The 247,861-nt window shown below is 51.0% G+C and overlaps 11 protein-coding genes and 1 non-coding gene across 24 annotated transcripts; 6 read left to right on the forward strand and 6 right to left on the reverse strand.

Annotated features, from left to right (window-relative positions):
* Positions 1-623: 623 nt before the first annotated feature.
* Positions 624-94,487, reverse strand: Nfix (nuclear factor I X). 10 transcript variants are annotated; one of them, XM_051169218.1, is made up of 10 exons: positions 72,421-72,501; positions 64,858-65,389; positions 21,101-21,163; positions 20,800-20,874; positions 20,320-20,440; positions 18,539-18,675; positions 15,852-15,974; positions 13,291-13,466; positions 5,801-5,892; positions 624-822 (listed from the first exon to the last, which is right to left on the reverse strand). In XM_051169218.1, exons 2-9 carry the CDS (start codon positions 65,273-65,275, stop codon positions 5,821-5,823), a joined length of 1,185 nt encoding a protein of 394 aa, XP_051025175.1. In that variant the 5' UTR covers positions 65,276-65,389; positions 72,421-72,501; the 3' UTR covers positions 624-822; positions 5,801-5,820. The 10 variants fall into 10 exon arrangements, with proteins under 10 accessions (XP_051025175.1, XP_051025170.1, XP_051025172.1 ...); XM_051169213.1 differs by lacking the exon at positions 72,421-72,501 and adding an exon at positions 65,814-65,843 and having other exon boundaries at positions 625-822; XM_051169215.1 differs by lacking the exons at positions 15,852-15,974; positions 72,421-72,501 and adding an exon at positions 65,814-65,843 and having other exon boundaries at positions 626-822.
* Positions 94,488-111,485: 16,998 nt separating this feature from the next.
* Dand5 (DAN domain BMP antagonist family member 5) lies at positions 111,486-117,327 on the reverse strand. Its single transcript, XM_051168713.1, has 2 exons — positions 117,019-117,327; positions 111,486-111,731 (listed from the first exon to the last, which is right to left on the reverse strand). Exons 1-2 carry the CDS (start codon positions 117,325-117,327, stop codon positions 111,486-111,488), a joined length of 555 nt encoding a protein of 184 aa, XP_051024670.1.
* LOC127209698 (U6 spliceosomal RNA) lies at positions 113,175-113,281 on the forward strand. The gene has a single exon (XR_007833210.1). It is a non-coding gene; the product is annotated as a U6 spliceosomal RNA (small nuclear RNA).
* Positions 117,328-126,146: 8,819 nt separating the features above from the next.
* Gadd45gip1 (GADD45G interacting protein 1) lies at positions 126,147-129,227 on the forward strand. The gene is made up of 2 exons (XM_051168591.1): positions 126,147-126,525; positions 128,288-129,227. The coding sequence occupies exons 1-2, from the start codon at positions 126,176-126,178 to the stop codon at positions 128,604-128,606; spliced, it is 669 nt and encodes a 222-aa protein (XP_051024548.1). The 5' UTR covers positions 126,147-126,175; the 3' UTR covers positions 128,607-129,227.
* Positions 129,223-135,442, reverse strand: Rad23a (RAD23 homolog A, nucleotide excision repair protein). Of its 4 annotated transcripts, none has more exons than XM_051168590.1 (9): positions 135,168-135,442; positions 133,326-133,487; positions 133,001-133,182; positions 132,807-132,862; positions 132,540-132,667; positions 132,214-132,300; positions 131,997-132,122; positions 129,999-130,098; positions 129,223-129,854 (listed from the first exon to the last, which is right to left on the reverse strand). In XM_051168590.1, the coding sequence occupies exons 1-9, from the start codon at positions 135,237-135,239 to the stop codon at positions 129,799-129,801; spliced, it is 969 nt and encodes a 322-aa protein (XP_051024547.1). In that variant the 5' UTR covers positions 135,240-135,442; the 3' UTR covers positions 129,223-129,798. The 4 variants fall into 4 exon arrangements, with proteins under 4 accessions (XP_051024547.1, XP_051024545.1, XP_051024544.1 ...); XM_051168588.1 differs by having other exon boundaries at positions 129,934-130,098; positions 131,997-132,130; positions 132,222-132,300; positions 135,168-135,425; XM_051168587.1 differs by having other exon boundaries at positions 129,934-130,098; positions 135,168-135,424.
* Positions 135,443-136,845: 1,403 nt separating this feature from the next.
* Positions 136,846-142,626, reverse strand: Calr (calreticulin). Its single transcript, XM_051168624.1, has 9 exons — positions 142,460-142,626; positions 141,997-142,098; positions 141,595-141,798; positions 139,614-139,708; positions 139,314-139,523; positions 139,118-139,231; positions 138,809-138,952; positions 137,675-137,767; positions 136,846-137,578 (listed from the first exon to the last, which is right to left on the reverse strand). Exons 1-9 carry the CDS (start codon positions 142,548-142,550, stop codon positions 137,381-137,383), a joined length of 1,251 nt encoding a protein of 416 aa, XP_051024581.1. The 5' UTR covers positions 142,551-142,626; the 3' UTR covers positions 136,846-137,380.
* Positions 142,627-150,466: 7,840 nt separating this feature from the next.
* Farsa (phenylalanyl-tRNA synthetase subunit alpha) lies at positions 150,467-163,448 on the forward strand. The gene is made up of 13 exons (XM_051168892.1): positions 150,467-150,654; positions 154,670-154,807; positions 154,893-154,991; positions 155,086-155,204; positions 157,823-157,915; positions 157,996-158,124; positions 158,205-158,320; positions 161,790-161,874; positions 161,958-162,057; positions 162,160-162,328; positions 162,420-162,497; positions 162,649-162,763; positions 163,301-163,448. Exons 1-13 carry the CDS (start codon positions 150,508-150,510, stop codon positions 163,437-163,439), a joined length of 1,527 nt encoding a protein of 508 aa, XP_051024849.1. The 5' UTR covers positions 150,467-150,507; the 3' UTR covers positions 163,440-163,448.
* Positions 163,449-169,158: 5,710 nt separating this feature from the next.
* Syce2 (synaptonemal complex central element protein 2) lies at positions 169,159-186,920 on the forward strand. The gene is made up of 4 exons (XM_051169333.1): positions 169,159-169,173; positions 169,624-169,736; positions 183,793-183,946; positions 186,714-186,920. The coding sequence occupies exons 1-4, from the start codon at positions 169,159-169,161 to the stop codon at positions 186,918-186,920; spliced, it is 489 nt and encodes a 162-aa protein (XP_051025290.1).
* A 374-nt stretch (positions 186,921-187,294) lies between these two features.
* Positions 187,295-193,575, reverse strand: Gcdh (glutaryl-CoA dehydrogenase). Its single transcript, XM_051168584.1, has 11 exons — positions 193,371-193,575; positions 193,264-193,290; positions 192,834-192,977; positions 192,625-192,687; positions 192,238-192,408; positions 190,888-191,017; positions 190,589-190,805; positions 190,001-190,104; positions 189,696-189,821; positions 189,177-189,337; positions 187,295-187,793 (listed from the first exon to the last, which is right to left on the reverse strand). Exons 1-11 carry the CDS (start codon positions 193,459-193,461, stop codon positions 187,720-187,722), a joined length of 1,308 nt encoding a protein of 435 aa, XP_051024541.1. The 5' UTR covers positions 193,462-193,575; the 3' UTR covers positions 187,295-187,719.
* An 11,012-nt stretch (positions 193,576-204,587) lies between these two features.
* Positions 204,588-207,798, forward strand: Klf1 (KLF transcription factor 1). Its single transcript, XM_051169334.1, has 3 exons — positions 204,588-204,693; positions 205,399-206,262; positions 207,540-207,798. The coding sequence occupies exons 1-3, from the start codon at positions 204,588-204,590 to the stop codon at positions 207,713-207,715; spliced, it is 1,146 nt and encodes a 381-aa protein (XP_051025291.1). The 3' UTR covers positions 207,716-207,798.
* Positions 207,799-210,579: 2,781 nt separating this feature from the next.
* Dnase2 (deoxyribonuclease 2, lysosomal) lies at positions 210,580-213,711 on the forward strand. The gene is made up of 6 exons (XM_051169057.1): positions 210,580-210,815; positions 210,940-211,120; positions 211,215-211,293; positions 211,492-211,656; positions 211,741-211,938; positions 213,204-213,711. The coding sequence occupies exons 1-6, from the start codon at positions 210,688-210,690 to the stop codon at positions 213,548-213,550; spliced, it is 1,098 nt and encodes a 365-aa protein (XP_051025014.1). The 5' UTR covers positions 210,580-210,687; the 3' UTR covers positions 213,551-213,711.
* A 588-nt stretch (positions 213,712-214,299) lies between these two features.
* Positions 214,300-242,318, reverse strand: Mast1 (microtubule associated serine/threonine kinase 1). Its single transcript, XM_051168924.1, has 26 exons — positions 242,192-242,318; positions 240,700-240,788; positions 240,233-240,308; positions 236,105-236,183; positions 233,656-233,816; positions 233,405-233,480; positions 233,027-233,236; positions 230,553-230,654; positions 230,340-230,472; positions 230,206-230,273; positions 227,404-227,489; positions 227,103-227,311; positions 224,948-225,086; positions 224,722-224,854; positions 224,420-224,585; positions 224,214-224,315; positions 223,907-224,029; positions 221,456-221,565; positions 220,767-220,945; positions 220,442-220,689; positions 219,496-219,702; positions 219,068-219,297; positions 218,072-218,194; positions 217,847-217,983; positions 215,713-215,900; positions 214,300-215,633 (listed from the first exon to the last, which is right to left on the reverse strand). The coding sequence occupies exons 1-26, from the start codon at positions 242,272-242,274 to the stop codon at positions 214,378-214,380; spliced, it is 4,713 nt and encodes a 1,570-aa protein (XP_051024881.1). The 5' UTR covers positions 242,275-242,318; the 3' UTR covers positions 214,300-214,377.
* Between the last annotated feature and the right edge of the window lie 5,543 nt (positions 242,319-247,861).

Raw genomic sequence — 247,861 nt, forward strand, 5'->3', positions numbered from 1 at the left:
GATGGTAGAGGGTGCCTGTGCCGGGCTGAGCGTCCAGTCCAGAGCATTCTGACTTTTTCCTGTGTGCTGTACAGAGGGGTGGGGTCCAGCCCGAGAACTGCCCGTGCGGTCCAGAGTGGGGTGGCAGAACATCCTCCATTCTGGACTCACACTGACTTCAGCTAGCTCCTAGGAGCATCCATTCCCTGCCCACCCCGGGACTGCCCTCGCCTGGTCCAGAGCAGCTAGGGACAGAAGCCTGTGCAGAGGCTCCCAGGAAGGGCGAGAAGGAGAGGAGGGAGAGGCGAAGTCCGGAGGGGGGCTCGAACGTCTACTCCCATCTTGACGAGCTGTTCCTCTGGGCTCCTAGGGAAACTTAGGTCCAGTGGAGGGTGGGGTCCCCAGGAACCACAGGCAGGGGCGGCCGGCCAGCGAGCTGGCTGCTCCTTCCCGGGAAGGCCGGGCTGGGTAGGAGGAAGGCCATCTTCTATTTTGTTTCATCCTTTCTGTTTGTTTGTCCTCCGCTTAGCAGAGTCTGCTTAGCATGCTTCTTTCTGCTTGGCTGCTGGTGTACAGCTCCGCCGAGACCCCTTCATAGGGCTCCCAGAACTGGGCGGCTTTGGACCGCGGGGGGCGGGGGTTATCCGGGCTGGAGGAGGGAAGGGCTGAGTGGCTGACGACGTCTAAGTTTTGATTTTCGGTGGGTGGGGCTGGGCTGGGGGATATTTCCATATCTCAAAATTTCTTCTCCCCCCTTTTGAGGAACCTCTTTCTTTCTTTTTTTTTTTTTTTCTCCAATTTTGTTGTTGTTTCTTTTGTTGATCTTAATCAGAGGAACCAGGACTGAAACGGGACCAGGAAGAGGGGGGAAAAAAAGCGACAATGAGAACAGCTGGAGCAGGTCCCAATTCCCATCTCACTCCCACCTGGCCCTATGATCCCCAGCCTCTATAGTGAGTTCAGGAGGAGAGGCCAGGGCAGCCGACTCCAATCGAGGAAGCCAGCTCATTCTCCTCACCCTCCGAGGGAATCCCCCCCAGACCCCAGTGCAAGAGTCCAGCTGGTCTTCCCGTGGGCACTGTGCCCAGCGGGTGGGACACCCCCCCCCCCCATGGCTGGCACTGGCACAGACCTGGGATCTAGCCATGTTTGCAATTGTTTAGGTTTTTTGTGTGGGACCTGGAAGGTGGGGAGGATGCCAGGCTGGGGCTTTTGTACCCACAGGGGTTGGGGGAGCAGGGTGGGGGTGGCCCAGCTTGAGTTCTTGCTGAGTTTTCTTTCTGTCTCTTTGGATTAAAAGCAGAAATTCACGTCTGTACATCCCAGCCAACCTCCTGTCCCTCAGGCTGAAAGACTTGGGGGCAGGGAACCACAGGCCTTCAGTTCTTACCAGGGCCAGGCCCGAGGGAGGGGGCCAGAGCCCACCCACCCAGAACTGTCCTGGGCCTTCAGGGCACCAGACTGGGAAGGAGCGTAAAGCACCCTGTGGTGGGCGTCGCTTCCCTGGGAAGCCAGCAGGGGGCGCTGCCTTCCCGCGTATAGGACCCTGCTGGCAGTGAACACAGTATACACAGGGTGGACCCCTGGGGCTGGCTGCTTGGCAACACCCTCTATCAAAGGCTCGACTCTGGTTTCCTGCCCAAGAGGGAGTGGAGGACTCTTCTGCAGACCTCTCCGTTGCTTGGGCTATTACCTGACAGTACCTTTGCAACAAAATGAAGGGCCCTGATGCTGCAGCTGTGGGTATTGTAACTCTTGAATCACAGACTTGGGTCGACAGGACGGGGCAGAGCCAACTACACCCACACCCATGTGCGTGCACACACACACACACACACACACACACACACCAGGCATACTATATGCACACCGGATACTGCCTCGTTCTGTACTGTCGCAAGCCCACAGTGATGCCAGGTACACAGAATGGGTGATCTTGACCTGCTTATGGTCACAGCCCTAAGATGACAGAACTGGAACTCAAATACAGGGAGGAGGCAAGCACCTGTGAAGCAGCCATGACAAGGCTGGACATCAGTGCCTGGGCTCTGTCTAGGTGAGGTCCAGCCTGCTAAGTTAGGATGAAGGCACCAGGCAGCTGGAGTGGCCAGGCTGGCCTCGAACTCACAGAGATCCACTTGCTTAGTGTGTGCTACCACCGCCAGGCTCCAGGCAGAATTTCATGTGGAATTTCCCAATATTTAAAACACTACTGGAGCTAGGCATGGTAGTGCATGGCTTTAATCCCAGTCGGTAAATCTCTAGTTAGTTGGAGGCTAGCCTGGTCTACATAGTGAGTTCCAGAACAACCAGGTTTACACTGAGATATCCTGTCTCAAAAACAAACCAACACACTATTGGAAGCCAAAATTGGTGGCTTATGCTTGTAATCTCAGCACTTAGGAGACTGACGCAGGAGGATTGTTTGGAATTTGAGATCAACCAGGACCTCACAGTGAGTCCCAGGGCCAGCCTGGGCTACAGAGTCAGACCCTGTCTCAAAACTCAGACAAACAAAAAGTACCAGGGGATCCAGGTGTGATGAAACTCACTAGTAATCCCAACATCCAGGAGGCTGAACAAGGGGATCAAGTGTGAGGCCAACCTACATAGTGAGATCCTGGCTCAAAACAAAACAAAAATAGAGACCTCACCACTACCAGGCTAGGAGTGAGGCCCTGGGTTCCAACTCTAGTCAAAAAAAAAAAAAAAAAAAAAAAAAAAAAAAAAAAAAAAAAAAAGAAAAAGAAAAAGAAAGAAAGGAAGAAAGAAAGAAAGAAAGAAAAACCCCTAACGCTCCGGTACAGGACTGCAATAGGTGTCCTTGTGAAGTGGGGACACTAAATACACGAATTAGCAATGGATCCAGAGAAGTGCAGCCTCCTGCTCTTTTAGTCCCAGCATGCAAGGCATATGACCTAAATTCAATCCCTAAACCTAGAGGTGGCAAGAAAGAAGTGACTGGACAAAATCATCTTCTGGCCTCCACATGAACTTAGTGGTACGCACACGTGCCCATACGTGCACATTACACACACTCACGTGCACACGCGCATGCTCATAAACAAATAACAAAGCTTGATCTCTAGAATTTTCTGGGGCAATGGAATCCTAGGTGTGCTGTCCAACGCACTGATTGCATGGTTTTTGAGCATGAACACTTGAAATGTGGCTTGTGGAATAAGGAGACTGAGCCTGGTCCCTCCCTAGTGCTAGCTGAGCTCTTAATTGATCTCAGTGCACACCACTACATGTGGCCGTCAGACTGCCACAGTGAAGGGCGCTGCCGGGTGTCAGGCTGGTGGGGGGGGTGGATGGAGAGGAGGAGGCCTGCCTCCCTCTGTAGGGTCTCAAGCAGCTGCTCAAACCCCTACCAGCCCACTCGCTAAAAGCCAGGTAGGGCCCTGGGAAACTGAGGCGGAAAGCCAGGACCAAGCTTGGTCAACAGAGCTCTGGGCTTCCAGCTCTGGTGTTTTCTGGGGTCCAAGGGAGGGCTGGCGAACACAGGCTCTTACACCATGGCTACCCTGTGGCTATAGCCAGGCCATGGGAAAACCACCCGTTCCTCTGCTTCCCTAACAGACACAGGTGGGAGAAGACACCTGGGACCTGGCAGGGCCCACACCAAGGTTGGAGCTAGCCACCTTGAAGCATCATGTGCTACACAGCTTTATAATCTCTAGAGGGACGAAGACCCCACTTTAAGCTCTGGAATGGGGACTTAGTGGGGCCTCCACACAGGCCCTAGGGGCAGGGGTCTGCTGAGAAGGCGGCAAGACCGGGGGATTTTCTTTTCTTTTCTTTTCTTTCTTTCTTTTCTTTTTTTCTGCTTACCCCTTCCCTGCTTTCCAAGCCAGGCCCCAAATTGATTAAAACTAAGTAAAAAGCACTGTTTAGAGGATGATAAAATTGCTAAAATTTTCTTTTCTTCCCTCATTCTATTGTTCTGTCTCCATCTGGTGCTCCAAGGATCAGCTAAAGTCACTGGTTACTGTGGAAACCACTCCCGATTGTCCCCCCCCCCCCGCGCCCCCACACAGCCGCCTGCCTGCCCCCAGGCCCAAGGGCTCCTGCTCCAGGGGTGTCTAACTTCCATTTCCTCGTGATCCCCAGACACGCCTGCCTGGTCCAGAGCGCTGGATCAGGCTAGGATTCATTTCCCCACCTGCAACGTAAGGCAGTGAAGGGGAGAGAGAGAGAGAGAGAGAGAGAGAGAGAGAGAGAGAGAGAGAGAGAGAGAGAGAGAGAGAGGGAGGGAGGGAGAGAGAGAGAGAGAGAGAGAGAGAGAGAAATTGTTTCCCAAACTTGCCTAAAACTCTGACTTGGCCTCAAAACATCCAAGTAAAGCGAGCAGAGAACGCAGCGAGGGAGGCGAAAGCAAGGGAGAGGGGAGGGTTCTCACAGCAGTGGAGCAAGCGCACTGCACTGCAGAGCAGGAGTGGCTGCCTGCCGGGGGAGAGGCCGGCAGCTCCCGGTGCCAGCCCAGAGCTGGGAGGGGAGGCCCGCCTGCTGTCCTGTCCTCTGGCACCCCCTCCCACCTTCCGCCAGCAGGGCTTTCTCGGCCTCCCTGGCACAGAGCAGAGGGGCCGGCTCCAGACCCTGCTCAGAGCCATTGTTTTTTTTCTCAACAGCCCCAAGTTCAAGTTCATCTGGGTGTTACATCATGTCTGGTTGCTCCTGGAAACCAGACGGGTCAGACGTGACTCTGGGGAAAGGGGGCGGGAGGCTGGAGGGGGGTTGAGGTTCCCCTCTCCTTCCCTCCTCACCACTAGGGAGCTCTGAAGTTTGACTAAGTTGTGTGTGTATGTGTGTGTGTGTGTGTTAAAGGAAAAGAAAGAAAGAAAAAGAAAAGACCCTCAAACCACACACACAAAACTTCCATCCACCAACTTTCACTGGCCTGGGGCCTCAGCAGAGGCGGGGCAGGAGCCAGCAGAGGTGGCCCTGAGGCTCTTAGCAGGGGTGGATTTCCCAGGGCTGAGGAAGCAGGCAAGGAAGTGTTTTTATAAAATCTACAAAAAGAAGAATATTTGTGTGCTCTTTCTGAAAGCCCTGGCCCTCTAAAGCTGCCCCTGGCACTCAAGGGAACCCCTGAGGTGGGTCCCCCACTGTGTTCCAAGGGCCCTCCGTTCTGCCTGCTGTTCTCACCCTTTCCAGATATAGGCATACAAGAGACATCCATGTGTGCACATGTACACATGGGTTCTCAAGGCAGGCTGGGGAGGGAGGGCTCACGTTGGAGGGCACGTTTGGCTTGTCTCCTTTGGAGAGGTGGGGTGGTGTCAAGTAGGGCCTGGGGGCTCCAGCAGTCTGACTTTCCTCCTAATGAGACTTATGGGGACTTAGGGGAGAGACCTCCAGGACTGCAGCCAGCCCTGCCCTGCCCTGCCCTTGATGCCAGTCTCTGGGCATGGAGCCCACCAGACTTCTTTGTCCCTCCTGGACCTTTATCTAGCCCACCCAACGCCAGGGAAACAGGACGGCCAAGGCTTCCTTGTGGTGGCCAGCAGGTAGGCACGGCAGGAGGAGATCCAGGAGATAGGGCTGTCTCCCTAGTCAGTGCCTCAGACTTTTATCTTTGCTCTACCAGGATGGCCCAGAGGCCTCTAGCCTTGGGCTGCCTTTCCCAGGTCCAGGGTTGTTAGCGCTAATTATCCAATTACCTGATTAGCCAGGGAGCCTGAGGCTGCCTAGGGAGGCAGCTCAGCTGGGCAGACGCCTGGGCGTGCAACTCCCCAGGACCTTTCTTAAGATCTGTCCCCCTGTGCACCTCTGTAGGCACTGGTGGTGGTTGGGGGTGGAGGTGGGGGTTATCTCCTACCTGAGACTGCTGTGGGATGTTCAGAAAGTTGCCGTCCCGGGGTCCGATGCTGACAAACCGGTTGGCAGAGGAGGCGCCTGTCGTTGTGAATGCTGTGGAAGAGCAGGGGAATGAGGAGAGAGGGAGAGACCAGGTCAGCCTATGGGGCCCACCTGGGCACTGCCCCTCTGGGTGGCTTCGAGGAAAGGGAGAAACTAGGTTAGATGCGCTGCAGGATAGGCTGGCAGGAGGAAGCATGAGTGAGGGGGCTGCAGTTTGGGAGGCCAGGCTCCAAGCCCTCTCACTGGCCACAGGCAGACCATCCTGCTTCAGCCTGTTAAGCCCTTGGACCTAGTGCTGTCCCCTATTGGGACAATGGTTAGCACCAGGTTTACCAGTGGAGTCCCTGGCTTTTCTACTTGTAGAAGGGCGGAGCAAAGGTGGGAGCTGGGCAGCCTGGACCAGCCAGTCTGAGCATGGTCCTTCCATCCAGGCTGTCTCTCCAACCCCACAGCCTCACATGGGGGCTGGACCACTTACCACCTTGGGCAGTCCCACGGGTTGGCAAGTGGCTCAGGAACACACAGGGGTCCAGTGGAGGGCTGAGCCAGCAGGAGTGGTCACAAAAGAACCTATGGCCTGGCTGCCTGACTTGTGGTGTGGCAGAAAGGCTGAAGCCCATGCTACCCTCTTCCTGTCAGTGCACCAGGCCAGGTGACAGAGAAAGAGGCCACAGACAGAGCCCCAAGCTCAGCCACCTGGGGGGGGGGGCAGCTGTCCAGTGCCCCAGGGGACAAATGAACCCAACACCCCTGAGCTCTTCTGGCTGAACCTGACAGTTGGGAAGCAGTCCCCAGAGGAAAATGGAGTGTCATAGTTTGTCTGGGAAGCCCACCTCTGCTTATTACCAGACACATCCAGGACATGCTCACCAGTTTGTTCCCCTCACTCCAGAAGTGTGCTCCAGCCTGGCTCCCTCCCTCCCCCACTCTGCCCACCTCCAGGGACTGTGGTCATGTCTAATGGCATATGCAAATGAGAAAATGGCATGGACAGGGTGGGGAGGGGGAAAGAACTCAAACCACAGGAGAGAAGGAGAGACAGAGAGTGCAAACGGACAGGAGTGTTGACATGGACCCCCTCCCACGCACTGCTGCACAGCTCCAGCTCAGACCTCTGCCCACCCCTGTTCCAGCCCAAGACAGCGCGCCTGCCCTCCTTCCGCCTTTCCTGTCCTTCACGTCGGGTCTAGCTGGGACCTCTCCACTTAGATTTTTTTCTTTTCTTCCCTCTGGCAACATTTGTCATTTGGATTTAAAGGAAAGAAGAGAGGGAGGAAGGGAGGGAGGGAGGAAGAAAAAGATGAAGTAAGCTGGGACCCAGCACCCTCCCTTCTCCTTGGAACTTACAACCTGGGAAAGGAATTGAGGGGAGAGAAGGGAAGGGATGGGGGGGGGTATGAGAAGAGGAGAGAAAAAGGGGGGGGGAGAACAAGAAGAAGAAGAAACCAAATGGGAGACTGAGGGAAAGAAGGGGTTGGAGGCAGCCTCCTGCATCTTCAGAGACCCAAAGGGCCAGATGGAGGTGAGGGGCAGGGCAAAAAAGAGAATGATGGTGGTGGCATCACCTTGTGGTCACATTTAGTTTTTTTTTGGGGGGGGTGTGTATAAGGGAACAACAAAACAACAACAACAAAAAAATTGAAAAACAAAACCGAAAAATCAAAAAACAAAAACAAAAACAAAAACAAAAGCAGCAATCAGGCATGAAGATGGCATGGCTGTGCCTCCCGCCCCCCTACCCGCGCCGGCACCCCCGGCCCAGTGCCCCACTGCACTCTCCCTCCCGCCCCCCAGGGGGGCCTGGGCCAGGGCCTGGCTGGGAGCAGTGGGCGGGGCTCACGGGGTGCTGGCTGGTGTAACTGAGGCCCAGGAGGCCATGGCCAGGGCTCAACCCTGCTCATCCGGTGGGAGGCTCTGAGGCACTCTGAGGAGGGACTTTGTTGGGGGAGGGGGCGCTCCTCTTTTTGCAGTGGAGACTGTGTAGATGGGCCAGGGATGCTGGGCGCTGTGGTTTCGGTTTCATCGTCCACTTACAAGGTGATGGAGGAGTCAAGGCGGCGCCGTCTGGGGCCGTGCTGGTGGTTTTGGAATCAGGCATAGGAAGGGGCACAGGTCTGGCCACTGGAGGCGGCGGCGGTAGCAAAAATGACCCCGGGACTTTGCCCTGGCCGCTACCGTTGGGCTGCGGAACAACATAAATAGAGTGACGCATGAAGGCACAGCACACACAGACACGCGCTCCCCTGCGCGCCGGCCACCTGCTCCTGAGAGCGGCGCTCCCGACAGAAGATGCAGGAGTGAGAGGGAGGGTCCTTGCCTCTAGGCACGGGACGGAGGAGGGTGTGAGGCCTCTATTTGGTCTCTTGGCTGTTTCTCTCTTTCTTTCTTTTTCCTCTTACGTTGTCGTGGGAGGGAAGAAGGGGGATGTCCGACGGGCGGTTCCTCATTTCTTTCTTTCTTTTTGGTTTGTGGGGGGTGGGTGGGTGGGTGGGGGGTGGGATCTTACTGTGTAGCTCTGGCTGGCTTCAAACTCACCATGTAGACCAGGATGGCCTCAACATCACAGAGATCCACCTGCCTCCGCCTCCCAAGGGCCGGGTTCAGAGGCATGTGCCACCATACCCTGGCTGATTCGTCAATTTTTAAGCAAGATGCTCTTGGTACAGAAATGAGCCGCCTAGTAATACACACCACTGCACCTAGACCAGCCATCCTCACGGCAAGAAAAGCCAGCTCACCTCCAATGCCCCACAGGCACACTCTCTCCATGGGTCTAACTGGGGCTGGCTGGCTAGCCGAGACCCACAGGCCGGCCGAAATCCACCCCATCCACGGGCAGGGCAGCCTGGCTCAGGAGGCTGTCAGCACCGAAAGGCTCACCCTCCATTCTATTTCCAGCAGATCCTAGTCCCGGCCTGTGAAGAGTGGGTCACTGGGCTTTTCTATAAAGATCAGCCAGTGAGGAAAGTACGCCATTGGTGGCTCCAACTTCTGTGACGGTTCTCCAAGAGCAAGTCCCTGGATAATGCACGCCCTCGGGGAGCCAGGGACATTCTGCCACCAAGATCCAGTCCTCGTCCTTTGCGTCCTCTTTGGCCTCAGACTTGCGTTTCTCCTCCAGGCCTCATGCCTGACCGTGCCTGGGTCAGCTTCAAGGCTTCAGAGAAAGTACACACCACAGGCTCTCCCCAGCCACTGGCAGGCACGGTTTCCCTGGAGAGACCTGGAACATGTCCCCTGCAGCTTGGGACAGAGCCCTTAATGGCTGCTCAGGTACAGGAAGGCTGGGCCTCACCTCTTCTTTTCCTATGGAGCAAACTTCAGCCCTTCTGGCCACTTAGATACAAGCCTTAGAGAGGAAGGCCTTTCTCTCTCAGGCTGCCCTCAAACTGGCAATTCTCCTGCCTTGACATCCTGAGTGCTGGGGTTATAAGCAAGCGCCACTATACCTGGCCAGTGCCTCTCCTATGGGGAGGACAGACCCCAGGAAACTGCCCCCACCTGATGTCTCATCTCACTTGATGACAGTGAGATGGCGGGGTGAGGGGGTGGGGCCGCGTCTGCTCTGAGAGTGAGAGGCTCAGTTAGGTGCTCTGGGTGTCCAGCCATGGCCCAGGCATTGTACTCAAGCTGTGTCTGACCTTCTAATTACTCACAAGGGAACAGGGTCACTCTGTTCCCCATCCCTAGAAGACACTGGCAACATCTAGAGATGTGATTTTTGTTTTGTTTTGAGGCCTAGAAGATGCTATTGGCATCGAGTGGGTGGCTATAAAGCCATCTCCTATAGCTCATGAGATGGAGCTCATCCTCCGCTAGGAGCTAAAGGTACCATCTCTTGGAAACTCTGATGCAAAGGGAGCTTCATTCTACCCATTCTGCAGATGAATCCAGTGAGGTTCTGTTCAGAAAAGTGGTTCACCCAAAGTCACCTGCTACGCTGACTATGCTTGGAGACAGAGCCCTATCTGTCTGACTCAAGAGCCTTTTGCAGGCTCATGAGCCCTCTCCTCCAAGAGCAAGTGAGGTCAGCTCTCTCACAAACCTTTCCCTGTTTTAGAATTAAGACACACTCTCCCCAAGGGTCAGTCAAGGGTCGCATTCCCACACCCCGTCTCTTCTCCCAGGCATTCCCCATTCTATGCTTCCTGGACTGTCCAGGACACAAGCCGAGAGCAAGGTCACAGTGCAGATCTGTTCACAACAGAGTGCCCTGCCTGAAGCCCCTTCCTGTACCCCTCAAAGCCTGTTCTGGAAGCACTACACAGCCACACCGGAACCAGCCAGATTCTTTGAATCACACTGGTCTCTCATGGTCCCCAAGCTCCAGCATGCCTGCCTGCAGACTCATGTAGCACTCGGGTCCCCTTGCCTCATGTGGGATCAAACTTAGGCCATTAAACTTGCGTGGCAAGCACTTTACACCTGAGGATGACCAAACATCTGATCCTCCTGCCTCCACCTCCCAAGTGCTGGGATTACAGGCATGAGCTGCCATGACCAGTTCCTGCTCCACTTTAGTTACACTCTGACCCAGACCTCTGGGTCTTCTAGCTGCTATCCTTTATCCCTAATGACCTGCTAGATCTGACACACTATTCTTCTGTATGCTTCCGTCTGCCATTCCTGAGGATGACAGTTCAGAGCATCTAGCAAAACCAGTCAGTGGCTGCCCTGCATCCCTGTCTATGGCCTGGACTAGAGTCTTCCGTGCTAGATACCCTTTTAGAGAGTGACTCTTTGGTTCTGGGCAGCAGCATCAGGACCAAACGGCAGGCTTTCTAGCTCTACAGGGGTACCAGTGAGAGCCAAGCAGCAGCCTCTCTCCTCATGTCTATGTATGGCCTGTCTGGCTCCCATCCCATATTTCCCCCAGACAGGAAATGGAACAGTCCCACAGATCACAGCCTCATGGCTTCTCCGTTGGGCTCCAAGCATCTAGGACACAGCATGGAGGCGTCTGCCTCCTTCAAGAGTGCCTAAAAGGACATCCCCACCCAACGGGGCTGGTCACAATATTCACACATATTTCTAGAAGTAACTCTCATCAGACCTAGAGCATCTGAGTTCTGACTGGTATACAAGTCAAAGTTTTAAGATATCAAAGTCTTTGACTCTGTATCACCTTAGGAGCTGAGTTGGGGCTGAAAGGGGTCTACAAGCTAGCCCAGCACTTGCCTCTTACAGATAGTGGCACTCTTCCCTCCCTGCATCACTATCCCCCGTAACCCCCTCTGGGACCTCACCAACCCTGGAACCCTGCTAGCCAAGACCCTGCCTCCTGCCCTGAAGTGCTATCTCCATGTGGTTTTAAAAACAAGTGCCCTAGACTCGGGTGGAAGAATGAAATATTAGGGCACCTGGGAGCCCCTTTCTAATAGTCTATATTTTTCCCTCTTGGATATTTTCCTGAAAAACTGGTCTGTAACCTGGGGGTCTTTGAGGTGGTTAGGGAGCTGTTCCTGTAGGTTCTAGGTCAATGGTTCTTAAAGTGGGTGCTCTGGCTAGCAGTCCAGGAATGAGACCTTGGTAGACACTTGGGTTTCTAGGCTCCACCTTCGCTGAAACAAGCTGAGGCCTCTGGGTGACTCTTCACAAGTATTAAGTCCAAGGACTGGTGCTCTACTGTGGCCAGGGAGAGAGCAGTGTAGCCTCTGTTTTCTGATAAGCCAGCCTCTTCCCAAGCGTGGCTGCACTTCTGAGACTCCCCCTCAGAATCCCCCTCCCCCCCCCCATGCAGCAGGCTTTTCTCTCAGCCCCAGGTCACAGGGGAAACCTGAGAGGATTCCCCATTCCTCATTCTTAGTTACCCACCACAAGCTGTCTGCTCACATCTCTGTCTGCAGTCTCAGGGAATAAGGACCTGTCTTGAGAAAATAGCTCTAGGCAAAATTGAGTCTTCCATGTTTCACACACAGGGCCACAAGAGAGGCTCAGCACCCAGCCCTCCTCAGGAGGGAGGAGCCAAACTGATTCTTCCCTCAGGGTCCTGTGGTTAGAGATGGCTTTTGGCATTGACCTAAAACTCTAAAACCCTGCTCATCTGGACACCAAGCCTGGCTGCCTCTGCAGGTGAAAAGGGCAGGTGAGGCAGACATCCCTTTGGAGTCTGCTCTACCTCTGAAGTGGCAATCAGGGGTTAGTTCTACCCCTGCCCCAACCCCTCAAGATGGGCAATGTTTAAACCAGAGAGCCAGGAAGGCCACCCATGTGCTCAGCTTTAGAGTCAGCAAGAGGGCTTAAAGTAGGGAGGAAGATGAGGACAACAGAAGGATGGGGATTTGGGAAGCAAGCCAAAGGAAACAGGACCAGTCCCAGGATGGACAGAGAGCCAAGATGCAGACCCTAGCCCAACCCAGTCATGCTCCAGAACCAGAAAACACTTACTCCTCCCAGAGCACGGCAAGGCAGCCTGGCTGAACAACAGAGGCCCACTGCTGTTCCCCTGGGGACTGCCTCTGGTGAGGACTTCTAGAACACCTCCCCCAAGTTGCCTTCTGAGCCCCATGAACACCCTCCCTCCTACTGACATCTCACCGCCAGGCTGCCTGCACCAGCTGAGAGAGGAGCTGGAGAGTCTTCAAGCTGCTGAATTGCAGGACTCCCCAGAAGTCTGGACTACCATGTCCCATCTCAATGACCCCTAGCGACTGAGCATGTCCTGCCAGCGTCTCTGGCCCATGATCTTCCTGCATCGTTTCTTTGCTGAACACCTTGAGCTTGGACCAGGCCCTGGGGCTGGCTCCTGGAGAAGGAACCCACAGGGAGCCCCACTGTCCCACAGGGTTGTAGGTCAGAAGGGCTTTGCTCTAAAACCTTAACAATGTGGCAGGCCTTTGTTAAGAGTCCCGGCATAGGAATCTTCACACAGGCTTCTCACATGGGCACCATTGAAAAACGGAGACAGATTTGGCTGCCATAACCGAGGAGGAGGAGGAGGTACCCTCGGGATCTATGAGGTGGGGGCAGCGAGGCCTCCTGCAGAGTCTGGGGCAGCCTCACCCCATGGAGAATAAACAGTTCAAATGCCAACAGTGATGAGCCAGACGAATTTAGGTCCAGAATCTGTCAAATTCTTGACCCTCTAGATTTTAGGAGAGGTGGGGGGTGGGTGGTCCAAGGCCTAGACTGGACAAATTATAGGCTCACTCCTCCTGGGAACCAAGGGTTAACAGGAAGGGCAAGGAGCCCTTGTTGCCCCACCTCTCCAGACCCTAACAGACAGGCCCTAGCACAAGGCAAAGATGTTGGCCCCAAGTCCACTAAAAGTGACCGCAAGGTTGATTCTATGGGCTCTCTGCTGCTCCAACTCCATGTATACTCCTGATTCTTGGCCCTCACCTTGTGACTCCTTAGACAGATGGACGGACAGACAGACAGACAGACGGACAGACAGACAGACGGACAAATAGATGAGGCTAAGGGGCCTCCTGTGCCCTCTGGACTCACCTGTCCTGTGGCCTGACCCGAGCCGTCAGAGCACACAAACTGCACAAACTCCTTAAGCGAGTCCTGCCCATGGTGGTGGTGATAGCGGATGGTTGGGTGTGTAAAATATGGGCTCGACTGCTGGATGATGGACGTGGAAGGGAAGTGCAGTGCTGATGCTGTGGCCCGGGGGCTCCCTGTGTGCACATAGGCAGGGGGAGAAAAAAGGGTGTAAGAGTAGCCACATAGAAAAAAGACGTGGTAGAAGAGGTGGAATGGGGGCAGAAACACTGTGTCAGGTACAAAACCGCTCAGTCATCTTAAATAAAGGTGGCACACGCCTTTAATCCCAGCACTCGGGAAGCAGAGGCAGGTGGATCTCTGTGAGTTACAGGCCAGCCTGGTCTACAAAAGAATCCAGGACAGCCGAGGCTACAATTTCAATGAAATGAAAAATAAATAAAAAATAAATAAACTGGCAGGCTAGTACCTGAGGGCCAGCTGCTTGCTTCTATAAATAGTGTCTGACTGAGCGGGGGCTAGCCGAGGCAGGTGAATGGCAAGCTACAAGTGCAGGGCTGGGTGCTGTTTAAAATTGTTAGGAGGTTGCTTTTTCTTTCTTTTTTCAAGACAAGAGTTTCTCTGTGTAGCTTTGGCTGTCCTGGACTTGCTTTGTAGACCAGGCTGGCCTCAAACTCATGCGATCGGCCTGCCTCTGCCTCCCTGAGTGCTAGGATTACAGGTGTTGCTTTTCTTGTTTGTTTGTTTGTTTGTTTGTTGAGATGGGGTTTCTTGTAGCCCAGGCTGCACACTTGATGACCTTGAACTCCTGATCCTCTTGCGTCTATGTGTGGCTGGTGGCTTTTAGGTTGTTCCTGTTGGTTGGTTGACTTTTTTGTTTTTGTAGTACTGGGGATTGAACTTTGCTACACAGGAACTACAGCATGAGCAAACTGTTAACAATGCTATCTGCTTGCCATAAGTGTTTGCTCTCATTTGCTGTTTTGAGATAGAGTCACATAGCCTCAAATTCTTGATCCTCTGGCCTCAGCCTCCCATGTGCTGGGATTTCAGGTGTTGGCCTCATCCTATGCTTTGCAACTGTTTTTTATTATTTAGAAATCACATATTAAGCTGGGCGTGGTGGCACATGCCTTTAATCCCAGCACTCAGGAGGCAGAGCCAGGTGGATCGCTGTGAGTTCAAGGCCAGCCTGGTCTACCAAGTAAGTCTAGGATAGCCAAGGCTACACAAGAAACCCTGTCTCAAAAAACAAAACAGAAATAAAAGAAAAGCAATAACATGTTAATATATCACGTGAGTGGTTTTTTTTTTTTTTCATCCTTGACATTTTCCTTCTTGCATCCTTGGCAACTTTGCCCTGTCCTAGATGTAAGCACATCTGAAGGACAGACAACAGGAGTCTATGGCTCCAGGGACTCTGGACAGACAGGCCCTGCCTGCACAGGATGGCCACCTGCACACACACACACACACACACACACACACACACACACTCCAAATGTGTAAGTGGGATGCACAGGCCTCTTTCATGTGTTGGTCCGTGGCTGTGCAGTCACAGTTCCAACCCCTGTGCAGGCCTCATCTCTTCCCCAAGTTCTCCCTCTCCCCGTCTGTTTCCAATCAGCTCACTCTTGCTCTCAGTTTCATTAGAGGGCTGAGGAAACTTGGCTTCTCTCTGGAGTTCATAAAAACTGGAGTGCAGCAGAGGGAAGACTGCCTCCCTCCTGCTGCCTGCACAAGGCCTGGGCTCCCTGCCCCCACCTTGTGGCTACCACACCCTGCCCCAGTGCTGGCTGCCTCTGGGCTCTAAGCCAGGAGGCCCCAAGGAGGAAGCTGGGAGGTAAACCTCCTTGTTGTGTCCTACAGAAGAGAAGAGGGGCATGGCAGACACACGGCCATGTGCAAACAAAAGCCAGGCCTTTCTGGCAGATGGGTAGTGAGGGAGGGAAACAGCAAGTGAGGGGAGAGCCAGGTTCCCGTGTGTCCTGCCGGGCCCCACCCTCAGGAAGATTGATCCAGCCATCGTCTCAGGGCCTGAAAAGATGTGTACCTCAAAGTAAAGCAGAACAGCCCTTTCCAGGGTGAGCCACTAGTCATTCTGGTTCAGCCCTTCGCTTTTGGGAAAAGCAGGGAAGCCCCAGATTAGGTGACAGTTTGCCCCAGGACAGACACCAGGAACCTGGACTGCTGAGCAGTGCTCTTTCAAATCCACAGGAGAGAGCAACTTGGCTCAAACTACTTGCTGGTGGGGGAGGGGGAGGCTGCATGCAGCTCCTAGTGAGCGTGTGCAACACGTGCACCCAACACAGACTTACACAGCCAGAGTTAGCACGTGGGAGGGAATCTAGGAACGGAGTGGGGCAAGCCTGGTTCTCAGAGGTACGCTGGCCATCCCCTGCTGCCCCATTGCTGTGCCACGGACTCACTCCGGGAGCCCAAGTCTGTCACTCAAGAGTGAGCCCTCGATCCTTATTGTACCTGGCCAGCTGCCCCTTGCTGTGGCTGCCTCCCCCAGGCCGGGCCGCAGTGTCCCCTTAAGCCCCACCCCCATCTCTCACCTGGTCTGACTCCAGCAAGCACAGGCAGCGGGTGGTGGGTGAAAGCCATGCGTGGGGAACTGCCCTGAGAGGAGAGGGCGCTGCAGAAATCCAGTTTTCCTGACTTCTTTAGAGAAGCAGGGCCTGGGGGGAGGAAGCAGCGACACGCAGGTTTAGCTGGCTGGGGTGGGAAGCCAGCAAAGCAGCCCGCTCCTTCTGTCCTCAGCGCCCAGCAGCCCTTCCTCCACCTCGGGCCCTGCTCTGCTCCTCCTGTGGCCTGACCTCAGGGGTGCAATCTGGCTACGGTGGCTTCTACAAGGAGGAAAAAACGAGGCTCCTAGTAACACAGGGGAGAGTGTGCTGGGGAAGGGTGGCAAAGGGGTTGCAAGGGCTAGCATCTAGGGAGGGATGCATGAGGTGCCCACAGAGGCCAGGTGGAGAGCGAGGCATGGTGGGCAACGGAAGGGGGCCCGAGGGCCAGGTTGGGAGCTGCAACAAGGTGCCCTGAGCCCTGGGATACTCTGGTTTGAAAAAGTCAACGCTCCCTTTCTGGAGAAAAGGAAAAAGGGAAAGCATAGTTAGAGCCCCCCCCCCCCACCCAGAGGTGCGACAACAGAACAAAGGCAGGAGCCAGAGAGCTGGGAGGACCCTGGGGACAGAGCCAGAGGGCAAGGACTGCCCTGGCCACAGGGCTCTTCTCTGCCCTGGTGCCAAAGTCGAGGGTGGGTGGCATTCAGGCAGCCAGGGGCACAAAAAGACCCATGTTTGGGCTCTGCCTCTGAGAGTCAGAGACGGCAGACCAACATCATCCCTGTCCAGTATGCACAGCACCCAAGCTGCAGGCCGCCAGGCAGGGCTCCCGGGAGCACACTCTTTGGGTATCTCTTGTCCTGGGCTGAGCTTTGAGGCCATGCCCAGACTGACCAGTCTATATGGAGCTGAGGCAGACTGTGAGCTGCGGGCTTTGAGGACTAAGTCTAGTTGGTTTGGATGGGAAAGGGGAGCTGTAGAACAGAGACCCAGAGTTTCACCCGCAGAGAGAAGTGGGGGAGGGGCGGGAGGGGGGAGGGCGAGCTCTCAGCGACCAGCAGAGGTGTTATCTGGCGGCAGCTGTGTACCACCTGATAGCTGGCACGGTGAGGAGGGGGGGAGTGCCCCACCAGCTGTGCACAGCTGTCCCTGCTGCTGCACAGCGCCTACCCAGCTGTTCCCATCCTGCAGCTGGGCTGCTTAATTGGCGATTTGTCGCAGCCCAGGGAAACAACGACAAGTTGGGGGGTAAGGGATCCTGGGGGTGCAGTGCGTGGCAGGACTGCCAGAAGCAACAGAAATGGCAGGCAGTAGAGCAGACAGAGGGGGAAAGACAGCAGAAGCCCAGCGACGAGGCTCTTGGGGGACATGGAGAGTCACTGGCAGTTAGCACGTCCTCATGGTGGTACCCTAGCAGCCAGCAGTCCTTGTAGAGGATGTCACCTGGCCGAGGTGACCAAGGACCTGGGACATAGCAATCGTCAGACTTTCAACTCCATCTCTAAGGCCCAGGCCCTGTCTGCCACAGGGAGACCCTGAGAGGGACCTCCAGTCATGCTGGGCTGCCTTTCCACAGAGCACAGTCTCCATTGGTGCTCTTGAGGGTCCCGGTGCCATGTCTACTCCCTCAGCCCAAGACCAGGAGGTAAGTTTTTCTGTCTTTGCATGGGAACCAGAACCAAAGCTGGGGGCTGAACTGGCTCTCTCAGCACCATCGCTACAAGACAAGTTGCCATCAGACAAGACCCCAGCTCAGACAATGAAGCCCCAGCCCCATCCAGAGTGTCCCCCGCTCTATCTAGAGTGGGCAAGTTCTGTGTACACTGTACAACAGTGGGTCTGCACTTGCAGGTCCCCAGGGCCTCAAGGACACCCACAACTTCTGCTGTGCACCTATCTTTCCATGCCCACATGACCAGCCTGCATTGGAGCAGCCCGTGACTGGGCTCAACAGAAGCCAACTCAGCAAGGACTGGGAAGGTCTGGCCTGCTTCCTCTGGGCTCTTCGTCGGAATCTCTGCTCTTCACTAGCTTCCCAAGACAGTTCTGAGCCTCTTTGTAAAGTCAAGGCCAGGGTTAAGCCCACCTCAAATCCGTCTCTCTGAGGGCATCTGGCAATGTCTGAAGACGTTTATAGTCATCCGAATAGGGGTGGCCGGATGCTGTGATGCACCCTGTCATCCCAGCACTCTGGGAGATTGAGGTAAGGGCGTTCAGAGTTTGAGGCCAGCCTGGCTATTACACAGCTAGGCTCAGTCTTGAAACAAAAACAACCGGCCAAAGAAGGGGGTAGATGCTTGCTACTGGCATCTAGTGGTGGAGCCAGGAATGCTGCTGAGCACCTGCCTCAGAAAGCCATGAGGCCTCAAATACAACCTGGGCCCAGCTAGGGAAAACCACTTAATTCAGGGAACCACAAGGCTGTGCAGGCCTCTAGAGCCAAGGGGTCTATGAAGAAAAGGCCATGCCTTCAACCGATAGCACCGTGAGCTCAGTAGCCATCTGCTCTACCCACCATACCTACAGGCCAGCTAGCAACTTGGGTGGCTTAACTCTTCACTCCATTCCCCTCCTTCATTGTGCGCTGCACCCTTAGGACCAAGAGCCTGTGAGTGCCACCTGACAAAAGAGGGCACGGGGAAGCACAGGCTGTTACGCTCCAACTGCCGCGTCCATACCTGCATCCACGTCATTGGGCCATCCACTGGACTGGCTGCTGCCAGCTGCTGGGGAGCGGCCTGTCCCAGGATAGAACACGTCATCAACCGGGCTTTCCATCTCGCTGTCATCGATGGACTTGGGCCGCTTGGTGGTGCTGAGGAGGAAGAGGGGAGGCAAGTGGGCCAAAGCTCCAGGCAGCCATCAGGTGCTGAGGTCCAGGCGCTGTATGCTGCTGAGTGCCAGGCCCTGGAATAAAGCGTCTCCAGGCCTGCTCTCCCTCAGGTTACTAGGAGATCACTGAGGGCCCATCAGAGAACAGGCAAAACCTTCATCTGCTGGCTATGCCCCACCCACTAGTTCTTAGGCTCTCAGCTGTGCCATGGAACTCAGTCATTAAAGAGTGTTTTAAAAGCCAACGGTGTGAAGCCAGGCGTGGTGGCGCACACCTTTAATCCCAGCACTTGGGAGGCAGAGGCAGGTGAATGGCTGTGAGTTCAAGGCCAGCCTGGTCTACAAAGCAAGTCTAGGACAGCCAAGGCTACACAGAGAGACCCTGTCTCAAAACTACCCCCAAAAATAAAATTAAGTTAAAAAAGCCAACAGTGGTGGCTCACATCTGTAATCCTAGTACTCGGAGGGCTGGTGCACCTGTCTCAAAAAACAAAAAATAAGTATAAATAAATAAGTAATAAGAAATAATATTCTAATGCAAGACAAATAAACACCAAAAGCTGGAGAAATGGCTTAGAGGTTGAGAGCATGCCCTGCTCGTGCAGAGGAACTGAGCTTGCTCCCCAGTACTCATGTTGGGGAGCTGTACTCCTGCGCCAAAGCCTCTGCCCACATGCGCACAACCCCACCAGGTGTATGTGGTGGCACATGCCTTTAGTCCTTTAGCCACGGCTACACAGAGAAATGCTGTCTTAAAAAAAAAACCTGCCAGGTGTGGTGGCCCCCGCCTTTAATCCCAGCACTCAGGAGGCAGAGGCAGGCGGATCTCTGTGAGTTCGAGGCCAGCCTGGTCTACTAAGCGAGTCCAAGACAGCCAAGGCTACACAGAGAAACTCTGTCTTGAAAAAACAAAAATATTCAGAAGGAAAAGCTACATCGTGAGCAAAAAACGCGCCAGTCAAAAAGGAAAGACTCGCTGTGTGCGGGTGGCACACACCTTTAATCTCAGCATTCAGGAAGGCAGAGGCAGGTGGATCTCTGTGGGTTCAAGTCTAGCCTGATCTACAAAGCGAGTCCAGGACAACCAGGACTACAAGAGAAACCCTGTCTCGGGGGTGGGGGTGGGGGCCTCAACCTCATGCTGACTAACTTCAGGCTCTCTCTCTCCCAGGCATCTGTCTGTCCTGCAAACTACCCTCCCTGCCTAGGCCCTTCCTTTGCTCCATCCTGGTCCAGTGGCCTCACTGCTGTCAGCCCTGCACACACAAGCTGTGGCTGGAGGGAGCTTTCCAGAACACACGGCCCACCACAGCCTCCAGTGGTCCCCACTCCCTTAAAAAGAGTTCAAAAAAATCTTCTGGTCTCTAAAGTCCTCCGTGGGAATAATCCTGGCAACATGCCTGAGTCCTGACTGAGAGCGAGGCTTCCTGGAGCCTCCAGGTGGCTTCTTCCTACCCCCTCAAATGCCATCTCTACAAGGCATGCCTTCTCTGAGCCTCATTTCCAGGCGGGGCCATGCCTTCTTGTGGGCAGGGAACTCAGTGAGTGCCTGAGGGCCCGGGAAGCCTAGGGGCTGAAGCCATCGTGAGGTGGCTAGGAAGGCAAGGAAGCCACAGTCCTTGCTTACCTGGTAGAAGGAGGGGAGGTGATGGACCGCCGTCCCAGGGTCACTTGGTTTATGTTGTAGTAACTGGGGCTCTCCAGGTCCGCCAGAGAGAAGTTGGGTCCTGATGCGGTCGCAACAGGAGCTGGAAGACAGAGAGGTTGGTGAGGTCGGAATATACCATTTCAGACCCCCTGCGCCAGCTAGGTTGCTATGAGCCACTTCCCGGAAGTCTAGGAAGAGCCCGCTGTGCTGTCTAGGCTACTGGGAAAGAACTCTAGCCTAGGTGGGATTTCCTGGTTGGGCTGTAAGGGCAAGAGCCATTGCTTGTGGTTTCCTGTCCTCGCTGCAGAGGTTAGAGACAGGACTCTCTGGACAAACTGCTCAGGGGCCAGAGGGGCGGAGAGTCCCCAGATGTCATCGATATAGGCCTGTGGGATCTGAAGACCACCTCTGTACCCTAGCACTGGTCCCTGACCCTGGCCCTGACAGGAGTCAACTTACTCTGTGATACTCTCACCAGCTCTGTCACATTCCAGACCCCAGATGTCACAAAGCAGTCCTGGAAACTTAAGTGCCCTAAAGAAAAAAAAAACGGATGGTAAGTGGGGCCAGAGCAGGATGTGGGGTACCTACCCATTTCCCCAAAGTTCTCCCCTGCTCAACTCCGTCCCTTCAGGATTTTCCCACCAGCCCTCAGGTGTTCCCCCAACAGGGGCACACAGCAAGGGAAGCCTCCCTCCTTGGATGGCAGGGACTTGTCACTGGAGAGCTGGGACAGGAAGGAGGACGGATGGGCACTGACCATTGGGCAGTGGTTTGATGTCCGCATCTCCTTGCTGGTTTGAACTATCTGATTGTCCGGATTCTGTGGGAGAAACAAAAGCAAGAAAAGGTCAGAAGAAAAGTGTCACTACTGGCCAAGCAATCACCCTCCAACTTTGGGTACCCACCCAAGGCAGTAAGACCCCTTTGCCCAGTTCTGGCGCTGGCCCAGGGGAACCCAGCAGAGGAATTGACAGTGAGTGTTTCACTCCCAACATTTGGGCTGGATTGGTCACTGTGGCAGGGGGAGGGGCATCCTGGCAGAGTGTGCAGTGGCATCTGTGGCCTCTTACGCACTAGACGCTAGTGGCACCATTGTTGTGACGACCCAAACTACATCCAGAAACTGCTCAATGAGCCCCGAGGGACAGACAGAGCTGCCATAGGTAGGTAGCATTGACCGAGAGGCAGGAGTCAGGAGGACATCAAGGAAAGAAAGCAGCAGTGGGCACTGCCTATAACAGGGCACACCCCCCAGGGCCCTCCCTCTCCTGGAGGGGCATTCCCATCCCTGAGTTCATTAATTAATGCTGTTCCTGCGGGCTCATGCCCCCTCCATCTCACCTTTATGCTTACAAGCGATGCCTGGCAACCCGGAGGGGGGAGGTGTGCCCTGCTGCCACCCATTCTGTGCCAGCCTGTCTGGGTTGTCTCGTGCCCCGTTGCCACAGCTGCTCAGAGGCCCTGAGACAAGGGCCTATTGTGCGGTGGAAGCTCACAGAGGGCTGGGGGCAGGGTGGAGTGTGTGTGTGTGTGTGTGTGTGTGTGTGTGTGTGTGTATGTGTGTGAATATTTTGCGGAGCTTGAGAAAGCCGCCCCCCCACTCTCTAAGCCTCTCCCCTCCAAGGTCCTCCAAAGCTTTGTGTGTGCCAGGGGCAAGATGGGGACCTCCAGAATGCCTGCCTGGGCATGACAGCTGGTGAGAGGATGGGGGGTGCCGAGATAGGTTGTAGGGTGCTTGGTGAAGACTCGGCTGTTCGTAAGGACCACAGGGGTGGTATCTGACGCTAAGCCCTGGTGCCAGCCAAGGCTTCGCTGGGCTCTACAGATTGGCCCAGTGTGGGCCACTGGACCATTCACCCACAGCAACATGTATAGCCTGCTGGTTTCTAGGAGAGGTCTGTGGGTCCTTCTCTAAGAGCCAGGGTCCTGTGCATCTGTGGCTGGGAACACTGGCCAGGCTCCTGGCCTATCTCAAGGTACGATGGGTAGAAGGCTGTCACTTTGAGGGGGCCCAGCTATCCTTTTCTTTCATCTTGTTTAGATTTTTCTCTCTCTCAGCAGTACTGGGGATTGAACTGAGGACGTCATGCATGTAAGGCCAGAGCTCTGCCACTGAACCACAGCCTCCATCCTTTATTCCCCCTCATTTTTTAAAAACTCCAAAATTAATAATAATAACAACAACAACAACAACAATAAAAAATAAATCTTGCTATGAATGAAGCTAGTGGAGCTTATGAGGAAAGTGCTCACAAACCCATCCTCCAATTTGAGGTACATCCTTCCATGCCACTGTGTGTCACCTCTTTGCTTGGCATTCTCCCACAATCTCTGGCTGTATCTTGAGACCTCACCGTACCCTGCTATCACACAGTATAGATTTTTCTACTCACTCTCTGGATCCCTGGGTCTGATTCAAGTCCAGGCCAGTGTAAGCAGAAGCCAAGGGGTCTTAGGTGGCAGGTGGCCTATGCTAGGGCCTTCTTGGAACCCCACTGTGGAGCTGCTGCAACACGCAGCCAAGGAAGGGCACACCCTCAAGACTGGCACGCGGAGTCCGTCAAAGGCTACATGGCTCAGGCTCTGCTGCTCTGTAGATTGCCATGGATCCCACCCGTTCTGGGACTAACCCAGCCCCAAAGACCCCCAGGCCTGGGTCAGTTTGAGGGGGCTGAGTGCACCCCATAGGGGTATAACTGGCCCATTGCAAAAGGCTAAGCAGCCAAGGAGAGCTGCATGCCTGTGGGTGTGCATGGGTGTGCACGCACCCAGCCAAGGGACAGAGAAGAGTAGACAATGTGACAAAGCGGTGGAGGTGCGCCAGTGACTAAAGCAGAGACAGACAGGAAATCCTTTTAAACCAGGACACTTCCCAAAAGGGTGCTGCTGTTATTACTATTAGTTCATATAAAGGAGCAAGCAGGAGAGGCTGCGGAGGATGAGGCCGGCTGCCACGCGCCACCAGGCGTGGCTCTGGGCGCTGCTGGCAGCCATTTTAGACCTTGGCAGCCATCTTATGGCTGGCGGCCCTAGCCAGCATTGCCACAATGCCGCCACCACCAGCCCCCAACAAGCTCAGCTCAGCTCCAGGACAAAAGGCAGAAACACTGGAAGTCTGGACCTAGGCTCACAAACAGAGGAGCCAGCCCTAAGTCAGGGCAGTGGCAGCCAGGGTCCTGCAGGTCTGCGCTGACCTCGGCTTTTATGATTCCTGCCTGTGCCATGAAAGGGCAGGGAGGATGAACCCGGTGCCCTAGCAACACTGTAGCTTTGCTGAAAGGCACCTGACGCCCCTAGTACCATGTCTAGGCCCAAAGACCTACCAGCTAAGCAAGAATAGACCACCCCCCCCACAGGGCTAAGGGTACCTAGGAAGTAAGGGATGTTAAACACCCCTACCCTCTATTCACTCCCACCCTCTCGCGGCAGCTCAGGACATATGCTGGATAGACGTGAGACAGGGGATGGCAGGGAATCAGACAGGCCACTGGGTCCTCAGGCTCTGGGGCCAGCCAAGGGACATCCTGCCATCCAGAGATGGGAGCCAATGACCAGTTTTCTAATGTGGTGGGTTCTCTGAGATGCCTTAAAACAACGTCTGTGCCTGCTCTGGACACCCTTAGGGATCAGCAGCTGGGCCCCAGGGCATCATGCCACAGAGTGTCCAGGCACCTGGACCCCCTCTTCTGCCTGGGACCCCTGGGGGAGGTTATAGCAGGGCAGAGACGGGGAAGGCCCTTACAACAACCCCTCCTCTGGCCCCGCCTCATAGCTGCTTGGCTTTTATCTGGCAGAATGGGGCTTATCAGAGCCACCAGCTGAACAAACACACAAATCCACGGTTAGTGAGAAAAAATACTCTGCCTGAACTCTTTATCTCCTGTTCACAGGCCTTGCACACTGCCCACTGCCAAAAGCACAGAAGGGAACCTGAGGCGGAGCAGCGGGGGCTGAGTTCTCTGGAGGTAGAGAGTGGCCAGTCCCAACTCTGGCCTCTTCTCCTTAGCCACTTTCCTTTCCTCCCTCCTTGTCCCCAGCCTACCACCACTCTTCTCTGGGAGCCCCTGCCAGTGTATAGATAGACATTAGTGGTCTCCCTGCCCACACAGACCTCCACCCCCCCACCCCCCACCCCCTGCTCCAGTGTCTGCTTTCTCACTGGGGACAATGGGCCAGCTGGAGGCCTGTGGAACAGAGCAGGGACAGGGATGATACTGGCTCATACAAGGCAAGGCAGGTGCTGCCTCATCTCTTAGCCTGTCCTGCCCAGCGCAGACTGGACACTGTCCCCCTGGTCCCCTTGTTTGCTGTGGCCTTGTCTCCTGGGGGCTGCTCCTGCTTCAGCGTCCTCAGCCTGGCTGTCACAGAAGCAAGGGCTATAGCTCCAGTCTCCTTTCTTTGGAGCAGTCTGGCCTAGGCTGGGAAGAGGAAAATGCTCCTCCCTGCACTCACTTTCTGCAGAGCCTTGGGGCTCTACCACTTCCTTCAGAGAAGGAACCAGGACAAAAGGTTCACCACCACCTCCCCTGGACCCAGCCCAAGACACAATTCTTTGGTCTCCTAAGTCCTGGAGTTGAGGAACAAAACTCCTCCAGGCTCCAAACATGTCTCCCTCTCTGCCCTTTGAATGCAACCCATGTTCGACATGCCCTGGGTGGGCAGGTAGCTTGGGCCCTGCCTACCTTGACTAGGTGTGTGTGTGTGTGTGTGTGTGTGTGTGTGAGAGAGAGAGAGAGAGAGAGAGAGAGAGAGAGAGAGAGAGAGAGAGAGAGAGAGAGAGAAGACTACCTCTTAAGCAGAGCTCTGGAGGGCAGGCTCTCATAGCCAGAGCCCAGCATTGCCCGAACCCCTGATGTATGTGTGTGTGTGTGTATATATATCCCCAACCACAGACAAGGATGTATTTATGGCTCCTAGCAAGTGAGGGAGGAATTCCTGCTCACTACAGCCAACACTCCATGGCTCCCACGCGAAACAAGCTCATTCTGCAAGGGGGCAGCTGCGTGTAGCTCGCTGGCCAGCTGCCTCCATGGACTTCACCCAACATATTCTTTAGGGGCCAGGAGGGGTGTACAGATCGGCCTCGGCTATCCTCCAAAAGCATACCTAGGCATGTGGATACACTCAGATGTGTGTACTTGTTATACCCCCCACCACAGCCGTACATGCCACCTGCAGATGCAACCAGCCCCTTCTTAGTGTCAAGAAAAAGTGGAATAAGGCGGAGCATCCAGAGCCACAGAAAAGACCACCTCAACTATGGCAAACTGCTGGTCCAGAAGCCGGCAGGGGCGTGATTCCAAGTCCCATTTTTGCCTTTCCTAGGCCCGCATCTCATCTGCCTGCCTCTCCCTCCCCTCCTCTGTGATTCCGGAGTGTCCAGGGCACAGGAAACCCAATCTCAAGGAGAGCTAGAGGCCCAGCCTGCGGCAATCAGAGCTGCAGAATGTAACTATTGTGCCTCCTGAAACCCAAGTCCGAGAATCTGAGACACCCTGAGGAGGGGGCCCGCAACGGATAGGGGTTGGGGGGAAGGGTCACAAAGGGGTTCTCCCTGTCTCAGCAAACAGGACACTGGGGACCTGGGCTGAGGAAGTCCTTCAGAGTGCAGGGCAGCCAGAGGGCAGAGGGAGGTGGGGCTGGGCAGACAAGGGGGCTTCTCAGGCCTCCTCCTTCTCTGGGTTCCCTAAACACACAACCCAAAGCGAAGCAGCCAGGAGTCTGGGGCCTCCCTTCTGTCACCTCCAGATTCTCACAGCTTAGAAGCGGGGGACCCTTAGAAGCGGGGGACCGCAGCTTCGGAGCTAGGAGATGGCAAGAGTGTGTGCCATGTCTCTATCAGCCTTCCCCTATCCTCCTCACCTCTGCAGCAGACCTAGAAGGTTCTGGCTTTGACTTGAGTCACCTGCCAAGGGGGTAGGGGGGTTACACCAGAGGGAAGAGGTGACAGGAAGGGGAAGAGACTAAGTCATAACCACAGGGACATATGGTCTACCTGAGGGCAAAGGTACAAGGAGGGACAGGGGGATGCCCTGACAGGTTGGACAACAGGGACCTGGTGAACCAGGGCGAGCATGGCAAAGTGTCATTTTTATCCTCCACGCTACCATCTCTCCCTGCTCCCTAGGTACCATGCTGGAGTGGAGATGAGTCTGCGGATTCCCTGGGCCGAGGGTGGGACCACTGGTCTGCCTGCTTTCTACAGCCCATGGTGAGGCTTTAAGAGCCTCATTGTATCCTATGGCTCTCGATCGCCATCACCCCTGTTGTGGAAATGGAGGGCTGGTCAGAAGTCCTCCAGCCATCAAGACTCCCTCTACCAACTTCCTGGGAGGAGAAGGCTGCTCCTAGACTCATGTGGGGTCACTATTTCCCACTACCCATGTAACAGTCTGGCCTCCCAGGGAGGTCTTCTCCTGGCACGAGCTGCGGGGTGTGTCCTGTCAGGTGTTTGCTAACTAGCAGAAGGCCTAGAGAGACCCGGAGATGAAGATGGGCACCGAGCAGTCGGACAAGTAGTTGTCAGAGGACCTGGGTACTCGGGGATGACAGGCTGAGGCCAGCAGAGGAGAGGAAGGAGGTAAGAACATGGATCGATGCACTCAGTGAGGGACACAGGCAAAGGCACCCAGCCTAACAGGGGCCGTAAGACCCCGAGCCACAACCCTGGAAACCTGGGTAGGACCATGTGTAGACCCGGCACCCCAGAGACCAGGAGTAAACAAGCAGCCCCAGGGCTTGCTAGGCAGCTATACAGTTCCAGCGGACATCTTAGAGGTGCCACAGGCAGGGAATTCCACCAGAGCAAAACTCCCATCAGACATGGTGGGTAGGAGATGGCATGGAGGCGCTGAAGGAGCAGGTAAGACTCAGGGAATTGAGAGGCCCTGGGTTCAGGCTTGCCTACCCTTCCTTTGGAGTCTGAACCCACCACCCCCCAGTAAGGAACCACTGGTCTAGACTGCAGGAGAACTCCGTGGGTACTCGTCCAATCTGGAGATCCCGACTCTATCCTAGCACAAAGGAGACAAAGAAAATGTCTAGTTAAAGGGAGACAGAAGTCAGGCCGGCAGCAATGGCCACTCAAGTACCATGCATGTTCCAGAACCTCCCGGTCCAGTGGCCTTGGCAGAGTTCGCACTGGTTCCTTGGCTGCAGGTTCAGGTAACACCTGCCTACTGGGCTCCTGGGGCAGGTGGGAAACGTGGCCCAAAGCCTGGCTCTGAGTAGCAGCTCCCTGAACCCTGGATATTCTTGTCATTTCTCTTCATCTCCACTTGCTGAAATGCTACCTTCCCCTCCCCCGCAGCCGCGCCAGGTTCTGCTCAGATGCCACTTCAGCTTACCCGTGACATACTAAGTACATCCGAGACTGTAGTGTTTGGATCCAGGGGCCCACAGTAGTGAGCAGCGGGGGGCCTGGCTCATTGCTGCCTGTGAAGGGCAGCAAAATGGGGCCTCAGCCACTTAGTAGGCAGACCCAGGTGCTCCCCTGATACAGGTGTGTCCTCCCTACAGCAGCCATTAGTAAATGGTCTGAGGCAGCTCACCACATGAGCAGAGATAAGAAAAGACGTCAGAAGACGGGGTCCCAGCTCCAACCACCTGCCCTGCACTGCCCTGCTCTATCCTGGAGTTTAGAGAGCTGAAGATACCAAAAGCACCCTGACCCTGGGATAGCAGGGCTGCCTACAGCCCTGCCATCTTTATAGACAATCCACGCCTGGCAATGTTGGCTGTGCCATCGTTTGCCAGCAGCTGCATCTGACATTTCCAAGGACCTGAGTCCAGTGATCATATGACAGTGGTGGTGGTGGGGGTCCAGGCAAGTGGCCCCTAGCCGGAGACCCTGTCCCTTCCTCAAGGTGACAGATAGAAACTGACAGTGGAGAGTGTCTTCAATATACCACAGGGCAGGAAAAATCCAGCAGTGGGGGATGGGAACATGTGCTCCCACCCCAGCCCGGGGCCTGTAAAGCTGAGCCCCACCCTGCTCCTTCTCTCTATTTCCAGCATTGCCCTTTCCGGACCTTTGAGGTGCCCAGGCCAGGCCAGGCCAGGCCAGGCCAAGCTAGGCTAGGCTAGCCAGATATCCACCCCCATCCCCAGCTGCTCCTGGGGCTATTAATAGTGTTTTCCCTTCCCAGGGCTGGGCTACACCCCCACCCCCACCCCAGCCAAACACATTTGCCCTTGGTCTAATCATTCATGAAGGGGAAGGGTACCAGTCCCTAATGCCAGCCCTAGGCTGAGAGGGGCGACAGAGGCTCCCAAGGTCAGACCAGCAGGAGCCTGGGGGGGGGGTGGCTGGCAGAAAGGGAAGACCTAGGGAGGGAACTAGGGCCAGGCCAAGCAGCTCAGGGAGGGAGGCTCATGCGAAAGAGCAAGAGGTGGCCATAGGAGGCAGGTGGAAGGGGGCAAAGAGAGGAGGAGGCTGACAGGGTGACTGTTTTGCCTTCTTAGTATCTACCTAGAGAGCCTGTGGACATAGGGTGAGCTGGGAAACCACAGGACCCACCTCCAGGATTTCTTTGGGGGTTGGGAGAGTGAGTCCTCTCAGCCTGGTGCAGGGAAGGTTCCCTAGGCTGCAACTTAGGAAGTGTAGCCCAAGGAACAGGGACAGGAGCACTTCTGCTACCCTGTGTTTCTCTAGCCCTGCTCCCCCTGTTCCCCCCGCTCTGCCCCCTCACCCCCCCCACCACCACAGAGAACTCATCCAAGAATGCTGGGGACCAAGTGGGAAAAACCTAGCAGAACCCACCTACCTCAGCTCACTGCAGAGGGTAAGCTGGGCTGAAGTACCTGGCTCAACCCCTATAGGACTGGCCCTGGCTATGGGCACACCAACTCTGGTTGGTAAAATAGAGGCAAATACAAATGCACCCCATAATCAGACATCCCAGCAGGACTCTGAGGCCCTACCTTCCAACCCACCCCCTGGGCAGCCTCCAGCTGGGTCAGCACTACAGAACGGGGAAGAAGCCTTCCTGAACCATCAGCTCCGTGAGGAGAAGGCCTCGTGGCTTTGCTCACTGCTTCACCTCCACTGCTGCTGAAAGGCTCTAAAGAGCTCTTTCTAGATCCTTCTTGCAATTGTGGCCATTACTCTGAATCCCCTCCCCCACACATGCAGGGGACAGAGCACCCCCTAGCTTGTACCTTCCTCCCCAGGGCTGACCAGCTCTCCATCCCCACCTTTGATCCTCCTGTAAACCCCAAGTGAGCCTCATATCAAAGGACTAGCTGGGCAAAAGGAGCCCAGGGCTCCTAGAAAAGGCCAGGACAAGAAAATACTGTCTCTGGCCTGCTCCTCTTCCACCTGGGAGGCCCAAAGACTGCCGCCATTCAGAGCCATTTAGACGAGACTTGAAGACCTAGGATCTTGACATTCTACAGGTTTTTGTTGTTGTTATTATTTGTTTTGTTTTGTAAAAGCTTGTCTGTTATTGTTATTATTTGTTTATTATTACTACTATTAGGTTTTCAAGACAGACTTTCTTTGTGTAGCTCTGGCTGTCCTAGAACTCACTCGATAGACCAGGCTGGCCTTGAACTCAGATATCCACCTGCCTCTGCCTCCTGAGTGCTGGGATTAAAGGTTTGCGCTGCCACGCCCGGCTAACTCCAATTTTGTAATCATAGCCTGGGCCAGGCGGATGCAACACCAAGGCTGGAAAGAGCTTAGGGACTAGACTCAGAAGCCTGGTCCCTAACTGTAGCCTTGATACTAGACCTCCTAAGTTGATCTCTCTGGCCTGCTGGTGTATGGAACCTGGGCCTACTCAGGAAATTAGATGATACGTGGGGACCTGATTTTCACTAAGGACCATTTTGTAGAAGGTACTGCATACATATACGGGAAACTCAGGTTATTTATGGAACACAATGACCAATCCACCAATCCACCAATCCACCTATCCACCTATCCACCGGGCTAGCAGGTGCCAAAGGTCCTTAAGGACCCTGGAGGGAGCTCAAGGAGCTTCGGTTGCACTCCCCAACAAGGTAGCTAGGTGGCGCAGTGAGTTAACGCTAGCTGCCCTCTGCCGGTCACAGCAGGGCGAGCCCACGGGGCGCCGGCCTAGAAGTTCCGCAGACGGACAGGGTTCCCTTTGAACACGCACAGCACCCCGCAGCAAGGCCAAGAACACAGTATGGCCATCAGACCCTACATCTACCAGGTACGAAGCTGCCCGAGGCCGACTGCTCCTGCCAAGCGCATCCTGGGGTATAATCAGGGCCGAGCTCCCCAAGCGCACTGATTACCAACAGCTTGCAGTGGGGGACCGGATGGAAGGAGGCCCCCCGACAGGGAGGTGAGGAAAAGCCGAAGGTGAGGTTGCCAGGTGTTTGGCTCACAGAGGTGTGATCCATTGACTCACCCTGACCCCAGTAAAGCTGCCCCTCATTTGAGAGTTTTCAGTTGTTGACCCAAGAGTGCTCCTGTGTCCTGGACACCCTCACCTCTTGGGGGTGCTAACTTGCCTCAACGCTTGACAACTCTTGGAAATGAAAAACCCTTCTACCACCCACCTCATGCGCAAGGGGGAAAAAAGAGAGAGAGAGACTGAGAGCCAGATTAGGAACCTCAGACTGGGAGAGAAACAGGGAAGTCAGGGAAAAGGGGGGGCGGGCTGGGATGGGGAAGGAAAAACAAACAAAAACAAAAACAAAACCTCAGTGCAGTAATGCTTGCTATGGCAGAAGAAGCCAGCAGGCACACCCTCCCAGGCTGCAGGCAGAGAAAGGCCCCTTTGTTCTGCCCAGGGGTTAACCGAGGTGAGGCCTGCCCTGCAGCCCCCCTGACCCTGGGCAGTACAGATTACTTCTTCGAAGGGTCTAGGAGGGCCTGGCTACTTCCCTCATCCATTGGCCTGTCCTCAACCCCAGGACAGGGTAGTCAAGGGAGGCAGCCCCTACCCACCGGGCTTAAGACGGGCTGGGGTTCCTCCAGTGGCTCTCTGGATGCCTTAATAGGTCACCCAGGCTTCTCCTAAGCTGTGGATTCAGAGCACAGCAGGGGCAGGACCCAGCACGTGCTGTGCTAGGAACTGGCTCATGGGAGGCCGGCTTGATGGTCTTGTCGTCTCATTCCAGAGTGGTCCCAGTGACTGGATTTGGCTCTCATGAGGCTTTCTCAGAGTGGGCCTCTGCTCTAGGCTAGGACCAGTCTCCAGTGACTTAGGGGCTGAGTGAGACTTGACACCTCAGACCCTGACAAAGCAGAGGCTGAAGTGGGGGTGCATGAAGGCCAGATGAGACAGCCATCTATAGAATTCTCCCCTTGGCAGCCCCCCAACCCCCCTGGGTTAAGGTGAAGAAGGGCTTCAGTCCCCAACACCCTGAGGCAGCTTCCACATACATTCTTAGGGCTCCTGGACACTGGTGGGTGCCTGGAACACTAAACCATTCCTACCTCTTATTTATTTGTTTGTTTGTTTATTTATTTATGGTTTGGTTTTTCTAGACAGGGTTTCTCTGTGTAGCCCTGGGTGTTATGGAACTTACAAGGATGTGCCTGCCTCTGCCTCCCGAGTGAATGCTGAGACTCCACTGCCTGGCTGGTCTGCGTTTCTAATCAGCAGCACCTTGCAGCTCCAATGCAAAGACAGAATGAAAACCTGAAGAGACTGACCTGGGCCTTTTTATCCCTGACAGTGAGTGCATCAGCTTGGGTCCAGGGGTGCCTTGTCAGGAGGCCCCAGCCTCCAAGGAGTACCAGGTGAGCATTAGGAGAGAAAGCAAGCAAGCAACTCGGAGGAGGGGCGGGAGTCCCTGTGCGTGGTCTTTGGCAAGGGAAGTGGGGAGGGGGTTGCTGGAGGGAAAAAGCTGAAGGGAGAGCTTGCCCAGGGAGCCTGAGTGGCTGCCTCCTGCCTCATGCAAGAAACTGCAGCTCAGATACACAATGTCCTGCCAAACCCAGCCCCTTAATTCAATTGAGCGTGCAGGACTGACTTCCCAGATTGTTCTGTGTGCCAGTGCCTGATGTATGTGAATCCTGGGATGTGTGTATGTGTGTGTGTGTGTGTGTGTGTGTGTGTGTGTGTGTGTCCTGGAAGAGGATGAGGAGAGGCAATGGGAGTGAAAAAAGAAAGGTAGAATAGTGGGGCTGTGGCAGAGTCGAAACATGTTTCACACTAGGTTTCTTAATCTTCACACTATGGACGCTGAAGCAAGCACACTGTCTGGTGGGGTACAGTGTGGGGGCCCTCCATGCTCTGTAGGGATCCCAGGCCTTTACTCGTTTGGTGCTAAGCCTGCTGCAAGCCAAGCCCAGTCCAAAATGTCTGCACAATTACAAAGCTTCCCAGGGGACAGGGCTGGCTTGCTTAGGGCAGCACTTGAATCCCCATGGCTCCACACTAAAAGGCCTTTCTCACGTCTGCCCCTTGGGCTGCAGTCTTGGCGCGAGTGTCCTTGGCCAGCCTCTTTCCTGAGCTACATCCCCACCTGGTCACTTGGTCTCAAAAGGCTTGAGAGTGTTCTACAAAGGACAAGGCGCTGGGTGTGCTCGCTTGTGTGCTCGTGTGCTTTTGTGGCTCTCTGAGCAGGTGACCTGCCCTCTGGAGCAAAATCCAGACTGAAACCTGTGTTCTGCATCACCGTGACAGGAAAGGTGGGGACAGACCTGGAAGGGATGCTCTCCCAAGGCCAGCAGAAGCTCCCCACAACCTTTCACACGCAGTATCTCTATTTGGGGGGGGGGGGGGAGGAGTTCTCCGGTCCAAGATTGCCCGCAGCTGTCCTGGCCTGGAGGAGAGGTTTGTTCCAGAAACCTTCTCCCAAGGCCTCTGAGGAGGAGCTTGACTTTCTCTTCAGCCCTCCAGGAGCCCCCTTCTGGGAGCAGAGCCAGAAAGATGGAAGAAGGATGTTTATAAGCTGCTAAAAGGGAATTGTGGGAGGTGGCTGGAGAGGCCCCTGGCGGCCAGGTAGTGGAGACTGGGCCTCCAGGTCCTGAGGCCTGGCACTTTCCTCAGGGAACAAGGAACAGCATCTGGCTGGGAGGAGGGAGGAGCAGCTTCTGCCACCACCTGGGCTGCCTGGTGCCACATAGCAGGGGTGACAACAGGAGCAGACTAGAGTCCCCACCATGTCCCAAAACAGTGTCTCAATACATGTATTGTGACCCACAGGACGAGGGATACTCCTGGAATTTTTATTTTTCTTTTGGTTCACCCTCCCTCCTGGGCCTGAGTGGGAAAGAGATTTAGGTAGGAAGAATTTCATCTTCATCGGGGAGAAGCCAAGGCTGGGGGTGTCAGCTCGCTGGGAGTGAAAGCCTAAAGTCAGTCTCCATTTTGCTCTAGGGCTCCACACACAGCTAATGGGAGGCTGGCAGCGGCAAATTGTTGTTTACTTTTAATTAAGTAAACAATGTCGGCTTTCCGCCTCCTCCCCTGCCATCCCAGCCAGTAATTTAGGGATGACAATGGGGTTGTTTCCTTCCTCCTGCCTCTCCCCGAAGCACTCCTGCTAGCTCCCTGCTCCTCCTCCACACGGTTTTTGGAATTTGTGACTATAGGAGGCTCCACCCAGGAGGACAGGACAACCTGACACCTCTTGGGCCCAGCAAGCTGCAGGTTTCACTTAGGGTTACCCAGGCCCAGGGCTCTGATCCCATTATCTCTGCCCCCTCCAGGGGTGACCAGGCCAGTCTTGTTCTGACAGCACTGAAGATGAAGCAAGCTCGCTTTCTCTCCTTTCTAACCACCATCTCTAAAAATCTGCCAAAAGGGTGACCAAAACTTGGGGTGAGGGGTGTTGCATCCGCAGAGAACAAAGCCTGAAGTCAAGAGGCTTCCACTCCTGCACCCCAGAGTTCAGTCTCCCACACAGCTCATCATCACCACCAGCAAGGGACCTCCTGTCCAATCAGAAAGAGCCAGTGTCCCAAGCCAGAATGTATGTGTGGTACCAACTCTCCTGGAAACTGAGCTGCCTTCAGTTGCCTTTGTGGCCTTGGTTTTTTATGTCACTGTCTTGAAATTTTTAACTTTTGAACAAGAAGCCCGGCGTTTTCATTTTTGCTTTGAGCCCCGCAAATTCTGTAGCTAGGTTCTGTCCAGGGACCAAAAATGAGGGAAGAACGGGGGTGGGGGGGATGGGGGGGGGGGGCAAGTAAGCTAAGGCAGTCTTTCACTCATTGGGGTTGTCCTGACTAAGGGTAGGGTGCTGAGCCCTGGAGGTACAGAGGAGTCCAGCTTTGAGCTCCTGGGGAGGCTAGATTCCAAACGAGGCAGCTTAGAAGACAAGAGTCCACACCAGCTGATGTATACCTAGGCTGTCGGGTGGGGAGGGCGGGGGGGGGGGGCGGGAAGCAAGTGGGGGGGGGGAATGGACACCTTGGATACCCTTTCTCTATAAGCCAAATGCCACTTGGCAGGTGGCCTTGCTTCCTCCATCCCACTTCTCTGACCCTTCAACTCTTCTCCTGCCTCTGCATCCTGAGGATGAGGATGGTTGGGTCCAGAATCCAGCCACCCCCCCACCCCCGGCCCCATCTCCCCAAGGGCCCAAGGGACTGTCGGCTAAGGTGCCTCAACTTAGGTGCATGGGGCAGGGGCGGGCAGAATGAGTTGTACACAGGCTGCTCCAAACTCTTGCCAAAGGGCGGGGTCTCCTTTAGCTCAAGCTGGCTGGGGCTGGATGCAATTTCAGCCGCAGAGCAGGGCTCGCTGGCTGGAAGCAATTTTCTCATTAGGACCCCAGGCCTGCTGGCTAGTCTGTTCCCAGCCCTTACTCCCCTCCTGCGAAACCGCACCCCACGGGCCTCCCGATAGACCACTCACACGCACAGGGAACCGCACGTGTACTGAGTCAGAGAGGCGGCTGTGGGGTCACTCCAGTGGGGCTGGGTTCAAGGAGAGCAGCGCTGGCACAAGGCCCTAGCGCTGAGGCACATGCATAAACAAGGAGTCTTAACTTGGCCCAGACACCCAGGCAGCTCAGGGAGAAAGGGACCCGGGACCCCAGGACCAGAACAGAGTACTGCCCTCGCATGACCCTCCTGAGTAACTCCTCAGACCAGTCACCAGCCCGCTCTTTTCACGTAGGCCTGGAGGCAAACAGGTTGGCTCCCAGAGGCAGATTCCCTTTCCCAGTCCCAGGCCCTGCTGTAAGTGGAGGGTGGTCTCTCGGAGCCAGGGGGAGAGCTGAGGCAGGAGGGGCGGCACCGAGCTGCTCCTCAGACACATGTGGTTGGACTTAAAAAGCTATTAGGGAGCGAGGCGCTGGCGGGAGTACGGCTGGCCCTCACACCAGAGGTGGGGGGGGCAGATGCCGAGGCAGTGAGCTCAGCACCAGCTCCCTCCCTGGCAGTGTTGGACCCAGGGGACCCCCCCCCCCTGCCCAGCAGGAGAGTGCAGCAGCAGGCTCTCAGGGGAGGGTGAGCAGGCCTTGGGCCTGGGTCTTGCTTGGCACAGCCTCTGTATCCGTCTGGAGACTCTAGGCTTTTGGGGGGGGGGAGGGGAGCCTGGATCTGGCCCAGAAGGGCACAAGACACATCCTCAGCCTCCTCTAGCTTTTCCGGAATGATGGCTGTTACAAGAGGCCTCCCTAAGGTAGGTAGGTAGGTAGGTGTGTGTGTGCTCGTGTGCATGTGCATGTGCGCGCGCGTGTCTTTGCTGGGCCTGGGAAGGGGAGATTATGAGAAGAGCAGAAGAGAGCAGGGAAGGAAAAATGGGCCCCACCCATCACGAGGCCAGAAAAAAAAAAAAAAAAAAAAAAAACTGATGGAAAGTTCTCTAGACCCGCCAGCTTGTAAAAAAGTTCCTTTTCTTTCCAAATTATGAACATTTTTTAACAAGGGGGGAGGGAACACAGAGCCATGAGATCTGGGACTACATTAGGACAGTATGCATCTGTGACCATGTACCAAGGTGAGCAAGGAGTTGCCTAAATTCCACTTTCAGGCTGCTTCCACCCCCACCCTTATAGTGCCTACCCAAGGAGGCTGCCCCCCATTACAGAGTGGGATGGATGCCAGGAGGGGCGCACATGTGCAGAAACGGGGCAGAGACGGGGCAGGCAGATTGCTAAGGACTCACGCAGGCAGCTTTATCCCTGAGGGAAAGAACTCCCTGGGGTGCCAGCCTCAGCAACCGAGGAGACAGGCCTTAGAGTTGCAAGGAAACACACCACCCAAGGCTCCACAGGCCTTGCCCAATCCTCAGCCCCATAGCCCAACCAAAGGACAGCCAGAGTGAGGTGCTTTCAGTGCTGCACACCCTGAAACCGCTTGGGCAGTCCGGGGTGGGGGTGCTGTTTGCGGTCCCCAGCTGTACAGATGGGAGTGCTGAGTTCCTACCGAGAAGCCTGACCTGCGGAACCCTTTGATTGGCTCCTTCCTGGGGGTTGCTCTTCTCAGGGCAGCTGGATCCACCCATAGGGAAGATGGCAACTGCTGGAGGAGAGAGGGGACTAGGAGAAACCACTAAGAGTCAATTGAGGTTGGGGTTGGGGGGGGGGAGATGCTCAGGCAGGGTGGGGGAGGAGCCGACCACTGAGCCAGGATCCTTGCTCAGGAAACATGCAAAGAATGCAGTTGGCAGCTGGCCAGTGGGCCAGGACCACAAAGAGGCCTTTGTTTTAGGAGGTGTCCAGGGAGTGGATGGACAGAACAGCAGAGGTGGGGGCAGCACCCCTTTGGGGGAGTAGAGAGAGAGATCGACCCCTGCACTGTGCCCACACTGCCTCTTCTGGTTCCCACATATACACACATCAGGCCCAACTGAGGGCACCCTTGGGGCCAGGCTCCCCTGTTTCTCAGCTCCCTGTTTCTCTGGGCTGGTAGCTGTCTGACCATCAGGGTAGACTGCCTATGGTGGTGGCATCATCCGGCTCCCCTGCAGGAGGAAGGGCAGGCTGTGGGACAGTTTCCCTTCATCCTCTGCTCTGTAATCCCAGAGTTTCTCTGGGCCCTTCTTGGCATCTGGAAAAGTTTGGGAAATTTTAAAAAATTTTGCAGAGTTTGTCTATTGCTTTCTAGCCTGCCAGGGAGCCAGGAAGAGGGAAGAGGAAAGTGCGGTGGGAGTGGGGGAATGGAGAATAGGCACAGAAAGCAAGATCGAAAAGAAACACTGCTCTTAGGAAAGGAGCAGAGATGCTAAGGTGCCCTAGAGCCAGCCTGGCCCCCCACCTGAGTTCCTTGAGAGAACCGGAAAGACCCAACACAGGCTCATCCATCACCCGGCTCGATTCCTGCCCTGGCCACCCAACTGTTGGCATTTGTGCTCTTCTCCAGCAGTCCAAGCTCCAGAGCTGTGGAGGGAAGGGCCATCTTAAGGATTAGAAGCTAAAGCCAGGATGAAGCAGGGTGACTCTCCCGCTCTCCACAGTGGCTCGCCACTTCCCGTGAGGGTATGTGTGATGTCCTTGCAGGAGAGGTGCAGGGGACGGCCCTAGTTGTCTCCCTCTGGTGAGTGTGTGCTCAGAAACAAGACTATCAGCTTAGCCCCAAGCAGTAGCAGCCTAGGCTGGCCCAGCAGGGTCTGAGGGTAAGGGCGGGGGTGGGGCAGCAGGGATCTGTGTTTCAATAATCCCATACCAGGACTTTGGTAGAAGCTCCCAGCCAAAATCTAAGTAGGTGGGAGGGGGGCAAGCGAATGAGAGCATGTGCCAGTCGTCAGGGCGAGGACAGCAAGCCACTCAACTTGGTATCAACCTGGATGCTACCAGCAGGCACTTTGTCTCAAATCCTGTCTGTAGAGTGGAGAGTGAAGAGCCAGAAAGGAAATGGTGGCCTGCCAGAGGTGAGGGTTGGGGAGGGGATTGTCCTGGAGAGAAAGGAGGAGAAAGCCCGAGAGCTCAGAAGGAGCTGAGAGAGCAGACACCCAAGGTGGGGGCTGGCGGGGGGGGTGTGTGTGTGCTTAGCCTGTCCCTGGTGTCCGGCAGCTCCCAGAGCAGCCTTACCCCCTCCAGGCACCTGCTAAGGCTGCAGCAGCAACGGGTTGTGTTTCTTTAACCCCTGGGGCCTGTTGACACAGATTAGTATCGCTGGTCAGGGGTCAATAGGGACGGCTCTTGAGGTCAAGACCTGAACAACTGGAGTTGTAATGAGCCACGTGGGGAAGAGGCCCAGGGAGAACAGAGCAGGGGGGGAGGGGGCGGGAGGAGGAGGGACTCTCAGCAAGCCTTGCTGCTGCTGTCAGCTCCCCGAACCTGCTGGGCTTGAGAAAAAGAAGTGTGTGTGTGTGCATGTCTGTGTGTGCGTGTGTGTGCGTGTGTTGTGTGTGTGTGTGTGTGTGTGTGTGTGTGTGTGTGTGTGTGTGTGTGTGTGTGTGTGTGTGTGAGACTAGCTGACCTGAGCTGGAATCCCAGTTAGGCAAGGCCAGAGAAAACCTATGGGTAAAAGAGTGCAGGACTAAACATACCCTTCTGGCCCCTGTCCTTGATTTCTGTCCCCCTCTCCATTAGCCCCTGGGCACACTTGTTCCTCCCTGGACCTTCAATGAGGTGGCATTGTGCGCACCTCAGCACCCACCCACCTCAGGCCATCTGGCAGAGACTAAGCTAAGTGATTTACTTGTGACCAGCTGCCTCTAAAGGGAGCTGGTACAGGACAGGACAGTGTCCCCAGTCCCATGGGATGGCTTCAGCCCACCATGGGCTATAGGATGCTCAGCACAGTACTCACATAGCAGAGCGTCAGCTCTCCCCCAGTTAGCAAGGCCAGGTAGGTGCTTGACCGCTCTCTGCCGGCCCAGGGCCACTTCCCAGACCCACCTGTCCTCAGGCTGCTCAGCTCCTCCCTTATGGGGAGAAGGGAATAGAGAGTGTGGAGTCTAGAATAGCAGGTCACCAATTTGGAACTCAGCATCACTCTGGGGTTCCCAAGGTCCTGTCTTATTCATCGCCTTTAATTGCTCCATGGGGCCACAGAGGCACTGACACCCAGAGGGCCAGGGTGTATCCTGCAACCCTATATTCATGTGCACGTCTGCACGGCACGGATGTGAGTCACACTAGCTCAGTGGCACGCACACTCGGAAAACCCTGTGTACCACCTTACAGATTCATGTGTCCCTTTAAGTACCTGCTACCTGCTGCTAGATGCCAGGTAAGAGCAGATATGGAACCAGGAGGAAAAAAAAAAAAAACTGACTTAGACAAAGGGCCCTGCAGCCGGAAGCTGGGTGGGTATACCATGGAGATAGAGGGACCAGATCTGAGGATGAGAAGTGAGGTGGGGGGTGACAGCTGGCTTAGAGTACAAGAGACAGAGATTCTCAAACACCAAACATAAACGAAAAGAGAAAGGCCAGGCAGAGAGAAATGTGAGTAGAATCCAGAGTTCAGCCCTCTGAGGTGGTGGCTTGCAGACATAGTGCTGGCACATACGGCATGAGTCGGGGTGGTGGAGACAAGGGTGCAACAAGGACGGGTCATCAGGGACCCAACCACGAGTGGCCCTAGGGACCTGCCTAAGCAAGTCATGACTCTTCCGGGGGCCAAGAACACGGATGGGGAAGAAACGCGGGACCAGTTAAATGCAGTTGCACATCTCTGGGAGGCAGCAGTGCCCCTCCCTCCCAGATAGCTAAAGAATGGAAATTTATATCCACTTGGACATGTGGACACAAATGCTACTATAGAATTGTTTACAACTAACAAAAAGGAGAAAGTTGCCAGGCATACTGGCATACACCTTTAATTCTGTCACTTACAAGTTAGTGGCCGGTGGATCCCTGGGAGATCAAGGCTGTATAGCAAGTGGAGAAATGAAACTAACTGTCTACAGATGTGGGGCTTCTTCTTGGAGTGATGGAATTGTTCTAGAATTAGATGGTGGCAATGACTGTGCAGCACTGTGAATCTACTAAATGGCATAAAATTTTAACTTTAAAATACTGTTTGCATGCCGGGCAGTAGTGGCACATGCCTTTAATCCCAGCACTTGAGAGGCAGAGGCAGGCAGATCTCTGTGAATTCGAGGCCAGCCTGGTTCACAAAGTGAGTCCAGGATAGCCAGGGCTGTTACATAGAGAAACCCTATCTCAAAAAACCAAAACATAAAAATAAAAAGTAAAATACAGTTGCAAAGCCGGCGCACACACCTTTAATCCTAGCACTTGATGAGGCAGAGGCAGGCGGATCACTGAGTTCGAGGCCAGCCTGGTTTAGAAAGTAAGTCCAGGCCAACAAAAAAAAACCAAAAACAACAACAACAAAAAACAAAAAGAACAGTTGCAGGCCAAAGAGAGGACTCAGCAAGTTAGGCACTTGCTGCATAAGCCGGAAAGAGTTGAGTTTGATCTCTGGAACCCACATAAGGGTGGAAGGGCAAAACCAACTCCACAAAGTTGTCCTCTGACACACACACACACACACACACACCATGCACTCTCTCACACACATCATCATCATCATAACAATAATAGGGTTGTTTTGTTTTTTCAAGACAAAAGTTTCTCTGTGTAACCCTGGCTGTCCTGGAACTCACTCTGTAAACCAGGCTGGCCTCGAACTCACAGAGATCTGCCTGCCTTTGCCTCCGGAGCACTGTGATCAAAGGTGTGGGCCACCACCACCTAAGCTAATAAAAGTTTTTTTTTAAGATACAGCACAGTTGCTTCTCAGCTTACAATGGGTTGGTCTGCTGACAGACATCATAAATTGAAAATATTAGTTGAGAGTGTATTTAATGTGCCAGACATTGCTTTGCTTTCTGTGTGCTTGTGCCAGGAATGGGGGTCGGCTAGGGAAGTGAGGCAAGAGGATCAGGAGTTCAAGGTCAGCCTAGGCTACGTGAAACCCTGTCTAACTAAAAACAAAAAACAAGCACTCAGGACAACTGCATGAGCCAGCAGTGGGGTAAGTCCTCTGACATAAAGCCTATTTTATAAGAAAGCACTGAATACTTGGTGTAACTTTTTGAATATCGCACTAACAGTGAAAAACAGAGTTTCCTGTATGCAGGTTGGAAGGGTGGCTCAGAAGCTAAGGGTGCCTGCTGCCAAGCTTGATGACCTAAGGTTGACCCATGGGACCTACATGGGTGCCGTAGTGCACGTGTGCCCCTCTCCCTCAAAATAAGTGCATGTAATAGTGGTAAGGACCGGCTATGTGAGTATGCCTTCCAACCACTGCAAAGTCAAAATTTCCTGAGTCGGACAAATCACGGTACGCCTGAGACCATCCATGGGCAGTGCATTTTATAATGTGAATTGCAGTGCGATAAAACACCGATCTGGAAGTAAGAAGCAGAATTCAGAAGATGATAGTCCGGGGTCAGAGGGGAGGCACTCTTTATATGCTAGCCTAGGTGGTAGGACCTTTACAGGACATGGAACCAGAGAGAAAGGGAAGCCGGGTGGCCAGGGAGCTCACTCGTGGGGGTGGATGTACCAGTGAGATGTAACTAGTGGTAATCAGATACCGGGAATGCTCAATTGCCAGGGGCAGGCTGCATGGTGACAGGCCCGGGAGCTGCTGCTGGCTAGCAGGTCATCTTGTACACAGGCCTCAAACAAGGCCCACGCAGCTTTCAGGCAAAATGTAGTGCCTGGTTCCTTAGCTTACCACAGGCTTAATAGAGATGGGGCTCAGCCTTCCCCAAACCTGGGGACCAGCCAGCCAACACAAGACACACAACGGTCTCTTCCCATGGGCCACGCTTCCCAGCTTCCACACTACCCGTCCCGTGCAGTAACCTTGCCCCCACAGTGCTGGGTTCTGTGGCTTAGCACATGGCACCACTCAATGGCTTCTGGCACCAGAGAGGAATTTATTTCCTGGACAAAGCAGCCAAAATCGTTCTGCACCTTTGTTCGTGAGCGCAGTGTAGTTGGAGCCGACATTTTCTAATGGGGCCAGAGAAGAGCTACTCAAAATGGATTCAGGGAGGGTGTCGGCTGTGGAACAGCTTCCAGGCGGAGCATTCCGCGGTCTGGAAAGCTAATGGCGGGGAAAACGGATGTGGCCGAGCTTATAAAATCAAATCGGCCGGGGTTCCATAGAGAACGCTGTAAGCTAACCCCAGGAAAAGTAAGCTGCCTGAGGCTTGGGGGTGGGGGGCGCACAGAAGGCAATAGAGGTTCTAGAGGCCCAGCACAGGGAGAAGTGGAGTCCCACACTCTTAGGCCCAGCCACTCAGGACTGGGTAGGAGGAACTGTCTTCAACGCTGACCTTCAAGACTTTTGAGAATCAGGACGCTTGGGTGTTGCTAGTCAGGTCCTAGCAAGGGCAGCCCTGCTGTCCCATCTAGGCGCTTGCAAACAGCCGGCCCAGAGCCCTTTCCTGATAAAGGACTGTGGTTAACGTACACCCCCAGATTACATCTCCTGCCCCCCCAAAATTAAACGCTCTGCTTTCCTCCCTTCCTCACCCCTCCCTTTCTCTGCCCCTGACACATGTGTGGAGACACCCACAGACAAAAAAAAGAAAGATCCTGTGTGCACAGGGGCCCGTGTGGAACCACCACCTCGCAGCCTATTTACAGACATTTCGCCAAACAAAATATCAGCTCCCAATGTTTGACAGGGAGCCACTCCTCTCTTGTCAGGAGTGATCCCTCCTAAAGGGGGTCCCCAGTGATGAGCAGCAAAAGCCCCAGGAAGAGGAAGGGGATGAAAAGGAGCACATGTGAGGTAAAAGAAGGTAAAATTATAAGGTTGGAGCTGTCAAGGGGGGGAAAAAAAAGAGGTGGGGGAATGCAAAGCAACTCCACTATTAGGGACTCGCTGTGAAATACAGCATTCACAACAGCTGAAAATCTAGCGCTTTGTCTGCAGAAAACATGAGATACAGCAGTCCAAAGGTGGGGAGGGCACAGAAGCCCCCCCCCCACCACATGGCAGGCAAGCAATGCACACACCCTAAAATATAGGGCCAGATGCTTACACCCACTTCATCATAGGCTGCCCCCCCCAACACTGACGCCTCCTCAACCACGGGTTCCGCATCCTCTCCCAGGAGGCATGCAGCAGGGGACGGTCAAAGGTAGAAACAAAGTAACAATGGGGGGAATGGTGCCCATGGGGTACCACGTTGATCAGGGCAGAGTGTTGTACAAGGGGAGCCTCAGGGTCCATTCCGGAAGCAGCATGTTGGATCAGTGGCCAGCCTCCACCACAGCGGCTGCGCAGGGCTCAGCCCAGTTATCAGAAGACACAGGAGGGAGAGGCCAAGCATGGCCATAGCCTTGTCCTTTCAGGATGGGCAGTGGAAGGGGCCAGCCCTTCTTGCTCAGAAGGCTCTATAAGCCTCACTTCCCTCAAAGGAAGCACCCAGTGGGTGGTAAGGGTACTCTGGCCAGGTATGCGGACACAAGCCTGTAGCGTCAGCACTGAAGTAAGCCTGAAGAAGGGGGGTTGCAAACTCAAGACTGGCCTAAGCTACCCCCTGTTTCAAAAACAGAAACTACCACCCAGATGTCGAGAGGGACAGACTCCTCAACCTTAGGTCTAGCTTTTGCCCTGCAGGAGGGAAGAGTGTGACAGAAAAAGGATTAGTCCATAGCCTGGGGGCCCATGACACAGCCATGGAGTCAACCCAGGGAGTTGTCACCTTGGTGTAGCTGCCACTGCTGTTTTCCCAACTCCATAGCCCCACACGTGGAAGTGTGGGAGCATCTCCAGCCTCCCGCAAGGAGACTCCCAAGGTATTCATCAGCTCGACCCGCCCTTGACACTCTTCTGCTCTGCTTAGGGTTCCTCAGCTTTGACAACTCCAGACACCAAGGCCAGAGAACATCTGCTGTGGGGTTCTCCTGTACAGCGTGGCCTCCATCTGTTGGGTACCAGTAGCATCTCCCCACAGAACAGTGTTTCTAGACACAGCCAAGCACCCCAGGAGGGCAGAAAAGCTGCTACCCAAAAGGCCTGCACTATCAAGATGGCCCCACATCCTTTACCTCTGAAGCACCTCACTCACACAGCTCTGAAACCCAGGCTAAGCACAGAACAGCCCCTTCTGTGTTTCCATTCAGATAAGTGACAGTGGCTGCTAAGGGGCCCATCAGAATCCCCCACCCAGACTTCATACACAAGGAATACCTCAGAGGGGCAGTGTCTATGTCTGAGAGGCCCCTCCAGCATGGAGGCAGCCTACAGCATGGAATCTGCAGGAGCTGTGCTGTTCAGAGGCGTCTGCCATGTGCGAGTCTCGCCTGCTGCCTGGGCCCTCAGTCACGAAGTGCACAGGTTCCGTGGCTCCCCTGTCCCAGGCCTGACTAGCCATGGCTAGGTCTCAGCCTCACACAAGGGCTGCTGGCCCTGCACCACTCCAAACACAAGATTTTTAATAGCAGCTTCCTGTGGGGCTGGCTCTGCCACCCCCACCCTGCACCACTCACTCAGCCCTAGTCCTGACTTGGAGACGTAGCGCCCTGTAATTACGGCAATTGTAATCTCTTTTACTAACAGGTAGATTAATAACGAGGCAGGTTCACAAAGAGCCCCAAAAGGGAGCTGAGCTGGTGGGAAGAGCTTGACACTTCTTAGCAAACACACATCCCTGACTCAGAAGCTGCGGCCATAGGACACCAGGCAGGGAGCTGAACCCAGGCGGGGGACCTGCCAGCTGCGTCCCTACTCACCGCTAATGACACAAGTCACTACACTCTCTCTGGGCTTCCAAGTTGTCACAGATTAACAAGAATTTAAACCCCCTAACCTGAGAAATGTGTCAGGGTATGATTTCCCTGACATTCACACACACACACACACACACACACACACACACACACACACCTACCTCACACACAGACACACTGCACACAAACACCTACCCGCGACATACATGAAAGCAGACACCCGCAAGTTACCGTGTACTGAATACTTGGAAAAAGAACAGACCAAGCTTCAGATACACACTGATCTGACCACCATGGCACAGGTTCTCGAGGCATGAATGGCAAAGTGCTCCTGTGCTGAGGGGACGGAAGAGGGCATCTGCTCCCTCGTTCTGTCCCACACAAGCAGCCCCTTCCATTGGTGTACGTCACAAACTTCCTGCCAGACCTCTGGGGCCTCCTATCCTCCTGGGCCTGAACCAGATGAGGTGGAACATCACTTGGGGAGGGGGCGGTGGTTTAGAGGCACGCACGCACGCACACATACACACGCAGACAGATGGACAGAAGGAGAGACAGCCAGACATGGAGACACAGAGGGGCTGCGAATCCTAGACTGTATGACCCTGGGGAACATCATCCTGAGTGTGGAGAGTGAAGGTGTCTGTGGGTAAAGTCAAAAGTCCTAAGTCCAAGTTGGCTATGGTGTCATGTGTGTACAGTCCTGCCCCTCAGGCAGATTTTGTGAGCCTAGCAGGAGCAGGAGGATGACCTGTTTCAGGCCATACTGAGTTCTAGTCCAACCATGGATACAAAACAAGACCCATTTCAGGGGTTGCGGGGAAGAGAACACAAAGGCCATCTGAAGTCCAGAGGAAAGGTCTCTCTCCTCCTATCTTCACCTCTGAGCCACATGGGTTGTACCAGGGAAAGCAGAGACGGCCCGCCCAACCTCAGGAGTCAGCACAAATTTCCTCAGGAGACCTAGAGCATGTGCTGTGTGTACGTCAGCAGTGGCACCCGAGTGTGTTGTCGTCTGAGACTCTGTAGCTGGCAGCTGCTCACCACCAGGCAGTGAAGAGAACCACGCCTCGGTCCCTGGACCAGAAGCTGGGACTGGCCAGAGAGGGATGCTGTTACAGACGGAGGCCTAGAAGAGGGTACCACAGCCTCCTGCAAAAGCACAGCTGGAGAATATGAGAGGATGGGCTGATATGGAGGTTACAGTTGCAGAGGGTGATGGAGCCTGTCTTCTGGCAGAAGCGAGGGCAGACGCAGAGAATAAAAGGGGTGCAACACACCTGTGAGAGGATGTGAGGGCAGGCTCATGAAGCACATCCTGAGGCGACACCCGAGGGACGGGTGATGGTAGTGGCATCCTTCTGCTGGAGCTCACGTGGGGAAACAGCCAGAATGTAGCGAGATAAACTGGGCTGGTGTTTTTAGTGTGAGATTACTGGCATCAGCGTTAGTACCGAGGTAGAAGAAAAGTCGGCAGAAGTCTACACGACCTAATTAGAAGTCCAGTCCCAGAAAGGTCGGAAAACAGCTATGACCACGATGCGATCCTGGCTGAATTTACAAATGGGATGCAGGTATATCAATTTGTACATTATGAAATTTCATGCTTTTTGAAACTATACCTAACATTTACTATTTAAAAAAAAATTTTTTTTTTTTAACCTCTGATACAGCTATTGCATGGAGGTCAGACTACAACTTTTAGAAGTTCCCTCCCTTTAGCGTTGGGCCCTGTCACCATGGGATCTGGGTTTGCACAGTAGGCACTTTTACCCACCGCGTCATCTCGTCAGCACCTTGTACGTTCTGTCATCCATTCGTGTTTTATTTAAAACAGGATCTTACGTAGTTCAGGCTGGCCTGGGGCTTGTCAGGTACGCCACGGTCCTGCCTCCTCTTCTGAGTGTCACTATGCCTGGTTTTTACGTGGTGTTGGGGATAGAACTCAGGGGTTTACACATGCTAGGCAAATAATCTACCAACTCAACCACGTCACCAGCCCTAAAAAGCATGTGTTTTACTTTTTCTTTTTAGTAAGCAAAGGTCTTGAGACATTAAAATCAATCAGGCTGGCCTTGGACTCAAAAATTTTCATGCCACAGCCTCCCAAGTGCTGGGACTGTAGATGTGCTCTATACATCTGCATGCTTTCAAATTTGTTTTGTTTTGTTTTGGTTTTGTTTTTTCAAGACAAGGTTTCTCTGTGTAACAGCTCTGCTTTGTCCTAGAACTCACTCTGTAGACCAAGCTAGCCTCGAACTCACAGAGATCCACCTGCCTCTGCCTTCCAAGTGCTGGGATTAAAGGTGTGTGCCACCACCGCCCCAAGCTTTTAAATTTTTTTATTTCTGAGTTAAAAATATAAGCCACGAGTGGTGACGCACACCTTTGATCCCAGCGCTCAGGAGGCAGAGGCAGGCGGATCACTGTGAGTTCGAAGCCAGCCTGGTCTACAAAGTGAGTCCAGGACAACCAAGGCTACATAGAGAGACCCTGTCTCGAGAAACAAAAACAAAAACAAACAAACAAAAAATATATATGTATATATATTAAGCAAGCTGCACACGGCAGCACACACTCACAATCCCTACACTTGGGAGGCGAAGGCCAGAGGGTTAGAGGTCACCCTTAATTTGTAGTATTATTAATTTAGCTTTATAGTAGAATTTTTTGAAGTTTTATTAATGTGTATAGATGTCAGTGGACCACGTGAGTGCCTGAAAAGAATGACAGATCCCCCTCGGACTGGAGTCACAAATGCTTGTGAGCAACCATGTCAGTGCTGGGAATTGAACCAAGGTCCTCCGGAAGGGGCAGCTGGTACTCTTAACTGGTAAGCCATTTCTCCAGCCCCTCATGTTTTTATTTACTTCTTTATCTTTGCTTTTGTTTTTCAAGACAGGATTTCTCTGTGTAGCTCTGGCTGTCCTGGAACTTACTCTGTGGACGACCAGGCTGGCCTCAAACTCAGAGTTCCACTTGGCTCTGCCTCCTGAGTTGCTGGTGAGTAAAGGCACGCGCCACCACCGCCCGGCCATGTTTTTAATTTTTAATGAGTGTACCTACAACACTTACATGAAAAGGAAATTTCTCATCCCCAAGAGAAAAAGAGAACAGATGTCACTGGAAATGGTGAGACTCGGGGGCAATACAACTAATAACAAGAGGTGCTAAACCATCTGAAACAGTGATGTGAAATGCGAGCTGGCCACAGCAGCACACACCTTTAACCTCAGCACCCAGGAGGCAGAGGCCTGGGATCTCTGTGAGTTCGAGGCCAGCCTGGTCTACACAGTGAGTTCCAGGCCACATATCGTGAATGAAGTCTGGAGTGAAATGCATTGCTGACACAGGCACGGCCATGTCACGGACCTCAATGACTTCCCCAAGTAAGGATAAAAAGAAGGCAAAGCCCGCCTCAGATGCAAACCTGTAGCTTTCACACACACACACACACACACACACACACACACACACACACACACACCCGAATCCGGACAGCCTGAAGACTGCTCCCCTGCAGAGCCCTGCTTGTTCAGCCATATATACTAACCCCATGGCCTGGTTCAGCTGTATGCAGCCAATCCACCTCTCAGTTCAGTGGCTATAAGGAACGCGTTGAGCTGGGGGTGTGCGGCTGCGGTTTTTCCATCGGAGAGCACAGTCCTCCCCTCACCCACCCCCGCCCCAGCTTTTCTGTGTGTCTGTCCGGGCCTCCCCACACCTCACCAGTTAAGTGAAGTCCTGGAGCCTTGCAAGGATGAGGCAATGTAGTGAGACCCTGACTCCAGACAAAAACAAATGAAACACCCCAGGTGAAAGCGTCGTCCAAAATGATTTTAGATAAAAATTTAAATATATATGAATAGCTCTAGAAAAATACAATAAAAGATTAGCTGTTAAACAGAGACGTGGAACGAGTATCTTTTCCTCTTCTAAACTTTATGCTTACCTTACATATACTGTAAGTATGTACATTTCGCTTTTCACTTTTTGTTTGTTTATTTGAAATAGGGTCGCACTATGCAGCTGGCTGTCTTGGAACTCACCCTGTAGACCAGGCTGGCCCTGATCTCTCACCCTGTAGACCAGGGATGGCCCTGAACTCTCATCCTGTAGACCAGGCTGGCCCTGAACTCACTGAGACCCTTCTGCCTCTGGGATTAAAGGTATGCACCACCACTGCCTGGCTTAGAAAATTACTTTTTAAAATAACCATACATCTACAGTCCTAGCACCCCGGAAGCTGAGGCCAGAGAACTGTCACAAGTTCAAAGTCAGCCTGGGCTACAGAGTGAGATCCTCCCCACTCAAAAAAAAAGTTAAAAAAAAAAAAAAAAAAGGAGGCTGGAGAGATGTTTCTAGATTCAGAGCCCTGGTTGTTCTTACAGAGGATCCAGGTTCAGGTCCCAGCACCCACATGACATCTGTCCTCTGTGGGTACCAAGCACAACATACATGGTACACACACTTGCAGACAGGTAGAACACTAATACATGTAAAATGAAATAAGTAATGGATTGTTTTTACATTTTAAGAAATAGAAAAGATAGCTAATAGCTAGATATAGATAGACAGACAGACAGACAAGATGATAGCTGGATGGATAGCATATGTCCATAGATGAGAAACCACAAGCATGTGGCATCTTCAGGAATGACAGAACACAGGCAAATCCTTGGGCCTGCAGAGTTAGCCAGGCTTGCCTGAGCCTATTGAACTTCTTTCTGTCCTCTGAGAAACTCCATCCCAAATGACAAAAAGCAGCTGGAGAGAAAGAAATACTCTTAAGTTACAGTCACACTATAGCAGCGTTACGGCCACGCCCGGCATCCGGGGGTCCCCTGCCGCCCTTCCAGTGAACAGGCGGTACATTGCAAGGAAAACTGGGTCTCTAAAGTCAAGGATGGGCACACGGGCCTGCAGAAGGCAGTTCAGGACCAGGTGAAAGGGAAGAAATGTCCCTAGAGATTCTTCAAGCCAAAATGGGGAGCCTTAAGGTCCGTTCAAGTGACGGGGCAGCAGAGGCAACAGTCAACTGTGAGGTTGGCGTGGAAAAGTGACTGTGTATGTGTGTGCCGAGTGTGTGAGGAACAAGCCTCTCTCTCGGCTCACATTCCTTCCATAACTCATCATTAATAACTAAATTCAGCCTTCAGAGCCGGGAACACATGTCCTAGCTAGGGGACAGCAGCCATCTTTGACCAAGGAGGTCCCAGCTTAAAGGGGTTCTCAGAAGAAAGGGCGCAGGAAGATGAGTTCTCAGGAGTCTGAAAGACAGTGCTTCTCAGCAGGGGTTGGGAGGCCCGGGAGGAGCCACTGAACAGAAGGCAAGCATTCAGCTAGACCCAGGGCTAGTCCTTGCAAATCCAAACCACAGGGTACCAGGCTAGACCAGCGTGGGTGTGAGACTGTCAGGGGAGGTCCCAGGGGCTGAGTCTAGAGAAAATGGAGACCGGAAACTATGTCTATTCTATGGCTAGAAAGGATCTATCTGCAAAAATAACGTTTTGCGGTGACAGAGCCCGCTGCTCTGGGGCCAGGGTACATGCTGAGCCATGGTGCCTGGAACACAGTGACAGTAAAGAAGAAGGGGACGAGAAGAGGGCTGTTTCCCTCCGTTTTTCTGACGCCTCATTCATATAAACAGAAAAGAAATGTATCTTGAGAGACCAGCTCCCTTTCAAGTCCTAAACCCGTAGCTTCCCTCTCCACAGCGGTCTGCTTTTAGTGCCCACAAGGTTCTGACAGGATTCCCCCCTGTGGTACCTACTTTCAAGGCACTGCACCCACTTGTTCTCCCTGCCCTCACTCCCCTTGTCCTCAGATTTCCCCCTGAGTTTTATGCCCCTGTTGCTGTCTCAGGAACAGGCTGTCAGTGGTCCCCATCTGAAGGTGAGGCAGTATTCAAAATGGGCGTGTGAGCTGTTAAAAAACAAAAAACAAAACAAAACAAACCTACCTGTGGAGGCAGAGAATTAAAAAACAAACAAACAAAAACACAGTCTCAGCTCCAAAATGGAAGCTTAGTGAGAGAAACCCATACCATTATTTGCTAAGAGTCACATGGGAGAAAGATAACCCACCCAAGCGCCAGTCCAAATTGCAGAGCTGGGTCTCTCCCAGTGGACCACCGCATTTGCCATAGACTCTCAAGAGGTGCCTGTCTCCTGGCAAGACACAGAAAGTCAGGCTTGGCCGCCATGGGAGCACCTGGCTTCACCTAGGGAAAGTGTACTAAGGAAGGTGAGACGTGCCTTCTGCCTCCACAGAAACAGGCTCAGGCTCACCAGGGCATCCCTGAAGCCAGAGCACTCTGTTGGAGAGGAATACAATTCAAGAGTCCTTGCCAAGTCGGGCTGGCATGTGAGTAATTATATTAATGAATCTCTGAGTTATAAAATCTAATATTAGCTGGTGGCTTTGGTGCCATCGCCCTCAGTTACTGTCCCACATGGCTACAAACACTTCTGGGCAGCGCATGGCTTGGACAGACCGGGTGTGCGTGTGCACATGCAAGGAGGAAGGGCGCAAATGTGTGTGTGTGTGTGTGTGTGTGTGTGTGTGTGTGTGTGTTATTTAATTTAAAAAAATTCATGTGTTTGAAACTATGCCCAGCGATCTGTGTGCAAGGCCTACTTTATAAGCCACAATACCACAAATAAGTGAGAGGAATCTGGCCCCTCCTCGGGGCAGGGGCAGCTCTCTTGGCCTTATCTCTCTGGCTGGCAATATACTGAGGATTACTGTCCCGAGGAAGCTTTTGTGTTTGAAGCCAGCACAGCTCCCTTTGGCCCTGCAGGCAGGGCCCAGTACGTAGACCCTGCACCCTGCCTCTCCATGAATGCTCATTAGCTGTCTCCATCCCCGATGCAAACTCAAAAGTCAGGTTTGGCACACGCAGGGCTCAGTTTGCCACCCAGCAGGTCTCCCCGACTCTGAGGACTAGACCAGTATACCACCAGCATCCTGGCCATTATCTGTGGGTTCCAGCTAAGGCCAGTGGAAACCACAATCCAATTGGCTATGCTATGCATGTGGTCAGAGGCAGAGGGCGCCAAGTCAACTGCAGGCAGGTAGTATGCGTGACAGACACTAGACACAGGTGAAGAAGTATTTGCTGTGCACTTGTGGTCCCACTTCAACTAACAAATGACATCACATAGCTTAGAACCAGGCTTCTGTAAACCTCACGTACCACAGCAGGACTAGGCTCCCTTCTCCTATCAGTTCAGATCTCTTTTAGGGGCACTGTCCAGTCTTGGTTACAGGGTGTGGGGGAAAGTGGCTTTTATAGAAATGAGTCATCCTAAGACTGGATTTTGTATACTGGGGAGTGGGGGGCTGAAGGGCCCTCCCCTACAAGTAATCAAAGCTCTGAGAACAACTCTGAGAAATTCGTAGTTGCCTTGACAGGTGTCTGTCACCAGCAGAGACAAGGGACAAGCCTGAAGACTCAGCAAGGCCTGCACAAGCCTCCCTTTCCAAGGCAGTGTCGCTCAGTCTCCCAACTGGTGAAGCATGTGGTCACTGATTCTTTGTTCCTGTGGGACTGTCCTGTGCATAGGGCTTTACCCAGCATGGGACAAACAAAGGCTCGCACATGGCTGGCGAGATGAGTTAGCAGTTATGGGACAGGTCTCGGTTGATCCCCAGAACCACAGACCCACACACATGTGGCGGCATACACACACATGCTGCATGCTACAATCACACAAAATAATAACGATAAATAAGTTTTTAAAAGTGTCTACCAACTGGGAGTGGTGGTGTACATCTTTAATCCCAGCACTTGCGAGGAAGAGCCAGAGTCAGAGGCAGGCAGATCTCTGTAAGTTCAAGGCCAGCCTGCTCTACAGGCAAGTTCTGGGACATCCAAAGCTACACTGTGAGACCCTGTCTCAAAAAAATCTACAATGATTACTAGATGTCCCTAAAGGGCAAAATAACTACTCAGTTGTTATTAAGACTCGATGCTCAGGTCACCTGGTTCCCAGGGACAGAGGAGTTTCCCCAGGGCGGCACAACAGCCAGGAAACTTCTGGCAGTGGTCACAAGTTTGCCACATACACTGCCCCAAACTAACTTCAGTAACCAGCATCCCCACGCTCGACAACAAGAACCTCCTGGCTGCAGGAACACGGGGCTGGCTCCTTGTCACTCAGTAAGGAACCGTGTCTCCTACACCTGTACGGCACCTTACAGTGTCTCCTGGAGTAAGAACACTGTCCTGCCTTCCCTTCCCCCAGGGCCATCTGCCCACTGCCGCAACGATGCTCTCAGGCCTATGTCAGATGGCTCATGAGTCCCTTCTGTTTCTCGGGCTGATACCAACCTCATCTAGGGAAGTGGCACAGAGCTTGGCTCTGTCCATAGTCTACTCCCCTTCTGCAAGTGGTCCCCAAACCACGGAGAGATACAGAGATAGGAGAAAGCTCTCGGCTCCTCTCTTTTCTCTGAAACGAGACTAAGGCCTCACTGCTGACCTACTGGCCACACTGAGGGAATCCCTAGATGAGAGAAGACAGAGTCTGCTGCCCTGTCACCAGATAGGTTAAACACCCACCCAGGGAACCCTGGTCAGTCACAGGCTCAGCCTTCACCCCCACCTAAGCATTCTACCCATCTGCTGCCTCCCTTTAAAGGCCTCTCCTCACTTGGTCCCCTGGGGAGCGGTCTTGTTACTAAGGAAACAATGATGTCATGTGGCTAGTGGGGATCAGGTCCCTCCTACCACCCCCTAACTAGGTACCATGGCCGCTGACGTCACTGCTCAGAAATTTATAGCCCAGAGCGGGTATTTATAATATGGCTCTGGTGTGGCCACATATTCAGTGTGGGGCTGGCGGGCTATTTATAGCCAAAGGATACACACTTATTATACCCCCTGTCTGTATTCTGGGCCACCTGTTATATAACTGCCATTATGCAATAATGCCCATTATATAATAATTATGCACTAATGGGGATATAATCTGCAGGCATAATAAGGACACACTCCCCAAGGGCTGCACTGGGCCAGCCGGCCTCCTGCAAGCTGCCTCTGGGGAGTCCTGATCTCTTCCTGAGGCTCCACCCAGTCCGGGAGAGTCATCAGGTGTCACATACTCCAAGCCTGTCTCTCAGTCTCTCAACGGGGTCCTTCTTTCCTAGACTGGCGGATCCAACTACGAATCCCTCTCTGGATTTCTTCCTAAGTCTTTTTTTGGTTTCTGATTCTCCCATTTCCCACTCCTGGCCTTGAGAGTGCTTCTACCCCGACACCCTCTCCTCTAAGTGCGAAACAGCAGTATGACGGAATAAACTCTAGTAGTGGCTGACGACAGCTCCGTGACTTCCGACCCTTTTAAGGCAGGGTCCTCTAAGAAGTCGGGCCAGTTGGTGGAGGGGCTGTCCTAGACTAGAGTGTCCTCACCCTCTAGAAAAGGCTTGAAAATCCAGACGTGGATGTCTGGGTCCAGCCAGACACAGCCGAACTGGCCTCTTCCTCTCTTTCCTCGGTGCTTTCAGACAGGTACAGGAACCCGAATGCCCTCACATGGTAATCGGGGTTATACTGGTTTAGGAATTACCCTCCCCCAACACACAGCAGGATGTGGGCCGCTCCAACACCAACCCATGCTCTGCTGGTCACCTTTCTCCCAGGAAGGACCTGGAAAGGGTCAGGAGCACAGGCTCTGTACAAGGGGACACAAGGACTGAGGCAGGGAGTGGGAAGAGTTAAGGCCACAGTGGCATCAATAGAGCCAATTTAATCAGTCTAAATATGCCATCTGTTCTTAAAACAGATATCTGTGTATCTAAAGGTTACTTGATATATGAATTAATTTTAACACACACACACACACACATACACACACACACACACACACACTCACACACTGCCATGGATCTGTCCTGTAGGCATGAGGTGGTGGACTGAGAAGGCTTCTTCTACGCTTCTCCATTGTTTACATTTTCAGAGGGTATTTTACTCTATAATAAGGGAAATCAAATACTCAATTTAAATAGAGCCCATCAAGACCCTGCCATGGTAATTCTGGTCTGAACTCCACACTGTGGGATGGCTTGCTGGTGCTCTCTGGGTCTCAGATGGTTCTGGAAGGCTCACGGCTCAGGCCTGGCAATCCCCAGATCAGCGGACCCAGCACACAGAGAGACTATGCACAAGAAACAAGATGGCACCCTGAACTAAGCCAGAGGCAGACTTGCCATTCCCATCAGACTATAGCACAGGTTGGTGCTGTGCCCCCATGACACTTCAACCTGAGGGTCCTGCTGTTCAGACATCTGGGAAGAGCCAAGGTTCAGGGGTTCAGCCCCCATGGAGCAAAGGTACGCGAGGCAAGAGGTAAGTACAGGGTGGTGTTCTAGTGAACGCCATCTCTTCCAGGACAAAGGCTTTTGGCTAGGGGTGATCCTGTCCGAAGGGGGGGGGGCAGAAACACTAGAAAATACCTGGGCAAGTTTTGGTGTCACACCTGGATGAGGGAGGCATGAGGAGCAGCCGGTGGGGGCAGAGTTCAAGGCCAGAGATGCTGCTAAACACCCGGTGGTGCCCAGGGTTGTCCCCATGGCACAGAATGATCCGACTAGAATGTTACCTGGCATGTCTGGGAAGCCTAGCATGAGGGGAGATGACACAAGCCGCGAGAGGTCGGGCCCTGGGTCAGCTTCAAAAGCAGAGGGGACTCTGGAGCCAGGTGGCAGCCTCTCATGTATCCCGAGACCTTGGCATGTTAGCAGGGACACACACAGCCCCAGCCTTTTCAGATGTTAGGAAAGCAGTGACAGGCAAGGAATGGGTCAGTGGCAGAGCACATGAAACATGTGTCCAACACAGGCAACGTCCCAGGCTTCAGCCCCAGCACCACAAAAGCAGAGTAAGGAAGAAAAGACGAGGACACGAGCATCCATGCAAATCAGCGGCTCTCAACCTTCCGAACGCCAAGGCCCTTTCATACGGTTCCCCGTGTCATGGTGGTCCCCATCATAAAATTATTTTTTGTTGCTACTTCATTACTATAATTTTGCTACTGTTATGAATCATGACATAAATATCTGATATGCAGGATGTCTGATATTCTGCCCCCAAGGGGGTTGTGACCCACAGGTTGAGAACCACAAAGGATCCTAAGAGGTTAACCAATTGTTGACTGTTGTAAAAATTTTCCAGCCATCATCTGGTTAATTGGGATAATTACATTTATTTTTGTATTTCAAACTATGACCCCCTCCCCCAGCAGACTCCCAGGAAAAGGGTGTGGCAGGACAAGGACCTGTTTGTGGGGCCCAAATCCTGTTTGCCTAGCCCTGTATCTGGATCTCCTGCCCACTCCACTGCCCAGTGAGTGATCTCCCCTGAGGCTCCAAGGAAGTGTGACAAGAGCTGTACATACGTGGCTGCTGCAGGAGGGAGAGTCCTGACAGCCTGAGCCCTAGCTCCTCCTGTCTCTGTAGATCAGGAGCAGAGAGATTTCCCAGAAAGGATGTGGAGAGACAGAGAGAGAAGAGGTGGCCAAGGTTAGGACAGGACTGGGGGGGGGGGTCCCTCTGTGCCCTCCCCATATGCTTAGCAGCTGGGAGAGCCCTTGAGCTGAGCTACCAGTGGGGCTCTGTCCCCTTCTAGGCAGCAGCAGGTACTACAGGGCTGGAAATGACTCCCGTGGGGACTCAGGAGGCTTACTCCTCTGAGACTCCACCAAGGCCCAGTAATCATGGTACAGTTCAAGGAGCTTAGAGGCCAAGGTGACCCGGAGCCTCCTTGTCCAGAAATTCATAGTGTGACCTAAGTCCTTTGACACCTCTTCCAGTTTCTTCCTCTACAGTGTGGGAAAAAAAAAAAAAATGACACCTGCCTGCCTCTGTCAGTCCACCTTTGAAAGGAGGAAGTCATCCCTCTGCAGCTCAGTCAGCTGACAGAAAGACAGACACACCTCTGTCTTTCTAGTGCCTGCAAGGTGTGGAACAGGGAAGTCTCTCTCTCTCTCTCTCTCTCTCTCTCTCTCTCTCTCTCTCTCTCTCTCTCTCTCTCACACACACACACACACACACACACACACACACACACACATAGATCCCTGAATCCTAGTCCAGCCTCTCTCCCTGAGATTCCTTACCCCCTGTTGCCAGAGCAGCATACACAGACCCAAGCCAGGAGCATGGATTTAAAACAGGTTGCTGGGAGAAAGTGGGGCGGGATCCTGTGGAACTCTTAAACCTGTGTCTACAGCACTCTGATCTTCAGTGGAAAACTGCAACTAAAAGAGGGTGCAACCCCCTTCCTCCATCAATAGAGGACAGAAAGTTTCCGGTGGGCTGAGTGTAGCAGTACCCTTAAGTTACTGGGTACCCCCAAACACCAACAACTGGAGGCCTCCCCCTAGGGTGGCAGCGGTATGCTTTGTCATCACTCAGACATCGAAAATATATACTGCTGCCCGGCCACAGCAGTTGGTGAGGGCGGGCAATAGGCTGGGAAACAGGTAGGTATACAAAGGGCAGCCTCCAACCATATGTGTTTTTCAAATCACCAGAGGGGCCAGGAAACCAGGTGTTAGTATCTACAGAGATAACGAGAGAGACCCAGACACCCTTAGAGAGAAAAGAGGACAGCATGATCCAGCCAAACTACCCCACCCCAGCCCCGCTGCCTTCTGGGACCCTGTTCTAATGCCAACAGCCCTTCGGCTTAAAACACGCTTAAAATGGCGACGGCGGCCTGTAGGGCCGGGCGTTTATCATGCTGTTTTCCACGGTGCCCTCAGTGCCAAGAAAAACCTATCATCAGAAATGCCATCAGCTATATTTATCTATCTCTCAGCCCCCCAGCCTCCTCCTCCCGTCTGCCAAGCGGGGCCCTGTGTAGCAAACCCCCCCCCCCTCACCCAGTGGGCACATGTCCCTGTTGCTGATGACTGTGACCACCTGCCCAAGCCTGAGTCTCCACTAGTCCCTTCCAGAGCCCTGACTGTATGCAACACCATTCCTCCTGCTGCGCTGGGGGGGTATACACCCACACGGGTTTCAGAAACACACTTGGCAGAGGCTGGCCTGGGTGTCCCTTGTCTGCATCTGTGGACCGGGACGATTCATTTCCTTCAGCTTCAACTCTCCGCTACGAGGGCACTGCCTGCCATCCGGCCCTCAGCCCTATCCAAGTGGCACGCCTGCTCTCTCCACGCCATTCCCACAAGGACAACCAGTCACTGAGCAGACCGTCACCCCCATTCTCTACCACGGGCCAGTAAACTCCCTGTCTGTATCTAAAAACCAAAAAATTGAGACGTTTGTACTGTAAAGGATCCCCACTCCGCCCCGCCCCCACTCTCAGTCCAATGAACCAAGAAGAAAGTGGTGAAATCTGGGATCAAAAAGAGAAAATAGCAAAGTCGAGATTTACAACCACGCCGGGCATGGTGGTGTGCACTTTTAATGCCAGGCAGAGGCAGGCAGATCTCTGTGAGTTCGAGGCCAGCCTGGTCTATAAAGCGAGTCCAGGACGGCCAAGGCTACACAGAGAAAGCCTGTCTCAAGCCCCCCCCCCCAAAAAAATTACAACCACTCAAGTCCTCTGGGGGACACAATGGACAGGGGCAAGTCATTTTCTGTCAGGCACTTGAACCTTCTCATGACTCCAAACACAAGCTTCAACATGCACCTTCCTATCCACAGGCCTACGCCCCCCAATTAGAGCCTATCGACCTTGCACTGCGGGATGAATGACCTGAGCCCAAGGCCTCCTCACGGGGCTTCGGGCACCCTTGGCCCAGCCACCAAGCCCCTAACTCAGACAGGAGTTCCAGGGAGAATGAAACAACCCAAATGAAAAATTTTGAAACCCAGAAGCTCTTTCTTTCCTGCCCCCTCCCCCCTCGGCTGGCAAATGAAAACAAACAAGAAATCAAAGAGGCCTTTTGTGCAAGCCCTGCACTGACACGGCTGGGGCCTTTGAAAAGACGTCTGAATCGGACAGTGAAGGATAAAATAACCTAAGCAAGGCAGCTCCTTGGGGAGGGGAGGGGGGGACGGGCAGAAAAAGCTAAGAGGCAGCTACCTTCTCCAGGCAAAAAGTACGGACACTTGCTGCCACAGGACACTGGAGCAGAGAGAGAACCTGGCACAGGCCCCCCTGCCTGTCTGCACCCCATCTCTATAAGCTCCCTGAGCTCCCCTTCCCAGCCACCATGAACTGAGCGTTTCTCCCCCCCAACCCCCACCCGACCCCCCAAGGAAGCCCTGGGGGCTTTGCCTCTCACCAGTAAGAATTACTTCAGGTTCATGCCTACTGGGCATACTGGATGGAATTTTCCAGAAGCCATCACCCAGCCTTTGCCTAGTAAGGCACATAAAGGATTTCCTTCTTCCTAGAGAGCTGGGAGTCCCAAGACCATCCAGCTAAGTGTGCGTTTCATGGAGGACATTCTCCCATGCTTTTTGGTAGTGCCAAAAAGTAAAACAATTCCTCGGGAAGTCCTTCTGGTGGCTAGCCCCCAGCGCTCCTGCTGTAGAACGGCCCATTTCCTCGGCGCTGACACGACAACGGAGTACATACAGCTGGTCGCCGTGCCCATAATTATGGACTGGACCATCCAGCTGATTTTGGCTCACTCGTGGTTGGGTGTCTGCAGAGTGTTACAGCCCCAGCTTGGTCAGCATCGAGAGCATTCTACCAAGACCCCTGTGAAGTGCAAGCGATGGGGTTCCTGGCTGGCTGGGCAGACAGTAACGTGGACAAAGAGGACAGGAGCGGGCGGTCAAGGGGCTCCACAAATAAGCGCAAGCCTGAAGAGGGGTCAGAGCAGTCTGTCCCAAGCCAGGGCCTGTGAGGGTCAAAGGCAGAAGATCTATAACGCATGCGTCGCAGGCTATGCCCTTGGTTTAGTGCCTCTGTGCTGCCACGTTATAGCTCCTAATAACTGTGGACAGGAGCCGAGCTCTGTTGTTTTGCTCCGAGTCCCGAGTGTTAGGTAACCACAAGGACCTGAAGATGGTAAGCGCACGAGGGCTCTGACCAGGCTGGAGACACTGAGGAGAGAGGGAGAGAGGAGAGCACAGGGGCCTCTCTGCTCAGGTGGAAGCTGCCACAGTCAGATCAACCTGCTTCCACCTGGACCATCCTGCGACAACAGGTAAAGGAGGCAGAGAGGCGTGCTGATCTCAGCAAATTGTAACAGTGGTCACCGTAGCAGCTGCCATCCATGGATGACCCAGGCATGAGTTGACTCAAGCCCGTGAGGCACATACCTTGAGCCAGAGGAAATAAGACTCGCAGCCGTTAAAGCAATGGTGGTACTGCTTACAGGAAAGTCTCAAGGGGACTAGATATTGCATCACAAAATAACCCAGAGATCTAGCTGGTCTCTGCCGACCCTGATACCAGATGGCACTGCCCTAAGACACAGACAAGTGGGTGACAAAGGCTCCATGTCCAGGGTGGACCTCAACAGGAAGCAGTGCTTTGGTGGGTGGTCTTTCCCACGCACAGCAGACTCACCAGAAGGGTTGGGAGCCCAGGACGGTTTTAGAAGTCATCACTAGCATTAAGCAGGAACAAGCAATAGCTGCTGCCCGTGAAGGACACAGGCAAAGAGTCCTTGCTCAGGCCTCAAAGCCAGCGTGGATTGCTAAGCCCAACTCCCGGATGGGACAGAATCAAACCAGAAGAACGTCTCACGCTTGAAAAAGTTCACGCTAGGAAAAGTTCACGCTAGGCAAAGCCCGAGTTACTAGCTAATGTCCTATGACAAAGACTGCTGAGCCCGCCTACCCCAGGGTCTGGTGGCACACTGATCCACAGAGCATGGCTTGTGTCCCACGGGAAACTGCATGGGAGGAACAGGCCAGTTCCCCCAATGAAAACTGTCCTAAAGGCCTGAAGAGCCAGAGGAGGAGGAAGACAGTGAGGACATGACAATGACCACAGCTGCTAGAGATGGACCAACCATAGCGATGCATGGACAGAGCTGATGTGGGCTCTGATTTACATGGAGCTATAAACAAAGGCAAGCTAATAATTAGGGAAAATGGGTATGTCAACTAGGTATCACATGATACAAAAGTCTGCTGAGCTGCAAGCAATAGAGCAGGCCTTTCATCTCAGCCCTAGGGAGGCAGAGGCAGGCCTGTGAACTCTGTGAGTTCAAGGCCAACCTGATTTCCATATTGAGTCCCAGGACAGCCAAAAATAAACAGTGAAACCCTGTCTCAAAAACAAAACAACAACAAAACAAACAAACAAAAAAAACCCAACCCAAACAAACCTCGCTAACTTTTTGAAATCTCCCAGGTGTCAACAGCATTTTAAGAGATGTACACAGAGTGTTTATGGGGACAGGCTGAGATGCCCGGTACTAACAGACAATGGGGACATGTATGATTTGGGCCCAGCCTGAAACAAGGACTGTGGCTTCTGTGGTAGAAGCAGGAGGTGGGTGCCTACCAACAAGTAAAACAGTTTTATAGCTTTGAACTTTGTCTCTTTTGCTAGGACTGAAACCGAGGTTCGAGGTTTGAACCACGCTGTCTATCCTCTCTCCTTCAGCTGCTAGGCCTGCACGGTTGTACGTCTGCACACTGCGGGCCTTCCCACCCCGACTTCCGCTGTCCTTGCCACACCACCCTCCTGTCCACGCGGGTGTTTCAGGCCTGCCTCCAGTTCCCCTGCCGAATGCAGAGGATACTGGTGACAGGCCTTCACAGCAGATCGCTGGATTTGTGGCAGCCTTCCGACCCAATTTCTAGGAGTCGCCCATAAAATAGCCTCCATTCCTTCTCACTTTGTCATCTCTCAGATCTTCTGGGGCACAAGGGCCTGGGTGACAGTCGTGCCTAGATGTAAACCTATATCTTTCTATCTCCAGCCATTTCAAGCAGGGTCCTAAAAACTGGACCACCGGCTCAGCCCCACCTAGCTCTTCAACTCAGCCTCTGTTTTTAAAGACTTGCTTATTTTTATGTGTATGAGTGCCTCCCCTGCATACATGTTCGTGCACCATGTGCCTGAAGAGGTCAGAAGGAGGGATCAGAACAGAAGCTATAGATAAGACGGGGTGAAGTGCTGCGGGTGCTATGAACGGAACCTAGGTCCTCTGGAAGAACGAGTGTTCCTAATCACGAGGCCGTCTCTCCATCCCCTAACCCTGCCCTGGTTTCTTATACTGTGGCTTGGCCGATGTACGTTGGAAAGAAAGGTAATGTCACAGAAGCAGCAGTCACGGGATGTTTTCTACCACACCAGAGTGACTCAGGGAGAAACAAGTAGTGAGGCCCTGTGAGTGGTCCTGGCCTTATGGACACCTCCGTTTCCTCCAGAAAGGTCCCCTGAAATTCTAGCCACCCTAGCAAGAAATCCTGAACATTCACAGCTACTGTCTAAAGCCTGGGCCTGAATTACAAAGAACACGTCTTGAGTTATGTACCCAGTGTTTCCTAAGGCTCGGCCTCAGCCTGGCCAGAAGTGGCCTTGGCAACATGCAGGGTACTATGAATTCACTCATATTCCTGGGTGAATGATCTCATTAGCTGGGCATAGGAAGCCTTGAGCCTTCCCTCGCTCCTTCTACCTGCCAGACCAGTACAGAAACCAGGAGGTTGGCTGGGAAATGGTTTCCTCCCTTATACATACAACCATCTCAGCCCCACACTGGCAGCAGTCAAGAATGCGTCCTAGGGCTGGTTGGGCCCATCTTTAATTCCAGCAGAGACAGACAGATCTCTAATGAGTTCAAGGCCAACCTGTTTTACATACTAAGTGCTAGGCAGCATAGTGGGACCCGGTCAAAAATAAGTAAGTAAAAGCAAATAAATCAGAGGCCAGGGAAACAATGCAACTGGGGGGGGGGTGGTCTAAATCGCAGGGGAGAGGGGGGAGGAAGAGACAGCAGCCAGTCTAGGAGAAAGAGGCGTGTTGATATTTTCCACTCGGTTCCTGGGTTCCGAGAAGGTATTCAGACTACTTGAGTGAAGGAGGTATCTGATAGAAACACTGGCAGGGCCTGGAGAGATGGCTCAGAGGTTAAGAGCACTGTCTGCTCTTCCAGAGATCCTGAGTTCAATTCCCAGCAACCACATGGTGGCTCACAGCCATCTATAATGAGATCTCTTCTGATGTGCAAGTGTATACGGAGGCAGAACACTGTATATGTAATAAATATTTCAGAAAGAAAGAAAGAAAGAAAGAAGCACTGGCAGGCTCCTGCTCCAAGCACACACACACACACACACACACACACACACACACCCGTCCGCCACACTGACAGGCTTTCACCCTCCGAAACCTGGCTTATTATACACACAGAGAATGAGGGATAACTTTTCCTCTCAGTTTCTTTCCCCAGAATGAAAAAGGTAAGAGAAAATCCAAACTGCAGGGGGAGGGAAGAGCGAGAAACCAGCCTTTTAAAATGAGGGGTCACTTAAGGCCACATGCAGGCCTAGAAGTATCCATAGAGTAGAAGTGCCCACTGCCTCCAACGGGTCACCGAAACCATCTCTAAAAAAGAGCGAGGGTGTGCAAGACGAGAGGCCTGGAATGTCACTTCTCACAGCAACACATACCCAACACTTGCTCTCTGTAAGAAAGGCAGTGTTCCTGGAAACATGTCCCCAACTGTGTGCCTGGATCCACTCACACTACTTCCTCCCAACTTTCCCAACAGGCAAGGGGGTGACCACAGTGGCATGAACTGCCTTTCTTTTTTTATGAATGAATACAAAGGAAGACACGGAGGCACTGTCACAGGAAGGACAGGTTTTCAGTTTTCCAGAGCTTAAGTTAGGCCACATTCTCTCACATTCACACACACACACACACACACACACACACACACACACACGCACACGCACACACGCAGGTTTGGTAGCCTCTCATTACAAGTTGGTTGGGCACAATGTAAACACACTTCTGCCTTGCTTAATCACAGAGTGCCGGCCCGTTTAGGTTTCAAAGGCGGCAGTAAATTGGGCGTAGCTGAATGGAGGCTAAAAATTAACCAGCCATCTCTGTTTCAATTTGTAAGAAAACAAAAGTGGAAAGAAATTATAAAAAAGAGAGAGAGAGAGAGAGAAAGGGAAATGGGGGTGAGAGACAGGCAAGGCCAGAGCACTAAAGTAGTCCAGGCTAGACACAAGGCACCACTAGAAGAGCAGAGGCCACTAGAAAATACTTAAGGCACAAAAGAAAAAGGTTTTTTGTTTTTGTTTTGCAAGTTTTGTTTGTTTAAGACTTCTTCCATAGCGAGCTGTTTGCCCTGCACAAAGCCCCTCTACTCCTGCATGGGGCCCAGGACCACTGCCTCCACCATGCACATCCAGCCTGGAACCTGGAGTTCAAGAAATCTCACTGTGTTCTCTCTCTACAAAATCAGATCTGAGCCACAGCAGCTCCTCCCTGAGCTTTTAGAGGGACCCCAAAATCAGCCCTACCGCCGCTCCCTTCTTCCCACTTCATTCAGGCAGGCCAGATTCCATTCACCGTGCCCTTCTCCTGAACTTGCTGCCAGCACTCCCCACCCCTCACCCCAAAGCCAGCTTTATCCTGGGATGAAGTGAAGCTACACAGAAGCCTGGACCTTTCCTCCCCAATCCCTGGTCCTTCCGGCCTCATCAGAAGCACCTGCGAGCATGTTGATGTTGTCATCGTTTGTCTCACACTCTCGCCGTTATGGGTGATTATGGGGCATCTTGGCCCTGTCCTAAAACCCGCAGCATCTTTCCTATAGGAGAGGATGTGATGCCCAAACTGGGTGCCATAGCGAGGGAGGAGAGGGGAAAGAGCAAAGGGGTGGGGGCAAACAGAAAGAGGATGGAAAAAGTGAGAGGCGCCAGCCACGTGTGAAGCAGAGGCTAGTAGGACAGGCTACCCAGTGAGGCCCGTCCTGCAGCAGCACCGCTCAGAAACAGGAGGGGACAATAAACAACACAAATGCCAGCAACTGAAATAAAACTGGGCAAGGGGGGGGTTTGTTGAAAAGCAACCTACCCGGAGTGTGGACAAAGTAAGCCAGATAAAGGTCCAGTTCTTTGATTGTGACTCCAATGTGATGTGGCTGGACGCACAGGCCGGGGTTCGAGCACTGGGGCGACTTGTAGAGCCGCTCCCCATCAGTACTTTCCAAAGGGATCCCTTTAAACAAAATCACCATGACCAGGTCCAGCCGCCACACCTTGTCAGCCTGGCGAAGGCAGTCAATCCGCCGGATCTTGCCCTTCTGGTCGGGGTTGGAGAGCACGCAGCAGGGGGGCTTCTTGCCGGTGATGGTCAGCACAAAGTCCTCGCGGAACTCGGGCCGGATGTCTTTGCGCAGCTTGGCCAGCAGCCGCGACGCCCACTTCTGCTTGATCTCAGGCTTCTCGCCCAGCAGCTCGTCCTTCACCGCGCGCTCCTCGTCCTTTGACATCCGCTTCTCGTGCTTCTTGAAGTACTTGCGCTTCCGCGCCTGCAGGTTGAACCAGGTGTAGGAGAAGGCTCGGACGTGAGGCAGCAGCGCCTCGATGAACGGGTGGAACTCATCCTGCAGGCGGCAAGCCGGGAGCATGCGGGGCGAGGGAGGACGGGAGGAGGGGAAGACGGAGAGAAGGAGAAACGCAGTGTTAGAAGGGGGCACTAGGAAAACTGCCGTCTCCTCCTCCCTCCCCCCCCCAAGCAATTTTCTCTGGAGATTGTTCTACTGAAGTGTGGTTTGAAGCCACCACCAGCTTTGCCAGCCACTTGCTCCCATCTCAGCCTCAGCCACCAAACAGAGGCACGGGAGCTTGCCCACACACCTATTCTCTCTCTCTCTCTCTCTCTCTCTCTCTCTCTCTCTCTCTCTCTCTCTCTCTCTCTCTCTCTCTCCACACACACACACACACACACACACACGTGCACACAGACAATGTTGCCACACACACCCCACAGGCTTGCTGGTCGCCGCCCCCCCACAGATTCTGTCCCACCCATGACATCTCCATGTTCGACAGTAGCAGTGGACTAGGGTCAGCTGGTCCCAGCACAGTGTCCCGCTGCCTGAGGGTGCAAGAGCTGCCTTCTGTCCGGACTGGCCAATGTTTGACTGCCCCCAGAAGACAGAAATGCCATCTGAGATGGAGGAAGCGGCTTTGGGTGCCCCCTCCACCAGGCTGTTTGCATTTTCTTTTCTCCAGATCCAGTTGGAACGTCCACCCCAGCATTTTTAAAAATCAGATCTAAATCCTAAATATGTGGTTTCAGCTTTGTTATCGGCACCAACACTAATGTTAATCATAGTAATAAGGATCAAAACACTTCTTGTTAGCCCAAATAAGGTGGTTTTCTCAGCCGCTTTAGGGTTAAAAGCTACATGGGTCATCTAGCGGCCCCTTCCCCAATCTCCCACAACCTCTTTACCCTCAATCGGGTGACAGAGGGCTGGTCTCTCTCGCTTTTTTTTTTTTTCCTTTTGTTTTGTTTTGGTTTTTGGTTTTTGCTTGTTTGCTTGTTTGAAGTTTAAATAATAATTGATTTCTTTTTACAAAAATAAAGCTGGAAAAAAAAATCAAATAATTACCATTGATCTGAAGCACCCGGCAAAGCCAACGCCTGATTCTGAGATTCTGGGCTCAACAGAGTTATGAGTTAGGGGCGGTGGGCCGAGGGGAGGAGGAGGAGCAGGGGAGGAAGGTAAATGTTTTAAAGGGGGTTATTATTGGTGTTCTGGGGAATAGGGGCCGGGCTTGGGTGGATTCTCAAACCCTTCCCCCTCCACCCCCCACGCTCCATTGCACAGAGGGGGAAATTAATTTTTTTAAGGAGTAAAAAGAAAGGTCAGGGATGGCCAGGAGAGAGAGAACGAGGTGGCCTCTGCACACACCAGGTAAACAAAAGCCAACAAACTGTTTCAATTCCTTCCTCTGTGCATCCTCTTGCAGTTTAAAATAAAAGAGAAAAAAAAAGATGCAAAATTAAAGATCAAAACCAACCTCCTACCACCACCACCCTACGCACACCCGCAACAACGTACCCTACCCCACCCCGCCCCCCACCCCCGGAAAAACAAAAACAAAAACCAGGAGGGAAAAAGCAGCGGCTGAAGAAAAGGCTTTCGGCTTTGGCAGCGGCACAAGGGTGTAAACTTCGAGCTGCTCCCTCCACCCGACCAGAGGAAGAGGGGGAGCTCGCAGATTCTCGGGAGGAGGACGAGTTCTGACCGGCTGCAGACCGTTGCTGGCAGACGCAGCAAGAGGGAGAGAGGGAGCCAGGGAGGGAGGGAAGGAAGAGGGGGAGGGAGAGAGCGAGGATCTCAGGAAGACGAGGATGGGATGGGGTGTGCGATGGTGCGCATGTGAGTGTGCGTGCGCGGGAGAGGGTGTGTGTGCACCAGCACTGCTGGGGGGGGGATTGTGGCTCCTTTTCTCTCTCAAATCCCCCCTCCCCTTTCATGCCCAATCCCCATCCATTTGTGTGTGCCAAGTCGGTAAAAAGGGGGAGGGAGACAGCCAGAGGAAAGGAGGGAGAGAGAGAGAAAGAGAGAGAGAGAGAGAGAGAGAGAATAAGCAAGGGAGAGAGAGAGAGAGAGAGAGAGAGAGCTGAAGGGGGGGGAAATCCACCTATTTGGCAAAGAGGCTTCCTCGAGCAGCCAATGGCTGGACCCAATGGGAGGAGGGAGCTGGGCAAGCTGAGAGGGTGGGGAGAGGCCCCCTCCCCCCCAGTTGGAGACCAAAAACAATTTGCCCAATCGACAAGTTCACGTCTAATGAACAAGCAAAAGCAAAGTCCAGCAGTTATGAATTTTTCATCCCAGGCGCCCACTTGGGTCTGCTTGGCAGCAGCCACCCAGCAAACTTGGGGGGGGGAGGACACTAGGATTGAGGAAGACACGGACTTTTTCTAAGCCAGAAAATAAATAAATAAAGGCCTGACTCCTGGCGGGCTGGCGGCTGGGCGGGAGCCCCAGAAGGCCTTGGGGAAGCAGCTGTGCCTTCTCTCTGTGCTCTGCTTTCAGACTCTCTCTCTCTTTCTCTCTCAGGCCAGCATGCTCTCTTTCTGGTTCTAGATTTTTTTTTTTAATAGAGCACAGTGGAGCTAGTGGTCATTTTCTCCTCCAGCCTGTGCATCAGCCCACAGAGCTATGAATAGGAGAGAGAGCTCAGAAAGTGTCCACACCAGCAGCACTTCCAGGGCCCAGACCGCTGGCCTGGTGGGGGGGGGTGTAGCCACCTCTTTGGTCCCTCGGACTAGGCTGCCCTGCAGAACTCCGGACTCCCAAACAAGGGGACTGCTCCCTTCACCTCCTTGCCTTCTCCTCAGCCCCCAGTAAGCTCACAGCTTCCCTCGGCCCACACCCAGCCACGCACACTCCATTAGTGGTGACGAGAGATGCCAAACGCAATGCAGCTCGGCTCGTGAAACTGCAAGTTTATTAAAATAGCCTCCTGTCACAGCACTCCCTGGCAAGCACTCCCAGCAGCTACAAACACAACAGCCAGCCCCTGGGAGAAGTGACAGAGGCTGAGACCACCAGTACCAGTACGGCCCCCCCTCGCCAACACCACTTCTCCCTCTTCCTCCCCTCTTCCAGATCTGTCCTTGCTACTCACACGGTGCACTAGCTTTCTTACCTGTCCCTCACGTCAGACTAAAGAGCCAAGTAAAGTGCAAGATACAAAAGCATAAACCTGGGGAGCCTGGATGGAGGAAAGACCTCAGAAAGGCTATGGCAAAACAGAAGGCAAAGGCCCTTCAGGAGGCAGAGAAATCGGTTTTCCAGGTCCCCAGCAGGAGGGAGGGGAGTACTCTCAAGAGGGAGATACAATCACACACACACACACACACACACACACACACACACACACACACACACCGAGGACTCTCCAGAAAGGACTCCAAGCAGCTGCCTTAAGCCTCAGGAAAGCAGCAAGAAGACAGGAAATGAGAGGAAGAGCTGAGGTAGGACATCGGACGGAGGATGGGACAGACTTTGCTGAGTGACCGACCTGGCTCACTCTGTAGTCTTCAGAGCCACCACCCTCTGCAGGCTCAACCCTAAGCTGGCAAAGGGAAAAAGGTCACTGCTCACTCATGCCCCCTTTCCTCTCCAGCTGAACCCCTGTGCTCAGTGGCCTTTCTGTTCAATGGCAAAAAAAAAAAAAAGTTCCTGGAAGAGTGCCTGGGGTGTGCCAAAACAAAAGATCCACCCCAGTGATCCAACCCCTGACAATGGGAGGTGCTATCCAGCACCTGGGACCCCCACACCCTAAATGGGCAACTCCAGTGGAGTTGAGTTCACAGCTGACCCAAGAGACGCGGCCAGAAAGAAAACAGTGCAGGAGGCAGGTGCCACCACAGACAGGCCTCTTAGGGTGGTGTTCAATAATTCACGTCCTGTGAATAACAGGCTTTGGTCCAAACAGCCAAGGATGCTAGCTTAGCAGTGACAGCAACATGAGGTACTGAATGAAAGCGGCCTCTTCTCCACCTTGAGGAGTCAAGTTCATTTTCTAAAGTCAAGATGAGGTCTTAAAAGCAGCAAGTGAGTTTGTATTTGGCGGGACAGAGGGCAATGGGGATGCTGCTATTCAGATTATGCTTTGAATATTAAAAAAGAAAATGGCCAATATTGCTCTATGGCAAATCCTGGCTTGCTCCTTTTCGAAGCTACTATGTGGTGGAACAACCAGCTGAAGGTCTGGCTTCTCGGAGCAACAGTTTCGTGACTAGGAGAAAATCCACAGAAGTTAGGGACAGTGTGAGAGTCAATCCCGTAGCAACTGAGGAAGGAAAGTATCAAAGGTCCCTAGAGTGGTGAACTGATCAGAGAAGTGTCAGGACCATGGAGTAAGTGTGTAAGTGCAGGAAGCCCAGGAGACTCTGGCAGAACAGCGATAGGCCCTTCCTCACAGCTCTGGAAGGGAGAACAATTGTCAACTGTCCTTCTCTTAGTGGGGAGGGAGGATGGGAAGGGGGCTATAACCTTGAAGGTGAGCAGATCATTTTTGGGCAGTGTCTTCTGTATGATGCTGCCAGCAAAGCCTTCTGGCTTCCTGTAAGCAGGCCATCCCATCTCTCTCTGTCTCTGTCTCTGTCTCTGTCTCTCCCTCTCCCTCTCTCTCTCTCCGTCTCTCTGCCTCTCTCTGTGTGTCTCTCTCTCCCTCCCTCCCCCTCTCTTTCCCCTCTCTCTCCTTCCCTCTCACTCTCTCTCTCTCTCTCTCTCTGTTTCTCTCTCTCTGTCTGTCTCTGTGCCTCTGTCTCTGTCTCTGTATGTGTGTGTGTGTGTGTTTGTGTGTGTGTGTGTGTGCCTAGATCCCCAAACAAAAGAGAACCTTCCCCTTTTTGTTAAGAGACAGTCTAGGCACCCTTTGGTAGGGTACCTGTCCTTACCTCCTCTCTCTCTCTCTCTCTCTCTCTCTCTCTCTCTCTCTCTCTCTCTCTCTCTCTCCTGTGACACCCTCCTTTTGGAGATGACACTCCTGCACCCTGATGCACTCAGACCCAAAACCAAGCCTGGAAACTTGTTGATGATTCAAGATGCTTCCCGGTCTGAGTTCAAACAGAAATGAGGGTTCAGGAGTGGGCAGAACAAATGTAGGAACCTGAAGGCCACTGATGGAGAAAAGAAAAAGAGAGAGGAATTGACTAAAGAAAAAACTGACCAAACGGAAAGGAAGCTGGGGATGCTTAGTTATTAGGGAAACCAAAAGGCTATAGCGAGAGGAATAGAGGGAAGATGGAGACTGAAAGGTACTGTCTCCATTTGCAAGAAAAGTCAGGGAGCCAGAAATAATACTCTTGGAATCAATGTGGACTTTTGGTTTTTGGAAGGGAAATTTTAAACTTCATGAAAGAAAGGCCTCCCTTACTTTTGAGGGAATAGAATTTGGTGAAAACACTGCTTAGGCAGACTCTGGTCCCTGTCAGCCATCACCAAGAGGGGTGGATTAAACAGGCCACAGAAACAGAAATGCCAAGGGAGAAAAAGAACAAGAGGCAGAGGGTGAACCCAGAGAGAATTACCAAGCTGGGACCAAAGCTACAAAAAAGACAAAGGTGAAGAGAAAGAGATGAGGGTGGGGGCAGAAAAGCAAAAAATAGAAAAGGGGTCCATGACACGAAAGAGAAAAGCAAAAGAAAACTAGCTAAGAAAAATGGTGTCTTCCGATGATGAAAACCGTGTGGCTTTCAAAGCAGTCATGTGCGCTGAGGCCTTGTGGATTGTTGGAGGAAAAATGGGGAATAGATCCAGTCTTTCACTTATATGTACCATATTAAAAATTCTTCCAGGAAACAAAATAATTTCCCAAAACTGATATAGACTTTGCAACTGGCCTATGCCTCCTGACAGGGAGACAGCTAATAAGCACCAGAAGCCTTGTTTTAAACACTCAGCCACGGGTAGGTCTCTTTATCTTCCAAAACAAAATCTTATTTGTCCCCAGGCCGCTGACTTGTGGGTCTGGATATATTCTTTCAGATCCTGGGCACCTTGGCCCATACTGATCTGGCTAAGTACCTACAGTTTAAGCACATGGCTGGGCTGTAAGTAGAAATCACCACATAGTCAGGGGTCCATTTTACTAACACATATCTGCAGAGTGGGTGAGGAAAGACACAGGAAATTAGAAAGGCCACAAAGAGAGCCTAATTCCCGGCATTTATAAACCTGCCTGGGTCTGGACTGAAAGAGACCGGCTTCATACATGTATAACCCCCACCAACAACATACACAGACATATACAGACATCTTGTCAAATCTGTGCCCATCCCTCAGAAGGCCTATGAGAGGCCTTGGGCCGACACTGAGGAGGGACAAGACTCTGGCAGCAGCAGAGAGACCTGGCTGCTTGTCCTAGGGGTGGGTGGGGCTCTCTCTCTAGGGGAGGCCAGGAGAAGCTCAGCCGCTCAGTGAAACTCTCCAAGAGTCTGGAAACGCTAGGAATGGAAACCGGAAAATGCACTTTCCGAGGAGGCTCCCGATAATTTGGACAAAGCGGGTTCTGGCTGATTTGAGCCTGTGAGCCTGCCTTCCTGCGCTCAGGAACAGCAGCCACAGGGCACCGTGTGGAAAGTAGCCTTAGGCTAGATGGACCGATTTGCCCAGACCAGAGCTGGGTCTCACATGGGATCTATATCAGAAACAGGCCACATAACACCCCTGTAAAATGCCCCTGGGTGCCCCCGAGCACACACTGCCTTTTCTCCCCTTTTCTACAAATCGGGAGCTGTGGCCTGGGACCGGGCCAACAAGCAGCCTCGTTCCTGGCTGGAACGCTCCTCTGCTCCAGGCACATTGCCCCTCACCCTCTTGGCACAGAACAAGTTAGGGTAGGGATGGGGGTGTGAGAGGATAGGGTCTATTCTCTCCAGTGCCTCTGGAAATTGTTTACTTTCATCTTGTCTTCTGTGGGGAATAGGAAACAAAAACCCTAGTCTTTAATTCATTATTTAGCTTGAAACTTCCGTGTCACCAAATACAACTAAAATGCTGGGAAGGCCAGAACTCCCTCCTGTAGTCAAAGGGCTGAGTGAGGACAGGGGCCCTTCAGAGAGCAAAGGCTTCGAGGGGCAAATGCAGTATGGTGCCTAACCCACCTGGTTGGCTTTGAAAGTGTCACTCCACAGTGGCCCAAGGCCCAGGAAGAGGGAGGAACCCCACAGACCAGCTTCACAACTTTCTCTAAAGAAGAACAGAAAAGCTGACAAAAGGCAAGAGTAGGAAAAAGGGCTGCCCGGCCCCGTTGGTCTGAGCGCAGCGCATCCAGCACAAGAAAATATCCGCAGGAGAAGAGAGGCTGGAGCCAGGGCAGGTGCTGAAACTGCCTATAGGCGCCCGTCCCACAGTAGCCGGTTCCCGCCTCCAACAACAGCCCCACTAACGTTCGAGGACACATCCAGACACCCTAGCCCCCAAAAGCCCGATCTGGACCCAGCTCCCCAGCCCCTCACCCCCACCTCCCCACCCCCACTCCGGTGTTGCTCCTCTGGGCTTCCACTGCCGATCACTGCGCCCAGCCACTCTGCACCGCGGCACCCTTGGCCCTGTGGGAGCCTCTTTCTTCAGTGGCTGCAGCTACGGGCAGAGCCCGGAGCTCTGGGGTTTTCACTGCTCAAGGGTTCTGGGAAAGCTGGGCTGGCCCTGCCTGGGCAAGCAGCTTTTACCCAAAATGTTCAGTTTCAGACACTTTCCAATCCCTCAAAATATACTGCTGCTCCCCAACTATTTTATGACCAGAATCGCTGCCAAGGAAACCCTAGACTCCTCATTTCCCTGGTGCCTAGCCCCTGCAGAGAAAGGCTGGCACCAGGGCCTGAAGGACTTCAACGCTGCCCACCCTCTGCCGCCCGCTCATTCCCGCCCGGGCTCCCTTTCTTTCTCACCCTCTCTCCCCCTCCGCGTCCTCCAGCTCCAACACAAACTGTTTGCACGGGAAGTCTCCCTCTATGACCCGGTTCAGCACACACAAGAGAAAACTGTGGGCGACAGACCCAACGTCCTAACGAACTTGAGTTAATTAATGCTAAGGAAGAAAAGAGGCGCCCTCGCTCTGTTGAATCACGGTTCACTAGTCCTTTCAGTTTGCTGTGGGTGGAGGAAAAAAAAGAGAGGCTTTTTGGTTCAAATATTTTTGGGGGGCAAAGAGAAAACAAAAACACCGCAGAAGGGCTGTGGGGGGTGGAGGGCGATGCAGTAACTACCTGCCCAAGAAGTGTGGAAGCAAACTGAGAGAGCCTGTCCAGGGCTGCTGAGCAGTGCTCCCTGGCCGAAGCCCACAGCACAGAGGGAAAGCAAGAGAACGGTGACTATCATTGGCCTGTTCAAACACGCTGCTCCAAAAATTATACTGTCAGACTAGAAGATGCACGTTTAAAAAAAAAAGTCCAAATCTAAAAATTCAATTTGAACACAGCCGTGAAAATGTTTTTACACTGCAGAAAACTGAAGTGTGGATGGCAAGCGCACAAAAATGTAAGTGCAGGAGGAAAAAAAAAAAAGAGGTTGTAATGGAGGGGCTGGGAAAACAGCTGCAATTTTGCTTTCCAGATGTTGACAGCAAAATGTAATTGGCAAGGAAGGTACTCTGTATTGCTTCTAATACTCTGGTTCTGAAACTAAAGCCCACTTCTACACCTAAGTCTTCAGGCGGCCTACAGGCCTTCTTCACGTGTGGATGGGTCAGGAAGCTGCCTGGACCACTCGCCTTTGAGTTGTTAGGTTTGTTGTTGTTGTTGTTTTAATCAGCCCACTAATTTTTACAAGCATTCCCACCGTTCCTAGCAGGAAAAACTGAGTAAAGCAAGCTGGAGTACAGTTTTATTTAAATTTTTGTAGTGCGTAGTCTTTTCTTTGCCTTTGGGGCCCAGGGATTGATCTTTCTTTCTTTCTTTCTTTTTCTAACAAACTTTTTAGCAGAAGCCGTTTATGTATAAAGAATGCTCACATTGTGAGTCCCCTGCTCTATACATTTCCACAAAGGGAACACACCCATGCTAACCCCACCCAGATTAAGAAAGAAGCATTCTCAATACTGTTAAACAGGCCTTAAAACGTTAAGCTATAGAGTTTCCATAATTTAAGAATCCTTAAGGATGGTTCTGCAAACAAACAAACAAACAAACAAACCCAAGGCCTTCAAAGTGAACATTTGTCTGTGTGCACACACCTTAGAGACCAGAGACCAGTGTGTGTGGTCACGTGACCACAGGCGAGCAGCCCCTCTCATCCTCAATAATGCAGGGGAGAGAGAGTCTTTCTCTGTGTGTCTGCCCAACTCTGATCCCATCAACAGGGCATCCAACTGTGCAGCAAACTAGCAGGACCTGGAGGGAGGGGGAACAGGATGGGGGGGGCACAACCCACAGAACTTAAAGCCAACAGCTTTACTGACTGTGGGAGCAAGGCTCCTCCTCTTAGCCTGCCTGCAGGCACAGGAGGGAACTGGGGAGGCTCTGTATGTAGGTCAGGAAGCTCCTAGGTGTGGACAGCACACTCTGGGGCCATTGCTGCCCACCAGGTTCCTGCCGGGAGGTGAAGGGAAGAGGTCACAGGAGCAAGGTACTGAGGGAGAAGCAGGCAGCTGCAAGCTTACCTGGGATTCGAGGGTTAGGCTGCCCCTGATGAGGAAGGGCTGCCCTACCCCTTCACAGCCTCTAGACTCAGCTGCCCCCTTTACTTTCACTCGCACCAAAATTACTTTATAATTTAAAAATTAAATTTACAAAAAAAAAAAAAAAAAACAGGAAAGAGAGAGCACTGAAGGCAAAATACCTCCCACAATATCTCTCCAAGGAGGAAAAAAAGTTTCTGCTTATGTAAAAAGACGGATGCAAGGGATTGCCGAAAAAATCTAAACACCAAATAACCAGGAAAATGGGAGAAAATGTGTTTAATTAAAAACACCTGAAGCAAACACATAACTCGCTGTGCAGCTTGCAGGCACTCTGTGGGTATAAGCCCCCCACCCCTTGCCTACTTTCCTCCGTTCTTCACCCGAAGCCACCACGACCTCCCCAATCCACTGAGGGCCCTTCTAAGTGGCCTACCCCACGGCTGAGGGAGGGCCTAACCCCAAACTGAACCTCCAGAGCCCCATTCACAGTCTTGCCCCCATTCCCACACCCCTCCAAACAACGCCTAGCCTTGGTCAGCTCTTCCCCTAGAACCCAGGGCCTGTGGGTAGTGGTATTTGCGCTGCCCAAGCAGACAGAGCTTTCTCCTACCAAGGATACAGGATTGCCAAGGTAGCTCTCCAGAACCACACTTTCCTTACTGCACACGAGCTGGTTAAAAACAACAACTTAATTTTAAAATATGACTAGGGGGTCTAAGCCCTCCCTTAGGGCAATTTTTTAAAAAGACATTTGATCCTCTTTGGGGTGAGGGCTGCAGGGCATGAAGTACAGGCAGAGATGGGCAGATCTCTGAATGTTCAAGGCCAGCCTGGTCTACATAGTGAGTTCCAGGCTAGCCAGTGCTACATAGTGAGACAATGTCTCAAACAAAACAAAAACAAACAAAACACAGGGAAGCTACTCTCCTGTACCCGGGTTGGCTCTCCCTAAGCCGGCCAGCAGCCTGGGAAAGGTGCCCTCACTGGCATGGGTACCAGAGCTGGGTTCCTTTCTTCCTTTCTTTTTAAAATCACTCTACTCACTGTAAACCAGGCAGCAGGACAGGGCCCAGGGGTGGGGGAGAATCATCTCCAACTCTAGTGCAGCAAGTTTCCCACTTTGTGCCAGTCTGGGGATTTTCGAATCAGACCAGAGTTAAAAGAGAAGGCAGAAAGGAGAGAGAGAGAGAGAGAGAGAGAGAGAGAGAGAGAGAGAGAGAGAGAGAGAGAGAGAGAGAGAGAGAGAGAGAGAGAGAGAGAGAGAGAGAGCGCCGGAACCAGGTCAGGCGCCCAAAAGCGCTTACGGTCTTTAAATAAGACAATGGAAAGGAGAGAGAAGACATGAGTTATTTCTCGCTCTTTAATTACTCCAATTCTTAGCATTATTTTTTTTAAACCACTACATTAGCCAATGATACATTCTAACCCCCAACAAAGCTGGTATTTTTCCCTGATTACAGACTCCACTGTGGCAAACCCAGGCTCTGACTTACAGAGGGCTAAGCTCAAGAGTGCACTCCTAAATGAGACAAGGGTTTTTGGTTTTTGTTTTTTATTAAAATTGAAGTAATGCCTTGCATTTCTTTTACGCCTTTTCAGCGGAGGGCATTCGCCAGGTGCCTGGTGCTTGGTTCTACGGGGGAAACAGCTTCTGGCTGCCTAGACCCAGCGTGGTGACACTCTCCAGCCCCACAGTCACCAGAATTTTTCATGTGTTTTCTTTTTCTCCCTTCATTCCTTTCTGTCTGTTTCTACTATTCAACCTGTCTTGCATACTTTTTAAAAAGTAATAATAAAACTTTAAATGGAAAAAATTAAGCGAGGTGGGGGGTAGATTGAGCAATAATAAGGCGCTAAGCATGGCCGGGGAATTTCAGGCGGAGTGGGAGGAAAGTTTGCAGTTCGGGTAGGTCACCTTGAGGTCCAGAGTCCACGATGCGGGTCTAGTTGTTCGGGACTGCCCAGGGTCCTCTCCCCGCTAGTGAGCAACTGGGGGGTAAGTTGAGTCATATGCAATTGGGGACCGAAATGGACCTACACTATTAAAGCGCACTAAGAAATTCAGAAGAGTGTTCAGGTGGCAACTCGGAGTTCCACGCGCGCGGGCACTTTCTTGGAACTTCTTAGGGGTGGCTTTGGCTCAAGCAACGTCAGCCTAAACCAGCTCCCTTCTCCAACAGGTTCTAAGTACAGGCTCTTTTTCCCACTTTCCCTTTTCACTGTCGTGACGTGGAAGTCCCTCAACAGAGCGGGTAGCAATGGGTCGGGAGGCTTTGGCGCCCTAAATCCAAGAAGTTAGCCCCAAGAGACAAACCCATGTTGATCATGGGGACAAAATAAAATTTTAAAGTGAGGATGTTCTTGTTGTTGTGTTTTTGTCTTTAAATAATACAAAATAAACAACAACAAAAACCAGACTACACGAGGCAACTCGATTCCCGCGGCCTGGAAGCAAGGGACAGGTAGAAAGTGCATTATCTGCTAAGTCACATTTCTTCCCTGGGCTTCCTGAAGACCAAACGCCCCCCAGCCTCAGCCAAGCCTCTGAACAAAAATCTCTCCTTGATAGTTCCCTGCCGCCAATACTCCCTATAAAGCTGCGGCTTCGGGAGGGTCGCCCTGTTCCTGTGGCCGCAGGGTTGTGGGCGGGACTGGTGTCGGGGAGCCGCGGAGGACCCGGCTTTTGAGCCTCTTAGGAAAACACCGGAGCAGCCGGCGGCGCCGAGCTAGTCCAGAGCGCCTCAGCCTCCATCCCGCTCCCGTAGGCTGGACGCCAGCAGAGAAACTGAGGCAAGGCAGCCCTGGGCAGCACCCAGTGCCTGGAAGGGACCCTCGAGGCGCGTGACATGGTGCTGCTTGGGTAGTTCCTGAATCGGGAGCCACGTCTGTGAACCGCGAGGTCCCACGGACGGCTCGCTACGCAGAACCCTGTGAAGGCATAGTGGGTGTTGCGGTCCCTTTCAGACTAGTCCCCTTCGCCGCCCAGGAGGTAGGTGTCGGCAAGAATCACTCCAGTCGCCCCCCACCCCCCGCAGCCATGGTACCATAGGCGCGCTGCTCTACCTTGCCCGGACGCCCGCTCCCGCCTTTTTGTGTCTGTGCGCAAAGCCCACAGTGGCCAGGGCAATCCCACTGTCCCACCAAACATGTCGGAGGTGCAATTAGGGCATTGCCCACTGTAAGGGACGGCGGCGGTCAGCGCTGCAGTTTCTCCTCTCGCCTAGGCCCTCGGGAGACCTCGTCACCATCCCCACCCACGCTTGTCCCCTGTTCAGTCTTGAGCCAGTAGCAGCTGTGGGTCCGGAGGAATGCCACACACTGCGGTGCCAAGAGAACACCCAGGGGGCTACTACGGGAGGCACCCGTGGGCCAGCGGTAGGCACCTATGGAGAGTACAGAACTGGGGTTGCAGTCAGGCACGTGGTGGTGACCAGCGGACTGGAGTGGGGACTTAAGATCCACAAAGGACAGCGGTGACAGGGTGTCTAGACTCTCAGGGAGTCCCCACTGTGCTCTATCTTAGCCATTCCCACACCAGCTCAAGAGTCCGGCTGCTGACCCAGAGAGCTCCGGCTGGATTCGTTCGCTCGCTCGCTCGCTCGCTCGCTCGTCTTAGCACTTGGAAGTGCGCAGCCCCAGTGGCCACACTAGACTCTGGCGGCTGGTGGCAACTTAGCATGGAGTTGGTGTTGGGGGACATGAAATGCCTCTTTGTGGATTGAGATGCGCGCGAACACACACACACATACACACACACACCACAGAACGTCCCTTGACCTCCAGCACCCACCACGGGGACTGTGTTTGGGGAGGGCTGAAGGATCCAACCGGGCTGCCCAATCCGTCCGAGGAAGAAGAGGTTCTCGTCCTTTAAAAACGTAGGGCATCCTAAGTAGAGTGGGGAGTTCGTCCCACCTTAACCTCACGTTCCTGCCAGGCAAAAAAAGGTTTTGCAGGTTTGGTTCGGAACCTGAGGATGGGAAGTCCTAGTACAAAGGGAGCAGGAAGGGTGAGGGGAGAGTAGCGCGTGTATGCACACACGCGCGCGCGCGCGCGCGCACACACACACACACACACACACACACACGGGGGTGGTAAAACTGCAAATATGAATAGTGCACAGGCAGAAGCGCCACTCTGGGGCACCTCACCTGTGCCCCCTGGGATGTTTGAGCGAGGGAGTGTTCTAAAAGAAAGGGAGAGGTAGGAAGTAGGCCTCCTTGCCCTGCCTGAGACCCTCCGCCTCAGCAGCCTGAACACGGTTTTGGAGCCAGATGCCCTCCATGGTCTGACAGGTGTGTGGTTCACGTGAAACACACGCGTGTGCAGGCTGGGAAGATGCGTGCCAGCGTGCTTACAGCCACAAGCGTGGGCACTAGAGACTCTCACAAGTACACAGACAACCTGAGTCAGGAACCGCCACGAAGGCGCATTGTAGTACACGTGCTAGGGTTCCCCCATCTCTGCCCGTGCAGGGGAGGGATTGAGAGTGTCGGGCCTCAGAGGCCTGGAGGCCCCACAACCCGGCTTCCTTAGGAGTACGTGTGCCCCCCTGCAGCCTCTCTGGGGTAGACCTAGACATGCGCAGACGCTTGAGATCCTGATCCAAGGCAACCTGAGATTGGTTCGAGCCACGCAGCTGGATCCTGTTTAGGTGTGTGCACGTCCCAAAAGTCCTACTGCAGTGTCTCCGGAGCCTGCAGTATGCATTGCTGGCAGGTCCCTTGCCTGTACGTCCTACTCTCTAGCCGTGGCCACGTGTGCCCTGGTTGCTATTGAGACCCAGAGGAGCTAAGATCTGGGCTCCGAGTGGGCCACTGCTATTGAGACCCAGAGGAGCTAAGATCTGGGCTCCGAGTGGGCCAAGGGGCAGGGCCCCGCACCCTGCAGGCTTCAGAGGGTTGTCGTCAGAGTACTGTTGGTTTTGGCCAAGGCAACTCCAATGGGGGAAGCCCCGGGAGCCGGAGCCGGCGGGGGTGGAACAAAGGAGGGGAAAGCTAAAGGAGGCGGCTGGAAGGAGGACGGGAGCACCCTGGAACGCGGAGGGCCCCTGGGGGTAGGGGTGCAGATGCACGGAGATGCTGGGGCCTGGCCTGGCACAGTGGTGAGACCGAGAAGCCACAGTGCCGCTAAAGCCACGTGTACAGGGCAGGCAGAGATTTCTTACTGCTAGAGAAGACCTGACTCTGCCAACCAGATCCCCATAGGACCAGAGGCTGCCACCACAGGCAGGCCACATGGCCACCCCAGCCTTACCGTTATACACACAGATCAGACCCTCCACTCTGTGCCCTTTTGTGTTCCTATGGTTGTTGTTGTTGTTGTTTTTTAAATCAGTTGAGGGCGTGTGTGTATGAATGGTTAGGTTTCTTGGTTTGGATTTGGGTTTTGGTTTTTTGAGACAGGGCTCTCACTCTAGTCCAGCCTAGTCTGGAACTATGTATACCAGGCTGGCCTCAAACTGTGGTAATCCTCCTGCCTCAGCCTCTGCCTCTTGAGTGTTGGGATTGCAGGCGTGGGAACTCCATAGGATTCAGTGTCCCTGGAGCAGCATCTGGAGCCAGCGGACATCTGGGTAGAGGGCATGGTTCAATTTGTCCCAGCTACGGACAGTTTGATGGCTTTGAAGCAGAGCCCGAGGGTTCTGCTTCAAAGCCTGGTTTCTGGGAGCTCACTTTCTCCCACCTGGAATTGCCAGGAGGAGAGGTGCCTGGGAGCGCTAGAAGCGGAGCTGAAAGGGGGCAGTGACCTGGTTAATCCCTCATGGCCTCTGTTGCTTTCTCTATAAAAGAGGTTATTCATAGCTGCCTCAAGTTAGGAAGGTGGCAGGAGGTCATAGGTGCTTCTGCCTGCCTGTCTACCCTGTGCTCTGCATAGCTGCTCTAGAGATGGGGTCCATAGTCCTTATTTTCATTATGAGGAATCTATGGCTGTGACAAGCTGTGGTGACGCTTGGTGTGATCGCATGAGGCTGGCTGTGTGACTGTGCCGCTGTGTGTGTGTGTGTGTGTGTGTGTGTGTGTGTGTGACAGGTTGTGTGTGAGACTGTGCGTGGACGACAGATTGTGCCGGTGTGCGGCAGTGCCTGTGACAGGCTGTCACCGCGCGACAGACTGCGGGTGGCGGGTGTTGCGGGCATTGACTGTGAGTGAAGATGAGCAGTGTGGGGGGGGGGCTGGTAATAGGGGACCCTAGAAACCTACCTCAGTGAGGATATACTTGGCAGTGGGGGCGGTATGCTCTCATGGCGGGGGGGGGGGGACCGGGGGAGGCATCCCATTGTCCCTTCAACTATAGGCTTTTTCCTTACATTCCAGGGGGTCCACCCATTTGCAACCCTCGGAGGTGAGGAAACAGAACATCATGTGACAAAACCTCTCTGCTGTGTGACTAAAGACCTCAGGGAATGGAGGGCCTGAGGCCTGGCTGGCTTCAGTGAGAGAGAAGTGCCCTGTAACCTTTTATCTCTTTTTTACTGACCTCCCAGCAGAAGTCATGGAGAAGGAAGAAAAGGGATTTGAGGACAGAGAAAACAGGCCCGAAGAAACAAAACAAGCAGAACTGAGGTTGCAGCCCAGTGGTGGAGCACTTGCCCAACCTGCTCAAGGCCCTGGATTAAATCCTCCAACACTAGGGATAGATAGAAAGAAAGAAAGGAAGAAAGAAAGAAAGAAAAGAAAAAAAGCTAGAGAGAAGGCAAGGTTAGCACAGGCTATTTCAGGGGACTTGGGGTCTTGGAAGAGATGAGCCTGTTTACCGTTAGGGCTATGTACACACCATGCTATGGGCGGCAGCATTAATGCCAGCCACTTCCTATAAGAGACAGGGCTACAACAGGCCTGTGCTCAGAGCTGAGCTGAGGACTCACTCCTTTAAGAGGCACCAGGAACCCCCAAACACAGCTGAAAAGCAGCCAGGTCAAGGCTACAACCCAGGAATTCTAACCAGTGCAGACTTCAGCTTCTCCCACTACTCTGCTTCCCTCTATGAGTAGGGAAACTGAGGCTGGGGGACTTATCCAAGTATGCCCAGGCACCCACAACAAAAAATTATCTGACCATCTCAACTGTGTGACAACCACAAAGAGACAAAGCCTACTAGTTGGAAAATTTCTGGGGACATGGGCTAGGGGGCACTACCCTGTGTCACACAGACAAGGAACACATGTGTCTTTCAGGCCTCCTTCACCAGTGTGTGCGTGTTACATGTTATGGCTGGCTTGTTGTTGTCTCTGGTGTGCGTGTGTGTCCTGAGTGTGTCTGCTCTAACTGTCCGCTCAGGGCCAACCGTGCTACAGAGGAGGAGAGCCATGAAAGAACACCCCCCTCATCCGAAAGTGTGTCTTTGATACTTGCAGCCTCGGCAGCGAAAAACAAGTTTCCACAGGGCCGCCTTGGGCTGAGGCCAGGCCGTCCTCAAATAACATTTGAAGTTACTTAGCAAACTTTGTTTAGTGCAGAGAGACTCGGGCAGCGGGCTTGGGGGAGGGGGGCAGTAAACCGGTTCCTCCAAAGTCCCTTGTCCCTCTAGGGGCACAAGTGCCCAATACCAGGCTTGGTCAGCCCCACTGAAGCTCTGGAAAGGGGCAGCAGGAACCCCGTAGCTCCAGGAAGAACTTGCAGGGAAAGGTGTGGGTGCACCATTCATGAAGACCCCCCCTTTTGCTTGCCAGGTGTCAGCAGGCAGCGGCACTCTGGTTTTCTGGGTGTCTCAGAGGTTAGCACAAGGCCTAGGCTGCTTTCAGAATAAAAGAATATCCCTGCTTTTGCAGAAGCCTAGCCCTGCCCACCTTCAGGCTGAATGAAGAGGCAGGTTCGCCAACTGGCTTAAACAACATGCCCATTCCAGACACGCAGATAAGTAACCAGCAAGCCCCTGATGCCCACATGCCCACACCTCCAAAAACCCCATTTTTGGTCCCAGCCCTAGGCGGCAGAGAAGGCTGAGAGAGCCAACAATGGCGGGGTTGGAAGTGAGGTTGGCGCCTACGGGAGGGGGAAGGGAGGTGATGCCAGGAATGGTGAGCCATAGCAGGCAGAAAAGGATGGGGGGGGGGGGAGAGAAAGAGAGAGAGAGAGAGCGAGAGAGAGAGAGAGCGCACACACTAGAGAAAGATGGAAGCCAGGCAGATATCCTCGCCAAGCTCCAGGCTGCAAAGGGGCAGCGGGCAAAGCAACTCCAAGCCCTTCCAAGGAATAGGCACAGGGCGGGGAACAGGCCCCAGACTGCACGGGACAAGCAGGGGACTGGAGGTGCCCAGCATGCCCCCCTCCCCGACGCCTCGCACAAACTCCGAAATGGAGACTGGCACTAGCAGCCACTCAGCTCTGCCCAGGCACAGGGTGGGGGTGGGGCAGGCAGGGGGCCAAACCAAATGCCACCAGGCTGGGTATGGTGTTTGCCAGCCTGTAGCATTGATCCTGTCCTAGCCACCCCCCCTCCCCCCCTCTGCGTGCCCCATCTAAAGCCCTTGATTCCGGAACTTTAGGGATACAGGGGGTCTGGTAGCCCAGTGAGAGTTGAGAGGCCCAGAATGCAAGGCCAGGTCCCCCTGAAAAGTATGGCAGGACCCCAAGACTCTGCAAAGATGGTGTAGCCTGGTGCTGCCAGGGTGACAGGCTGAGGTAAAAATAAACCAGGCCCACCCCCAGGAGCTAAATCTAGGGCTCCAGGTGGAAGTGCTACTCTGGGCCACCAGTTGCCCCCACCCCACCCCACCCCCTGGCTCCGAGTGCCATGGTTGAGAATTTCAATGCCTGTCCAAGGCCTGACTGTGTACAGGAGAAGACACAGCTATGCGGTCCCAGGTCTAAGGTGGACACCATATGCTGTATTACACAGATGCAGAGAGGATGGCGGTGTCTGAGCTTCCAGTAGACAGCTGAGAGGACCACGCTGAGCCCCACACCCATTACCTCTGGGCTTCCTGTCTGAGAAAAAAAATAGGGTGGCCGAGGGTAGTGGGAATGGGTACCCAGGCGCCCTCGGCTAATCCTGCAGCTGCCTACACGCTAAGGGCCCTGCTGAGCTCTTTCCCACAGCACCTAACACGGTCCCAAGGACAGGACACACCCTTGTTTATCAGGCTTGCTGTCTGCCTTCCCACTAGGGCTGGCACCTTAGCTGGTTTTGCACCATGCCGAGCCCCCAGGGCCTAGAACAGGGCCTGGCACCCAGGAGGTGCCTGGTAAATATTTGTCAAAGGAATGCACAGGCCCCCCGGCTGTACCCCCAGCACACAGGCTCCGGCTGGGTGCCCAGCAAGGTGTGGGAGAGGGCAGTGGGCCTGCTATATTGAGGGCAGGCCTAACTGGAAAGGGTACAAGCATGGAAGACCACCCTTGTTATTAGTATTAAACAGAAGAATAACAAGGAAGGCACAATCAGGACTGAGGCTGAGGTGCACTTGAGTTTTAGGGTTTTGGGGGTTTTATTTTTTTTTTAGAGGTTTTTAAATTTTGTTTTGGTTTTGGGTTTTTTTTTTTTGGTGTCTTTTGTTTGTTTTGTTGTTTTGTTTTTCAAGACACGGTTTCTCTGTGTAGCCTCGGCTGTCCTGGACTCGCTTTGTAGACCAGGCTGGCCTCGAACTCACAGCGCTCTGCCTGCCTCTGCCTCCCTGAGTGCTGGGATTACAGGCATGAGCCACCGGGCACACTTTAAATCACGCTGTGACTGCAGGCATTAGGCACAGGACAAGAAAATGGCTATAAGTGCTGACGCATCAGAAAGACTGGAGAAAGTGGAAATCAGGAACCCTGCAGAGACCACAAGGCCTCCTGCCCTTGACCCCGGCACTACATGAGGCTTCTCTGAGTCTTGTTTTGTCATATGTAAAATCAAGTGCATGTGTCTGTAGTCCCTGTACAATTTTAGAACATTTTCTGCAAACCAATTCAGATTCTCCTACAGTTCTGCTTCTCCTTTCTTTTTCAATCTTATCTATTATTATTATTGTTGCTGTTGTTACTACTATGTTTTTGTTTTTTTGAGACAAGATCTCACCATGAAACCTTGACTGGCCTGGAACTTTCCATGTACACCTGGCTGGCCTTAAATTCATAGAGATCTTCCTGCCTTTGCCTCTGAAGTGCTGGAATTAAAGACAAGCCACCATGCTATATATACATGTACTTTTTTAAAGACAGGGTTTCTCAGTGTAACAGCTCTGGCTGTCCTGGAACTCATTCTGTAGACCAGGCTGGCCTCGAACTCACGATGGCCTGCTTCTGCCTCCCAAGTGCTGGGATTAAAGTTGTGTGTCACCACCACCTGGTTATTTATTTATTTACTTATTTTTGAGACAGGACTGGGTTATTTAAGCCAAGCTGGTCTGGAACTCTTGGCCCAACTGCCTCAGCCCCACCAAGTGCTAAAATTAAAGGGGGTACACCTCCATGGGCCAGAGAGCTGGTTTAATGTTTATTCCTGCAGAAGACCCAGGTTCAGTTCCCAGCACCCACGTGGCGGCTTGAAACCACTCCTAATTTCAGTGCCAGGGTTTGCAACACCTTCTGACCTCTGACCTCTGACCTCTTTGGGTACCAGGTCCACATATGGCACACAAACATACATGAAGCCAAAACATACATACACATACACTTAAAAAAAAATTATTTTTGGGAGGGAATTAGTTTTTCAAGACAGGGTTTCTCTGTGTAGCCTTGGCTGTCCTGGACTTGCTTTGTGGGCCATGCTGGCCTGGAGCTCAGGGATCCACCTGCCTCTGCCTCCCGAGTGCTGGGATTATATAGGCGTGCACCACCGTGCCCACAATTAAAAAAAAATATTTTTGGAAAGCAGAGTTCACCCCCACGCTGTCCATAACCCCACTTTCTAAATAAAACCCAGAAAAGCTGAGTGGTCGGTCTAGGATCACAGGGTTAGCGAGCACCTAATTTCGCAAAGATAGGATTTTAATCTGGAGAGCTGGCTCTACAGATTCACACAGAAGAAACTGAAGGGGATGTGTTCAGAGGCATCTAGCTAGGAGCTAAGACGGCAAGCCCTCTGTACACATTAACTGTTTGTTGGCTATGGTTTTTAGGGCAAATATTCATTTTGAAATTACTCTACAAAAGGCCTCCTCTCAACACTATTCTGCCATCTATGGCTTTCTTCTCTTTTTTTTTTTTTTTTTCAGGAGTCAGAAGTGAAGACCGCCCCACCCCCCCAAAAAAGCCAAAAGGGTTGGAGTGAGGGCATGGCTCCACAGCAGCATTCGCGAGGCCTGGGTATAGGCCCAGCGCTACAAAGGAACAAAGGCCAAAGGATTAGAGCATCTCAGAATTCAGCTTTGTCCCCCTGCCTCTCCGTGGCTGCAGGGCGATAAAGTAGGAACCTCAGCTCCTGAGTGCAGAAAACTACCACATCCAGCAAGCCAAGCCGGAGTCAGGGCTCCAAATGCTATCAGGACAGGTCGGGGTCCGGCTCCAAATGCTCTATCACCAGGGCCAGGCAAGGCTGACTCAGTTATGTGACTCAGTAGGCGGCAATGTGGCTCCAGTAAGGGACTCTCAGTTGAGGGGGCTATTTCTAACCTGGCCCAGCTGTGGCCACGTGCAAACTAATAATACACGGGTTTGCGTGTGTGAGGCTGCACGTGGGATAATGTCCAGGTCTATATGTAACCGACCCTGTGCTAGCCAGCCTTTTGTCCTACTTACATGCACTGTGCATAGGTGTACTATGGGTGTCAGGTGTTAACCATACCTATTTGTTTGTTACTAGATGTGTTTGCAAACTAGTGTTTCAGACCTTAGCACCACCAATATTTGGGGCTGGATTGTTATTTGTAGCAGGGTGACCTGTGCAATATCCCTGGCTCATTGCCCGTGATGCCCCTTTATGTGTGCCAAACAAATACATTTCCAGACATTTTCTTTTCTTTTTTTGGTTTGTTTGTTTGTGGTTTTTTGGTTTGGGTTGGGTTGGGTTGGGTTTTTTGTTTGTTTGTTTGCTTTCGTTTTTCAAGACAGGGTTTCTCTGTGTGTCCTTGGTTGGTTGGTCTGGACTCTCTGTGTAGAGCGGGCTAGCCTCGAACTCACAGTGATCCGCCAGCCTCTGCCTCCCGAGTTCTGGGTCCTGACATTTCTGTTGGGTAAAATCACTCTAGGAGGACTGGTCTGAGGGACATCTATACCCATGTGTCCAAGAGTATGCTATCGCATATATGTGTGCAGGCATGTTCCTGCGTCTGGTGTGTGTGCGGTGTCACTGTGTGCGTGTGTCTGTGGGTTCCATGTGTCCCTGTGTGTTGCGTGGTGGTGGTCTGGACTGTGCTTCACAGCATGTGGTTGTGTGACTGTGAGTCCCCATGCATCTCCACCCACACGTGGCTCCCTGCCCGTCATGCGCATCGATATGCCGGGGTGCGGCTGGGTATCTGTAGGTGTCTGGGGGGAAGAGTCTCTTTGTATGTACACGTCTCTGTGTGTGCGTGTGCACACATGTTTATGCCTGATGGCGGGAGGTTTGGGTTGCCAATGTGACTTTCCGCGCCCGCCTGTGCCAGTGAGTATATGACTTTGTATGAGGTGGACTCAGAATAAATCCCCCCACCAGATGACTGCATCGAAGCTGGTATTTCCCTGGACCCACCTGGATGATCTGTGCCTTTCTCCCCTGAGCTTCAGACTAAGTCACCTCTGGAGACACGGGAGTGGCACTGAATGCACCTCAGAATGATCCCTTCTTCTAGCTTTGCTTACAGATTCAGGAGGGGACAGATAGACCCCCGCTGTGGTCTGACCTGTGCTAAGAATGCTGGCACCCACTTCAGCAGAGAGAGCTGAGTCCCAGCAATGGTGGCGGGCACTGACCCCTGCCCACTGTGGCCAGTACCCTCAGCTCCCCTCAGGGTGGGGTTTGGTGGGTAGAAAGCTCCCCAGTGCAACCCGGCTTCTGATTGGCTGTGTAGCGCCGCAGTGCCCGATACCCACCTCCCCTCTCTGGCTGGCGCAGCCACATCGGTAGTGGTGGCAAACGCAACTCTGAGTTCTGGGCACAGCTGCGCCTCACAGAGGCCTGCCAGCCCCACCAGAAGCCAGACACCCCAGCTCTGTGCCCCCGACCCCTCCCTGCCCGCCTGCTCAGCCTGGCAGCATAGTCACCCTGCCCACTGTCCCCCTCAGGCTGCCAGGCCCAATCGCCCTCATCCCTTCACCCTCTGGGCCTGGGCCCCCCTTGGCCAAGCCTACCCTGGGGCCCAGGCCCCTGCTAGAGGCTGCTCCCGCCCTCAGAGGGGCTCCTGAAGAGGGGGAGGTGTTGAGGAAGGGGTGGGGGTGGGGAGCTAGCCCTTCTTCCTTTAGTGAGTGAGCCCAGAGCTGGAGCCAAAAATCGAGGAGGAGAGATATTCAGAGAGAGCCAAGACGCGTTTGGCAGGAGAGAGAGGGAGAGAGGGAGCGGGAGGGGGAGGAAAGGAGGAGGGAGAGAGGAAAGAGCTAGAGAAAGGGGGAAGGAAAGGGGACCTCAGTTTCCAAATCTGAACCCTCAGAGCCTCCCTGGGATATCAAGTGCATCTGGGGTGTGGACCCCAGGGGCAAGCCTGGCAACAGGATGCTGAGGACTATAGGGACAGTGGCCACAGGCCCGCAGAGACAGCAGTACACCCAGCTGGCCAGGCCAGGGCAGCCACAGGCAGAAGCCAAAATCAATGTGCACTGAGCAGACAGAGGGAGGTCTATGGGCGGCCCCAACACACCCGCACCTTGCCTGCACAATGAGCTTCTGTCCACGACAGGCAGAGGACAGCAGGGCCCACAGCAGGGCCACCATGGCCACACAACCTCATGGGAAGGGACAAGAGGCCAGCCTGCTTCCAGCTGCTCAGCTTGGGGGACATCATGGGCATCATGCATGATGCTTAGAAGCCAAGGAATGCTTGAGAGAAGGGCCATGTGGTAGGACACAACAGTCACAGGGACAAGCCCAGGATGGAGAATGACACTGGAGGGCGGGCAGGCACAGGGCGGGGGGGCACGGGACGGGGAGGTGCTGGCACACAGACACACACTGGCATGTATGTGAGTGCAGGCTGACACATGTGTGAGCTATGGATATACACTTAGCAGTGACTGCTAGCCTTCCAGAAAAACACAGGCCAACTCATTGTTATAGGAGGGACCTATGTCTCACTCTGATACAGTCATTTCACTCTGAAACACAGCCACAAAGATGGTAACAGTGACAGGTACAATGCTACCCAAGGCCTGGACAAAGACATGCCACAGAGTCCTGAACGTGCATGGTAAGGCACACCCCGGCCACGCTGCCACCAAATACATTGGAGAGAGAATCTGTGACAGTCTTACAAGTCAAATGCAGGTGACACCCATCAATAGACCCTCCAAAAAAAAAAAAAAAAAATAGAAAGGAGCACATACATGGGCCAACAGGGGTCCGCGAGGACATGGTGGCTGTAAGACCACCCAGCATGCTGATCTAGTTATGGGAATCTTTTTTTTTTTTCCAGACAGGGTTTCTCCGTGTAGCCTTGGCTGTCCTGGGCTCGCTTTGTAGACCAGGCTGGCCTCGAACTTAGATACAGGAATCTTGAGAGCAGCCCATCATAGTCACCCCCTCATCCTACTGACCCCACAACCTAGGGATTTGGAAGAAAGAGTGTAGAGACACCCCAGCTTACTGGGGAGTGAATCTCTAGAATGAACTTAGAGGAAGTAGGTAGGGGTCTCCTCTGTCTGTCTTGACGCAATTAGGAGAATGCTGCAAGGCCCCAAATTCCAGCCCCATTCCTGGGGGACAGAGATCCAAGCAGTCCAAAACATGTGGCAGAGCCGGATGTGGTGGCGCACACCTTTAATCCCAGCACTCGGGGAGGCAGAGGCAGGTGGATCGCTGTGAGTTTGAGGCTAGCGTGGTCTCCAAAGCAAGTCCAGGACAGCCACGGTTACACAGAGAAACCTTGTCTCGGAACACACACACACACATACACACACACACACACACACACACACACACACACACACACACAAAGTAGAGGCCTACAATACAACCAGGTTCACTTCGAGATTTTGATGGAAGCCATTATGTCTCCCCAAAAAGCCTGCTTGATTCAACCGAGGGCTCCTAGGGGGTCCTGCCCTATGGTGGGTCCCCATCACAGTCAATGAAGACTCATAAGTGGCTTGGAGTGTGGGGACATCTCTGAGTCACTAACAGGATGAACCGAGTCTCCATGCTTTGTCCAACTTACATACAGGCCCACGTGAGCCCACATACTCTTTACCAAGAGAGACACCTGGTTCCATTGTGAGGGAAGGTCATTTCCTCATCTCCTGCCAGTTACCTCACCCTACTGTGAAGTCTGTCACCCCTGTTTAGCCTACAGGACCCCAGTAAGAGGAAAAGAGTTGAGCTCTGTCCTTCCAAATTCTTGCTTCCTCCTCTAGGCAGTACTCTAGGATTGCCGAAGTGGCAAAGATCTCCTCCGCTCGGCTGTCTTCTTGCCTTTACGATCATCCTTTTCCATTAGATGCTCAGAAACAATATGACAACAGGAACAGTTCTCAAGCACATGCCGTGTGCCCAGCATGGCGGTAAGTTACGTCACAGGGCCAAAAGTCATACCTCACTTCCCAGGCCAGGGAAACTGCTGTACTGGGAGACACAGACAGGACGCTTAAATCCACCGCTGACTAGTCCTTGGTCTCTGACCTCTGCCTGCACACCCTCTATCTAGCAGCCCTGGAAACTACGGAAGATGTTTGTGTCTAGGTCAAGAGCCCAGAGTCCTACTGGGGTAGTATTAACCCAACAGGGCTGTGGCTCTGAGCTTAGCCAGGCCCACCATTGGAACATCTCCCAAGACCCCAATGTGGTTCCCAAAGTAACCCAATTTGTGCCAGTTTCACTCTTTATGTTAGGGGTAGGAGGCGTGTGCGGAGCCAGAGCCACAGAGAGATAAGCCAGCACTGCCAGGCACTGTGGTTCACGCCTGTGGTCCTAGCTCTTGAAGGGTACAGACAAGAGGATCAAGAGTTCAAGGTCATCCTCAGCTACAGAGCTACTTCAAGGCTAGCCTCGGCTGCGTGACATCCTGCCGCAAACAATCCAGCAAACACAAAAGCAAGACTGCCAAACTAGAGCATGGTGCCTCACCCCTTTCGTCCCAGCACTCAGTGAAGGGCAAAATGAGCGCTGCAAGTTCAAGGCCAGCCTGGGCTACATGGCAAGACACCCACCTCAAGAAATAAATGAAACAAAACAAGACGTGAGTACCAGCTGGTTCAAGAGCAAAGAGCGGCCCATAGTTTACAGGGACAGAAGAGCTGCCATAGTAAGCCAGGAAAAGCTTAGAGGCAGAGGTAGGGGAAGAGACATGAGGGCAGATCCAACTCACCGTCAAGATCAAAGGTTCTTTGGGGGAGATTGGCACAGCTGCCTGTCTGAGGGTCATCCTATCTGTCGACATCCTTGTGTGTCTTTGTGGTCTTTGTGTGTGTTCACAAATGTCCGCACATTAGCATATATGTTCTTGTGGCCAGGAGTGGGAAGACACGGGTGTATGTCTATACAGATATCAGAGAAAGACTTCTTCGCAACTTGAAAACCAATGGTGTCATGTCTCTGTGTAAAAACGCATGCCCATCGCCCTCTGTCCTCGGGTCTGTGTACATTTGGACCCGCCGGGGCCGAGTTTGTGCCGAGGGCACCACGACAGTGGGAACGACTGCTATTTCTGGGACATAGCCATCCACACAGGGCCTGTGTTGAGGGGGATATGTTCAAGTGTTGGTGGTTTTGAACACGGGCACACGGTTTGGCCCTGATGATGGCTATGTGGTAGGGAGGTTTTTCATGCCTGAACTTACATAGATACATATATCCCATCTCTAGGGGAAATGTGTGTTGAGGTGTATGCCAAGAGCGGTGTGTCTTTGGATGTCAATGTGAATTGGGTGTTTATGACCTCCCCTTGGCGATAATAGTGTGTGTGTGTGTGTGTGTGTGCATGCCTCCGTTTGTTGAGGGGCCCGCTGAGGCCACACTATTCCTGACATCCTGAAACTCGGGGGCCTACAGTTGTAAAGAGCTCCAGCGACTGTCCACCCAGCTCTGGATTAATTTCTCTTTTCTAGAAGGAGATCCTCCCCACTACCCTTCCTCTTGCCAGCCCCCCCCCCACTCCCCCACCCCCACCCCAGCCCTGCTGCTCCAAGCTTGGTTCTGCTCAATCATTTATTGACTTTAAAACTGAAGCCAATTCTGGCTTGAAAGAAAAAAAAAAAAGAGGGGGGTGGGGTGGGGGGCAGAGAGCAAGACTGAGAGTGAAATGGGGGAAGACAAGGACAGAAGGACAGCTAGAAGTACAGAGGACAGAGATGGCAAGGAACAAAGAGCGGAGAGAGAGAAACGTACAAAAAAGGCCAGCCAGCAAAAAGGGTTGTTGGAAAAGCAAAGATGGGGGGCAAACTATGGCAGTGGAGAGGTTTGTGAAAAGAGATGTGGCTGAAAGGCAGGGACAGCCAGACCCTGCTGACCGAAGGCTGCCAAGGACCCTAAGCAAAGGGGTTTCCCTGCCCACCATGCAGGGCTGGCAGACTGGTGAGATTGTGCCCACTCCCCTCCCAGGCAGCCTGGCGTGTGCAAGATGTAACTCGCACAGATTGGAGCCCGGATTCCCTTCTGGAGTGCCACAGAGCCAAGCCGAGGCCATCACCCCAAATCTGGGGGCCATCCCAGTCCCTTCATAGCCTTGTCACCAGTGTATCAGCTGGCATTTTTTCTCTCCAGGGGTGGGTGCTTCCACTCAGCTCACGGGGCCGGGAGGGGGCAACCCCAGATGTCTGGCAGGGTTGGGTTGGAGGCCAGCTAGCAGCCTGGTAGACAAGATATCTGGTAGAGTATGCGGTCTTTGTCCCACTAGACCTCAAACACCAGCCACAAAGACCAGTAAACCATCTCCCCAAGCACAGCCACAGCTCAGATCTAGAAAACGGACAAGGTCCTCCTGTGAGGGTAGCTGACTACTTGGAAGAGTAGATCCACGCTGTTATGGTGGTCAGATTGGCTCCTAACACCTGCATGTGCACGCACACGGCACTAGACGGGCCAGCACGGGGCTTTCCACTGACACACACTTGCATGTGATTTGTACTCGAAGACAGATCGCTCTCCTGGTCATCTGTGTTTGTGCCACGCAGCCTGGCCACCGCCAGCCTACAGAGGCCACCTACAGATTCTAGACAGACAGACAGACAGACACACACACGTACCTGGGAATACAAGAGTGCTGTGTCGTTGGAAGTACAACCCACCTGAATGTACCTTCTTGCCCTTGGAAACATCCTGACATGTTCCTCACTACCTGGCCATACATACACACCATGGGTATGTGTCCCCCACTCCGAAGTGGGGTTCATTTAGCACTTGTCTGAAAGGGCTCTGGCTTAGTAGAAGTGGCTGTTAGGGACTCAGGGCTGGCCTAGAGAGCTCTTACAGACAAGCCTTGCCGGCAGGCAAGACTAAACAACGTCCACAAATCCCGTTTGCTTGCCGAGTCTGTCACCTGCCCTGGCCTAGTCCCGTCAAGTAGATCTGTGAGGGGGCTCCTCTGGGTCTGAGCTGGGCTGGCTCGTGCCCTTTCAGAGCCTGGGAGTCGTGGCTGGGAAGAATGGGGTGGCAGATCAGGCATGCTCCAGGCCTCAGCCTCCGCTACACACAGCGCAGGGAACTTCGCAGGAGGCGGGACGCGTTCTCGCGCTCGCGCTCCCGAAGCACGCCAAGGTCAGCGCTGCTGTGCCCGAGGCTGACCCGACGGCTGATTCCCAACAGGGTCCGCCTGCGGTGTCCACAGCTGCTCCCGCCCTTCCCGCCTGCGGGTGGCGGGCCGGGATTCCCCGGGGCACTTCCAGGTCCACATCGCGGCGGTCCAGGTCTTTGAGACCGGAAAGTTTGCACGGAATAAAGTTTGGGGCCGGGGAGCCGCGTCTGCAAACGTCCAGGATCCGCAGAGAGGCGCGGCCCCGGCTGGCAGCACGCCCGTCCCTCCCTCCCCTCCCCTGCCCCTCCGAAATTTGGGAGCCCCGCCATTTTCTCAGCCCCGCTCCCATGCGAGGCCTGAACAAAGACTTTGGGGAGACGCCCGGGCCGCCCGGGGCACCCCAGCCGCGCGCAGAGCGGCCGCCCCGCACGCCCGCCACTGCCACCCCGGGGCCGCCGCGCCGCGCCGCGCGCTGGGAACGCCGCCTGCCGTGCTCCCGGACGCCCCGGGGCCACTCTGCCTCCTGCCGCCGTGTCACCCTGCCTGCCCGCGCCTGCCACCACGCCGCGTCGCCGCGCAGCAGCAGGGGTCCGCTGTCCGCCGCGCCCCGCCGCGCGCACTCGCCCCCTCGGCCCCTCTCCACGCACTCCCGCCGCGCGCCCCCAGGGCAGCGCCCCGCGCCCCGCCCGCTGCCCGCGCTCTTGCGGGACCCCAGCCCGGCCCTCCCGGGGCGCGGGGGCGGCGGCCGGTACCTGGGTGAGGCAGTACGGGGAGTACATCGCTGGGCGCCCGGGCGCGAGCGCGGAGGCCGGCCGCGGCGAGGGCAGGCCCGGCAGGCGGCGTCGCGCTGGCTGGCGCTGGGGCTCCGGCTCCGCTGCTCCGGCCTCCGCCGCGCGGCGCCCGCCCGGCCCCGCGGCCCCGCTCGGCCCGCCGCCGCTCCGCGCTCACAGGCTCGGCCCCGCGGGCTCCGGGCCGCCGCCGCGCTCGCCGCTGCCTCTCGCGTCCGCCGCCGCCGCCGCCGCGCGTCTACTCCATGCCGCCGCCGCTCGGCCGGTCGCCCTCGCCCGCCACCGCCGCCGCCGCCGCCGCCGCCGCCGCGCTGTGAAAGTGAAAGTTTAGACAAAGTTTGGAAGCGGCGCACTCCGGGGAGAGGGAGCGGGCGGGCGGCGCGGGCGGGAGGAGGGGCGCGGGGAGGGGCGGGCGGGGCGGGTGAGCGCGGCCGGCGCGCACACACATGCACACACGCACACACGCACACACACATACACGCGGGGACGCACACCGACGCGGCCGCCCCGACACGTGCTGGCCGGCGTTCGGGCGCCGACACACGCTGACACGCAGCGGGGCTTGGACGGGCACAAATGTCACGGAGGAACGCAGGGCCTATTCCTCACGGAGACACACCAGACGGCGGTGCACACCGGGCACAGACACAACCAAGAGCCACACACCACCTACTGTCACATGTCGTCCCAATGCAGACCAACGCTCAGAGCCATACTAACATACATACATACACGTGTCACACATGTTCCTGCAGAATACTGACACATGCACGACCACACAACCATACCTTGTCACACTCCAGGCACACAATGACACACCAACACATATCTGCCAAAATATCTCGGCAGGCAGCTGTTGCAATCCACCCAGACACGGGGTGATACTGATGAAAAGGAGGCGCTGCCACATGGAACACCCCCCCCCCTTTACAAAGGGCACAAAGTATAACTGTACAGGGAATACACACATCACACATTGTGTTGCCCAGATATACCCCAAGCTAGGGCACACTGATGTAACAATCCTGACAGCAAAAGAGCTGACAGGCTCTTTAGAGATTCTCCCAAGTAACACACACACACACACACACACACACACACACACACACACACACACCTACCCTTCATTTGTCTCCCATACCTTTGCATGTGTCCTGGGACTTAAGAACATTATCTGTATTTATCTGTATTGTGGTGAGGCTCCAGCCCCTGCTGCAGGCCCAGGACTTCCCATTTCTACCACAGATGGGCATAAGGTGGGGTGGGCTGGCATATGCCTGCATCCCTGCACTCAGAAGCTACAAGAGGTCCATCATTGAGTGAGTTGTATGTAGCCTGGGCTACATAGTTGGAGGCTGTCTTGGTCTGTATACTGAAAGCCCTGTTTCAAAAAAAAAAAAAAAAAAAAAAAAAAAAAAGCAAGCAAATAACAGAGAGAGGAAAAGCCTTCACAGAAAGGGACGGGAGGAAGAAGGTGATTAAGAGGAGTAGCCAGGGACTGGAAACCCTGAAGTAGGGCATAGAGAACCCTTGGGTGACCTCAGGTTTGGGTGGGAAGCCTGTGCCTCCGTCCCCAGGCAGCTCCTGCCAAGACAGAGCTCCATCCTATTGCCAGGTGCAGCCAGCACCTTGTCAGCCTCCTGGGCCAAGAAGCTGTGGCAATTCTCAGCAATGCATTGTCTTATGGGGGTGGTATGGGCGCCCAGGTGTGTGTGGGTAGGTGTGTAGGGGCTAGCACGCACAAAGATGTGTATTTGTGTATATTTAAATGTCCCCGAATGCTATGCCCCTTGTCCCAAAACCTCTGAAATAGGACAGCAGGCAGTGTGCCTGGGGTGGGTCTGAGCAAGGTATGTGTGTGTGTGTGTGTGTGTGTGTGTGTGTGTGTGTACGCTCAGGAGCGTGCTCAGTGTATTGCTCAGTGTATTCTGAGTGGTGACATGGGTGTGGCTGTATTCATGGAGGTGTCTGTGGGTCAGCAAAGGTGCCTCCACTCCTTATGTCAAAGCACTAGGAATATAGCGGGACAGATAACACCGGTCATTGATGGGAGTGGAGTGTGACAGGAGGTGAGGCCACAGGACGCCTAGGCGAGTGTGTCAAATGTGTCAGTGCAGCCCCTTTGGAGATATATACCATGTTTTCCCTGTATGTCCCAATGTGTGTGTGTGTGTGTGTGTGTGTGTGTGTGTGTGTGTGTGTGAGACCCAGCAGGTGAGTGTCTAAAAGTCCCAGAGGGACTGCCTGTGAAAAGACTTCTGTGCACTTGTTTTCCTCTTTGCTGTTGCCCACTCCTGTAGGTCCCAGCCAGTAGAGAAGCCCTGTGTGTGCAGGGTGCATCAAGGATGGGTGTCTGTGTCAGGGATGTGGGTCTGTGTGTGTCAGCCCATACCAGTAAGTTACATAAGACCATGTCAGTGTGTGTATATGGCTGTGAGTGTCAGACTATGCTAAGGTGCCTGATTGAATGTGAGTGTATGTGGGTGCACCGTACGTGCCTGTATCTTAGCCCATCTAAGTGTGAATATATTCATGTGCTCAAGTTCAAGGTCATCCTGCCTGCACAGCCCATTGCAACATGTATGGTCAGTGTGTGTCACATATGTTTCTATGTATGTCAGCCCATGTCGGTCTGTATAGCTGGTGCGAGTGTAGGTGTGTGTGTGGCTGTGTACCAAGGATAACATGCTTGTGCTTCTGTGTCTATGTATGTGAAAACAATGTAGGACTGAGGACACACATGAAGCCCTGGCTTCGATCCCCAGTACTGCGTAAACCGGTCATGGTGGCACACGTTTATTATCTCAACACTCTGTAAACAAAGGCAGGAGGATCAGAAGTTCAAGGTCACTCTCGTCCACACAGCAAGCTGGAGGCCAGCCTGGGCTACATGTGATTCTGTCTCAAAAACCAAAAGTGTGTGTGTGTGTGTGTGTGTGTGTGTGTGTGTGTGTGTGTGTGTGTGTGTGTGCACGGGCGCATGCGCGCACATGCTTACAAGGGAAGGACTATCTGTGGTGGAGATGCTTGCTTAAAGCTGTCAGCCAGTATTCATCTGTGTTACTAGATGGTTCTGTGTGCCTGCATATGGGGAGCAGGGTCTCTGTGCCTGGAGCTATCTGGGGATGAGGTGTGCCTGTCACCCCTGCTTGGGGCCATGGCCCCTGAGATCCCATCCAGTGATCCAAGCCTCCCCCTGCACTCAGAGCGGCTGCCTGTGAGGCAAGGATGCAAGGCCCTGGCACAGGGAGGGAATTGATATGTCCTTAAAAATTCAAGGGCTTCTCGTAAACAGAAACTTTTAACACCCGGTTAAAGTTTCAGGGCTGCCACAGAGGGGGGGGAGGGGCTCAGAGACAAGAAGGGGGGCTAAAAGTGAGGTGCTGTATGGGGCTGGGGGTACACTAAGAACTGGGGTTGGGAGGGACTGCTGGAAGGAGGACGGGATTTGGGGACTGAAAAGATTGGACAAGCAGGATGGCCCCAGAAGGGGGAACCCAGAGAGGCTGTGCTGTCTGAGAGACAGATGGGTCCAGGAGGGACCAGGATGGAGGAGGTCTGGGACCTAGATGTCTGGGAGAAGAGACAGAATATGTCTCTTTTGAGGGCTCTTTTTTATTTGGGAGGAGGGGCCAGTTTATCCTTCACACACACAGCAGACGACAATCGTGCACACACATACAACATGATATCAGCCCTTCACACAGACACACAATAAATAACACGAACCCTACACACACACACACACACACACACACACACACACACCCCACATCAACACTTCCCAAACTCACTAAACAATATCCACAAACAGGATATTAACCCTCACACTCATTAAACACCACTAACCCTGCCCACAAATACACATACACAGCATCAACCTACACACACACACACACACACACACACACACACACACACACCAGACAAAAATCAACCCTTCACACTACTTTACAATATCAACCCTGAAAGCATACACACTACACACATGCACAGCAACACTTCACACACACACCAGACATTAACTTTTTACACATACACACACTGCACATCAATTTTCCACACACATACACACCAGGCATTAACCCCTTACACACACATCCCAGACAACATCAACCCCTTACACACACATACTGCACAACAAACCTTCACACACACACACACAGCAACCTTTTTCACACACATACTGCACATCAAACCTTCAGACACATATTCACAGCAGACCTCAAACCCTTACAATGCCCAGTGCTTTATAACACACACACACACACACACACACACACACACACACACACACACTGCACAATATCAACCCTGAAACTATCAACACACATACCAGACATCAACCCTTTATACACATACTGTACAGTGTCAACCCTAAAAACATGCACATCAACCTTTCAGACACACATGACACACCATCCATCCTGTACATACGCTAGACAGACAATATCAACCCTGTACACACACACACACACACACACACACACACACAGAGTACAACATGAATCCTTCACAGACACTCACCACAGTATCAAGCCTTCACATACACTAGACACCATGGAACCACTTTACACACGCACACACCTGCATATCAGCCGTTTACACACACCCACGTACAATACCAACCCCCACATATATACACCACGAGTTAACCCTTCATTCACGTATCCTTTCATTTGCACACACACACTCTAGTATTCATTTGCATTTAACACCTGTCTTGTACTCGCACATAGCTCCCACCTTGCACTCACACATCAACACTATGTTCACACACACACACACACACAGCCATTCCACAGTCACACCCCACCGCCACAACATCCATCCCTTCACCCTCCCTCTTTCACATATACACACAGTCCAGTCCAGAATAAAGCTTTGCACACACTCTCCCCTCCGTCTTTACACACCCAGTCTATCCCTTTACTCATTCTCCCACAGCAACCACATTTCCATCTATACACTGAAACTCACACCGTAGCACCTCCCTGTATATGTACACATATACATATTTTCCTTTAGGCTCACACACTCACTGTGTCCATCTTTGTCCACAGAAGCCAAGCTCTTGCCCTTGTATTCACACATATTTGCACTCGCATTACCCCACACTCAGACCCCATTTTAATACCAGATGCACCCCCCAACACATACACAGATACAGAGTCACCATGTTCTGAGTCTTCACAGCTGGCAGCTGGAGGAGGGGCGTTTCTCACAAAGAAACAGAGTAGCCCAGCCTTCCTGTCTCCCAGAGCCCAAATCTGAGGGCACACCTGGCCCTGAAGAAATTGAGAAGGAGGGGGTGCTACCTGGGGGGCTGGGCACAGCTGGGTTGTCACAGCTGGAATCCCCTACATTCCTCTTTGCCAGCTGCCCACCTGGCTACAGCTGGCAGCAGGTGTCTTCTTCCCATGCAGGTGTTGGAGAGGGAGAAGCAAGCTCATGGCATTGCCTGCCAGGATGCCAGCGGCAGTGGGGGAGGGCAGGCTTAAACATCTGGGCTGCACCAGCCACATCCTGGGCCATGGAAGGTGGGGCTGGGCAACACTGAGCTCCGGAGCTGTTTGGCAGCTAGGAGGGCCTCTTGGGAAAGTAGGCACACATCCAGCACAGGAGATAAGCAAGGATTTCAACTGTGGGTGCTGCCAGGCAAAGAAAAAGGGGTGCTCTGGTTCCTCCTGGAAAGATGAGAGTGCCCATTTTTACAAAAGAATCTTATGCCCAGCCTGGCAAGCAAGGTCAGCCTTGGTCCTGGATGGCTGCCCTTGTGCTCACATCTTCTTTGGTCTAGGAACTCTGAATGGGCTGAGGGTGAGGACTCACGGGTTCTCCACTTCTGGGACCAAGCTGAAGATCCGTGGCCAGACCGTGTTGTCCAACTGTGAATCCAGGTCTGGAATCCCACCATCACACTCACCCGGGGCCATGGAAACGCACAGGCATAGACAGGCATAAAAACACACGCATGGTAGAGGACTTGGCTAATGCATGCAGCCTTTGGTTCCATTCCCAGCACCACACAGAACAGGCATGGAGCATATTGTTGTCACTTGGTACTTGGGAGGTAGAGGTTGGAGAACTAGGAATTCAAGGTAATGAACTTGAGTCCCCCAAGGGCTACATGAGACCCTGGATCAGAGGCCAGCAGCATGGTGCAGTGGGAAAAACTGCTTGCAGCCAAACCTGATAACCTAAGTTAGATCCCTGAGCCCCACATGTTGGGAGAAGAGAACTGACTCCAGCAAGCCTTCCTCTGACTTCCACACAGGCAAAGCACACATATGCACATGAATTTTTAAAAGTCTGGAGCTAGCTCAGCAGTGAAGAGTGCTGTTGCTATTCCAAAGAACCTGAGTTCCCAGCCCTCACTAGTCCCCACATCAGGCAGTTTACAACTGCCTTTAATGTCAGTTCCAATGGATCCCATGCCCTCTTCTGGCTTCTGTGGGTACTGAACACACAAGATGTATAACACACACACACACACACACACACACACACACACACAATTTATTTATTATGTATACAATGTTCTTCCTAATGTGTGCCTGCACATTTCTACAAGACAGGCAGATCCCTGAGGCTCTGGTCAGGCCGGCCAGCCTGGTATGCCTGCCAAACTCCAGGCCAGTGAGAGACCCTGTCTGAGAAAATGAAGGGAGAACTAGCAAGATGGCTCAATGCTGATTTGCAGACGACCTGGACTTATATACCAGCACCCACGTGGCAGCCCCCAGCTATCCATAACTCCAGTTCCAGCGGATCTGGTGGCCTCTTCTGATCCCTGAAGGCACCATCCACACACATGACATACATGCATCTTTGCTGGCAAAATACTAACACACAGAAAATAATTAATCCTTCAAAAAGGACAAAGAGGGCCAGCAAGATGGCCCATTATATAAAGGGACTTGTCACCACCTCCACATGTACACTATGCCATGTGTAGGAATGTGGAGGAAACTTGCACTCCAGATCACATTATAAATGGTTGTGAGCCCCCATGTGCTTGCTGGGAATTGAACTCAGGACCTTTGGAAGAGCAGCCAGTGCTCTTAACCTCTGAGCCATCTCTCCAGTCCTATAAAAATATTTTTAAAGGCCAGGCATGGTGGCACATGCCTTTAATCCCAGCACTCGGGAGGCAGAGGCAGGTGGATCTCTGTGAATTTGAGGCCAGCCTGGTCTACAAAGAAAGTTCTAGGACAGTCACAGAAACACAGAGAAACCCTGTCTTGAAAAACAAAACAAAACAAAATAAAATAAAAACAAAAAACAAATTTCTAAATGTCTAAAGGGGGATGTAACACAGGTGGAAGAGTGCTTACTTGGCATAAATAAAGCCACAGACTTAATTCCCAGGACCCTGTCTGAGGCAGAAGGAGCAGAAGTTCCAGATCATTCTTGGCTATCTTATGGGTTGAAGCCCTTGGCTACATAAAACACTGTCTCATAAAGCAGAATAGAACCACACAAGAATCAGCTACAGCCAAGAGGTGGAGGTGCACGCCTTTAATCCCAGCATTCTGGAGGCAGGGGCAGGAGGATCGCTGTGAATCTGAAGCCAGCCTGATCTACAGAGCAAGTTCCAAGGCTACAGAGAAACCCTGTCGGGTGTGTGTGTGTGTGTGTGTGTGTGTGTAGAATCAGATACAATGGCACATACCTATAATCCCAGCACTCAGCAGGTCTCACTATATAGGCTCTGACTGTCCTGGAACTTGCTATGTAGATCAGGGTGGCCTTGAACTCACCAAGATGCACTTGCCTCTGTCTTCCAAGTGCTAGAATTAAAAGGGCGCACAAGACACCTGGCTTGAGGATCTTAAATTTTAGGTTAGCCTGGGCAACACAGTAAGACCCTTTTGGTGGGGGGAGTTTAGAAAAAAATTAAAACGCATCCACATCCACAGAGGCACATGCCTGTAATTCCAGTACTCAGAAGCAGATGGAAGGAGTTTGAAGCCAGACTGGATAACCTTGGGAGAATATATTTTTCTTTTTCTTTCTTTTTTTTTTTTTTTTTTTTTTTGACAGGGTTTCTCTGTGTAGCCTTGGCTGTCCTAGACTCGATTTGTAGACCAGGCTGGCCTCAAACTCATAGTGATCCACCTGTCTCTGCCTCTGCCTCTGCCTCTGCCTCTGGTATTAAAGGCATGCACCACCACGCCCGGCAGGAGAATATATTTTTCAAAAAGTGGAGGTGGGGGATATCTGCAGAGATGTCATTTGGTAAAGAGCTCTCTCCCTGTAACCATAAGGAACTGAGCTGAGTCCCCAGAACCACATTAAAAGGAGAAAAAAATCTGGATGGACGTTGCGGTGAACAGTTGTAACTCAAGCACCGGGGAGACAAGACAGGCAGATCCCTGAGGCTCTGGTCAGGCCGGCCAGCCTGGTATGCCTGCCAAACTCTAGGCTAGTGAGAGACCCTGTCTGAGAAAATGAAGGGAGAACTAGCAAGATGGCTCAATGCTGATTTGCAGACGACCTGGACTTATATACCAGCACCCACGTGGCAGCCTCCAGCTATCCATAACTCCAGTTCCAGCGGATCTGGTGGCCTCTTCTGATCCCTGAAGGCACCATCCACACACATGACGTACATGCGTATTTGCTGGCAAAAAATACTAACACACAGAAAATAAATAAGTCCTTCAAAAAAGACAAAGAGGGCCAGCAAGATGGCCCATTAGATAAAGGGACTTGTCACCACCATGTACACTATGCCATACATGTGCCCTCCCCACACAATATAAGTAGGTTTAATTAGTTAGATAATTAGTAAGATAGCCCGGTGAGGAAAGGTCTTGAAGAACCTGCATCCAGTCTTTGAAACTATATCACAGAAGGAGCAAGCCACCTCCTCCAAGTTGTCCTCTGCCTCCTACAAGCATACTATGGCACATGTGCCAGACACACACACACACACATTAAATAAATGTTTTTTAAAAACCCTCTGGCCTCCATAACTAGGGGGCACACAGAATACCTTCATGAACACACATCCCCACACAGAAAGAAGACATGCAGCGTAACATTCCCGGTCACACACATAGACACAAACATCCCTGAATCACAGATTGGGATCCACGCCTCACCACCACAGCTGCCCAGGATGCAAGAAACCTATACCCATCCTTGTCTATGGGGAGGCCTGGCCAGGGCTTCCTGGAGCCAGTGCTCCGTCAGGCTTAGGGAAATGTTTCATTTGCAGCTGGTCAGAGAGCCAACCACCCCGCTAACCTGGTCCCTGATCCTGAATGCAGCCTCTGTGCCCCTCTAGGGCAGCCAGCAGAAGCAATCGGTTGGCTCAGAGTTTGGCTGTCAAAGGAGGGAAGGCCACACTGACTGAGCCACATTTGTTGGACGAGAGGTCTCTGGGGCTAGCCAACTTCAGCCAGAATCCTATTTTGCCTCTGTTACTTCTAGAAGCTTCTCCCCAGACAAGTCACAGGGGAGGAGACAAAGGAATAAGGTGCTGTGCCTTCGTGATATCCACATCACAGGGGAATAGTGTGGACCCCTTAGCTTGTGTGCCCCATGAAAAGCAAACTCTCAGTTCCTTGTGTAGCCTGGACGTAGGAGCTGGGCAGTCATGACCTTCTGGTTTACACCTTCCAGTACTGTCACTGTCACACATAGCTACAGTCACTACCACAGTGTCACCTGCACAGCTACCCAGCCTGTCGTACCCTCAGTCACACTGTCACACACAGAAATACCACCACACCCAATAACTCCAGTGACCTGTGTCCTCAGCCCCACAGTCTCACACATCCGCTCAGTCGCCCTGACAATCTGACCCCACGCTGTATCAATGTCACTCTGACACGCTCAGTCTGCATGTCCCAGGCAGCTGTCCTGGCCATGTGGCTACACAGAGTCACTGCCCTGATCAGTCATAGTCAAAGGGAGCGGGTCCAATATCTGCACTCTCAGGGCGGGGCACACAGCTGTCCTCAGATCAAGGTGGCCCAGATGGCACAAGACAGCCTTGCAGCCGGCTAGTTACAGGCCGCACTACCCAGCCCTATTGGAAGTGGCAGCTACTCCTTTCCCTCACACTGTCCCACCATACCCACAGTCCAGACAGCTACAGTGAGGCAGGGTGAGGGCACACCACAGCCACACGGACATCCTGTTATACAACAATCGCCCGCCTCAGAGGCCCCATCACAACATTTAGACAGCTCCTTTAGCCATCCCAACAAGCTGTTGGGTGTGTTGCTGACATGCTGACACAGCGCCTCGATTGTCCTCAGGATTCCCCAGACCTGAGTCTTAGAGAAAGGGACAGACTGAGGCTGAAATCCCCTCTCTCTCTCCTACTGGAAGCAAGCAGAGTAGGAAGCAACTAATGGAAGCGCAGCTGTTGTCAGTAGGTGCCAGCCCCCCCCACCTCATGAATATTCATCAGCTGGGGCTCTCCTGAACCTATAGGGAGTCCAAGGTCCCAGGCAGCTGGGCACCCCCTTCTGTGCCAGTAGGCCCTCAGGTGAGGGGCCTCTGCCAGAACTCTCTAGTCCTTGGAACCCACACCCATTTCTACCCGTAAGTATATTTGAGATAAGAGTTTGAGAACATGGATCCCAGACACACAAACTCCGAGTCACACTGGATTTAACACACAGCCATTCATCAGTACACACCAAGCACAGCAATAGGCAACGTGAACTCACACACAGTGGCACTCCCCACTACAGACACCTACCACATACACGGCCTTGCCACGTGGGTACCCAATCAGATGACTGCAAACACACCATCACAGGCAGATGAGCGCGAGCGCGCGCGCGCACACACACACACACACACACACACACACACACATTCCCAAACTCATAAATAACAACAGCTTGTCGTGTGCAGTGCTGAGACGGAACCCAAGGCCTCAAGCACACAAGCACGGTACCCTAGCCATTCCTAGTCAGCGTTTTATATTTTATTACGTTTATTTATTATTTCTCTGTACGCATGTAAGTAGGCATCTGTTTGTGGTAACGAGCCTGTGGAGATCAGAGGGCAACTTGTGGAGGAGGTTCTCCTTCTACCAAGTGTCCTCCCCAACAGCTTCTTGATTTTTCGTTGTTGTTTTTGAGACAGGGTTCTTTGTGTAGCCTTGACTGTCCTGGACTCGATTTGTAGACCAAGCTAACCTCAAATTCACAGAGATCCACCTGCCTCTGCCTCCCAAGTGCTGGGATTAAAGGCGTGGGCCATCAGCTTATAAAAAACACAAATATCCAAGCACTGGGGCATACACTTCCACACACACACATAGTCCCACCAACTATCAAATACAAAAGCACAAACATAAACTATCCCCCAAAGCCCTATTCTCTCTCTCTCTCTCTCTCTCTCTCTCTCTCTCTCTCTCTCTCTCTCTCTCTCTCTCTCTCTCTCTCTCTCTCTCTCTCTCCCTCCCTCCCTTCCTCCCTCCCCCATCCTGAACTTTACAGATGGGAAAACCAAGGCCCTTGAGAGGACTGATGGGACTTTTTGAAGATGGCAGTCCCTCCTGACTCCAGGCAGCGGCTAAGACCGGGCGCCCCCTTCTGGCCCAGACCTGCAAGATCTGTGCGGGGCCGCGGCGGCGCGCGGGGGTGGGCACGCGCCTGATGTAACCATGGCACCCTCTTGGCACGCGCGGCCCGCGCGCGGGGAGGGCGGGGCGGTCGCGTTACCATGGCACCGGCCGGCCTCCTGAATGCCGCATTGTTCATCGCGGCGCCCTGGCTGGGCTGTCCCGGACCCACCCGGACCCACCCGGGCTGCCCTAGATGGAGAGAAAGAAACACAGCAGAGATGGAGTGGAACGAATATGGAGAGACACTGATAAAGGGAGAAAATGTGGAGATGAAGATAGAAAGAGGTAGACAGAGATCAACAAGATTTAGGGCTAGGGAGGCACGGACAAGAGAAGGCAGAGTGGAGGTCTTATAAGAAAGGGAAAGGGGGTTGGGGCAGACCAACAGGGTGACACACACGAGTAAATCCTACAGGGGCTCGTGAGTTTGAGGCCAGTGTTAGTTACGTATGGAAACTCTTTTAAAAAGCAGGGAGGGGAGCCGGGCGTGGTGGCGCACGCCTTTAATCCCAGCACTCGGGAGGCAGAGGCAAGTGGATCACTGTGAGTTCGAGGCCAGCCTGGTCTACAAAGTGAGTTCAGGACAGCCAGGGCTACACAGAGAAACCCTGTTTCGAGAAGGGAAAAAAAAAAAAAAAAAAAAAAAGCAGGGAGGGGTCGAGGAGGCGGGAAGAGTAACTGCACCGGTGGTGGCTCAGCTGACAGAGTGAAAGCCTGAGGGAGGACCTGAGTTTAGCTGGCTCCCTAGCACCCACATGTAAAAGCAGGCAGTCATGAGAGCACAGGCCTGTGGTCCTAACACTCGGGAGGCAGAGGCAGGTGGATTCTAGGGGTTGCTGGCCTGCCAGCCTTCCAGGTTCAGCTAAAGAGCCTGTCTCAAAAGATTAAGGTGGAAAGCTGGCAGGCAGAGCTTTGTGAATTCCAGACCAACCTGGTCAACATAGCGAATCTCAGGCCAGAGAAGGTTACAAAGCTACACCTAGTCTAAAAAGGAAAGAAATGGCGCTGCCGGGCAATCCTAGCACTCCGGGGAGGCAGAGGCAGGCGGATCGCTGTAAGTTCGAGGACAGCCAAGGCTACATAAAGAAATCCTGTGTCAAAAAACCAACAAATAAATAAATAATTTTAAAAAACAACCAAAAAAAAAAAAGCCTGGCAGTGGTGGTGCACACCTTTAATGCCAGCACTCAAGAGGCAGAGGCAGGAGAATCACTGTGAGTTTGAGGCCAGCCTGGTCTACAATGCTAGTCCAGGACAGCCAAGTCTACACAGAGTAACCCTGTCTCGAAGGAAAAAAGAAAAAGAAAAAGGAAACAATTGAGGAATACAGTTGAGGTCAACCTTTGGCCTCCACACACATGTTGCATGCACACACACACACACACACACAAACACACACACGTGCACACGCACACACATGCACACACACACACACACACGTATACTAGAGAAGGGGGCAGGTGGGGGCCAGAGAGACATGGGTGGAGAAAAGCAATGTTTAGAATCCAAGAGAAAGCGATAGAGAGATGAGAGAGGCTTCCGGGAGGACTGACAGAAGACCAAGCAGAGGCAGAGCCAGTGAGGGAGATAAAGGAGAACTGGTTTGAGCAGGAAAAAACCAAAACTCCTGGGGTGGGTGGGGTGGGGTGGGGTGGGGTGGGGTGGGGTGGGAAGGTATCTGGCAACAGGATGAGGCAGAGATGGGACCCCAAGTTAGAGGAAGCCAGGTTCAGGGAGACTGCTGCGTCTACTCATGGGTTGGCAGATGCAGGGCCAGATGTGTCCAGACACCACAGGGACTCTCCCAAGAGAGGCTTAGAGATTCGATTCCAATCCCAGCTCCAAGTGTCTCGGGCCCCACTGTCCTGCCCCCTCTCCACTGGCTCAACTTGAACCTCCCGGAATGTCCTCTTTGTCCTGCTAATAAGGCATCACACAGAGACAGAGCCTTTCTTCTGACACTCCAGAACATCATCCCCCCCCCCCCCCCAGGGACACACATTATAGTCCTTACAGTGCTCACAGGCACACCCATGGCAGCCACTTGATACAATCATAGAAACATAGGACAGAAAATCCTGTATCCGCATCAGAGCATCATCCAGTTATCCAGATAAAATCACACACCTTGTAGCCAAGGCATGGTGGTGCATACCTTTAATCCCATCACTCTGAAGGCAGAAACACACAGACCTCTCTGAGTTCAAGGCTAGCCAGGACTACATAGAAGAGACTATCTCAAAACAAAACAAAAGCAAAAAGCCACCTTCACAAGTTACAGGGACTGTTGTCTCAAGAGGTCACCCATCCTCCTCTCAGATGCTCCTCAACATCTTATACCCTATCTGTCCAAGACTCTCATTTGTAGGAGTTTGGGAGGCAGTGGGCCCACTCTCCAGATTTATATTGTGAGAGCTGAAAGACATCAGTCCTCAGATAAGATTTGGGGTGAAAGGAAAGAATAAGAATGTTACTCTGAGTCTCCCTCAAAAAGTTAGGTCACTTAAAAAAAAAAAAAAGAAAGAAAGAAAAGGTTGGGTCATGGCCCCAGAGCTAGGTCAGTCCAGGCTAAATCTAGACCAAGGGCGGCCCCTGGTGGTCAAATGATGTATGTACACCAATCTTTAGGGGTCGTTTATTGAAGGCTTAATTATAGAGTCCCCAGGCTGAGAGACTGGTCCAGGATGAGCACACAGAGACCCAGACCCAGACCTCAGCCTCTGTAATCCATGGCCTAGGGTTCATAATCACAGCCTAGGTTCTGGGGGTCAGGGTCAGGCTGAGCAATAGGGGACCTGCTTAGAACCCCCTAGTGAGAGATTGTGGGGACAGGGCTGGGGCAAGAGAGCTATATCTAGTATGTGCCGGTTCTGTCTCCAGCACCAGAAAGGATAGATGCTAGACTCCAAAAAACCCTTCCGGTGTAGAAATCCAGATCCAAGAACGCAGCATCCTGAATCCAGAAGTCTAGATCCCAGTGCTCAGAACCGGAACCTTGAACTGAGAATACAGCTCAAAGAAGAGAGAAACCAAACACAGGCCCTCAGTATCCGTGAGCCCTGGGTCATGGTCAGAACTTTCTCGATTATACCTGGACTGGTGATAGCAGGCACAGAGCAGACTGAAGGGGCAGGAGAGAATCTGGGGTGAATTCCACAGCCTCCACAGCTGCTGCTGCTGCTCCTACACACACACACACACACACACACACACACACACACACACTGTAGATTCATATCCACACCATACATAGAGTCTGTAACTATGCCCAGCACTAATGCCCTCTGTGCACATCCGCACTCACACCCTAACACACCATCACCCAAAGGCAGGTGATGTCTCCGCCATTCCTCAGCATCCCCGCAAACATGCTTACCTGGGTACCCTTACAGTCACAGCCGTTCCCTTCCTCCCTCCTACCAAACCCTCAGACACACAGAACAGCAGAGGCTGGGATGAATGTGGTGTATACTTAAATTGTGTGAGCATGCGCATACACACACACACACACACACACACACACACACACACCCTCTTACAGAGAAGCCTCATGCCTTGGCAGCTACACAGCCCCTGGGAACCAGACCCCAGGGATGGGGCTCACCGTGCACCCCTTACCCACCCCAGCCCTCCCCTGCCTGGCCGGCTGGCAGGCTTTAATACAGATGCCAAACTCATAATTGTAACTGAGGGTGACAGGGTCACCTTGAGCCCCAGATGCTCACAGGATGACAGATGGCGTTGGCAAACCTGATTAGCGGCCCCCGGTGCCAGAGCCTGTGGCACCTGCCTCCCCGCCCCTCCCCCCTGCTCCCCCAGCACTCATTACCCACCCATTACTGGGACTGGGGGGCAGCAGCGGGGGCCGACTGGCACTGCCTGGGAGGGCACAGTGACTCTGCTCCCCCTGGCACCAAGGTTCCCAGCTGGCTCTCCAGGCTGGCAGGAGGTGGGCACAGCTGAGGTGGAGGGATGCAGGCATCTCGTGCCCGCCAGAAAAGGGGTGCCTGGGTTGAGCTGCCAGATCAGACACTGCATGAGGTTTGCCACCAAGCTCTAGGGACAGGCAGGAGAGCGCCCCCCCCCAGGGCTCCATGACCCTCCCTCTAGGACGCTCTTGGGAGCTGGCAGCAAGGCAGGTTCCCACCCCACTGTTTAGGCCTGTGAGGTCAGGGGTCGTAGCTCCCACGCAGTGCTTGTCCCATCTGTTTCCTTGTGGGGGGCCCTCCTGTTCCCTCACCTGGAGCCTTCCTTCCTGAAGCAGGAAGAGAGCTGGGGATGGTGGGGGGGGGCGCTTGACCAGCTCCCTCCACCCTGCACTGGGAGGGGGGCATTTGGAGGCGACGCTGCCACATGTCTCTGAGTCTCTGCCAGACGGGCCCATCTGCCAGAGCCCTGGTTCCAGCCGCCCAGAGCTAGGCCGCCTGGCTGCCGCACACCCTGCCCCCCAGCTGAAAAGGGAGCCCCTTACTCTGGAAACCCTAGTCAGAGAGACGCACGCACAGCTGGACTTAGCCAACCTTTATGATTCCCGTGGAATGCCATGCTGGGGATTCAGGATGGGGCAATAAGGGAAACCCCAGCTACTGTCAATGAGAGAGGCAGCTGAGCGCACACACACGGGTCGCCTCTGGTTAGGGCCAGGTTTTCCCAGCAGCTGTTTCCCGCTTGCCTGCTATAGTTTTTTTGTTGTTGTTGTTGCTGCTGCTGCTGCTACTACTGCTGTTATTCTGATGTCCCTAGAACGGGGTCATCTTCGTTGAGTGTCCGGGGTTGGGTGGTGCTGTCATCTTAGCAGTTGGGAGTGCCTGGCTCGGACAAAGAGACACGGTGCCGCCTAGTGGCTAAGAGCAGAACCTCAGGCTGGGGGCGGGGCTTAGCGGGGGGGAGTTGTGCTGCGCGTGCGCAAGGCCTGTGTCTCGAACACCGTCCTCCTCCCCCCCCCCCCGCCCCCCGAAAAGTGACAGTGCTTCCATGGCTTCGGTTTCCTCATCTGCAACATGACCCGGGGTGAAATTCTACCTTTGTAGGACTGCTGAGGACTGATCCCTGAGGAGATGTGAGTTTGTGTTTATGGAATAAATGTCCCCTCCCACACAGGGCCCTGCGAATCACACACTATAGCTAATTTTCACCTTTTTTCCCCTCCACATATCCTGTAAGAATGTAACCCAGGGCTTCATGCATGCTAGGCAAGCCCTCTCCCGCTGAGTTACACCTTAGCCCCACATGCTATGACTAAACCAATGTGGTCTAAACCCATGATTGGGAGACCATGTCTAGTGTTCTGGGAACGAGATGAGGACGTTCTAGATCTGTCCATCTGTCCTTCCAATCCTGTTCTCTTGACCTGATGTACGTTATTCAGGTCACGTCTTTCTACTGCGTCTCCTGCTTCTTCCCAGGGTTCGTGTCCTGCGCGTTCCTCCAGGATGCTCAGCTCACAGCTTCGGGCGACACTGACACTTCTGGACCAGCACGGTGGAAATCCTCACCCTCCTAGGGGAGGATGACTGGCCAGCTGCACACCACAGCACTACCGACGTCCAGCGCTTTCGAGCGGGCACACAGCTGTTGCAGAGGACTACAGGGGTGGGACCCGAGCTGGGAATGTAGAAGGAAGGACAGTGGCCGAAACAGAGATGATTGAGGACTCGGCCAGCTGTGCACCCAGGCCTGGAGAGCACCTGCAAGGAGAGACGGAGGACAGTCAACACTGGAGTCCGGGAGTAGAGGGAAGGTGTGGGTTCGGAAGGCAGATATGGCCTGGCTTTCAATCCCGAATCATCCTCTTGCCTGTGTCGCCTGCGGCAAGTTATTCAACTTTTTCCAGGCCTTTTTCTTGGATAAAAAATCGGGGACTGGAGAGATGGCTCAACAGTTAAGAGCACTGACTGTTCTTCCAGAGGACCCGGGTTCAATACCCAGCACCCATATGGCAGCCCACAACTGTCTGTAACTCCGAGATCTGACACTCTCACACAGGCATACATGCAGGCAAAACACTAATGCACATACAATAAAAGTAATTAAAAAAAATTTTTTTTTTTAATTTCCAAATCCAAGGCTGGGGAGAGTCAATAGAACAACGTGGTGCAAGCGTGAAGACCCGAGTTCAGATCCCCCAGCACTCTCATAAAATGGGATGCTCGCCTGTGATCCCAACACTGGGAGGGTGACAACAGGAAGACCCTTGGGCTTACCGGGCAAGCCAGCCTGGCTGAGTTGATGAGCTCATGGTTCAGTGAGAGTTCTTAACAAGGCATGAGGGAGCAGAAGTGGCCCAGTAGTTAGCACTCACTACCTTTTTCTTTCTTTTCTTTTTTTTGTTTTTGGTTTGTTTTTGGTTTTTGGTTTGTTTTTTGTCTTTGTTTGTTTGTTTGTTTGTTTTTTGTTTTGGTTTTGTTTGTTTGTTTTTTGTCTTGTTTTGTTTCTGACACAGGGCTTCTCTGTGTGTAGCCCTGGCTGTCCTGGACTCACTATGTAGACCAGGATGGCCTCAAACTCACAGTGATCCTCTTGCCTCTGCCTCCTGAGTGCTGGGATTAAAGGCGTGGGGCACCATGCCTGGCGCTTTTTTTTTTTTTTTTTTTTTTTTTTTTTTTTTTTTTTTTTTAATTTAAAGGAACAGAGTTATTGAGGATGCAGAACATCAACCTCTGGCCTTGACACACATGTGTACCTACACACACACTCATACAAAAATCATCCAAATTAAACCTCATAGCTGGGCCTGATGTTGCAGATGTGTACATCAGGGCCACCCCAGAGGCCAGGACAGGGGATTTCAAGATCGAGGCCCATGTAGGAAACTTACTAAGACCCTGTGTTAAGATAAATGGAAAAACAGAGGTGGGGGTGTATAGCTCAGGAGCAGAGCACCTGCCTACCATTGCCGAGGCTCAGGCTCCATTCCCAGCACCACAAAAAAACAAAAAAATCAAGTGGGGGTTGAGAGGCTAGAGATGGCTCAGCAGGGACTGTTTGCTTTTTCAGGGGACCTGGACTCTCTTCCCACATGGTGGCTCACAACGGTCCATAACTGCAGCTCTGGGGGATCTACAGGCATTAGGCACACACCGGGTAAACATATAGTAGGCAAAACATACACATTAAATTTTTAATTTTCCATGCTCGCTTCGGCAGCACATATACTAAAACTGGAACGTTACAGAGAAGATTAGCATGGCCCCTGCGCAAGGATGACACGCAAATTTGTGAAGCGTTCTATATATATATTTTTTTAATGTTTACATTTTTCACAGCTGGGCGTGGTGGTGCATGCCTTTGATCCCAGCACTTGGAAGGCAGAGGCAGGTAGATCTCTGTGAGTTCCAGCCAGCTTGGTTTATAGAGCTAGTCCAAGACAGCCAGGACTACAAGAGAAACCCTGTCTCAAAAAATATTTTAAGTTTTTAAAATCAAGCTGGATATGGTGCCTGTAATCCAAGCACTCAGGAGGCTGAAGCAGGAGGATTGCCATGAGTTTGAGACCAACTTTGGCTACGCAGTCAGTTGGCCAACCTTGGCTATAGTGTGAAACCCTATCCTTTTTTTTTTATTGTTTACAATTACTTTTGTTGGGCGTGGCATTGCTCATGTGCCACGCTGCCCACATGGAAAGAACAACTTGTGGCAATCAGTTCTCTCCTTTCACCATGTGGGGCCCAGGAATCAAACTCAGACTGTCAGGTTTGCTGACAAGTGCCTTGACCTGCTGAGCCATTTCTCCACCCTCTGAAATCCGTGTGCGTGTACACATACACACACACACACACACCACATAAGGGTCAGCAAGATAGTTCAGAGGGCAATGGTACTCAATACCAAGTCTGACAACATAAATTCAATTCCTGTGACCCACACAGCGAAGGGAACCAACTCCCACAAGTTGTCCTCTGCCCTCCACACTTGGGCCATGGAACACCCATGGAACAGGAGCACGTGCGCATGCAAACACTCTCTCTCACACACACACACACAAATAAGTGTAGGATTTGTGTGATGCACACCTTTAATCTCGGGACTTGGGAGGCAAAGGCAGGTGGATCTCTGGGGTCAAGGCCAGCCTGGTCTGTAGAGCTAGTTTGAGGATAGCCAGGGCTCTGCAGTGAAACCCTGTCTCAAAAAAAAAAAAAAAATTAATTATAGGGACTAGAGAGATGGCTCTCAGGTTAACAGAGGACCCAGACTTGATTCCTAGCACCCACATGGCTGCTCACAACTGTCTGTAACTCCAGGTCCAATACCTTCATGCAGACATACATGTAGACAAAACACCAATACACATAAAATTAAAATAAATTAAAACCAAATGTAATTACTTTTTTTTTTCCTTTGAGGCAGGGTGTTACTATGTAGCCCTAACTAGCTAGAACCTACTGTGTAGACCAGGCTGGCCTGGGCCTCCCAGAGAAATCATCATGCCCAGAAAAAGAAAAGAAAAAGAAAAGCTATGTGAAACCTTTAAATTGTTTGTTTCTTCTTGAGATAGGCCTCATGCAGCCCAGGTAGGCCTCAGACTCACTATTTAGCAGAGGTTGACTTTGAACTCTTTATACTTTTGCTCAGCCCCCCAAGTGTTCCACTGTATATGCCCAAGGCCCTGGGTTCCACTCCCAGGACAAGAAGAAGAAGAAGAAGAAGAAGAAGAAGAAGAAGAAGAAGAAGAAGAAGAAGAAGAAGAAGAAGAAGAAGAAGAAGAAGAAGAAGAAGAAGAAGAAGAAGAAGAGAAGAAGAAGAGAAGAAGAAGAAGAAGAAGAAGAAGAAGAAGAAGAAAAGAAGAAGAAGAAGAAGAAAGAAAGAGAAGAAGAAGAAGAAAGAAGAAGAAGAAAGAAAGAAGAGAAGAAGGAGAAGAAGAAGAAAGAGAAACGAAAGAAGAAAGAGAAGAAACGAAGAAGAAGAAGAGAAGAAGAAGAAAGAAGAAGAGAGAAAGAAGAAGAAGAGAAGAAGAAGAAAGACGAGAAGAAGAAAGAAGAAGAAGAAGAAGACGAAGAAGGAAAAGAAGAGAAAGAAGAAGAAGAAGAGAAGAAGAAGAAGAAGAAGAAGAAGAAAAGAAGAAGAAGAAGAAGAAGAAGAAGGAAAAGAAGAAGAAGAAGAAGAAGAGGAAGAGGAAAAGCATCAACCCCATCCATGCTGGCCCCTGCTAAGCCCAGACTGGATGATCTGCCTTCCCTCTGAAGGTTTCCCTATTTCCAAATGAGGAGACTGAGGCTGGGAGCTGCCTGAGACTACACAGCTGCAGAAGAGGCTGCCAGCCTACAGTGTCTGTGCCATCTGGGTCAGGTGCAGCGAGCTAGACTCGAAGCCAGAGTTTCATTCTGCTGGGGGCAGCCATTGGTTGGTAGGCAGCAGAAACAGAGTGGGGAGTGGGCACAGTGATGTGTGTAACCCCGGGACTCAGAAGCAGGGGATCACAGGGGAGCCTGGATTATTTGGTGAGACCTATCTTGAAAAGGAAAAAATACTAATAATTAATAAAAATATTTGGGTCCAAACAAGGTTGGATAGGGGCAGGGGAAGTGGTGCCCTACTGAACATGGCTAGAGGCAGTCTACGTGAACCTGCGATTATTCCCTATAGGAAGTGAGGAAAGGCTTAGAAGGCAAGCTACAGACACCAACAACAAACCAGGGTTTGAACTCCACACAGAATAAGAATTCCCGGAGCCCTTCTTCTCCGGAGCCCTTTTCAAACACCAACTGATTGCACATATGAAATTGTTTCTTGTTCAAGCTGCCCTATATGTGCTACTAGTCAGTCAGTCAGTCAGTCAACAAACACTGAATGCACACTATATGCCTGGCACTGTTGTAGGACTTGGGGACAGGACTATTGGGAGAAAAAAAAAAAATCAGATAGCCTCTGCCCTGGAATGGGGACAAGGCCCAGTAGATGGAGCACTTGTCTAGAATACTTGAGGGTCCTAGGTTCCACCTCTGACATGGCATAATTGGGCTGGTGGTATACCTGTAATCTCAGCATTCAAGAGGTAGAGTCGGGAAGATCAGAAGTTTAAATCCAGCGCCAAGCTACAGAAAACTCGGGCTAAAACAACAATAATAATCTGCTCCAAGACGGGTGTGGCGCCTCATACCTATGATCCCAGAGTTAGAGGGCAGCCCGTGCTACACGGTCCAGTACAAAGCCAGGCTACATGGTGAAATTCTGTCTAAACACACACACACCGCACACAAAAAAGTGTGTCGTGTGTCAGCAGTAAAGTGAGCAGAGTGAGAGGAGCCCAAATCGGGGAGGTGAAAGAACACAGACTCCTGTGGGCTCTGAGAGCCTGGACTCTTGTGGGCTCTGAGAGCCTGGACTCTTGTGGGCTCTGAGAGCCTGGACTCCTGTGGGCTCTGAGAGCCTGGACTCCTGTGGGCTCTGAGAAGCTGAACTTTTGCTTAGAGGAAGGTGAGGGCCACAGCAGAAGGGACAAGGGACCTGCCTCTTCCTGGCTGCCCAGCAGCTGGAGAGACGTCTCAGTTGGCAGAGGTTGTCTCCCACCCAGCATGTGTGAGGTGAAGTCAGAAGTGGACGCTTGAGATTTTTAGCTACCTAGTTTCAGCCTGGGCTACATAAGCCTTAAGATCATTTTAGCTAGTAGAGGCCAGCCTGGACTACAGGAGGCCATGCCTAAAAAAATAAAAGAGAAAAAGAAAGTAGACTTGCAAGATGAAGATGAAGGGCAACCACATCAGTGAAAGAGGAGAAACTTTTGCCCTATTTGGTAAGAAACCTGAAGTTCACAGGCACTTAGAGGGGGGATTCAGGACTGAAAACTTGAATGTAAATCTGCCTAACCACATACCCTGTGCTCTGTACATTGCTGAGAGTGCCCACTACCACTGCTAACCACCACCCGTACAGCCACAGACACCACTACCACCACAGGCACCACCACAGACACCACCATCACCACAGACACCACCATCACCACCACCACCACAGACATCACCATCACCACAGACTCACCTGAACAAAGGGCAGAGCCTTACAAGTCTCCCGGAGCACTTCCTGAGGTGCCAAGGGCAAAGACATGCCAGTATCCACTTTCTGCCCTCCTTGCAGCTCACCTGTCCCTTGCTGTTTGTTCTGCAGGCTCAGGAAGGCCTTCCAGCTACCCAGGGCAGAGGCCGCCACCGGAGGATCCAGAGTCCAGCTCTGATTAGTAGCAGCCCGGGACTGAGCAGGAGTGGCTGGGGCCCCGGGCCTTCCTGAGCCTGTGGGCAGCCAGGCCCCACTGAGCAGACCCAGCAGCGTGGTCAACTGGCCACGGAGCATCGCTTAGCTGTGCAGTCGTTTGGCTGGCTGTCTCGGAGCGGGCTCAGGGTCCTGCCCAATGGACCCTGCTGTCTGGAGTGTGAAGCTGGGCCCTCGGAGGGTCTGCTTTTCACCACTGTCCCCTCCTGAGAGGTAGTTCTGGGAGCTCCCAGCAGGGAACGAAGGGAAGCTGACCTGTCCAACCCCACAGCTCCTCCCAGCCTGCTGGGAGACCCAGGGGGGCCTAAGCCTGCTCCATGGAAACCATGAGAATCAAGGAAGGCAGGTCCAGGGCACAGTAGCTGAGGGGTCTTTTGAATCCTCAGACCTCCCACTCATCCACTTAGTGACGTCATAGCCTTCAGTGGGTCTTTTGGGTTTCACTCTCTGCTCTCTGTCTCTTGGCTGTGCACCCTCATGTAAAGTCATTAACCACCCTGGCTTCCTCTTTCTCTTCTGTAATAGGTATCGGTAACAGTCTCTACCTCACAGGGTGTACCTGAAAACACATGTTGATGCTCCTGGGTCTCATGAACCCGCAATGCTGTTTCCTTCCTGTTCTGAGGAGGGGACTTTTATGAATGATAAACAGAAACTCTTCAACGCCCTGCACCCAAACAACAATGAATTAACCTGACTGTCACTATTGTCTTATTGAGTGGGCAGGTTGTGACAGGGCTGGCCACAATCTTGTGTTTCCTCCACCTTTGTCTCCTGAGTGCAGAGACTACAGGTATAAGCCACAACTCCCATGACTGTCATGCCAGCACATAAGAGGCTGAGGCAGGGGGACCAGGAGTTTAATGGCAGCCTGGGCTAAAGAGTGATTTTGTTTCAAAGAAAAAACATAATACATTGAAATGAGTCTTAGAGGGGTCACGGTCTGTGTATCTGATCCCAGGGCAGTTGGGGAGGATCCTCCAGAGAAGGTGACACTTTTGCAGAGTCCTGAGATGCTGATACAGGCGATGGGAACAGAGTGGTGGGAAGTACACAAAGGATGTGAGATTGTATCCCAGCCTTTGGGTCCTCCAGGCGCCTGGGGCTGAGGGGGTCCAACCCAGCTCTGGTACCTCAGAGGCGTGCATCTCACACCCAGGTGAGGAGGCGCAAAGCCAGACCGCAGGAGCGTGAGAAGCTACGGCCTGGGTCTTTCCCGCGGCGCCCTCGCCATCTGGCGGCCACTTCCGGGACTGCGTGGTCATCATACCGTGGACGTCAGCCTCTAGCCGGCTGTTCCCCGCTTTGTGCTTTCCTCTAGCCAACGCCAGTTCTATCTTGTCAGAGGCTGAAGCTCCAAACATCGCGACGGTCTTGGCCCTCTCTGTGCCATCTCTGTCCCTTGTCTCGTGCCACAGCTAGTCCAGTTCTTAGCAGAGTCTCTTCGGGTCGGGATAATCGCACTCACTCCAACCTCCCACGTTCTCCTTTGCTCCTCAAGGCCGCCAGGAGGCGCCTGAGAGCAGTTCATGCTGGTAAAGGACCTTTCTTTGCTCACACCCCTCCAAAGCTCCCGCTTCCTTTCTGCACGGGGAACCCCATCATCTGCTCATCGTCTGCCCATCCATTCCACCCTTCTTCACTGTAGCCACAGTTTCACAGCTGTTTCCAAACTTCCCAGGCAGAGTCCCACAAAACCTTGCGGGTATGCACCCCCCTTCTATACGCACAGATAGTGAATTCAAGAATTCAACCAACCTCAGTCTGAGGACTACATAATCAGGCTATGGCAACAATATTAAGTGTTTGCACACAATACCCGGCACGTTAGGCCTTCCACCTTCTTTGTCATCTACAGATGACTTCTGTAGGTTCTCTGCAAATACTATGATTATTTATTTTTAATTTATTTTGATTTTTCTGAGACAGGGTTTCTCTGTGTAGCTTTAGCTGTCCTAGACTCACTTTGTAGACCGGGCTGGCCTCGAACTCACAGAGATCTGCCTGCCTTTGTCTCCTTGAGTACTGGGATTACAGGCATGTGCCACCGCACCCGGCAACATTTTTTTTTTTTTTTTTTTTTTTTTTTTTTTTTTGAGACAGAGTCTCTTTGTGTTAGTTAGCCTTGGCTGTCCTGGACTTGCTTTGTAGCCCACGCTAGCCTCAAACTCACAGCGATCCACCTACCTCTGCCTCCTGAGTGCTGGGATTCAAGGCTTGCACCATCATGCCCGGCAACACTTTATGTTTTGCACTTGGGAGGCAGAGGCAGGTGGATTGCTGTGAGTTCAAGGCCAACCTGGTCTACATAAGCGAGTCCAGGACAGTCAAGGCTACACAGAGAAACCCTGTCTCAACAAACAAACAAACAAACAATTTTTTAAAGACTGGCTGCCCTGAAACTCACTATGTAGACCAGGCTGGCCTCAAACTCACCGAGATTCTGCTTCTGCCTTCTGAGTGCTGGGATTAAAGGCGTGCACTTCCACTCAGGACTTTATTTATGCCACCTCATAGAAAAGGCTTGCATGCCTAGGGCTACTGTTCTCAACCTGTGGGTCGCAACCCCTTCAGAGGTCCGCATATCAGAGATCTTGCACATTAGACATTTACATTGCTATCCATAACAGTAGCAAAATTATGAAGTATGAAGTTATGAAGCACCAATGAAATAATTGTATGGTAGGGGAGTTCACGACACAACGCAAGGACTTGTATTAAAGGGTTGCCACGTTTGGAAGGTTGACAACCACTGACCTAGGGCTTTAGCATTCCCAAGGCATCAGGGATCCATCCCCGACAGATGGACGCTAAAGGACCAGAATAGCCTGAGGATGCTAAAGAGATGATTGAGCAGTTAAGGGTACTTGGTACCCTCGCAGAGGACCTCACTTCAGTGCCCACCACCCAACTAAGGAGGCCTGTCACTGCCATGCCTAGGGATTCACGACCCTCTTCTGAAGCTCCAGAGGGACTGCACTCATGCACATTCCCACATCTGCTAGATGTAGGACATTCTAAGCAACTGTCCTACCACTGACCTACATCCAACCCTTCAGAAATTCTTGCTTTAAAGAACAAATAATAGGGGCTGGAGAGATGGCTCAGAGGTTAGGAGCCCTGACTGCTCCTCCAGAGGTCCTGAGTTCCCAGCAACCACATGGTGGCTCACAACCATCTATAATGAGATCTGGTGCCCTCTTCTGGCCTGCAGGTGTACATGCAGGCAGAGCACTGTATACATAATAATAAATAAATAAAACTATTTTTAAAAAAAATAAAAGAATAAATAATAGTAATCTCAGTCCAAGGAGAGACTCAGTGGGTAGGTGCGTTTGCCATGCACGTCTGGAAACCTGAGTCACATCCTTGGAGGAAAGTACCGACCCAACAACATCGTTTGTTGACTCCCAGACACCTATCGTGCACACACAAGCACACACCTACCGAATTCTCAGTATCTTACAACTTTATCTTAATGTGTGTGAGTGGTTTGCTTTCATTTACGTTTGTGCACTGTGTGTGTGCCTGGCACCCTAGGAGGCAGAGTCATGTGATTCCCTGGAACCAAGTCATCAGAGGACAACTTGAGGGAGTTCTCTCCTTCTGCCAGGTGGATTCTGGGGATCAAACTCAGATGTCTGAGGAGCCCTACACCCCTTAGTTTTTCTGCAGACTATTAACTACGTGAAAATAAAAGTGCAGAAAAATCCCTACCACATTGTCACCCTAGGGAATAAGTGTCCCAGAGATGGCTCAGAGGGTTATGACATTTGCCACTAAGTCGGACGACCTGAGTTCAGAGAGGGGAGAAAGTAGAACCCTCACCTCGCAAGCTCTCTCCTGACTGCCACATGTGCAGTGGGGTTTGTGGACACACAAAACAAGAAATTAATTATTTTTTAATGCTTCTTTTTTTTTTTTTAAAGATTTATTTATTTATTTATTATGTATACAGTGCTCTGCTTGCATGTACATGTGCAGACCAGAAGAGGGTACCATATTACATTATAGATGGTTGTGAGCCACAATGTGGTTGCTGGGAATTGAACTCAGAACCTCTAGAAGAACAGTCAGTGCTCTTAACCTCTGAGCCATCTCTCCAGCCCGAAATTAATTTTTTTTTTTAATTTTTATTTTTTTTGGTTTCTCGAGACAGGGTTTCTCTGTGTAGCCTTGGCCATCCTGGACTCACTTTGTAGACCAGGCTGGCCTCGAACTCACAGCGATCCGCCTGCCTCTGCCTCCCGAGTGCTGGGATTAAAGGCGTGCGCCACCACGCCTGGCTGAAACTAATTATTTTTAAGGTGGTGGTGGAGGCTGGTACAGTGGTGCACATTTGTAATGCCAGTATTCGGAGAAGGCAGAGGCAGGAAGATCCTTGTGGGTTCCAGGCCAGTCTGGTTCACAGAGTGAGTCCAGGACAGGCAAGGCTACACAGAGAAACCCTGTCTCGAAAAACAAAACAACAAAACAAAAAACAAGAACAGCTACAGCTATTGCAGAATGCCTGAGGGCTGGGATTACAGGTAGGGGGCATCATGCCTGGTCTGTGGTGCTGGTAACTCTGAAACTCCACCTCCAGGGATCTGACACCCTCTGCTAGCCTCTGAGGGCACCCACATATATCCCAACACGCACAGGCTCACACAGACATGTGAGGGTCTCTGTAAACACCAGGGCTGGCAGACTAGCCATCTGTTACAGGGAGGCAAGCAGGAAGTCTGGTTCAATAGGACTCAGCAGCCAGCGTTGGTTGAAACTTCGAGAGTCTGACACTGGGCAGTTTATTTCAGGCATATTTCAGCACAGCACAACTTTAGGGAAAGTTTCCTGGTGATAATTAACTCAACCCCCAGTTCACAATAAAGCTTGAAACAGAGGTTACGAGTGCTCCTGCTTTTTCCAGAACTGAGTTTGGTTCCAAGCAACATCAGGCAACTCACGAATGCCTGTAACTCCAGTTCTAGGGGGACTGGACAGTCTCTGCTGGCCTCAGTAGACACCTGAACACTCGGCATACGTCCCCCACAAACACACACAGTCACAAATATTTTTTGAAACCAAATTTAAAGGCGTAAAAGCATTCAAAGTGTTTAAAAACTGAAAACAGGCAGTTGGAAGGAGAGGCAGGATGACCCAAAGTTTAAGACCAGCCTCACATACACAGAGAGCCTAAAACCAATCTGAGATACATAAGCCTCTCTCTCTCAAAAATCCAAAAAGCCCTAGAGTAGCTCTTGCCGATGTAAGCACACTGTAATGCTGGCGTGTGAGAGAGAAGGGAAGTCAAGCCTAAACTGAGCTACATGAGACCCTGTACATGGAAAATGGAAGGGGAAAGGTGGAAAATACAGAGCTATATAGCACAGGATAACCTTAAGTCTGTCTGTGTTTCTCTCTTTTCTCTCTCTCTCTCTCTCTTCTCTTTTCTCTCTCTCTCTCTCTTCTCTCTCTCTCTCTCTCTCTCTCTCTCTCTCTCTCTCTCTCTCTCTCTCTCTCTCTCTCTCTCGGTTTTTTGAGACAGGGTTTCTCTGTGTAGCCTTGGCTATCCTGGAACTTGCTCTGTAGACCAGGCTGGCTTTGAGCTCAGAGATTCTCTGCCTCCTGAGTGCTAGATTAAAGGGACGTGTCTCCTTGAACTTCTGATCTCTTGCCTCCACCTCTCCAGGGTCAAGATTATAGGTTTACACCAGTATGTTAGCTTATGCAATGCAAGGGATAAAACTGAGGGCTTTGGGCTTACCATCAATTGAGTCACATTAGCAAATCCCATATAGTAGATCTTAAATGTTTAAGACAGAAGGCAGACTGGGGGCATGGTGGTCTCAGGTCTTTATTTTCAGCACTGAGAAGGCAAAGGCAGGCAGAACTATGAATTGGAGGCCAGCCTATCCACAGTGAGTCCCAGGCCAGCCAGCACTATACAGTATGACTCAAAAACCACAAAAACAAACAAGACAGAATGCAAGGAGCTGAGAAATGGCTGAGAAGTTAAGAGCACCTCCTGTCTTCTAGAGAACTTGAGTTCAGTTTTTTTCTTTTTTCTTTTTTTTTCTTTTTTTTTAGTTTTATTTATTTTTATGTAGATGAGTGCTCTACCTGCATGTACACCTGCATGCCAGAAGAGGGCACCAGATCTCATTATAGATGGTTGTGAGCCACCATGTGGTTGCTGGGAATTGAACTCAGGACCTCTGGAAGAGCAGTCAGTGATCTTAACTGCTGAGTCACCTCTCCAGCCCTAGCTCAGTTTCTTGTATCCAAGTCCTTTGACACAATTGCCTAAAAGGCCAGTGCTAGAGGATTCATTTGGCCTCCACTGGCACCCATACATATGTGGCCAGGCACGCGCGCGCACGCGCACCCACACAGACACACACAGACACATACACACCAAAACAAAAAACCCAAAAAACAAAACCCCAACAAACAAAAAAATAAAGTTAAACATATATATTTATATTTTATATTATAATATATATATTTTAATGTAAGGTGCTAGAGAGATTGCTCAGTGGTTAAGAGAATTGTCTGCTCTCCCAGAAAAACCAGGTTCAGTAATTCCCAGCGCCCACATGGCAGCTCTCAACTGTTTATAACTCCAGTTCCAGAGGATCCAACACCCTCCCACGGACATAGACTCAGGCAAAACACCAGTGCACATGAAATAAAGATAAATAAATCTTTTTTTTCTTGGGGGGGGTGGTTTATTTATTTATTTATTTATTTATTTATTTTTGAGACAGGGTTTCTCTATGTAGCCTTGACTGTCCTGGACTCACTTTGTAGACTAGGCTAGCCTTGAACTCACAGCAATACACTTGCCTCTGCCTCAAAAGTGCTGGGATTAAAGTCATGCACCACCACCGCCTGGCTAAATAAATTATTTTTTAAAAGATTTAAAAGGCAACATTAGTCTAGATATTAAAATGGAAATATTTAATATATTAGAGAAAATTTAAAACATTAAATGTGAGGGGGAATAAAATATAAAATGGAAATATTTAAAACATTAAGATTTTAAATTGGGCATAGTGGTGCACGCCTTTAATCCCAGCATTCAGAAGGCAGAGGCAAGCAGATCTCTGTGAGTTCGAGGCCAGCCTGGTCTACAAAGCAAGTCCAGGACAGCCAGGACTACAAGAGAAACTCTGTCTTTTTGGGAGGGGGGGGATTTCCAACTAAAATTTTAGCTTAAATATATTATTTATTTATTTATTTGTCTTTCAAGACAGGGTTTCTTTGTGTATTCCTTGCTGTCCTGGAGTCACTTTGTAGACCAGGCTGTCCTCGAACTCGAACTCACATCGATCCACCTGCTTCTGCCTCCCCAGTGCTGGATTAAAGGCGTGCGCTATCACTCCTGGCTTAACTATATTAATTTAAACAATACTAGCAGCCGGGCAGTGGTGGTGTATGGGAGACAGAGGCAGGCAAATCGATGTGAGTTCAAGGCCAATCTTGTCTACAAAGCAAGTCCAGGACAGCCAAGGCTATACAGAGAAACCTTGTCTCAAAAAAACAAAAACAAAAACAACAACCCAAAAAAAAAAAAAAAAAAAAAAAAAAAAAAAAAACAACCCAAAACAAAACAGAACAAAAAACAAAAACAAAATAAATAATACTAACAGGCCAGGCTTTTTTTCTTCTTCTCTTTTTCTTTTTTTCTTGTTTTGTTTTGTTTTTTGAGACAGATTTTTTGTTTGTTTGGTTGGTTGGTTTGGTTTTTTAAGACAGGATCTCTCTGTGTAGCCTTGACTGTCCTGGACTCTCTTTGTAGACCAGGTTGGCCTCGAACTCACAGCGATCCACTTGCCTCTGTCTCTCAAGTGAGAGTTTTCTTGTGAGCCTTGGCTGGCCTGGAACTCATTTGTAGACCAGCCTGGAACTTACAGAGACCTTGCTACCTCTGCCTCCCAAGGGCTGGAATTAAAGGCATGCGCCACCACCAGCCAGCCCTACCTAACGCGCCAGTTTTGTATTTTTAATTGTTATAGGCATTGGTATTTTGCTTGCATGTCTGTCTGTGTGTGAGAGGCTGTCAGATCCTCTGGAACAGGAGTTACAGACAGTTGTGAGCTGCCACCTGGGTGCTGGGAATTAAACCAGGGTCCTTTGAAAGAGCAGCACATGGTGCAGTGGTTAAGAGAACCTAACTGCTTCTTTCACGGAGGTCCTGAGTTCAATTCCTACCAAGCATATGGTGGCTCACAATCATCTGTGATCTGATGTCCTCTTCTTGTGTACATGAAGACAAAGTACTCATATACATAAAATATGTGAATAAATAAACATTCTTAAAAAACCAGGCCAGTTTTAAGTTTTATATTAAACTGGCTCGTTACTGGTCATCCCAACACTGGCGAGGCTGACCTAGGAGGGCTGCCATAATGTCAATGCCACCCTGAGTTACACAAGAAGTTTCAGGTTAACCTGGCTACAGGGCTGGGGAAAAGACTCAGAGGGTAAAGGCATTTGCCACCAGGCAGGACGACAGCTGTTCTAGTCCCATAACCAGCTTGGTGAGAGAACTGACTTACCCAAGTTGTCCTTTGACCTCCACTTGATCACCCGCATGCCCTTTCCCCCAGTAAATAAACTACAGAAATAATTTTTGTATTTCTTTTCTTTTTTGTTTCTTTCTTTTTCATTTTTATTTTTGTATGCCGGGTCTGTGTAGTTCTGGCAGTCCTGGAATTCATAGAGATCCTCCCGCCTCTGCCTCCCGAGTGCTGGATTACAGGTGTGCGCCACCATGCCTGGCCCCACATAATATCTTAACAATTGGCTCCTGCATTAACCGGTCACCTACACTGTATAGACTATAGTCGAGGAGGTCCCTGGCTCCCTCACCTGAAGCCGGGGTTTCCGCTGCGCAGGCAGCGCCCTAGCCAGCCCTCTCTGCCCGCAAGGACCCATAGCCAAGATGGCGGCGGCCGCGATGAGGACGCTATACGTCCTGCGGCTCTCTGTGGCTTTGGGTCCCCGGTCCCGCAGCTACCATGCACCGCCACCCCCACGTCGCCGACCCGGACCCAAATGGCCAGACCCAGAGGACCTGCTGACCCCGCGATGGCAGCTAGAGCCGCGCTATGCGGCCAAGCAGTTCGGGCGGTACGGCGCCACCTCCGGGGTGGACCCCGCCTCCCTGTGGCCGTCCCCAGAGCAGCTACGCGAGTTGGAAGCGGAGGAGCGGGAATGGTACCCGAGCTTAGCGACCATGCAAGAGTCACTGCGCCAGAAGCAGCAGGCGGAGGAGGCAAGGCGTCAAGCCAGGTGCGTGGGGGGGGGGGGGGGGGGGGGGTGGGAGGCAGGCACCCCAAGCCCCGGAAACCATGAATCCTCCGTAGGTGACATGCGGAATCCTTGTGCCGTAGGGTTTACAGACATGTTCATTTGCCTGCAAAACAAACTTCTAGGCAAATTCTTGCAGTCATTCAACTGCAGTTTTTGTGTTTGTTTCCACCTTTCCTCTTCCTTTACTACTGAACTGTATCAGTAGCCCACCCTCCTTTTATTTACTTTTTTAACAAGGCGTCAGTTAGCCAGAACTGGTTCTGTTGCCCAGGTTGGCCTTGAATCTAGGATCTGTCTGTCTTTACCTTCTGAATATCTGATATTACAGGCCTGTAGCAGGCCCAGCCTCAACCGTACATCTTTACTCTGTGCAAGGATCTAAATATCCACACAGCAGGGAACAAAACAGACAAGACCAAGGACACTTGGGAAGTCAAAACATGTATGTTGGAGGACACGTCAGTTTGCCTGCCCTTGTGAGGTTTAAGCAAATCCCCATAAAACCAGATTATAGTTATTGGAAAAGTCTCATGGCTGGAAAGACGCTTCAGCGGTTAAGAGCACTGACAGCTCTTTCAGACGTACCCAGGTTCAATTCCCAGCTCCCACGTGGCAGCTCACAACTGTCTGTAACTCCCAAGATCTGATACTGTCATATAGACACACATGCAGGCAAAACATAAAATAAAAATTAAATTATTAAAAAAAAGTCTCAGCCGGGTGGTGGTGGTACACGCCTTTAATCCCAGGACTTGGGAGGCAGAGGCCAGCCTAGTGTACAAAGTGAGTCTAGGACAGCCAAGGCTACACAGAGAAACCTGTCTCGAAGAAAAAAAACTAACCAACCAGAAATCTCCAAGAGAGAGTTCCCAGTAGAGGGAGCAAGTGGTGCAAAGGCCCTCAGGTTGAGACCAAGCCTATCACTTGCAAGAAGACTTGGTCAGAGGCAGGGGACTCGTGAGTCTCTTTATCCTAAGTAAGCTGGCTGTGGTGTAGTACACCTTTAATCCTAGCAGGGCTGGTGGATTGCTGAGTTTTGAGGCCAGCCAGCCAGGTCTACGTAGTGAGATCCTGTCTTTAGTCCCAGCACTTGGGAGGCAGAGGCCAAGTGGATCGCTGTGAGTTCGAGGCCAGCCAGGGCTACACAGTGAAACCCTGTCTTGGGGGGAGGGGGTGGGAGATATCTAGAAGTATGCCCTGAGGAACTAGGCCACTGTGGCTGAGTATTGGGAACTGAGAGTAGTGACTGATGGGCAGAAGTCAGGAGAGGCGGCACATGTCAATGGTCAGATTTGAGGGGGAAATGGAGGTGAGCCACGCAGACATTTGGATGACGCCACTGCTGGTGCAGGGTTTAGGACAGGTAAAATGTGTTCCTGGTATTTAGCCTTATCTTCCCAACAGCTTTGAAAGGACAAGTGGCCCTTTTTACAGATGAAACTGAGGCCTGAAGAAGCCAGTCAGATGTCCAGAGTCGTGCTGGTTCCCCGCTCTGTCCCTCCCTAGCCGAATGGCCCTGGTCTACCATAGACTGTCCTAATCCTGAGTGTTCCTACAGATTCACAGGGCTGGGGGCGGGGGTGTACATCCAGTTGCTCCTGTGGCTGAATTTGGACTCGGCACACACAGCATGTGACATCAAGGAGGGCATCCATGACAGGGCATGAAGATGGTTCGGTAGACAGCTGGGTGGAATTAGGGTTAGCGTGGTCTGCCCCTCACTGTGTGCCCTCCTCTGCAGGGAGCAGCACATCGCCGAGTGCATGGCCAAGATGCCACAGATGATTGAGAAGTGGCGACAGCAAAAACGAGAGCGCTGGGAGAAGCTTCAGGCTGACAAGGAGCGGAGGGCCCGGTTGCAGGCCGAGGCCCAGGAACGCCTGGGCTACCACGTGGACCCGAGGAGTGCCCGCTTCCAGGAGCTCTTACAGGACCTAGACAAGCAGCAGCGCAAGCGCCTCAAGGAGGAGAAACAGCAGCAGAAGAAGGAGGCACGACTCGCTGCTATGGCCTCTGATGACGCCCAGGAGCCAGCAGTGTCCGGGGAACCCGCCTCTTGAAAGCTCCTTTCCCAATAAAGCCAGCTGCTGACAGCCCCCACTCCACACATTATCCTCCCTCAAGTTGTTACTTCCTGGGCCCCTTGGTTCATCCCCCAACACCTGGGCTGGAGAATCCTCTCCTGGGCTGGGTTCACACCTGGACATTAGGCCATGCCATGAACTGGGGCTTCAGGGAGAGAGAAAAGGGAATGGATGGGCAAATAATGAAGGAACAGATGGCAGTAGAGGAGGAGGCTTCTGTTTACCAACATTAATCTCCAGTAATTAGCCAATTACCAGGGGGGAGCACAGCCAAGCAGACTGTGTGATGGAGGGAGCAGCCCTTCTAGGGCTGAGCTGGGGCAGGGGCCCAACTTTCCAGAGGGAGGAGATGCTGGGGGCCCCCATCTGCGAGGCTCATAGGCCTCTTCCCCATGTCTCAGCAGGCCCACGTCAACCTGTGCCCGGCTAGCTCACAGACTCACAAGCTGGTGTGAGAAGCTCCAGTAGGCATGCACCATTATTAGGGCTCATTTTTAAAACTTTATTCACTTTAAAACCTTTATTAGAGATGTGGTTCTGTTCTGGGGTAGGGGTGGCCTTGGCCTTCTGAACTGATGTTACCTCTTCTCCAGACTGGGGAGAAGGCCTTGGGCTTCTAGCGGACTTACTCCAGATGGAAAGATTTGGGCCACTCCAATGGAGGATACAAGTTTAGGGCTCCAGCCTCCCCTCATCATGGAGGAGGGGGAGGGCTGTCCTTGGGGATGCTTCAGGGGATGGGGAAGCAGGCAGGCGCCTCTCCATCTGGCTGCAGGGAGCTGGGACAGAGGCCAAGAGGGGCCCATCTGTCGCCTCCTGGTCTTGCCAGCAACTTTGAGCAGGCTGGGCTCTGTTAAGAGGATGGGGACAGCTGTCTGGCCCAGGTCTTGTCGGACTGAGCTGGGAATAGGGGCCACTTCAGGAGGGTGGAAAGCTGGGCTGGGTGCTTTGTTTTTTTTTTTTTTAAATGGTTTTTGATTTTTTTTTCTTCCTCTTAAATAAACATGAATATATATATGTGTGTGTGTATATATATATATATGTATATATATACTTTTTCTTTTATAAAATTTTTGTGGAGTGGGGCAGGCACCTTCTTGCCTCCCAGCATCACTCATCATCAAAGTTCTGACTCAGGAGGAAGTTGGCAGCCAAGTTCTCATTTTTTTCACACGCGAAGTAGGCCTGGATCACCAGGCTCTCTGGGAAGCCCAGTGCCTTCAGCTGTGGGAAGATGGGCAGGGGTAAGACGGAAGGAGGTTAGGGCCACCCACCATCATGGCTCTCCAGTCAGGCCTCTTACCCTTTCTATAGCTTCCTTCTCCTGCGGTGTCACCTGGATATAGTTCATCTGTGGGGCCTCCTCACCTATGGCACCAACCTCCCCCTCTACATCAGAGATGTCAGCCAGCTCCCCGGGGGGCTCATTCAACATCTGGATGAACTGCTCCTGGTGACGGCTAATTTGCTGTGAGAAGAAGGAGAAGGATGACAATTCGCAGTCCTGCCACCTGTGCCCAGGCCCCATGTTACAGCCCTGTACGCCAAATTGCCAAACACTCTAAAGGAGCCTGCTCTGGCCAAGCAGCCATGTAGCTATAGAAACAAGCTGTCAGGTGGGAGGCTGAGGTGCCAAGGTGGGGAATGGGCATGGTGGTGCATGCCTTTAAGCCCAGCACTGGGGAGGCAGAGGCAGGTGGATCTGAGTTTAAGGCTAGCTTGGTCCACAGAAGAGTTTCAAACTAGCCAGGGCTAGCTACATGGTGAGACAATGTCTCAATAAACAAACAAAAAAAAAAGTAAAATGTAACCAAGTGCTGGGATGGCCTGTAAGCAGGAGGATGACCGTGAGTTTTTAAGCTAGCCTAACTACATGGTAAGATTAAAAGAAAAACAAAACAAACCCAAATAATCAATCAAGGAGCTAGAGAGATGGCTCAGAGGTTAAGAGCACTGACTACTCTCCCAAAGGTCCTGAGTTCAATTCCCAGCAACCACATGGTGGCTCACAACCATCTATAATGAGATCTGGTGCCTTCATCTGACATGCAGGCAGATTACTGTATACATAATAAATAAACAAATCTTTTAAAAAAAATCAAATAATTGCAGATGGCCTGTGGGAGGGGCCTACTGTCTGTGGCAGGAGGAGGGGAGGTTTCTTGCTGAAACAAGCACCACATGAGTGCCTGAGATAGATCTACCGAGCAAGTCTCAGAAGAGCTCCGTGGCAAAAACAGCACAGAAAGGCTGGGAAGAACTTTCTCCTGTGGCAGTGGGAAGCCACAGCGGCCAACAGGGAGCGCAGCTTGGGCACTTTTGTAGTGTTGCAAGTGAAACTAGGCCTCCAGCTGCTAAACAGAAGCACTCCAGTGGTAAGGCACTCTCAGCCTGCCTGCAACCTTTATCTTTTTTTCTTTTTGGAGGTGATCTCACTACTAGAGGGAGCTGGCTTCAAGTTCCATGATCCTCCTGCCTCAGTCTCCACAGTGCTGGGCTTAAAGGGGTGCACTAACCAGTACCTATTAAATACACTACTCGGAAATCCAGAGGTTCAGATGCAACCCTTGGCTTCTGCAGACATCTGACAATTTTCACATTGCAAACGGCCTTTTCCAGCCGGACATGGTGGCGCACGCCTTTAATCCTAGCACTCGGGAGGCAGAAGTAGGTGGTTCACTGTGAGTTCGAGGCCAGCCCAGTCAGCAAAGTGAGTCTAGGACAGCCAAAGCTACACAGAGAAACGCTGTCTCGAAAAAAAAAACAAAAAACAAACAAACAAACCCAAAAATGGCCTTTTCCACAATCTAGCCTCTGGGTGGATGGTTCACCAGGAGCAATGTGTATAATTAAGGGGTCTGAGAGGATACTGGGTGGAGAAGAGGCTCTATTGGGGTGGAGGCAGAGACAGTATGCTGTCATAGGCTCGGGCAACCAGAGCAGAATGGGTCTGAAAGCTCTGAGGTCCAGGAAGCCTTTTCATAGCTCAGATGAGAGGGCTCTAAGGGTTCTGGTGTGGTGACACATATTTAGGTCATCGATAGAGGGTCAAGGTGAAGGGACAGTCAGATCAGGAAGAAGGCTGGGACTGAGAAGCAGGAAAGAGCTGCAGAAGAATGCTGTGGCCAGAGTCCAGGCCCCAGACATACATATGGCAGCCTGCTCTGGCCCTCTCATGTCTTCCACAGGGGGTTGCCAACAGCATCCACCTCATGGGGAGTCAGATTACACGGAACCTTATAGAGGTCATCAGGGAGGAAGGGACCTGGCCTCTGCTAGCTCTGCTTTCTCAGAGCAAAGCTATGCCCCTGGGTGATTCCCTGAGGATCTGGAAAAGGCGTCTCCGTTCCCTCACCCTGGCCGCACCTGCAAGAGCTGAGGGTTCTCCTGGCCCAGCTGCTGGAGCAGTGCAGGCAGCAGCGCCGGGTTCTGCTGAATCACTTGGCGCATGTTCTGGAACTGGGGCTGGTCTCGCAGGAACTCCAAGGGGTTCTCCCCTGTTAGTGGCAGGAAGAGGTGTGGTCAGACCCTTGCCGGGGCTCCTGAGTCTGGACTGTAGAGGCCTGAGTGTACACCGTCCAACCTGCTCACCTGCTTCTGTGGCCGGCTGTTCAGCTACCTGGCTCTCCTGGACAGAACCATGTTCAGGCTCAGGGCTTCCTGGAATTCCCTGTCAGAAATTCTACTTTTTAGTTCTCTCAAACAGACCCATTTTCCCTCTCCCAAGCAACCCGCCTGACAGGACAGGGAGGTCTCATTCCTGCCCTCCATGCTCTCTGTCCAGCCTCTTTGGGAAGCCTTAGGTGGCAACACTCAATATCCAAGAGCCAATAGGGCAGGTTCCACCTCCATTGCCTGATGAGGCAATGAGACCTACAGCCTCCCAGGAGGCAGTGGTGGCCCCCTCACCGTGAGCAAGTATTCCACAGCTCGGTGGGGGTTGTTGTAGCTGGCCCTCAATGCAGCCACAACCCGCTCCCGCTCGTAGCCCATAGACATGATCTCAGTCAGCATCGTCTCATACTCAGAGCCAGTCACTGTGGAGGAAGCAGCAGGGCCTGGGTCACCAGGGGCACAGAAGGACAGCTCCCGGACCCTCCCACACCCAGACGAGGCTGTCAAAGGCTGATGGCCGGGGGCTCCCAGTCACCTCTGCCCTGAGGTCCACCCACCCACCTAATGTGGAAGCTGCGTCTTCCTCTCGCCCGCTGCTACCTGAAGAGGGAACAGAGCTGCAAATTCAAGAGAGAGAAATCGGACCCTGACTTCTGGTGGCTTGCCCTCCCCGCAAGTGCATGGAACCACACAGGTGGGTACTGGAAGGTGCAGAAAGATGGGGGATGCAGGTAAAGGCACCGCCCTTTCATTACCCGGAAATAGATTCTGGAGATGTTGTGGTGGCTGACTCCTCTGATGGGCTCTTGTCCTCTCTGCTGGTAGGTGGAGGATGGGACATGCCTGATGCCGGGGCTGGAAGAAAGGGTGTAGAAGACTCCGGGGCAGCAGTGGGTGAGGCCTCTGGGGGTGCCGGGGTAACCTGGCCAACCTTGGCCTGTGACAGGGAGAAAAAGGGATCAGGCAGTAGCATTCCTATCAAGCCTCAACACCCTGCCCCATCACGGCCCCACCCTGCCTCTGGCTAATCTCTCCAGGGCACACAAGCTCTTTGCCATCCTCCTGGGCTAATCTACCCACCTTGGTCACCATGACAACCACAAAGTTCTTCTCATCTATATGGTATTCCTTGATGGGGACGTCGTCGCTCAAGATCTTGCCAGCATAGATGAGTTTCTGTCCAGCCACGGGGAAAGCATCTCTACCCTTTTCAGCTTCTATCTTCTCCTTCAGCGTCTTCACCTGAAGTTAGGATTACAGGAATTAAACACTGAGCTTTCATAGTATGGCGTCCTGTTTGTAAATAGCACCGATGCTGTTAAGATACCCTCGGGGAAGACTAGGCATGGTTGCGCACACATTTAATCCCAGCCCTTGGGATAAGTGGACCGCTTAGAGTTCCAGGCCAGCAAGAGGGTAGATAGTGAGATGCTGACCCAAGTAAAAGAAAGTGGCCATTACAAACCTTTACACTCCCTCCCTCCCTTTTGTTTAGAGAAAAGGCTTTGCTCCCAGTCACGATTTCTAGTCGAGCTGTCCAGCTGACAGCTGACAACAGGCAGACACTGAGGCTGTTCCTTGTGTGTGTATAACGGTAGTGGTGGTTTGGAGATGGACACCAGGGTCCTAAATGCTCTACAAGGACTCCATCCCCAAGCCCTGTTTTAAAAAGGCCAGTGGGAACAGAACAAAACATCAGTCACTATTCTCATGAAAAAAAAAAAAAAAAAAAAACACTGATGTGAGAAGAAAAGCAAACTTATACTTCAGATAGCATGTGGTTGAGAAGGGAAACAGTAATAAAGACATGAAAGGGTAAACTCATCGCTGTCCTCAAACAGTAGCTTTCTGCACTTATTGAGGACATCTTTCTTCCCTTCCCTCATTTTTGGATCAGGATTTTTAATCCTGTACTCTAGTCTGGCCTAGAACTTCACAGCCCAGGCTGGCCTAGAACTCAAGGCAAACCCCTGCTCAGGGATTATGGACATGGCCACCATGCCTAGAAATCATGGAAGAGTATACCAGTGGCCTCAGTATATTTGAGAAGACTCAGGTGAGGTGGCCCAAGACGGTATCAGCTACTTGGGAGGATAAGGCCAGAAGGATCACTTGAACTGACAAGTTCAGAACCACACTGGACTAACAAAACAAGACCAGACCCCACTCTCAAAAAGCTAAACCAAGCCGGGCAGTGGTGGCGCACGCCTTTAGTCCCAGCGCTTGGAAGGCAGAGGCAGGCGGGTCTCTGTGAGTTCAAGGCTAGCCTGGTCTACAAAGCAAGTCCAGGACAGCCAAGGCTACACAGAGAAACCTTGTCTCGAAAAAAGAAAAACTAAAGTTCACGCAACATGTTTAGGTTGCTGTTACATGAAACAATAAAAAAAAATTTTTTTAATCCTGTCTCTGCCATTATTTGCTGTGACCATAGCAAAATTCCTTAACTTCATGGTTGTGAAATGGGGAAAGTCAGGAGTCCCCAAACGACTACACTGTTTAGCAGATTCAGCAAGAAGACACTAAAATGCTCAATGACTGGTAAAGAATAAACAGCTAAAAAACACGGACCACCAAAACTATTTAAGATCAAGACCATTTATTATCATCATCGTTGTCGGCACCTCTTGGCCACTGATGCCAAATTGTGCCACCTGAGCAGCTTGCAGACTGGGAACGTGGAGCCCACAGCTGACACTGAAGCAGGGCCTGGGGCCTCGCCCTGGGACCAGCCCGGGAAAGGCGCCCGAGCCGCCGGGGCAGGGCAGGGCCGATCGGTGGGATCCGAGGAGGTCGGGCCGCTGGGGGAGCGCAGAGCCCGGCCGCGCCGTCCCCCTCCCCGCCCCTCCCGTTGGATCCCCGGCCTCCCTGCCCCCACCCACCCCGGCACCCGGTCGCTCCCCGCCCCCGGGCTCCGGCCAGCACCGTCTCGTCAGGTTCCATGCGGATCTTGAAGGTCTGCTGCTGCAACGTTTTAAGTGTGATGGTGACAGCCATGGCGGGGCTGAAGCAATGCGGCAGCCCCGGGATCCTCGTACAACATGCAACTCACGCCGCCGCCATCTTAGTGCCCAGTCGCGCCGCGCGCCAAGCACTTCCGGGGCAAGTGTGATGCACTCGCAGGTCGTCTGTGCTTGTGACACGCTCCCCGACCTCTAGAGCATGCGCGGCAACACCTCGCCTTAGACATGCGCAAACTCAGTTTTATGAGATTTTGCTGCAGGCACTGGCATCACGTTGCCTTGGTGATGTCACCTGCCAGCAAAATGGTTTCTAAGGCCCACTTAGTTTTTAAGGTATTCATTATAGATTTTTGTTCCTAGTGACCTAATGTGGATCTGGCCAAACTAATAGGAACCCAGCAGAGTTAGTTACTCAAGCCTAGAAATAAGTTACCATAAATCTTACATACCCTAAATGTATAATCAGGGCAACTTACGTGACCCCGTTTTCAAGGGCTTAGTTTTTGGAATAAGCTTACACTTCATGAGTCCCCTACCTCTTCATAATCCTCCAATGAGCGACTGCCCTTTCAAAACCTCAAAAATTTAACATTTCAGGTTTCTTTTATATTAAATACACAATCTTCCCCTAAGTTTCCCTTCCTTACACCAACTCATAAGGTACCTACATTGGGCGGGGAGGGGGGGCAAGAGGGGGGAGCAGGTAGGATATTTTAAAGAAGCCTTAGACCACAACATACCAAAAAGTAATGAAAACAGAGCCTTGAAAGGCCGGGGCAGCTCATCAAGAGCGATTTAAGGGGCTTAAGTGAAGCTAAACTCACATTAAATAGAGCAAGACAAGCGTCAACATCCTCTTGTGCCAAACAGGCCATTTACTAGTCGGGAGCTTGCTTTGCTCAATGTTCCTATCCACACCATTGATCAGGCAATTACCCAAGACCTGCCTCCCTCCCTTCACCAGAGGCTGCACTCCTTCTAAGAACATATGCCTCCTCCTGCCCATGCAGCTTACTAAATTTAATGGCAGCCTAAAGGCTGAATGGTGGGGAGCCTAGTCTTTTTCCTTGTGGTGGAGATGGGAGCCCAGGGAATGCAAAATAAGTCTCCAAGTGAACTACTGGACCAACCAATACCTTTTCAATCAGCTCAGTGCCCAAAACATGGGCCCTTGGAGAAAGTTGGTGGCTAGTCTCTGAACTTCATCCCTTGACTATAAAATGAGCTACCAGCATTCACCACACTCATGTGAAGGTTGAAATGCCTCCGTATGTATATGTAGTCTTAGGAAGCAGGACAAGAGATCCATCCCACTTTTAACCAAAGATGGTTAAGATTTGGGTTCAAGTATCTGCCCAATAGCCACTAAGCTCTGGTCAGTCTCTCAGTGAGATCTGTGCTAAGACCAAAACTCAGACGTTTATTGTCACAAAAAGAATTACTATAGGGAGTTTTGGCATCAACACCTGATGACAACTCTCCCACTTAGTTTGATATTACAGGATACATATAAATGCACCCACGGCATTTTGTGGGACTCTTGTTAACTCCTATAGCTGAAACATGAGCAAGCCACCAGCATCTGAAAAGGCCACTTTTGATTCCCTGATGTACATCCTTCCAGAAGGAGACACAACAGGGAAGACACAAAACTTAATTTAATAGAAATTTTGTTTGTAGTTCTTACACTCTCAGTGTGAGCTGTGCTAGAACTGGCTGCCCCACAAGTGGCCCAGTCCTGGGGGCAAGGGAGAAAGGGGAAGAGAAGAGCCCCATTCTTCCTCAGTGCTGGGGGAGGGGAGACACCACCCCCCTTCTCCTGCCCTCCTGAGATTCAGGAAGGAGAGCAGATGAAATCTCAAGCCTAGGGTTCTCCACACCCCTGTATAGTGACCAGAGGATGGAGAAAGGGACAGAAGGAAAAGATGTTGATTCAAAATGAGAAACCAGGAAGTGAGGGCTGAAGAATTAAAGACAAACACCAGTAAAAAAAAAAAAAAAAAAAAAAGAGGAGGGGAAAGGCAGGGGAACAAAATCAGAATCCACCCCAGATCTGAACCTGCCTGGAAAAAAATGAAAAGTTCTTGAGTCTCATAGAGACATTATTGGGAGCAGCCAGCTCTGCGGCAGGGTGTTCAGGCCTCAGTCCAGCCCTGGAGGCAGTTGGTGTGGCCTCTACAGCTCATCCTTAGCCTGACCAGTGGCGTCCTCCTCATCTTCCTCCTTCTCATCTTCCTCATCTTCATCTTCATCTCTGTCCTCCTCATCCTCTTTGTCTTCAGCCTCTTCCTCCTCTTTACGTTTCTTGTCTTCTTCTTCCTCCTTAAGCCTCTGCTCCTCATCCTGCTTGTCCTTCATCTGCTTCTCTGAAGCCTGTGGGGATGGACCACATCTTTCAGTACCTGGCTCTCACTTCCCTGCCAGTCTTCCCAGTTAACCCCTAGAGTAAGCAGAGGAACCCTGGCCCACCTTGGTGACACCCCATGTCTCATTGCCAAACTCCTCTGCGTAGGCCTCATCATTAGTGATGAGGAAGTTGTCAAAGATTGTGCCGGACTTGACCTGGGAAAGAATGGGAAGACAGGTGGTCAGCAGTGACTTCTGACAGCCCCAGCTCTAGACAGGGCTCTATTTCCATCCTTGCTAGTCTCTGAACCTATCAAAATGAGCAGCAGGGTGTGGTAAAACATGTTTTTGATACCAGCACTGAGGTGGCAGAGGCCAGACTACTTGAGTTTCATGCCAATCAGAGTTTTGAACATGTTAAAGAGTAAGTAAGTAAAAAATAAAAGGCAGGGGTGGGAGGGTTGGTTGGTGTATTGGGAAGGCATGGAGGAAAGAACTCCAGGCCAGCCTGGGGCACATGGCTAATTCCAAGACAGACAGGGATACATACCAAGACCAACTTGCCTCAAAAAAACCAAAAAAACAAACAAACAAAAAAACATAAAAAAGGGGGTAGGGAGAAGGGGAGAAACACTACAGTTCAAAAGCCATGCCTCCAGAACTCAAACCCCAGTGACCTGGGCTACCAAGTTCACTTTCACATACTGTTGTTTCTCAATTAAAACAAGCATTTTGGGGAGTCACTTTCTTTTCAGTTACCTACCCAATACATGCAAAGAACTGTCCTAAGCACAGAAATCATACCATAAAAACTGAGCACCAATGTTTTTTAAGTCTTGTTTTGTTATGTAGCGGAAGTGGAGCTCTAACTGGGTGGTCTGAGCCAATTTGCACACAACTTTAACAAAGGACTAGCAAATGACAAGCAGCCTGCAGAAAGTGCTCAGCGGGGCCAGAGACAGCTCAGCAAAAAAAGGGACTTGCTGCCACGCTTCATGCCGAGAGTTGACTCCTAGGACTCAGATGGTGAAGAGAACCAACTTCTAATGAGCTTTCCTCTGACCTCTACATATGCATCCGCATACATGAAAATAACTGTAGTAATAACAATAAAACCAACTTTTTGTTCTGTGAAGGGAGATAAAACAGGAAATGCCTCACAAGGGGACATTTCAGAGTCTGAACACCTTGGGGTTGGTGCCTGTTCTTCCCTCCAGATCTACCAGTATGACCATGGCAACCTTTCCTGCCTCTCACCTGCCAGAGATCTAGGCCCAGTACGGCAAAATTATCATAGGCATAGATGTTGGCATCAGGGGAGTACTCAGGGTTGTCAATTTCTGGGTGTATCCAGGTACCCTTGTAATCTGGGTTGTCAATCTGACGTGGCTTCCATTCGCCCTGCAGAAGAGAACCAGGTGAGTAGAGGTGGACACATTCCGCAGTATAAGCAACTACCCTGCCTAGAACCCCAAGGCCCATCGTGCTGTTTCTGCGGCACAACATTAATTACAGCACCTAAGCAAGCACCTTTACCAGTGCGCCACACCCAACACCCAAGCTTACCTTGTACTCGGGATTTTGAATCACTGGTGGTTCCCACTCTCCATCCATTTCCTCATCCCAGTCCTCAGGTTTCTTAGCATCAGGGTCAGGGATGTGCTCAGGCTTGTCCCAGTCCTAGGAGTGCACACAGAGGTCAGAGTATACCCAGGTTCCCTTCACTGTTATGATGGAAGTGAACTGTTATCCAAGCACCAACCTCAGGCTTGGAATCTGTGGGGTCATCAATCTTGGCTCGTTCGTCCCAGTCTTCCGGCTTGGCAGCATCAGGATCCTTTATCTTCTTGGGTGGCAGGAAGTCCCAATCATCCTCCAGGGAGCCTGACTCCACCTGGCTGTTGTCAATTTTCACCTCATATGTGTTGTCTGGCCGCACAATCAGTGTGTACAGGTGTGTGAATTCATCATCCTGAAGAGGGAAGGAGGTGAGCAGTCCCTCCCACCAAGCTAGTGCCTGGGCCTCCCATGACAGCCACTGAAGTGACTACCCCAGGCACACCTTGCACCGGATATCCTTGTTGATCAGCACATTCTTGCCCTTGTAGTTAAAGATGACATGAACCTTCTTAGTGCCAGGACCGCAGATGTCCGGACCTACGTAAGAAGCATACATATGCAGGCTGCCCACCACGGCAGGCTCTACCCGTTTGTGAAAGGAAGCCCTAACCTATTTATTTATGTGTATGTGCACACATGCACCATTTGTATATAGGAGCCTACAGAAGTCTGAAGTGGGCACTGGATCCTCTGGCACCAAAGTATGAGCTACCATCTGAGTGCTGAGAATTGGGCCTAAGTTCTTTGGAACCACTGAATCATCTCTCCAGCACCCATTTTGTTTTTGACAGAGGATACTGTTACATTTCAGTGAGGCTGGCTTTAAAGTATTGATCCACTTCAATAGTCTGATGCTGGATTACCTGTGCACATGGCTATCCTTATCCAGGAATGAAGACCAGATCCCCCTCTCTTTTTTTTGAGATAGTGTTTCTCTGTATAGTCTTGGCTGTCTTGAACTCGCTTTGTAGAACAGGCTGGTCTCAAACTCATGGTGATCCACCTGCCTCTGCCTCCTAAGTGCTGGATTGACTACGCCACCACACCAGCTTTTTCTTTTTCTGAGACAGGCTCTCTACATAGTTCTAACTGTGAACTCACAGAGATCCACCTGACTTCAATGCACCCAGTACTGGAATTAAAGGTATGTACTATTACTCCATGCTCAAAGACCTGATTTTTTTTTTTTTTTTTTTGGTTTTTCAAGACAGGGTCTCTCTGTGTAGCCTTGGCTGTCCTGGACTCACTTTGTAGACCAGGCTGGCCTCAAACTTACAGTGATCTGCCTGCCTCTGCCTCCCGAGTGCTGGGATTAAAGGCGTGCGCCACCACGCCTGGTGTAAGACCTGATTTTTTTTTTTAATTTTTTATTAATTTATTCTTGTTACATCTCAATGGTTATCCCATCCCTTGTATCCTCCCATTCTTCCCTCCCTCCCATTTCCCCCTTATTCCCCTCCCCTATGACTGTGCCTGAGGGGGGCCTCCTCCCCCTATATCTGCTCATAGGGTATCAAGTATCTTCTTGGTAACCTGCTATCCTTCCTCTGAGTGCCACCAGGTCTCCCCCTCCAGGGGACATGGTCAAATATGAGGCACCAGAGTACGTGAGAAAGTCATACCCCACTCTCCACTCAACTGTGGAGAATGTTCTGTCCAGTGGCTAGATCTGGGTAGGGGTTTAAAGTTTACCGCCTGTATTGTCCTTGGCTGGTGCCTTAATTTGAGCGGGACCCCTGCCTATCATAATGTTCTTCTTGTAGGTTTCTAGGACCCTCTGGATCTTTCTACTTTGCTATTCTCCCATGCTTCTCTCATCTAGAGTCCCAACAGGATGTCCTCCCCTCTGTCCCAGTTTCCTGGTAAGTGAAGGCTTTCATGGGACATGCCCCTTGGGCTAGTATGCAGATATAAGTGAGTATATACCATTTGAGTCTTTCTGCTTCTGGGTTAACTCACTCATTATGATCATTTCTAGCTCAGTCCATTTGTCCACAATTCTCGGGAATTCCTTGTTTTTAATAGCTGAATAAAGACCTGATTCTTAAACTGTACCAATCTGAAATGGGGCCCGGGCAAGTGGCTCAACGGTAAATTAGTGCTTGCCACCAAGCCTGACATTTAGAGTTCGATCCCGGAACTCAGATGACAAAAAGAGATTTCCAAAGTTGTCCTCTGACCTTCACCATAGCATGCCCCTATTATACCTACATAGATCTTGTCATTAGCTTCGTTTCTAAAACTAAGGAACATCCGCAAACTACCACACAAATGAACAATGATGTAAACCTTCACCTGATCTGGTAAACCCTTTCGTTGTCCCTTCAGGACACAACCCCTCACCATCGAATGCTTTCCATGGTGTGAAGATGGGCTTCCTGATTATAAAGGGTTTCAGTCAGCACTGGCTGGGGGCCCCTCACCAAACATGATGTTGTACTCCGAGTCTCCATGCATGTCCTTCTGGTCCAAACTACCCGGAAACAGCTTCACATAGCCGCCCCCACAGTCGATATTCTGCTCATGCTTCACCGTGAACTGTACCACCAGCGTCTGGCCCTTGTTGCTGAAGGGTTCGAATCGGGCAGACAGTGCGTAAAACCGGGCATCTTGGCTTGTCTGCAGCCCTGTGACGGAACGGGAGCGTCGTAAGGTGGACCCCAATACTCTAGGCCACTAGGGGCACCGGTTGACCTCCCCCCCCTCCTTCCTCCACCTGTCCTTGACTACCATGTTCCCGGGAAAAGCCCAAATAGCGTGTGTGCTGACTACAGCTTCCTCCAGGAAGTCGTCCTGAATCGGAGCCCCCACTCCCTACCTCTTACCTTTATCCTTCTCCTGGTCCCCGTAGAATTTGCCAGAACTGAGGACAAATTTGCCAAAATCGGACTTATGTTTGGATTCGACCCAGCGGTTGGTCCAGTCATCTGGAGGGGAGCGGCACAGAGTCAGATCAGCGGGGCCGGATGACCCCCGCCCCCATACCCAACGTCTGTCAGGAGCCACCAGCAGGTGGGGGCGGGGAGGGGGGAGTCCCATCCCAACCTCGAACTTGACACCTCGAGCGGCTTCAGGTCCTCGGCGGACGAACCCTAACTCCGGGCGCGGGAAACCGCTGCGCCTTCCACGTCCCCCAAGGACGCACAACTGGAACCGCCCGCGGCTCTAGTCCCCCGGGGCCACAGTGTTGGCCCTCTGAACGGTAATTACATTACACACGACGAGGCAGCCATGGGCTTGGAGGCCCAGCCGTCGCTGAGGCGGCCTAGAGACCGGCCCAGACCTTACCTCCGTCCAAGAATTGCTCTTTGAAATAGACGGCAGGCTCTGCGGCGGCCAGGCCGAGGAGGCCGAGCAGGAGCGGCACCGAAAGGAGCATGGCGGGCCGAGGGGGCGGCGGCGCACGGGCCCTTTAAAACGATCGTAGGGCAGCGGCTCTGCGGTATTGACGGACGCTGCCGCCGCTGCTCCCATTTATATTCACACACCTCTCACCCTAACCTGACACGGCCGCTGAGCCCGCCCCTCGGCCCTTTTGATTGGCTTAGACCCACAGCTGCCCCTTCTCATTGCATCCTAGTCGGCTCAGTAGGTTAGGCTGTGGCTCGGAACGCTGGGATCCCAGATGGCCGATTTCTATTGGTCGCACCATAGGCCAATGAGGGTCGACCACGCGTTGTGGGGGACGCCCCCTGGTCGGGTGGGGGCCGTGAGCCCACTCAAGAACAGTCACGTGACTCGGCCTCAGCCCCAGCCCCGCCCTTGCTGGTGCGAGCCACCCCCCCCCCCCCCCGCCCCAGCTCTCCTTTGAATCGTTTAAAGAATCCGCGCGAGCGCCGCCAGGTGACTACCGTGTGGGGCCGGGACCCGCTTCAGCTTCGTCCTTTCCCTGTCATCTCTGGCCAGAGGGGCGAAGCAAGGCTTCTTTGCCACTTTCATTTTTCCATCTATCCTGCACTCAGGGAACGCCCACTCGATGGGCGAGCCTTTCCTGTTCAGGATAAGGTCAAGAGCCAGGATCCTGGGGGTCTTGCTTCCTCCTGGTTGCCACAGCTGTTCAGGACAGTAGAGAAAGTACCCGCTTTGTCCTTCTGTCCCGGAGTACTCTGGCAGCCTATCAGACTACTGTGTGACATGATACATACAAGTCGCTTCGCTTCTCCGAAATCACAGAGGCCAACAGGGGGTAACCCTGAGCTATATATGGCAGAAATGCTTTTAATGAAACCTTTTAGGGCTAGCCACGGCTGGAGGGCAGGAAACAGAAAGGTCTCAAAGGTGTGACCCTAAGCGTGTTTCCTCGGGTTAGAAGTAGGGTTATCTTTTTTTTTTTTTTTTAACTCAGCTGGGAAATGAAAGGGGTCACTTCTCTGTGGTCTCCCACAAACGACTTGGCTTTTGCAATTAAACGGCTGCAGGCAGAAGGCATGGGGTGTCGTTTGAGGAGGAGAAAGGACACAGATGGCTATGGTGATAGAGTTCTCAGGGAGATAGCCAGGATCCTTGGATCTGGAGTCCTCTGACAAGTCTTGTGACTGTGGCCAGCTCCCTGCCTGCTCCTCTAGGAGGAAGGACAGCACCTGTAGGGGGTGGGGGATGGGAGGCATTGCCAAACCGGGAAATGGGAACACAGGGACAGACTGGACTGCGCAGAAGGAATCCTTACAAAAAATGGAAGGCTTTCTTCTCAGGGAGAGGAACTCAGCAGTGAGTAATGACCCTTGAGGTCAAGTCGCTGGGGCTCCAACACACACACACACACACACACACCCCAGGCAGTGTACAGAATTAAGCATTGCTGATTTACGTCCCTCTGGAGGACACCCAAGTCCGCTAGACAGACCTGTGTGTGACTGACCCTCCCTCCTGTCCTGTGCTGCTGACACGCGTGCTTGATGCCTTCTGCTTTACGGTTGTCTTAGCACTCAAGAGGTTGAATGAAGCGGGGATCCAAACGCTTAAGGTCACGCACAGCTTCATAGTGAGTTTGAGGCTAGCCTGGGGTACAGGAGACCCTCTCTCAATACAATGAAATAGGGGGACTGGAGAGATGGTTTAGGAGCTCTGGCTGCTTTCCAGGGGCACCCAAGTTCAGTCCTCAGCTGCCTTGTCAGGCGGTGGACAACCTCAACTCCAGTGGCTCCCTGTACAGATGTCCACATGGGGCGTGCATGTGTACCAGGAAGTGAGGTGAAGAGGCCCAGTCGTGGGGACACACAGACACACGCCCGTGTACGTACACACACACACACACACACACACACTTCAAGAGACAGAGACAGGTAGATCTCTATGAGTTTGTGGCCAGCCTGGCCTATACAGTGAGTTTCAGGCCAGCATAGTGAAACAAACAAGAAAATATTTAAAAAGAAGATGAGGGGCGGGCGTGGTGGCGCACGCCTTTAATGCCAGTACTCAGGAGGCAGAGGCAGGCAGATCGCTGTGAGTTCCAGGGCAGCCTGGTCTACAAAGGGAGTCCAGGACAGCCAAGGCTACACAGAGAAACCCTGTCTCGAAAAACAAGAAGAAGAAGGAGGAGGAGGAGAGGGAGAAGGAGGAAGAAGGGACCAGGGATATGGTTCAGTAAATAACAGTGCTAACCAGGCAAGCCTGAGGACCCAAATTCAATCGCAGAAAACACATAAGAAACAGGATGGGGCATTGAGAGATGGCCTAGTGGTTAAGTGCACTGGCTGCTTTCCCAAATGACCCCAGTTCTATTCTTTGCACCCACGTGAAGTTTCAAAACCGTCTGTAGCTGCAGTCCCAGAGGGGCCTGAAGTAGTCTTCTGTGGGCATCAGACATGCAGATGGTACGGAGCCATGCATGCAGGTAAAGCACCAAGCTGAATGTGGTCGTGTGTTTCTGTAAAACCAGCGCGGCAACAGCAGGATGGGGAACAGGGACAGGAGAGTGACGCCGAAGCTGGACAACCCAGCAGCAAAAAAGAACGAGAGAGACCCTGCCTCAGATAAGGTGAAAGGCAAGAACGATTTCTTTCTTTCTTTCTTTTTTTAAAAAAGATTTTATTTATTGTATAGGAGTGCTGTATTTGCATGCGCACCTGCACACCAGAAGAGGGCATCAGATCACATTAGAGATGGTTGTGAGCCACCATGTGGTTGTGGGGAATTGAACTCAGGACCCCTGGAAGAGCAGACAGTGCTGTTGTTAACCACTGAGCTTGCTTTCTAGCCCCAAGAACTGATTTTTTTTTTTTTAAGATTTACTTATTTATTTATGTATACAGTGTTCTACCTGCATGCCAGATCTCATTATAGATGGTTGTGAACCACCATGTGGTTGCTGGGAATTGAACTCATGACCTTTGGAAGAGCAGTCAGTGCTCTTAACCTCTGAGCCATCTCTCCAGCCCTTTCTTTTTTCTTTAAGATTTATTTATTTATGTATATGAGTGTTCTGTCTCCCTATATATCTGCAGGCCAGAAGAGGGCATCAGATCCCATTATAGGTGGTTGTGAGCCCCATGTGGGTGCTGGGAATTGAACTCAGGACCTCAGGAAGAGCAGCCAGTGCTCTTACCACTGAGCCATCTCTCCAGCCCCTTTTTTGTTTTTCTTTTTAGTTTTTTGAGACAGAGTTTCTTTTGTGTTATCTTGGCTGTCCTGGACTTGCTTCTAGACCAGGCTGGACTTGAACTCACAACGATCCACCTGCCTCTGCTTCCCAAATGCTGGCATAACAGGTGTATACCACCACGCCCAGCTCATATCTGACTTCTCAAACTTATCCTCTGACACACACAATCCTCACATTTTTTTTTTTTTTTAATTAAGAAAACCAGGGCTGGGCGTGGTGGCGCATGCCTTTAATCCCAGCACTTGGGAGGCAGAGGCAGGTGGATCACTGTGAGCTCGAGGCCAGCCTGGTCTACAAAGTGAGTCTAGGACAACTAAAGCTATCACAGAGAAACCCTGTCTCAAAAAACCAAAAAAAAAAAAAAAAAAAAAAAAAAAAAAAAAAGAAAACCAGATATGGTAGCAGACCTTTAATCCCAGCACCGAGAGGGCAGGAATTCTAGGGGATCTTTGTGAGTTCCAGTCCAGCCTAGTGGTCTACATAGTGTGCTCCAGGTCAGCCAGGGTTACACAGTGAGACCCTGTCACCAAAGAAAAATAAAAGCCTTGACGGGGCGGGGGTAGGTATTTTGAAACTGAGGAGAAAGGGGGCCTAAGGCAATGAAGCCTAAGTACAGGACTTCATTACAGGGCCGAGATTAGAGAATACTAGAAATGGCTCGAACAATATCCATGAGAGTGTCTTGAGGACCGGGGGTGTACGTCAGCAAATGTGAGTTCTGGGCTTCATCCTTAACACTGGAAAACAAAATGTCCAAGGCATAGTCCACACGTAAGTCACTATTACCAAGTACTACGTGCGTGGGTTGACACAGCATCATGTCTCACAATAAAATGGGCTCACTCACACCAGTCAGGAAAACTGAGGGACAGAAATATTAAGTAGTTGAATATTTAACCAATTTAATATGTCAAGCATAACATAAATGGCAGACCTCCACATTAGAAACCACCTATTACAAGTCTTGGTCCTAATACCATGGTATAGTATGTGTTCAAGCATGGGCCCAACAAAACAAAATTTGTATGTATTACTTTTTTTTTTTGAGACAGGGTTTCTCTGTGTAGCCTTGGCGGTCTTGGACTCACTATGTAGACCAGGCTGGCCTCGAACTCACAGCGATCCACCTGCCTCTGCTTCCCGAGTGCTGGGATTAAAGGCGTGCGCCACCACACCTGGCTACTTTTTTTTTTTTTTTTTTTTTTTTTGAGATGTGGGTCTTACTAAGTTGCCAGGACTGGCTTCGAGATTCTGGGCTCATGTCCTGCCCTTTCAAGTGTTACTCTGATTTTGTTTTGCTTGGTTTGTTTGTTTGTTTTTCTAAATGTTAAGTTAATGCTCTACTACTACCCAGCCCTCTTTACCAAACCTGAGTCTTCTGAAAGAGTAACTAGTGCTCTTAACCACCAGTCCATTTCTCCAGCCCCAAAGCATGGCTGTTTTTGGGGTTTTATTTTGTTCTGTTGAGACAGGGTTTCTCTGTGTAGCCTTGGCTGTCCTAGACTCACTTTGTACTCAGGCTGGCCTAAAACTCACAGTGATCTGCCTGCCTCTGCCTCCCAGAGTGCTGGGATTTCAGGCGTGTGCTACCACACCCAGCTGAACCTAAGTTTTCAATCATATTTTTAACATTTTATTTAGTTAGACAAATGTGTGCGTAGATAATGCATCATACCATGTGTGTAGAGGTCAGAGGAAATTTTGTGTGTCCAAGGGATGGGACTCAAGTTGTCAGGCTTAGCAATAAATACCTTTGCCCCAAGCCACAGCAACCCTGAGATTTTGTTCATTTGTTCCTCCCACTGAAATGCTCTCATGAGGACATCGTTGGGCTGAGATTCTTTGCCATAGTCCTTGACTACACAACTGCAACCTGCTGACTTTACAGGACTTCCCCCTCCATCAGTTTTACAGATGCTTGCCTGTAGCATATATTGTTTATAGCCAGCTTGTTTTCTATGCCTCTTTGTTTGTTTCTTCTCCACCCCTTATTCCTCCTAATACCTAGGCAAGAGAGAAGGTTAGTGGAGAGTGGCGGCAGAGTTCTCTTTAGCTACTTCTAGCTGGTTCTTTGGGGCAATACCAATCTCCATTGTCAGGATATCCAGCAGTCCAGCTAACCAGCAAACAGCAAATGCAGCAGCTTTCTTTCTTCTCTGACCGTCTCCTCAAAGTGTACTCTTGAAGCGTCCCTTTCTTTCTCTGGGCTCTGATATTTATGCCCTCTCAGACTCCTCAGAATTAAACCATCTGCAGCTGGCAAAGACTGTGTATGGCTTGGGGGGCAATTATCAGCTTTGGATAAACTAAGGCAGCCCCATATCCCACACTTGAGATTAAAAGAAAAACATGTTTACATAACATGGATGAGTTTTGGTTTTTTTGTGTGTTCGAGACAGGGCTTCTCTGTGCAACAGCCCTGGCTGTTCTGGAACTCACTCTGTAGACCAGGCTGGCTTCAAACTCACAGAGATCTGCCTGCCTCTGCCTCCCGAGTGCTGGGATTAGAGGCATGTGCCACCACTGCCTGGCTATAACTGAGTTTTTTAAAGAAATCAAAACTTACACTACCCTTGCCCCCTTACCTAGTTTCTTGTTGTCAACTTCAGTTTGGTGGGTGTACACAGCAGAAAAGGGCCTTCGTCATGGGTTAGTGTAAGCACTCAACATTGGGCATGGTGCATATCCAAGGCTTTGACGGCTTTGTGGATACCGTATGCTAGGTAATCATAAATGAAGTGGTTCCCACAGCTCTTGTAAAGCAGTAAGTACCTTTAACCTCTGAGCATATGGCCTCATTATGTATGCCTGGCTATATAGGATCAAGAGCCTTCTTCTGACTTGTTTTTTCTTTTTTCTTTATTTCTTTTTTTGGCTTTTTGAGACAGGGTTTCTCTGTGTAGCCTTGGCTGTCCTGGACTCACTTTGTAGACCAGGTTGGCCTTGAACTCTCAGTGATCCACGTGCCTCTGCCTCCCAAGTGCTGGGATTATAGGTATGTGCTACCACACCTGGCTTCTTCTGACTTCTGAGAGCACCAGATCCCCAGAGATTAAAGTGAGAGATGGCTATGAGCCACCATGTGGGTGCTGGTAACTGAACCTGGGCCCTCTGGAAGAGCAGCCATTGGTTTTAATCTCTGAGCCATTTCTCTAGCTCAGGACCCAAAGAGCAATTTGTTTGTTTTTCAAGACAGGCTTTCTCTTTGTGGCCCTTGCTGTCCCAGAACTCACTCAGTAGACCAAAGCTGGCCATAAACTCTCATCTGCCTCTTCCTCCCAAGTACTGGGTTTAAAGGTGTGAGCTCCCACCACCTGGCTTTTAGGGAGATATGAAAAAACCTGAAGTACTCCGTGCAGGTCAGCAGATTCTGCAACTCTTCCTAAGTGAGCCCCTCTTCCCTAAACAGGCAGGGTCCCTACTAAGATTCCTTTTGAAAATGTAAAAGAAGTTAACATCATCAGGGTGGGGCATTGTAAAGATGGCTCAGATCTTAAGAGCACTTGTTAAGTGTTAAGTGTTAAACTGTAGCCCTGAGTGGTAGTGCATGCCTTTAATCCCAGCATTCAGGAGGCAGAGGTAGGTGGATCTCTGTGAGGCCAGCCTGGTCTACAAAGTGAGCCAAGGACAGCCAAGGTTACATGGAAAAACCGTATTTCAAAAAACAAAAAACTTTACGCTGTAAGTCCTCTTGCAGAGGACCATGTTTCAGTCACAACCCATTACTTCAGTGCCATGTGATCTGATGCTATCTTCTGACCTCTGAGGCCACTGTGCACAAAAGCAGTGCACAGACATACATACAGACAAAACACTCACACATTAAATAAAGTGAATACATCTAAAAACAACAGCAGAGTGACCATGCCTGAAACCCGCTACCCATTCTCTCCGGGTAAGAGAGAATTCTTGAAGGATGGCAGTGGTCTAAGCCTGCTAGTGGAGGCTGCATGAAAACTGGTGGGGGACGAAGGGCGCGGCTGGAGAAATGGCTCAGGGATTAGGAGCACTGGCTGTTATCCCAGAGGTCGGGAGTTCAATTCCCAGCAACCACATGGTGGCTCATAACCATCTATAATAAGATCTGGTGCTCTCTTTTGACTTGCCGTAGAATATTGTATACATAATAAATAAATCTTTAAAAAAAAAAAAAAAAAAAAAAAAAGAAAAGAAAAGAAAAGGAAATTGAGGCAGGGAAGGGAACAATAGAATTAATTTCATTTAGGCCTTTTAGTGTTTGTAATCCTAGCACTTAGGTGATGTAGGCAGGAGATTAGGAGTTCAAGACTAGCCTCCGCTAGATAATACCTGTCTCAAGATATAAAACAAGGCCTGGGCGGTGGTGGCGCACGTCTTTAATCCCAGCATTCAGGAGGCAGAGGCAGGTGGATCCCTGTGAGTTTGAGGCCAGCCTGGTCTACAAAATGAGTCCAGGACAGCCAAGGCTACACAGAGAAACCCTGTCTCGAAAAACAAAACAAGCAAACACAAAAAAACTACCTCAGATTTACTTCACTAGTTAACTAAAGGTCACTGGGGCCAAACTATATACAGAGTCCTTAAACCCTCAGGCTCATTTGAGAATTAATTGCCACACTTAAGATGGCGACATCCAGCTCCCAATTCGCACTGTGCGCCACATTAAAAATGGCGACTAACAGTCTATCGCGAGTTCCGGTTCCGGTTTCCTCGTCGCTACGGCGGCCTGCACACGTCAAGCACGCTGGGAGCAGCCATGGCCGACAATCCTGTGTTGGAGCTGTTGCTCGGGCGGCTGGCGGCAGCTGATGGCGGCCTGGACAGCGCAGAGTTGGCTACGGAGCTGGGTGTGGAGCACCAGGTGGTGGTGGGCGCGGTGAAGAGCCTCCAGGCTCTGGGTGAGGTGAGTCCAGCACGTGCTGCTGGCCGGCCTCGCTTTTATACCCCATTATGGCCGAGTAGGGAAAATTACTCGTTGGTGCACTGTGGGGGGTGCCGGTGGGAAGTTTGAAACAGTATGTTCCTCAAGAGACTAATGTCTGTTAAAGCGAAAGCATGGCGCATGTAGGGGTGTGAGAAGACGAGGTCGCTGTCCCGAAAGGGGTTGGCGTGTAATGGGGAGGCACAAATGACCAGAGACGATGCGAGGGCCCAGAGCTGTGACAGTTAACTTAGTGTTGCGGGGGACAGAGAGCCGGGATCCGATGGAGGAAAACAATGGCACTCGAGACGTCAGTGGCAGGGCATTGGGATCGGGATTCCAGGCCGCAGAGACCATCAGGGAGGAATGACATGCTTTTGTATGTTCCCTCATCCCCTGTCCTCTCTCTATTAGGGCCTCCTGTATGCAAAGCAAAAGTTGTACCATTGAGATAGAGCTCCAGACTGTTCTGGAAATTGCTGTCTGGACCAGACTGGGCTCCCGTATACAGAGATCCACTTGCCTTTAGAGGGCTGAGATAAAAGGCTCACACCGTTAATACACACACACACACACACACACACACACACAATTTTTATATGTGTATGTGCGTGCCTGCCTGAGTTTATGTGCACCACATACTGGAGAAGGCCAGAAGAGGTTGGGACCTTAAGTTACAGATGGTTGTGAGCATCCATGTCGGTGCTGGAATTGAAACTGGTTTCTCTGCAAGAGCTAATGCTCTTAACCGCTGAAGCACCTCTCCAGCCCAGATTTTACCTTTAAAAACTTTGTGTGTGTGTGTGCGTGTGTGGGTTTTACTGTTTTTGTTTTCAGACAGTGTCACTTTACACAGCCCTGGCTATGCAGTAACCCACTCTGTAGGCCAGGCCAGTCTGAGACTCAAAGAAATCCACTTGCTTCTGCCTCCCAAGTGCTGAGATACTTTTTATTTTAAAACAGGCTCTCGGGCGTGGTGGCACTTGCCTTTAATCCCAGCACTCAGGAGGCAGAGGCAGGCGGATCGTTGTGAGTTTGAGGCCAGCCTGGTCTACAAAGCAAGTCCAGGACAGCCAAGGCTACACAGAGAAACCCTGTCTCAAAAAATAAAAGAAAAAAAGAAAAAGAAAAAAACCCCAAACAAATAAACAAAAAAGAAAAGAAAAAGAAAAACAGGCTCTCGCCGTCCCGGCTGGACTTGCTGGCCTTGGCTTTCCATCTTGCCTCAGGTTCCCAAACAGATGCGGTTACAGGCTTTTAGCACCATGCACAGCCTGCTTTGTGTGTCTTTATCTCACAAGAATAATGGAGAACCATTATTAGGACTTGTAGCCAGCCAGATTGTATTCTCTGTATTATTTTTCAGAAGGCCTGCCAGGCTAAACTGAGAACTGGGGTGGGGCTGAGGCTGAGGATTGAAGCTGGCACATCCCAAGCTGGAGGGCATCTTGTGGGGAGGCAGGTGACCAGAGTCGGGGCAAGGGGGCGGAGCAGAGAGTCAGGGCAAGGGGCAGAGCAGGGAGGAAGCCCATCCTTCCAACATTGCCAAAAGGACTGTGGAGAAAGGAAAGATGATGAAGGCTTTGTAGACCAGTCAGGAAGCAGGATGCAGGAGGCCAGGGTTTCAGCCTCTTCTGTTCTCTGGCCTCGGCATTGTCTTGTAGCCCTTGCTACAAGCTTAGGATGATGACAACATTGTTTTTAGGTCTTGTGCATAAGACAAATGCTGATCAGTGTAGGTAAGTGACCCATCAGCATCACTAGTTGTACCTACTACAGTTCCAGGGTCCTCAGTAGTCAGGACAGACCAGGAGTATGGTTAGGGGCCAGGGATGTGGCCATCGGGCCAAGGACAGACCAGGAGTATGGTTAGGGGCCAGGGATGTGGCCATTGGGCCATGGCTTTTGCCACACTAGCCTAAAGCTGTCCAATCCTCGCACACCTGTAGTCCCATCCTCACCCCTAGGTGAGAAGCAAAGTGGAAACAAGAGAATGGGCAGGAAGCTCTTGGCCCTGGAGTGTGCAGCATAGCAAAGAATAAAAGGTTCTCCTCAACAAGGTGGAAGGCAAGAACTAGCTCCCCACGCCCATATACAGTAATAGCATTTGAAAGAAAGCTAACGTTAGGTGGGCAGGGTGGGGGTGGCTCATGCCTTTGACCTCAGTACTCTGTAAACAGAGGCAGGTGGGTTTTTGAGTTCAAGACCAGGTTTACATAGTTCTATGATAGGCTATTCTAGGACCACCTAATGAAACCTACCTCAAAAATAAATATGTAAATAAATGGGAAACCTTTAAGAAGTAGAAGGGAGGGCTGGAGAGATGGCTCAGAGGTGAAGAGCACTAGCAGTGTTCTTCCAAAGGTCCTGAGTTCAATTCCTGCAACCACATGGTGTCTTACAGCCATCTATAATGAGATCTGGTGCCCTCTTCTGGAATATAGGCCTACATGCAGGCAGAACACTGTATACATAATAAATAAATAAATCTAAAAAAAAAAAAAAAAACAGAAGTAGAAGGGAAAAAAGGAGAGAAAGAAAGATAAATCTGAGTCAGGCATGGTGGTACATGCCTTTAATCCTAGCACTCAAAGGTTGAAGAAAAAAAAAGAAAGATAAATCTGTTCATGCTTGATGCAGGCAGGGGTCAGAGGTCAGAGTGAGGGTCTCAAGGGGCTGAAGGAGGGAGACAATAGTGGACTTGTACAAGTTACACATAAGGAAACTAAGGACGCAGAGAAGCTAATTAACTTGGAGAAGACATGCCTGTTGCTCCTACAGTGACAGCAGCGGTAGTGACAAATACCACCAGTAACTGGCCTCGACCCCTGAACGGATGAGTTCTCCCACAGGAAAATGTGGCCTCATACGAGCTGCAGAGCTACACTTGGATGGATGTAACCTTGGAAGACACTGACTACCCAGAAGCTAGGAACAGGGGGCATACTTCATGCTTCAGTTTGGCAGTTGTCTGTATGCATCTTAAAAGACCAGCTGTTTCATGAGCCAGGTAGCACCATGTCTGGTAGAAAGACAGTGATGGCTCCCTGACTGTCTGTCACAGAAGGGCCACCTACATGATGTCACCCTCCCAACTCAGCACTTTCTCCTTCAGGCCGGATGAGACCAGACTAACAATTCTTTCCTTCTTTTTTTTTTTTTTTCCAAGACAGGTGTTCTCTGTGTGATAGCCCTGGCTGTCCTGGACTCACTTTGTAGACCAGGCTGGCCCAGCACTCAGGGAGGCAGAGGCAGACAAATCTCTGTGAGTTCAAGCCCAGCCTGGTATGCAGAGTTAGTTCCAGGTCAGCTAGGGCTACATAGAGAAACCGCATCTCGAAAAACAACATTAACGGGGGCTGGAGAGATGGCTCAGTGGTTAAGAGCACTGCCTGCTCTTCCAAAGAACCTAGGTTCAATTCCCAGCACCCACATGGCAGCTCACAACTGTCTGTAATCCCAAGATCTGACACCTTCACACCAATGCACATAAATTAAAAAATTTTTAAAAATTAAAAAAAATAAATAATAAAAAAAATAAAAACAAAACAAAAAAACACCATTTAAAAAATAAAGAAAAACAACAGTAACAACAAAATAAAAGCTGAGCGTGCCCACTGGAGCTCCTGTTAGCCCAGTGTTGTTGTGGATGTGCTTGTACCAGCACAGATGAGAAATGGGGTCCAGCGTGTTTGAGAGACCCTCTCAGGAAAATAAGGTAGAGGGTAATAGAGCGTGACAGCTGACCGGCTTCCTCTGGCCAGCAAGCACATGCACACCTGTGCAAATGCACCAGGAAGCTGGAGAGGTCAGATCTCTGGAACTAGAGTTAGAAGTAGCTGTGGGCCGCCCTGTGTGGTATAGAGTAATACATGCTCTTGACCGCTGAGGCATCTCTCTAGCTCTGGGGCTGTCTTTGAGTCTCTGGCCCAATGCTGTAGGTAGGGAGTGGGCGCTTTGACTGCCACACACGCATGTGCCACTCATGTCCCTGCAGGTCATTGAGGCTGAGCTTCGTTCCAGCAAGTGCTGGGAGCTGACTCCTGAGGGAGAGGAGATTGCCCGGGAAGGCAGCCATGAGGCCCGCGTGTTTAGAAGCATCCCTCTCGAGGGCCTGGTGCAAAGTGAGCTCATGGTAGGGCCCAGGGCTGGGGTCCAGGGAGGGGGTGTGGTGCAGGTGGGCCCTGGAATACAGCACTCACCACGCTCCCACTTCCTAGCGACTGCCCAGCGGCAAGGTGGGCTTCAGCAAGGCCATGTCCAACAAGTGGATCCGAGTGGACAAGGGTGCAGCCGACGGGCCTCGGGTGTTCCGAGTGGTGAGTCCTATAGGCAAATGGCCAAGCAGGCTGGAGGCAGATAGCCGGGCAAGCAGGGCAGACACCAGCCCTCACTCGCTTTGTCCTGTGGCAGGTGGACAGTATAGAGGATGACGTACAGAAGCGGTTGCAGCTGGTCCAGGAAAGCCAGGCTGAGAAGCTGACTGAAAAGGAGAGGAATGAGCTCCGGAAGAGGAAGCTGCTGACTGAAGTGTGAGTGGCTGCCGAGGCTAGCCCCCTTTACCTGTGTGGTACTGTGAGGGGAAAGGGAGGGAGCCACTTCACCCAAGGCCACTTAATGCTGTTGTCAGTCTTCACCTGACCCCTTTCACATGGCTGTTACTGTGGTCATCGTATGGCTCTTTGGTTTTGGGACAGGATTGCTTTATGTAGCCCTGGCTAGCCTGGTGCTTGCTTTGTAGTTCAGGCTAGCCTCAAATTTTCAGAGATCTGCCTCCTTAGTGCTGGGAGTAGAGGCGTGCACCACCACACCCAGCTGCATGTGTGCTGGGCTCAGGCAGTTTGCTCTTGCTGCACTTGCTGCTGAGGAATGGCATCCTGTAGACCTCCCAGGCAATCAGCCAATTAAATTCCTGCTCCTATGTCACTCAAGTGAGGCCATACTGAGCCAGATTAGGTGCTGCATACTTGTGCAGCTGAGACAAGGTGATCGTGAATTCCAGGCCAGCCTAGACCACAGAGTGAAACCTATCTCAAAACCATTTAAAGCCTGGGATTGAGGGCTACCAGACTGGTGGAAGTCTCGGCTCTGTAGCTTGTTAGCTATGTAAACTTGGCTAACTCACCCAGCCTTTCACAACCAAAGCTTGCTTTCTTCTTTATAAAATACCTTCTCATAGGGTGGTGGTAAAACAGATCCTAACCCAAAATAAGCCCTCAATATGTTGCTGACGGCATCATGCCCATCTGTTTGCATCATTACTTGGATGGAACTCAGTACAAATTAGATTCTCAGTGTTTATAGAATGAATAGATGCATGAACAGGTAGGACGGCAGGGACTCCATAGGAAAAGTTCAAATGACAATGTCAAGACAATAGATAAAGCAGAATGAACCAAGGAAGGTTAGGAGTTCAAGGCCAGTCTGGGCTACATAAAACCCCTAATCAAGAAAAAAGAAGAAAAGAAAAGAAAAATTGGGCATGGTGGCTCATGCCTTTAATCCCAGCACTGGAAGGCAGAGGCAGGCAGATCTCTGTTAGTTCAAGGCCAGCCTGGTCTACAAAGTGAATCCAGGACAGCCAAGGCTACACAGGGATGCTGTGTCTTGGGGTGGAGGTGGGAGAAGAGGAGACAAAAAATGAGGGCCATCAAAATATCTCAGTGGCTAAAATACTTGTCACTAGGCCTGATAACTTGAGTGCCATCCCTGGGACCCACATGGTAGAAGGAAAGAACTTACTTCTTTTTTCTTTTTCTTTTTCTTTTTCTTTTTTTTTTTTTAAGATTTATTTATGTATTTAATGTATATGAGTGCTCTATCTGCATGTACAGCTGCACGCTAGGAGAGGGCATCAGATCACATTATAGATGGTTGTGAGCCACCATGTATGTGGTTGCTGGGAATTGAACTCAGGACCTCTGGAAGAACAGACAGTGCTCTTAACTGCTGAGCCATCTTTCCAGCTCCTTGTTTTATTTATTTATTTTTATTTTTTTGGTCTTTTCATGACAGGGTTTCTCTGTGTAGCCTTGACCATCCTGGACTTAATTTGTAGACCAGGCTAGTCATGAACTCACAGTGATCTGCCTGCCTCTGCTGCCCTAGTGCTGGGGTTAAAGGTGTGCCACCATGCCTGGCATCACAAGAACTGATTTTTGAAGTTGTTTTCTGACCTTCACATATAAACACGTGCATACCTGTACACACACACAGATCAATGAATGGAACAATTATTTTTGAAACTTAAAAAGCTGGAGAGGCTGATGAGACGGCTCAGTGGTTAAGAGCTCTTGCGCTCTTCCAGAACCCCTGTGTTAGGTTCCTGCACCCAGGTTGGACAGCTACAACCTCCCGCCACTCTAGCTCTAGGACCTGTGTTAGAAGCAGATCCAGGGTCGGACACCTTCTCCTGTCCTCCAGAGGCACCCACACACACACATGTTACAGTCACACAACCACACAGATCGTAAAAACAAAAAACCAGAAACTAGTCTAGCTCAGTTGTAGGATACTTGCCTGGCACACCCATGGCCCCAGGGTTCATGTCTACCACCACAAAGAGAAAAAAGCAGCTCACACTGTTGTGTGTGCCTTTATTTCCAGCATAGGTAGCAGGGACAGGGTCAGTGAATTTAAGGCCAGTCTGGTCTGTATAGGAGTTCCAAGTCAACCAGAGCTCCGTGGTGACCCTCTGTCAAAAGCAAAACAAAACAAAGAAAAACAACAACAACAACAATTTAAAAAAACCCCGCAGGTAAAGACAGTTTGTGGGATACAATGGCTATAATCTCGGCCTTTAGTATGTAACTTAATCTTCTCTAGAAAAAAAATAAGTAGAGCAGGTTCTTGGGGTGTCACTTAGGTGACTAGTATGTACTAAGCCCTGAATTTGATCCTTGGGGCCACATAATCGTGGTGTGACATAGGTCTGTAGTTGCAGCATGTAGAAGGCAGACACAGGAGGATCAGTTCAAGGTCATGTTAGACGATACAGCAAACTGCAGGTTCATCTGGGATACATGAAATCCATTACAGCACCAACAACAAACAGCCTAAGCCAGAGTGATGACGCTCAGTTCTGGGATTTGCACCCAGTGGAAGATCAAGGCAGAGATGACAGCACTGTCCCTTCTCCCTCTGTGTACAGGATCCTGAAAACCTACTGGGTAAGCAAGGGCAGCGCCTTCAGCACCAGTGTGTCCAAGCAGGAGGCGGAGCTTAGCGCGGAGATGATCTCCAGGTAGGGGGGAGAGAGGGGAGAGGGTGTGGGGGAGGGGAGGCAGCCCTCCTCATGTCTTTGCACCCTGAATCTCCCCACAGTGGCTCCTGGAGGGACCGACCCTTCAAACCTTACAACTTCTCTGCCCGTGGCGTCCTCCCAGACGGTGGCCACCTGCATCCCTTGCTCAAGGTCCGCTCACAGTTCCGACAGATCTTCCTGGAGATGGGGTGAGCACGGGGGCCGGGTGGGGTGTGGCAGCTACTGGGCACAGGCAGGTGGGCAGGCCAGGCAGTCATGTCTCCTGCAGGTTCACTGAGATGCCTACGGACAATTTCATTGAGAGCTCCTTCTGGAATTTTGATGCACTCTTCCAGCCTCAGCAGCACCCAGCACGTGACCAGCATGACACTTTCTTCCTGCGAGGTAGGTAGCCCGGGAGCCTGGCCAGTGTGGTAGCAGAGATCCAGGGTCTGGGTAAGGCTTTACGGAAGAGCTACCTCATTTCATAGAGGGGTTCACTGTGTGGCCTTGACTGGCCTGCACCTCATGTACACAGGCTGGCCTTGGACTCACAAGGATCCCGCTGCCTCTGCTTGCTAAGGCTACTTAAAGGCATATGCCACAACGCATGGAGAGCTTTATTATATTCAGAGCCTCATTGGCTGTCCTGGAAGTCTTATGTAGACCAGGCTGGCCTCAGACTTACAAAGATCCACCTGCGCTTCTGCCTCCCAAGTGTTGGTGCTACAGGCATGGGCCATCACACTTAGCATGTTTTCTTTCTTTCTTTTCCTTTCTTTCCTTCCTTCCTTTCTCTTTCTCTCTCTCTCCTTCCTTCCTTCCCTCCCTCCGTTCCTCCTCCCTCCTTTGTTTTGTTTTTTTGAGACAGTTTCTCTGTGTACCCTTGGCTGTCCTGGAACTCGGTTTGTAGACCAGGCTGCCTTCAAACTCAGATCTGCCTGCCTCTGCCTCCCGAGTGCTCCTGAGTGTGCATCGCCACCACCTGGCCTCATGTCCCAGATTTTTAATGCCACCTAAGGGCTGGAGTGTGGTTCATCAGTGTAGCATTTTCTTAGCACAGTTGGGAACCTGAGTTCTCTCTGTCCACAAGCCACTCTGACTCCGTCCCCTCCCCCCTCTTATCATCATGTAAATTCTCAAGGGTTTATTTGGGTCAGACTCCTTTTCACTAAACTGAACATGTACGTGGGTTGGAGAAAAGGCTTAGCAGTTAAGAGCACTTGATGCCTTTTCAGAGGACCCTAGTTTAGTTCCCAGCACCCATGTTTGGTGTTCACAACAGCCTCTAACTCCAGCTCCAAGGAATCTCATGCCTTCTGGGCTGCTTAGGCACTGAAATTCATGTGCATATACCCCCACAGACACACAGGCATACACATAACTGAAAAATAAAAATCTTTAAATAGAAGCATGTGTTGATAGTTCTGGAAATGCACATCACTTCCACTTTTTCTTCTTGGTGGTTGTTGTTTTTCCCAGAGTTCTCTGTAGTGAGACTTCTGGAGTTTTGGATTCTTTAAAATCATAGAACTATAATTAATTATACTAAATTAAAATTAATTTAAAAAATCACAGAAATATTATAAGAATCTGTTTTCGTTTTAATCCCAGGCATGGGGCTATGGGGCTGCTTCTGACTGTCTGCAGCAGCTGACTATGATTTGTCTTGTGCTCTAGCAGAGGCATGGTTTTGCCAGCTGCAGATAGTTGCTGCCATTGTGTGACATTTGGAATTCTGGGAACTTTTCAGAAGGTATATAAATGCTAGGGCTGGGCTGGGTGTGGTGGCGCACATCTTTATTCCCAGCACTTGGGAGGCAGAGGCAGGTGGATATTTTTATTATATAAAAAATAAATGCTAGGGTTCCAATAGGTGGGGTTGGTGGTTGTTGGTCATTCAGGGAGCTTGGATGTGGTTTGTTAGTAGTCGTGGCCAAAGAAGAAACAAAAAGCGGCTGAAGAGATGGCTCAGTAGTTAAGAGCACTGTCTGCTCTTCCAAAGGACCTGTGTTCAATTCCCAGCATCCACATGACAGCTCACAACTGTCTGTAACTCCAGTTCCAAGGGATCTGACACCCTCACACTAATGCACATAAAATAAAATTTAAAAAAATTTTTAAAAGAAGAAACAGCCAGATGGTGGTGGCGCGCGCCTTTAATCCCAGCACTTGGGAGGCAGAGGTGGGTGGATCTCTGTGAGTTTAAGGACAGCCTGGTCTACAAAGTGAGTCCAAGACAGCCAGGGTCACACAGGGAAACCCTGTCTTGGAAAAAGAAGAGAAGAAGAAGAAGAAGAAGAAGAAGAAGAAGAAGAAGAAGAAGAAGAAGAAGAAGAAGAAGAAGAAGAAGAAGAAAGAAAGAAGAAGAAACAAAAGGAAGGAAGTTAGATCAGGGAGTCCTGCTCCCCCCCTCCCCCCATCCTTCTTTCTCTTCTATCTAGTCCTCCACTGTAGTTTAGGCTGGCCTTGAACTCATATCAGTCTTCCTGCCTCAGCCTCCAGCATGATGGGATTACAAGTGTGGGCCACCATGACTAGTTATTTGTTTCTTGTGTGTGTGTGTGTGTGTGTGTGTGTGTGTGTGTGTTGCTTCTGCTAGGAATGGAACCTGGGGTTTCCTACATGCTGGCAAATTTCTCTGACCCTTGTCACAGGCCAGCTCTTTAGTGTTGTATTTCACTGTCCTCAATTCTTTCTGTCTTCTCCCCTAGGAAGTGAGCAGGTGAGCTCCCTAGGTGCCCAATTTAGTAGCAGTGATGTTGCTGTTGTCGTGGTACCCAAAACTCATCTTCTACTCCATTGTTGTGAACCTTCCAACTACAGGAAGTGGTTCTGTTAGCCCCTTGTTTACAATTGAGGAAACTGGGGCTCAGAAAGAACATCACTTGCCCAGGGCTACACAGCTGGTACATGCTGAAGACTTATTCAAGCACCAAAACTATGCTGTTAACATTCCCAAAGATTCACATGCGTAAAGTGGGTGTGGTAGCTCAGCAGCACTCAGAAGGGTAAGGGGGACGTTTAAGTTCAAAAAGGAAGAAGGAATTGTTTTGCTCGTTTGCTACTTGGGGTGCATCTTAGTGGTAGAGCACTTGCCAAACCTGAGAAGGCCCTTGGTTCCAGGAAGCATTGGGGAAAAGTCACACATTTCTTGACAAGGCCTCCCTGAAGGTCCTCCTCAGTGCCAAGATTGCTTTTAACCAAATGAGTCACATCCCTGAGTAGGACAGAAGTCCCTGTTTCCGGGGAGACCCACTTGCTGACTAGATAGTTCCTAAGGAATCTGTGTAGCAGGGACAAGGGGCTAAAAAAAAAAAAAAACTTGGAGACACGAGTGTGTGCCTACAGGGCTATAGAAGTCAGAGGTATGTGTGGCTTTAGTCTTAAGCAAGGCTGGTGTCAGAGCACACACTTTTAATAACAGCATTCTGGAAGCAGAGACAGATGGATCTAAGTTCAAGGCCAGCCTGATCTACAAAATGAGTTTCAGGCCCACCAGATCTATAGTCAAATCCAGTCTCAAACAAAACAAAACAAAAACCAAAACAAAGGCGTAAGGGGAAGAACTATCTGAAACCTCCAGCTGGAGATCATGGCCAGTGCAAAGGTCCTGAGGCTGAAATGTCAGCTGGTGGCCCTGTGACCGGTCAAGTAGGGACCAGGGTAGAAGGTAATGGGTTAGAGCCAGAGGGAAACTTGGACTTTGACACAGTGAAGAGGAAAGCATGGAGGATGGAGGCTCTGGATGACGAAGGAAGTGTCATAAACTGGGTGCCAGGTACCCCTGCCTGCTGATCCTGGAGCCATGCCTACCTGACATGCAGTGGCTTCTGAGAGATGCTCACTGACCAGATGCCTCTGTCTTGCCTAGATCCAGCTGAGGCCCTGCAGCTCCCGATGGACTATGTCCAACGGGTGAAACGGACACACTCCCAGGGTGGCTACGGCTCGCAGGGGTGAGGCAGAACGCGGGCTGGGGAGGGGCAGGAGGCTGGGGATCCAGGACCACAAGACAGACTTCCTGCTTTTTCTTTTCAAGCTACAAGTACACCTGGAAGCTGGAAGAGGCCCGGAAAAACCTCCTTCGCACGCACACCACAGCAGCCAGCGCCCGAGCCCTTCACCGTTTAGCCCAGAAGGTGCAACTTGGCCTGGGCAGGGTGGGTGGTTAGTGCTGTACTATAGCCCTTCTGACCTTTGCCAGGGCCGGGCCTGGCCTGGCTGTCAATCCTCCTCCCCAGAAGCCATTTACACCAGCCAAGTACTTCTCTATTGACCGTGTGTTTCGGAATGAGACGCTGGACGCCACGCACCTGGCTGAGTTCCACCAGATCGAGGGTGTGATAGCTGACCATGGGCTCACCCTTGGCCACCTCATGGGTGTATTGAGGGAGTTCTTCACCAAGCTGGGTGAGCAGACAAGCCAGTGCAGGCAGGTGGTGTTCGGGGACCCTTAGAGGGTGCCTCTGCATCATCATCCTGCCTTGGCCAACCCCTACAGGAATCACCCAGCTGCGCTTCAAGCCAGCCTACAATCCCTACACAGAGCCCAGCATGGAAGTGTTCAGCTACCATCAAGGTCAGGGATGAGAGACTGGGTACAGAGGGAGGTCTGGGGGATCTCACACTTGGCCCGTGTCACCCTCTTTGCCAAGCTCCCACCCCAACGTCCCGTCTTTGTGTGCAGTGTCACCTGTGTGCGCACTCTAGCCTCCCTCTTGTCCCCACAGGTCTCAAGAAGTGGGTAGAAGTTGGCAACTCTGGGGTCTTCCGCCCTGAGATGCTCCTGCCTATGGGGCTCCCTGAAAATGTGTCTGTTATTGCTTGGGGTCTCTCCCTGGAGCGGTGAGTGTCTAGGATGGAACTTGGGGTGATCCCATCAATTCATTCCCTTGTTCTTTCCTCTGACAGCTCTTTAGTAGGAAGGCCAAGTTTTGTGCCTGGCTCGAGCTGTGAGCCCTGTGGCATATTCCCCCAATACTGTGCAACCTGGGTCTTAGTGCAGAAAGAAGGGGACTAACATGGCCAGTAAGGAAGCTCGGAAGGCCAGAATGCTGATGGGCATCAGTGCCATAGAGAGGACAAAGCAGGACTTAGGAGACTAGGACATCGAGGAAGGCTCCACAGAGGCCAAGGATACAGTACAGCTGTCTGGCAGGGTGTACCAGGCACAAGGCATGGCCAGTGTAAAGACTGAGGCCAGACTTACCATGAACAGAGGGGTGAGTGGGAAGTGAGATGGGCTTGGAGGTGACTGGGCCAATGGCACAGCATCTTGTTCACCGTGAGGAAGACTTTGACATTCAAAGAAAGATGGGAGCCTCTGAGAAGCAGAACATAGCCAGCTCTGACCTAGTTAACCTCTGTTCCTTCCCCTCTCAGCCCAACAATGATCAAATATGGCATCAATAACATCCGAGAGTTGGTGGGCCACAAGGTGAACCTGCAGATGGTATATGACAGCCCCATGTGCCGCCTAGATGTTGAGCCCAAGTCCCCAAAGACACAGGAGGCTGCATGATACAGCGTGTCCCAGAGATCCCATCCAGTCCCTGCACATCCCTCAGCGGTGACCTCTACTATATAAGGCCTCTGTGAGGCCAGCTCTCCCTCTGCCTCACCCGCCCCCAGGGGCAGGGTCCTAAGTACTGGGAGCAGGTGTCCTGTGCCGGCCTTTATCGCGCGTAGTGCGCTTGTAAATTTGAGTCCCCGCAGGCCGGCTGTTGTCTAATAAAGTGGGCACTTTCTTCATGTGCTGCCTTTCATAGGGTTCCTTGTTGTCATTCATTTCATTAGGTGACTTGTGGGCCTTACCTCACTCCCAGGGCCGTGCAAGGAAAACTGGGAGACGGTTCCTGGTGTGCTGGTTTGGGAGTCAGGGCTTGGGTCTGTGGTCCTAAGAGGGTCCAGTCAGCCCAAGCCAGGTCCGTGACTCCATTCAGCATTGTCTGCTCAGGTAGGTGTGGGCTGTAGGTCTTGAGTTTCATCCTGGAACACTAGCCATGTCCTTTGAGTGGGGGACTCTCAGTGGCCCGGGGACCATGCTACCTGACAAGCAAGCTGCAAAGACCTTCCTGCTTCATCGCTCCAACTCCAGGATTAAAAATGCACATCTCATATCTCTAAGGCAGCAAGTGCTCTACTGACTGAGCCACCTCCAGCGCCTAGCATTTACTAATCACTCACTGCTGCAAGACCTCCTCTAAGTGGTTTTTGGTGGGAGCAAGTAGCTGTGGGTGAGAAGTTGCTCTTTATTTGCCCCCTAAAGATCAAATCTGGGGGCTGGAATGATGGCTCAGAGCTTAAGAGCACTGGCTGTTACAGTGGTCCTGAGTTCAGTTCCCAGCAGCCACATGGTAGCTCACAACCATCTAGAATGAGATCTGATGACCTCTTCTGGCAGGCAGAATACTGTATTTAAAAACAAAACCAAAAAACTAATGCCAGGGCCGGTGAGATGGCTCAGCAGTTAACACTGGCTGTTCTTCCAGAGGTCTTGAGTTCAATTCTGGACAACCGCATGGTGATTCATAACCATCTATAAAGGGATCTGATGCCCTCTTCTGGCATGCAGGTGTACATGCAGACAGAGCACTCAAACATTAAAAAATAATAAGTGAATAAAAATTTAAAATACTAGGGCTGGGCATGGTGATGCATGTTTTTAGTCTCAGCACTTGGGAGGCAGAGGCAGGCCTCTGTGATTCTGTAAGTTCAAGGCCAGCCTGATTTACAAATGAGTTCCAGGACAGCTAGGGCCGTTATACAGAGAAACCCTGTCTACAAACAAAACAAAAATCAAGCAAATGAATGTCTTTCCTCCCTGCCCCCATCCCAAGATAGGGTATCATTTTATCCCAGATTGGCCCCAAATTTAAGATTTTTATGCCTCAGCCTCCCAAGTACTGAAATTATAGGCTTATGTTACCATTCTTGGGTTTTGTTTGTTTGGCTGATTGGTTTTTCCAGTCAGGGTTTCTCTGTGTAGCCTTGGCTGTCCTACACTCACTGTGTAGACCAGGCTGTCCTTGAACTCACAGAGATCCACCTGCCTCTGCCTCCTGAGTGCTGGGATTAAAGGTGCGTGCCACTACCACCGAGCAACATTTAGTTTGTTGCCTGTCAATAAATTTTAGGCTCTGAGCCAGGCTTGGTGGCGCATGCCTACAAAGCGAATCCAGGACTGTTAACACAGAGAGACCGTGTCTTGAAAAAGAAAAAAAAAAGGATCTGCCAGATATTTATCCTAGCAACTTTTACAACAGTGTTGTTTTAGATTTTTATCACTGTAGTAAAAATGGAAATGTATTTTGAGAGTGCCAGGTTTTTGTTTTGTTTTTTGTTTTTCAAGACAGGGTTTCTCTGTGTAGCCTTGGTTGTCCTGGACTCTCTTTGTAGACCAGGCTGGCCTGGAACTCAGAAATCCGCCTGCCTCTGACTCCCGAGTGCTGGGAATAAAGCATGTGCCACCACACCTGGCTGAGAGTGCCAGTTTTTAGGCCAGATTTGGTGGCACATGCCTTTAATCAGTACGTGGGAGGCAGAGGCAGGTGGATCTCTGTTCCGGGCCAGCCTGAACTACAGAGCCAGTTCCAGGACAGCGAGCTACACAGAAACCCTGTCTCAAAAAAACCAAAAATACATAAAAGAGACTCAGTTTTTTAGTTGCTTTGATGGCAAAGTGCAGATTCGTAGTAATTTTCCACAGAATGTAGGTGTCAAGATATGTACCTTCCTGTTTGTCTCCCTTATGTGGATAATGTGACAGTGTAGCCTTTGCTCCTATTGAGGTGTCCTGTTCATGGCTTCTCCTAGGTCCCTCCCTGCCAGAGAGCCTCTTCAGTGCTGCAGATCCTGAGCTGGTCTCGGCCTTTGCACACACTTCTTCCAGCATGTTGCCCATTTGTGGGTACTGTGCTGGTGACCAAGTCCAGGGTGTGTCTAGACAAATACTCTAACAGCTTTCAAGACAGGGTTTCTCTGTGTAGCCTTGGCTGTCCTGGACTCGCTTTGTAGACCAGGCTGGCCTCGAACTCTCAGCACTCTGACTGCCTCTGCCTCCTGAATGCTGGGATTAAAGGTGTGTGCCACCACACCGGCTTAGTCTTGCCGCCCTCCCCCCTTTTTTTTGAGCCAGACTGGCTCCAAATCCTGGGGCTAAGCAATTTTGCTTTAATTATCGAAACATTAGGGACCACAGACATATGCTAACTGTTGCTGGCCTTAGTTTTTTTTTTTTTTTTGGTTTTTTCGAGACAGGGTTTCTCTGTGTAGCCTTGACCATCCTGGACTCACTTTGTAGACCAGGCTGGCCTCGAACTCACAGCGATCCGCCTGCCTCTGCCTCCCAAATGCTGGGATTAAAGGCGTGCGCCACCACGCCCGGCACTGGCCTTAGTATTTTAAGTTGAATTTTTTTTCCTTGAGTTTGGGTCTGCCCATTTTGTCCAAGTTGGCCTGAGACTGGAGATGCTTCTAGCACAGGCATCCAAAGGGTGGGGTTACAGGCATGCCTAGCTGCATATTGAATTCCAGACCAGCTTGAGCTACACAGTGCCTTATTTGAAAATATTTGGAGCTGGGTGGTGGTGGTGCACATTTTTAATCCCAGCACTTGGGAGACAGAAGCAGGCTGATCTCTCTTGAGTTTGAGGTCAGCCTGGTCTACAGAGCAAGTTCCAGAACAGCCAGGGCTACACAGAGAAACCCTGTCTCAAATGTATATATAACACAAATATAAATGAAATATATTTATATAACTATACATATAGCTACATATATAATTCCCCAAATGTATATATGGAGTAGAGGGAGCCCTGACTGAGTAGTCCTGTCTGAATGTGTATGTTGCCATGGTCACAAGACCAGTTGACCCATGGGAAACTGTCAAAGCAACTACCTATATGGGCCAGGCTCTAGAGTACTGGCAAGGCTTTCTTCCAGCGTCCCAGTATGATTGTTTACGGATAATCACTTTGGTGCACAAAGACAAACAACCTTGGCTTCCTCTCCTGATGTGTACAGGCTAAGATTGCTCACCCACCGATACCTCCAACCTGACTAGCTGGGCTATACCTAATTCATAGCAGAGGTTCCAGGCTGCAGTCCTAACACTAGAGAACCTCACTTGATCCCAGTTTCACTGTGTGTCTGTCTTTTCTTCATTCCCTCACACGGCCAGGGAGCAGGACCAAGGCTTCTGGGGATGTGGCAGTAAAAAAAGAAGCTGACCGGGCGTGGTGGTGCACACCTTTAATCCCAGCACTCGGGAGGCAGAGGCAGGCGGATTGATGTGAGTTCGAGGCCAGCCTGGTCTACAAAGTGAGTCCAGGACAGTCAAGGCTACACAGAGAAACCCTGTCTTGAAAAACAAAAACAAAAAAAGAAGCTCGGCAGTGGTGGTGCACACCTTTAATCCCAGCACTCAGGAGGCAGAGGCAGGTGAATCTCTGAGTTCAAGGCCAGCCTGGTCTGCAAAGCGAGTTCCAGGACAGTCAAGGGTACACAGAGAAACCCTATCTGGAAACACCCCCCGAACAAAAGGGGGCTAAAGAGATGGCTCAGGGGTTAAGCATTGTTTGCTCTTCCAAAGGACCAGTCTTCAAGCACTCATAATTACTAACAGTCTTAGGGGATCTGAAGTCCTCTTCTGGCCTCTATGGGCATGAGGAGCCCACGTGGTACAGAAATATATGCAGACAAAACACCCATACACATAAAAACGTTTATTAAAAAACATTTTAGATGTCCCTCCAGATGGCTCAGTGGGTGCAGGCACTTGCTTCGTCTGATGACCTGAACTCCATCCCAGTGACCCACAAGGTGTCAGGAGATAAGGCACTCCCACAGTTGTCCCTTGACTTCAACATGTGGGTGGCACATGTGCACACACAAAATAGGCTAAATGTGAAACAATAAAAATAAAATGCACAGCTCATCAATTAAGAGCATCAGGGAGCAGGGCATGGTGGCGCACACCTTTAATCCCAGCACTCGGGAGGCAGAGGCAGATGGATCTGAGTTGGAGGTCAGCCTGGTCTACAAAGCGAGTCCAGGATGCAAAGGCTACACAGAGAAACCCTGTCTCAAACAAACAAAAAAAATTGCACCAGGGAAGAGGAATTCAGTTCCCAACACCCATGTCAGGAGGCTTACAAGCAGGGGATCTGATGTCCTTGTCTGGCCTTTACTGGCAGGTGCCTAAAAGTAGTTTACAGTCATACACAATACATAAGTAAAAGTGAAAAATTCAGGCTGTCTCTAGCCATGGTGATGCTTGCCTTGAATTCCAAGGCAGAGACTGCCTGATCTGAGAGTTTCCAGGCCAGCCTAGTTTACAGAGCCCTAGGCCAAGACATAGTAGGACCCTGTTTCAAAAGAATTTGAGCTGGTCGCTGGCTCTCGCCTTTAATCCCAGCACTCTGGTATTACACAGATTGATCCCCAAAAAAGAACCAGAGAACACACAAAATCGCTGTAAAATGCAAGAGGAATCTTTAATTCAGCTCGGAGCTGTGTCACTCTTGAGGCCTAGCATTTAGAGGATTGGGCGCAACCCAGCTCCGAGCTGAATTAAAGATTCCTCTTGCATTTTACAGCGATTTTGTGTGTTTTCTGGTCTTTTTGGGGGATCAATCCGGGCGTAACACTGGGAGGCAGGGGCGGGCCTCTGTGGGTTCCAGGCCAGCCTGTCTACAGACTGAGTTCCAGGACAGCCAAGGCTACACAGAGAAACCCTGCCTGGAAAAAATTTCTTTGGGGAAAAAAAATTTTTTTTTTGGCCGGGCGGTAGTGGCGCACGCCTTTAATTCCAGCACCTGGGAGGCAGAGGCAGGTGGATCTCTGTGAGTTTGAGGCCAGCCTGGTCAAAGAGAGCCCAGGAAAACCAAGGCTATATAGAGAAACCCTGTCTCGAAAAACCAAAATAAATAAATAAATTTAAAAAAATTGTAGAGCAGAGGGGAGGAACTCTCATGTACAGGTACAGTAAAAACTCGTTAAACTACCTGAATTCTGAGCGGCCAGAGCGGCGCACACGTGCACTATGAGCTCAGACAAACACACAGCTTGGCCGCTGCCCGCAATCAGCGCGTAAGCACAAGGGGCGGGGCCTAACCGCTCTACTGCGCGCAGTTAGGGGGCGGGGCCAGGGCGCGCTCCAGCACGTGCGCGGGGCGGGGCGTGCACAGAGGGCGTGGCGCGCGCAAAGGGCGGGAAAGCCGAGGCGGGGGAAAGACGACATGGAGCGTCAAGGGGTACGTGAGGGGCCAGCTTTCCTTTCGAAGGAGGCGGGCGGGGTACGGGGTCCCCCCGGAATTCGAGACTTCCCCCCCCCGACAGACCTGAGCCTGGGGACTGTTCCCCACGGTTCGGGCTGCTGCTTGGCGGGCGAGGCGAGATTCCCTGACTAACGGAGCCGCGGGAGCCTGGCGCACGAGGCTATGAGGGGGGGCGGGGCGTGCGGTGAGCTACGGGAGCCGGGCGGAGACAACTCATAGTGTAGAGCCTCGAACTCAAAGCGGACGCCCGCCTCGGCCGCCTGTTTGTTCCTACTAGCTGCCGGGAGGTCTCAGCGCACCCACCGGGGCCGGAGCCTCAGCCCTGACCCTAGCACGGCTAGTCCTTGCCTCCCCGCTAGCGCGTCCCTTTTGGGGGTGCCCAACAGGCAGGCGAGGCGCCTTCCCAAGAGCTGCCTGTGCTCGCAGGTGGACGCGTCTCCCGCGCAGTTAAAGGACCAGGACCCGCAGGCGAGTGTGGAGAGCGGGGAGCATCAGCGGAAAGAGAACCCCGAGGAAGAGGCCAGCGCAGCGGCGGCCAGGTGAGGGGTGACAGGCTCAGCTGGTCTTCTGGGGACCCCGCGGGACCCCTCTCTCGTTCACGCGATTCACTCCACGAGGTCTGCCCTTGGCCTCGTTCTGCGCTGGTGACTTAACGCCTTCCAGGTGCCCCGAATGGTTCCAGGTGCTGACGACGTGGAGTCATCCTTTCTTTACCCAGGAGCTTTAGTTTCAGGATCCCCCTCCCTGACCGAAGATGCTCGAAGCCTGTCTAGAACACTGCACAGCATCTTCATGTTCACCCTCATGCTCTCTTGTGCACCCCCTTCTCCCCACCTTTTTAAAAACAATTATTTTGTAAATGTGTGTGAAGCGGTGAACATGTGAAAGTCAGAGGACAGTCTGTTGGACCGTGTGGTTCAGGGGTGGAACTCCGGTCTTCAGGCTTAGCAGCAAAATGCGGTTCTCTGAACCTTTTTAAGATCTATTTTATTTATTTATTTATTTTTATTTTTCATTTCTTTGTTGTTGGTCGGTTTTTTCTTTCTTTCTTTCTTTCTTTTTTCTGAGAGGGTTTCTCTGTGTAGCCTTGGCTGTGCTGGAACTCACTCTGTGGACCAGGCTGGCCTCGAACTCACTGCGATCCACCTGCCTCTGCCTCCCAAGTGCTGGGATTAAAAGCGTGCGCCACCAACGCTGGGCTAAGATTTATTTTATGGGTGTAAGTGTATTACCCGGATGTGTGTTTGTATGCCTAGTGCCTATGGAGGTGCCTAGTGCCCATTGGAAGAGGATGTCAGATCCTCTGGAACAGGTCATGGGTGGTTGTGAACCACCATGTGAGTGCTGTTACTGAAGGTCCTTTGCAAGAGCATTAAGTGCTCTTGACTGCTGAGGCATCTCTCAGTGTGAAGGGCTCGGCTGGCCTGGAACTCCGTAGACCAGGCTGTACTAGAACTTACAGAAATCTGGCTGCCTCTGCTTCCCAAGAGCTGAGATCAAAGGCGTGCCCACCCCATACTAGTTATGCATACTATTCGGAATAAAAATCAAAATCTTTTGGCTTTTCGAGACAGAGTTTCTCTGTGTAGCCTTGGCTGTCCTGGACTCCTTCTGTAGACCAGGCTGGCTTCGAACTCACAGCGATCCACCTGCCTCTGCCTCTGCCTCTGGCTCCCGAGTGCTGGGATTAAAGGCATGCGCCACCACTGCCCGGCCAAATCTTTTTTCAAAATACAAGCAAGTGCCATATCCCCAGCTCCTCTTGTAAATTAGACTTGTGATTTGAGTCCATGGATGATTCAGATTCAGATATGGTAGCAATCCAGATGCTACACGATGTGAGGAAAAACTATGACAGTGATGGTGACTGATTTACCCTCTAGGTCCTAGCAGATTCCCTGGAGAAACTGAAAAGTAGCCATTTGGTAGGGAAGAGCCTGTGCCAGACAGAGGAACAGCTGGTGTACAGGCATGTAGAGATTAAGTGCAGATTAAGAGAGGGTGGTAGTAAGAGACACAATTAGGCTGGGCGTGGTGCCAAATGCCTTTATTAATCCCAGCACTCAGGAGGCAGAGGCAGGTGGATCTCTTTGAGTTCGCGAGGCCAGTCTGGTCTACAGAGCTGGACAGGACAGCAGCCAAAGCTACATAGAAACCTAGTCCCAAAAAATTAAAAGGGGGCGGGGAGAGGGAGGGAGAGAGGCGCACACACATAATTCAATTAGACCCTTTTTCTCCCCTCTTTTCCTTTTCTTTCTTCAGTGGGGTTTTACATATCCCAGGCTGCCCTCAACCTGGCGGGGTAGCTAGGATGACCTTGAATTGAATTTCTGAACTTCCTGCCTTCCACCTCCCAACTACTAGAAAGTTTAAGAGTCGGAGTAGATGCAGGCGGATTGCTCTGAGTTCAAGGCCAGTCTGGTCTACATGGTTCCGGGACAGCCAAGGCTACACAGAGAAATTCTGTTTTGAACTCTCTCCCCCAACCCGGGCAAAAAAAAAAAAAAAAAAATGACACAGTTTGACTACTTTGTATCAAAAAGTTTTGGGGTGTAGAATCCAATGGATCCAAGCCAGCCAGGGCTACATCTTGAGACTCCCCCCTCCCTCACCAAATTACTGTCTAACTCTTTATAGAATTTTGTTCCCAGAGCTGGAGAGATGGCTCAGTGGTTAAGAGCACTGGTTGCTAGAGATCCTGAGTTCAATTCCCAGAAACCACATGGTGACTCACAGCCATCTGTAATGAGATCTGTTTCCCTCTTCTAGTGTGCATGAAAACAGAGCCCTGGAGTGCAGAAAAATAAATAAATCTTTAAAAAAAAAAAAAAAAAAAAAGAATTTTGTTCCAAGCCAGGTGTGATGGCACACACCTATAATCCAGCACTCTGGAAAGCAAAAGCAGGTGGATCACTGTGAGTTTCAAGGCCAGTCTGGTCCACAAAGAGTCCAGGACAGCCAAGGCTACACAGAAATCCTGTCTCGAAAAACCAAAAGAAAAAAACAAAAAAACAAAAAACAAGACATCAAAGCCAGGCTTGGTGGCACAAACCTTTAATCCTAGCATTGTGAGTCCTATATAGTGAGTCTGTCAAAAACAACAACAGCAACTACAACTCCAAAGTTATTTAGATTTTCTCTACATTCTAACTTTGTGATTTTGAATTTACTGTTTAGATATTTAGATATATGGTCCATCCTGAGTTTTTTTGGTTTTTGTTTTTCTTTGCTTTTTGCTGTATTGAGGATGAAATCCAGTGTCTTATTCTTTTTTTTTTTAAGACTTATTTATTTTATTATTTATTTATACAGTGTTCTGCTTGCATGTACACCTGCACACCAGAAGAAGGCACCAGATCTCATTATAGATGGTTGTGTCATGTGTTTGCTGGGAATTGAACTCAGGACCTCTGGAAGAGTAGACAGTGCTCTTAACCGCTGAGCCATCTCTCCAGTCCCCAGTGTCTTATTCATGGTGGACCAGCACCCTGTCACTGTATGTACACTCCCAGTTGCTGAAACCTGCATGGCTTTGGGCCTGACACTGACTGGTCTAACAACGGAATAAAGAAAGGACAGCACATGTACAAAAAAGATGAGCCCTGTGCTCTGATGGGGACACGTCAGCAACGGTCCTGAAACTTGGTCCATTTATGTTTCTTTTTTAACCAATTGAGGCAACAGGCTTATAGTGTACAATGAGGTTTAGCTAATCTCATTAGGAAGTCTCTGTAGGGGAGCAGGCTCAGGCTGCAAACATTCAGGGGAAAAAAACTGGTTCATACTTTGTACACACACCCTCAACTTCTGAATACAGACCAGGGGAAGGCTTTGCCATTCCCAGGAATCTGAGGCATTGATGTTTTTGATATGGCTGTGTTCATGTCAATAACACACATTCACTCAAGACTTGTTATTTTAGCAGGGTCTTGCTGCATAACTTAGATCAGACTGTCCTAGAACTGAAGGTCCTTTTGCATCAGCCTCCCAAGTGCTAGGATTATAGGCGTGTGCCATCCTGCATCTGAAATTTTCTGAGCATCATGTGGTTTTGGATTTGGGGGTTGTTTGTTTATTTTGTTAAGGGAAAGTCTCAATATGTAACCCTGGCATCCTAGAACTCACTGTGCAGACCAGGTTGGTCTTGGACTCAGAGATCAGCCTGCATCTTCCTCCTCAGTGCTGGGATTAAAGGTGTATACTACCATATCTAGCCTAGATTTTGGAATTTAGAATTAAGGATGCTCATCCTGTGACATGCCATGCAATTCACCTGTAGAAGTATATGATTTAATAGTTTTTAGTGTAGTCACAGAGCCATACACCATCACTAGTCAACTTCAAATATCTTTCATCATTCCAAAAGCAAACTTTATACCTCCTAGCCTTAACTCCAAGTCCCTACCTCTTCCCCATCCCCTGTAATCATTAATTTGCGTTGTCTCCATACACTTGACTATTCTGGACATTTCATGTGCGTGGAGTCATATGCCATGTGCTCTTTTGTGTCTAGCTTTCTTCTCTTGGCATGTTATTTATACCATAGCCTTTTAAAAATATTTAATTTAATTTAATTTAATTATATGCATTGGTGTGGGGGTGTCAGATCTTGGAGTTACAGACAGTTATGAGCTGCCATGTGGGTGTTGGGAATTGAACCCGGGTCCTTTGGAAGAGCAGGCAGCACTCTTAACCACTTAGCCATCTCTCCAACCCATATACCATAGCTTTTATGAGAACTTCAGTCTTCCTGTGGCTGAATAAAATGCCATATTATGAATCTACCACACATTTATTTGTCTGTTATCAATAGACAAATAGACATCTGACTATTATATGTAACAGTGCTGTGAACATCCTTATACAAGTTTTTGTCGGGGTGTAGTATATGTAGTCTCCTGTATACTCAGGTTCCAAATTGCCAGGTCCATATGACAGATTTAGCATGTAGCATCTTCTCCTACTTTTATCTGGGTTCCTGGGATTGAACTCAGGTTTCCAGGCTTGTGTAATAGCGGCTTTTACCTATGGGTCCATCCTGCTGGCCTGGGGTTAGGCTTTGTCCTTCATATATTCCAGGCTAGCCTTGAACTTGATACATAGACAAAATTGTCCTAAACTGTTGCTGCTTCTTCTCCTGTGTTCTGGGATAGCAGGTGTGCACCACCACTCCTGAATTGCATCAGGTATTATAAGTCACCCAGATATGATTGGAGTCTACAGAAGGATATTTGTAGGTTCTATGTAAATGTTACACCATTTTGTAGAAGGTATGAGTATCCACAAATTTAGGTATCTTAATAGGCTCTAGAAGAAAGGTGATTATACTTAGTAGAAACTGCTGGGCGAGAGACATGACACACACAAGTTCCTGTTATAAAAAAGATGCTGGCTGGGTGTGGTGCACAGCTTTAATCCAGCACTTGGGGTGTAGAGGCAGGCATATCTCTTGAGTTTAAGGCTCACTAAATGGTGAGTGCTAGGACAGCTGGGGCTACATAGTGAGACTGTCTCAAAACAAAAACAAAAAAAGAAATAAGGGCTTTGGCTACTATGCAGAAAATGATTTGAGGGGAATTGAGTGGAGAGGGATCAGGTTTGGGGCTTCAGTCTGGGGTGCCATTTAGTAGGATAGATTGGGAAAAGGCCTTTCCGTAGGGAAGAGGCAGGAAGAGATTGTCCTATCTATGGTATACTAGAGCTGGCTCCTACTTGTTTTTGTTTTTTCTTTCTTTTTAAAAATAATTTATTATTTTATGTGCCATGGTGTTTTGCCTGCATGTATGTCTGTGTGAAGGTCAGATCTTGGGAGTTACAGATAGCTGTGAGCTGCCATGTGGATGCTGGGAACTGAACCTGGGTCCTATGGAAGAGTAATCAGTGCTCTCAACTGCAAAACCATCTCTCTAGCCCCTCCTACTTGTTTTTCTTTCTTTCTTTCTTTCTTTTTTTTTTTTTTTTTTTTCCTACTTGTTTTTCAAGAGCTGATTCTTTGTTTTGTTTTCTGAGACAGTTTCTCCATGTATCCCTGGCTGTCCTGGAACTCACCCTAGACAAAGCTAGTCTTGAACTCATATTCTTCTGCCTCAGCCCAAAGTAGTTGGGTTAAAGGCATATGTCAGACTGCTTGACTCAAGAGCTGGATCTATATGTCTCTTCCCAAGTCCGCAAGTTTATGTTAGAAGCCTGATATTTGCTATAGTGGGAATATTTGCAGAGTGGCATTTGGCAAACTACAAATCAGGGCTTTCCCTGTCCCTCAGAGAGCCAAGTAGTTCAATGCTTACCAAGGACACCCCTGCTTTCTTCTTGGCATGGTTACACACCTCCCCTTTTCCTTTCTTTTTTTATTTTTATTTATTTATTTTTGATGTGTGTTTTCGGTATTCGGGGACATTCACATGATCATGTACAGCCAAAGTGAGAAATCGCAATTGGGATTTCTGAGCTAGAACTCAAAGTGGTATGACAAAGGGACTGTGGGCATGCTATGGGAGTGGTGGTTGTGGTGACAGTTGTGGACTGAATGAGCTCACTTAAGGCCGGAGTAAGAGCCTCTAGACAAGCGGGGCATGGTGACGCATGCCTTTGATCCCAGCACTCGGCAGGCGGAACTCACAGAGAGAGTTCCAGGACAGCCAAGGCTACACAGAGAAACCCTGTCTCAAGAAAAAAAAAAGAAAAAAAAATGGTTCCAGACAAAGCCATTTTCCCTTTTCTTTCCCTTTCTCAGTAGGAAAGCAAGACACAGGGCAGAATGCTTTCTAGACCTGTGCTATTAGAGACAAGAAAATAGGCAAATATGAGTGAACCATTCATTTGATAAATGTTGTGCAAATAGCATCCTTAGACCAGAATCTCTGTGGTGAAGAGGCACAGGCAAAGAAAGCATTTACAAACTTGAAGGACCTCTACCAGAGCCAAAAACCAGATGGATAAAAGTCATCACAGGGACCAGTTAATGGATCAGCAGCCAACACTCGGCAACATGATTGAAATATTAACACATTTCTGGAGGGGAGGTGGGTGAGGAACTGGCTCATCAGCTTCCACTCAAACCTTCCCCCTTGTTGGCAGAACTTCAGCAAAACATCATTTTGTCTGAGTGCCGAATTCTGTGGGCCTCTCTCCTGGGACTGCCCTTGAGATGGTCATAAGTGGCTGGTGGCTTATTTATTTGTGTTATCTGTGAGAGGCCGTGGTGGAAGGCCCCATCAGTGAGTAGCTCTGGCTCATACGCCTGCCAATCATAGCTTTACCTGGAGCGAACAGATGGTCTCTTCACTTAGACCCATTTCCTGGGCCCCCTGCCAGCGTGGGCCCTGCTTGGGAACTCTTCTAATTCTTGGAACTGATTAGGGGCTTCTTAGAAGGACAGACATAATAGATGGGCACATTGATATGCTTACAAGCCCCCTATCCCAAGCCCTGTGCAGGCCAAGCACACCAGGCAACTGTAATGGGCTGTCTTCCATTGCCTGGCCTCAGTCCAGGGTTCTGCCACAGAAGTCAGCCCAGGAACTGAAGAAGCCTGCAGAGAGGACACCACACATTTTGTTTATTAAAGCTAATTGGTGAGTGCAGACCCAGGGAAGCGGATGATTCATTAGCGTCTTGACTGATATGCAGCTGCTGAGTATTAGGAAAAATGAAATGGAAAGCTGAAACCCACAAAAGCCGGTTTTGGAAAAGTAAAGAAGCTCTCAGTAGACATCTGACGCTGGCTTTTGTCCTACCACAAAATTGGAATTAGTTGGATTCAAATGGTTTCTCACTATTCTGTAGCTGTCATTAAAAACCTGTCCCCTCATCTCTTGAGTATTGGAGGAGAACATCTTGGAGCCATTAGGAGTTCAGGGGCTGGAGAGATGGTTCAGTGGTTAACAACAGCACTGCCTCCTCTTCCAGAGGTCCTGAGTTCAATTCCCAGAAACCACATGGTGGCTCATAACCATCTATAATGAGATCTGATGCCCTCTTCTGGCCTGCAGGTGTATATGCACACAACACTGTATACATACATACATACATACATAAATCTTTTTTTTTTTTTTACTTTTTTTTTTTTTTTCGAGACAGGGTTTCTCTGTGTAGCCTTGGCTGTCCTGGACTCACTTTGTAGACCAGGCTGCACTCGAACTCACATCGATCCTCCTGCCTCTGCCTCCCGAGCGCTGGGATTACAGGTGTGCGCCACCACGTCCAGCATAAATAAATATATCTTTAAAAAAAAAAAAAAAAAGTTCAGTCAGGTTGCAAAGAATTATACAAAAAGAAACACCTGGCAAGATTGAGTCTACTCAAAGTCCTTGAACTTGAGTTGGTTCAGGGTCAAGACAAGGCAAGCTGGGTAAAAGGCGGCATGAGAGCGAGGATCCCAGAGTACTTCTGTCAGCAGAACAGACAGCACAAGGTGAAGCCTCTGAGGTGCTAGAAAGCACTGAAGAGAATTGCCGTCTCCATCCTGAGCACCTGTGCACCAAAACCAAAGTAAGGCAGTCACGGTCAAGAGCAGAAGGGGAACTTAGGTCTTTGACAGACGCAGAAAGGGAAAGTGGTTCTAGGTAAAGGCTAATGGGTTTGGGGACATTTTCTGTGGAAGGGCCAGATTGCTGGGACAGAGGGTCAGTAGTAGAGAACATACCTAGCATGTACAGAGCCTGGGGCCCACCTCTGCATTGAAAACAAAATAGTAAGGCTGGAAGGGTGCAGACCCAGGCCCTGGAAAACCTTGTCTGTTGTACAAGGAATTTAGATTTGACCCTGTAGCACTGGAGGTCTTTCTTTTTCTTTTTGTTTTTTTGAGACAGGGTTTCTCTATATAGCCTTGTCTGACTCGCTTTGTAGACCAGGCTGGCCTCATATTCACAGACATCCACCTGCTTCTGTCTCCCAAGTGCTCGGATTAAAGGTGGACACCACCACTGCTTTGGAGGTCTTTCTTAGGATACCACACAGAAAGGTCACTAAGGGTCCAGGTGAGAAATGGTGCAGATATATATATATATATATCTGCAAAGGATACTAGATTGTAAGAAAAAAAATTCAAAAGGTAGAAACTAGAAGATTCCAGATAGGACATGGAGGGCCAGAGAAGCCCAAGTCTAGGCTGGCTGCTAAGTTTCTAGTGTGGGGATCAGGTGGCTTTACACATCATTTACTAAGAGGAGACAGGATGGGATCTTGTGTAGGGTGAAGAAGGGAGATGCTAATTGGTGGGCTAAGGCTTGAATGTTTTGGGGATAGTTTTTCTGAGAGGTCTGAAAGAAGATACCTTGTTGGGAGATCTGAAGAAGGTCATGGGATGAGAAAAAAATTTGGGGGTAACCTAAGTATTAGTGGTAATGAAAGCCCTCAAGAATCATTAATTTGGTGCTGGAGAGATGGCTCAGAGATTAAGAGTGCTAACTGCTCTTCCAAAGCTCCTGAGTTCAATTCCCAGCAACCATGTGTTGGCTCATAACCATCTATAATGAGATCTGGTGCCCTCTTCTGGTGTGCAGTTGTACGTGCAGACACAACATTGTACACATAATAAATTAATTAATAAAAAAATCATTAATTTGCTGGGTGTGGTGGCACATGCCTTTAGTCCCAGCACTCGGGAGGTAGAGGCAGGTGAATCGCTGTGAGTTCTAGAACAGCCTGGTCTACAAAGCAAGTCTAGGACAGCCAAGGCTACACAGAAAGGCCCTGTCTAAAAAAAAAAAAAAAATAGCCAAGCTGTGGTGGTACATGCCTTTAATCCCAGCACTTGGGAGGCAGATCTCTGTGAGTTCCAGAACAGCCAGGGCTACACAGTGAAACCTTGTCTCAAACAACCAACCAAACAAAAGGAATCATTAATTTATTGCCTGCCGGTTTATTGCTTCTCCCACACGAAGATAAAGAAGATGACTTCTACAAGGCCCCAGCCCTCCGGGAGACTAGAGTTGGCTAGGTCATAGACAAAGACAGCAACACTATAAGTGATGTGTACACTAAGGCCAAGCAGGAGTACTTTGTAGAGCAGTGGTTCTCAACCTTCTTAATACTACAACCCTTCAAAACAGTTCCTCATGTTGTGGTGACCCCCAGCCATAAATTACTTTTGTTACTATTTCATTACTGTAGTTGTGCTACTGCTATGAATCATAATGTAAATGTCTGTGGGGTTTTTTGTTTTGTTTTGTTTTGTTTTTTTAAGATTTATTAGTTGGGCATGGTAGTGCAAACTTTTAATCCCAGCACTGGAGAGGCAGAGGCAGGCAGATCACCATGAGTTCGAGGCCAGCCTGGTCCAGGTCAGCCAAGGCTACAGAGAGAAACCTTGCCTCAAAAAAACAAAAAAATTGTTTATTTATGATTATGTATACATTGCTCGGCCTGCATGTACACCTGCAGGCCAGAAGAGGGCATCAGATCACTTTATAGATGATTGTGAGCCACCATGTGGGTGTTGAGAATTGAATTCAGGACCTCTGGAGGAGCAATCAGTGCTCTTAATCTCTGAGCCATCTCTCCAGCCCCCAATGTCTGTGTTTTATGATGGTCTTAGGCAATTCCTGTGAAAGGATTGTTCGTCCCCAAAGGAGTTGTACCCCACAGGCTGACAACTGCTCTTCTAGAGGATCCAGGTTTCCGGTAGAAGTGACACTACCCAGGCACCCCACATTACAAGGATGCCCTGGGGAAAAGGTAGCCTGAGCTTCGGAAGGGCTCAAAGGCATAGGTGGGAACATCAGGAGGTAGAAGACAGCAGAGTCAGTGATACGGCTCATGGGGGGGGCAAGGTGCTGCCTCTGTGCCTTAGGACCTGAGTTTGATTTCTAGGATCCATATAGTAAATTAAAGAACAGACTCTTGCGAATTGTCGGCTGGCCTACAGATGTTTATGGTGGTATAGACCAACGTAGTGACAGCAGTTGCCAAGGGAGTTATAGTATGGAATGTGGAGGGCCCAGCTGCAGTGCCTCCTCACTGGATACCTTGCCAAGAGCTGTTTTATTTGAAAACTGAGGCAGGAACCTCATTGCAGTGTGCAGGAAAGTGGATGGGAGGTAGAAAAATACATATTAGTATAGGTAGCTCTTTCTACAAACTGGTAGGATGAGGGTAGCCTAGGGTGGTGTAGGAGAAACACAGAAAGACATAGTTAGGAGGAGGAGCTGGAGAGATGGCTCAGCAGTTAAGAGCCTTTGCTGTTCTTCCAGGGGACCTAGATTTGATTTACATCATCCACATGACAGTTTACAACTCTATGATTCTAGTTCCAAGGGATCTGATGCTCTCTTCTGTCTTCTGTGGGCACCAGGCACACATATGGTACACATACATACATGCAGACAAAATACCCATGCATATAAAATAAAATTATCCGTTCTGTTGAAGGACATCTAGGTTGTTTCCAAGTTCTGGCTATTGTGAATAAAGTAGCAGTGAACATGGTTGAACAAGTGCTCTTGTGGTAGAGTGAAGCATCCTCTGGGTAGATGCCTAAGAGTGATATAGCTGGATTTTGCGATAGAGTTTCATCTTTCTGAGGGAATCAGCCACACTGATTTTCATAGTAACTGTATATGTTTATGCTCCAAACAGAAATGGATGAGTGTTTCCCTTATTCCACATCCTCACTAGCATGAGCTGTTACTTGTGTTGTTGACTTTCTGATAGGTGTAAGATGAAATCTCAAAGTGGTTTTGATTAACACTTCCCTGATGGCTAAGAATGTTGAACATTTCTTTGTTTCTCAGCTATTTGCATTTCCTCTATTGAAAATTATGTACCCCATTTTAAAATCACATTATTTGCTTTTTTATATCTAGTTTCTTGCGTTCTTTATATATTTTGAATATTAGTCCTCTATCAGAAGTTGATACATCTTTTCCCATTCTGTAGGCTGCTGCTGCACCAGGTCCTCTGTAGACCAGGCTGGCCTTGAACTCAGAAATCCACCTGCTTCTGCCTCCCAAGTGCTGGGATTAAAGGTGTGTGCCACCACCGCTGGCTAGTGAGGTTTATGTATGGACACAGCAGGAGAATTCTGACACTTAGGGATTACTAGTGGGAAGTATAAAAACGTGAGATCAGCATAGGATGACAAATGGCCCTGGGGCTGCAGTGTTTCTAGGACCATTCTCGCCTCCAGAGGGAGTCCAGTCCTGGTTTGCTTTCTATTGCTGTGATAAAACACCATGACCAAAAGCAAATTGGAGAAGAAAGGGTTTATTTCAATTACACATCCCAATCACAATCCATCACTGAGCAAAGCCAAGCTAAGAATTCAAGCAGGACAGGAACCTGGGGGCGGGAACTGAAGCAGAGGCCATGGGGAACACTGCTCACATGGCTTGCCCAGCCTGCTTTCTTATACAGCCCAGGATCAGATCGAGTGCACCACCCACAGTGGGCTGGGTCATCCCACACCAGTCATTAAACAAGAAAAATGCCCACAGAGTTGCCTACAGGCCAATTTAATGGAGGCATTTTTCTCAGTTGAGGTTTTCTTTTCTTAGGTGACGCTAGCCTGTGTCCTAGATGACCTAACTAGCACATGGAATATGGAAAAAGAGAAAACATTTGGTTGTGGAGAGGCAGAGTGGTTTTTGTGAGAGGGCATGACAGGGAAGAGGAGCTGTGGCCACCAGTAAGCTTTGAAGGCAGAGTTCTAGTTTGAAGCTATACAGGAAGGAAGCAGAGCGCAGGGGAGCCAAGACCAGGCCTTTGGAGTCTGCTTGCCAGCTCTGGGCATGAGCAAGGAGAGCATGGCTGCCCTAAAGCATCTAAGCCACACAGTATGTAGTGAGCTCCATCTCAGGCGGACTTGGACACATGACTGGCTGCAGCCCCAGAGGTCAAAGATCCTGTTTAAGGGTTGGCCGACTAGTTCCCATGCTTTATGTAGCTGCCTTCACTGTGTTGTTCCTGCCTTTCTAGAGCAATCTTAGGGGATAGGCATTGGAGAACTATGCAGTTGAGTCTCTGCATGCAGCTGGAGGTGGAATAGCAGGTCAGCTGTGTCCCTCATTCATTCAATAGATGGTGGAACTAATGCATGGTGGCTCACGTCTGTAATCCCTGCACTTAAAAGGTTGAGGCAGGAGTATTGCCTTGAGTTTGAAAACAACCTGGGCTAAAGAATGTGGTACTGTCTCAAAACCAACAACAAAATGGGCTCTGGACAATGGCATGCTGGAGCACAGAGGCAACCAGGACAGCACGCAGAGCTTCTGGTCATGCACGACAAGCACACAGTGGTGTAGATACATGGGGTTTATACATGGTGGCAGGGTTACTCTCAGCAGCAGCTGAGAGTTCACATCTTGATTCACAAACAGAAAGCAGAGAGCATACTGGGAATGGTGCTCGTCTTTTGGGTTTTGTTTTGTTTTGTTTTTCTGGTTTTTCGAGATAGGGTTTCTCTGTGTTAGCCTTGGCTGTCCTGGACTTGCTTTGTATAGCAGGCTGGCCTCGAACTCACAGCAATCCCCTGCCTCTGCCTTCCGAGTGCTGGGATTAACGGCGTGCAACACCATGCCTGGCTGCTGCTAGTCTTTTGAAACCTCAAAACCCCAATGTCACATCTCCTCCAACAAGGCCATACTTGAAGGGACTCTAGCCAGCTCTCAGACATGGCTCTGTCAGGCTTTACTCTTCTTCCCAGTTCCCTCTGCCTTGTTAAAAACCTTTAGGTTACATTTCTAAAGCTAGTCCCCAAGGTCTATTCCCTTATATGACCACTTCTTCTTCCTCCTGAGGTTGACTACCAAGGTCCGGCTATCAAAGTATTGAAGTCTAGTAAGCAAAAGCCCCCTTTGGCTCATCTAATAAACATACCCAATTAAAATTAAACACCTCGTTCTAACACAAGGTTTTCCATTTTACTTTCATAATCTGCCATTTGCTTATGGGCCAGCACTTTGTCCTCTCTATTCAGAGGCAGCCCTTTGTCTCACTCTAGAACAAACATCCGTCCCCCCTCTCCCTTGCCCTCTTTCTCCTCTCTCCTTTGTTCCCCGCACCTCTCCCTAGAGTCCTCTATATCCTGTCTTTACCCCTTATCCCTGTCTTCTGGGACAAATCTCCTTTGTGCTGAAAAGTTGGTCTTGGGGTGTCTTGAGCTGACTCCAATACTCCCTAAAATACCCCTTAATTCTTCCCAAATATTTCCACCAACTGGGACCACGTCTTCAACATATGAGGGTGTGTGTGTGTGTTCTTATTTAAACTACCAGAGTGCTCATTTCAGAGAAGCCAGTGGTGTACACACACACACACACATTTCAGAACAGTGGCTTTGCGCTGCATAAATCTTGTCCTGGAATTGCAGGCATTTTAGGCTTACACCCTAGTTCAGCTCTAGGTTATTCAAGGGTTGGGAGGCTGCCCTGTGTCAACCATGAAGGCGGTGACCCATACCTTCCTTACTCATACCATACAGTTTATTCCGATGATGTTTTCCCTGCTCCCATGTGAGTGTGTTTGCATGCTGTGTGCTTGTTGTAAGCATGTATATTCTACCACTGAGCTCCAATGATATCAGCTACTTTTTGGAGAACATGGTTGATTATTTCAGTACTTATGAGGTCAAAGTTTAACTTTGTGTCTCTGTCTTAGTGCCAACTACCTGCTGCCAGGCCCCTTCTCCTCTCTGCACTCTAGCATTGAAATCCTGAAGAAGAGAGCCCAGGACCTGATCGAAAACATCAATGAGAGCAGACAGAAGGACCATGCACTTATGACCAACTTCAGGGACAGCCTCAAGATGAAGGTAAAAGACTCCTCAGGGGGAAGGCAGGGCCTGTATGGTCTGACATCTGTCAGGTTCCAGACACCCTGCTAGGCAGGCGCTTTGCTCATAGTTCTCATTTTACTCTAAAACAGTCAATAAATAGGTTGGCCATATCATAAGTGAGAAAAGTAAAGCTTAGAAATGAATGCTTTTGGATGAATTTGTTGCTTATGATAGAACATTTGCCTAACTTGAAAACTGCTGTTGGTTTGATAACCATTTACACACACTTTTTCTTTCTTTCTTTCTTTCTTTCTTTCTTTCTTTCTTTCTTTCTTTCTTTCTTTCTTTCCTTCCTTCCTTCCTTCCTTCTCAGAGACAGGGTTTCTCTGTAGCTCTGGCTGCCCTGGAACTCTCTGTAGACCAGGCTGTGCTTGAACTCAATCACTTGCCTCTGACTCCTGAGTGTTGTAATTAAAAGCATGTGGCACCACGACCAGGTTCACACACAGTATTTTAAGTGGTAAACTAGGTATGGAAGTTCCGCCTTTAATCCCAGCACTTGGGAAGTAGAGGCAGGCAAATCTCTGTAGGTCCAAGGCCAGCCTGGTATATATAATGAGTTTCAAGTTGTACTATATAGTGAGTCTTTCTCAAAAAAAGGGTAGGGGTGGGAGGTAGGTGAGACTTGAGATAGCTCATTAGTTAAGAGCTCTTACTGCTCTTCTAGAGGACTGGGTTTGACTCCTAACTGTAAGTTACCCATGACAGGTACCTTATAACTGCCTATGACTACAGCTCCAGTAACCAGATGCCCTCTTCTGACCTCCACAGTCACTAGAAATGCATGTTATACATATAGACAAGCAGGCAAAACACCCATATCTTTGGGGTGGGTGGGTGAATGATATAAGGGAGCCAGGCTTAGGATCCCTAATTCAGGAGCCTTAAGGTTGCTAGATCAGTATTCTAATACTGGGCTATATTTATGCCCCAGCCTTCTTATTTTGAAGCAGGGTCTCACTTGCCCAGTTGGCCTTAACTTGTAAGATTCCCGCCTCAGCTTTCTGAGTAACTAGGATTATAGGCCTGCTCTAACAGGCCTGGCTGTGGTTTGCCTACTCATGTGTCTGTAGAAAGTAGCTGTGGTCTGGTCTGGAATGGGATAGTTGGTTCTAAAATACACACCTGGTGGCGCACACCTTTAATCCCAGCACTTGGGAGGCAGAGGCAGGCAGATCACTGAGTTTTAAGCCAGCCTGGTCTACAAAGAGAGTTCCAGGACAGCCAGGGCTGTTACACAGAGAAATCTTGTCTGGAAAAACCCAAACAAAATAACAAACCACACACATAGAAATAGTCAGGTACAATGGGACACACCTGTAATCCCAGCACTCAGGGAGGCAGAGACCTGTGGATCTCTGTGAGTTTGAGACCAGCCTAGTCTACAAAGTAAGTCCAGGACAGGCAAGGCCACAAAGAGAACCCCTGTCTCAATAAAACAAAACAGAACACAGAAATGTAAGAATATGCTTTTATTTTAGTCCCGGGTGTGGGATATGCAGCTGACCATAGTTTGTCTCGTGCTCTAGCAGAGGCCTGGCTTTGCCAGCTGCAGATAGTTTCTGCAATTGTGTGGCATTTGGAATTCTGGGAACTTTTCAGGGGTTATATAAATTAGAGGGCCCCTATAGGGGAAGTCAGTGGTTGTTGGTTGGGTTTTGTTAGTAGCCGTGGTCAAAGAACAAACAAAAGGAAAGAAATTAGATACAGGAATTTCTCTAATTCCTCTCTTCCCCCATCCTTGTTTCTCTCCTACCTAGTGTTAGGGGTGAAACCAGGAGGATAAAAGGTAGGAAAAAGAAAGAACTCACAAATTAGCAAAGACCAGCTACAGCCTTTCCTTGGTATACAATAAGAGGATTAGTTCCAGAATCTCAAGGATGCCAGTGTTTTAGTTGGTGCTCAGTCCTCTCATATCAAATGAGTTAGTATTTGCACAGAGCTGATGCATGCCTTTCTGTACATTTTATTTTAAGATTTGTTTATTATGTATACATTGTTTTTACCTACCCGTTCCCCTTGCATCCCAGAAGAGGGCACCAGATCTCATTCTAGATGGTTGTGAGCCCTCATGTGGTTGCTGGGAATTGAACTTAGGACGTCTGGAAGAGCAGTGCTCTTAACCTCTGAGCCATCTCCCCAGCCCCAATTTTTGTTTGAGGTAGAGCTTTCTATATAACTCTAGATGGCCTAGAACTCAATGTGTAGCCTAGGAGACCCCGCCTGCCTCTACTTCCAGGTGCTAGGATTATACATCTGATTTCCTACAGATTTTACCTTTCCTGTTGTTTTTTAATCATTCCTCGATTTAATGTGAAGAACCAACTGAATTTTTTTTTTTTAAAGTTTTTCAAGACAGGGTTTCTCTGTGTTATCTTGGCTTTCCTGAACTTCCTTTGTAGACCAGGCTGGCCTAGAACTCACAGTGATTTTGCCTGCCTCTGCCTCTGGAGTGCTGGGATTACAGGCCTATCCCTATAATTCCAGCTCTAGGGTCAGGCATTCAAAACCACCCTCAACTACATAACATGTTCAAGGCCAGTCCTCACTACATGAGACTGACCATCTGAAATATAAGAACTGGGAATGGTGGTATATACTGTGTGTATATAATCCCAGCACTAAGGACTTTGAGACAGGAAGATAACTGAGCTACACAGCAGGACTATGTCTCAAAAAAAAAAAAAAAAGTAACATAAAATTTTACCTGCAGTCAGTGTAATTCTTGGTTACTTTTTGCAAGGTCTCTGATCTGACAGAGAAGTTGGAGGAGAGGATGTACGAGGTGTACAGCCACCACAGCAAGATCATTCAGGAAAGACTCCAGGAATTCACCCAGAAGATGGCAAAGATCAGCCATCTGGAAATGGAGCTCAAAGAAGTCTGCTATACTGTGGAAACTGTGTATAAGGACCTATGTGCCCAGTCTGAGGTAAAACTTTGGGGGTGAGGCAGTGCAGGGAATAAAGTCCAGGGCATAGCATTTGCACAGGTCAGACAGGTCCTTGGTCACTAATACCTACCACAACTCTAGGAAACAGGACTGCACTGTCCTGTCCCAGCCCACAGGGTTACAGTCCCTGTAAAAGCCCTTGGTGTTCTGCCACCTTGTTGGGGGTTCCTAGTTACATGGTCTGGACTGAGAAGCCAAACTCTTGTCCATGTTGTTATTGTGTAGTTATCTGTGTCATGAAAGGACAAAGTGTCCCCTGCCAGTCAGAGACTGTCTAGTCCAAAGTCTATGCACTGTTCTGGAGTGCACTCCTAAGAGAAGCTCCCCACACTACCTCTGGTTACCAGTAAGCCTAGCTCAACCCCACGGAGTAAGGCACAGGCTCTTTATTCTCCTCTTTTATCTGCTCAGTGTAGAACATAGAAGGTACTGCCCCTGGGATGGAGGCACGATGGCACACTGTAAACTCCAGTGCATCTTCTCACAAGGCTCCAGCGCTCCATCTCAGTGGCTTCTGTGTCACTTCCTTTTGTCTCTCCTCCCCCAGTTACAAAAAGCTTAAAACAAGGTAGATGGACTCTGATCTCGTTGCAGTTTTAAAAGGTCGAGGGCCATACAGAGAGTTAGTTGCATCTTCTTTCTGTGGGGCATATCTGAATGTCTTCCACAAAAATTTCCATAGTCTCAAATCAGTGTCTCCCTTTCACCGTAAAAGCTGCATCCATCCACCGCCTGAGCAGGTCAACAAAGCATGGTGCTGCCAGGATCCAGCCAGGCATGCTCAGCTGAAGTGGGTTCACTTGCCAACTGTGAAGGCCTGAATCCCAGTAATTGCTCTCCCAAGGATCAGAGCATGAATGTCATGTGTACCTGTGTGAGAGGAATGTCAGAATTGGTTTGGAATCTTTGTAACTCACCTTTAAAGTCAACCTTTGTGCCACCCTAGGTGCCCACTTCAGAAGAACAGAATTATCAAGATGGTGAATGCTGACTTCTAAGAGGCCCCGTCCTAACAACAGTCACCAGGAAAAGGCACAGAAGCTAACTACCAAAGTGTGACAAGGCTAGCCCTGCCATAGCCTTAGCAAATCCAGCCAGCCTATACCTACAGTTGATTAAATGTCTGATTTCTACCCTGGTCATACTTTACTCCAGCACTGGGAAGACTGCAGACACGTGGATGCTTCCTTGCCCCTTCCCACCTTCAGAGGCAGCAGCACAAACCATGGCTGCCCTTTGCAAGAGTGAGTCCGTTTACTTCCAGAAGCCCAGTCCGACCATCTCAAATCATGCTTACAGTGTAGGGTCTCACACCCCCCCCCCCCCCACTACTGGAATAGTTTAACTTTAAACAGTAGTTTAAAGGCTGTGGGACTTTCCCCTTGGTTCAAATCCTCAGTCGCTGAGGCAGGCAGGGACGATATCCCATATATTCTGCTTTTCCTGTCTAGAAGCTTCTCTGCCCATGAAGCTAGTGTCCCCATTTTGTATGGGTCACACCAGATTGTATTTGCCCCCTTTTTAATATTGGTCAAAGATATGTGAGTGTAGGTGCACATGCCATGGCGCACATGTGGAAGCCAGGGGCACCCTCAGGCCTCGGTCCTTATTTGAGACAGAATTTTTGGTTCTGTTGCTGTTGTTATTGGTTAGCGTGTACCCAGGCTAGCTGGTCTGGGAGCGTCTAAGGATTCGTGCTTGAGTTTCCCATTTACCTAGGACTGGGTCACAACACACACTACTGTGCTGGCTTTACACAGGCTGTAGGGACTTAACTCAGGTTCTCATGCTTTTATGGCAGCTGCTGTGCCCACTGAGCCATCCCTATAGCCCTCCAACTTTTCATGTCTTTCTTCAAGTTTGTCCTAAACCATGGGTACATGCCCCTGTGAGTTCCATAATCTACAAACAGCTTTTTCTCTGAACGTGAAGTAGTGACACAATTACTACGCACTGTTCTCATCCTTACACCCCACCTGTCAGGAGCCATTCCTCTCTCTTGGCACCTGTGTCCCCCTCCATGTCCCATCGCACAATGAGAATAAGGGCCAGGAGCATCTCACAGGGGCTGCTCACTGGGATTTTGAAGTCATGTGGTGACTGACTCCCTTATTTATTCCCACAACCTTGTGAACAACTAACTCCAGGGGGAGGGACAGAGGGGTGACAGCTGGTTTCCTACTGCTGTTTCCCTCCCCCAGGCCACTGTGACACCCGTCTCTCCAACCCCAGAGCCCAGGGTCCAGCCCAGACCTTCGTAAGTGTTCACTGCCTCCAGATTCATAGCATGCCGGATCACATGGTACTCATCAGAAATCCCATTTCCTCCCAGGATGTCTCGTGCCTGGCGGGCAATGTCCAGGGCTTTCCCACAGTTATTTCTCTTCAGCAGGGAGACCATTTCTGGGGTAGCCCTGAGAATGGCACATATGTTATAAACAGAGTCTCATGCACTGACCACACCTAGCAGATGGTGCACATGTCCAATTGGCAAGACTCTCTCTGATCCAGCCCATCAACACCAAGGGGAATGAGCAGTGGTGATTGTACAGGCCTTACTGGGAGGCACAGGCAGGTGGATCTCTGTGAATAGAGGCCAGCCTAGTGTACAGAGGGAGTTCCAGGACAGCCAGGGCTACATAGAGAAACCCCTTCTCAAACAAAACAAAACAAAAACCAAGGAGGAAAGAAGCTTGTGTCACTGGGGCCTCCAGCTGGGAAGGAAGGACCTCAGAAAAGATTTAGGATTCAACCATAGTATATAATCCCTACTTGTCCTGGTCTTTCAAACGGCCAAGTTGTAAACAAGCATGGAGGCCCAATGTGATCTCGGTAAGCATGTCCGCCAACTTCTTCTGAATCAGCTGGTTCCTGGCCAAGGGGACACCAAACTGGATCCTAGAGCAGGGGGCAAGGTCAAGTGAGGGCCCGTAGTTCAAGAGGCTGCTATCAGCTCCACACTTTTAACTGCTCGAGATGTCCCGGGCCATCTCACAGAGCAGAGAAGTCACTGTTGGGGTACAATATGAACCCCAAGACCCTCCACACCACCTAGGTGTCACAGCAACCCCACATACCTGTCCAGGGCATACTGCCGGGCTGTGTGCAAACAGAACTCAGCAGCTCCCAGCACACCCCATGTGATGCCATATCGGGCAGTGTTGAGGCAGCCAAAAGGGCCCTATAAGATTGACAAGAGGTCTTAGCTGAAGGCCTGGGAAAAACCAACCGTGAAGCAGGAAAATCCATCTCCCAAATGTCCTAAACAAAGATCAGTAGCCATTTAAACCACATGAAGCGTGGGCACCAAAACTTGGATGCAGCAAGCCTTATTCGGTGCCTTTCTTCTCTGTATGTGCAAGCAGCCCTATACAGCATGGGGCCTGACCTCAGTGCTCACATCCAAGAGCCTGGCAGGACACAGGAAGCTGCTCATACATGCAGAGTAGAAAGTGGTCCAGGGCACACCTGCATCTTGGGCAGAGCTAATGAACAAAGTGGTAACCCAAAAAGTGCAATTAGCACATCCATGAACAAGGAGCATCACAAGCTCCACAATGCTGCAGAGCACAAGGATGTAAGTATGTTTGCCCTCCAGTTAAGAAGCTAAGGAAGATGAGCCAGCAGGTGACCCATCACCAGTTCCCAAGGTGTCTACCACATACCGCCAGGCTGGACACATTAGGTAGCACATTTTCCTCAGGCACCTCCACGCTGTCCATGATGATCATGCCGGTAGCTGAGGCTCGCAAGGAGAACTTTCCCTCAATCCTAGGGGCAGAGAGGCCCCGCATCCCCTTCTCCAGCAGGAAGCCTCGAATACAGTTATCCTCACACCGAGCCCACACCACAAACAGGTCAGCCACAGGAGAGTTGGTGATCCTGGGGGGCATAAAGTCATGGGGTGGTCTGGCTGCTGTCTCTTCACACACCCCATCACTCACCACCACCTGGGCCCCCTCACCAGGTCTTGGTCCCACTGAGAGTGTAGCTCTGCTTTGAGGGATTGTGGCGAGCTCGGGTCTCCATGCTGCCTGGGTCACTTCCATGGTTGGGCTCTGTAAGCCCGAAACAGCCCAGAAGTTCACCTTTGGCTGCAAGCACAAGACAGGGCCATAAGGCTACCAAGCCTCACTCATCTCCTGATAAATTATCTTCTCCACTGAGCCAGGCCTATAACCTGCCACCATGGCACTCTGAGAGCTGAGGAAATGGTCCAGGCCATAACAATGTCATGATGTGAAGGAGGCCAGAAAGCAAAGAAGGGCTTGGCAAGAATGTCTTGAAGGGCACTAAGAGGTTCAGATGAAGTAGGGTATGAAGTTTGGGTATTGTTTTGTTTTTGTTTTTTTTCTTGTTTCTTAGGGGTCTTTTTTGGGGGGGTTGATTTTATTTTGTGTACATGAATGCTTTATCTGCATGTATACTTGCACGCCAGAAGAAGGCATCAGATGTGGTTGCTGGAAATTGAACTCAGGACCTCTGAAAGAGCAGATGGTGCTCTTAACCTCTGGGCCATCTCTCCAGCCCCCCCCCCCTTTTTTTCCCCAAGACAGGGTTTCTCTATGTAGCCCTGGCTGTCCTAGAACTCTCTCTATAGACCAGGCTGGTCTCAGGGATTCCCCTGCCTCTGCCTCCTAAGTGCTGGGATTGTTTCTTTGTTTTGTTTTGAGATGGTCTTACTATGTAGCCCTTAGCCCTGGCTGTCCTGGAAGCCACTATGTAGACCAAACTGGCCTCTGGAGTACTGGCATTAGAGGTGTGTGCCACCACACCCAGCTTGAAGGGAGGCATGAGGAAGAGTAGGCACCGAGATGGTTGTTTGTAGAATCCCTAGTAGCTGAGCAATCAAAAGGAAATCAAAACAGTGGCCAGGGGGACAAGCTTGGTAGTGCATGGTTTTAATCCTAGCTTCTATCTCTCTGGAGGCCAAGGCAGGTAGACCTCTGTGTTTGAGGCCACTGGTCTACAAAGCTCCAGGGCAAACAAGGCTACACAGTAAGACCTATCTACAAATAAAACCTGAGAAGCCCGAGAAGTAGAGGAAAGGTCCCAGGGGCCTGCTTACAGGCCTCGTTGACCTGGTTAACAGTTAAGACTTTAAACTTTGGACTGGGATGAGAGGCTCAGAAAACAAATCCGAAAGGAGATGATGGTGGCCAGTGGTAAAGTCAAAGAGGAGAGGAGGAGAAGACCGACAGAGCTGACATGCAACCAAGCCCTAGGGCCTGGCATGAACACACAGGGTCTGTGGGGACACTAGGACCTACATTCCAGACCACAGTCTGACTTCTACCCAGTAGCAGCTGCTTACCCAGACGGGGAAGATACTTCTGTCGCTGCTCCTCACTCCCGTAGGTATAGATGGGATGCATGACAAGAGAGGACTGAACACTCATCACTGACCTGTAGCCGCTGTCCACCCTCTCCAGCTCCCGGGTCAGGAGCCCATAGGCCACCGATGACACTCCAGCACAGCCATACCCTGGTGCAGAAGAGGAGCAGGTGGACCAAAGGCCAAAGTTCAGCCCAGCAGGGCCCTGGGACTGAAAGTGGGCAGGGGGCTGCCCTGGCTGAGACACTGCTCATCTCATACCCACAGCTGTTTTCAGGAGGGATAGCCAAAGCTATCCCTGAGGAGGGATGACTCCTCAGGATGTTGGGGGTAAGGGCTGCAGAGTCTACAGAGAAACGTCCTTACCTTTGATGGTGGGTCCCAACACGCCTAGCTCCCCCATCTCATATGCGATGTCCCGGTGAAAAACTGCAGAGACAGGTGGCAAAGTCAGGTTCCCGTCTCAGCTTGATGGAGCCCCCTGACTCCAGGGACAGGGCTGGTGTGTGCACCGCAGTAGCTGCAAATCAGGTGTGGCTGAGAAGTTCAGTGTGCCCACCCTACCACCTAGGTACCTTCGTTTCGATTGGCCAGCAGAATTCGAGGCATGAGCCGCTCCTGGCAGTAGTTGCGGAAGGTGTCCCTGATGAGTTTCTCATCGGCAGTCAGCTGCTCCTCCAGCACCAGTGGGTCCCTCCAGTCAAACTCAGGGCGAGAAGCTGCGCAGAGTATGGGGGTCGAGTCAGCCAGACCTTCCCCTCCCCGCTCCGCCACCTCTTCCAGATTTCTAAGCTGCACCCATTCTTCCCACCTCGCTCCAGGTGAATTCTGGCTCCAAAACAGTCTGACCAACGCAACCCTTCTCCAGTCCAGTGTAAACTAATACTCACTACCTTAGCACTTCTGACCCTGGGCACAGCCCGGCCTCCCTTTCCCAGCAGCCCTTGCATTCACGGACCACCGCGCGACAGGGAAACAGCTGGACAGGGAGTAGGTGATTCTTACATTTGGCCGATCGGCTCTGTGTCTTCTCTGCAAACACAGGACGAGAAAGTCACACTGAGAAAGTGTCCTTGTGTCTCCCTGCCCACCCGTCCGAGCTCTGCACTGACCAGTGTGCGCCGCAGCCGAGCTCCACGTACGCGGGAAACGCAGGCCGGGCCTGAGGCTCAGCAGCCGCGCGGAGACTCTTCTCAGGGACATGTAGCCGGCGAGCGTCACGGCGACCAAGACCTGCAAAAGCCAGGCGTCAGGGGTGGGCCAGCCTCCCCCCACCCTTTAACCTTCTTACCAGGTGCAGGCAGAGTGTGCACAGGACCTGCACGCTCGACCTCGGCCTAATAGGAGTTGCTCATTGGTTCCTCCCAGAACACGCCCCTCCTCCGTGGCTCTGCCTTTTAAAAGGGCCAAGGCAGAAGCCTGGCTTTGCAAGCCGGCTCTTCCCTGGCCAGGCAGGTTATCTCCTTTAAGAAGCCGAACCAGGAAGGGGCGGAAAACGAATGTGCAAACCCAATTGGCCAATTGTATTCTTGCTCCGCCCACTTTTAGTTAGCCAGTTGTCAACGACCTGGGGGGCGGGATCCCGAATTCAATAAGGAAGCCAGGTGCCCTGAATCTTGGGAAATCCCTAAATGGGTTGTGGGTGGAGATACGGGTGGACCACCTGTGGTGACCCCAGCCGGCCCAGCTCAGTCTGTCTGCCAGTGTATCTCACCTTGTTACTTTGTGTGAACTCTGTGGGTGGATGTGGTCTTGTGTACCAGAGTAACTGCATTCTCGTGAATGCTGCCTGGGTACCCACGTGGTTCTCTTTCATGCTGGGTGTTTGTGTAGAATAATTCAGAATATATTGTAACTGGGTGTCTTGGATATTATTATTTCTACTGGAGTATGCTCGGTTTTAGTTTTTTTGTTTTTTGTTTTTTTTTTGTTTGTTTTGAAACAGGGTTTCTCTGTGTAATAGCTCTGGCTGTCCTGGACTCACTTTGTAGACCAGGCTGGCCTCGAACTCACAGACATCCACCTGCTTCTGCCTCCCAAATGCTGGGATTAAAGGCGTGTGCCACCACCACCCGGCATATGCTAGGTTTTGAAGAGAAAATTAAGACAGGATTGGGATGAAAGGAAAAGGCAACTGTAAAAACTCTCTGGAGTGCTGGGCAGTGGTGGCGCACACCTTTAATCCCAGCACTCGGGAGGCAGAGGCACGCAGATCGCTGTGAGTTCGAGGCCAGCCTGGTCTACAAAGTGAGTCCAGGACAGCCAAGGCTACATAGAGAAACCCTGTCTTCAAAAACCTAAAAAAAAAAAAAAAGAATTGGTTCTTGGCCAGGGCCGGGCACAGTGGCCCACTCCTGTAATCCCAGAGCTTGGGGAGGCAGAAACAGGCAGATCTATGTGAGGCCAACCTCATCTACAAAGTGAATCCAGGACAACCAGGGCTACACAGAGAAACTCTGTCTTGGAAAACAAAAAATAGAAAAAAAAAAAAAAAAAAAAAGAGGCTTATTGGGGCTGGGGAGATGGCTGGGAGGTTAAGGGGTTGGCTGCTCTTCCAAAGGTACTGAGTTCAATTCCCAGCAACCACATGGTGGCTCACACCATCTGGTGCCCTCTTCTGGTGAGCAGGCATACATGCAAGCAGAATACTATATATAAATTAATCTTCAAAAAACCACCTTTAATCCCAGCACTGGGGAGGCATGGGCAGGTGGGTCACTATGAGTTTGAAGCCAGCCTGGTCTACAAAGAGAGTTCCAGGACAGTCAGAGATTCACAGAGAAACCCTGTCTTGAAAAACAAAACAAAACAAAAGCAATACATAAATAAATAAAAAATAAAAGAAGAAGAGGAGGAGGCTTATTATTTATGCACTGTATCCAATGTGGGGCCAGGACTGCACCTGAGAACACTCCCAAGATGCAGCACCTTGGGAAAGAAAGAAAGAAAGAAAGAAAGAAAGAAAGAAAGAAAGAAAGAAAGAAAGGCCTTGTAAGCTTTTGTCTCCCACTAGTGGGCTCCCTGCTGATGGACTGGCTAGCCCTGCCTCAACAAGTTCAACGTTAGATCAGGACTTCTTACACTACAGCTGTGGGGCAATCAATCCTCCTGTCTGTCTTCAAACTGACTGACCCTCTAAATTAGGGGAGGAGGACTCTTTGGAGACTTTAAAAGCCCGGAGCCCTTGAGAAGAGACTGGATTATTCTTGCTTCCTGAGTCCCCTTAGCTTTGCAACTGTTCTTTTTCTCTGTGTGTCTCCTGCCTGTGTGTTTCCTCGCCCCATGTAAATGCCTTTCTTTTTTAAAAAAATTTTAATGTGCATTGATGCTTTGCCTGCATGTATCTGTGTGAGGGTGTCAGATCCTGGAATTACAGACAGTTGTGAGCTGCCATGTGGGTGCTGGGAATTGAACCCGGGTCTCCAACCCGTAAATGCCTTTCTTCAGCTGCTAATTCCACTGCTGCTGTGATTGAAATATCTGTGCTGCCACACGTTGCCCTTGATATTTTTTTTCCGCCTTTTAATTCTTTAACTGGCAGAGAAGACAAATCCAACTGAGACCCCCTAGACTGTGTCAGTCAATCTCACTAACTTGCTCAGGCCAACCTTGAATTATACATGGTAGGGTCAGCTTGGCCTCAAACTTGATTCCACTGCCTCAACTTCCTGAGTAGCAAGGGTTACACACCTCCAGATGCAGCAACAGCTGTCCTCTTTGTTTCATCCCTTTTTTTCTTCCTGTAGGTGTATGTACTATGTCAGATCTGGAACTAGAGTGCCAAAGTTGTGAGCTGCCATGTGGGTGCTGGGAACTAAAGCCAGGTCCTATGCAAGAACAGCAAATATTTTTCCCCCTTCGAGACAGGGTTTCTCTGTGTAGCCTTGGCTGTCCTGGACTCACTTTGTAAACCAGGCTGGCCTCAGACTCACAGTGATCTGCCTGCCTCTGCCTCCCAAGTGCTGAGATTAGAGGCATGTGCCACCACGCCTGGCTGAGCAGCAAATAGTCTTAACCACTGAGGCCATCTCTCCACCTTTTTTCTTTTTTTGTGGGAGGATATTGGGAATGAAACCTCGGGTGTCACAAACGTTAGGTAACCATTGTTTGCTCTAAGCTACATTCCCTGCCCATGTCTCTGTATTCTGCAATTTGTCTGTGGATAGCTAATGCAATCTGCAACAAATAGCACCTGTTTCTGATGCATTTGCATGAATGTAACATACTTAAGTTGCTAAGGCAACCTTCGAGTCCAAGCCTTCCCCTTTTTAAAGATTTATTTTATATGTATGCATATTTTGCCTGCAGTACACGACATGTGTGGCTGGTGCTAGGGGAGCTCAGAAAAGGGGATTGTAATAAGAATTCTGGAATTTTTGTTTTCTTTTTGTGTGGTGTTTTGTTTGTTTGTTTTTTCCAGACTGGGATTCTCTGTGTTTCTCTGACTTTGTAGACCATGCTGGCCCAGGAACTCACAGAGATCCACCTGCCTCTGCCTCCCAGACTGCTGGGATTACAGGTGTGCAGCACCACGCCCAGCTGAAATTTGGTTTTTAAGAGAAACACAAATAAGCTGGGCATGGTGGCACATGCCTTTAATCCCAGCACTCAAGAGGCAGAGGCAGACGAATCACAATGAGTTCGAGGCCAGCCTGGTCTACAAAGTGAGTCCAGGACAGCCAAGGCTACATAGAGAAACCCTGTCTCGAAAAGCCAACAAATAAATAAATAAATAACACAAAGAAGAATATGCTTTCATTTTAATCCCAGGTGTAGGGATGTGGGGCTGCTTTGGACTGTCCAAACCTACTGACCATGATTTGCCTTGTGCTAGCAGAAGCCGCTCTATAGTTTCTGTGACTGTGTGACATTTGCAATCCTGGGAACTTTTCAGAGGGTACATACATTAGAGGGCTCCGAGAATCAGGAGGGGGTTATTGTTGGTCATTTATAGAAAAAAAAAAAGTAAAAAGAAAAAAAGTAGATTCAGAGTTTTCCTAATCCTCTCTCCCCTCTATTTTTTTCCTTGTTTGTTTGTTTTTTGAGACAAGGTTTCTCTTGTGTAGCCACCGCTGTCCTGGAACTGAAATCCACCTGCCTCCAAGTGCTGGGATTAAAGGTGTGGGCCATCATCTCTTGGCTCTCTGCTCTTTTCTTATATCTCTCCTATCTAGTGTTGGGGGTTGGGGGTAAAACCTGGAGGGGGAAAAACCCCAACAAAAGTAGCAAAGGGGATCAGCTACTGGGGATCAGCTTGCCTAGAATTAGTTACAAATAGTTGTAAGCACCATGTGAGGGCAGGAAACTGGACCTAGCTCCATCCTCTGCAATTGTAACAAGTGCTTTGTTATTTTTTGGAAACAATGTTTCTCTGAGTAGCCCGGGCTGCCCTGGAACCCTGTAGACCAGGCTGGCCTTGATGCAACTGCCTGTCTTCTCCTTCTGGGTGTTGGGACTAAAGGCATGCACCAATACCACCCCGCTATAACAAGTGCTCTTAGCCACAGGCACCATCTCTCCAGCTCCTCAATGGGTTCCAAAGAAAGAAAGAAAGAAAGAAAGAAAGAAAGGAAAGAAGGAAGGAAGGAAGGAAGAAAAAGCAGGTTGTATTTGATTATTTGTTTTTTGTTTTGTTTTTGTTTTTTTGAGACAGGGTTTCTCTGTGTAGCCTTGGGTGTCCTGGACTCACTTTGTAGACTAGGCTGTCCTCAAACTCACAGTGATCCACCTGCCTCTGCCTCCCGAGTGCTGGGATTAAAGCCATGCACCACCACGCCCAGCATATTTGATTCTTTGTGTGTGCGCACACTTTTGCACACCAAGTCACTCCTGTGGAGGTCAGCTCACTCCTTCTATCATCTGGATTCCCAAAATCGAACCCAGGTTGTCAGGCTTGGTGGGAAATATCTTTACCTGAATAAGCTCTCAGCAGCCTGCCTTTTTTTTCTACCAGTACTGTGGATTAAACCCCAGGCCTCCCAAACACTAGACAAGCACTCCGTCATTGATCAACAGCCTTAACCTGTAACAGGGCCTCAGACCTTAGCACAACCTACTCCATGATGAAAAGTAGCCTCCAGGCTGTAAAACTCAGCCCGGAGATGGCATCACCTGCCAAAATGAAAACAAAGGCCTGATCCATCAAAGTCCGTAGTTCTGGGAAAGTCTCTAGCTGCACTAACCTTGCTTTTTGGCTTCTGTAGCTCTGCCTCTGGTTAACTGTTCTTGTTAACTGAAGTACGCCAAGCTGGGACATGGTTTTTGTGCTCAAATAAGAGCTTACCCTGAGAAAGGCTCTGTGCTACGCCGGATCCTAAATACCCAGTGCAGTCACCAGGCAGCTAATAAAGACTTACTATTGGCTTAAACCATGTCCAAGCAGTCTGTTACGTACCCCACACCAAACCCTAGTGCCTGAGTCCTAGCTGTGTATCTATGGTTCTTTTTACCACGGGCGGCTGTGGACGGAAAGTGCTTGTGATACCTTTCTCCCTTCTGTCCTTTCCAATCAGGCAGTGGCCTGGCTTCCCCATCTGGTGGGCCAGTCATGGAACTCACCCAGGTTGGCCTTGAATTCAGTGATCTGCCTGTCTCTGCCTTCGAAGTGTTGGGATTAAAATGGAGCACCACCTCCAGGCTGGGTAGGGGCTTTTTTAAAAGGGAGGGAGAGGGAGTTGTGATATCATGGTGAGGCACTGAAATTATAGCCTATTTGGTGAGTTCAGGGCCCTATGGGTGGGTTTTAGGTCCAGTGGTCATTTTGGAATCAGGAAATAGGAGCTGGCTATGTCAAGTGTTTTATGCAGGCTTTTTTGAATGTGCAGTCTCCTGGTCAGAAGAGGAGAGAACCTCTTCCTTCATGCCGCCATCTTGCCTTTGTCCCAAAACCTCCAACCTAACAGTTTCTTGTAAGTTTGTATTCTCTGGTACAGTGTATCTGGGCAGTACTGAGCATAGGGTGCTATTTGAGTTTTTCTTTATTTGAGTGGCTATTATCTTTGGAAATTTTTGTTTTAGTTTTTGTTATTGTAGTTGTTTTGGGTATTATCATTATTATTATTTATTTATTTATTTATTTTCGTGAGAGGCTAATTGTAGTGGCAGTTTTGGCGTCTTTAAAGCTCAGCTATGGGGGCTGGAGAGATGGCTCAGCGGTTAAGAGCTCTGGCTGTTCTTCCAAAGGTCCTGAGTTCAATTCCCAGAAACCAAATGGTGGCTCACAACCATCTGTAATGTGATCTGATGCCCTCTTCTCATCTGCTGGCTCATGTGCAGGCAGAATATGGTATAAATAAATAGTAAATAAATAAATCTTTTTTTAAAAACTCTGTTATGTTGTACAAACATGTTGTTTTAACCTCAGGTGTGGGATATGGAGCTGCCTCAGATTGTCCACAGTCTTATGCGGGCTCTGAAAGAGGGTTCTTTGCCAGCTGCAGATAGCTTAATTCTGAGGACTCTGGAAGAGGGAATAAGTGCCAGGGCCCAGAGAAGGGCTCCGAGAAAGGGAAAGAGCTGTTTCTTCCTCTGCTGCTGCTGCTGCTGCAGTTTGAGAAGTAGTTGGAGATATCCTAAAATGGAAGATTGGACTTGTCCCAAAGATCCTATGACCCAACCATGAGGAAGGCCGGAAATAGCTTCTACTCTCTAGCCTTCTCTCTCGCCTACTTGGTCTTGGGGTGTTGGAAAGGACTAGGATGGAGAAGGAAAGTAGAGGCATAAGGACCCCAAATAAAATAGTTTTTTTTTAAAAATAGGTTTTTCAAGACAGGGTTTCTCAGTGTAACCGTCCTGGCTGTCCTGGACTCGCTTTTGTAGACCAGGCTGGCCTGGAACTCAGTGATCCACCTGCCTCTGCCTCCCAAGTGCTGGGATTACAGGTGTGTTCCACCACCTGGTGCTGTTTTCATTTGGGTTGGTTGGTTGGTGGGTTTTTGTTTTTTGTTTTTGTGTGTGTGTGTATGTGTTTTGTTGTTGTTGTTGTTGTTTGTTTGTTTTTGAGATAGGTTTTCTCTGTGTAGCCTTGGCTGTCCTGGACTCGCTTTGTAGACCAGGCTGGCCCTGAACTCACAGAGATCCACTCGTCTCTGCCTCCCAAGTGCTGGGATTACAGGCATGTGCCACTGCACCTGGCTCACGTCACATGTTTTCCTGAGGTCTATTAACATTGTTGTGTTTTATATAACCTTGAACATGCTGGGAGCTGTGATAATAAAAGTGAGCCATGTCTGGAAATTGTGCTCAAGTGATCAGCTGCCTTGACCATCCTGGTTTCCTGCTTTTAGTTCTTCGGGTATTATTAATAAGGAGAGGGGATTTGGCTAACTGTAGGCATTCCTTTTTAAAAACGATTTTATAGCCGGTTGACTGTCTCGTGCTTATTTTGCTTTATTTCCTAGACTGGGTCTGACACCGGTGCTGATTGGCTAGGCTGGCTAGCCAGGGGCTCCAGAGATCCTCCCACCTCCATCTCTCTTGGCACGGGTCATAGACATGCACAATGACACCTGGATTTCATGTGGGTGCTAGGGAGCTGAACTTAGGTCTCTATGCTTGCTGAGCAAGCACCTTACCAGCTGTGCCACCTCCCCAGATCCCTGTTACATGCATCAATTCTTCATTTTTTTTTTTTTATTACTGCATACTATTCCCTGGGTACGTGGGAGCTGTTGCAGAGAACACATAGGCTATTACTTTTTATTATTAAATGCCTATAATTATCGTAGTGGTGTTATCTAACTCGCCACCGTAATCAATAAAAGGCACAGACACCTGATAGATTTTAGGATGAGCCTTATTTTACCTGGGGCTGGGCAGATATTTCCACCTTGTCTCTCGGGCCATCTGCTCTAATTGTCGTCTCTGGTGTCTATCTGGGCTACTTCCCATCGACATCTGAAAACACTTGCCTTCTCCGTGCGGAACCTCACAGCTCCTCCTCCTGGCCCACGTGGCTCTTTTCCTATTCCATGGTGACCCTGCTCCTTCCTTTTACCTCTCTCCTCCCCTGCTCCTTCTGTCCTCCAAGTCTGCAAACCTTAGCTCTGTCCCTCCCTTCCTCCCTGCCTTTTATGCAGCCGGTCAGGGAGGCAAGGTTTCCCAGCGGTACCTGGGGTATGTGAGTGTCTGCTGGTAAAAGACAGCAAGCAACCCTCAGTGCGCTGTGAACACAGTGTGGCGTGAGGATTGGCTTGGAGATTTGGTTCTCTGGGATACAGACCTGGGATAGAGTTTTGTTGTTGTTGTTTTGAAGGAAGAGTCTCATAGTCCAGGCTAGCCTTGAACTCAGTCTGTAGCTGAGGATGACTGTGAACTTCTGGTGCCCTGCCACCTTCTCTTGTGTGCCAGGATTACATGCTCAATTTATTCATGGCTGAGGACAGAACCCAGGGCTTCCTTCTTGCCAGAAACTTCTATTAGCTGAGCCACATGTGAAGCCCCCATGTTTACTTTTGTGTCTGAGGCTATCTCTGCATTTGACAGGACTGTGTAACTATACATTAGATATATAATATATATATATATATTGTTTTGTTTTTTTTTGAGACAGGGTTTCTCTTTGTGGCCTTGGCTGTCCTGGACTCACTTTGTAGACCAGGCTGGCCTCGAACTCACAGCGATCCACCTGCCTCTGCCTCCCGAGTGCTGGGATTAAAGGTGTGTGCCACCACACCCGGCACATTTAATACTGCTAGTGACGCCATATTTGAAAATTCTCAGGAGTCTGCTTGGTGTGACGAAAGTATGAGTGGGACTGCATGGCTTTGTGACTGTCTCAGCAGCAGTCTCTCTCATTATGAAATCTGTCTGCAGGATCACCTGACTATATTATATTACTAGGCAAACCAATATAAAAAAAATTCATTGAACACAGTGTGGTGGTATTGTAAATAATCTGAAGATGATTTAAGTGTATGGGAAGCCAGGAGGTGGTGGCACATGCCTTTAATCCCAGCACTCAGGAGACAGAGGCAGGCAGATCTGAGTTCAAGACCAGCCTGGGGGCTGGAGAGATGGCTCAGAGGTTAAGAACACTACCTGCTCTTCCAAAGGTCCTGAGTTCAATTCCCAGCAACCATATGACAGCTCACAAGCATCTATAATGAGATCTGGTGCCCTCTTCTGGTGTACATGCAGGCAAAACACTGTGTATATATGATAAATAAATAAATCTTAAAAAAAAAAAAAAAAAAAAAAAAGACCAGCCTGGTCTGCAGAGTGAGTTCCTGGACATCCAGGACTACACAGAGAAACCCTGTCTCGAAAAACAAACAAACAAAAAGCCTATGGGGAAGCAGGGATGTAGTGATATTTGCTGGTAAGTCAGCAGTCAGGCAGCCGAGGCAAGAGGATCAAGAGTTCTAGGCCATCCCTAGATGTAATGTAACTACAATGTAAAATAGCTTATGTTATGTAACTATGTGAACTGGTACCTACTGGCCCCAGATTTGGGTACCACAGCAGAGCTCCCCGCTCCTATAGAGGAGTGTCAGGAGGTTCAAGCTTGAGGATGGTGACAGATGTTGTGCTCCAAGGATAGTGTGCTTCAGTAGAGAGGCCCTGGGATGCATGAGACCTTGTCTATATATATATATTGATAAAGCATATAAGTGTATGTGTGTAGACTCAGTGCACATACTATATGTTGGTTTGTTTGTTTTTAAAATTGTTTTTAAAATTAGTACTGGGGGTTTAACCCAGGACCTTGCACACAATTACAAAGCATGTCCCCAGCACCACTTTACTTTTGTTGTTTTTTGAGACACAGCCTTACTATGTAGTCCTGGCTGTTCTGGAACTCATCATGTCGACCAGGCAGGCCTCTCAAACTCACAGAACCACCAGCCTCTGCTTCCTGAGTGCTGGGATTAAAGGCATGCACCACCATGTCTGGCTAGGTGCCATTTTCTATAAGTGATTTGATGTCCCCTATGGTTACTGAGCAATGATGGGTGTGTGTGTGTGTGTGTGTGTGTGTGTGTGTGTGTCCATACTACACCATACATGACACTCCATTTCCCTCCCCTGACTCACATGGCACCAGAATGGAGGTAGGAGAATAGCAGACACTCTACTATGGGGGCCAAAAAGCAGCCAGCAGCTGGGCCTCAGCGCTGAGGTGGGAATGGCGTACAAGCTGCGCCTCCATCACACTCCCATCACACTGCAGGATCCACAGCCATCTCCTTCAGCTCCGTGTAGTAGCCAGTGAGGGTCCCCTGTGTCCACTGGTGGGCTGATTTGAGGGGAACCCTCTTGTTAAACAGCTCAGACCCCAACACAGCTCAGGCAATTCAAAGTCAAGATAATTTGTGGCCCCAACCCCCCATCTCTTCTGCTCCAGGAGAGACAGAGCTATGGTTGTTTGGAGCCCCCTACCTGATAGGAGCCTGAGACATCTGGTGTGTCTGATAACGCCTGAAAGAGAGCTGGTGCCAAGTCCCGCCATTAGCACCGTTGCTGCTGTTTGTTGGGGAGGGTAAGGGCTGCAGCAGCCAAGATGGGGGCCAAATGGTCACAAAGAACATTCCCAAGAAATCCATCCTTCTGGTCCAACCCTTCTCCAAGAAAAGAGACTCTTAAGATCAGACCAGCCACTCAGTCCTCTGGGGTCGGGGAACCAGGACCTTTCTTTCTTTTTCTTTCTTTTTTTTTTTTTTGAGACAGGGTTTTTCTATGTAGCCCTGGCTGTCCTGGACTCACTTTGTAGGCCAGGGTGGCCTCAAATTTACAGAGATCTGCCTGCCTCTGCCTCTCAAGTGTTGGGATTAAAGGCACGCAGCACCGCGCCCATGCCCAGCTGGGACCTTTCTTTCTTTCTTTTTTCTTTTTTTTTTTTTTTTTTTTTTTTTTTTTTCGAGACAGGGTTTCTCTGTGTAGCCTTGGCCATCCTGGACTCACTTTGTAGACCAGGCTGGCCTCGAACTCACAGCGATCTGCCTGCCTCTGCCTCCCAAGTGCTGGGATTAAAGGCGTGCGCCACAACACCCAGCTGCTGGGACCTTCCTTTACTGGTCACTTGAACCCCCAAAATTTGGAGTCCCTACCCCTTGAAATGTGACTTAGTTTACACACACAGGGTTGGTTTTCAAGGACCAGTTCCCTAACAGGCCAAGGTGACGTCTGTTCCCTAGAAAGTGACACACACACACACACACATCACAAATACAACCCTCCCCCCCCTCCCTTTGCCTTGCCCGGGTCTTATCAGGGAAGACAGCCAATCAGATGAGGGCAGAGAAACCCTCCAAGGAGCTCTCCTAGCCTCACAGTTCATAAGACAGAAGAGGGAGAAGAGGCCCGAGGCCCAGGGTGGACACCATTCAGCCATGGCTGCAGCTGAAACGGTCCTGCCCTCCATCAGTACACTGACCAACCTGGGCCAGTTCCTGGACACCCAGGAGGACTTCCTCAAGGTGGGCCAGCATGGGGCAGGTGGTTTTGTTGTTGTTGTTTGTTTTGTTTTGTTTTGTTGAGACAGGGTTTCTCTGTGTAGCTTTGGCTGTCCTGGACTCACTTTGTAGACCAGGCTGCCCTGGAACTCACAGCAGATCTGCCTGACTCTGCCTCCCGAGTGCTGGGATGAAAGGCATGTGCCACCACCACCCTGCTGGGGCAGGTGGTCTTGTTGTGACCTGGGGCATGGTGCCTGGGGGGGATCAGGCTTCAATCTTACTTGAGTATCCTCTTCAGATTTCCTTTTGGGTTGGGGTCTGAGCCTGGCTTTGGGTGCTGTCCTAGGGGATCTGATATCAAAGTGAGGCCTTTTCCTGTAATAGGTGGCTGAGTTCTAAGCCTTAAAGAGTCTAGACTCAGAGAGACAAAGTCCAAGATGAAGGTGTCCTGGCATTTCCAAGCCTTGATATTTAATCTGGTTGGGATGTGTGAAAAGGCCGGGAAGGGCTGGAGGAAAAGGAGTCAAAGCTTCTCCTTACCTCACATTCAGAACTCGGCAACCCCTTCCCCCATCCTGAATGCTGTTCTTGGTAAATGTCTTATCTGTCTCTAGCCAGACCTAATGGACTTGTCTGGAGCTGAGAAGGGGGTTAGCGGAACAGTGTGGGGAAGTGATAGGCATGCAAACCCTCGACCAACTTGTCCCAACTGGGACTGCGGGACTGCATGGGGGGGGGGGGGCAGGTACCTTGGTGCTTACCACTCAAGTAGTGCGCTCCCTCCCGCAGTGGTGCCGCCTCGACGAGACTCAGGATTTGGGCCCGGGGCCCCCCAATCCTACGGGGCCATCCCTTCACATGAGTCTGAAAACGGAGGACCCTCCCGGAGAAGAAGAGGATGATGAGAGGGACATGATCTGTGCCTGGGATCCGGATCTTTTCCTTACAAACTTTCCAGGTCTCGAGCCGCCCAGCACTCCCCGGACCTGTGCTCTGACGCCCATCGGGGGCCCAGTGGCACAGTTCGCGCAGACCGAGTCTCTGGGCGCTTATGCGGGTGGCCCAGGGATGGTGACGGGGCCTTTAGGGTCTGAGGAGCATCCGAGTTGGGCGCACCCCGCCCCACGAGTCCCAGCCCCTGAGCCCTTCGTGGCCCCTGCTATGGCCCCAGGACCCGCGCCCAAGGCGCAGCCGGTCTTCTCCGATTCTCGAGCGGTCTCAACAGGAGGCTTCTTCCCGCGGGCTGGGCTTACGGTGCCCGCAGCTCCCGGTGCCCCCTACGGGCTGCTGTCGGGGTACTCCGCGCTGTACCCCGCACCACAGTACCAAGGGCATTTCCAGCTCTTTCGCGGGCTCGCGGCGCCTTCTGCTGGTCCCGCAGCGCCACCTTCTTTTCTGAATTGTCTGGGACCCGCTGTAGTGGGCACCGAACTCGGGACCACCGTGCTCCCGGGAGACGCAGGCTTGTCCCCGGGAGCCGCGCCACCCAAGCGCAGCCGGCGAACTTTGGCACGAAAGAGGCAGGCAGCACACACCTGTGAGCACCCTGGCTGCGGAAAGAGCTACACTAAGAGCTCGCACCTGAAGGCGCACCTGCGCACGCACACCGGTAAGAGAGGGGCCGCGCGGGCTGGGGCGAACCCGGGAGACGGAAGCGGGGGAGAAGGGCGGGGCTGGAAGGTGGTCAGAGACGAGGCTAAAGGCGGCCCCTGAGCGAGGGCCGTGAAGAGGGCCCCCAAGACACTGGGTCAAATCTAAGGGAGCTATTCTAGATGCAAATGGAGCCCGACGAATCTCAGCACTCAGGAATCCGAGGCAGGTGGATATCAGTGACTTCGAGGCCAGGCTGGGTTCCATCAGCCTTTGCTGTACAGTGAGATCCTGTCTCAAAAATAAATAAGTAAATAAATAGGTAAATGGGTGTAGACAGAGGACCTGGGGAACATTTCGGGGGCTTTAGGGTGAGAAGCCGATGTGTAAGGCCTGGGTTAGAGATGGGCGGAGGAATAGGAGGTAGGATGTGAGGAGGGAGGAACAGAGGGGTGACCCCTGGGAGGGAACGAGCTTGCAATGCCAGAGCTCAGGATAATTCAGTATTCAAGTGCATGATCGAGTTGGAAGCCTCTGGGATCCGGAGTTTGAGACACTCAAATAGAATCAGTTTCTAGAACAACTGATAGAGGTCCCAAGACATAAGGCGGGCTGGAAGAAAAGAAGGGAATGCTGCGAGATGGGGCATAGGAAGAAAAACCGGGTCTTCCCAGGAGTGGAAGATGGCTGGGGGCCTCCCAAGTGCTGCAGGGCACAAGCCAGGTGTACAGCGAGGAGAGGGGAATCACTAGAGACAGGGCTTTGGACCCTGGGGTGGATTTTAGGGATTGGACCAAGTTCAGGAACCAGGCTGGACACCAGGGGGAGGCTCTGCCAGTGCAAGGAATAGCGGGACCGTGGAGGACAAAGAATGACAGTGCAAAGGCGGGCGTGGTGGAGGACAAAGAATGACAGTGCAAAGGCGGGCGTGGTGGCGCACACCTTTAATCCCAGCACTCGGGAGGCAGAGGCAGGCGGATCGCTGTGAGTTTGAGGCCAGCCTGGTCTACAAAGTGAGTCCAGAACAGCCATGCTACACAGAGAAACCTTGTCTCGAAAAAGCCAAAAAGAAAAAAAGAAAAAAAAAAAGGTGCAAGGAAGTAGTACATAGGAAGTCGGCGGATGGATAGGACAGCAGAAATGAGAAAACTGCAGGACTGCCATTGCAGGGTCAGGGTCACAGAGGACAGGGTTTTGTGCCCTTTAAATGTGTCACCTAAGGCCTGGCTCCACCTTATCAAATGTGCAAACTGGAGCTGGGCAGTTTGGATGGTGACACAGCTCCCTGTCCTTCAGGAGAGAAGCCCTACGCCTGCTCCTGGGATGGCTGCGGCTGGAGATTCGCTCGCTCTGACGAACTGACTCGCCACTACCGGAAGCACACTGGACATCGCCCCTTCTGCTGTGGACTCTGCCCACGTGCTTTTTCACGCTCTGACCACCTAGCTTTGCACATGAAGCGTCACCTCTGAGTGATTCTGCACCGGGACTGGGGATGAACTGATTGCATGCAAGGATGGGCCATCATCGGACTCACGGCCTTACAGGCCTACCCAGATCGAGAAGCGACCTGTAGACCATGCACAGGAGCCTCCAACAGAAGCCGCCCGTGTCCTCAGGGAGCCACACAGAAACACGATGGCCCCACAGACCCAGCAAGACCAACCACCAAATAAATCATCCCAGATGGACCCCTAGACCAGCATAGGAGTGACCCTGAGTCTTGGAGGTGGAATGGGAGGAGATTCCCCACCCCTCCAGCCTAGAAAGGGGTTTCATACTGTGTCATTAGCTGGAATTGTCATTGATATTATAAATTTCTCCAATATAAAACCTGTGTTGGCCTCACTGTAGCTTGGGGCTGGAAATTAGCAGGAGCATTGAGTCCCCTAGTAGGTGACATGTTCTGCTGTACACACCTCCTCAACTTCCTAAAACATTCACCCCCTGTCCTGGCGGTGCCATCCTTGTATTCCTTGTCCTCCATCAACATTAGTCTATACAATCCTGTCACCTGTTGTCATCCCAAGGATACTCACAACTGTTATCTGCGCACCCCCGTCCCTTTCCCCTTATGACAGGACCTTACTGTTCAGCCCTGGTTGGCCTGAAACTACGTAGACCAGGCTGGCATCAAACTCATAGAGATATTTCTAACATCCTGCCTCTGCCTCCTAAGTGCTGGTTTTAAAGGTGTCTGTCTACTTCCTTTTAAGAAACTTCAGCCAAAGAGGGTCATAGAGGCAGTTTAGGTCTGTCATCCCAGCTGTTTAAGAGGCTGAGGCAGGGGGATTGGACGTTCAAGACATGTCTATATACAGAACAGGCTCAAGGTCATCCTGGGCAGTTTAACCAGTTTCTTCATCTCTCTCTCTCTCTCTCTCTCTCTCTCTCTCTCTCTCTCTCTCTCTTCTCCTCTCCTCTTCTTCTCCTCCCACCCCATTTCTGAGAAAGGGTTTCTCTGCGTAGCCCTGACTGTCTGGGAACTCACTGTGTAGACCAGGCAGGCCTCAAACTCGGAGATCCACCTGCTTCAGCCTACTGAGTGTTTTTTGGTTTTGTCTTTTTCTTCTCCATGTTTCTTAAGATTTATTTATTTATTATGTACACAGTATTCTGCCTTCATGTACACCTGCACACCAGAAGAGGGCACCAGACCTTATTATAGATGGTTGTGAGCCACCATGTGGTTGCTGGGAATTGAACTCAGGACCTTTGGAAGAGCAGCCAGTGCTCTTAACCTCTGAGCCATCTCTCCAGCCTTTTTTCTCCATATTTCAAAAAGTTAAAGGCAAAACAAACCAAAAACAAAACCCAGGCATGGTGGTACACACCTTTAATCTCAGCACTTGGGAGGCATAGCCAGGTGAGTCACTGAGTTCGAGGCCAGACAGAGCTACATAATATAGAGACTGTCTTTTTTTTTTTTTGTAAGTTTAAAAAAGCCTGGATGGTGGCACACACCTTTAATCCCAGCACTTGGGAGGCAGAGGCAGACTGATCTCTGAGTTTGAGGACAGCCTGGTCTACAGGGCAAGTTCCAGGACAGCCAGAGTTACATTGAGAAACCCTGTCATAAAAAACTAAAACAATCATTCGGGAGGCAGGTAGATTTCTTTAGCTGGAGGCCAGCCTGTTCTACATAGGGAGTTCCAGATCAATCAAGGCTATGGTGGTACAGGCCTGTAACCCCGAAATTTGGGAGGAGGAAGCAGAAAGATCAAGTGTCAAGGCCTGAGCCACATAGTCAAATCTGTGGTAGAGTGTTCAGCAGTCTCTGTATTCCTGCCTTGCTGAAACCTAAAGTGCCTCTGTGGGCATCACCTTGAGGGGGCTAGAAAACTTGCAGGATGCATAGGAAGAGGATAAATAAATCAATGTAACTAACTTAGCCAAGGTGGCCCAGGTTGGGGTGGGGACCCCATTCACACTGGGAATCCCAGCACTTGGGAGGCTGAGACAGGAGGATGGTAAATTACAGGTTAGCCTGGGCCACAAAGTGAAAGCCTGTCCAAAAAAAAAAAAAAAAAAAGCATGAGCCAGGTATGGTGATGCACACCTTTAATCCCAGCACTAGGGAGGCAGGAGCAGGTGTATCTCCGTGGGTTCGAGGCCAGCCTGGTCTACAAAGCCATGATGATAATGGATTAAACCTCTGAAACGGTAAGCCAGCCCCAATGAAATGTGTTCTTTACGAGGGCTGCTGTGGTCATGTTGTCCCTTCATAGTAATAAAACCCTAACTAAGGCAGGCTGTAAAGGTGCCAACTGTCACACTTCATGCCCTGAGTGTGATCCCCAAATCCCATGTAGTGGAGGGAGAAACTCCCACAAATTGTCTTGGCCTCCTCTTGCGTGCTGTGCCATGTGCTCATGTACTTACACATATATACAATGTGCTTTAGTGCCGCTATGATTTGAGCACTTGGGTGGTAAAGACAGGAAGATCAGCGTTCAAGCGTCAGCCACACTTTTAAGAGGTCACAGGATACAGGAAGCTCTGTCAGGAAAAAGAAAGAAAGAAAGAAAGAAAGAAAGACAGACAGACCGAAAAGAAAGCAGGCGGATCACTGTGAGTTCGAGGCCAGCCTGGTCTACAAAGCGAGTCCAGGACAGTCAAGGATACATAGAGAAACCCTGTCTCGAACGAAACAAAATCCCCAAAAAACAAAAGTTGGGGCGCCTTAGAAGAGTCACATGACAACCAATGCCTAAGGGAGGGGCGTGTCCGCGGGTGGAGCCTATCCGAAGCTGAGCCCGCCAGAAGATGGAGGGCGCGGTGGACGCTTGAGGGGGCGGGTTCTCGGGAGGCACCACACCAAATAAAGCCCCGCCTCCGGCGCTCGGGGCCTCGCCCGCACGGTCTCAACCCTGGTGAAGCCGCAAGCCCAGTTCTCAGCGGACTTAAGGGGAAGTTAGTCTGGACCTCGTGACCCAGCTGTCCCATGTCTCGGCGCAGATTGCTTCGCTACCTCCTCATGGCAGCACCAAGCTCGCTGCTGCTAGCTGCGCTGCTGTGGGTCCCTGCCGAAGCCCTGAGCTGCTATGGGGACTCCGGGCGGCCTGTAGACTGGTGAGCAAGTGGTTGCCGGACTGCCCCCCCCCCCCCCCCCCCCACCCCCCCCGCTCCGGCGCGGGCTCTCGGCAAGACCTCAGATTCTTTCTCTCCCCGACCTTCTGTCCTCCCCGACCTCCAGGTTTATGATATACAAGCTGCCAGCTCACGCCACATCTGGGGATAAGGCAGGGAAGGGTCTGAAGTATAAATACATGGACCAGAACTCCGAGGGTTGGCGAGATGGTGTAGGGTACATCAACAGCTCGGAGGGAGCCCTGGGCCGCAGCCTGCTGCCGTTGTACCGACAGAACTCCAGCCAGGTGACTGAGAGCCATAGGGCTGGGACACTGTGGTGGGTCCCACGGGGAAGGGAGGGTAGTTAAGTTCATTTATTCTCTGTGCATATTCTCCTAGGTGGCCTTTCTGTTCTACAACGACCAGCCTCCTACATACTACCCACTTTGGGACTCTGTCACCCATGGACATACGAAGGGTGAGGCTTGGCCTGGAACTCGTGGAGCCTCCCTGAATTTCTTATAAATTTGCCCAAACTAACCTTTGGCCTGTGTGAAGGGTTAGGGATCTGCCCTGCCAAAGCCCTGGCCTCGGTTTCCTGCCTGCACCTGTAAGACCAGGTGGCTTGAAGGGGTCTACTTTCAGCAGCTCTCCTGACCTCTTCCTCCTGGTGCAGGTGTTCTGCTCTTGGACCAAAAAGGGGGCTTTTGGCTGGTCCACAGTGTGCCTCGCTTCCCACCCCCTGTGTCTTCCGGTGCCTACAGCTGGCCTTCTAGTGCTCGAAAAAACGGCCAGACCCTTCTGTGTGTGTCCTTCCCATTCACTCAGTTCCTAAAGATTGGTGAGTAGACTAACTGAGGTGGGATAAAGTCCCAAACTCCTGTGAGTGACTCGCCTCACATTTCTTCTTTACCTTGTCTTGCAGGCAAGCAGCTAACCTATACCTACCCCCTAGTCTATGACCACAGGCTGGAAGGTATCTTTGCTCAGAAATTCCCTGATCTAGAGGAGGTGGTCAAGGGCCACCATGTCCTCCACGAACCCTGGAATAGTAGCGTAGTCCTCACTTCTCAAGCCGGGGCCACCTTCCAGAGCTTTGCCAAATTTGGAAAATTTGGACAAGGTAAGCCCTAATTGAGGGGTGAAGAGCACTTTTTGTTTGTTTGTTTTTTGGAGATTAGGTTTCTCTGTGTATCCCTGGCTGTCCTGGACTCCTTTGTAGACCAGGCTGGCCTCGAAACTCACAGGGATCCACCTGCCTCTGCCTCCTGAGTGCTGGGATTAAAGGCATGTGCCACTACCACACCCAGCCCAAGAAGAACATTTTTTTTTTTGTAGAGGAAAAGTCCCTGGTGTCCCAGATGTCTTCGGGAGTCATAGTACAGTAACAAGCACTAGCAATAAACAGCTGCCTGCCAGTTGGCCAATGGTGCATACCTGTAATCCCAGCACCATGAAGGCTGAGATAAGAGTTCGAGGTCAGCCAACACATATTATGTATATATGTGTAATATTGTCCATATATTGTGCAATATGTGCATATATGACATGACTTGAGCCTGTTTCCTTGTCTTAAAAATTAGGATATAGGTGCTTCCCTTGGTGGGTTTTGAAATAATACATAAATTATTTGGTAAGGACTGCTTCTTTTTTGTGGAGGGGAGGGGGGCAGGCTCTCACTATGTATCTCTGGCTGGTCTGGAACTCACAGAAACCCACCTGCTTCTACCTCCTGAGTACTGATTTTAAGGTCTTGCGCCACCATGCCAGGCTGTCTTTTTGTTTTTTATTATTATTATTATTTTATTATTATTATTATTATTATTATTTTTTTCGAGACAGGGTTTCTCTGTGTAGCCTTGGCTGTCCTGGACTCGCTTTGAAGACCAGGCTGGCCTCGAACTCACAGTGATCCACCTGCCTCTGCCTCCCGAGTGCTGGGATTAAAGGCGTGCGCCACCATGCTCGGCTTGTCTTTTTGTTTTGAGATAAGGTTTCACTGTACACTCCAGGCTTGACTCTATCTGAGATCCTCTTTTTTTTTTTCTTTTTTCTTTTTTTTTCTGAGAAAGGGTTTCTTTGTGTAGCCTTGGCTGTCTTGGACTAGTTTTGTAGACCAGGCTGGCTTTGAACTCACAGTGATCCACCTGCCTCTGCCTCCCACATACTGGGATTACAGGTGTGCGCTGCCACACCCAGCTCTGAGATCCTCTTGCTCCAGTGTTCTGAGTGTTAGGATTACTGGTGTGACCTGCACATTGACCTGACCTATTGATAAGAGCTCTTTGGGTTCCTGTCATTCCAAAAGGAGACAGTTGAGACCCTGGAAGAAAGCCTAAGGAACCTACCAGTACCCCTCTCTTTGCTCTCCTTCTTTCCTGAATGCAGACCTGTATTCTGGCTGGCTGGCAGCAGCCCTTGGCACCAACCTACTGGTCGAGTTCTGGCCAAACGCTCCAGGCACCCTGCCTTCTGACTGCTCGGGGACCCATCAAATTCTGGATGTGACGGAGATAGCCTTTCCTGGCCCATCTGGACCAAGTTTCAAAGCCACAGAGGATCACTCCAAGTGGTGTGTGGCCCCTGTAGGGCCCTGGGTCTGTGTGGGTGACATGAATAGGAACATAGCAGAGAGGCACCGGGGCGGGGGCATAGTGTGCACCCAGCTGCCTTCCCTTTGGAAGGCCTTCCAGTCCCTGGTGAAAGCCTGGCGGCCCTGTAGAAAGAACCGCTGACTGAAAGCCCAGCAGAGCAAAGGATCCCAGCACTCAGGAGGCAGAGGCAGGCAGATCTCTGTGAGTTCGAGGCCAGCCTGGTCTACAAAGGGAGTCTAGAACAGCCAAGGCTAACACAGAGAAACCCTGTCTTGAAGAAAAAAATCCTAGCACTTGGCAGGAGGTAGGCAAGTGAATCTCTGAGTTCAAGGCCAGCCTTGAACTCAGGTGCCAGGACAGCTAGGGCTACATAGAATGACCCTGTCTTTAAAAAAATAAAAATAAAAAATAAAACAAATAAAGACTCAGAGACTATTTGGGATTTGAATTTGTTTGGAGGAGTGTTCATTGGCGGGTTCAACCCAGGCCCTGCCACATGCTACACAAGCATTAACTGAACTACATCGCTGTCCTGGCTATGACTCTGAAAACCAGTTCAGCCCCTCCCTAACTGGAGACCTTAATTAAGTGCCTTGACCTCTCTGGCTGTTTGCTGCGAAGTGGGCATCACAACATATGTCTCTAGAGGTTGTTAACGCAACCGGCTCTGTATATGAGACTGTTAACCTTTTTCTTCAGATGGACACTAAGACAGAGAGACCTGTGGTGGGGACACTTCTTCCTACAAGGTCTGCCCAAAGCTGTTACCATGTGAGGAACTGGCAGCGGAGAGGACACAGGAAGGCCCTACTGAAAGCCACCTTTCTACTTCCTAACAAGCCAAGGGCCATCCCTTGTCCCGAGAGGAAATGCGAACCCTAGAAATCTCAGGCAGCACGGGCACTTTATTTATATGTGTACATATGTATACAGGCATCTGTACAGCTCAGGACCAAAGGCCTGCTCCGCTATGGGCCTAGAGATGCGGAGCTGGGTGCCCCATTTTTGGTTAGGCCCGTGGGCGTCACAGCTTCAGCAGGGCACCGGGAGTTCAACCCTGATTCAGGCTTGGTGCCTGGGACCAGAAGGGAAGCAGGTGGGGCCGGGGTAACTGCACTGCGGGGTACATTCTTTGTTGAGACTAGGGTTGGAGTCTGGGGGTCAGGAGAGAGCTTTGGGGAGGCGGGCTTGGAGCGAGGTCCGCTTAGTGTGGTCCGCTCTTGCACCTCCTCCAGCACCCAGCGCTCCCGGCCCCTTGGTGCATCAGGCGCCAGAGGCATCTGGGCTACAGGTTCCTTCAATCCTTTGGAGTCTGTGCCCAGAGGCTGGGGTGTCTGAGTCTTGACCCCTGGCCGGGAAGGTTCTACAACAATGGGCACCGGGGGTGTGCCTGCCTCGCCAGAGCTACTGCGCCGGCCTGTCTCGTGTTCCTGCACCGGGCTTAGCGCTGCCTTAGCCAGTGCCCTGGCTACTCCACCTGGGCCATCCTCAGTCTGCACGCTCTGGTGCCTCGTACAGCCCAAGTCACGCTCCAGGGTCCGACTCCCGGGGGTTGTCGCCCGAGGTGGAGTGCAAGCCTCTGCACCTCCTGGGGACTCCTCTTTGCTTGATGCCATTGGCCTCGGGGCACCATCCGGTAGCAACGGGTCAGCGCCCAAGCTTAGGGGCGATTCCTGGCGGCCCAGGCGTCGCACGGCGACCTGCCGGGTCGCCCCAGGACCCTCGATGGGAGGTGTCTCACCATCGGACTCGGCGAGGCTGTGCAGCGCCAGCTCACCGTGGAAGTCCTTTCGGAAATCCGGGTGGCCCACTTCGAGGCTGTGTTTGCGCAGTGCGCCCTTCTTGTCTGCTCCCAGCGAAGCTCCCAGCTTCTCCGCAGACTGCACGCGCTTAAGCAGCGGTGAGCGCGGTGGCTCCGCACTTTTGGGGCGCGGGCGTACAACAGGCGGCGATGAATGCAATTTGGCCGGGAAGCTCTGTGTGGTGTGGGAGCTGCCCACCGTGTGGCCTGGCAGCGGCGGTGGCGACGCTTGCGTCGGGGATGGTGTGTGTGCCAGTGGTGACAGCGGGATGTTGCCAGCTGATTTACAGCGTGCAGAGCGGTATTGGCGGTGTAGCTTCGGCGACAACCCGTGCAGGGTGCTGGGCCTGATGTGGTGCGACGCCGATGACGCAGGGGAGTTGGGCGTGCTGGAAGCTGGGGAGCTACTCTGTGAAGAAGCGCCTGCAGGCCAGAGAAGGTGCAAGCATTCTGAGCACCTCAGTGCCACCGGTCCCTTACCCCGCGCAGGCGCAGAACCTACCTAGATAGGCGGAGTCAGGCGTGGAGCGATAGCTGTGCGTGGGCGAGCGCGCAGGTAGTCCGTGTGTGGGCGAACCGGGAAGACTGTCGCTGGACGACAAAGACCGGTTCAGAGAGGACAGTGAGCGGCTTGTGTGCAGCAGGTTTGACTGTTTTGTGATCTTCCGGAAGAGGGAGCTCCGCTTTTTGCTGGCAGGGGCGGAATACAAAATAGTCACTTCTCCTTAGCTAGGCGAGCTGGTTCCCGCCTCCCCCTCCCGCTTTGGGCGGCCCACCTACCCATTTCTAGCACTCCCCTTTCCCTACAACCCGTCTATTAAAGCAGAACTCTTGGCTTAATTCGGCTTGGTCATGCCCACTCCTTTCTGGACACAGTACAATGCAAGAAAGAAATCTTCTGGCCGCTCCCACACCTCTAGTCACACCCCTTCCTACTGCAACCCACTTCGCTTCCTTCACTCAAATCCCCACTCAAGTGCTGCCCAAACCCTCTGATCAAAAATGGTTATGTCTCTCTTCTCCCCGCGCCCCCACCGCTTCTCTCCCTCCGCCCCACCCCAGGATCACTGTGTAGCTCTGGCTGCCCTAGAACTCACTATGTAGACCAGGCTGGCTTTGAACTCACTGAGATATCTCCCTGCTTCTGCAGCACTAGGATTAAAGGCCTGTGTCACTACCATCAGCTGTCAAAACTGTTCTCTTTAGGGATGGAGAGTTGACTCAGCAGTTAAGAACAGTAGCTGTTCTTCCAGAGGACCAGGGTTGCATTCCTCGTCAGCCTCTAACAAGTACCTGTAGCCCCAGTGCCCAAGAATCTGGCGCCCTCTTCTGGCCTCTACAGGCACCGGGCACACGTATGGTGCACATAAACAGAAGCAATCAAAACGCCAATATAAGTGGTGGGGTGGAGAAAGAAAAACTAAAACAAAACTTGTCTCTTGGGGCTGGAGCAGTGGATGGTTGGTTAAGAGCATATCTTTCTCTTGTAAGGACTTGAACACCTCTGTTGGAGAGCTAGCTCATAATGTCTGTAACTCTAACTCCCCGGGAGAAATCTAACCAATACCTTCTCTGGCCTCTGTAGACAACTGCACTCATATGCAAAGACACAAACTTATGCATACTTAAAATCTATTTTAAATTCAAACAAACAAACAAACCTTTTCTCTTGGATCTGGGGAGGTGTTTTGTGGTATGGAAGACCTGGGCTCTAACCCCCTCTCTCTCTGAACACACACACACACACACACACACACACACACACACACACACACACACACACCACTCCTGGCCCCACCCTCCCCTTTAGCTCTTCCAATCTACAGACAAAATTACAGGCATACCTCATATATAACCACGTTCCCAGACACCCATACCACATTATACCATGTGATTATGTATGACCTCAGAGGTGAGCTGTGTAAATTCACTCCGATAAGCACAGCAGGAAATCCTGGATGTGAGGATGCATTTGTAGAAAGCTCCATCACTAAATAACGCCTTTTCTTTTTTCCTTTACTACGTAGGCCCACACTGGCCTTTGATAAAATCCAGTCTCAAGTCTCCTAGGTGCTGGAATTACAGGTGTGCCCCAGGTCTGCTTAACCGTATTCCATATGGCTCCATTTTACCTGCTCGTAACTGTTTTCTTTGTTTTTGTTTGGTTTTTTTTGAGACAGCATCTCTTTATGTAGCCCTGGCTGTCTTCAAACTCACTATATAGACCAGGTTGGCTTTGAACTCAGAGATCTGTCTGTCTCTCCCACCATACCAGCTTAAAAAAAAAAAAACAAAAACAAAACAAAACAAAACAAAACAAAAACAGTGTCTTGCTGTGTAGACCAGGATGTCTACACCTTGGGGACTAGGAGCTGCTGGAATTAAAGACCCAGCCAGAAATAATCTTTTATCTCCTCCCTAGTCCTGTTGAAACAGGTCTAACCTGCTCAAGATCTAACCCACAATGCTTTTAAAATAGCTTCCTTTCCTGCCTTCTCCCGGCCGGGTTTGGTCCTCAGTTTTTTGTGTCCTCTCCTTCCACTGCACCCACTGCACTTTTCCGTCTGTTATTGTATGTTTGCCTCCTGCTTTAACCCCACCCATTTCTAGAGTAAGCTACTTATGGTCCCGCCCACCTCTCTTGGCCATCTTTAGCCGAAGGCCTCTTGTTCCTACGCGCCATTTTGGCCTTGTAGCTGCTGCGCCTGGCAGGCCCAATACGGATAGAGGTGTTTTCGAAGGGTGTGGTAGTCACAGCTACTTTGTTGCCGCTCTGGGAGAAAGGGAGGGAAACGCATTTGTTACAGGCTGCCGGGTCCTGGTCCACCCTCCAGCCCTTGAAGCCCCTCCGCTGCACTCACCTTCAGGATCAGCTCCACAACCTCAGGATGCACCATACCGTGCACTGGCTCACCGTTCACATGGGTGATGAGGTCCCCAGCACAGAGCCCTGCCTCCTGGGCTGGACCTCCTTCCTCCACGTGCTGTAAGTGGGGAAACCCACCGGGGCAGGATTGAGGGATTGAAGAAAGAAAGCTCCGCATTATTTTGCATCACTGGCTTTTTATGAAATAGTCATTATTCCCACCCCACCCCCCACCCCCCATTGCCCAGATGAAGAAACTAGGGTTAGAAAACTAAGTGAGGGCTGGAGAGATGACTCAACGGTTAAGAGCACTGCCTGCTCTTCCAAAGGTCCTGAGTTCAATTCCCAGCAACCACCACTTGGTGGCTCACAACCATCTATAATGTGATCTGATGCCCTCTTCTGGCCTGCAGGTGTAGAGAGAACAATGTATACATAATAAAGAAAGAAAGAAAGAAAGAAAGAAAGAAAGAAAGAAAGAAAGAAAGAAAGAAAGAAAGAAAACTAAGCCAACACAAGGAGACCATCAAGGCCATCAGATCTGGACCCAGAGGGCCTGCACAAACTGTTGCACTAACGAAGGACAAGGCATGCAGTAAACCTAGACCCCCTGTTCAGATCTAGCCAATGGACAGCTCATTTTCCATGGTTGTGGGGAGATGAGGGACTGCCTCTGACATGAACTCTGGTGTCCCCGATTTGATCACTTCCTCTTGGTGGTGGCACACAGAGAAAGGGGAAGCAGGCTATCTGGATGAGACCTGATAGGGTGTGGTCATACGGTGGGGGAAGAGGTCCCCTTCTGTCACAAGTCTAGGGGAGGGGAATAGGGCGGGAAAGAGGGGGAGGGTGGGAATGGGAAGATACAAGTAAGGGGATAATAATCGGGATGTAATCTGAATAAATTATAATAAATTAAATTTAAAAAAAGAAAGAAAACTAAGTGAACACTGTTCATCCCTAGAGTCTTTTCACAGCCCATGAGACTCACCCATACAATGTGGTGGACACTGTAGACATCGGAGTCGCCCATGTAGACACGGATAGCTCGAAGTGTGAACCCATATTTCTTGCCTGAGCGTTGGATGGTGATGGGGGAACGGAGTCCACTGACAGCTGGTGAGTAGTCCCGGCTAGGAGAAGAGTCCCGTGAGGATGGATTGGAGGAGAGAGATCGAGGGGACATGGGACTAGCAAGGGGTGAGCCTCCATGTGGGTCCACTGCAGACACAAAACCATGGTCGGAGGTCAGGGCAAACCTCACACGGCTCTCCCAGGGCCTGCTCCTCACTCCCCAGAGCCCAGAACAGATTCTCCATTACTCCATCCTTATGGCAAACAGCCGTAGACAAGGAAAGTGCACCTGTCCCGCCACAACGGCAGGGAGCCCCTTCCCTGGTGTGTGGTACCCATCTTCACCTGCAGGGATCATAACAGACAAGGCTGTAGCTGAAGCCGACTTGATAACTTTGCCCCCAGTTCGAGATGGTCGCTTTTCCACAGCAAGATCCCCAGACAGCTGCTGGTGCCTTGCCCTTCGCAAAACCAGGTCATTGGTGGCCCTAGGGCCTGATGGGTCTCCATCCTTGGAGGGTGGGCAGAGGTCACCAGGGTGTGAGCGTTCGGCTGCAAAAGAGAGCAAGAGCTATCGGGTCACGGACTTTTCGTGTGCTTGAACTTCCTAGAGCAGGTCACAAATACCTGTGGTACAATCTCTGGCACAGGGTAGCACCACTACCCTTCTGTTTGGCTGAATGCCAGGCCTAGAATAGTGAGTGCCCGTTTGTTTGTTTTGAGACAGGGTCTCAGGATGTATTCCTGCCTATTCTGGAACTCACTATGTAGACTAGGTTGGCCTTGATCACCTAGGGTGGCCATAGACACCCCCGGCCTCTGCCTCTTAAGGGCTACAGGCGTGTGTGCCACCACATCGGGCTTAGTGCTCTTTTATTTGACATTCATATTTATTTTAGGAGTAACTGTTTTGCCTAAATGTATGTATATGCACTGAGTGTGCAGCTACTTGCAAAGACAGAAGACGGTGTCAGATTCCCCACACTGTAGGTGCTGAGAACCAAACTAAACCTGGGTTCTCTAAAAAAGCATCTCTCTCTCTCTCTCTCTCTCTCTCAATTTGGGTGTTAAGCCACGCCCCCAGGTCTCCCACTCCCACTGGAAGATTATAGGCAGGGGCTCTGTCACTGAGCCTCTCACCAATCCTGGTAGGCATTCTCTGTGGTTTTACTCAAGGATGGGTGCGTGAATAGTGCGTGAGATCTCGCATAAACTGTACCGTGTACATTAAATGGATGCTCAATAGATCGCTCCCGGGAAACTGAGGAAAGCAGTTAGAGAAGGCACTCACTGGCCTCGGGCTCCCCAGGGGTGGAAGTACTCTCTCCTTGAGCTGCCTCTTTGGGCACGCGTGTGTCCAGTGAGCTAGGAGGATCGGAGCTGGGACGAGGAGGTCTGCGGAGTCGGACCTCATCTTCATCCTCCTGCGGGGCGCTGAAGCGGCTGGGCTCTAGCAGCGCGGAGAAACGTCTGCGCGCTCCCAGAGGGGGACTGGCCTCTCCCTCCAGGAAACTGGCTTCAGAGGCGGAGAAACGCTTGCTGCACAGAGGGGACCAGATCAGAAGGGACACTTCCATTCTGCCCCGCCCTCAAGCCCCTCTGTAGCCCCTGCTTACATCTCTGGGGAGCCCCCTCTCCAGGTCTTCTCACGTAGAGTCAGGCCACCCAGTCCCTCCCTCTTGCCGGCCACCTTCTCCTCCGGGCCCTTGGCGTTTGGGTCTCGCTTGCTGGCCCCTGATGCTGACACGGGGGTCTTAGCCTCATGCTGCGACAGCTGCTCCATGCTACTGTACACCTAGGACCAAAGTGGGAGGTGCTAAATCGGTCTTCGCTCGCCAGCCAATCAGTTTTCTGCAACCGGGCGAATGCAACCGGCTCTCAATCCTCCCGGGGAGGGGCCTGTTCAACTACAATCCCTGCACTTCTGCCCCCAAGAACCCTCGCACAGAGTCAAGCCTACCTTGTTCTAGACCTGCCCTGTCGAGCTCTCTACTTAGCCGGGTCTTACGGGCCTTCCTTAACATCTGTCTATCCCGCAGCAGGCTGGGCCAGGCATCCTTCCAGCTGCTCCATACTGCAAAGTCCTTGTACAGCTTTGCCTCGTCCCTGCGGTCACCCTCACCCTCAGGCCAACCCAGTGTCAAAGGTCTGCCCCACAGACCCCCAACCCGCCTCCCCAACAAGTCCTCTCCACTCCTTAGCTCCCCACATCACTTCTCTACCTTTCCAAGCTGAGACCAGGCTGCCTGGGACCCTGCTGCCCACAGACCTTGCAGGCCCAAGCCCTGCTCGGTGGCGCGCGCACCTTGCTGAAGCGCGGTGAACAGGAAGAGAATTGGCGGATCTCCACCGGTTCCTCCTCAGTGGTGTCGTCCTCATCATAGGAGTTCACATGGTGATACCTGTCCGAGCGGGCTGGAGAACCACTGCCTCCTCAGAGCCCAGCCAGACCCCGTCCTGTGTGCTCTGGGTTCCACCACCCCCCCCCCCCCCCCCCCCCCTCCCGTCTCCCTGCCCCATTCTCTGAATTTCGGCCTCACCTGGAGCCGGCCCCCCCGGGAGAGGCTACACTACCAGATGCGAGTTTACAGCACCCTGCACCTTGGCTCTACTTCAGGTTACTAGGAATTTTGGCCCCTTCTTGGTCCTAGCCCTATCATCTAAGAAGCCAGGCCCAACATGACAAGTCTCCCACGTTGAACCTCCCCACCCTGTCCACTACTGAAGTCTTTTATTATTATTTTCTTTCAAGACAGGGTTTCTCTGTGTAGTGTTGGTTGTCCTGGGCTTGCTTTGTAGACCAGGCTGACCTCGAACGCACAGAGATTCACTTGCCTCTGCCTCCCAAATGCTATGATCCAATGGGTGCACCACCACGCCCACTTAGCTCATCCTTGTCCAATGGGAACAGGCATTTTCCCAAAGTAGACCACACCAAATCCCATGAGGTCACGCCCCAAAGGCAATTTGGGTCTTGTCTCCTGTTTTGAACATTACTGGGAATTTCTTACAGGTTCTCTCCCATGCTAAACAAACACAACCCTTGAGCTGTACCCCTGCCATTTTCTCATCTTTCTTTGTTTCTTTTGTTTGTCGAAACAGCGTTTTGTGTGTGTGTGTGTGTGTGTGTGTGTGCCCACTCCAGTGCCAGTCAGACACTATTATAGAAGCAAACAGCTGGCCCTCAGGTACTAGTCTGCCAGTTTATTAATTTTTAAAAATTATTTTTCATTGAATTGAAATTGTAACCTTGGCTGTCCTGGACTTGCTTTGTAGAGCAGGCTGGCCTCAAACTCACAGTGATCCACCTGCCTCTGCCTCTGGAGTGCTGGGATTAAAGGTGTGAGCCACCACACCCAAATTTTTTGTTTTGTTTTGTTTTCTTAAAGAAAATTGTGTGTGTGTGTGTGTGTGTGTGTGTGTGTGTGTGTGTGTACACTCAGCCTGAGTGCAGATGCCTGTGGAGACATCAGCTCCTCTGAATCTGCACTTACAGGTGTATTTGAACACCCTTTGCCTTCCCCGATCCCCCCATCTTCTGGCATGGGTGTTGGGGACAGGGCCTGTGTCCTCCATGGGAGCATCAAGGGCTCTTAACCCTCAAACTGGACCATCTTTCCAGCTCTTGCTATTTATTTTCCTATGTGTATATGTGTTTCGCCTGCATGTATGTCTCCGTACCACATTCATGCTTCACACGCGTGATGGTCAGAGTGGGCGTTGCATCCCCTAGGATGGAATTACAGGTGGTTGTAAGCTGCCCTGTGGGCAATGAGACTGGAACCCAGGTCTTCTGGAACATCAGCCTGTGCGCTTAGCTGCGCAGCCATCTTTCCAGCACCACCTCTAATTTTGACAGGATCTCATTATGTAGCAGTGGCTGGCTAGCCTGGAACCCACAGAGATCTGCCTGCATCTGCCTCTCAAGTGCAGGGATTAAAGCCAGGAGCCACCATGCCCAACTTTAAAACATTTTACTTAGAGCCAAGCCGGCCTTGAACTCCAGATAGCCCTGCTTCCCAGGCACAGGGAAACCAGACATCTACCACAATGTCCAGATTAACTTTTTACTTTAAAATGAAGGTCTCAGCCGGGCGGTGGTGGCGCATGCCTTTAATACCAGCACTTGGGAGGCAGAGACAGGCGGATCTCTGTGAGTTTGAGGCCAGCCTGGTCTACAAAGTGAGTCCAGGACAGCCAAGGCTACACAGAGAAACCCTATCTTGAAAAACCAAAAATAAAAACCCTGTCTAAAAAAAAAAAAGAAAGAAAGAAAGAAAGAAAAAGAAAAACCAAATAAATAAATAAACAATTAAATAATGGGAATTCACTAAGTTGCCCAGGCTGCCCTTGACCTCTCTTTTTAGCACTGAAAGCCTTGACTTCTTAGTTGCTGGGACAATAGGCCTGAACCACTAGGCCTGACCAGCATCAGCCTTTTTTTTTTTTCTTAAGATTTATTTATTACATATACAGTATTCTGGTTGCATGTGTGCCTGCATGTCAGAAGAGAGCACCAGATCTCATTATAGATGGTTGTGAGCCATCATGTGGTTGATGGGAATTGAACTCAGGACCTTTGGAAGAGCAGTCAGTGCTCTTAACCTCTGAGCCATCTCTCTCCAGCCCCAGCATCGGCCTTTCTTACCCTGACACACCCAGCCAGGTTCCACCCGCGTCCTCATCCTAGGGCCTCTCTTTGGATCCCATTCTCAACTCAGACCTGGCATTGTGTCCTTCCCTGGCCCCAACTCACTGTCAAAGTAGCTAGTGTCATCTTCTGACTCCAAGTGGGGAATGAACTCTGCCTTCTGCCGCAGCAGCCCTGTCCAGTCTAGGTCTCGGAAGAAACTATGTTGCTTTACTTCAAAAGCACCACCTGCGGTCAGGCGAAGAATGGGAGAAATACCTGAACGCTTGCCCCCCCCCCATCCCCTTACCCCCCCACCCCCTCCCCCCACCCCAGCAAACTAGCCCTTCGGCTCCACCTTCGACCCCAGGTGTCAGCTCCAGCTGGGCAGCACGAAGCTCCCCAGCCTCTCAGCTGGTGCACAAAGCCTTACCTGCCCCAAGCCGTACCAGGGGGTTGGTCTGCAAGAGGCTGGATATTAGAAGCTGGGCATCTGTGGGCAGAGCCTCATCCCCTTCAGGCCAGAGGATGTCATCTGCAAATCAAAATGAAACTGAGAGGTCGTCCCCCGCCCCCTCCCCCCCACCCCCGGGGCTGCCCGTCTTTCCGTATTCCCACCTACCCACCGAAGGCACGTACCACTGATGACCTGTCCAAAGAGCTCTTCTGGGGTGTCGCCGAAGAAAGGCACACAGCCCACCAGGAACTCATAGAGGATGATGCCCATAGCCCACCAGTCGACGGGCTTGCCGTAGCCCTGGCGCAGGATGACCTCAGGGGCGATGTACTCTGGAGTCCCACACACCTGGGGGCAGGCGGTCAGCCTGTGCCCTGGCCACAGAAGCGGCCTCAAGGGAGAGCTGTGCCCACCACCAGGCCCTGGGCCCCTGAGGTCCTTCCAGGTCACTCCACCCTTGGTGACCCCCATGCCCGCCACACACCTGTTTGTCCAGGAACTCCCGGGCATCCTTTTCGATGTGGCCTTCATATAAGTTGGTGGTAAGACTCATAAGTCCCATCTTGGAGAGGCCAAAATCTGTGAGTTTGATGTGGCCCATGGAAGTGATGAGGAGGCTGCAAGCACATGGGCGTAAGCAGGGCGTTGCCCCTTCACCCCCGGGTCTTCCAAGGAACAGGGAAGGAGGAATAAAGATGGTCAACGCTCACTTGTCTGGCTTGAGGTCACGGTGCACGATGCCGTAATTGTGTAAGTACTCAAGGGCCAGAACTGTCTCTGCAAAGTACATTCGTGCCATCTCCACAGGTAGTGCTCCGATGTTCTTGAGGAGAGTGGCACAGTCGCCACCTGAGAGCCAGGGAGGATAGTCAAGTGAAGAAAAGGGTCATCTTGTACCCAAAGCCAAGCACACAACACGCACTGTTTCCCTGCTTCCGGTGTGCCCATTTTGCAGAAGGGGAAACTCCAGGGCGGAAGCTCTTCCCAAGTCTTACAAAGAGCCGCACGCGCTTGCCTTGTATTATTAGTCGCCCTCTGAAATCATCATGACCAGCCCACTTTGATCATAAGGTCTCAGACTCAGAGAGGTCTGGTCACCCAGGAAGTTGATGGCTGTGAGTTTGTTTGGGATCAAAGAAAGCATGACTCTTGACCTCTTGACAACAGAGCCCTGTGAGGTTTAAGGGCTTTGAAATGTGGGTTCCTGGCTTCCCCGGTGTGAGCAGGTGTTACTCAGCAGTGAAGCAGAGAGACCCAGCAGGAAATCCACTACGAGCCACACCCCCAGGCGCTCACTGGTGGGCTCTACACAGGTGCTGCACTCCCGAACCACAGCACTGCTCCAGCATTAGAATTTTAGTCCGCCTGATACTCATCCTCCTTTTTGCTTACAGGAGTGGATGTCACTCAAGGCAGGGTACCTAGGTATGCAACAGGTTCGTGCTTTTTGCATGAACATTAGACCTAGCGTGGAGTCTGCCAGATGGCAGGCAGTCTTGCTACATTACAGGATTTCAGGAGCATACACACAGGGAAGCAGAGCTACATGATAGCGATGGCTCGGTAAGAGAACCTGGACACAGCCATTCCTAAAGGTGCCATAGACTTTTCTATCACATAAGCTAATATAGCTCTTTGCTACATAATAGAGAAAAAGATAGATGAAATGGCTGCGGTTGAACCCTGGGTTTGAATTCCAACGTTGCTCATAAATCTATTGCGATGGAAAATAAATGTAAAATATAAAGTATGAATGACGGTGTAAACTATGAGCTTTAGTTAGTGAATATTGTCACTACTTAATTTTATTTATAATAACAATATTTATCATTAACTAACTTGGAACTGAAGCTGGCCTGTAACTATACCCGTGAAGGGCTGGGGGCGCGACTCAGAAGCAGAGCCACTGCCTAGAATCCTCCAATGAGGCACCACAAGGTGACAGAGTTCTAGCTTAGCATATATGAGCTTCTGGGTTCCACACCTCAAGAAAGCAGAGTTACAGGTGAAAAGTGAAAGGAATACATGGGTGAAGCCGCACACCTGTACAGGATGAGCTACAGCTACATTAAAGAGTGTTTTAGAGGGAGGGAGGTGGGGGGGCGGGGAGGCAGGTGAAGAATCGAATGGAAAAGAATGTGAATAAAGAGATAAACAGATGTTCCAATGAATGGTATGAAAACAAAGGAACTGAGCCAGGTGTGGTGGCGCACGCCTTTAATCCCAGCACTCCCGGGGGCAGAGGCAGGAGAATCTCTGTGATTTCAAGGCTAGCCTGGTCTACAGAGTGAGTCCAGGATAGCCAACACTACACAGAGAAACCCTGTCTCAAACAAACAAACAAACAAACAAAACAAAACAAAACCAAAACAAACCAAAATGAATTGATGGAAAATGGATATAGAGTGCATAATGGGAGTGCTTACGTATTAATAGATGTAAAGTAACTAAGCCTGCCCCCACCCAAAGAAAACCACACCTAAACAAATAGGTCTGATGAACCTCAGCACTCAGGAGGATGAAGAAGAAAGGCCAGAGAGCTACATACTGAGACCCTCTTTCTTTCTTTTTTTGTTTTTGTTTTCTGAGACAGGGGTTCTCTGTGTAACCGGCCTGGTTGTCCTAGCCTCACCGTGTAGACGAGGCTGTCACTGAACTCACAGAGATCCACCTGCCTCTGCCTCCCAAGTGCTGGGATTGAGACCCTGTTTCAAAACAAAGATAAAACAAAAGATGAACGTAATGGGCGGAGAGATCAAGGACACCGTAGCACACAGTTGGGAAGGTATATGAACTCTAGGGTAACCCTGGGTCAACCCAACAGCAGCGTTGACTGGTGCAGCGGGGCCCCAAAGGTGGCCGCACCTTCCACGTACTCCATGACCATACAAAGGTGACGCCGGGTCTCAAAGGAGCAGAACATGCCAACCACGAACGGGTTCTCCGCAAACGTGAGGATGTCGCGCTCCACAAACGCCTGTTGGATCTGGTTGCGTAGGATCAAGTTCTGCTTGTTAATCTTCTTCATGGCGAAGCGCTGCCGCGTTTCCCGGTGCCGCACCAGGTAGACGGCGCTGCGGGGGGGAAGAGAGCGAGGACCGGCCATCACCTCCGAGACACCCGGCCTCCGCCACCCTCCCCCCCGCCAGAGCCCCGGGTGGCTCACCCGTAGGCACCGTTGCTTATTAGTTTGATAGTGTCAAAGTCAGTCTCTCCAGGCGGTTTCTTGGCCTTGGAGGTGCTGCTGCGACCCTGCAGGAATGCAAAACCACCACTACAATCACCACCTTTACACATGGGGAAACTGAGGAACAGAAGGGATGAAAAACTTCATTATTATCCAGTCTGCACAGTGAGAAAGCAACAAAGGTGCCGCTTGAATCCAAACATTCTCTGGTGATGTGTTTCCGACTTCTACTAGGAAAGATAGAAAACCTACAAAATGGCTCATCGCATCACAGATATGAAATGATCTTAGAAGGTGGAAGCTGTGGGCTGGAGAGATGGCTCAGAGGCTAACACTGACTGCCCTTCCAGAGGTCCTGAGTTCAAGTCCCAGAAACCACATGAGATGGCTCATGACCATCTATGGTGTGATCTGATGCCCTCTTGTGGCATGGAGGTGTACATGCAGTTCTGTACTGCACATAATAATAAATCTTAAAAAGAAGGAGGAGGAGGAGGAGGAGGAGGAGGAGAAGAAGTTGGAAGCTGGCAATATGGCTCAGTGGGGAAAAGGGCTTGCCACCAAGTCTGACAGTCCAAGTTCAACCCCCAGGATAGGCATGGCGGACAGAAAAGGCTGGCTTCCACACGTTGTCCTGATTTCCACACGCATACATAGAATATATCAATAAATAAATGCAGGACACAAACAGGTGCACACAAACAAAATTAATAACAAACGTTAAATCAAAACTCCCCGGAAATCAACACTCAGTGGTACAGTGTTTCTTTTCATCCCTGGGGAGGCCATAAACTAGTTAAGATTCACATCTGTGCGGCAGTGTAAACATGCTAGGTGCTGCCAGATTATTATTCATCTTGCAGTGTTTTGCAAAGGAGCTAGAGGCGGGATACTAATCCCTGGCACAACCAAAACCAACAGCATAAAAATAAAAATAAACAAAGAGCTTCAGATGGGGACTTTGCCTATTTTGCAAAAATCCGTAGTCCCAAGTTCTGGGGGAACTGAGACAGAAGCCTCACTTGAGCCCAAGACTTTGAGGTCAGCCTGAGCAACATAGCAAGATACCATCTCAATATCTGTGAAGATTATCTTTTTGTTGTTGTTGTTGTTTCGTTTTTTTCAAGACAGGGTTTCTCTGTGTAGCCTTGGCTGTCCTGAACTCACTTTGTAGACCAGGCTGGACCTTGAACTCACAGCTATCCACCTGCCTCTGGCTCCCAAGTGTTGGGATTAAAGACGTGCGTCACCACGCCCGGCTTTGAAGATTATCTTTTTTTTTTTTTTTTTTAAAGATTTATTTATCATTATGTATACAGTGCTCTGCCTACATATACACCTGCAGGCCAGAAGAGGGCATCAGATTATATTATAGATGGTTGTGAGCCACCATGTGGTTGCTGGGAAGTGAACTCAGGACCTCTGAAGAGCAGACAGTGCTCTTAACCTCTGAGCCATCTCTCCAGCCCAAGATTATCTTTATATGTGAGTTACAGGTGGTTTTGAGCCATCTGATGTGAGTGCTGGGAATTGTCTGTCTTAACCTTTGATGCCTCTCTAGTGCCTGCTTCTCAATTGTTTTGTTTATTTATTTTTATTTTTAAAAAAGATTTATTATTTATTTTTATGTATACAGAGCTCTGTCTGCATGTACATCTGCAGACCAGAGGAGCGTATCAGATCACATTACAGATGGTTGTGAGCCACCATGTGGTTGCTGGAAATTGGACTCATGACCTCTGGAAGCACAGTCAGTGCTCTCAACCGCTGAGCCATCTCTCCAGCCCCTGTTTATTTATTTTTTATTTGAGAGTTTGTCTCTCCTCATAGCCCAGCTGTCCTGGAACTCACTATGTGGCCCAGGCTAGCCTCTAGTTCCCAGAGATCTACCTGCCTCTACCTCCTAAGTACTGGGATTAAAGGCACATGCCACCATGCTTAGCCTCAATTTTTTTTTTAAGGGTGAACTGAGCTAGGTGGTGGCAATAAATGTCTTTAATCCCAGCACTCAGGAGGCAGAGGTAGGTGGATATCTGTGTGCTTGAAGTCAGCCTTGTCTACAGAGTGAATACCAATACACAGAGAAACCCCATCTCAAAACACTGTCCCCCAGTTTAAAAAAAAAAAAAAAGGTGGACTGAAAGAAGAGGTGTCACATTCCAGCACCTGGGAGGGTGAGGAACGGGATAATCATGAGTTCTAGGCCAGCCTGGGCTACACAGTGAGATCCTATTTTTTAAATTTGACGTCTGGGAGACAGCTCAAGTCTGTCCAGTGTCTGTGTGCAAGTATGAGGACGTGAGTTCAGATCCCCTGCAGTCACATAAAGGTTGGGAATGGTGAGACCTCAGGGTAGGGTGAAGACAAACCCATCTGTGGTGTTCACTGGAGAGCCAGCCTAGAGGATTGCTGGGCGTCAGGCTCAGTGAGGCATCTTATTTCAAAAGATAAGGCAGAGATCGATGGAGGAAGACACCAGGTACCATCTCCAATTTCCACCTGTACACACACACACACACACACACACACACACACACACACACACTGAAGGGATGGTTCAGCTGATAAAAATGCTACTTTTCCAGAGGATCTGATTTGGTTCTTAGCACTTATGCCAAGTGCTTAACAACTGCCTATTACTCCAGCTCCAGAGGATCTGATGCCCTCTTCTGGCCTCCTTGGAGACTCACACCCATGTGCACCAACACATAGGCACACACACACACACACACACACACACACACCCTCTAACCCCGGGCACCGAGCATTGGCACAGCTCACCTCAGACGTGTCATCTTGCTCCGGTGTGTTGGAGCCCCCACTGTCCTGGTCCTCTCGGCGTGCCACATCTGGAAAGAGGTGGGTGTGAGTGACAGCCCTGCTGCTCAGCCCGCCCCCTCTGGCCCCTCACACACCTGGAAAGGGGTCCCGAGTGAGGCCCAACTGTCGGATGATGTAGCGGGGGATGTCCGTTTTGACCAGGTGGCCCTCCTTGGCATGTCCCTCGGCTGCCTCCAGCAGGTGGTAGAACTCTTCCGGGTTGAATTCCTGGGGCAGGGATGGGCTCAGCTTGCTGTGCCCACTGAGGGTCACCCCGTCTCCCCACACCCCCTCAAGCAGCCCCTCACCAGGCACTCTAGAAGCCTTGCAGGGCGAGAGATGATGATGAGCAACTTCTTCACCAGCTGAGTGACGAAGGCCACCTCCAAGCTTTCAGAGCGTTCGTAGGCCTGGCATGGGGGAAATGAGGGAACCGGGCTTAAAGATCATCAGTTCAGCCAGGCCTCTTTCCCTGGGGTTGCACAGAGCACAGTGTTGCTGTTGTCCCATTTGCAGAAGAGGACTGCAAGTGCAAGCCCAGCTCTGGTCCACAAAGCAAGTAAGACCCTGTCTAAATCTATTGATTCATTTATTTATTATGATTGTGTGTGTGTGTGTGTGTGTGTGTGTGATATATGAGTGCAGGAATGTGTGTGTCATGGTGCACATGTGGAGGCCAGAGAATGGCTTTTGGGAGTAGGTTGTCTCCTATCCTATTGTAGGCTCTTTCTTTCTTTTTCTTTTCTTTCTTTCTTTCTTTTTTTTTTTTTTTTTTTTTTTTTGTTTTTTGTTTTTTGTTTTTTTTTTTTTGTTTTTTGGAACAGTGTTTTTCTGTGTAGCCTTGGTTGTCCTGGACTCACTTTGTAGACCAGGCTGGCCTTGAACTCACAGTGATCCGCCTACCTCTGCTTCCTGAGTGCTGGGGTTAAAGGCATGTGCCACCACGCCCAGCTTATTTTTAGTTTTTAAAGATTTATTTCTATATACAGTATTCTGCTCACATGTGTGCCTGCTCACCAGACGAGGACATCCGATCTCATTACAGATGGTTGTGAGCCACCATGTGGTTGCTTGGAATTGAACTCAGGTCCTTCCAAAGAACTGCCAGTGCTCTTAACCTCTGAGCCATCTCTCCAACCCAAGGTGGTGTTTATTAAAATGAATGAGGCCTGCTTACCTGGGCTTTATCCTACACACACACACACACACACACACACACACACACACACACACACAGGGGCGGTGGGTAGAGAAATGGCTCAGCAGACACAAGCATACAAACACACATGGACCACACATGGGGGAGGGAGAAAGGGTAGTGTCCAGAGAGATGGCCCACAGGTTAAAGCACTTGCTGTGAACCCTAACAACCTCAGTTTGACCCCCAGAAACCATGATAGAAAAAGAGAGGTGACTTGCAGAAGTTGTCCTCTTCTGTCCCGCCACACAAATAATATAATTTTAAATTAAAATGAGGGCTAGTGCTGGGCAGTGGTGGCACACGCCTTTAATCCCAGCACTCAGGAGGCAGAGGCAGGAGGATCTCTGTGAGTTCAAGGCCAGCCTGGTCTACAAAGTGAGTTTAGGACAGCCAAGGCTACACAGAGAAACCCTGTCTCAAAAAACCAAAACAAAAAAGAAAGAAAGATCACCCTTTTTATACTTTTTTCGGCCCAGAGAGGTTAAATGCCATTAATAAAGCTGCAGAACAAGCACTGAAAAGAGAGCTAACACTGTTAGATCTAAACCTCCTTCCGGCTTTTTCCACAGATGCCGTCTACTCATTATTCTTGTCCCAATTTCTATATCACATTCCCAGAGACCCCTCCTGGGAACTCTCGATAAGGCACCCAGCTACTCTTTTGTTTGATTCCTAGCCCTAAATGTCTGTCGACACCATGAGCCTTCATCTGGTTCCAGGATTCCTAAACTAGCATTTCTTCTACCTCAGGAGATGGGGGGAGGGATCCTTGTCTTCTGTCCTCCACCCCCACCCCCTGACTCCTGGTGACCTGGAGCGCAGTAAGTGTTCAGCAAGTGCTCTCTATGATCCCTGACTTGGATGGGACATTATCGTGTTTGCTGTTGGTCCTACACCCACTTAGTCGGTGTATTCATTCATTCATTCTTTCTTTCTTTCATAGGCAAGGTCTTTGTGGGCCATGCTGGTCTGCAACTTGGGACAATCTTGCGTTGCTAGGGATAGAACCTGGGGCTAACACATGCTAGGCACCCTCTGCCAATGAGCCATACCCCAGAGACATCTTAGCAATATTTGTTAGTCCCCTACTGTAAACTGGGCACCATGCCAGACTCCAGGGACTCTGTATTGAATAGAGCAAGCCCTGTGCCCAGTCATGGGGCTGACACTGGGGTAGGGAAACCAAGAAAGAAGGTAAGTAAAAACATATAGCTTGATGGATTGTGCAGAGTTTGAGATCACGCACAGCCTGGGTGTGGGGCGGCAGGCCTGTGACCCCCCCCCCAGCTGCTCAGAAACTGGGACAGGAAGATGTGGGTCATGTAGTGATTTGAAGGCCAGTTAGTGGGCAGCTAGGAGTGTAGCTTAGTTTATAGAGTCCACCCAAGAGGCTAACAGTTGCCTAAATATCCGAAAGGCCCCTAGGGAGATAAATTTCAGTTTCTCCATGGGACCTAGAGTGGGAACCACAGTATCCTTATTTTCCACCTCCCAGTATCCCATGGCCCGCACTTCGCGGGTGTCGGAACCTGATGGGGTCTGCCTGGCTCGTGGGCGGGGCCTGAGGTGATTGGCACTCACATCCTGCAGCAACTTCTCCAGGTTTTCCTGCAACTCGTAGAAATAGACTGTGGTGATGAGCCCATCGCGGGACTTGGTAAGGCAGTCTCGGGCCAGTTCAATGATCTGGTGGTGGATGAAGCTGAGCACGCCGTCGGCCAGCGGCAGCACGCTGTCAGGTTCGTAGGCGCGGGCGAAGTCCCGCAGCTTCTCTTCCATCTGCGCGGTGGCCTGGGCAGCAGTGCAAAAATGCAAGGCTCTAGAAGGCTGTAGTCACACCGGAGCCTGCACCGCGCGCGCCGACCGCTAGGGGGCGCGCGGAGCCCAGGCTCGCAAGCGAGGGAGGGGCGGCGACCGGGGGTAGGGTGGGAGTAGGGTAAGGGGGGCGGGATGTCTCACCTTCGGGAACCTCTCCTTGTACACATGGTTCATCATCACGATTTCGTTGTCGTAGGAGGAGGGGGAGCGGCCGGGGCTGCAGGAAAAGAAGTCCATTCTGTCCAACCCCCTGCCTCCATGCTGCCCGTGATCATCGCCCCATCTTCCCCTCCCCGCCCCGCGCACACTCCACTTTATTTTCCCAGGGCCTAACTTTCCAGGTCATGCACCCAAACCCATCCCTCAAGAAGGGAGATTCTATGCCCTCTTACCTGAGGCTCCGAGAGCGAGGACGCACGGCGGGAGAGCGGCGGCCACCATCCTCGTCTGTGATGCTTTCGGTGCTGCCGAAGTGTTTGGATAGAAAGTGCAACTCGTCCACCGTGGGCTGGTAGGGTAGTTGATGCAGGCGCTCCTGGGAGGAGCAGGAGGACTACGGGGAGGGCAGGGCGGTGGGTCAGAGCCACCACGGGGGCAGTACAGCACTCGACCCTGGCCTGGAGCTCCCTTCTGTGATCCCAGCACTTACGAGTATAGTATTTGAGGCCTCGGTCACACTGAGATCCTATCTCAGAACACTAAGAGGTTGTGGGATATTGCTATGCAGAACCATCCACAGCCCCTGCCTTACAGTGTGCTCTCAAGATCCTGGGCCTCCTGGCTTGTCTCCTTGTCATCTCCTCCTCCTCCTCTTCCTCCCCCCCCCCCCCCTTTGCTAGCTCTGCTCCATCCTTACTGGTCTTGGCTGATCTTTAAACATGCCACAAGTGTGGGTCATTTCCCCTGCTGTGCTCCAACTCTTAGCTGGACAGCTAGCTTTCGGTTTGTTTGTTTTTGAGACAAGGTTTCTCTGTGTAACAGGCCTGACTGTCCTGGACTTGCTTTGCAGACCAGGCTGGCCTCGAACTCACAGAGATCTGCCTGCCTCTGCCTCCCGAGTGCTGGGATTAAAGGCATGTGCCACAACAGCCTTGCTGAACAGCTAGCTTTCTTTCTTTTCCTTCCCGCCTTCCTTCATTTTTTTCTTTTGTGGTCCTGGGGACTAAGCCCAGGGCCTCAGGCATGAATGGCAAGCATTCTACCAATGTAACTATTTCCTCAGTTCTTTTTGTTTGTTTTGGTTTTGTTTGGGTGGGGTTTTGTTTTGTTTTATTTTGTTTTTTGGTTTTGCTTTTTGAGACAGGGTTTCTCTGTATAGTCCTGGCTGTCCTAGATTCACTTTGTAGACCTGGCCTCAAACTCACAGCCATCCACCTGCCTCTGCCTCCCGAGTGCTGGGATTAAAGGGGTGTGCCACCATGCCCAGCGTTTTTGTTTTTGTTTTGTTGTTGTTTTGTTTTGTTTTGTTTTTGAGATAGAGTTTCTCTGTGTTGAGTTGGCTGTCCTAGAACTCACTCTGCAGACCAGGCTAGCCTCCAACTCAGAGAACCCTGCTTCTGCCTCCTGAGTGCTGGGATTAAAGGTCTATGCCAACACTGCCTGGCCTTTCCTTTTTTCTTTTCCCTTCTTCTCCTTCTTCTTCCTCCCTTACCCTCCCCTTCCCACCAGTGGTGGTAGTGAGGGATGGAAATAGGGTCTCATGTAGCTCAGGCTAGCCTTGAACTTTTTGTGTTTGTTTGTTTGTTGAGACAGGGTTTCCCTGTTTTAGCTCTGGCTCTGGCTGTCCTGGAACTCACTTATAGACCAGGCTGGCCTTGAACTCACAGAGGTCTGCCTCCAGAGTGCTGGGATTAAAGGCATATATGACCCATCAATGCCACCACCAGCCAGCCCATCAGCCTTGAACTCTTGATGTTCCTATTTCATACTCTTGCTAATTACCTTCTGTGTCCTGTTTTCTGAGGCCTTAGCGCTCGCTGCTGACCTTCTGAGCATCTCAACCCAACCCTCAACTAAGGTGATCCTCTAGGAAGCCTCGCTTTATACCCCTCACCAAGTCACATGATCAGCGCTTGTAATCATCATGGCATAAGGGACAGGAGAGATGCCTCAGGGTTAAGAGTACTAGCTGCTCTTCTGGAGGACCCAGGTTCAATTCCCAGCAACCACATGCCAGCTCACAACTGTCTGTAACTCCAGTTCCAGAGGATCTGACACCCTCACACAGGCACATGCAGGCAAAACACCAATGCACATAAAATAAAAATAAATAAATTTAAAGAGCTGGCCATGGTGGAGCATGTCTTTAATCTCAGAACTTGGTGGAGGCAGAGGCAGTGAGTTCGAGGCCAGCCTGGTCTACAAAGTGAGTCCAGGACAGCCAGGGCTGTTATACATAGAAACTCTGTCTCGAAAAACTAAAAGAAGAAGAGGAGGAGGAGGAAGAGGAAAAAGAAGAAAGAAGGAAGGTAAGAAAGAAAACTAGGGATACGCCTGCAAAGGGCATTGAAGGAGAGAGATTTTTGAGGTGTGCAGCATGTAAGCAAACAGACTCTAGGTAGAAGCTATGTGTGACCCGGCTCCGGCTAGCTGAAGATACAGACACGTGCCTTACTTCTTCAAGACTTTGTCATCATGGATAACGAGAAATGAGTAGGTTCCTAGGACAATGCAGCGAGGGCAGAGATGAGCATCAGGGGAAGGTCTGTCACCTCTAATGGACAGACAAGTGGGCGCTCATGAAGAACAGTGGAAGCCATCCTCTCAGGACAGCAGGACGGTTGGTCTAGGTGTAGCCACTTCCGTCCCTACCCACCCATCCATTGCCCTCCACATACTCACTGAAACAGTTGAGCTGGGTGTGTTGGTGCCATAGCCAGAGGACGGAAGTGAGGCAAGCGACCATCGGCGTCCATCCGCCCTGGAACCCAATAAGGTTGTTCAGAATCTGCCAGGGGTCCCCTTGCTTCTGGACTGAGAGAAGCCACTGGGCGTGACCAACATGGGTGCGGGGAATGGAGGTGCTTATATCTGAGGCTTTCGAAGTAAAAAGAGAAAGATGGCATCTTCTAGCCAGGTGCCAGGGTCTTGGAGGAAGAGCCCACCTCTTTGGGGCTTCCCCAGAGTGGACACAGGAGGACTGGAGACACTTGCCTAAAGGAATCATGATATATGCAAGGCCACGGCACGATCTCCAGGGTCGCCAAGCATAGAAACACCCTCTGGGCAACCCTCTCAGAAATCTCCCAGAGAAGACTCCTAAGGATCTTCTTGGACACAGAGAACCTATCCGTCATCAGGCTAGAGAGGTGGCTCAGTGGTAAAGAGTACTGGTTGCGAGCTCTGGTGCCCCATATTTGACGACCTCCCCTTGGTGGGGAGGCCTGGTGTCACTCAAAGAAAGAATAAGCAGGCTACCAAGATGAGACTTGATAGCCTATGACCATATAGTGGGGGAGGAGGTCCCCCTCGGTCATGGATCTAGGCGAGGAGAAAGGGGTGAAAGCCGGAGGGAGGGAGGAATGGGAGGATACAAGTGATGGGATAACGATTTAGTTGTAATCTGAATAAATTAAATTTTAAAAATAAATTAAAAAAAAGAGTACTGGTTACTTTTCCTGAGGACCCTGGTTTGATTCCCAGCACCCACATGGCAGCTCACAATTGTCTGTAACTCCTGTTCCAGGGGATCTGACACTCTTATACAGACCAGACATACATACAGACATGCAGAATAGACCCAGTGATGTACTGACTTGTGTCTATACACTCTTGTGCACACATAATCACTCTTACAGTATAGCCGCAGTGACTCATGTTCATGTGCCTAGTTTGCTCAAATTCACAGACTAAGCCTGGTGGACTGGCATGTGACTATAATCCTAACACTCAGGAGGTGGAGGCAGGAGGACCTAAGGTTCAAGGTCAGTCTGGACCGTATAGTGAGATCTTGACTCAAAGACAATCAGAGGAGACTGGAATGGTGCTCAGAAGTTAAGGGCAAGCATTTCAGGGCCCCATATCTGGGCATGGTAGCACACACCTATAATCTTGCCCGAGAAAGCAGAGGCTGGCAGATTTCTGTGAATTAGGGATTAGTCCACATAGCAAGTACCAAGACAACCAGGGTACAAAAAAGACTCTTATCTCTAAATAAATAAGTAAATAAATGAATAAACTCCAGGCATGGTGATGCATACCGTTAAACCCTAGCACACAGAAGACAGAGCAGGCAGATCTCTGAGTTGGAGGCCATTCTGGTCTATGGAGTGAGTTCCAGGCCAGCCAGGGCTACATAGAGAAACCCAATTACAAAAGAAAAGAAAAGCACCTGTTGCTCTGGCAGAGCACACAGGTTCAGTGTCCAGCACACACATGGTGGCTCACAACCATCTGTAACTCTAAGTCCAAGATCTGGACTTGATCCCTCTTCTGAACTCTGCAGGCACCAGGCATGCACATGGTGTGTGTGTGTGTGTGTGTAGACAAAGCAAGGGCCAATGAAATGGCTCAGTAGTGAATGAGCTCATCTCAAAAGCCTGATGACACAGGTTTGCTTCCTGGAATCTGCGGTTGATAGAGAGAGAGAGAGATCTGACTCGGGACAGTTCTCTTTCCTCCTCATGAGCACCACCACACACTCTCACACATACATATGCGGGTGTGATGCACATAACGGGACACATGTAGCCGGGCATTCCTTTAATCTCTCGGGAGGCAGAGGCAGGCGGATCTCTGTGTTTGAGGCCAGCCTGGTCTACACAGCCAGTTTCAGTGGTGGTAGACACCTGCAAAACCAGCTGGCTGAAAAGTAGGAGGGTATTTTTATCACTAGAAGGGTTCAAGCTGCTCCGCGGTTACACAGCATGCCGTAAGCCACCCTGAGCTACATGAGACCCTGTCTCAGACAAAATTCATACAGAAAATCATTCTGTTGGAGCAAGGTAGGTAGGTCAGTGGTCAAGAGCATTTGTTGCTCTTGCAGAGGACCCAGGTTTGGTTCCCAGCAGCACCCACATGGTGGCTCACAACCATCCCTAACTCCTGACCTCAGAGGGCACCAGGAACTCAAGTGGTGCACACATAAATGCAAGCCAACCACTCAGTACAGATACACATAAAATTAAAATAAGGCCAAGCGTGGTGGTGCACACCTTTAATCTCAGCACTCGGGAGGCAGAGGCAGGTGGATCTCTGTTAAGTTTGAGGCCAGCCTGGTCTACAAAATGAGTGCAGGACAGCCACGGCTAAACAGAGAAACCCTGTCTCCAAAAACCAAGAACAACAACAAAAAATTAAATTTAAAATTCTTTAAAAATGTCCAACTCTCTCAAGGCCAGCCTGGACTACTGAGTGAATTCCAGGACAGCCAGGGCTACACAGAGAAACCCCCATCTCCAGTTGTTGGTGCTGGGGGGAAGGGGGAGAATGGAAAAAAAGAAAAGTTCCACTTCTCAGTCCCATACTCAGGACCCCTTATTAAAGGCAGTTGCGAGCATTCATGGCCCCATGCAGGAAATGCAACATCATCCCTCTCACACACCAATGCATAACAACATGCCAAAGCAGACACACACTGACATAAAGATACACACAAGAGAGCCAAGACTCACCCTGACACACATCCAGTTGCATACTGACTCACACACCCTGTGGTTTCATCCTCACGCAGCTACACATCCGAGACTCTCATTCACTGTCAGACAGTCAACTCCCACGCAGCTACACACTCGTGCAGTCACTCCGATGCCCACACTCATTGATGCAGCCAGGCTAGGGCTCCCTCACATAGATTATGTCACAGACACACTCACACGGGGCCACCAACTCACCCAGTTACACTGACACTCATTCACTGATGCACACAGACACAAGCTCCCTCAGACACCACACACACACACACACACACACACACACACACACACATTCTCTCTCTCTCTCTCTCTCTCTCTCTCTCTCTCTCTCTCTCTCTCTCTCCCTCTCTCACTCCCACACAGGCTGCACATGCCTCAGAGATACAGAGGTACATTTACAAATCTACACTACACGCAGATGAACATTCCAATATGCGTGCATGGCCTACACCTGCACACACCCACACTGACACGCTCAGGTAGCTAGTCCCGCAGATACAGACTCTGATAGGGTGGGCTCTGGCTTCTTTCTACACAGGAGTCTCTCTTGGCTTCAGCTAGGCTCGACTACTACTGTGGAAAGGGGTGCCCCTCCCCCTCCAGGAAGCTATTCTCTACCCCCACCTCCCCCTACAGCCTTCATCAGTCTTTGCAATGACCCCCGTCGTCTTTTTTTACTGCCTCGTCGTCCCCTCGCCATGCTAAGGTCATATGTTCTAAATGTCTAGTTTCTAGCAGGTCCCTAACCATGAATACAGTTAAAGAAAAAGCGCCCCCAACTCCCACTCTTGGTCCAAAGATCGCAGTAACTCTCTACAAGTTTCGTCACCAAAAGCAGGAACTCTGTGCCCCTCCCCACTTTTCATTACGGTCTCCAAGAAGAGTCGTTGAAATCCACCCAGAACCTTGGAGGCAAACGCAGCATCCTACCTTTGGGAAGGTTGAGAAAATGCCCTAGCCATCCTCCCCGGATAAAGGGACTGAGGCCCTGGATGGGCTCGATACAGTGTGCGCTTGCGCACCTCATCTTGAAGGCCCCGTTCTGTTGCTATGGAAACGCTCGGCCAAGCGCACAAGGCTAGAAGGAGGCCGACCCTGGGGGCCCCAGAGAGCACCAGCAGTTTCCCTCCACTTTCCCCATTCTGGATCAGTGATTGGCTCCGCCTTTTTATAGGCTCCACCTTGAAGCCTAGTGGCTTTCGAGCTAGGACATTGAGGCCTTTCCACTGGTCCCCAGAGGCTACTCGGGTGCAATTAGGACAAGAACAGATGGTGGCCCAGACGGTGGATGGGGAGGATCGCACCGAGTTCTGGGGCCCTCAAGGGAGGGACTCACCTTCGGGAGGAAGCAAACGAGAAGTGGGCGGGGGTATTGGGAGAGAAGTTGCGGGGGCTGTCCAGGGGACTGCTACCTGCAGGAGAAAGGAGGGCTTTAGGGTCTTCTAATCACCAAATTTGGTTGCCTTCTAATGTAAGCCCATGCAATGTATGGTAGGCCACGCCCATTTTGCAGTGACTCCGCCTCTCTAAACATTTTTTTTTGCTTGCGGGGTGGGGTCTCGAGTCACTGAGCACACCTAGGTGCTTATTTGGCCACCTCTAACATGGCTCCGCCCTTCAGCTATGGCTCCCCCTTTCTGCCTCTACCCCTCTTGTCCGATCCATCATCCTCTAAACTAGGTGCACCTACATACACCATCAACCCAGAGTGGCCACGCCCATACAGGGATAGTCACGTCCCGGCTGTGGCCCCGCCTCCCATGGTCTTTATCCACACCTACCCAGGCTACATCCTTGTCTCACCTAAGTGGCCTGGCAATGGGGAGTGGGGTCGCGGGAGCGTCGGAGAAGTGCTTGTCAGGATGAGGCTTTTCCGGTTACTGGTGCGGCAGCTGCCAAGGAAGGAAGGCGGGTGTCAAGAGAGGCCCCAAACCTTTGAGTGTGAACCTGTGCTGCCACTCTCTCTTCCATGCGGCAGCCAGTGTGTGACTTCTCCCGCTGTGAGGTCTGTGTCAGTTAAGGCCTGATAGTCACGGTGATACCATTTGTGGTCCTGAATGTCTAAGTGTCCTTGCATCTGCCCACAACGTTCACAGTATGTAGACACATGTGGCATCCCCTGTATGAGATCCACACTGAATGGCACTGGTGTGCCACGCATTCTATCTGTGTAACAACACCTCTGTCTGCATGGGTGGTGCAGTGGAAAACACAGCTAGTTCATGACTGTGGAACTCCTGCTTAGTGCATGACTTCAGGGGCAGGTGTGCAGCTGTCAGACGCTGGCTGCTTGTGTGCCCCCACCTATTGTGTGTGGATTTAACACCGTGTGGCCCTGGGCACATCCAAGCATGCAGCCATGTACCACACACGGGTATGTGCTCTGTGATGGTATGCCCTTGCCTTTGCAGAAGTCCCTATGTCTGTTTAGCCTGGTGGCAACGTTACCTAGCTGTTGTGATACTGTTAGGTGCCTGGTTGTGTTATCTTGGGTGGGAACATTGTTTTTGGTGAGTGAGTGGTCGTGCATCATGCATGTGGCACTTAACTAGAAGATCAGGACGTGTGTGTGTGTGTGTGTGTGTGTGTGTGTGTGTGACACAGAAGGTGACCCTATTTGTGCATGGCTTTGACCTGTGGCTGAGTGTATGTGGTGCCTCCCAATGTATTGGAACCACCAGGTGTGTGTGTGCCTCTGTGTGTGTGCGTGTGTGTGTGTGTGTGTGTGTGTGTGTGCCTCTGTGTGTGTGTTCATGTTCTGTGTGATGCCGTGTCACTATTTTCAGTGTGAGGCTGTGTTCGAATTGGGGGGGGGGTCCGTGCAGTGGTAAAGATCCCCCCTCCTCTTCCTAGCAGCTGCAGAAGTGGAACCCCCATTTGCTCTAGCCCCTTCGTTCTCAGCCGCAGTGACTGAGCATATTAGCTTGTCCAAGAGCATGCGGATGGGGGCGGGGGGGGGGGAACCAGGCTGCGGCTATTGTTCTGAGGGTGCCAAGTCCCCCCTCCCCGCGTTCCCCTACCCCCACCGGGCCGCCTAAGCCCACAGCGTCCGCAAACAAAGGCGCTGCAAACCCCCACCCAGACGACCCCTTTCCCTAGCTCAGGCCTTTTCAGTCCTCCCAGCAGCACGGCCCGCACCGTCCGCGTTCGACCCCATCCCCAGCAGGAGGGCACATAGTGGACACCTCTGGCGCAGCTGGACAGCTATCAGCAGCCCGACCCCGCCCTGCCGCAGCAGCCGGCAAGGGTGGCTTCATCCGGAGGGCCGGGATAGGGTCTGGGGGTGGGGGTCTACCTCTTGGTGCGGCGAAACATACTGCCGCCGGGGAAGGAGGGCATCGAGAAATTGGAAAGCGCGGTCCAGAGAGAGTCAGACATGACCCGGCGGCGGCGACATGGTGGCAGGTGCAGCAGCAGCAGCGGCAGCGCGGGGAACGAGTGCGCTGGGCGGAGGCTGGAGCCGCAGCGGCGGCCAGGGGAGGGCGGGGGAGGGGAGGGCCCTGCTGCTGCGGCCAGTCGCGAGGGGGCGCTGCGGGGTGTCGCTGCGCGAGGCCCCGCCCGCGCACACTCCTGGCGCTCCTACCTAGGTGTCAAATCCCGGTGTCTCTCTTCCCTAAGGCTCACCTGCTGCTTTTCCGGGGCAGGGGTAAATCCTTCTGGGGAGAAAAAAAAAAAGAGGTAAAATGGATGGAGGTCAGCGTGGACATGCGGCCATTGCTCACTATGCAGCTCCGTTCACCTAAGGAGCAAGAGGCGCGTCAGCATCACCATGTCACCCTTGCCTTCCCGACTCCTCTCCCGATTCCCAGCAACCAAAACAGGGCCAAGGGCACAAGAAATAGACCCGACTGGGCATCTGAAAGCATGTTCCTGCAAATAAAGTTTTGTTTGTTTTCTGACAAGACAGAATCTCACTCTAGTTTAGGACGGCTTGGAACTCATTATGTCATCCAGGCTGCCCTCCAACTGGAGATTGCGCTGCTTCACCTTCCAAGTGCTCGGATAACCATGACAATGTTTGTAAGACGTTGTTCTTTGTTCTGGACAGGGTCTCACGGAGTCCAAGCTGGCCTTGAACCGTATAGCTGAGTGATAACCTTGATCTTCTTTCGGATCCTGTGGCTACAGGTCCTCTGCACCAGCCTTGCAGGCAATGCTACACCACACCCGGGTTATATGGAATTGAGTATCAAGCCAAAGCTTCTGTGCACTTCTCCAACTGAGCTATACCCTCAGCCATAAAAAAATATTTCTTCGGGGCCCAGTGGCCAACAAGCTTGACAACTTGAGGTGGATTCCTAGGACTCACATTGTGGACAGAGAGACTCTATTCCAAAGAAAGATGTCTATTTTACGTCCATAGTCACACTGGCGCATGCACGCGTGCGCTCTGTCTCTGTCTCTCTCTCTGTGTCTCTGTCTCTCTCTGTCTCTCTCTCTGTCTCTGTCTCTCTCTCTCTCTCTCTCTCTCTCCACCTCCCCCCCAAAAAATTTAAAATAAAGCAAGCAAGGCTGGAGAGATGGCTCAGAGGTCCTGAGTTCAATTCTCAGCAATCACGTGGTGGCTCATACTCATCTGTAATGGGATCTGGTTCCTCCTCCTGGTGTGCTTGAAGACAGAGGGCTCATATACACAAAATATATGAATAAACAAAAAAATTTTTTTAAAGGAAGGAAGGGGTAGCCACTGGAGGATCTGTGAAGAGAGCACATAGGGGCTGCAAGGAGAGAGGCCTGTACCTAAGGTGGAGCATAGCATCTCAAGCATGAATGAAGCAACGACTTCTCACATCCCAACAGCACCACTCAAGGCCTGCTCACAGAGCTAGGGTAGCATTGGAACTAGGACTGAGAGAGTAGTCAAGAGTTCTTTAATTAAAAAAAAAAAAATGCATGGGGCCCAGTGGTGCACGCCTGTAGTTCCAGCATGTGGGAGGCAGAGGCAGGCAGATCTCAAGGCCAGCCACTCTGTAGATCACTACAGAGTGAGTCCAGGAAGGCTAAAGCTAAACAGAGAAACCCTGTCTCAAAAAACCAAAACCCAGCAACAACAAAACCCACTAAGCCACACTTCTAACCTTATTTATGGTCTGTTTTTATTTGTTTTTTATTTTATTTTATTATTATTTTTACAAGACAGGGTCTCTCTGTGTTAGCCTTGCCTATCCTGGACTCACTTTGTAGACCAGGCTGGCCTCGAACTCACAGCGATCTGCCTGCCTTTGCCCAAGTGCTGGGATTAAAAGCGTGCACCACCACACCTGGCAGGGTGTTGGTTTTTCATGAAAGGCTTTCTCTGTGTAGCCCTAGCTGTCCTAGACTTGATTGGTCTACCCTGTCTCACTGGAGAAAAAGTCAGACATAGTATGTACTTTAAAATTTTTAAAATGTATTTATTTTTATTTATTTATTATTACATATACAGTGCTCTGCCTACATGTACAACTGCATGTCCAGAAGGAGGCAGCAGATCACATTATAGATGGTTGTGAGCCACCATGTGGTTGTTGGGAATTGAACTCAAGACCTCTGGAAGAGCAGACAGTGCTCCTAACCACTGAGCCATCTCTCCAGCCCTTTAAATTTATTTGTATTTAATGTCTATTGCTGTTTTGCCTGCATATATGTCTGTATGAGAGTGTCAGATCCCTGGAATAGGAGTTGCAGACAGCTGTGAGCTGCCATGTGGGTGCTGAGAATTAAACACGGGGCCTCTGGGAGAGCAGCCAGTGCTCTTAACCGCTGAGCCATCTCTCCAGCCCCCCATAGTATGTACTTGTAATTCGAGCACTAAGGAAGCAGAATCAAAAGGGTCCTTTTGATTTTGAAGCTAGCTGGACTGTGCCATTAATTTCAGACCACCTTGGACTACATTCAGCAAAAGAAAAAAAAAAAAAAAAAAAAAAGAACAAAAACAAAGCAAAGAGAAGTTGTGGAAACTTTCTTTTTCTTTTTTATATTTCTTCTTCTCTCTCTTTTTTTGAAAGGTATATTTATTTCTTATGTATACACAGTTCTGCCCGCCTGTGCACCTGCACATCAGAAGAAGACACTAGATCTCATTGTAGATGGTTATGAGCCTCCATGTGGTTGCTGGGAATTGAACTCAGGACCTTTGGAAGAGCAGCCAGTGCTCTTAACCTCTGAGCCATCTCTCCAACCCTTATTCTTTCTTTTTTTTAAAATATTTTTTCAAGATTGATTTATTTATTATGTATACAGTGATTGCCTGCTTAACAGAAAAGGGCATTAGATCACATTGTAGATGGTTATGAGCCACAATGTGGTTGCTGGGAATTGAACTCAGTACCTCTGGATGAGCAATCAGTGCTCTTAACCTCTGAGCCATCTCTCTGGCACCCACCCCCCCTTATTCTTTCATACATTACATCTCAACCAGTTTCCTCTCCCTCCACTCCTTCTAATACCCACCCTTACCTCCCTTTTCCCCTCTTCCCCCAGATACACTGCTTTCCTTTTTCTTTCACAAAAGAGCAGGCCTCCCAGGGACAGCAACTGAACAAGGCACGAGTTACAATAAGGCACAACCCTCACTGGGCGTGGTGGCGCACGCCTTTAATCCCAGCACTCGGGAGGCAGAGGCAGGTGGATCTCTGTGAGTTCAAAGCCAGCCTGGTCTACAAAGTGAGTCCAGGACAGCCAGGACTACAAGAGAAATCCTGTCTCAAAAAACAAAAACAAAACAAAACACACACACACACACACACACACACACACACACACAACACAACCCTCATATCCTGGCTTGGTGAGGCAAACCAGAGTCAGAGACATGCCCTACTCCCATTGTTAGGAATCCCACAAGAACAGAGGACTTAGTGCACGCCCACACAGTGACTGCTGTTTCAGTCTCTTCGAGCCCTGCTTAGCTGATTCTGTGCGCCATGGTCTTGTGGTGTCCTTGACCCCTTGTCCCCTACAACTCCTCCTCCTCCAAGGGGTTCCAGAGATCCATCTAGCATTTGGCTGTGGGTCTTTGCCAACTGATCTGATCCCATCAATCCCTGGATAAAGCCTCTCGGATGACAAGTTGTGGATATTTTCAGATGTTAATTTGTCTTAAAAAGAAAAGAAGTCTGGACACGTTCTTTAATCCTAAAGCTCAGAAGCTCTGTGAATTTAATGCTAGCCTGATCTACATAGCTATCTCCAGCCAGTTAAGGCTACATAGTGAGACACGGTGTGAAAAAGTAGCAAATTCAGCCAGGCGTGGTGGGTCACGTCTTTAATCCCAGCACTTGGGAGGCAGAGGCAGGTGGATTGCTGTGAGTTTGAGGCCAGCCTGGTCTACAAAGTGAGTCTAGGACAGCCAAAGCTACACAGAGAAACCCTGTCTCAAAAAACCAAAAAAAAAAAGAAAAAGAAAAAGGAAAAAAGAGGCTGCCAAAGCATCTGTTGCTTTTGCAGAGGTCATAGGTTTGGCTCCTGGTACCCACATGGTGGTTCATAATCCATATACATACATACATACATACATACACACACGTACATACATACATATGTGTGTGTTTGGTTTTGTTTTATTTTGTTGAGACAGGGTTTCTCTGTGTAGCTTTAGCTGTTTAGCTGTCCTGGAACTTGCTCTGTAAACCAGGCTGGCCTTGAACTCACAGAGATCTGCAGGTCTCCACCTCCCGAGTATAGAATTAAAAGAGGGGGCCACCACTGCCTGAAATATATACATCTTTTAGAAATAAAGAGGATGAAGAAATTGTTACTTTGTCTCAAACCATTTGAGGTGAGAGCAAGGGAGTTAGTAACTACTGTCTTGCCAGTAATGTTGTTTCACGGGCTGAGGCAAAGTAGGTTCAGTAGCCACGTACTGGGTGAAGGGTTCAGCAGGTTTCTTTGTTTTGAAGCAAGGTCTCAGGTAGCCTGTACTGTTCTTGAACTCCTGACTCCATTTCCCAGGTGTTAAGATTGTTGGTGTGCCCTCACTTCAACAGGTCTTTTGAAGGAGGGGGTGGGATATGTTTTGATGCTGATAAGATCATCCAGTGGATAAAGAACTTAATGGGCAAGTTTAAGAGCCAACATTCCAGCCCTCAGCACCTACCCGAATGCTGGATGAGGGCTCTCCCCGAATCCCAGTGCTGGGTAGAGGAGGAGGTAAGAGATTTCCAGGGCAGACTGACCAGCTAGACCAGCCCGTGTTAGCAAGCTCTGGGTTCACTAGAGACCCTGCATCAGTGAATGAGGAGCTGAGAAGCGAAGGGAGACAGCGAGCATCATTCTCTGGCCTTCACATACACAGGCGCGCACACACATACATACTCAGGCATGGTGGCGCACGCCTTTAATCCCAGCATTCGGGAGGCAAAGGCAGGTGGACTGCTGTGAGTTCGAGGCCAGCCTGGTCTACAAAGCGAGTCCAGGACAGCCAAGATAACATAGAGAAACCCTGTCTCGAAAAACCAAAAACCAAAAACAAAAACAAAAACAACAAAATCCAAATTTGCCTTTTTTGACCTTAGCAAATGACCTTTGCAAGTGCCCCTGTCTCCTGGAGAATTCTGTGAGGTGATGCAGGCATTAGCATTTTAGGGCGGACCTGGCACTTGGTATATGTTCAGCAAGTAATAAGCCCAGGGCAGCAGAAGAGATAGCTCAGCTGTTAACCACACACACACACACACACACACACACACACACACACACACACACACGATGGAGCTGGAGAGATGGCTCAGTGGTTTAAAGTGCTTGCTCTTGCAGAATGCCTGGATTTAATCCCAGTACCCATATAGTAGCCCACAGCTGTCTAAAATCCCAGTTATAGGGCATCTGATGCCCTCTTCTGGCCTCCATGGGCTTTGGCCATGTGTAGTGCAAGGACATACAGGCAGGCAAAATATCCTTACACATGAATTTTAAAAGTAGTAATAACATTTTTAAGTAAAAAATGTTGAAGTAGTAAGTTATAAGAGCTATTAATAAACACGAC

The sequence above is a fragment of the Acomys russatus genome, chromosome 26 (genome assembly GCF_903995435.1).
Source record: "Acomys russatus chromosome 26, mAcoRus1.1, whole genome shotgun sequence".
NCBI lineage: Eukaryota > Metazoa > Chordata > Mammalia > Rodentia > Muridae > Acomys > Acomys russatus.

Coding starts and splice junctions, on each gene's coding strand:
- Nfix (XM_051169212.1), bottom strand. CDS start 94,436: ATGTACTCCCCGTACTGCCTCACCCAG. Junction 20,875..21,100: donor CATCAAACCACTGCCCAATG/GTCAGTGCCCAT, acceptor TTTTTTCTTTAG/GGCACTTAAGTTTCCAGGAC. Junction 20,441..20,799: donor GCTGGTGAGAGTATCACAGA/GTAAGTTGACTC, acceptor TCTGTCTTCCAG/CTCCTGTTGCGACCGCATCA.
- Dand5 (XM_051168713.1), bottom strand. CDS start 117,327: ATGCTCCGTGGCCAGTTGACCACGCTGCTGGGTCTGCTCAGTGGGGCC. Junction 111,732..117,018: donor AGGCTCTGCCCTTTGTTCAG/GTGAGTCTGTGG, acceptor CTCTCCTTGCAG/GTGCTCTCCAGGCCTGGGTG.
- Gadd45gip1 (XM_051168591.1), top strand. CDS start 126,176: ATGGCGGCGGCCGCGATGAGGACGCTATACGTCCTGCGGCTCTCTGTG. Junction 126,526..128,287: donor GAGGCAAGGCGTCAAGCCAG/GTGCGTGGGGGG, acceptor CCTCCTCTGCAG/GGAGCAGCACATCGCCGAGT.
- Rad23a (XM_051168588.1), bottom strand. CDS start 135,239: ATGGCTGTCACCATCACACTTAAAACGTTGCAGCAGCAGACCTTCAAG. Junction 132,301..132,539: donor CTGTGGAATACTTGCTCACG/GTGAGGGGGCCA, acceptor AATTTCTGACAG/GGAATTCCAGGAAGCCCTGA. Junction 129,855..129,933: donor AGAAGGAAGCTATAGAAAGG/GTAAGAGGCCTG, acceptor ATCTTCCCACAG/CTGAAGGCACTGGGCTTCCC.
- Calr (XM_051168624.1), bottom strand. CDS start 142,550: ATGCTCCTTTCGGTGCCGCTCCTGCTCGGCCTCCTCGGCCTGGCCGCC. Junction 138,953..139,117: donor TTCAAAATCCCGAGTACAAG/GTAAGCTTGGGT, acceptor TCTCTTCTGCAG/GGCGAATGGAAGCCACGTCA. Junction 137,768..138,808: donor TGGGCCTAGATCTCTGGCAG/GTGAGAGGCAGG, acceptor ATTCTTTCCCAG/GTCAAGTCCGGCACAATCTT.
- Farsa (XM_051168892.1), top strand. CDS start 150,508: ATGGCCGACAATCCTGTGTTGGAGCTGTTGCTCGGGCGGCTGGCGGCA. Junction 161,875..161,957: donor GGTGGCTACGGCTCGCAGGG/GTGAGGCAGAAC, acceptor TTTCTTTTCAAG/CTACAAGTACACCTGGAAGC. Junction 162,764..163,300: donor TGGGGTCTCTCCCTGGAGCG/GTGAGTGTCTAG, acceptor TTCCCCTCTCAG/CCCAACAATGATCAAATATG.
- Syce2 (XM_051169333.1), top strand. Junction 169,737..183,792: donor GCCAGCGCAGCGGCGGCCAG/GTGAGGGGTGAC, acceptor TCTCTGTCTTAG/TGCCAACTACCTGCTGCCAG. Junction 183,947..186,713: donor GGGACAGCCTCAAGATGAAG/GTAAAAGACTCC, acceptor ACTTTTTGCAAG/GTCTCTGATCTGACAGAGAA.
- Gcdh (XM_051168584.1), bottom strand. CDS start 193,461: ATGTCCCTGAGAAGAGTCTCCGCGCGGCTGCTGAGCCTCAGGCCCGGC. Junction 193,291..193,370: donor CTCGGCTGCGGCGCACACTG/GTCAGTGCAGAG, acceptor CTGTGTTTGCAG/AGAAGACACAGAGCCGATCG. Junction 190,806..190,887: donor CTCAGTGGGACCAAGACCTG/GTGAGGGGGCCC, acceptor TATGCCCCCCAG/GATCACCAACTCTCCTGTGG.
- Klf1 (XM_051169334.1), top strand. CDS start 204,588: ATGGCTGCAGCTGAAACGGTCCTGCCCTCCATCAGTACACTGACCAAC. Junction 204,694..205,398: donor GGTGGGCCAGCATGGGGCAG/GTGGTTTTGTTG, acceptor GGGGGGGGGCAG/GTACCTTGGTGCTTACCACT. Junction 206,263..207,539: donor GCACCTGCGCACGCACACCG/GTAAGAGAGGGG, acceptor CCTGTCCTTCAG/GAGAGAAGCCCTACGCCTGC.
- Dnase2 (XM_051169057.1), top strand. CDS start 210,688: ATGTCTCGGCGCAGATTGCTTCGCTACCTCCTCATGGCAGCACCAAGC. Junction 210,816..210,939: donor TCCGGGCGGCCTGTAGACTG/GTGAGCAAGTGG, acceptor CCCGACCTCCAG/GTTTATGATATACAAGCTGC. Junction 211,121..211,214: donor ACCGACAGAACTCCAGCCAG/GTGACTGAGAGC, acceptor ATATTCTCCTAG/GTGGCCTTTCTGTTCTACAA.
- Mast1 (XM_051168924.1), bottom strand. CDS start 242,274: ATGTCTGACTCTCTCTGGACCGCGCTTTCCAATTTCTCGATGCCCTCC. Junction 233,237..233,404: donor ACAAGGAGAGGTTCCCGAAG/GTGAGACATCCC, acceptor ACTGCTGCCCAG/GCCACCGCGCAGATGGAAGA. Junction 219,703..220,441: donor CCCTGGGGAGCCCGAGGCCA/GTGAGTGCCTTC, acceptor TCTCTTTTGCAG/CCGAACGCTCACACCCTGGT.